At 41.7% G+C, this 258,301-nt stretch overlaps 18 protein-coding genes across 32 annotated transcripts in view; 11 read left to right on the top strand and 7 right to left on the bottom strand.

The window, feature by feature from the left end:
* Nucleotides 1-23,559: 23,559 nt before the first annotated feature.
* lipg (lipase, endothelial) lies at nucleotides 23,560-33,593 on the bottom strand. 3 transcript variants are annotated; one of them, XM_069138547.1, is made up of 11 exons: nucleotides 33,178-33,194; nucleotides 29,185-29,236; nucleotides 27,752-27,942; nucleotides 27,330-27,509; nucleotides 26,279-26,390; nucleotides 25,969-26,187; nucleotides 25,579-25,821; nucleotides 25,270-25,390; nucleotides 24,588-24,815; nucleotides 24,389-24,493; nucleotides 23,560-24,282 (listed from the first exon to the last, which is right to left on the bottom strand). In XM_069138547.1, the coding sequence occupies exons 3-11, from the start codon at nucleotides 27,872-27,874 to the stop codon at nucleotides 24,270-24,272; spliced, it is 1,344 nt and encodes a 447-aa protein (XP_068994648.1). In that variant the 5' UTR covers nucleotides 27,875-27,942; nucleotides 29,185-29,236; nucleotides 33,178-33,194; the 3' UTR covers nucleotides 23,560-24,269. The 3 variants fall into 3 exon arrangements, with proteins under 3 accessions (XP_068994648.1, XP_068994646.1, XP_068994647.1); XM_069138545.1 differs by lacking the exon at nucleotides 29,185-29,236 and having other exon boundaries at nucleotides 33,178-33,593; XM_069138546.1 differs by lacking the exon at nucleotides 33,178-33,194 and having other exon boundaries at nucleotides 29,185-29,492.
* On the top strand, nucleotides 32,498-44,960 carry LOC138191631 (E3 ubiquitin-protein ligase KCMF1-like). The gene is made up of 7 exons (XM_069138548.1): nucleotides 32,498-32,636; nucleotides 34,954-35,121; nucleotides 37,672-37,811; nucleotides 39,533-39,634; nucleotides 41,132-41,312; nucleotides 41,437-41,749; nucleotides 42,926-44,960. The coding sequence occupies exons 1-7, from the start codon at nucleotides 32,621-32,623 to the stop codon at nucleotides 43,251-43,253; spliced, it is 1,248 nt and encodes a 415-aa protein (XP_068994649.1). The 5' UTR covers nucleotides 32,498-32,620; the 3' UTR covers nucleotides 43,254-44,960.
* Nucleotides 44,961-51,455: 6,495 nt separating this feature from the next.
* Nucleotides 51,456-98,705, bottom strand: slc20a2 (solute carrier family 20 member 2). 7 transcript variants are annotated; one of them, XM_069178281.1, is made up of 11 exons: nucleotides 98,418-98,705; nucleotides 72,205-72,776; nucleotides 66,570-66,710; nucleotides 65,873-65,958; nucleotides 64,153-64,249; nucleotides 63,811-63,930; nucleotides 62,297-62,530; nucleotides 61,101-61,740; nucleotides 60,680-60,865; nucleotides 55,296-55,380; nucleotides 51,456-52,370 (listed from the first exon to the last, which is right to left on the bottom strand). In XM_069178281.1, the coding sequence occupies exons 2-11, from the start codon at nucleotides 72,491-72,493 to the stop codon at nucleotides 52,206-52,208; spliced, it is 2,043 nt and encodes a 680-aa protein (XP_069034382.1). In that variant the 5' UTR covers nucleotides 72,494-72,776; nucleotides 98,418-98,705; the 3' UTR covers nucleotides 51,456-52,205. The 7 variants fall into 7 exon arrangements, with proteins under 7 accessions (XP_069034382.1, XP_069034375.1, XP_069034380.1 ...); XM_069178274.1 differs by lacking the exon at nucleotides 55,296-55,380 and adding an exon at nucleotides 57,371-57,455 and having other exon boundaries at nucleotides 98,418-98,703; XM_069178279.1 differs by lacking the exons at nucleotides 55,296-55,380; nucleotides 98,418-98,705 and adding exons at nucleotides 57,371-57,455; nucleotides 98,269-98,334.
* Nucleotides 98,706-104,071: 5,366 nt separating this feature from the next.
* Nucleotides 104,072-113,994, top strand: mthfd2l (methylenetetrahydrofolate dehydrogenase (NADP+ dependent) 2 like). 2 transcript variants are annotated; one of them, XM_069138714.1, is made up of 8 exons: nucleotides 104,072-104,231; nucleotides 105,417-105,601; nucleotides 105,745-105,867; nucleotides 106,162-106,314; nucleotides 108,260-108,367; nucleotides 110,946-111,038; nucleotides 113,200-113,325; nucleotides 113,529-113,994. In XM_069138714.1, the coding sequence occupies exons 1-8, from the start codon at nucleotides 104,089-104,091 to the stop codon at nucleotides 113,642-113,644; spliced, it is 1,047 nt and encodes a 348-aa protein (XP_068994815.1). In that variant the 5' UTR covers nucleotides 104,072-104,088; the 3' UTR covers nucleotides 113,645-113,994. The 2 variants fall into 2 exon arrangements, with proteins under 2 accessions (XP_068994815.1, XP_068994816.1); XM_069138715.1 differs by lacking the exons at nucleotides 113,200-113,325; nucleotides 113,529-113,994 and adding an exon at nucleotides 112,926-113,182.
* Nucleotides 113,995-114,394: 400 nt separating this feature from the next.
* Nucleotides 114,395-116,547, top strand: epgn (epithelial mitogen homolog (mouse)). The gene is made up of 5 exons (XM_069138719.1): nucleotides 114,395-114,504; nucleotides 114,786-114,905; nucleotides 115,409-115,529; nucleotides 115,732-115,881; nucleotides 116,129-116,547. The coding sequence occupies exons 1-5, from the start codon at nucleotides 114,471-114,473 to the stop codon at nucleotides 116,181-116,183; spliced, it is 480 nt and encodes a 159-aa protein (XP_068994820.1). The 5' UTR covers nucleotides 114,395-114,470; the 3' UTR covers nucleotides 116,184-116,547.
* Nucleotides 116,548-117,736: 1,189 nt separating this feature from the next.
* LOC138191738 (proepiregulin-like) lies at nucleotides 117,737-124,653 on the top strand. Of its 2 annotated transcripts, none has more exons than XM_069138718.1 (5): nucleotides 117,737-117,933; nucleotides 121,856-121,960; nucleotides 122,314-122,440; nucleotides 122,574-122,720; nucleotides 123,296-124,653. In XM_069138718.1, the coding sequence occupies exons 1-5, from the start codon at nucleotides 117,891-117,893 to the stop codon at nucleotides 123,354-123,356; spliced, it is 483 nt and encodes a 160-aa protein (XP_068994819.1). In that variant the 5' UTR covers nucleotides 117,737-117,890; the 3' UTR covers nucleotides 123,357-124,653. The 2 variants fall into 2 exon arrangements, with proteins under 2 accessions (XP_068994819.1, XP_068994818.1); XM_069138717.1 differs by having other exon boundaries at nucleotides 121,853-121,960.
* Nucleotides 124,654-129,135: 4,482 nt separating this feature from the next.
* On the top strand, nucleotides 129,136-135,921 carry areg (amphiregulin). Its single transcript, XM_069138558.1, has 6 exons — nucleotides 129,136-129,251; nucleotides 129,887-130,060; nucleotides 130,673-130,901; nucleotides 131,202-131,372; nucleotides 133,053-133,166; nucleotides 135,586-135,921. Exons 1-5 carry the CDS (start codon nucleotides 129,215-129,217, stop codon nucleotides 133,144-133,146), a joined length of 705 nt encoding a protein of 234 aa, XP_068994659.1. The 5' UTR covers nucleotides 129,136-129,214; the 3' UTR covers nucleotides 133,147-133,166; nucleotides 135,586-135,921.
* Nucleotides 135,922-141,271: 5,350 nt separating this feature from the next.
* On the bottom strand, nucleotides 141,272-144,113 carry LOC138191484 (granzyme A-like). The gene is made up of 5 exons (XM_069138331.1): nucleotides 144,035-144,113; nucleotides 143,738-143,879; nucleotides 143,236-143,374; nucleotides 142,190-142,468; nucleotides 141,272-142,101 (listed from the first exon to the last, which is right to left on the bottom strand). Exons 1-5 carry the CDS (start codon nucleotides 144,096-144,098, stop codon nucleotides 141,940-141,942), a joined length of 786 nt encoding a protein of 261 aa, XP_068994432.1. The 5' UTR covers nucleotides 144,099-144,113; the 3' UTR covers nucleotides 141,272-141,939.
* A 3,999-nt stretch (nucleotides 144,114-148,112) lies between these two features.
* LOC138191458 (granzyme A-like) lies at nucleotides 148,113-151,808 on the bottom strand. The gene is made up of 5 exons (XM_069138299.1): nucleotides 151,719-151,808; nucleotides 151,471-151,612; nucleotides 150,204-150,342; nucleotides 149,285-149,560; nucleotides 148,113-149,186 (listed from the first exon to the last, which is right to left on the bottom strand). Exons 1-5 carry the CDS (start codon nucleotides 151,777-151,779, stop codon nucleotides 149,028-149,030), a joined length of 777 nt encoding a protein of 258 aa, XP_068994400.1. The 5' UTR covers nucleotides 151,780-151,808; the 3' UTR covers nucleotides 148,113-149,027.
* A 7,567-nt stretch (nucleotides 151,809-159,375) lies between these two features.
* Nucleotides 159,376-171,472, bottom strand: LOC138191476 (cell division cycle protein 20 homolog B-like). Its single transcript, XM_069138320.1, has 12 exons — nucleotides 171,352-171,472; nucleotides 171,061-171,106; nucleotides 166,882-167,080; nucleotides 166,179-166,267; nucleotides 165,891-165,930; nucleotides 165,140-165,256; nucleotides 163,993-164,210; nucleotides 163,760-163,854; nucleotides 163,400-163,628; nucleotides 161,723-161,848; nucleotides 161,516-161,639; nucleotides 159,376-160,422 (listed from the first exon to the last, which is right to left on the bottom strand). Exons 2-12 carry the CDS (start codon nucleotides 171,100-171,102, stop codon nucleotides 160,325-160,327), a joined length of 1,377 nt encoding a protein of 458 aa, XP_068994421.1. The 5' UTR covers nucleotides 171,103-171,106; nucleotides 171,352-171,472; the 3' UTR covers nucleotides 159,376-160,324.
* Nucleotides 167,718-169,990, top strand: gpx8 (glutathione peroxidase 8 (putative)). Its single transcript, XM_069139065.1, has 3 exons — nucleotides 167,718-167,999; nucleotides 168,161-168,422; nucleotides 169,427-169,990. The coding sequence occupies exons 1-3, from the start codon at nucleotides 167,793-167,795 to the stop codon at nucleotides 169,588-169,590; spliced, it is 633 nt and encodes a 210-aa protein (XP_068995166.1). The 5' UTR covers nucleotides 167,718-167,792; the 3' UTR covers nucleotides 169,591-169,990.
* Nucleotides 171,473-174,990: 3,518 nt separating the features above from the next.
* On the bottom strand, nucleotides 174,991-177,904 carry mcidas (multiciliate differentiation and DNA synthesis associated cell cycle protein). The gene is made up of 8 exons (XM_069138507.1): nucleotides 177,872-177,904; nucleotides 177,302-177,493; nucleotides 177,148-177,220; nucleotides 176,962-177,035; nucleotides 176,391-176,451; nucleotides 176,066-176,280; nucleotides 175,653-175,763; nucleotides 174,991-175,550 (listed from the first exon to the last, which is right to left on the bottom strand). Exons 1-8 carry the CDS (start codon nucleotides 177,902-177,904, stop codon nucleotides 175,110-175,112), a joined length of 1,200 nt encoding a protein of 399 aa, XP_068994608.1. The 3' UTR covers nucleotides 174,991-175,109.
* A 1,581-nt stretch (nucleotides 177,905-179,485) lies between these two features.
* On the bottom strand, nucleotides 179,486-181,272 carry LOC138191604 (cyclin-O). The gene is made up of 3 exons (XM_069138505.1): nucleotides 180,910-181,272; nucleotides 180,220-180,405; nucleotides 179,486-180,136 (listed from the first exon to the last, which is right to left on the bottom strand). The coding sequence occupies exons 1-3, from the start codon at nucleotides 181,270-181,272 to the stop codon at nucleotides 179,504-179,506; spliced, it is 1,182 nt and encodes a 393-aa protein (XP_068994606.1). The 3' UTR covers nucleotides 179,486-179,503.
* Nucleotides 181,273-182,022: 750 nt separating this feature from the next.
* Nucleotides 182,023-197,079, top strand: tut7 (terminal uridylyl transferase 7). Of its 2 annotated transcripts, none has more exons than XM_069178283.1 (29): nucleotides 182,023-182,096; nucleotides 183,008-183,416; nucleotides 183,612-183,766; nucleotides 184,049-184,165; nucleotides 184,326-184,503; nucleotides 184,640-184,728; nucleotides 185,124-185,175; nucleotides 185,299-185,368; nucleotides 185,486-185,612; nucleotides 185,706-185,825; nucleotides 185,930-186,064; nucleotides 186,432-186,609; nucleotides 186,972-187,672; nucleotides 187,827-187,977; nucleotides 190,439-190,525; nucleotides 190,672-190,772; nucleotides 191,028-191,085; nucleotides 191,259-191,362; nucleotides 191,498-191,587; nucleotides 191,713-191,826; nucleotides 192,125-192,202; nucleotides 192,303-192,480; nucleotides 192,677-192,724; nucleotides 192,857-192,948; nucleotides 193,044-193,159; nucleotides 193,277-193,464; nucleotides 193,632-193,705; nucleotides 193,825-193,891; nucleotides 195,530-197,079. In XM_069178283.1, exons 2-29 carry the CDS (start codon nucleotides 183,026-183,028, stop codon nucleotides 195,586-195,588), a joined length of 3,918 nt encoding a protein of 1,305 aa, XP_069034384.1. In that variant the 5' UTR covers nucleotides 182,023-182,096; nucleotides 183,008-183,025; the 3' UTR covers nucleotides 195,589-197,079. The 2 variants fall into 2 exon arrangements, with proteins under 2 accessions (XP_069034384.1, XP_069034385.1); XM_069178284.1 differs by having other exon boundaries at nucleotides 182,037-182,122.
* Nucleotides 197,080-197,871: 792 nt separating this feature from the next.
* isca1 (iron-sulfur cluster assembly 1) lies at nucleotides 197,872-202,238 on the top strand. The gene is made up of 4 exons (XM_069138819.1): nucleotides 197,872-197,978; nucleotides 200,003-200,056; nucleotides 200,852-200,957; nucleotides 201,177-202,238. The coding sequence occupies exons 1-4, from the start codon at nucleotides 197,898-197,900 to the stop codon at nucleotides 201,323-201,325; spliced, it is 390 nt and encodes a 129-aa protein (XP_068994920.1). The 5' UTR covers nucleotides 197,872-197,897; the 3' UTR covers nucleotides 201,326-202,238.
* A 4,431-nt stretch (nucleotides 202,239-206,669) lies between these two features.
* On the top strand, nucleotides 206,670-211,036 carry kiss1rb (KISS1 receptor b). Its single transcript, XM_069138469.1, has 7 exons — nucleotides 206,670-206,687; nucleotides 206,891-207,110; nucleotides 207,497-207,621; nucleotides 208,437-208,572; nucleotides 208,772-209,010; nucleotides 209,085-209,237; nucleotides 210,710-211,036. Exons 2-7 carry the CDS (start codon nucleotides 206,891-206,893, stop codon nucleotides 210,944-210,946), a joined length of 1,110 nt encoding a protein of 369 aa, XP_068994570.1. The 5' UTR covers nucleotides 206,670-206,687; the 3' UTR covers nucleotides 210,947-211,036.
* A 1,828-nt stretch (nucleotides 211,037-212,864) lies between these two features.
* On the top strand, nucleotides 212,865-221,361 carry psat1 (phosphoserine aminotransferase 1). The gene is made up of 9 exons (XM_069138470.1): nucleotides 212,865-213,020; nucleotides 214,227-214,287; nucleotides 214,754-214,823; nucleotides 216,333-216,538; nucleotides 218,403-218,575; nucleotides 219,136-219,305; nucleotides 219,942-220,070; nucleotides 220,594-220,731; nucleotides 220,924-221,361. Exons 1-9 carry the CDS (start codon nucleotides 212,964-212,966, stop codon nucleotides 221,024-221,026), a joined length of 1,107 nt encoding a protein of 368 aa, XP_068994571.1. The 5' UTR covers nucleotides 212,865-212,963; the 3' UTR covers nucleotides 221,027-221,361.
* Nucleotides 221,362-254,389: 33,028 nt separating this feature from the next.
* The window catches only part of LOC138191532 (transducin-like enhancer protein 4), a 39,993-nt gene continuing 36,081 nt past the window's right edge, over nucleotides 254,390-258,301 (top strand). For 3 of the 4 annotated variants that reach the window (XM_069138407.1, XM_069138405.1, XM_069138404.1), the window contains exons 1-4: nucleotides 254,390-254,912; nucleotides 255,246-255,343; nucleotides 257,427-257,490; nucleotides 257,661-257,705. In XM_069138407.1, the coding sequence (XP_068994508.1) occupies nucleotides 254,868-254,912; nucleotides 255,246-255,343; nucleotides 257,427-257,490; nucleotides 257,661-257,705 (252 nt within the window). In that variant the 5' untranslated portion in view covers nucleotides 254,390-254,867. The remainder of the gene's footprint in view (nucleotides 254,913-255,245; nucleotides 255,344-257,426; nucleotides 257,491-257,660; nucleotides 257,706-258,301) is intronic. The other variant, XM_069138406.1, reaches the window with a different exon arrangement.

Raw genomic sequence — 258,301 nt, 5'->3', positions numbered from 1 at the left:
TGCAACCACTTGATGACAATGGTGACATTGTTGTCTGTGAATGTGGTTCCAGGCAGACTCAATTTCAGTGAGTTCAACAATGAGGGGAACACGAACGTTGTCTTTTCTCAACCATAAAGGCAGCTATTTCGAAATGCCAAAAAAAACATCATAATCTTTAATCCCCAATACATGTAACAGCTCAAAAACAGAGAACTGAGGGGTGAAAACGACTGCGACATCTGAACTTGCCAGTCCACATTGTTGAGAAAAAAAAAAAAACTAAATCAGAGGATGCTGCAAGGAAGGAGTTTGAGGCAAGAGGAGAAAGGTATTTTATGAAGAAAAAAAATAAATAAATAAATAAAATGTGTATATATATATATATATATATATAATTGTCATTACAAGAAAAGCCAATGAAATTGAAATGAAAAGTTTCAATGTCAGTGTAAAAGTAGAAAAATATAATTATTTTCTGTTTGAAAGGAAACTACTGTACGGGATAAAGTAAGTGCATATGTACAAACTAGTACTAACAAATTCTGATACGCAAGTTACTGGAGACGTCCAACATGGAGGGTGGTATGACGCGGTGACCGCGATGTGTGGTTGCGTGTTGGTGGCTTGCTTTGCTTGGCAAATTACACGACAGACAGACACAGTGGTGTGATATTAAGTCTATCTTTCAGCTGGCTGAACACACAGTCAAACACATTCAGTACACTCGCTGTGATAACTCATCTCCTGGGAACCCTGTCCTGTAGCCAAACTTTTTGTCACAGAGAACAAAGGTGTTAGGCACGCCAAAGTTTCTGAACAGTCTAATCTGATGAGCGCATTCCCTTCCGCTGTGGATATTGCCCTCATTGTATCATCACGGACAAAATGTCATGGGTTTTTTTTTCGTTCATTTTTTTGACAATTGAAATCAGCAAACCTTGTTTCAATATAGTATGCTTCGATCTTATTCTCCTTATTTCGAGTGACTAAGACATTGTTGCTAATATAGATCTTGCTGTTGAGCTCTTGAATATCAACTTTTTTTTTAACAGTAGACAGTAGAACGTAGAAAGAAGACAAAAAATGAGAAGAGGGAAAGATGGAAAACTACATGCAAGAAAGTTTAGGTCAGTTTTTCATAGGGTTGCATTTTACTGTTGAACTGGTTGCCTGAAATCATGCATGAAGTTACAGGCAGGAATTCCACATTTGATAATTTACTTCTATACCCACTAATCACCTTTGAATGAACTTGGTGAACTTGACATAATTGCAGTTGTTCTGTTTTGATATGAGCAGGCTGTTTTAAAAGTTCAAAATGTTTTGAAAGGTTTAATGTTAGATAAAATTAACTTTATTAAAGTTTTTAATCACTGTTCTTCTTTGTTTTTAAATGTCCTTTTCTTTTGCCTTATGTTTTGATGCTTTTAATGGTTTTATGTGAAGCACTTTGAATTGACTTGTTGTTGAAATGTGTTATACAAATAAAGTCGCCTTGTCTTGCCTTATTATGCTTTAAAAGTGAGAAGTAAAGTTTATGACTGCTTCCCAATGACATTTCTAGAAGTAGGAATCCAGCATTACACACTCTGCATTTGCCAACAGACTGTCTTACTTTTAGTTGTGCTTCCGGTAACCTTATTTTTATGTATTGCCATCATTAGCTTTGCATCTTCCAAAAAGTGGAAGAGAAGAGTTTGCTTTCTGGACATTAATTTGGCTGGCTGAATAACCCTTCAGATGTTACCCCGTTAGAGAGTATGGGGGAGCATCCTGATCTGGTTTCAACTGAAACAGCAGCACAAAGTAATTTTGACTTAAGAACAATTCATGGCATGTCATTCCATTCATATGACAGTTTCGGGGTATGCGTCGGTCTCCTACATAAGACACCAGCCGGAGTTTGTTGCCTTCCCATCCCGAGCACAGTAGGTGGACAAAGCTCAGGATTTCAGATGAATCTGGAACTTCTTCTGACTGTGTTTGGGATGGAAATGATGTACGAATCAAAGCACCGCCAACAACTTCATTTTACAACAGACTTACTCCATTGTTCTCATGGTTGCATGTGAAGCATATCATGGCTTCACAATGGAGGCCTCCAGTCATGAAAGGGATGGTGGGCTATTCACAGAGAGTAGTTTCACCAGTTTGAAGACTGTTTGAAGTTGGACATGTGGATGTGGAAGCCATGAATCAGCCCTTAGAGTAACATTTCCACAATCCTATACAATATCACATTATTAATCCTTAATATCTAAATACAATCAAAACAAATAAAGAAAAATATATTTTTGAAATGTATAATTTACCAACCAGGCAGACATTCATACTTGGCAGCACATCCACCATCTACCAAGGAAAGAAAGGAACAAGAAACAAGCTGACAATATGGATAGGCGCTAGACTGGATCGGTGGAAGGGGCGCTGTAACAGTTGTCTGTTACCACGGTGGGTTCTCTCAGCACAAAAACACCGAACCAGCTGCAGTATAGTTCAAAATGTGTTTATTTGGGCCGCAGCCTCGCTCTGTCACAGTCTGTGTGCTCTCTTGCTGTGCCTCCGAGCACACACCCGGTGTCTGTTCCATCTCAGTGTCTCCAGGATTGCGAGTCATCCAGTGTGCTACTACTGGCTTTTTATGGGGAGAGACAGACAATCAGTGATTAAATGCAGCTGTGCTAATTAAGCCTCTTCCCGGCACCGTTCCCTGAACCATTCCCCCAATCAGTCCCTCCTGCAACTGACCCAAACCATGTTCCACTACCACAGGCACCCTGCCTCTCTGGCTAACTCTGGCTCACTTACAGTTTTGCTGTTGATTGGTGTGCATTGTCCCTGCAAAATAAACAATAAAATAAAATAAATTGATTGTTGTACTTGGAATGGTTAAGGTTAGGGATGGGGTTCGGGACCACTTTACTGCCAGTAAAACATCCAATCACAGCAGCGTAAAGTTTGTTGTTTGGTGTCAGGTTGGTGGTGATCCAATTCTGGCAGCAACCAACAGCATGGTAGGTAGGTAGGTATTTACTTTATTAATCCCCGAGGGGAAATTTTTTTAAATGCATCACTCTGTGAGCTTGGATTGTTTATGTGGTTTGTAGGGGCTGGGTCCTACGTACAGTAGCAAACCTAATTTTCCTCCATGGGACTTTCTCAGAGTATTAATCATTCTTTACGTTCAAATACGAACTTGAAGGTGCACAAACTAAACTCACATAACCCTGAGGTGATTTAACTACAGGATGGGTTATATTGCATGGATGCCAGTAGCTGCATTGCTCTTTTGACAGCTAATGTACCTGACTTGTTTGGGAACAAGGCCATCTGAATGAGGCATTACAGCCAGTTTACAATGTGTTTGTTTGCATTCTTGGACAGGCTCAGATATCCTCCTGCACAGCACACCAGCACAATATCTGCTCCAGTATCACATGAATCACAGGGACTGTGGGCTCCAAATCTGTGGAAGAATTACTCCTGATAAATAACTCAGCACCTCAGGGTCAAAGACACTTTGTCTCTTTGTTTGGGTAATGCTGAAATAAAAATCAATATGAAGTTCACCTGTCATAGACCATCTGTATACAACCCTACTTATTTCCTGATTATCTGTGTACCACCTTCTATTCTATTCTATTCTATTCTATTCTATTCTATTCTATTCTATTCTATTCTATTCTATTCTATTCTATTCTGTCTTTATTCGGTTGTGTCAACACTTTATGCCCTAATTATAAAGCTGAATCAAGTCTAAACCAGTATATAAAGTAACCTCTTAATTATGCAGTACCCAGTCTATCCATTCGAACTCCACAAGCCACACAGAATGATCAAATTAAAGAGAAAAACAGTTCACGTTTATATGTTTTTACATCATCTGTTTGGTGAGCTCTGTCCAGAATAGTCTGAGGTGTGTGTCTGTGTGTGTGAGGCATAGACATCATTCATATACAGAGGTGGACAGCTGCGGGCTCATGTGCTCCCCAGCTGTTCTGTAAAAGTCCTCTAGCCCAGTCTAGTTAAGTGACATCAAACGATCTTCAACCTCCTTCACACATGGGTGTGTTTGATGGGTGAGTCACTTAGTATGAATGCATGCTACTATGCAGGGCCGTGTTAACCTGCTCACACTCTTAAAATACACTCTTTTGTAAAATGGACCCTCAGCTACAAACACATTAATGTACCAGACTGGAGATTCAACCACTTCAGATGAGGTCATGTTTATCTAAGGTGAGCTTATCTAAGTCCACGCATCCATCCGAGACGCTCACTTTCAGTTTTAACAATAAACAGCAATGTTTGAGATCATGACTGCAGGTAAGAAAATCAATCTTTTATCTGTTAGTGTTGGCAACACTCAACTTATGCTGGGAACTCCAAGCCAAAAGTTTTGTTTTAGACTCGGTTTACAAGCATCCTGGCTTCCTGCAGTGAACACATACAGGTGATTTTGGAGGATGTCTTGACTGGCCTCTTGTGTTTTAAAGACACAGCCCACTTCAAAGTTTGTGCACATAAAATGTTGCAGAAGCAGTATTCTCCTAGCTATGTCACTTTAAACCAAGGTTTAGATAGGCACATCTTCAAGGGGCTCAATGTAATGGCCCTTCATCAAAATGGTCCTTTGAATTGGCTTCAAGTAGAGTTCGTCCTTCTTTCCGGGGACAGAGTTTGGTCCCATGATGCGTACTTTCAGGCCAGTGGACACACCTAGCACTTAATGGTCACAAGGGTTAGTCTCTCAAAATTGCAATTTGCTCTGAAACAAGTTACATATCTGGGAGATGTGACCACAGCAGAGGGCAAATCGCTCTATCCCAAATGCATCCAAGGCATTCAATCAATTCCAAAACCTGTCACAAAGAAACAAATGATGAGTTTCTCAGGAATGACGTCATATTGTAGACAGTGGATCCTTAATTACTCTATCAGAGAGGCTCGTATCTCTGCCATGATTCATGGTGATAACAAATCTTGTACACTTGACAGACTGACTTGGACTGCAGAAGCTGACGGAGCCTTCACTGACTTAAAGGCCTCTCTACAGACCGCTCCAACTCTGGGACTGCCAAACCCTGACCTACCTTTTACTCAGTTTGTTGACCACAAGGACGGTTACATGACGTCTGTGCTGACACAAACTCATGGCGGTAGACTGAGACCTTTTGCTTATTTTTCTGCCAAACTTGATCCAGTTGCAGCTGGTCTGGTCTGGTCTGGTCTGGTCAGCCAAGTCTTGTCAGAGGTTTCACACTATCTGGGTTTTGACATATGTCCCCATTGCTCGTACCACCCACAGAGACCTGGTGTTGTAGCGTGCCAAGCTCCATCCACCTAAGTAACGTGTAGAGTGAAGCTCTGTGTCACCTACGAGGGATTAGTGAGGGCTCATTGTTGTTTTTATGTTTACTCACATCTGTCACAGTGTTTCTTATCAATTTCACTTGCAACACACAACATACTGAAGATGCCCGTAACGTTACCGACATCCACATTAACAGCTCAGTCCACTCGAATACTTACGCAAAACGATAATTGGTCAAAGTTAATCCGTTCCTATATCCCGACATCGCACCACTAAAATCCAGTACTTGGATGAGATATGCAAATCACACAGCCCGATAGCACACCACCAAATCCTGCCTGTTTTGTATGTCAGCTAAACTAGAGTTGATAGTCGTCCCAGTTTATCATACATCTGAAACCTGTGACAGAAATCACACCTGTCCTTTTTTGTGCGACCTTTATTTCACAAATAGCAATTTCTGTTGTCGGGTTTTGGATTTTTGTAAACGTGCTTTCGGCTCCACATATTTCACCAGGCCGGTTAGCAATAGTCGTTCCCCTGTCGATTTTACTCTCTCCACCAACTTAACATTTACTGACTGTTTTGAGTCCCCCACAGAAACTAAGGACTTAGGTAGACTAAATGTAACCTGCAAATTCTTCCCTTGTTGCATGCAAATTCCAAAACCCGCTGACACGTGGTGGTTATGTGGTAATAACGTTCTTAGTAGAGTGTAAAGTAGAGGCTGGACAGGCTTATGTGGTCGTGTTCACTTGATCCAACACACCATTATATATCTCTATGTGGACCAGGCAGTGTCTCGCCCTAGACTTCTTAAGAGTTCCTGCTGGAATATTTGACCACACAATATACATTCACTCTATTGATTGATGAGTGATACAAAACTATGGTTTGTTTGAATTGACTCCATTTACACCAACACAACACACATTATGCATCCAAAACTTGCAGACGGCAACTAAATCCACTGATCTCCCTGCGCATGATCACGTGTTATCACAACCGACGTGATCCTGAATTTGGGAAAATCTCCTCCGTGCTTGCTCATTTTATTAAGAATGCCTAAGTCCTACAAAAATAGCTAAAGCTAATTTCTGTTTGTCAGTTAATGATGCGTATGCTTAAACAGTAATGAGTGCCTTCACTGACCATAAAAGTTTTTTAATTTTTTTGTATTTGTGGTTTATAATTTTTGTAGGTGTTTCTTCATTATTGTCGATCTTTTTGGCAAACATTTAGTGTTCGGTGTGTTCTGTAGTCTGTTCTTTGGTCTCCAAACACGCCTTAAGTTGATCTAATTGTTTTAGGCTAAAGCTTCCATTATCAGGGATGCCCATTTCAACCCATTTATCAAATTGCACCATTGATGTTTTGTCTTTTTCAGTCATGTATTTTATAATTGGAGGAAGGATTTGAGGACCTGTGTTCCCCTCAGACTTCACTTTACTCTGACTTTTCCCCTTCTCTGATTATTTTGTCTCTGGTATTATACAGAATATAATGGTCCACTTGCTCTGTGGATAGACCAGAAATTCTCAAACACTACAAAAATAATCAAAACATGTCGTGGAAATTATGTGTTTCCGTGTGAGAAATGAACAGATAAACAATGATACAACAAACTGTTATTTGTCAATTTAATAGAACAGGATAATATACGAATCACGAAGAATGATTCTGATGATGATCACCAAGAATGACTAATTATTAATAAGAGTCAATCTGTTTTCAGCTGAAAAGGACAAGCCCATGCACACAGAGTGTGCTTGATGAGTCTGACAAAACTTACAGATGCAGCCACACATTTATTGGGAAACAAGAACATCTTACTTGAATGTCTCCCTCTTCACAAGACAAAGATAAGCAAGTTCTTCATGCATTTATAAATGTGTTGGAGGTCAGCTGGAAAGTTACAGAGAATAATAGTAGCACATTACATATAACAATTAAATATAACAATAATGATTAATTTTGCTCCGACAATTCCCCCTCTGACCATCATATGGTCACATAAGTAAATAAAAAATGTTTTAATTACACATATAAACTGTGGCAGCTTAAAAAACAGCAACGGCTGGAGAAAACAAAGACTCACAGGCTCCTCTACCGATGACTGATCACTGAACTTGTTTCTCATGTAATAAAAGTCACATTATGAATATTTCTTTGTATATCTGGGATCAAAAGTAACTTTGCGGGGTAAATAACTCATCACAGCCTCTTTCCCACCAAGCACTGGAGTTGGATTTGACACAAAGTCCCTTTGTTTGGCCAAGTGCCACACACTCAATGGTGAACATTCAAAGGGAGCAAAGTGTCACAGCCCGGGGATTAGGGTCAGTTTAAAGGTTTGGTGGAGGAGAGAGAGGAAGGGGTCAGGGTTTAGGTTAGACTTGGCATGTGGGGATGGCGACAAAAAGTAGAAATGTGTACATGCCTACAAATGAATTTGCCTTGAATGCTGATTTTATGGTTCCTTATAGATGTTTTCCAAGCGATTTCCTTGCCATTGCTGACTGTGCTGACACACAGCCTGTCACATTTGAGTACCTGAAGGGTCAAACTAAGAAGGAAGTTATTTGTTAAAACTAGTGAATGTGATGCATCAAACTGCTTTTTTTTTTTTAAACCAGGTCTTTGAATTTAACTTTTAAAACATGGGTGGGTTAATGTGGTTTGCGGTTTTAACTATGAGCCTGGATTTTAGCAATTTAGACTAAACCTTTGGAGGGATTATCTGACAATTCATGGAACAAATATGTGATTGTTCCTCCTGTATTTATTGTGAGAAAGTAAGACAGCTGAATAATCGTGACTGAAGGATCAGGAATGTACAGACTGATGTTCACACATGCCAGAATAACTGCTTCTTATGAAGGCATGTCAAAGTAGGCTTTCAGCTACGCCAACGCACACACACGGAAATCTCAGTGTCACTGAACTGGAGTAACCCTCTTTTAAGGTGAGGCCATACCTCTCAGCCAATCACAAAGAGCCTAGAATCAGGCACCATGCCCTGAGCCAATCAACACGTTTGTGCTTTTTTTCTCCCCCCCGCCCTGCTCTCTTTTAGTTTCCCCGGCTCCTTTTCATTCTCTGTGAAATACTATTTCATGAGTACCAACCAACCCCCGGAGGCGGAAGTGGTTTCATTTGTCGGTGTGCAGCAGTCAGGCAAATTTTTTTTTTTTTTCCCTAAAGCTCTTGTCCTTGTGTCTCTTGAGCTTGTCTGCCTCACCATTGTATGCTACTCATTCATTCACAAAATCCACAATACTGCGGGAAATCCCTCATCCCCAAGCCTGTTTCGCTCACGAGTATGTCTGTTCGCACTGGACGGGAGGGTTTCCCATTGAAAGTCACCCTTCAGCCTTATTTTCTCTTTGGAAAGGTTGAAATCGGGGTAGAAGCTGCATGCGTGTGAGCGCGAGTGTACTTGCGTATGTGCACGGATATCCCACTGCAAGTGTAATATGAGGTGGGAACACTGTGATCAGACATCAGGCGTTGTATAATTTACGTCAAGCCAAGACACGGCTGTTTCTGTGTCTTACTCAACACGGATCCCCACAGAATACCATAACATATAGTAAGGCTCATGTAGTCCTGTTCCCACACATCAGGAGAGAGAAAAGGTTGAGAGGTGAGCTCCTCTTCAGAAGAACTCACTGTTTTGTTTTTTTGTTTTTTTTTTATCAGGAGGAGCTCTTTGGGATTAAATAACACAAATCAGGGTTTGGAGGGCATTTTTTAATCTGACACGGGCAAAAAGACTTGCTGAGGAGAAAAGGGGAGAAACATCGGGAAAAGCAACAGTAGAGTAGAGATAACTCCACCGAGACAGACAAGCTGCACTACAGAAAGATCAAATACGGTGACAATAAGGACAAACAGACTGACAATAAAAGTCTATGAGGGAAATTAAAGTGGCCAGAGCAAGTTCACCGTGTGTAATAAAATACACTCAACATAAACACACACACGCACACAAGGTTTATTTCGCTCAAATTTTTATCGCAAATTTGTTCAAATCTGTCTCGGTGAGCACTTCACCTTTACCAAGATAATCCATCCACCTCCCATTCCTGGTCATCAACAGGCTGAATAAACAGCAGGATTGTCGCACAGGTGTGTTTTGGACTGGTTACAAGAAAAGGAGACTAAATTTGTATCTAAACACAAAACATGTCCAGTATAAGGCACCATTTCACATATGGCTACATGAAGCAGAAACTGCACATGGTGTTTTAGGTTCGGGTACCAAAAACCATGTGGTTAGTTTTAGGAAAATGTAAGAGGCAAAGATAAGACATTTTACATACATAGGGTTACGCAAGTCGTTTAACGTATGTTACGCAAGTTAGATGTTTTCTGCTATGTACCGAATTTATCCATACATCCATTTTGACTTTTCCTTTCTCTCGAACTTGAACGCGAGTTGTACAAGAAAGCTCTTTGGTCTAAGTGAGGCAAAATGCAACACTGACACAGAATCTTCTGGTGGACCGACAGGTGTATTACATGCTTTGGTGTGATAGCGGCCAGAAGATCATTTAATAACAGGAAAAACATCATAATAATCAATGTTGAGTGAGCCACAACAGTTTTCTGATCCATACTTCAGTTTTGTCTGACGTGATTAGGATCTTCCAGAGGAGCTGGGGAAGTCCTGCTTTCAGATCTTCAAGTAGGCTAGGAGGGCTAAAAAGTTTTATCAGTAAATATTGCGTCCAGGAGAGAATGTTTTTTTTTTTTTTTTCTTTTTTTCAAAGACAGCACCACTTACTCGCGAAACTCAGAAAAGCAACAGGGAACTATTCCTCTGGCTCGAAGTTGCTCCATGTCCAACTACACTGGCAAAGTCATTTTTGCGATCAGGCCTTCAGTGAACTTTACATTTTGCCAATACTGTACAAATATTTCATGCACTCATTGAAGTAAACAGAAATGAATATTTGTGTGCTTTTGTTTCATACTGTATATTGAAAACAACTTGAGTTCCCACACAGTGTGCCAGAACTCATCACCTGGTGTGTCGCCCCTCCAGGAAGGCCTCCGGTCAAACCGATTATTCATTCCCAACATTAGTAAATAAGACTGCAACCTAAACGCCTCTTCACGTTTAGACAACAGATTAACGGCGGCTTCGGGCTCCTCGCAGACACGAACACCACAATGACAGGTTTGAATTGATGCTTCAGAAACATGGAGCATTTATATTAAACGTGTAAAACATGCAACACATCACTACCATGATTAGTGATAGCTGTATGTTTGCAGTGGCATAAGCCCAATTTAACAAGTTTCTATCATGATATTTTGCTTCTGATTAAGACGAGCAGAACAACCAGTCCAAAAGACACTGATTGCTTGTATTCTCAGAAATTCAGAACACATGTACATTTGTATTAAAGATAACTTATCTTTTTTTTTCTCATATCTATCCTCGAAGCAATCTTTTCATTTGTTTGGATTACTGTAAAAACATGGTTGTTTTTTTCCCCCTCCTATTTCTTTGGCTGTTCTGCTTTTTCTTATCTATCAATAATAAATGACAACATTACCTTAGCGCTGCCGGGAACATAAAAGGCATGATATCACTTCCTGGTATGATGATGTTTGGAGAGCGGTTTAGAACCGAAAACATTTCATGTATGAATATTTTAATCACAGTAATGCTTTCTTTGACATGTATTGAAATTCCTAGAAATGTTCCCTGAAGAAACTCTGGGTTGTTCTGCTTTTTCTTATGTCAATAATAAATGCTAATATCACCTTACTGCTGCCAGAAACATATTTCCCTGACGGGACTCTACAACGTGAAATTTTCTGTGTCCTTGTCACGACAGCTCGTTGTAAAACAATCAGACAAATATTTAAGAGTTTGTTTTAAAAAAAAAAAATTGGCATATATTATTTCCTGCTGACAATTTGGTATGCTCAGCTTGTGTGTGTGTGTGTGTGTGTGTGTGTGTGTGTGTGTGTGTGTGTGTGAAAACCAGTCCTTCAGTTAACTTTCTGTTTGGTTTCGTATTGTACAGACATGACATGACATGCCACACACACAACAGTTACACCTGACATACTTACTAAGTATGAATAATAAAAATAACATCTCACATGAAAGCTATTAGTATATCACAACCTGTTTTAATATACTGATTAATAAATCTCCAATTACATTTACATATAAAAGTTTGAATTTAAAAGTTAATTTTGTAGGATTTATTGGAGTCTGTTTAAATATAAATAAATTAAATATAAATTCATAATTTTATTTTAATTAGTGTATAATCGTCTGACATAAAGAATCATTGTGTTTTCATTGCCTAAAAATGAGCCCTAAATGTTCAGGGAGCGGGTCCTTTTCCACGCAGCCTGGCATGTTTCATTTCCATGTTTCTACAGGAGCCCAGAATGGACAAACACAACTCTCGCTCAGAGAGCCTTCATGTTTTTCACGAGTTTTGTGGCCACCGCAGATTCTCGTGTACAACTTCGCCGCCAGACGCCACAAAATCCTACACATTGCTCCTTCAAGACCGTCTGGTGCAAGCAGCCCCTAGCGACACATCAGGTTTACTTCAAATAAGCTAAATACTGCAGGTGTGTAAAGAGTCGTAAAAGACTTTCTATTAAAATGTCCTTGTTATGCTAAATATACACTATGTATGTTTTCCTATGCTGCCATTTAGGTTTGTTTTTTCAGCGCAGTTTTATTGGTCCGTTTCTATCGTACGTTGTGCAGATTTGCCAACTCAGCCAAACTTGTTTTTGCAAATATTCAACTTTTCGTAATATTTTCAGCATTTCCACTGATTTTGTGTAGATTGAAAACATACATAAACATAGTTAAATGTGGTTTTTACAGCTTTTTTTTTTTTTTAAACATACAGTACAATTGACTCGACATATTTACCAATTTTTTGGACTGTAATTGTTGAATGTAAATTTCAATGTTACCAAATTTTCAATTTGAGATTCAACAAGTAAAGAATTTAATTTTGTGTGGATGGACTTGCAGCCGCTCACCGCTGTCTTCCCTAAAGAGGAAAGGTTTGTTTGGAACACGGTATTGGTATTAAAAGATTAACAGTAAATCCTCATTCCTCAGCAGTGTAGCTCTGATGAAAAGTGAAGTTCCCTTTGAGGTGGGATCTGCCTGCTGCTTCAGTGAGTCGGGCCGTAGACACTCCATCGTGTTTGATCTGCTGTACAAATCAATCTTCAAATCACATGAATCCGACCATGGGACATCAAAGCCGAATACCTACATATACATTCCATGGATTTGGCTCAGCAACAGTACAAGGACCTGAATCCCTGCCATACACGACCAATGTACATTTGCGTGTGTTTTTTTTACAGTATAGTACACGTGCTAATTAAACGTAAAGGTGTCCCAGGTGACCAGAAACCTCGCAGAGTCGACTGCATTAGAAACACCAAGTGTTTTGGTTGACCTTCATCATAAAGCCGATTATTGTGTTACGCAGGCAAAATAGGTGCTGCAATCATGTGAGATGTAGACTCTTCAGGTCCAACCGAGCTATTTAAAGACGTGACTGGGCTTAAATCACCCACAGTATGTGTCCAGCAAAGTAATTGTAGTGATTTTGTAATGTAAAGGAGTACAAACCAACAATTAGTGCACCCAAAGAAGCCTGTCATTTCTAAGCCAAATCAGCTCTCTCTCTCTCTCTAAATAACCATAAACAAGATACTAAAACAATTAATTTACATTGTAGTGCAACCATAAACAATGAAAGTTCCAACTACTCACTGACCTGCTTTCTAATGTTCAGACTGTAGTTGTGACTGTAACTGTATAAGCTGATTTCAAGCAGGGTGGTTTGAGAAATTCAGCTGAATCAACACTGCAAAATTCTCCGCAGACTCAACGGTCTCAAGGTATCCTATTGTTACATGTAAGAATTATATAAATCCTATTGTCAGCAGATTACAGTTTTTTCTTTCAGCTGAAAGGGCATTTCTTCGGGTTCCTCACACTCATCTGGCTCATTCCCATGAGAAAGTCTCAGCCTACCCTCCTGAAGAAATGACCAACGTCAGAGGCGCTCTGTGTGTGTGTGTGTGTGTGTGTGTGTGTGTGTGTGTGTGTGTGTGTGACTTGTGAAGACTAATTTAAGACTTTCAGGAAAGAATAGTTTTGCAATGTGACAACATTTTGGTCAGTTAATGTTTAACTTGGAAACTTGGTTTTGATTAATTTTGGGTCATTATTTTGGGTTATTTGGAACAGAAATATTCTTGTAATGGGTCAGCTTGGGGTTCAGTTTTCTTGCAGCTCACACTGACTCACCAAGTTAAAAGGCTTGGATGGGCCTGTGTTGTCTCATTATGAAGAGACATACAAATGGGAACAACAGTTAAACTCCCGTTTAACGACTTACGAATATGGCTGAATTGAAGAAGTTCTGAAAGGATGAAAGGTCCCAAATACTTGCCGAACGTTGTGCAGGTTTTATCTGCAGTTACTGGAAACATCTTTCTGCCAAAGAAGGTTGAATAAGTTATTGAATCCAAGGGTTCACGTTCTTTTTCCAGCAACACTAGGAATGTTTAATGGGTGTGATCAAGAAACACACAAAAGACCATGTCTATAATTAGCTTTCGTACATTGTGTATATATGACTAACAAAGGAAACAGTAAAATGCACAGGTAGGTCCAGGCAGCTCATTGTCTTGGAAACGGCGACATCACAACATGTTGCCTGGCAACATTCTTGCCCTGAAGTGCTATGTGTGGCTCAATTTGACACACTGTGGACATTTTTGTTTGCAGAATGGTTTCCTGAATAAGAGGTAACTGTTACATCTGCTCACCTTTGACCTCTGTCCCTGACAGGAAGTCTGTCAGCTGCGTTTGAAAATTATTAAAGCTACATCAAATTTGTATAAACCGAATGCATCGTGTTTACACACAATGACTCCGTCTTAACAGCAGTGGGTCAGCTCACCACCAGGTATTTTCAGGTGACTGTGTAATGTGTAACATATGCCCATGACTACAAATATTTATCTCTTAAAATGAAACTCTTGACATTTTCAGGAAAAAAACTGAAGAAATCTGAAAGAATAGTTTTGTGAAATGCACTCCATCTTTTTATTAGAGGATTAATATTTTCACGTTTATGCTTTAAGCAACAACAATATCACATTGTTGTTGTTTTAGCTTAGCATAAAGCATTTGTTGTCTTATGTTAGATGTTTTAGCAAACAAGTGGGTGATAAAATCTTCGCTGGTCAAGAGGATAATCTGGTGTTCATAGTAACAACATCCATCCATCCATTATCTAAACCTGCTGGGTCAGAGGATTCGAGCCTTTGGTTGAACGTGGGTTCATCAGTCCATCAGAGGTCCAGAATGAGACAACCAATCACACTCACTTTTAGACCTATGAGCAATTTAGAAGATCGCAGCATTATCCTATAGCACATGTCTTTGGACTGTGCATGTTGGCCAGAGCATCCAAAAGGAAACCCACAAAGGCACAGGGAGAACTTGCAAACACCAGAGGGCCTTTCGAACTTCTGTGCTGTGAGGAAACTGTGACAACAACTGCACCACTGTGGTGCGGTAGTCACAGCATTTAACCACAAATTCTTGTTTTTACATTTCAGTCTTTGAGTGACGATACAGGGAGTTGTTTCCCAGGCACTGGTAGACGTTTAGAGTGAACCAGGTCACTGCTCTTGCTTTGAGTCATTATTTAAGGCTAGGCCAAATGTCTCTTTGGCCTTGCAAGAGAGATGGGTTGATCTCATCTAACTCTGGAAAAGAAAGTAAATGAGACTTCAATTGCTTTAAAAGGGTTGAAAAGTATTCAATTATGATCCATAAAATCTTGAATGAACAGATGGAGATAAATGTCACTGTGTGAAATTGCAGAGAAATTCATAGCCTCTGAAAATATCTATTTATTTCCTTTAAAAACACAAAAACATGTTGCTTGGAAGTTGATGCTGAGCTTTGCATACAAACACCCTCTGGTCTTGAACTTTCCTTTAAAATCAGTGTTTTCCCCCAATGCATCACATTATCTGACTTGTTAACATTGTGCAAGGTCCTGTTTGTTAGATCATTCTGAGAGTGCCATTTGACATGATTTCAGAAGTCGTGGCAAATATGTGACATTCAGACACAGCCGATGATTATTGGCTTGATGGGGGAAATCCCATGAGAGAAAGTTGTGAGAACTAAAGCTGATTCAGGATCACAGCTGACAGGGTCAACTGGGTTTACTGTAGCCAGCTCTTCAACCATTGGCTCGCCAGTCTCTCCAGTTGTGCTTTTGTTGGCACTTAGTGGAGGGTTCGTGGGTGTCTCGTCATAGTCGGATATGGTCCGATACAATAACTCCCTGGAAGCAGAGGGGCACTGAGGACAGCAGAGAGTGGGACACTCTGAGCCAGACAGAGGTCCAGCTGTGTAGGAGCTATGGGTGAGGACAACGACCCCCAGCCTAAACTGACATTATCCTCCTTCTGTTCAACAGAAAAGACAGGTCTTAATTCCAGGATATAGATATTTTCTGTGGCTACGTGACCAAACACACCAGACCAAAATTCATAAATGTGCCTTGTAGCTATAACCTTGACTGATTCCCTCAGACGCCCTCAACAGTATATCCATATACAAGCTTTCCAGATTACCATTGTAATTGTACAAACAATGAGTCAGCTATTTATTTCTGCAAAATATTTGAAGTTGATTCCAAACTGCATTCAAATAGTTACACTTTACTGGAAGTTGAATTGTTCATTATGGGTTATTTTGGCTGCAGTCCTGTGTATTATTTGGTCTTAGTTTGCTTTGCAATGAAATGGAAAAATTTATGGTTTGAACATTCCTTGTGTTTTGTTTTTTTTAAGTATTGTTATGCCACTTGTTTTAGGTCCGCGTTTGGTTGTGGTTGGCTTATTGTAAAAAATATTTTAAAAATGGTCGTCCAAAAATAGATGAAGTTTCAACTGCTGAGAACCTGAATAACACCAAACACAAACCTGACCCGAAAAACTGCTGAATAAATTGAATATATATATATATATGATTAATTAAGATCTGAAAACCCCAACTCACACTTTCATCAAACTATAAAACAGTAGTTTGTTTTCCTCAATTGTACAAAAGGTAAAGGACGTTGTGCTGTAGCTGTCCGATTCAGAAGTTGACCTCAGGAATTCTTTCTGACAGTCAGAGCTTGAATGATAAATGAGCCAGGCAATTTTATTGGCTGAAATTAGCCTATTGCAGATAAATCGATATTGGCTATGAAATTTAACTTAATTTTTTTACAAAATATATGCAAAAAAGATACATTAATCTGTAATTGTTCCATTTTTGTGTTTTATTATAGACAGTTATTTATAATTGTTACAATCCCAGTGAAGTTGAATGTTTCAGTGCACTAATGTCATTGTGGACAACAAAATGTAAATTATTCCAAATTATGATCAAAATCCCACATCGGCAGGATCTGCGATATAAAAATATTTTAACATGTGCAGTATATACTGTATAAATAAAGAATATTGGCTGATATATGGAGATCAGAATTTTTTTATTTTATATCATTAATTAATTCAGTATCGGTCTAGCTCTACATAAAAGATGACTCAAACAACAACTCAGACCCTCACGCGCTTCTCAGCCAGTCACAACATGTGCTGTGTTGGACCATGGTCCAACACAGCACACCACACAAACACGCTCGGCAGTTAAGCTTAGCACAAAGGAAACATGTGAAATCATTACAATGGTGTCAAGTGTTAACCCATGCACCAGTTGGAGCCGAGTGGACCAGTGGAAAAATTGCCACCCATAAAAATACCTACACCGGAACCAGTGTAATTATAGTGTACTATGCTGACAAAACAAACATAGACTTTGAAGCATGCGGCATCTGATTGTATATTTATTTTTGACTGGCTATTTTATGATAGGACAATAACAATACTCACAGCACATTGAGCACCTTCCCACCTGAACAGCGTCATTCCCCTACGCATGAACACTGTTCTCTGCTTTCCTTTGACATCATGGCATCCCCAGACACATGACAAGGGGCGGAGCAATAAATCAGATAAGGAGATCTCAGGAGAGAACGGTTAGCTTTATATTTAGAGTTTAAATGTAGCCTGCCAAGTAGACTTTCCCCAGAAGCACGAGTTTGGTGATCTCCTGACTTTACCTCTTGCAGGTTAACAATTATCAGATAGGTCACCATGAAATTTGGTACAACCGTTTGTGTTCTCGTCAGGATGAATTGCAACAAATTTGGTGTTCCCCTGACCTTTGATTTTACTTCAACTACCTGGTCAAACTTTGTTTGTCCAATTGTTTTGTTTATGGTCAAATAACTACAGAAATGCTTGCATGCTAACATGCTAAAAAGATTGAACATGATAGATATGTTATCTACTTAACATTGTCATGACATTGGTCAGTGGCAATGTTATCATGTTAAAGAACAAATCAAAACCAGGAAGTTCTGAAGAAGCATGCTGGCAGATTAAGGTCTTACTGAGCCACCAGCATAGTTCTTGAGTCTTAATATGTTTCTAATTTCCAGTGGAGGGATAGATACATCACCAGAAAATATGATTTGCTTTTCCTGTCCCTAATCCACCATCTCTCCAACCTTTTATTATCACAACACATCTTCCACAAAAACATGAGTCTTGGATCAAATATCTGGTCAGCTGTTAGTTCAAATAATCATATGTAATAATATTCCCTATAAACAAAAGTCACACCCACCTTTGACATTCTCTCCTCCTACATTACCAGAAAAGTCAGAGGACGTCTTGCTTGGAGAAACAGAGAGCCCATGTGACCTCGATGCTTTCAACTCTGGCCAGATTCAGACCGACATGCCAAAACCCCTCAGCTGACTCTCTTAGTGTAGTAATAGAGAGTGTTGGAAGGTCAACTCCCATCTCTATTGGAAGCGTTTCCACTGTGATCACTAGGGTGCCCCGAAACAGCCTTCAAGTGGTTTCTCTCTGACTGACATCCGTGCGTGCATGGACAGCCGGGGTCATGGGAGATCACCTCCCCCCGCCTTTCCAACCCTCTCTTGCCATTGATCCACGGGGCAGCGGCTGGTGTGGTGTTTGAGCAAACATGTGGCAAACGTGTGCACCAACACCCTTTAATCTGCGAGGCACGTTGCTCCACAGTAACAGAGCTGCTCATGGTGTGTTACGGCAACCATTCTGGCAGCAGTGACAGAGACGCTGCATAAAGGACCTTGAAACCAAAACCCTCAGATGTGCAACCTCATTCAAGTCTATGTCCCTTCTTCACAGGACATGCACAAATAAAGTTACAGCAGGACTGCAAATGTAGGGCAAGTTTGTCTTAAACCTCTTCCTATCACATGCCTGAGACTTTGTGGTAACATGGACCCAGAACCACCTGTCAGTAGTGTTCTATTAGGTTTATGAAAATGTAGCTGGCAAACAAAATCCTTTTGGTTTTTGTCTGCAAGGTTTCAAATTTGTAAGTGGAGCTACCCTGAATTTTGACATTTATTATTGATGTAAAAAAGAAAGCACACGACATGAAAACTGTTGACTTTAACATATTTGAACAAGCAAACACTTGGTCCTCTAAGAGTCATAACCAATAAAGGTGGTAAACCAGAACAAATAACACAAAATTTACATTGTGGTCATTCTGTATAATAATAATGTAAAATAACAGATCAGTCACATGGAATTAGTTGTGATGAATGCAAATGTGCATTCATCACCATTTTAATTCCATAAAATCAGAATCGGGGTTCCACATTAAAACCTTGTGATGGAGTGAAGCTCTGACATTCAGGGTCTGCTGTTGTCTTTGCTATTAAAAGTGTGGTGTCATTGTGCCAAAATCTATAAAGATCTCAAAGGCCTTCAGAAAAGAAAGAAAAGTGGATACCTTAGAGTCTGGGAAGGGATTAAAAAGATCTCCAGACGATTTGAAATAAATCACTCCCCTGTAAGGAAAATCTTCGACATGTGACCCAGATTTCAAACAACTGCCAGTTTGTCCAGGACTGATCACCTAAGCAAATTTGACCCAAAAGCAGACGGTCTGATGCAAAAGTCTTCAAGAACCCCAAACTTTTATCACAGAATCTGCAGGTGGCAAGTGTTGGTGTCAAAGTGCAGGATTCTACAGTCAGAAAGAGACTGGACAAAGTAGACCTGCATGGGAAAAAGGAAAAAGCCTTTGCTGTCCACAAAGAACAATTCCAGCAAAACTAGAGTTCGACAGTGATAATACAAGCAAAGATCGAGCAGGCAAATCAAAGAAAGTGGTTTGGCCACAATAACAGTTGAGATGTTTGGTGCAGACCGAAGACAGAAAGACTTCAAACCTACTGTGAAGTACAATGATGGAAACATTATGGTTTTTGGTTGCTTTGCTGCCTCAGAGACTGGGCATTCATTGATTCAACTACAAGATATTCATCATATCAATGAGTGCGTGAAGATCATCTTGAAGTTCAACTAAAAGTGAAGCTTTCAACAGAATAATGACCCTGAGCACATCAGCAAATCCACCAAGGAACAGCTCAAAAAGAAGAAATGGCCTAGACAAGAATATAAGGCCCAGATTTGATTACCATTGAACTGTTGTGGGAGGAACAGCACTCAAAAGTACAACTTTAGACTACAAGTTGACCTCTGTGGTACAGTAAGCTTTCAGAGTCTTAATAAAAAAAAAAATCAAGAGTAGTCAGCAATGAGCAGTAGAGTTTGTTTGGCAGAACACATTTGAGATACGCGACACATTCAATACTTAGTGACCGTTACACATAGGAGATTGATGATATTTTAAAGAATTGTAATAAAGGCATATATTTAAAATGTGTTGCCTCTATAATGATCATAAACTTTAATATCTGCATCATGTGACAGTCACCTATGAAAAAAATCCCTGATTCAGAGCAACAGCTAGACTGTTCTTTTGTTCGTATTTGGATTATACCTTTAAAAAAACTGCCAGCGGGGCTCAATCCCAACAAGCAGGGTACCGGAATAATCTGGAAGACTGTCAATTTAAAACTAGGACCCTATAAAATTTGGACTGATGTACAAAAATGTACATTTTCCAGGATGTTCAATAACCCCACCTCTTGGAAAATAAGCTCCGTTTTCATCGTCATATTAACCCCACAACAAAGACAAATGGTCTTTTTACACTTTTTTGTTGTCATTTTTCTGCTTTTATATGATTTAAACAATATAGATTTGTTAGATTAGTGAGCTGTCAAGGTGCTGTCCCTTAGATCCAGGCGAGCCATTTTACCCATTTCCAGTTTTTGTTCGGTGCAAAGTTAGTTGCTGGTGGTAGCTTTGTATTTAACATACAAGATACACGAGTATTAACAATCTTCTTATCCAACTCTTGGCATATTTACCAAAATGTTGAACATTTCCTTTAAGATAAGAAGAGTGTTAAAGTTCAGCAGGAGAGAAGACCCAGAGGCATGACCAACACATTAGGAGATAGGTGACAAACAAACTTTACTTACATTTGAAGAAGCAAACACAAAATGCAGGCAAACGGGATAACACAAATGAGGAGCCCAAAACACACTGAAACAGGTACAAGCGATATAGTGCTCATTCTGACTTTACTGACATACCAATCCAGCAATGAATTAATTCAAGCAAGGAGTTTATATACTGGCTGGGGTGATGGGCAAGTGACTGCAGCTGAGGCTGATTAGGAAACTGGGAGCAGGTGAGGTGGTTGTGGTAGACAGCAGAGCAGATTTGGAGAGAGGATGAGATGCCAAAATAAAACAGGATATAAAATAAACTAACAGGAAACATGACCTGAATTGGGTGCAGGTTGTGACAAAGAGTTCGTAAATTAATAAAATGTCTGGCACCCGGAACAAGATACTGAAAAATGGAGGCAGATATCAGCTGTCTGTGAACACGAGACCAAAGCCAACAACAGGGTCAGTGAATGAGAAAGATCAAGAAGGTAATTTAAATCTGATGCCAATCATTTTTAAACAAACACAGAAGCTACAATTTCCCCTCGTAGACAACCACCTGTTGATTCGTTTCACATGTAAATCACGGTATGTTAACTGATCAAGCTCCATCAGCTAACGACAGACCCACAGATGTGGCTGAAGTTCTTTAAAAAGATGGAAAATTAACTACTTTTTAAGGTCAAAAAACAAAAACACTCTTTTAGCATTGGGCTAACACGCTTGGCATTCTGGTTTTGCTTTTTATGCGCCTTTTAACAATAAGTCTGACAAGCTATTCAGAAGGTCCAGTTATAGAAAAGAGGCTTTAATGAACAAGCTGGCAGTGACTAAAGAGGTTGTGGTTTCAATATTCTGCAGACAGATAGTATCAAGGGTGTGAAGATATTTCATGACTGTGAAACTAAAGTGAGTCACTAAAGCAACTCTGGGTGTTATCTTGGTTATTGTCGGGGCACAGCACCTCCACGTTCTCAGTCACAGAAAGGCTGGTTGGGTTCCTGTACAGAGGGTTGTGTGTTTTGGGGGAGAAAGGTCAGCAGATTGTCACGAGAGCAAAACAAAGAACTGAAGATGATTACATCAAGCACTGAAGATGCTGTCTAACAGCAAAGAGCTGGCAGACAGCAGCAACACCCACCTGATGTTAGCATAGTTGAAGACATTCCTCCTCTTACTGAACTTCCAGACGTTTCCTGAAACATGGTAGGGCAGAGGAGGATATGAAACGAGATACGTGGTCCCATTTTCCTGACATGTTTAGGAGCAAAATGAACATGAAAAGACAAGGAAGTTGCCACTTCACTGCTTCATGCTCCAACAATGCAGGTGTGTCATTACAGCTCAGGAATGTTTGTGGCAATAATGGACTGCCACTACTCGCAATCTAAACAATAATTTACACAGAGGCTTTACTGTATGTTGAAAGGTGGGATTACTACTGGACAATGTGAGTCCATGTGTAAACACGTGTAACAACAACTTAAAAGATAGAAAAAGTCAGTACTGAGAACTGCTCCACTATTATTATTCAGATTTCCTCTTAAGCCAGAAGGTTTGTAATGTTGCATATTTATTTATAAGCTCTCTAGTTTAGAAGGAGCAGTGTTGAGGTGGGATAAACGAGCTTCTGTTAAATGAGAAGGCCTTAAAAAGTTGGAAGATGATTCTAGCAGAACACAAAGAAAGACCAACAGATCCTATCCTTGATAGGAGTTGAATCAAACAATACATCTGCATGAAGCTCAGATATCTGTTGGTCTATCTCATCCAGCTGTCTAATTGGTCTATCTCATCCAGCTCCAAAAGAAAAAGTTTAAAAAACAAAACTTCTTTTTTCTTTGGAGCCTTCTTCTCTGAAACCACGACCTCTTGCTTAAGTTCAGGTTTCTTGCCCGTAGAAAACAACTGCTCCGTCTTGCAGACCTCGTCCTTCAGTGTCCTCACCTTGTAGATTTTGTGTGTGGAGGACCTGACTAACCTCTCTCTCTGTATTTGTTCTAGGAGTTTGATTACAAGTTGTGACATGCTCATGAGTTCACGTGTTTTCTGACATTTATGGAAATGGGAATTACCATGGAAGCGCATTTTTTCATTTGATGTTAAACTAATATATTGTAATTTTACATCTGAGGAAAATGTTGATCATCCCAACAGCCTCATCTTTTCTCTCTATGCCTTTGCATTTCCTGCATTACGTTACCCCCGTTAGCTTGCTAAATTTTTAGCCTCTGTGGCTTCTAGACACTGTCCAGTCTGCCATTGCCCAGCAACAGTAGTTTTACAAATTAACAGCTTGAATGCCAAGCATACGGTGCACACGACTTCTCATGTGGTAATCACAAGGTCACAAGTTCCATTTAAACACAGCATAAATCACAGAGCCTTGAGTTTCTTAAAACACAAACCTCAAGAAGGGACTGTTCACATGCTGCCTAATATATCCCACCTCTTCACAGGTGCACTGCGATAAGATAATCAGTGTTAGCCACATCACCCGTGAGCGGTTTTAATGTTGTGGGTTACCAGTGTATACAGTGGCATTTCATTGTCACATAAATTGTTGATGAAAGTTGTACAGGGCTGAGGTTGTAAGAATGAAACATGTTTGGATTAGTGAAACATCAAAATCAAATTTAAATTTTCTCATCTTGAAAATCATCACTTGCATGTTGCAGATATCTTGAGGCACACTTCCATCCTGACGGTTAAAAAGGATTGACAAAGGCAACATTTTCTACAAATAACAGGTGAATTTATTTTTCAAAAAACGTATTTACATTATGTACACGCACCCCCAAAATAAGCCACATACATCAACACTATGCACAAAACCTCAGAAAAAAACATATGCAGTGAGATCTGGTATCTCCTTCAGTTTTACAGTGTATCAGTAATCTCTCACAGCAGAAAGGCACATGTTTTGGTCACAACAGGCACAAACACGCACATTAACATGCACACAAATACTGCATCTGGAAAACAACTCATTCAACATGTGCTTCATTATGGGATGTGCTCTGATAAATAACGTTGGTCTGGCAGTGCTTCCGTTTTTTTCATAAATAAAAAATATATTTAAAAATGTACAGTACAGGGACTACTATTGCCGATGTGCATCCACTGGCACAGATCTGTATTCTACTTCACTAGTCAACACAAAAGGAACGTTCTGTAATTCCTCCGCAATCTCAGTGCATCTCAGGACTGCCACCGCTTCCAGCCTACACACCATTTTTAGAGTTGCGTTGCATTGCTGGACAGACCGCCATAGTCCTCATCTCCAGAAACTTTCCAGTCTTCGACCTGAAGCCCTTCACCATGTGCTGACAAATCCTCCTATGAAAAGTGCTCAGAGAGAGAGAGAGAAGGCCGTGCTTCTCTCAGATCCACGTTGGGTCCCCCATGGTGACGGGGCATTGGTTGTTGGAAGTGCTCAGTTGTTACATGGGCAGCCTGTTGATCAGAAACAGATTAAATCACACACCATACTACAGCTCTTTCTTAATTTACATTTGCTTGAAATCGTTTTTCCAATGCATAGTTTGAACACGTTTCGTACCGTTTTCTTGGTTTCACTTCCCAGCCATCGCGACATTTTATGAAACTTATCGATTCCCCGGGTGAGATTTCCGTTTTTGAAGGGTCTTGGGCACAGAAAGTAAACCTGTAACAACAAAGCAACAGACCAGAGTGAGAATCCCAATTCTTCACTGCGGCAAACGTTTGGCCACCATACAGCGTTTCACCCCTCTGCTTACTTTTTCTGCGTTTCTCCAGCTTTCACACGAATCCGACGAACTTCCAGCACCGGCTTAGGAGGCCTGGTGTTCCAGGCCCAGAATGTCTTCTTGATGTTCTTCCACACAGAGTTCCAGGATTCAGAGTTTCCTTCCCAACTCAGACGGATCCTCAGCAGGTCACCGATATCCTCCTCAGTAAACACCAAGAAGGTGTTTGTCAGGTTCAGACCGACAGTCTCATCATGGCTGGAGAAAAGGGAAGAGACATGAAGGTAAATAAGAAAACTGAAGCCAGAAGTTCTAGCAGGTGTGCGCTCAAGTCTGATATTTTATTTCTGCATTGTTTAAAACTAAACAGAGTGACTAAAGTAGACACCACATGCTGGACAATATGAGAAGCCTGTCAGATTGCTGACTCACTGCCATGCCATGCTTTTACATTTATGGAAACTTGAACTGAAACGGTTCCTCCTTCGGTCTGAGGTCGTTGCAAATCTATGTGACTGACACTTTGAGAAGGTCAGTGCAAATTAGACTCAAGTTCAAATTCCAAATTTATATTGCAGCAGGCAGGGCAGCTACGAGGCTGTACATATCAGAGCATAGGAGCTTAGCCACTGCGGTGATTTTATACAAAGTCACGGTGAAGTGCTGAGAAAAGACTGGTTTTACAAGGAAAGGATTTAGAGTTGGAACTTACACGTCCACAAATATATTTGCTGTGTCATTATGGCCGCCATACAGCTTGACATGGAAGGTGGGGTCTGCATTGTCTGCCTGTTTTCTGTTGAACACGTGCATCTTCATCTGGTAGTGGTAACCTTAAAAAGAAAACAGAGTTTATGGTTTTTTTTCCCCCACATTGGAGGACGGTACCAGTAGTACAGTTGGCAACCGTGGAATCATAAAACACTTTAGATATAGTGGTTAAAGATAAACTGGACTGCTTATCTTTTACCGTTTACCAGATGGCAGTGAATTTCCACATCATATTCTGATTGTTTCTCACCTCCGAAGGGTGTGTCAGCACGTGTCTTCAGGTACATTTTACTGTTGCGCCTCTTCCGCATCTTCCTGGTGTTGTAGCCAATGTTGTTGCAGCGGTTTTTACGGCAGCTGAGGCAGATCCCCTTCTTGAAGCGATCTGGGCCAGTGCACTGGAAGGCAAAGCTCATATGGTCCTTGTTCATCAGAGAGTCCACAAACAAGTGCACGGCTCGCTCATGTTCACACTTCATCACCTCCATGAAATCTAGAGAAATGGAAGACAGTAGGTTAAATGAGCAGCAGCTAAATGATAAAGTGTGAGATCAGGTGGAAATGGAGCATTTTCAACTAAAACAAATAAGTGCCGTTTCTAGAGATGTTCTCATTCTGGAAAGCTAAAACAAGCTCTTACTTCCTGCCACTGCCAGCACGTCACCGAGTGCACAGCCAGGCTGCACTTCACCACCATTTGGGTAGATATCAATGTCCCCAATTGGCTGCTGGATTCCAATGCTCACACCCAAAGCCTCTCGAGTGTACGTGTGCAGAACATCCACAAAGTCAGCATCGTCTGGGGAGAGGCGCCTCTTTTCCTCTACACCCTCAAACATGGGTCCTGCTGGGTCTAGACCTGAGAAATATAGAAAGTGACAGGTCAGACAAATGGGGACGCACCCTCTTTTAGGGGTGTTGTTTGTGGATTTAGTCAGCACATGACTTACCAGTGATTCTGCCAATGGTCCCTCGTACATATGTTCCTGCGTAGCCGGCCACATGAGCACCCAAACTATAGCCAATCAGGTGCACATTCTCCAGAGGCAGCTGCTGCTCATCCTGTTTGAGAAAAAAACATGCAACCCTCATATCAGCAGCTGCCACTATGAATACAAACCCACATGGACCCACAGTGGACAAATCCTGGATTTTAGCCATTGATGATGAGCTACGCCTGCAGCTGAGCCAAGCTCAGCTAACCCGAACAGAATCTACTGACGGTCCCTTCCATGCAACAGCGCCTCCACCATCTGTCTCAGGCTGAATCCGTGAAATAGTCTTTGTCTGTGTTTACAACTACGTGGCAGAATGCCTGAATCCTTCATCGCACCGCTCCAATTTTGTGACAGTCGTGCTGAATGGGAATTGTGGTCTTTTTCTCAGATGTGCTAAATAGCCTGTGATCCTTATTAAGCTCTCTGACGAGCACTGATCTAAAAAGGTATTTAAAAGCAAAACATCAAGTACACAATGCTGCGAAGATAACAGCAGAAAGAAATGAACCTGCTGCCATGGGGATGGATCAGGAGCCCCAAATATAAACACATCAGGTGTTGTGACCAAATGCATATTTAACATACCATTTCACTTCTCACGCAGATCTACAGTTCTGTTGTGCTCACAAAAGTCTATTGTCTCTTAAATTAGACCGATGGAAAGACAGAAGGGGCAGGTTTTATGGATTTTATCTTCAGCTGCTCTTCCACCACTCCTTACCTGCAGATCACACTCCAACAATCATTCAGAAAATCCATCCATCCTACATACTACAGACACCTTCTTTATAAGCTACGTCAGCAGTGACTGACTCATGCACGGAGAAACTGTGGTGTTCAGTGGATTGTTAATGTTAACTGGTTGCAGATGACACTTTCTCCATTTTCTTTATAAATTGCTAACCCCTTGTGCATTGTGTTTAATCAGTTTCAGCAGGGAACTCCAACGTGATTCATGAGAGTAAACCAAGTTTGTGACGAGTGCAAATGAGTGTGTACACACCTGAAGCCAGTTGAGCATGCCAGCGATATCCAGGCCTACGCCGAGGGTGTGGTTGACTGCATCAGGGTACAGCTGCTGTGCCATCGGCATCCAATCAACAACCACCACATTGGCCTCGCTTTCACGCTCCATTACTGCGGAGACCAGCTTGTTCATCCAGCTTTCAAACATGCCACTCATCTGATAGAAAAGAAAAAAGAAGACTCATTTATTCATTCATTCAGGCAAACTACTTTAACTTGGTGACACTGCGCGCGCGCGTGCGTGCGTACACACACACACACACACACACACACATACACACACACACACACACACACACACACACACACGATAAATTCCAACAATCAAAGCACTGGTCAGTAGGTGAGTGACCCAGATACACAAGGAGCTACATAAGAAAAACAGCATGTCAGGTTTACCGTCCAGCCGTGGATGATGAAGATAGTCTTGGCTGTAGCGTTGAAGCCACAGTCCTGCAGACAATCCTTCTTCCCAGCCTGTAGGTAGCAGCCCTCCTGCTCCAGATCGAAACTCTTCCTCATGTTGTACTTGACGGTGCCATCCAGAGCCTTGCCGTCTGTTGACAACTCATCCGATCCACTATCGTCACCTGAGGGAAAATGAAATGGCACAATATATCAGAGAAAACCAATGGAAAGCTCATTAGCTTTATTGTCCATTATCCATAACTGTCAGAAAACATGTGAACTCCTGAACATGTCACAACTCTTAACCAAACTCCTAGAACAAATGCCAACAAATACAGAGAGGTTTATTATATTCTCATCTCCTCTGGCAGTCTGATGATTACAATCACATTAAAAAGGAAAGACAAACACTGATCTGACTTCACACGCACAATCCAGCCATCATCACCCCATACTTGCAGTGGCTGATGCAGCCAATCAACCTGCTTCTGCCGCCAACATCTGCACCGACAATACCGGTTGGGTGCAAATTGGAGTGAAGACGCAGGCGCAGAGCCAAAATGTCAACGCCACCCTTCTTTCATTTCATCCTTTTTACGTAACTGCAGCCACAGCTCGTAATTATACAAGACTTTAACACACTGCTCTCAGATCTGACGCTAAAACAGTAGTTACGACATTTGACGGACGCAAGAAGTCAAGCAGAGGATGCCGACAAATTACAAGTAGAAATGAGCATATATGGAAATGTTTGGTAATAAAAATCTATTTGAAAACTGAATGTTTCAAATAATTTTTTTTTTGTGACATATTTATTTGATTTGATTCTTGATGAAGAGGATAAATCAGTCTGGATTAATCTCAGCGCAGCAGCGTCAGGTCGATTTTTAATTCCCAACATGTTAAAAGTTCGCCCAAATAGACTTTACAATGTGCACAGAAATGAACTCAACACCCACTGGTGATGGACCACACAGACCAAAATGACTGCTGGGTTGTAAAAACGGCTGCAGGGCGGCCCGTGGTAAAACGCGGATTCAGCAGAACATCTTTCCAAATAGTTCACAGACGTGGCGTTGTGTGTCATCCACTTGGAGCTTTTCTTAAAGACTCCCGCTGATCTCCCAAAAAGGACACGTCGCGGTCTTGTCTTTTAAATCCATCCCCGTTTTTTCTGGTTCGCTCTGCCCGCCACACTTGTTCCAATTTGTAATATCCCCTAATAATCTAGAAATGCTAATTAATCAACGTGCAGAAATGTGAGGTTTACGCTCCTTCCTACTTTTTCATTTATGAATTTTCACAAGCGCAAATTATGCCCTCTTGTAACCTACTTATGTGATGTTAGGTTTTAACAAATCCATTTGCGGCTGTAACACAAATTATACTAATGAATGAACAATGGACACAAAGCCATTTCTTACCTTTAAGAACAGCGTTTTCCCCAACTGCGGACGAGAAGAGCGCAGACGCACACTGTAGGAAAATCCACAGTAAAAGGGCTTTATGATTCATTTCTCGGTCACAGACGAGTGTGAAGGAATTAAAAGCTTCCTGAGAATATAAAAAAATGTCTTTTGTATTGCCGCTGGTAGCGCGTAGGTGAAGGAGTTTGAATCCAGTGGTGACAAAGAGCAACAGAGCCGGCGGTGCTTTAAGGTGCGCGGCTGTGAAAGTGCGGCTCCAGAAATATATAAACTTGCATCAAGAGTGTCATTAGAGTTTTAAATAGTTTCCCCTCTTCAGTCATCTGATCATCGGCTGATCTATGGCGGATCTTATTGGTCAAGCCCCCATTTGTTTACGTTGAAGGGCGTGGCAAATCTGAATGAACTCGTAGTAGGCATCTCACGTGTTTAACCCTTTTTGGGGTGTGTACAACTGACGCAAGCCGCCATTAGAAGCTCGGTATTGGTATGAAGGTCATGCTTTGTTGCCTAAACGGGTTTATATAATGTGTACAACTTGTCAATAAACAGTCCATGGCACCAAAGCACGCTTGAAAGGAGGAGGACGTTTTTAGAGACGCGTTTTCAAACCTTTACAGTAACAGAAACCCTCAAATTCCGTTTCCTTAGGAATTAGGAACCCAGGTTACAATCTCCCTCAGTGTGTTTCAAGGAATATTTAAAAGGCTGTGATCCGCGTTTATGTGGGGGGGGGGATGGCGAGGCACCCTCCCCCTGAAAGCATCGTCCCCTCTCTCAGCTTGGCCCGCAGCCAAACCATCAGCTTAGCTCAACGACCAGTTTCAATTGATGAGGCGAAGAATGGGCGCACTCACGCAAGGCTACAATAACACCACTGTGTTGTGTACATACATCAGTGCCCAACAGTAGGAAGTGTCACCTGCCACCCCGGCAGCCCCTGGTACCTGGCATCTTAACAGCTTTTTTTTTTAGACATATCTGCAAACAGAGTCATCCTGCAGTTTACAGTTTATGTGCACGGGGTCAATGTGTTTAACGACCCATAACGTGAGTTGCATCTGCTTTCACTCTCTATCATGTTTTTTTGTTTGTTTGTTTGTTTTTATAGTAGAAGATATTCCTCCTGATAGGAGAGTTTTTTTTTTTTTAAAAGTCCAACATTAAAACAAACAAAAAAAATATCTCTGTTTCAAAGGGAGAGTGAGAGTGTGTGACATAGGAGTGTCCAAAATAACTTGTCCTATTTTTAGCTCCAATTTATTAATAGCCATATGCTTGGGAAAGTAACACAAGGTGCATGATACTGCATCTCTGGGAGGGCACTAGAGTTCCAATGATGACAGGACACAAGCCATGAAATCTACCCTGCTCCTTCAATAGAAATGACCGCTTCATGGACCGCGGTGGTCTCCGGAGGGCGGTGGCCATTGCTCACAAGTCTGACATGCTGGAAGATGTTAGAGGAGATGATGACATTGTAAACACACTCTGGCTTAGTACAAAATTGCTCGTTGGCACGGTTGAATGTGTAACAAGATGTAAAGAGTTGTGAAAGACGGAAGTCTGAGCAACTCGTGCAAATTCTTTTCACAATAAATGAATTACTTCTGCCGGTGTTGCAGATACAGGAAACCTGAATGACATAATATATAAATGATTCATTTCAATACACACTTGTTCCAATTTACTTTCCACTTGGCTTACATGTTGTTAAACTGCTGGCAGATAAGTGACCACGAGACCACATTCAAAGGAAATTACTCAGGTATACGTGGGGGGAGGCTTTCCTTTGAAATATTATTCATAATTTGTGATAACAAGACAAATGACAGTTTTCTCTTCTGAAACTGAAACTGTAGTACCGTGTCATGGAAATGAAAGTTTACAGTTTGATGTTAATCACAAAGCAGGAATTATTGTCATCCGGTTTCAGGTAAATATGAAGACTACATTTGCCTTCAGAAGACTTGGATTCTATTTTGAGAGTACGAGATACAGCACGTTTAACCCGATAGACTTCTTACTTTATTACTTCTGTTCTCTATTCGAGGCTGAGAGTGACAATAGGCCTATAGTTCTTCAAGAAAGAAAAACAAATCCAAAGACTTCCCAGAATCAGTCTGATGTCAGACATTGGCAGATAAATTAGCCTCAAAGTTAAAGTAGCTTCCCATGCAGGGGTATTGTTATTCTTTCCATCCACACTCTCCAGCCAGCTGCAAGGTTTGAGTGCCAGTTTGATTCTCCACTGACCTGTCCTGGTTTTGCTCCACGAGGTCTGCCTGGCAAGACCCAACAATGGGGCACTGTGAAATACTAAAACAAAGTAGACGCAGGTAGGTGGCTCTGCGGGGAGAGCAGAACCCGTGTAATTTTAACATCTTTATCTAGTGTAGCTTTCACTCATTCCTGGAGTCTTTGTCAAGAACTTCACTTGTGAGCCAAGAAGTCAGAAGAAAGTTTGCAGTGTCTGCAAACCACAGAGCTTCATTTGTGTTAGCAGGAGCGGTTTCCAAAAATAACTCACACAAAGCTTTTAAATGGCCCTTTCTTGATTTGGGTTTAATGCAAAAAAATCTTCCACAATCCAGTTACTTTTAAAGCCATATGTGTACTTCAAATCTTCATGTTTCTCTCTGCTCTCTCTCCTTTTCAAAATGGTCATGATGGCTAAACTTGTTCCCATTACAAGTCATCAAGTCAGGGTAAAAACTTAGGAGACTGGTGTCTTATTTGATCTATTTATTGGTAAGCAGCCTACTTCAGATCGAGTTTAGACAAGTGAACGTGTGTATTGGAAGGGCTGCAAGTACGCTCTTTCTTTCTATTAAAATGCATCCTGATTTCTTTCTTTTTACGTTTGTTTAAATGAAGTATCGACATCAGAAAGCTCCATCGATGTAAGCATGTGTGCATTCGACAAGTTGATGGAAGTTAGCTGGAAGATTTCTTTTATTTGCTTAACAATGCACAAGTCAAATCATTTCGCCTTAACTTTGATCAATTCTGTGCTTTTTTAAAAAAAAAAATTTTTTGTCTCATCTGTTAAATATTATTTCAATTGATTTTATTTCAGTCGAGACTTTCCTTTGAGTCTTGGGAGATTTTTATACCGGTAAATAAAACCGCATTTTTTGTTTTGTTTTGTTTGTTTCCTGTGTAGTTTTACCAACAACACAGGTAGCTCCAGAAACCTCAGCAAACCTTCGCGACCAAACCCGGGACGACAGCGCCACCGTGCGGACGGAGCGGCGGCGCGGCGGACGGTGACACAGCAGGAGGCGGAGGAGGGCAGCGAGCCAGACCGGATCCTTCATGAGGGAAGAGGCCAGGGACAGCCAGCCAGCCCCGGCTTCTCTTCACTCCTATTATTCTGTACTACAAGCCCGCGGAGCCCGAGCAAAGGGGGCCGCGTTATAGCGTCCGTAGGATGTCCCGTCATGAAGGTAAGAAGCAGCTCGACACGGAGGACTTGAACGAAGTCCGGATTTGAGATTTAAAAAACGGTCTGACAGCGCACCGCTAGCTGAGGCTGGCTAACGTTAGCGAGCAAGGTTGCAGAGGAACATTTTTTTTTTTTTTTTTTTTTTTTGGGGGGGTGGGGGGTGTTGTTGGGGGGGTTTGGGACGCGTTATCGACGGCCGCAAAAAAACCAGGAGTATCCGGTTCCGACGGAGCCCGCGGATCATGTTCGTGTTTCGGAACATTTCCAACACTTCGCTGATCAAAACAACGTTGACGTACAAAGCGGAAGAAGCTACGTTCGCGTTAGCTCCGCGTGCTAAAAGCTATCCGGTGATGTCGGTTAACGTCGACCGAAGAGGAGGACCGAGGAGAGGGGGGGGGGGGGGACATGAAGGAGGGCAGCGGGTCCCGGACGGGCCGGGTTGGGGAGGGGGTCGAAGCGGGTTCACGTCAGCCGGTTCGAGCCCCCCACCACCCACCGCCCCGTCCTGCTGAGAGTTGTCCCGGAGGGTCCACACTCACCTCGTCCTTGTGGCCAACCTTGTTGGACTCGGGGAGTTTCCTCCTCCTCGGTCTTTTTAAACATCGTCACCACGTGTTTTGAACTCCCCGACATCGGGAGGAGTTCAGCCGACCTCGGCCGGTCGGCCGGTCGGCTCACAGTGAAGCCGACTGTCGGTGGTTCGTCCGTGACACGTTCAGCCCGCTGCGGAGGTTCGTCGGGCCCCGGGGCGGCCTTCACGTCCCATGCTCGTCGTGTTGTTGTTGTTGTTGTTGTTGACGACTACTTTTTTTTTGTTTGTTTTTTTTTGCTGTGAAGTTATGTTCCTCTCTGATCCGTGCCCCCGTTGCGCGGCAGGATCAGGTTTGCAAAACCAGTGTCTTTTTTTCCAGCTTCCCAACTCTGAACGATGAGGGAGTTTGAAAACAGTCCGGTGTCCCAACTCACTCCGGGACAGTCCCGAAGAGCCTCGGACCCCACGTGACACGCACGGTTGAACCTTTTTTTTTTTTTTTTGTTAAACTGATCTCTGGTCTACAAGGTCCGCTGGTCGCACCTGAGTTAAAGGATAACACGTCGTCCGTGAGGAAACGTGTAATAAGTCCTCACTATGTGGGTTTTTACTACTTCAGTCATTTTGAAGACATTTCCTTTTTTAAAACGCATTTTTTTTTTTTGTGTGGAAAATATCCTTTCAAACAAACAAATCATCCGTCCGTGCCCCCTTTCACCACAGTGACGGATACTAACATTTGACTGAACTGTCATAATACAGAAAGTACGGTGAAGTCCTTGAACACAGAGATATTCTGTATCGTCATGCTTCCCCGTTCAAAACGTCAGCGTTTAAACCCAGCGTGTCCTCACGCGCGATCACTGGTGACGAGCACACTTTATCGCAAGTTCGGATGGACCTCCTCGCAAAGAAAGAACCGTCCCGTGTTCTTCATTTTTTATAAAGCTGTCCAGTTGAAGCATCCGAGCTCCCTCGCATCTCTTCTCTCGTTTAAATTTAGTATCTCGCGTACACGATCCAGTCACTACTTCACTGTGGATACCCCTGAAGTGCACACCAACTTGTTTCGGGTCCGAACGCAGCGAACGACAACTGCCCTCGAAGTCGAGTCTCACATTTCTTGTGTGGAGATTTTAAAGCTTTATTATTTATTTGAATCAACTTCTGTCACAGCCTCCGTCCAAACTCGACTTCAGTGCACGGCTTTAGTATTTACTGGACGGCGTTGTGTTTTTCAGGTGTTTGTGATGTTTTGTCGACGAGGTAAAACCTTTTGAAGAACTTTTTTTTCCTGCAGTGATCAGAGATGTTCCAGCTATAAAGAGAGAAATGCCAGGATTTTGTATCATTTATTAACTTTAGAAGGATCTCCAGCCAGACTCCACATTATCTTTCTATTTGCCAACCTTGTGTTGCCATGCTGTTAAGGTTATACAGTATCATTATTAAATAAGTATGTTTTAAAGTGAAACTGTTTTGTATTAAATGAAAATATGAAGCTGATATTCATTGGTGTTTTTTTTTTATTCATTTGTGGTAAAAAAAAATATACTTCAGTTGATTTTGATAAAGAAATCCCAGTTACATTACTTACTGTTGTGCTTAATAACAACAGAAAAGATGTAAAAACAAAATTGTTGACAGTAACAGATGAAATAATCCTTCAAAAGTAAAGTTATGGAAAACTTAAATCTTAAAATGATCAACAAACATACACCTACACGTTTTCTGACCTCTCTTTTCTCCTTTCCCTTGCCGTGTCTCCCTTTTCTTCCCTCAGGCGTGAGCTGTGATGCATGTTTAAAAGGCAACTTCAGAGGTCGACGATACAAATGTTTAATCTGCTACGATTACGATCTGTGCGCATCGTGCTACGAGAGCGGTGCAACCACAACCAGGCACACAACAGAGCATCCCATGCAGTGTATATTAACCCGAGTCGACTTTGGTAAGTACCGTTAACGTTCACGCCGTGGCTAATTTTATGAGCTGGTTGTAGAAATATGGAAAGCGTGAATTTGAGCCAGATGAGCTGTCATTTATTGATTCGGTAGCATTTAATGTCAACAGACGGATGTTGATGGTCAACTTGAAAACCCAGCAAGAAAATTCTGATGCATCTCTTTCTGCATCTCTGCAGTTTAGGTCCTCGGATTAAACACACACACACACACACACACACACTCTCTCTCTGAACTGCTTCCCACAGCGTCATCAGAAAAAAAAAAAAGAGAACGAAAAGCTTCAAATATAAATGAGGTGGAATTTTTTTTGACTTTTCCAACTTGGTACAGTGACATTTTTCTTTCTTATAACATTTAAACGGGCACTGCACAGACACCTGTCACGAGTAATCAAGAACTAGAATGTCTTGGGTTGTCATAGTTTGGTTAAAGCATTGTTGCCGGTGGTAACCTCTCCTCGGTGGCTTTAATGAGCGAGCGCAAGTGAAACGGTGAGTGCACGTTATCTTTTGCTGGCACGGGCTTTTGTTTTCGGATGGAACGGCCGTTCCCAAATGGCTCGGCAGTGACGGATTTGAGGAGGAGTTTTTTGGGAGTGTGTTAATGGGCTTCTGGGTTTGATTTATATCTACAAAACTAGAACATTATGCAGTGGCAGCAGTGGAGAGTAGACCGTACTATTGTAAATTCACTAAGTAATCATAATTTGTTAATTTAGCATTAGAGTAGGTGTTCAATTACCTCTAATGTGGGGAAATTATAGTTTTGATTAAGTGGGCCGCTACTCTTGCTTTTGGAACGACTGCTTCGACTATTATTTAATGTTCTGGTGCTATGAAATATGCTGGCATTCACCCTTTCACACACTGAAAGTGCTCTTTTACAATCCGGAGAGAAAAAAATACAAACAGCAACTGTTGCTGAAAACACAGCAGAAGGTGCGAGCTCAGAAAGAGCTCTTCATTTTGTTGTGCTATGGTCGATGTCACCGTGTACAAACGTACCTCAGTGCGGTAGAACTGACTGACGGATTGATTATTATTGTTGTGATGGCGAAATATGAGAAAAGCTGCTAGTAGAGCCATGTATTGAACTTTTTTCTAAAATAGTCTGTTGTATAGACGTGTATTGCAAGCTGCTTTCTGTAAACCACCTCTCACCATTGTCTTCATATTAATAATGAATGTGAGTAACGTGTAAGGGCTCACTTGTCATAACAAAACCTCTGAGATGTATTGCCAGACTCCGCAGATCCAATCAGCAGCTTCATGGATGCGGTTTTGCATCTTTCAGCTCATTGTTTTGGTTTTATAACGCACCGTCCTCGACCTCGTTTCCAGCAGTTGAACTTGCAACATCTTTCCTGCCCAACAACAACAACAACACAAGTCAGACAAAGGTAACAACTGGCCGGTGAACAGTGGAGCATTTATCAGCCGAAGCACCAGATATGTTCCACACGTGTTGGTGGAGACCGAAACCGTACAAGCAGGAATTTGAAAATAGGACTTTAAATAATACTTAAATTTATCGGGTGGACGCAAATATGCAACCGTTCACTGACACATTTGCTGGAACATTTTGTCAGATGATGACATGTGAAGTGTCACGTTAAAAGGTTGTTTTTCGACAACAAGAAAATCCCTTCTTGAAGTTTTAATTACAGCTGTCACTTATTAAATGGATTGTGTTGATGTCTCACTGGCTGTGGATGGCCTACTTTCATATTATCATGGTTTTCTCATATTAGCTTCTCTTCTTTGACTTTCTGTGAACTAAAGAATAAAGTTTAAAATCCTTCTCTATATATTCAAGGTCTTTAATGACTAAGCTCCATCATAGCTCAGAGACGTCATCGTGCCCTTTCATCCCAACAGTACACGTTGCTCTCGGAGGGCAGGACTACTTGTGGTTCCCAGAATTTCCAAAAGTAGAATGGGTGTTTGAGCCGTCAGCTATCAGTTCAGGAGGCAGATATCGTCTCTATTTTTAAGATCAGGCTTATAACTTTCCCAATTGATAAGTCGTATAGTTAGGTTTGGTGTCTTTTAGTAATGCTTTTATAAGCCGAGGTTGCCTGGAGAACCTCCCGTGATGCGTGAAGACGCCATTCCCTCATTTGCTTTCCATACATTTGCATTTGTAGGCCACCTCGCATATCATTTTTATTTATTTATTCATTTCTGTTTTTTTTTTTAATGTGGTCGTTTCATTTTCTCGTCGTCTTTATAACTGTAAGGTGTATATTGCACTATAAATATAATTCCATTGAATTACAGGTGGTTCCATGCGAGTAGATTTAATTATGTTTCCTGTAAAGCAGGAAGGCCAGAAATGCTGTGGTTAAGTTAGATGTGGACTTCGACGTGACTTCCCGTGTGGCTACGTGGGGTAAAATAAGCCTCTGGAAGCTTTTAACTTCCTTTGGCTGTCCTACACAAAACTTGATTCCCGCTTAGGAGGACCTCCACCTTGCAGCGAAAACACAGCAGAACATTGACACTGAATGATGTCCGATCCCTCTTCCCTCCCAGACCTGTACTATGGCGGAGAAGCCTTCTCGGTGGAGCAGCCCCAGGCCTTCACATGTCCCTACTGCGGCAGGATGGGCTACACGGAGATCTCCCTGCAGGAGCATGTGGCTGCAGAGCACACGGAGACCTCCACAGAAGTGGTAAGTCGGCGCTGAAGGTCCGCGCGCGGCCGCCCGCGAAACCTCGGCGAGATGTCGGCGCCGGTCTTAGCAGCTGGAAACATTCACGTTTGCGTCGCACGCCTGAGAATTTGATCTCAATGGAGTAACAGGAATCGGTGCCTGAGAGGGTCCGTAACATTACAGGTCCCGGCAGGTTTTGACAGCATGATGTCGTACACTTACAGCTTATTCATTGTCCCGAGCTCACGTAATCACAGTCGAAGCCCGGTTCTGATGTCAGCTCCTGTCTCTGCAAGAAAGACTAAACTACAAGTGACGTCAGGTAGACTGTTCAGCTCTATTTATAGACTAGAAAACACCGGTCTGAGCCGCCGAGAAACACTTTAAAGAACCTGAACCCAGCGGACGCTGACGATTCCTTGCGTGTCCAGTCATTTTAGATGTTTCTTGTTATTCTGATAGCTTCTGGACAACCATTCTTTTCCATTCACTTTAGAAGCTCGCTTAAATAAACTTGCGGGGTGTTAAATCAGGCTCGAAGGAGGCCGGAACTAGACTTTTACATATCGACTATCAACGATTGAAGAGACGAAGGGAGATTTATTTTTTTTTTTTTTTCCCTGTTGATTTTAATGATTGGTGACTTTTAATCAGCAGGTGAGCTGCTCCTTGTTTGCAGCAACATGTTTGCCATCCTCTTCTCTGACCAGCAGGCTGAATTTCCGCGCTCCAATATTCTGCCGTTTCTGTACGTTTCCAGCCGGCCTGTGTTTCCTGACAGGCCCAGTCAAATTTAAGGTTATCTTTTTAAATATGGCGTTGGTTATTTTTTTTTTCTTATTTTTGCCTCAACACATATACAGGGAAATGTGTCTTTTGTGCGTGTAGTCAGAGACGGAGTGATGGACGCAGTGAGAGGCTGAGAAGGAGAGCGCGAGAGGAGATCAGATCGTGGAGACCATCAGCTATCCAAAAGTCCAAACTATTATAATTCAAGGGAAATTTAGTCACAGCAGCATAGACGCACCAAAAAGGTGCACACAATATGAAAAGAATTTACAAATATGTACACATAAAATAAGATGGATAAAAATAATTATTTTAGAGAAAAAAAAAAGAGCAAAGAATATATGCACACACACAGAGACTATATACACAAAAAAAAACAAATAAAATAAGATTAAATAAATACAGCTTGGGATGAATGGAAAAGTGTCAGGTCCTATGAAATGAAATGACATGAAAAGTCATGATCATGGGGGGGGGGGGGAGGGGGGGTGACACCAAATCATTATCCTTTTAAATAAAAAAGAGGGATGTTTTGCAAATACTTGGCCTGCGTGTTCAAAGTCAACAGAGGAACGACCGCCGACTTCCCGAAGACACAAACGGCTCCCGGAGTTTCGTCTCTACGCTGCCACAGCACAGCTCGCATCGCTATCAAAAATTCGATGGCGGCGCTTCCACCAGCAAATTAAATTTAAAATCCGTCTGCGGCTTCAACTTCACATCTGTCGGTGTTTCTTCCCTCCCGGCGCGGAGCTTTCCCCCGAGACCGCATCTCCCCTTGTAATTACAGCATTCGCACCGCAGCTATTATCGATCTCCGCGTCGGTTCGAGAGGACGGCGCTCCGACTGGGGAACGTTGAACGTGCGGTGAAATGTGCTGACTTGACGCGTCCTCCCTGTCCCCGTCCCCCTGTCCCTCCCCCCTCTCTGTCCTCCCTCCATCCTCCAGATCTGCCCCATATGTGCAGCACTGCCAGGCGGCGACCCGAACCATGTGACGGATGACTTCGCTGCTCACCTCACACTTGAACACAGAGCACCCAGAGACTTGATATCCTTTTCATGTGCCGGTCGCGCCTCCACAGACACGACCGCAACCAGCCGGAGAAAACGAGGAAAAACCAGTTCAATTGACTTTTTCCTCTCTTTGCGACAGGAAGCGCTCCAGACGGATTTGTCAGTTTAAAGACGAGCGCGTCGCGGAGGCGTCCGTTCGCCGAGAGACCTGACATTTGTTGACATTTTGCTGACGGCGTCAAAAGCCTCCTGCGGTAGTTTTCTAAATCGCCAAGCTGGGTGAGCGGAAATGTCAAGAGCGCGTGTGCGCGCGCGCGCGCGGTGATGAATTTGTGGCTGATTTGAACTGAATGAAGCGTCCCCGCGCCGCGAAGGACAAACTCGGGATCAATTAGCCGTTGCCGGTCCGACGCGTCCCGGTGTCTTCAGAAGTGCCCGTGCGGCCTCGTCCTCCCGTCTCCTCCGACCTCCCGGGTGAACGGCACCGAGAGGAAGCGCTGCGTTTACCGCATCGGGAAATGTGTGGCTAAACAACAGATCCATTGTTTTGTTTTTCTTCAATTTGGGCTTTTCTCCAGGCGCCAAAGGTAAATCGTACGACGTGGTCCACCGCGGCGGCTTTGGAGTTTGAACGGTTTGCTGAGACGTACCGATCCAGTCGCGGGCTGATATTGACGCTGATTAAATGGATCCGACGTGTCGTGACCAGACTTCTCACCTTTTGTCTTTGTCAACATTTCCACGCCGACACGGCTCAAGCTGTGCAGCGTCTGCGCCCGATGTCCGCACGACTAAAAGCGTTTTCAACCCTTTAAACGCCGAGTTTACAAACTGCAGCGGGGTCGGCAGAAGGTCGTGTTGTGGTCCGGGCGAACGGAAACGGGACGCTTTGGAAAACCACGAGCCGCGTCGGCCTCCTGATTGGTTGCGATCGGTCACGGGACGGAGGCGTCCTTCGCCGACTCCTCACGCTTCGGCCGCAAAAAGCTGTGTGTTTTTTTTCCCCCCGCTATTAGTCGTATTCACTCAGTCGCACGAGGTCACCGGTGAAACTTCTATCGCCACAACAGTCCCGGGCCTCACCGTACCGTCCATTTAAAATGTCTCCTACGGGTTTTTAGCCTGTGAAGTGCTCCCGATTTTAGAGTGAGGAAAAGACATTAAAGAGCATCGGACAGACGCCCAGCTTTTGTTTAGCCGGCGTGACGACGTGAGAGAGAGCAGCGTGCAAATATGTCGATTGCAGCCGGTTCAGAGTTGTTGTTTTTTTTACAGGAGACTCGTCTTCGCGCCGCAAGTTTAACAATCAGTTCCTCGTAATTTTACACGCAAAAAAAAAAAAAAAATCCTCAACATTTGCCGACGCGAGAAAGATTTACAACATCGTAAAATGTCTTCGGGTCGTCGGTTGAACAAAAACGAGCAAATCCACAATGACAGCGATTTTATATTTTTTTTAAATTTTTTTATTTTTATCAGCGATGCAGCGCTTGTCACGCTCTCGATGTTGTTCCTTGACGGCCGGCGTCACGACGAGTCCAGCGGGGTGCGGCACGTGAGGCGGATGTTTCACCCGGGCCGCGGTTTAGGGGGTCCGCGAGCCCGCAGGTCTAACATGCATTTCACCAGCAGCACCACAGGGGGGCTCTCCACCAGTCAGAGCTCCTCACAGAGCTCCAACTACAGCAGAGAGGCCATGGACCCCATAGCAGGTCAGTCTCACACACACACACACACACACACACACACACACACACACACACACACACACACACACTCCGTCGTGATCCTCGTCTCAGACAGCTCTCTCTTGTCTTTGTGCCCCCCCCCCTCCAGAGCTTCTGTCCCAGTTGTCGGGGGTGCGGCGTTCGGCGGGAGGCCAGCTCAGCTCCGGCCCCTCCGCCTCCCAGCTCCAACAGCTTCAGATGCAGCTCCAGCTGGAGCGGCAGCAGGCCCAGGCGGCGCGGCAGCAGCTGGAGACCGCCCGAAACGCCACCCGGGGGGGCGGCCGAGCCAACGCCATCCTCAACAGCAATTCGGCCGCCGCCAACCCCAACGCCAACCACAACACCAACCCCAGCCCCAACCCGGCTCCGCCCGAGCCCAGCGCGCAGCACACCGCACATAGCTCCCAGTTTCTACTCAGCAGGTGAGGCCGTCGGTCTTCGCGACCCCTCCCTTCCGCTCAAATAAGCGCTCCCTGTTCCCGTTCGAACCTCCGGCGTGCCGGATCGAGGCGGTCCGCCGCCGGCGTGTTGCGTTTATCGCCGTCTTAACAAATGCGTGGAACGACCCTCGCGAAGCGGGCGTTGGGACAGTTTTCCTTGCCAGAAGAGTTCCCCCGACCGGCTTCGAAGACTCGGCTCCGTATTTCATTTTAAATTCCGGCCGCTCAACGTTCGGCGGACGGTGCGCGGCGGCAACGATTCACTTCGTTTGAGACGTCGCTCCGGAGCACGACGGGAGGTTAGAAACTCCGCGGGGCACCTCGGAGTCTAGATTTAGGAGCAGGGGCGTTTTTTAAAACAACAAAAAAACAAAAAATTTGGACGTCGGCGGGGGGGGGGGGTGTCCGGTCCGCGTCTCACCCGTGTGGACGTTGGGACGAGACACGCAGGGGGAGAGAAGCCGCTCCGCTGCGACGCTCCGAGGGGAAACGTCCTGCGAACAAACCGAGCCGTGGTGCCACCGTCCCGCGCGACTCGTTGGAAACGCACGAGTGCCCCACCCTCAACGACACCGTTGTCGCTCCGCGTCACCTCCACCCGCCACATTTAACTCCCCGCCAACGTTTCACGCGTTAAAAGTCCACGATGAGACCGGAAATGTGCACCAAAAAAATAAACGACAACAACAACAAAACCAACCCCACGTGTAAGTCGGGCGTCGGCGGGGAACGAGCCGGAGTATTTATACGAGCCGGAGTATTTATACGAGCCGGAGTATTTATACGAGCCGGAGTATTTATACGAGCCGGAGTATTTATACGAGCCGGAGTATTTATACGAGCCGGAGTATTTGCTCACGAAGGTCCCGGCTGCGCTCCGCTCACACAAAACGGAAGCCGTCTCTGAGCTTTTCGTCGTATGACGTAATGATCCGGTGTCCGATGTAGCTTACGGACTTTTTTTTTTTCCGTGAAGAAGGAGGAGGAGGAGGAGGAGGAGGAGGAGGAGGAGGAGCAGTAGTGTAGTTTTGGTGTCTACGACATGTCTGCAAGGCTTCTACAGGTTGTTGTCCGTCCACTGCCGTTGCCCCGTTGATACCCGGCTCCCTGTTGTGATCACGTGTCTGTCCGTCCCCCGTCCCCCCCGTTGTCCCGCAGGCTGAGCGAACCGCGGCTGTCCGAGGCGGAGCGGCAGGCGTGCGAGGCCCAGTGGGCCGACCGGAGCCTGTTCGTGACGGAGCTGCTGCTGTCCACGCTGCTGCCCGACGAGGACGCCTCGGCCTCCTCCTCCGAGGACGAGGATGACTGTCACGGCCCGTTGCGGAATTTCGCCGACTTCGAGGCCATGGGTTGTGTTGAGGTCATGACCTTGGACGTGGCGCTGGAGAACCTCAACCTGAAGGAGATGACCCCGGCCAGCAAGACCACCAAAACGACGACTAAGACGGCGCCGACGAAGAAAGAGCCTCCCGCGCCGCCCCTTTGATGACATGGCCGCCCCCCCCACCCCCCACCCTATACCCCCCCACCCTATACCCCCCACCCCTCCTACCCCCGTCCCCTTCAGCCACCGTTGTAACTGGCCGACCGCCGAGTCGGTCTGACTGCCAATGGATGACAAAAAAAGACTGCAGTTCTTTTTGGCTTATTTTTCTTTTCTTTTTTTTGTTGTTGTTGTTGTTGTTGTTTTTTTGTTTTTGTTTTTTTTTCTCCTCCTCTCAGTGATTGTCATTTCAGCTCCGTCGCTCCTCACTCCACCCCATGTTTTACGTTGTGTACATTGAATAAAAGTAGTGAGACGAGAGAATGTGAAAGCGAAGCAAAGCGGAAGGCGAGCCAGCGATGGCGGGCGCGTGAGAGAAAGGGGGGAAAAAAAAAAAGAAAAAAAAAATAGAACTATATAAATATATTATAGAAAAATCTATATGAAAGCTGATAATCAACTCCACATAACCCGTGTTTCCTCTTAGCGGAGAGCAAAAGCGTAGTTTAGCCCGTTTTAAGAAACCCGTCACCCACTCACCGAGGGAGAGGAACCGACAGCCTCTCCGCTAAAAAAAAAAACAAAACAAAACAAAACAAACAAACAAACCGCTGCTGTGTATTTATAGTTGTGAATTAAAGAAGTGCTTGGATGGTTTACCACAACTTAAGCATGAGCTTAAATCACCACGTGCCCATTTTGAACTGCACAGTCACCAGACGGGGAGGCCTTTTGCTTCTTTCTTTTTTTTTTTGGGTTCGGACACCCGAGGAAACTCCACGAGCGAACGGTGCCGAGTGCCACGTCGCTGGCATTTTGCGCGCACACACACACACACACGCGCACGCGCACACGCACCGACTGACGGCCGCGTTCGGTTAACCTCCACCGTCCAGTCTCCCCCCCCCTTCCCCCTCCCCCTCCCCCTTTTTGCGTGACATCACCTGTTTTGGGTCATGTGACCATTTGCTTTATATCGACTGGGCACTTTGGTTTCGAATCGCATATCCGGCGTCCCGTTTGCGTACACTACAGATGCTCGACGCGAAAGCGATGCGCCACTCGGAGGCAAAACGGAGAGAGAGAGAGATGAAAGCGGCCTCTCGAGCGTGACCATTTTTCAGGCCTTTTTTTTTTTTTTTTTTCTAACATGGAAGAAACACAACCCTGGTCTTCATACGGTTGTTCTTTTTTCTTTTTCTTTTCTTCGTTTTCCCTCTCCTCCTCCTCCTCCTTCCTCCTTCCTCCTCCCTCCTCTCTTTTACGGAAGACCAGATCCTCCTTTCTCAAAGCTTTCCTGTGATCTGAAAATTGAACCTCCTCTCCATTACTCATGAATGCAAAAGATTTACTCACGTGACTTGAAGGAGAGAATACCTGTATTGCTCTTTCCATTCATTTCTCTCGGTCTAAAAGATCTCGGTATGCCTCCACCGCTACCTGAAGAAATGCAATGTATGGTTTTTTTTTGGCTCATCGGACGAGTCAAATCACAGGGTAAAAAAAAAACAACAAAAAAAAAACAACCTTTCAGTTTGGAGGACAATAAAACTGTTTTTGGATGGAAATGAACTAACCCAATCCTGCTCTCTGGTTTGTGTTTCTTTTCTTTTTTGTTTTTTTTCTTTCTTTTTCTCAGTTGCTTAACTTCTTTGCGAGCATGTACAGAATATGGTACGAATAAAGAGCTTATCCTCCAGGTGGAGCTCAGTCGGTCTCCTCATGTGATGCATGTCCTCCTCCACAGCATTGACACGCTCCGCCGAAGGAAGCGCGGGACATATTTACATTTAAACGCACCCGAGACTTGAGACTCGATTCCAAATTCAATTCCTTACTCAAATCTGGGAACTCTAAACTAAACCCCGACATGAAGGAGCAGATCTAAAGTGCGGGACTTTAACTTCTGTGTGTGAATGTCTGTTGATTTTTAACCCTTTAAACACAGGAGCCGTGTCTCAAATCACAAACTTCCCTTAGTACACTTTATGATTTTTTATTTTGTATTTTTTCAGAGGATGTAGTTTGTGGTGCCGTTTAATTGTTTAGCATCTAATATAATCAACTTTAAAAACCGACACCAATTCAACGGCACCGTAAAGTGGAACGAACGCGTCTCTTATTGTGGAGCTAAACCGGGCAACGAAGGACGAAACGCGCAAACACTCTCCGCGCCAAATGGTTCGCCCCGAGGCGGTTCCGCTCCGACCCGAGTCCGGCCGCGTCTCTCCTGGCAGGAAGAACAAAAATCAATTAAATCGAGAGCGATGTTCGTTATTCACAAAAATCTAAATGCCAAAACGCAGCAAGAACAGCCACGTGGGTGAAATCCAGCCCGTTTGCCACATTGACGTGGACGTGCGATGAGAACACGACACCGAAGGAACCAATAGAACAACTTCTGGACCTTTTACGAGCTGCAAAAATCATGAAGATCAGCTTTCGAGAACTTTAAACGTCAGTGTTGATGATCCCAGGCCAAGCAGGATCTGAATATCACACTCCGCTTACTCTGCAGGAAAAGTCTTTCCGAGGAGCCTGGACGTCCCACGTGTTGTAAACCCAGATTTGGTACAACCCCTCAGCTGCTGCTTTTTTTTTTTTCTTCTTCTTCTTCTTCTTCTTCCAAGAATAGAGTGGAATAAAGTGATTTATTTAAGCATCGGGACAAATGAACTGCAGTGAGATTATTTTCTATTCCGTTTCATTTTAATCTCTTCATCTCCCTGCAGAGGATGGAAATGAAAAGTGTGCTGAAGAGCCAATTCAAAATGAAGGGTGCGAGACCACAGCGATGCAACACATTTTAACGTGAAAGGAAGTGGTTCAGATTCTCGTCTTCAATGGTTGTGAATGTCATTTAAAAAAAAATTTAAAAAAAAATGGTCCAGACTGGATTTTATTACATTTAAAAAATTTAAAAAAAACAAACAAGCAAAACGGAATGCGTGGAGTTAAACCTGTAAAGCAGATTGAAAAACAGGAAGGTTAAAATGTTCATTTTTATTATCGAGGTGAGGCTTGGTGGAGGTCGGTGAGGACTCGCGGTCTGACCCCCCCCCCCCCCCCCCTCCCGTGATGACGTTTTTAAGTCCCGTGCAGGAGCCACATTTGATCCCGCAGCTTCAGGAGCTTCCTGTTGTCAGTTAAGACGAGAGCCCCAAATTAAATGAGCAATATGTCCGAATGAGCGCAAAAGCCCCCCTGACAGCGGGGAGCCTCCGGTTCCCTCTTTTCTTGTTGTCGGTGACCGGTTTGAAAACGGAAACCGTCATCCCCTCTGGACGTAAACGGTGTCGCTCGCAAAGAGTGCGGCCTGAAAAGATCTGGCAGATTCATTCCGATTTGAAAGAGGTCGGTTGATGTAGGAAACCAAAATGCCACGCAAAGTGTGCGCGGGTACTCAATTACTCTTATTTAGAATCAATTTTGAGGTACTCGAGTATTTCCATTTGATGTCACTTTATACTCCGCTGCATTCCAGAGAGGAATATTGGACAAGCTTTTCAAATAAATTGTGAAGACATTAAACCAGCGGTTTCCAAACCTGTTCTCCTCACATTCATCTGCTGTCCCTGATATAAAACGGGATATAAAGCGATATAACTTATATGGCTCGAGTTTAATATCTCTTTATACCTGCGCAGTGTGCATGTTGAAATTATGTGATAAAGCAATTAAAATTTGATCACATTCAAACAAGGGACATAAAAAAAAAAAAACACGTTTCTCCGTTTGAGTTTTCACCGGTGGAACATCTTCCTAAAACATAAAACACAACTCAGTTGATCGCAGGTATTCTTTGTAATTTTAATTCCCATAATTTAGTTTAAATGCAGACATTTTTTTTTTCTTCACTAAAATCTTAAATAAAACATTACAGTACAATATATGCAAATCAGCAGAGCTTTAAGATTTTGTAGAAGCAGGCTACAGTTTCTTTTGATTTTTTTTTATTCATTTTTATTTTTATTCATATATAGATGTTTTTTTTTATTTATTTTATTGTTGTTTGTTTTTTTCTTCAACTTTTGCAGGACCGGACAGTTAAGTAGCAGTAAACAGTAAAAAGACAACACAGAGCTGTAAAGCCTGCAGGCCAGCCAAGGAGCACATTCTATTACAAAACGGACCAGAAAACTAGAGACAGCACGTCAACATCCAGATGAAGGTCTGAACCGATGGGGCCCCCCCCCGCCCCCCCCCTCCCCCTCCTCCACCTGTGAGGCGGCGCTACATCCACATAAACAGGAGAGGGCGCTATTCCACCAGGGCAGGTGGAAGCTACACGACCACACGGTGACAGCAATGCAGTTGCACCTTCACAAGAAACAGCTCGTATTGCACATTCAGGGAGGAAGAAATGGCACATTCTGTTTCAGTATCTCGACACAAAACAACAACAACAAAAACAAAAACAAAGGTCATTGAACAGTTACAACGCAGTAGAAGCACAGGAACTCCCTCAATGGCAATTACATCATTGATTTATACCGATCAGCTGAAACGGTCTGGTCGAAAATGCTGTCCCTCTCTACGGGGAGGGAAAGTGGCAAACTACGCCATCTGGTGGTCATACTCCTACCTCAACCTCAACGCGTGGTTCCATACGTTTTTAGGTTTTTAAGTTGAAAAAAATTGAGCTAAAAATAGGTAAAAAAAAACAAAAAAGAAGTTCAGTCTACACTATAATCGATTGATAAAGGTTTCTGTGTGCGTGTCTTGGTCTGCGCTCTTCTTGCGTGTTTGAACTTGTGGTATTTTTTTTTTTTTTCACATTTTATGTGATCTGATTATTTACTCATTGTTTAGATGTGAAATGCGTTGTTTTTTTTTTTTTTCCTCAGAGGCTTCAGCGTCTAACTGGCTTGTCTTCGTTTTAAATTCAACGCGAGAGTTTCTCTTAAGGCCGCTTGCCGCCGCCACCAGATGGCTGAGTTTCACATTCCCTCCCCATCTTGAGCAGTGCATCCCTTTCGGCCTATCAGGACTGAAGAATGCGTGAAAACAAAAAAAAAAAAACAAAAAAAAAAAATTCAAACAAAATTGTGAGTTGCAAAAAGGGGGTCGTACGGCGCGTGGTGATGATGTACGAACCAGATATCTGAAGCGAAGGACGGGACGTTTCACGGTTTTTACTCACTCGCCCCCTCCCCCCCCCCCCCCCCCCTCCCCGTCCCGTCTTTTAAAAAGCTGAACTATTTTTTTTTTTTTTACTGCTCGCATCCTAAATGAAATATCTTTCTACCGCTGATTTAGGCGTCAAAAGGTTACAAGTCAGCGATAGATTTTTTTGTTTTTTTTTAACCACATTTGACTTCTGAAAGAATAAATAAAAATGGAACTTTGACAGATGAAAACTCGAGGACGATAAAACGCGTGCCTCTTCGTCTTCATCGTCTTCTTCTGTTGCAGTCTGGGCTTTCTGCACATATAAACAACATGTCGCCTGGCTGGTTCAGTTATAAAAGTTAAAGAGACGTTAAGAGTTATGTCGTCTCCCTGAAGAAAATAAGGTGATCTTTGATGTTTTGGGAACGAGGCATGGTGTTTTCTGTTTTAAAGTGTACCCCCCCCCCCCCCACCCCCATCCGTCCCGTGTAACAACGCAGCGTGTAGAAGAGTAAAAAAAAAAAAAAGGGCACACGAGCTTCAAGAGTGGTCACCTGCCCAAAAAAAAAAAACCAAGGAAACAAATGTCCTCACAGTCCAGTTTTCAGTTACCGAGGTTTTAGTTCCTCAACTGCAAATATCTAATCTTCTCCGATTCGCCCCCGGCGAGAAAAAGTCGCCCCGGTTTTTTGTTTTTTTTTAGCGAGACGCTGTCCTGCTCTCGCGGCTCATGATCGAAGCGGTAGGGAAACAAAATTACAAAGTGTTTTCATCTAAAATTCAAAAATAAAAATGGTCATTTAAAAATCTGATCTACTGGCAACCGACACGTCAAGTCTAACGTGTTAGAGGAAGCGCACTGGGCTTCAAGGGGACCGTGGCGCACGGCGAGGCCGCGCCCCCCCGCCCCCCCCCGGCCAGGTCTCCCATCAGCCCCGCAGCGTGTCCTCCAAAGTGTCCGGAAGCTCGCCCAGGTTTAAAACTCAGATATGGTAGAAAAATATATAGTTTTGATGAAATTTCTCTAGTTATTCTCTTCATTACTGAATTGCACCCATACATGTAGTGTTAACGCGTTGTAGTAGCAGTGTAAAGATACAGGGATCATGATTAGCACTACTACGACAACGACAACAACAGCAACAACAACAACAACAAACAAAAGAAAAACAAGTCATCGCGCACACACTTGCTCTCGCTCTCTTTCTCTCTAGACACTTCTGGTTTTTTTGTGTTTTTTTTCTTGCACTTAAAAACTCATGGTTAATAGTTTGTCTTTCATTGGCATTAGGCAACAGTATTTTTTTCTTAACAGATACTCTACAATATGGTTACGATGTAAACACCACAGTACTGAATTATTTTACTGTATCTGCACAAAGTAAAACACAATGTTACAAGGCAAGTGGCTACTTAAGCATAGATTTGTTCATGAGAGGAAAAAAATTTTAAAAAAAATTAAAAAAAATTCAGAAACACACCACAAGAACAAAACAAAACAAAACAAAAAAAAAAGTAGTTGCAACACCTGGCATCGAGTTTGTTCCAAAAAAAAAAATAATAAAAAAAAAAAAGCAAAGCTTTTGACTTTGTTCGTCTGCAGGTCGGGGGACCTGGTTAAAAAGCTGGTGATGATCATTACTACCCCAGTACCATCGCTGCCAGATAAATTGATCCAAAGCCTTGTGATATTTTTGTGGCGTGAGCGGCCCGTAAAACTAGAAAAAAAAAAAAAAAAAAAAAAAAAAAAAAAAAAAAAAAAAACCCAGCGGGTTTCGATTCGGCCCTCGACTCGACCTCGTGATATCTAACTAACCTTTAGCACTTTGACTGGAACCGATCGAAAGCTCCTGCACTCCAAACAGCAGCCGCCCGGTCCGAGGAGCTACAGGTGTGGCCGGGGTTGAACCCCCCCTCCCCCCCCCCCCCCCTCTCTCCTTTCCACATCTGCGTAACAAGGCCGAGTTCTAACGCAACGGTTTGACTCTTTTAAGTGTTTTGACGTGACTCAGAACCGCCGTCTTGACGCGCCCGGGCCTCTCGGCGAGACGAGCCCCCAGGAGGGTTTGAGGGCCGCAGGACAAGAGGGGCGGTCTCCGACGATCCGACCCGAACGCGGGCGGCGTCGAGGTCCGTCACCGGCGGGGAGCCTTTGATATGAGGAGGCGACTCCGGTAACTCGGTGGCTTCATGTAGGAAAATAAAAAAAATAATAAAAAAAGGCAAACGGATGAAGATACGTGAACTTTTCGCGAGACCTCGTGGGAGTGCGTTCGTACGTGTCCGATCACTTTTGAGTGTTTTGGCGCGTGCCGGCCCTCCGCCTCGCTTTTGAATTGGACGCGCGGGCGACGCGGCATACTTTGGCGTGGCTCTGCTCTCGACGTGAGCAACCTAACCCTCTTGTCTGACACCTTCGAAGAACTTCCTGTCAACACCGTTGATGCGATAAAAACCAGAAGGAAACTGAGCGGCTCCGACTTCGATTCGCTCAAACTTTTACACTCAAACGCGGTTTTCAGATCCATAAACTTGTGCCGACCTCAGAACAACCTGTCGAGTGTGTGTGTTCGCGAGTGTGTGTTGAAATGGGCCGCGGGGATGAAACGCACTGTAAGGTTTGACATCATGATGAGGTGAAGAGCCCCCCCTACCCCTCTACCTCCCTCCCTCCCACCTCTACCCCCCCCCCACTGAAACAACCCCCCCCCCCCCCCCCCCGCCCCTTCTCCCCCTCCCCCAACCAAAACTCTGTAAGGACATTATTTACAGTACAAATTACAGTATAATACATCATTAAAAAATATGAGATCCATCTCTAAAAACATACAGGAGCTCTTGACAACAACAACAAAAAAAAATCAACTCTTTAGTAAATTAGGTTTCTATGGTATCATGTGGAAAACAAAAATAATAATAATAATAATAATAAAAAAAGAAGCAGAGTGACAGTCCCACCACCCCTCTCTGAGGCGTCCTTTCTGTTTGGCCCCAGTTGTACCTGGCGAGCGTTTTCAAAGTGACTTGATGGATGGGTTGGTTGACCGCACATCTTTTCTTTTCTTTTCTTTTCAACTTTAAAGCAAGCCGCAATACAACAAATCACACTCAATCCAGTATAACGATATGTACAGTTGGTTTTTTTTTTTTTTTTTCTCTTTTCTCCCGGCGTTTTGGAGTAATGATAATAAACACGTGACCAGCGATGCTACATGGGACTGCAGGCAGACAGATAGAGATTCACTGCAGGCATGTCTGTCACTTTAGATGCAGATTAACTGCCTATTTTTTTTTTTTTTAAATCATTTTTAAGTCATGTGCTCTTTTATTTCATTTCATGAAGAGGCTGAAACTCCAACAAACATAATTCTTGTTAAAAGTTGTTAAATGTAAGCTCCCTATTATTGTCTTATGTACAGCAGATTGAATGGTACATTGGTTACACAATTTCTTACGCACCCAAAAAAAAGAAAGAAAAAAAAAAAGAAAAAAAAAAAAAGGAATAAATAAAAACCGATCTGAAACTCAAACGAGTCAAAAAGATCTCTGGACTACGGAGCCAGGCAGCATGTGAACCAACCCTCCTCACATCCACAGTACAACCGAGTCCATGCGTTTAACTCCCTGCCTCCATTTTCCCTCTCTTCACAATCACCTTTGCTCATTTCCTCGCTTCGTTTCCTTTATCTGCAACCGGGACACTCGAGCTGTGGTTTTCACCCAATCTCCCCTCCCTCACTCCCTCTATCTCTCTCTCTCCCTCCCTCTCTCTCCGGCTCTCTCTCCGGCTCTCTCCTTCCTCCTTCCTCCTCCTCCTCCGCTCTCCCTCCCAGCCGAGTGCCCTCAGACGTAGGGCAGGATGCCGTAGACGAACAGGGCCATGACGGCGGCGCTGAACAGGCCGGCCACGGGCACCGTGACGAACCACGCCAGGAAGATGTTCCTGAAGAGGTGCCAGTCCACCGCCCTCTGGGAGCGGATCCAGCCCACGGCCACGACTGAGCCCACCTGGGGGCCGCGGCACCGGGAGGGAAGGAGAAAAGAGAAACAATCAGAAGCGGCACGGAACAAAACGCTCGCAGTGGCAAACTCAAAGACGGCGAAGAGCTGCAGGCTTTTCGTGCTCTCGTGAAGATCCCGATTGTTTTGGAGGCATCGGTTTTTATTGTCTAATTCCTAAAATAAGCCTTTGTTTGGCGATTATTTGTCCACTTAACTCTTAACAGACTTAAAGCGGGCAGCTGATTATTAAACAGCTGGTGAGTGGTGGAAATGATATAATGTGTTTGAGGCCTGTGGCTCTATTAGTCAGTGGTGGAAGAAGTCAGCATAAAATTAGTCCATTAAAAGTAAAAGTCCTTCACTCAGTTTGATTCAAGTAAAAGTGAAGCTATGCACTTCAAGCACTGACAGTCGAAGTAGATCTACTACTCATAACACATGGAGTGTTACAATAAATACCATTTTATTACTAAATGACCAACACTGAGGTACTTGTGTGTAAACTGGAGCCATTTTGATATGATCATATCTGATCAAAACGATCACACATTTAACGTGTCGAAATGAACTTGGCAAAGTAACTCGTAGTTACACCTCAATACTGAAGTACAATATTCCCCTCTGAGATGAGGTTGAGCTGAAGTATAAAGTGGGAGAGAAGTACCTTACAATTGTACTCGAGTAAAAGTACGTTCCACCACTGACAACAGCTGACCAACAAGACACGCAGGTAAGTAAACAAAGGCGACGACACACTGAACAGAAAGCCTTCAGCTCTTCAAGACCAGCTCAGGTTCAAATGTCTGTTAGTCACAGCAAGCCGATTGTACAAGCTATCAATATCTACGTACAAATATTAGGGGTGGAAGTCTGAGATTGGCAGGTTTAGTGTATCAAATGTCCAACACTTATCTCTTTATTAGGCTGGAAATATATATATATATTTTTTTTAAAAAGGACTTATTTTGAGATGTTTATTTATTTCTGCAAATGTCGGACTTCCACTGCTGCATTGTTAATTCATTTTTACGACAAAGATCCCATTCGAATTTCAGACGCCCCGTTGTGTTGGCGTCTCATGTGCAGTGACTGCCTGGTTTCAGCTCTGCTTGTGATGCTGCAGGTGAGCAGGAGCTGGACTGTGTTCGCCTGCTCTGATAACGCCCACAGTAACACCAGACCCCTCCCGTCCCGCTCCGACTGAAAGCGGAAGGTCGGGTCAACGTGGGCCAGTCCCGTTCGTGGTCAAAAGGTCGGTCTTACTGGTAACACTGCGACCACTCCGTCAAAAAAAAAAAACATCTCCCAATAAGGAGAGTTCAGTCCAGTCGCCTGACCGATAGCTTCTTAGAAACCTTTCTCAGATTCTCCTCGTTCACATCAGGATTATAAAAGCAGTCGATCAAAAGCGGAGCCTGCGGGAACAATGTTAAAACTTTGTGGCCGTGACGTTTGTTTACAGGCATTTGTAGTATCTCAAGCACGCAGTAGCAACTACTGAACCCAGTGCGACCTTGGTGTTTGTGTTCGCGTTGCCTGCAGAGCTTTTGAAACAGTGAGTCACTGTACATGAGGAAACCATAGCAACACGCGCACTGCAGTTGGACATCGAATTGGTTTTTACCTTCAGAGATATAAAAGAAAGAAAAAAAAGTCTACGTAAAGAAAACCTCAGGAAAACCAAATGGATGCCCATCGCTGCTCATCCTCACAGTAATCTCACAGTAATCTCAACAAGAGTTTTCAGCATCGCCTTAAATCAAAGTACCAAAAAAAAGGCAAACAGCCTGAAATCTAAGCCGTCTAAAATTGTACGATTTACATTTTTTTTTAAATGTTTTTTTATTTTGTCCGACAATATCCGTCTGTGTGATCTCGACACATTTACTACATCATTCAAATCGCCACGATTATGTATCTCTAAACATCAGCAGATGTAGCATTTGGGCAGAGCAGCTTTGTTTTAGGAAACAGAAAAAGGGTATTTGGAGGTGAGATGAAAATGAGGTTTGGATGGCGATGTTGATGTTGATGTTGATGTACAGACAAATTGATCATCAGTGATTGGAAACCCATTTTGAGTCTTGCGCAGTTTCCCCTCAGCTAACTTGTTATTGTTGCAGCTTGAGAATTCATTTAAAAGTGTCATGATGCTTTTATGTTTTAGTTCGTTATTATGCAGTAAAATCTTTCCCTTGTTCAGACTTTGCACGTGTTGCTTTCTGGCAGAAAGAGAGGAGACGACTGATGAAATCGTTCGGCATATAACCACGACACGCATGCTTTTACGAAATCAGTTTTTGTAAAGGTAAACAAAACGGTTAGCTACGTGTTCCCCCATTTTGGTCTAAATGCTCAGCTAAGCAGCTGGTGGCTGTAGTGGAATAGTTGACAGACATGACAGTGGTTTCAGTCTTCTAGTAGCTCTCTGCGAGGAATTTAACAGCATTTCCCAAAATGCTTATCTATCTTTTTTTTTTAACTCGTATTCCTGGTGCTGTGGGAACAGCAGCTCAAGTTTAACCTCTCAAAAATCAAAATTATATTTCAATAAAAAGAAACATGTTGTGAAAACACTTTTACTACTAATTTAAGAAGTAAAATAAAGAAAAACAGACGTGAATACCCGATAAAAACGGATCAAATCTCCGCTTTCAAATAAGTGTAACGAAACAACTCTACAGTTGCATTAAACTGCTCTCAAACACGAAAGCATCCAACTGTTTCATTTTTTTTTTTCTTTGATATAACAAAACTCCCTTGAGGAGTAAACGCTGAAGTTTCGCTGCTGGAGGAAAACTGCACGACAAGTCAAAACTTCAACTTCAAGAGTTGTGATTGGCTTTGGCGATTGGCAGCTACAGGTGAAGCAATGAGGTGGAGCTCTGAGAGAGCCCTCTAGCACGGCTTCGCTACCAATGACTCCAATACCTTGCAGTGGGTGGAGCTTATTGGGATGCCCACATTTGATGCAACAAGCACTGTTAGCGCACTCATTACTTCAATGCAAAATCCGCTGTGAAGACAGATGAGCAGAGAGACACAGAGAGAGATGGAGAGGGAGACGGTAAAAAAAGTGGAAAACAAGGTGTGACAGGTGGGATCGGAGTGGTGGGAGGAGGCTGCTGGGGAGGGAGGGGTGGGTGTGTGTGTGTGTGTGTGTGTGTGTGTGTGTGTGTGTGTGTGTGTGTGTGTGTGTGTGTGTGTGTGGGGAGGGGGACGGGGGGTGTCTGCTTGCAGCCAAGCACAGGAGGGTGGAGGACCTACACACCAAACCATGCCAGTGCTGAGAGGGCAAAAATGAGAGTTGGTGGAGATGAAACGGAGAATGAGACGCCATGTTGATGGGGGGAGAAGAGGAGGAAGAGGAGGAGGAAGAGGAGGGGAGGGGAGGAGGAGGGAGGACTGGGACCGGAAGGGTCTGCTTCGTCTTCCAGCCTGGATCTGATGTTCCTGAAAAGAGCACGGGAGAGGGGCTGCACACTGCTGCCGGGGGCTGCACACGGCTTCAGCTGCTTGATTGTCTTTTTAATGGAGGGTAAATATTTTTGAAGATTGTCAGATTCAGAGAATGAAAAGATAATTCTGGTTTATGACAACGTAGTTGCTTATTAACATAGTTTTGGTGACCATTTCTAATAGTAATTATCTGCTAGATTCTGGAAAAATATTAACTTTATAGAGAGCAGGTAGAAGTTCTTTCACCAAAGACATGTACCCGTTATTAATGCAAACAATTTCCCTGATACAGACCTGTTACATAATGACATGAATATAAGCATAGATTAAGTGATTGTTTTTAAAATAGTCAGCACAGTGGGTGCTATTTTCAGCCCTCGTGAGTAGTGCCTTGCAGGCTCTATAAACTGCCAACAACTTCCAGCAATAAGGCAGGTTGAGATTAAGTATAAATTACCTGAGGTGTGAAAACCAGGGCAAAAAGAAACTCTAAAACCCTTTCTGATACTCACGACAGATTAATGTTTCAACATTTTTATCAGCTCCTCTCTTATTTCATCTGGACTTTAGCAGCAGGACAGACAGGATTAGCCTGAGCTCCGTCTGACTGTCGCTCAGCTTCAGTTTTCTTTGCTGTGATTATCGTCTGGACACCCTGAAAGGTGGACCAATCGGTGACGAGTGTCAGAGGACAACTCTTTATTTGGGAGAGTTTCTGCATATATGTGGGGTCAATGCTGATTTGTTAAAGGCTGCTCAAACAGTTTCAGTTAACCCGAGGTCTACACCCCGTGGGATCCAATGACTGGAAATAATTCCCTCTGGAAGGTGACCGGTTGTTGGTCTGGGAACACGAGGCAAAGAAAGGATGCTATTTTAGTGATAAAACAAAAACTGTTAGGATAGTATTTTGAAATACAAGGGAAACATGTCCCCCCGATTCCCTGTGGAAATTACGTTTTTGTTTGACATAATGCCTGATGGTAGCTTTTCTGTCACGATGCTGTGTAGCAGTGTAGGAATTCTATTTTCCCAGATTTCAGCGGTTACTTAAACTTGTTAACAGAACTGATAGAAAGGATGGCCAAAACTAATAAATAAGTCCCAACTTTTAATAAATTGGAATTGAACTGAACTTTGAACTTTGTTGTTTGTGTTGAAATCCATATTATCTGCGCATAAAGACAGATGGACTGTCTGCCTGACAGACTGCGCGGCAGGACAAATCATCTGACTGTAAGACTAAGTCCTAATTTGGGCCTGTGTGTGTGTTTGTGTGTGTGTGTGTGTGTGTGTGTGTGTGTGTGTGTGTGTGTGTGTGTGTGTGTGTGTGTGTGTGTGTGTGCGTGCGTGCGTGCGTGTGTGTGTGTGTGTGTGTGTGAGAGAGAGAGAGAGAGAGAGAGAGAGAGAGAGAGAGAGAGAGAGTGTGTGTGTGTGTGAAAGAGAGTCCAGCCCTGGAGCCCTGGGAGGCAGTGTGAGCTCCCTGTCCCCTGGAGGTGCCTGGAGGGGAGCGTAGAGTCCAGCTGGAGGGGCCACTCAGTCCATACCTTGCAGTGTGTGGTACTGACAGGGATTCCGATATTGGAAGCGAACACGACTGTGAGTGCAGAAGCCAGTTCAATAGTGAATCCACTGTGGGGGAGGAAGAGGGGAGGAAGAAGAGGTGAGCAAAGAGACATTCTTCATTGTGACGTCTGGGACGTTGCTGCCGATGGCACGGCCTCACCGACATCCACAGCAACCACAGCAGGTCTTTGCTCAACACACACTCAGAGGGAAAAAAAAAAAAAATACTGGATATGCACAGGCGCACACACACAGACAATAAAGACAGCATTTCTACCTACATGTTGGGAGGTATTTCCTAAATGGTATGGCTGCATGTGGTGTACAGACAGGGCTCTGTGTGGGTGTGTTTCTGTGTCGCTTCGTGCTCACTGCCAGACATTTTCCAGAACATTATTCACACAGAGGAAGAGAAAATCATTCACAAAAATAACAATCATTCATTCCACCTCTCACAGCGGCTACAACCATTTTATGTAGCTCGTGAATTACATGGAGGATCGTGAGTGTTTCTCAGTTGGTAAAGCTTGGCAGAGCCCGTTACATCTGCAGCACTCCGTCTTCGCGGCGCTTCAAATGATTAAAAACCCATATTTCAGGTTTAAAAAACCTTTTTACTGCAGCGACACATTACGCTGTTCAGGTGTTCACTGCGGCCTCTCGGATAGATGCCCCGGCACATAGACTGCAGACGCACACATGCACACTCTCCTGTCCTCGCACCAAATAAACTCCTTTGTCAGATTGATGCATGGAAACGGACAGTGGGAGGAAGAGAGCCTTTACAACAGTGAACCAGCGCAAATTCGTCTTTGGATTCTGGCAGCAGACTCAGCTGGTGATGGAAGGAGGGAGATTAAGAAAGAAAGGAGGCTCACAAAGAGAGAGGGGCCCAAACAAAAAAGAAAAAGAAAAAAAGAGGGGAGAAATAAAGAAAGAGGGAAAAATGATGAGATGGATTGAGCGTGAGAAGAACTGCAGGGTTTTAGGGAGGAGAGAGGGATGTTTTTAGAGGTCAATAAAAACAAGGGAGAAGATAAAAATGGGAAGGAAGGAAGATGGTGAAAAAGTGAGGGCGAGGAGAAGAAGAAAAGGAGGTTTAACCACTAGAATGGAGATTTACGGGAGAGGGTGAGGAAGCAGAGAGGAGGAGGACAAAGAGGGAGAAAGCAAAGTGCGAGAGAAGGAGTCAGACTGGCGTCCCTCCCTGCGGTCGGAGGAGAGAGGCTAGAGTTCCCACTGTGGCTTCACCCCTCCTGCTCTACTTCTCCTCATCCAGAATGCCAAACAACTTCCTGTAACCCTGTGTGATGTTCCTGCCAGGCAACAAACACACACACACACACACACACACACACACACACACACACACACACACACACACACACACCAAAAGAACTTGCTGGAACAATTAGACCTTAATGTGCATGCTCGCACACATACAGTACTTTCACCGCACAGCGACCTGCAGGCATGGAGCTCGGCTTCCTTAACACACGAACATCCCTGAGGTATGCACGCGCACGCACACACACACACACACACACACACACACACACACACACACACACACACACACACACACACACACACACACACACACACACACACACACACACACACACACACACATTCTTTAGCTGATGTGTGGGAAGACCAAGAGGACAGCGAGAGAGAGAGAAGGAGGCCGATCGTAGTCAAGGACTGAAGAGCAGCAGCGAGCGGTGAAGGATGCGTGATGTCTGCTGCTGAGCTCGTCAGACCAACCGAGCCGCTGGGCTTTTATTCGCTGTGGTCTCAAAGTCTACTTATGCGTTTGTAATTATTATGTAACAAGGCGAAGGTCAGAGGAAAAACACGCAGAGTGAAGCACTCCTTTTTCACTGCCTGTGCAAACAGCCGCAGTACACACAATTATTACTGTAGATTTCTGTTCCGAAGCAATAAAGATTATTTTCTAGCACAGCGCAGTTGGTGTTCATGTCAGGGGACAGGATTTGTTTGTCAACCAATTGTTTGTCTATTTATATGCAAATCAAAGTGCTGCAGTCGTTTTAAGGAGGACAGAAAATATCCCTCCATGTTTGTATCGTACTTAATAAACTTAAATCAAATGGATGTGAAAATACAAATTGATGTAACATTCAGTCTGCTCTGTTCTGATGAGAAATGCATATATAATAACGGGACTTGACATCGATGCCTTTACAGGTGCGACCAGCATAAAAATACAAATACGCTGTACGTAGAGCTGGCCGATGAGGACAAAATCAAATATCACAATATTTTTGACCAAATACGTCGATATCAATATTCAAAGATTGACTATTGGTGCCTTCATAAAATATGTACATTGCATGATTTTGAATAAATAATAAGTAATGTGAATATAATGGACTCGGTAGGTAAAGGCAAATTAAGGAACAGCTGAAACAGTCTGAGAAGTTCAGAAAACGTCACTGTTATGCAGCTTTTTAAAACAGGGAAAGAAAAGAATTATGCCACATCATGATATTACAATATCTAAAATCTAGTCTCATATCACAATACGATAAAATATCAATATATCAGAAAACTGCACAGTGTAGGCCTGTTTGTGGTTCTGGCAGTTTGCAGGGCAATTATCAGGCTCCCCGCCTGAGTTTGGGAGACAGACAACGTCTCCATCTTCAAGTCTCAACCTAAAACATATCTCTTTGATAAAAGTTACACGAAAGCTGAGGACCTTGGATCTCTCTATTTCGTGTTTGTTTGCACTTTTCTGGTCCAGGTTTTCTTGACATTGATATTTTTATGTGGTTGTTTTTTATTTGTAAAGTGTAGCGGGAACATACTATGTGGTGATTTTGCACAATTCAAAATAAAATTGAACTGAATTAAATTTAATATATTTCCCAGCCATAAATGTATGTGCAGGTCATGTAGAAAAATATACTTTGCCTGTGGCGGTAGATAGCGTGTAATCTGAGCATGCTCAAAACAAACTACTAGCTGTAAACAGGCAGCAAAACTAATGTTTATGCATTTTACTGACTGTCACAGTCTTAAAGACATTGTGTGTGTATTCTAATACTGCTGTGTGAATGTAAGTACTCACCGGAGAGACTGCAGCACTGGGTGAACTCGTTTGTGTCACCATGTTGAGGCTCTTTGGAGCGATTAAAACCACGCATGTCGCAAAGAAACTCTTCTTATGTCTTTCAAATGACGCACACACCCACCCACACACACACACACACACACACCAACACACCACTGCACTCAGCTCTCCTGCGAGGGGGCTCTCTCACCTGGAGGGGGTGATGGGAGTCAGGTCCTTGCCCATGGTTTGGATGACGCGGCGGCCCCACACCCACAGGCCGGCGCAGATGCCCACACCGCCGTAAAACAGCAGCCAGATTGGAGTGGCGGCGTCCTGCATCACACCTCCCTGGTCATAGATCATCCACAGCGCCACCAAGGGCCCGATGGCATTACTGCAAAGATGGGACGATAAATAATCTCGGTATTTACGCAAGTATGAGACTAAATGATGTCAAAGGAGCAAAGCTGATGCCTCTATTTGTTGTTATCAAAACAATATATAGTTGCATGCGATTTAATAGGAAAAAGGCTTCAAGAACAACAAAATTAGCTTATTATGTAGAAGGGAACTATATTTTGATTTTTATATATTTATATATCTGTCGTGTAAGCAGCAGGATTGAGCACCTGACATCGTTGCCTCCGTGGGCGAAGGAGCCGAAGCAGGCGGTGAGGATCTGCAGGAAGTGGAACAACAGGAACACCTCGGACTTGTCCTTCTCCTCGTGATCCTCCTCCGCCAGGTCGTCCAGAGGCACCGGAGCCGGGGCCCCTTCCTCCTCCACCCCCTCCAGATCTGTGGCCAGCTTCATCTCCACCCCGCCCTCCTCCGCCTCGATCTCCGCCTCGGCCACGGCGTTGCAGTACGACGAGTAGCTGTCGTAGCGAACTCTCTTCTTGGAGTAGGACACGCTGTTGCTCCTGCCGCCGCCGCCCTCCCCCACCAGCTTCTCACTGTCCTCACGGGACTCTGTGCGTATGAGCGGCTGGACGGGCATGCCGCAGATTGCCGCCGTGTAGCAGGTGTAGCTGTTGTTGCGGCGCAGGAGGCGGTAATTGTTGTCAGCCGGGCCGGTACTGGAGCCTGAGCGGTCGCTGTCGTCCATGCGGCCCAGGTGGATTTTGTGAAGCAGGTCTTTGTACAGACCCGAGTCTTTGTGCACCGTGTGGTACACCTGGCCGTCGCTGCGCATGTGCCCGTCAAAGCTGAAGCTGCCGTTAGAGATGGGTGACTTGAGGCAGCCGTTCGTCATCGAGTGGGTCCGACCTGGATGAGAGAAGGTGGAGAAGGAGGAGAGGAAACAAGTTAATGAACTGAAACAGTTTCCATCTCCAGTCATGTTAGTTTCCTTCCTGATCTCTTCAAAGTCTTTTTAAAGCATAAACAGAGATACAGGTACTCCCCTCATCCACTCTTCCTACAAAATGAACCCAGCAGTAGCAGTGGCGGGTTGTGATAAAAAATAATCTATGTGTACACAGCTAGTGTGCACATTTCACTCGTTTCAGCAGAGTACTCGTCTCACGCCTAGAAAGAACCGTATTTTCCTCAGTTCCACTTTAAGTTGTCGTTCCACTGCTGGTCAGACAGCAAAGAAGCAGGAGTAACCGTGTAGTTACGTAATGGCGGATGTGAGGTGAACCTGAAAGACGGTGTAGAAAGTTGCCAAATCACACTAGATAAAGAAGCAAAAACCAAGCTCCAGCAGTTTTAACAAACCGCCAACGAGCGGTAGTCAGTGTTTTAGTGAACAGATGTGGTTTTATACCAACACATCTTAAACCAGTGGTGTCTCTGTGGAAATACAGTTATCCTTGTTTACCGTACACCCTGCCGTTTGGCAGGACGGTGCCTCCGTTCGCCAGGTTGGTGAGTTCTCCACTGGAGTCCCGGGTGCTCCGTTCGCTGCTGCCGCCGGTGAGCGGCAACACGGCCTCGTCTGTGCCTTTGGCCCCTGGCAGCTCTTTGAAGACGGGGCTCTCCTCTTCCTCCTCGGGGATCTTGTCCAGGCTCTCATCCGAGATCCTGGACAGAGCCTGCTCCTTCTTTAAGCGACCTGGAGGAACACATGAGAAGGTAGGTTCAGCTAAGAAAAACGAAATATCACTACCAGAGAATAATTAATTGCCTTTTATACTAATTATGAGACATATGCTGCTACTGTATTAACATGCAAGGCTTATATTCAAATATGTCTGAGGAATCACTTACAGCATAAACATAAGAAAAATAAAATGCTGGTGGAAAAGATTTCAGAGAGAAGTTATCTGGATGGTTTCCAGTTGGGGCAATCTGATGAATTGAGGACAGGACTTTGGCAAGTGACATGTAGAAACTGTTTTTACTCTGCACCAACATCATAAGAAAAAGGCTGGTGTCGGGGCAGATAAGGACAAAACTATGCAGAGACATTCCACAAACACACGCCGCCATCAGCTGAGCCGAGCTAATCCCAGTGCTGATAGACTCGATGCCCCCCGACTCCTCAAACACTTGGGTACAAACAGTCTCAGTCATCACCGGTTTCATTTTGACGGATGCAGTAATATCCAGATCAGGACCGATAATATCACCCATAATCCTCTGAGGCATTCAGAGGTCACAACACGTTAAGCAACGGGTCGAGTCGGCTTTACTCGTGTGCGGGGTTGAAGGAAAGTTTCAGGGAAAGAAATCTATTTTAAGCCTCAGCATGTTCATTATCAGTGACACAGTCTGCTTTGTTTAAGGTCTATAAATCCTAAACTTTTTTTTTTTATTTTTAGAGAACAAAACGGTCTATCAATTTAAAAAATATTCCTGCTTCTAAAATAGTACGTACATTTGTCTTTGTCCAGCATAAATGAAATGAATGGCTACCTTGACCACGTCATCCCACTCTCTGTTATTCTTCCTTCCACTCTTTCTTCTACTGTTTGAATTTTTTGTGTCATTGTCTGCTTTCCTGTAGGCTGGTTTTCCCATTTGGGAAACAATTCCTAACCTGGATCTGAAAGCTTTCAACACTGCAGGCCATGATCTTGACCCATTTCATCTGGCCAAGCAGCTATACGCTCCAAAAATCTGAGTAACTGGAGCACAGCAGAGTTCACAGGGTTTTTTTTGTGGCTTTAGTGGCTCTGGCAGAGACCAACAGGAAAACACATCCGCTGGCTTCTGTTGTTTGGTGTCGGAGCACAGAGTGTGCAAACAGAGGCTGAAGCTCTGTTGTTGGGCCCGGGACAGAGCGCCGGGCTTTCATATGGTGTGAGAAAGAAACACACACACACACACACACACACACACACACACACACACACACACACACACACACACGTATGCAGATCAGATACTTACTTGCTATTTTTCTCCTCATCCAGGGACAGACGAATATCCACACCATCCCCGCACAGACCAGCGACCCGGCTAAAGTAATGAGGAAGATGGCCCACACCGGTAGCATCTCTAACCCGAGCACTGCAGTTCGTGAACACACATTGACACACACAGGGAAAGACAAAATTTATACAAGCAGTTTCAAATCTACTTAAACTCGTTCGACAGCTTCAAAAGGAATTTTCAGCAAGCAAACAACAGTGACACGACCACACGTGAAGCCTGAGATGATAGTTTGATCATACGCTGGTGTCAGAATAAGTAAACGGGTATGATTAGAAATAACCGTGGCCCGGTACTTACACGGGGCTCCAGTGTACATGATGGAGAACGTGTTGATCCCGATGGTGGTGGCATAGAAGATGGGCAGCGCTCGCAGGCCATTCGGGACACAGTCATCCTGTGGAGCAAACACGGTGTCGGAATATGACGATAAAAAAGCCAAAACTTATGCTTGACAAATAAATCATGAATATTTTTACATTAGCTGAATTTAGTTGAGATGTGTTTACAGTGTTTTACAACATGTTGTTGCAACATGTTAATAATTCCTAGCAAATTTCTAGTTAAAAGATAGTAAATGTCCTAATAATGAACATATCCAGTTAAAGGTCAGATATGTACTTGCTTTTGAAACACAAGTGCGCATTTACAAATGTTAAATGCCTGAATGTTACTGCTCTCATATTTTCCTTTGGGCTCAGTAAGTTACCGGAGGACTCCTTTAGACGGCACACCGGACAAACAACGATACCATTCGAACATCCTGATTAGTCTGATGTAGGCAATAAACATGCCGACAATCGAAGGGGTCACTACTTTCCTGAGTTGGCGATCATAGATGGACGAAACACGCTATTGGCTCTGTATCGCCAGCAGTTTCCACAGTGCACCAACATAACAGTCACGAACTTGTTTCAATTTAGTTTTGAAGTCACATCTCCATACTGAGCCTACACCGCCTTCACTGGTCATGTGTATATTACATTTTGCGTACATGTCGTGGTAATTTCTGAGGACGTGCACAACCAATGCATCACTCTGAACAGCTCAATGCTCTTCTTTTGTGATTTTCAGTCTCAACTGTTCGTGTCTTGTGCAGAAAACTAAAACAACAACTTAATAATGAGGTCAGAAGTTTAGCTCAGGTCGATTCAAGAAGTTTCATGTGAAAATATGACCTATTTAACAGGTGAAAGCATCACATCCACAAATGACATCTGGACTGTGGATTTCACCAAAGTAGCCATGTTTATGCAGCTCTGTTGGAAAGGTGACTCTTGGAAAAGAGTTTTTAATCTCTGAGAGTTTTACATACTTCGATAAATAAATAAATAAATATATATATATATATATTTATATATATGCATATATAAAACAAATCTGAACCCTGCAAACATAATTCAAAGATCAAATAGTCTGACTGAGCTGATGCAAATAGCCTGCAGAGACAGAAATAACCTCATCCTGAATTTGACCCATCTATGCTGTTAACTCTAGCCCAAATGACAAATCGTCCAATGAGTCATTCATACATGTTCCTGCCGCCGTGACCTGAGGATGAGCTACAACACTTTTCTCTTCCTCGTCTGCCAGCGATTGCCCGTTACGTAACAACAGATCTGCGGGAGTTGCCAAATCAAATGGATTTATCTGTTCTGAAGATCTTTGGATAAGTTGCGCGCGCGTGTGTGTGTGTGTGTGTGTGTGTGTGTGTGTGTGTGTGTGTGTCGGTGTCTAAATTCTAGTATTGAAACTCAGATCGACAACTAACTCTACACGTGGAGGGTGCCATCATGTTTTTTGCCAGCGTGTCAAAACCAAATGCTGACATTACTGGCAACAATTAAAAACATGACATGTATTACAGCACCCAGATTAAAGGTAAAAAGTTGTTAATCAAGAAATACATGAAATACAAATGAACTATAAATTCAAAGAGGACTTTTCTTGTCCTCTTGTGGGGTGAATTCATTTTCTTCTGTGTGGGTGAATCAGTGCGACTGTGCAGACATCAGCCCACCTTGTTGAGGATGAAGTGTCTGATGAGCATGAAGAGGAGGCCAGACATGAGTCCAGACAGCAAAGGGGAGATGAACCACGAAGACACTGGAGTAGGAGGAAAAAAATATCATCAGGAAAGAAGAGCGAGACATTTGCAGACAAACGTGAAACCCTCCGATTTACAGTTATGTTCTTGTTTCTCACTTATTAGCAGCAATTCTCTACACTTCAAAGAATGACTGTCAACTCTTTGGGGAAAAGGTATGAGCTCTCAGCTATGCTTATGTATGTGTATGTACAATCATCAATACAGCAGCAACAACCAGTTTGCTCCTCTGCTGAGGTGAATAGAGATTTTATTTTGCTTTAAAGTATCTCTTGTTTCCATGTGCCGCTCCATTGAGGCTCCTAATGGGGGAGAAATTGGTTTCTCTGCCTCTTCTAGAATAAATTACTCGCTGTGCAAAATGGTCGAGGGAGTCATCCTGGCTGACAACAAAATCCAATGATTACAGTTTACGTTTTACTAAGCTGAAAACCTTTCTGATGTCAAACTACTCCACTGGAGCTGCACTGGAAATGTTTCACACTGTCAGGTTTAAGTGGCAGGTGATATTATGTAAAAATAGTGTCGTAATCAAATAAGCATTGGAGACACACAGGCACACAGACACAGACACAGACACACACACACACACACAGGTCTTTGCTCTTACCAATCTTGACAAGCTGCATCCACTGTACGCCCCTCGTGCCGATGGCCACCATGGAGAAGCCGATGGTGGCGCCAACGATGCAGTGCGTCCCAGAGACGGGCAGTTTAAGGAAGGAGGCGATTAGCTGCCAGACTGCGGATCCTGTTTACAAAAAACACACACACACACACACACACACACACACACACACACACACACACACACACACACACCTCAGACACTTTTCTTTTTTAATTGGCTACCTTTTTTCCATCAGCAATGCAGTTCTGCAACAAAAAGAAGTAATAAGATGTAAACTGTGGAAAACAACAGCACACGAGCTGATTGCACCACTGTGTCATTGTTGTCCTCAGTTATGTAAATTAGTAAGAATATGCTGCTGCTCATCGTTTACTTTGCTGGATATTCTAACTGGAAATATATGAAGGGATGGGTATCATTCAAAAAAAATTCAATACCGGTTCCTGAACAATAATTTCATGAAATCCAATGTATTTATATTTTAAATTACGATTACAAATCTTTAGTTTTAACCCAGGTTGTTTTCTGTAGCTACAATAAAAATATGTCCCTTAAATGCTTCACATGCTATCAGTAAATATTAGTTAGCTGGCTTCAGACCGAGAAGCCTTCAGTTACTGCAGTGGATGTAAAATACGTTTGAAAAGAGTGAAATAAGGCGTTCAAGGTGCCCAAGTAGATGCCGTGTATGTTAATGCTGTGGCTCGCTGACACTGAGGAGATTTAGTCTTGCTTTAGAGCAGGGCGGTAAAGTGTAATACCACTGACGGCCACTAGGAATTGGCTCCCACAGCCTCTGGCTCCATTAACTCCTGTTCAACTTCTCCAATGAAGTACAAAGTCAACACATTTTTTTCACAAGTTAATATGTTGTCATTCACTAAAGTCACTCCTTCTGATGAGTTTTATGGCAGTTAATCTTAAAATAATATATTAATTAATTAGATATTAGGCCTAAAAAAAAAAAGAGTTAAATCTGTGGGCATGTCTGGTTTGACTGACATGGCTGAGGGGCAGTCTTCGTGTTCTCAGCCAGATCGAGTCAGATCGCTTCTCCCCAGCTCATCTAAATATAGTCACTTCTGGCTCCAGAAAATTTAGAGGGCAACAGCCTAAATGCCAAATTTGAGACCAAACCAATGGGTGAGGTCATGATAGTTTGCTGCTTGCTTAAACGTAGCCAAAGTTTAAAAATGAAAACTTGTTAGCGTGGATGTAGCCTAGGTGTTGGAATTTGGTACTGAATGAGAAGACATTTTTCTATAGTAGATAATACCCAGCCAACATGTGACATCTTAAGTGATGGTCTGAATGCTGTCGGAAATTTAAAATGACTGCTTTGGTTTGTATTCTTTATAGGTTTTGGTTTAAAAAACCAGTATTTTAAATTTCAAGATAATCTGAAAACTACAGTCACATTATCTTCCATCAGCAAAGACACGTTTTCCAGTAGTCCCCACAGTTGTAGTATCAACATCACCATAAAAGACCTTTTAGCTGAAATTGCTAAATGACCGAGTAATTGCAGTGTTTTTAACGTGGGATTATACATCTTTGATGAAGGAATATGTTGGGATGCACTGAAAGTCTGCAGCAAAAATGTATGTGTAGACAAGTGCTGATAATAACATACAACAGAGAATAAAGGTTCATTTATCAACGTGACAGAAGTCAAACATCACAGTGTCATTGTCAGGCTTGGAGACTCCTTTAAAAAGGACACAATATATTTCCCTGCTTTTATCCAGTCAAATCAATGAATTAAATCTTCCTCCAACTCTTTATAAACAACATGTCGGTGACAAATGTTTCTCGTTTGGAGATGAGGAAAAGCTGTTCCATGTTTCCCCAACATTCACTTGTGGCAGTCGGTCACACCTGAATGTTCTGCAGCACAGGAATCCCGTGTGCATAATACCGCCTCATATATCACCATTTCCCAGCAGTCTCTCTGTCATTGAAGTGCCATCGTCTCAATTGTTTTCCTCTCTGCACTGTTCATTTACACAAAAGCTACTGCTCACACTCGAAAGTTTCTCCTTGTGCTTCACTGCGAATATATTTTCATGAGAGGACGGTGGCTGTCTCCTCCTGAAAACATGGTTGTTGACGTTATCAAAATCTTTATAAAACTTTCTGCACAGTTTGTCATTAAGTTCTTTTAAAAATGTGTAAGGACAAAACAACTTTTACAGCATCTTTACTAAGTCAATGAAGAAAAGTGGATGTATTTCAAATTAACTAGAAGTTTTTTACCAACTGCAGAACAAAAAACGGCTAGAATTATGTAATTTCGATGGAGACATACAAATGTCGATAATGAGGTGCAGAAGCTTTTTAATGTAAGCATAAAGTTCAAACTTCAATAAAATAAGTGATGCCCTTCTTCATGGACTCTGACCACAGCTGTGAATCTCAGAGCTGTTTGCAACATTTTACAAAGAAACAGTACTCACATGAAGATCAGTGCATGTTACACAAATCAGAGGAGTCTTCACATGGTTTCATGTCTGCCCTCAGGTTAAGATGATATTGTTTCAATTCATTCAGAGGGAACAGTATAGCCTGCTTTGTTATAAATGTTAAATGAAATCTATTTAAATGAATACACTATTATATGAGAGATTTTTGAAGTAATTTATCTGGTAAAAAATAAAGTTGCCGGTTTCAGCATGCCGCATGTGATGATCTTCATGTCTTTTTTTCCATATAATTATAAATTTGATACTTTTAGGTTTCGGACTGTTGGTGGGGAAAAAAATAAGTCATTTAAAGATGTTACTTTGTCTGTAGGAAAGTGTGGTAGTCATTTTTACTATTTTCTGATATTTATTATTTCTCTCTATATATATATATGCTGCTCAAAAAAAATAAAGGGAACACTTAAACAACACATCCTAGATCTCAATGAATGAAATATTCCAGTTGAAAATCTTTATTCATTACATAGTGGAATGTGTTGAAAACAAAATAACATAAGAATGATCAATGGAAATCAAAATCATTACCCCATGGAGGTCTGGATTCAGAATCATACTCAAAATAAAAGTGGAAAAATCAGATCACAGGCTGATCCAACTTCTGTGGAAATCCCTCAAGACAAGTCAAAATGAGGCTCAGTACTGTGTGTGTGGCCTCCACGTGCCTGTATGCACTCCCTACAACGCCTGGGCATGCTCCTGATGAGACCACGGATGTTCTCCTGAGGGATCTCCTCCCAGACCTGGATCAAAGCATCAGTCGACTCCTGGACAGTCTGTGGTGGACGTGGCGTCGGTGGATGGAACGAGACATGATGTCCCAGATGTGCTGGATTGGATTCAGATCTGGGGAACGGGCAGGCCGGTCCGTAGCATCGATGCCTTCATCGTGCAGGAACTGCTGACACACTCCAGCCACATGAGGCCGAGCATTGTCATGCATCAGAAGGAACCCGGGGCTCACTGCACCAGCATATGGTCTTACAATATGCCTTACAATATATATATATATATATATATATATATATATATATATATATATATATATATATATATATATTGTAAGGCATATTGTAAGACCATATATATATATATAAGACCATATGCTGGTGCATATATATATATATATATATATATATATATATATATATATATGCAACATAAACCATCTTCTAATGCACCTAAAAAAAATATAACAACTGACAAACAACTGAGAGACTGTAGGTGCTGTGTGACAGTTTTAGGCACTAAAAGGAAGGCAAGGATGTTTTCTCAACAATGTAATGAACACATTTTATATCAATTAACTTCCTACAAAGTGCAGTAAACAGAAGAAAGCTTCTGTCTCTCCATGAGATCCCATACTGACTGGATGGTGTTTAGATCGGGGCTCCGGGGGGACCCCACCATCTGTTGCAGGACTCCTCATTCTTGTGGCCGCAGATAGTTTTTAAATGACTCTGGCTGCCTGTGGTGCCTCCCTGATGGCCTCGCCTGATGAATAAGAATCTAAACATGTAGTGCCGGAAACACCGGGGATTGAGGCTCACTGAACAATAACCAAGCTCATCTCCACAATAACATCTACGGCATGTTACTCAGGGTTGAAATGTCACTCTGCAAACAATCTGCATCTAAACAGCGGAGACCACATCTTTTGATGTTTTCTGGGTTGCAACTAACAATACTCTCAGTAGCAGATTCATCTATTTCTTAATGGCCTTTTATTGAGTTATATGCAGATCCATACAGTGACCAGCTTCATCAACAGCATTGTCTGTCACACTTGTAAACTAAAACGGAGTTAAAATAAGTGGTACAGAAGCTCATAATGACCAACCCAGGTATGAGACTGGAAAATACAAAGATACAAAACAAAAGACTAAATTGATTTGAACAGAGCCAGAGTGTTGGGCTGTGCCTTCATGCTACTCAAATAACTTGAGAAATAAGGATAAGCAGAACAAAGAGTGTGAACTTGGTTTACTGAACAAATGATGGTCATATAGGTGTAATGTACTCAGTTCAACTTTCCACATTTTCAAGAAGTTGTCCTGATCATGGCTTTTCTTCCTGCTGCGCTCTGAATCCATAATACATATCCAACACAAGTGGTCATATTTTCTGATGGCAGAGCGCCCCAATGTAAGGTCTCAGTTTAAATGAGATGTCCACTTCCAATACTTTTTGCAAAAACGTATATACCTCCCTCCAGAAAGGAATTATTAAGGTGCAGGACTAGAATATCTGATCTGCCTCAGACTTTTTACCAGCAGTGTGGAGATTCAGTATAATGAGTCTTTTGCACTGAAGTCAAGAATCTAATGATGTTTTTCCAACAAAACTCTCTCCACAAACCTGAAATTGAACTTTTTACACTGTAACACCACCCCTCTTCCGCTATAACCAGGTTAACTTCCCTTTCCCATTTTCATTTCACATACAATGCGTTACATTTTGTTTGTTAAAGGACTCCATAAATTCTTGATGTATTTTTGATTTGAGGTCAAGACTTGAAATCAATTCTTTAATAAATGTTTTAGGCTATAATGTGTCAGAAAATAGGTAGAAAATGTCTATCATAGGTTCTCAGAGACCATGATGACACAGTCACATTCCTTCTTTTGACCAACAGTCCAAAACCCAAAAATATTCCATTTTAAAAGACAAAACAAAGAATTACAACAAATATTTAAGAACCTGTATTCAGTGTAAAGTAAAGCACATTTCCTTTGGAAATAAATTGACAAATGTTTTCTAAATCTTTGACTATTGACTATTTTGTCTGCCAATCAACTAATCATTTCAGTTCCAATGTTTTTATCCAGTTTGTTTCTCTAAACGTTAAACGACATGAAGCAGCAGGAGTTCAGCAGAAATGTAAAAGTAAAGGACTTCTCAGACAGAAAACAAGCAACTTTTCTGACATTATTTATCTGTTAAAGTAAAGTAAGGTAAAGCTTTTCGTTGTTCTAACACTTGACTTTTTAAGTTCCCTGCAGCTTCATTCTGATCTAAGAAGAGTCTTTCACGTCAAAAGGCACTCGGACGCTTATTCTGACATTAAGATTGTGCTTTTGTGGTATTTGAAGCAAATATATAACTCGCTGGATGTAAAAGAGAGTCCAACTTACCGACCATGGCGCTGACCTCGCCTGCCATGAGTACGGGCACCGTTTCGTTGTAGAGGCTGACGTCTATGATGCCCTTCCGAATCGTCTCTCCCACTTTGGCCCCGAGCAGCATGGAGCCCAGCGTCTCGAAGATGGACGCCAGGATACAGGCCTGCTTCAGGGTGACCACGCCGGACCCCACCGCCGTGCCGAAGGAATTGGCCACATCGTTGGCTCCGACTGAAAACGCCAGGACGAAGGCAATGATGAAGCCAAGAATGACCATCCACAGATATGGCTCCAGATCCATCTTGATATGATTTCACCACAAAGAAAATCCAATCAGGAAAAAAAATAAATCAAAAATCTATCTTAAATATTCTAAAAAGAAGAAGTGCTCTGTGCGTTTGTGGCGGAGGACTCGGCGAGCCCGCTCCTTTTCTTCGTCCCCTGGTTGTAAAGAGTTCGAGGGGCGAAGCACAGCCGCTAACTAAGCGTTTGGAGAGCAGTCCAAAGATTGGAGACTAGTGATGGTGGGAGCAGAGAGCATTCCATAGCTTAGTGTGAGACAGCCTGTCTGCACGGTCCTTCACCTGCCGGAGACACGAGAGAGAGCAGACACAGAAACAGGTTAGTGTCATAAGCCATGATTCCTCTTTCTGAGCAGCAGCTACCATCTGACAACACCTCCCTGTGACTTCCTCAGAAAAACCTCAAACAAAGGGGGGAGGGGCTAAGAGGGAGAGGAGGAGAAAACGGAATCGAGATGGATGATGATGACTTTGATGATGCAGAACTGGCTTTGATGAAACAGGGAGAGCGCCACATGATGAGCACTCGAGTTGGGAAAGCTGAAGACATCCGAGACAGTCACAATAGAAAGTCACAGCCTGCACTTCCAAGAAATCCAATCAGATTGCTCAGAGGGCTCGCTGTCAGCAATGACACTATAAAAAGACCACAGTCGTTGGAGTGACATCAGAGCAATGTTCCCAACATTAGAGCACATTTAAACGCCTTATCCCCTCACGGCGGGGCAGCTGCTGCTAAACCTGATTTTATTTCACACGTGATGCCTTTCCACACAACCAGATAGCCTTTGACAGGAATTATAAATTTACAGTTTCAATATTAGACCATTAGACTATCTCAATATCCATTACTTTCATCTGCGAACAGTGACGGTAGAATTACCAAAGATAATAGAAGTTTGACTTCATTATACGGCTCTTGGACTTCATGAAATACCTGGAAGCAGTTTGATCGAGCCGATCTTACTAAAACAGAGATGTTAACCAAGAGATGGTCTCACTGGGAGTTGTGCGGATGTTTGCGTGGCAGATCACGTCACCTCTAATCTTTGCTCTTTCAGCCTCAGCGTGATTGCAACGCTGGTTGCTGGGTGACAGTCGAAGGTACACGAGGGGTTTGTAACAGGCTATGGAGTACAGGTTCAAACAAAATCGAAGGCTTTGGTGCAGCACAAAGAAAAAAGAAAAACTGGGTGCATGGGTTTAAGGTCAAGACTGCATTGCAGTAAGAACAGCAGTGATGTTTTACTGCTGCTTGAGGTGGCAATAGTTCAGAAGAGCTGAACTTCAGGCGGTCAGGTAAGAAACTGAAAATGCTCTTGAAGCTTCTATAAAAAAATAAAAGCATCACAGCCCTCTGAGAATTTTAACTTTCAGATGTAAATAACTTTGAAGTCCAGTCTGTCAGGGAGCAGGACTCTCCTGTGAATGAGTCAATGGTGTGGATATCCACATGGTGTGTGCACACTACAGCCAAAATGCTCTCATGTCTGATCTCCATTGTAAAACATTAAGGGTTAAATATATAAAAACTTTGTACGACTTTTTATACATGAATATTTTATGCTGCATGTCTTCAAGTTAGAGTAGGCTGGTTTCTGTCTCTTTACCCAAACATTTCCTTGTTTCAACTTCAATAACATGATTTTCTCTCTTTTATATCACCGTGATATGAAAATCTTTCATTTTTGGACAAAACATTGACATTTTGAAGATGTGAGTTTTAGCTACAGGGGACTCAAACAAATATTCGTTTCACTCTTTCCTGGCTTTTTATAGACAAAACAATCAAAAAGATAACAGATGAATCGGTCATAAAAAAAAAAAAACCTGGTTGGTTGCCGTACTAAGATGATTTCTTTCGACCGGAGGGGATCCCGTGTCAGACTGTATCTATGCACTGGTTGAGTTTATCTGTTAAAAACGTGATGATTTCCTATCCACTGGAACAAAAGGTTCCTGTAGAGCTCCACAAAGCCCATTAACACCACAACAGTGACAACATCCTTTAAAAGCAGATGATGAGGCCACCAACAATGAAACCTCTGGTGGTCCTGGAGAAACCTTGACACCACAAATGATCCGAGGTTCTTTCTCCTCTTTTCTCTTTTGTCTACGCCACATAATCAAAGTCATTTCCGAGGGGTTAATGGCACCGCATTTCCTTCTACAGTTAAGCCCGTTGTTAATGGGGAGCATTAAATGTAAACAGCTTGAAGGCCAGACTAGTGAAGTCTCTCGGCATGAAGCGACCGTGTGCTCCTCGTTGCGTGGGGTCAGGCAGCTCCTTCCTCAATAGCCTGCGGGCAGATATGTCTCCCCCCTCGCGACCGAGAGCTCCATCTGGAACAGTTGCGGTCACGTACTGCTATCCTTTATTCTTTGTTGAACCGCAAACCGCATGTAATAAGATGATAATATTTTGTTTCCCGATCAGACCTCCCTGAATAATAGAGACACTGAAATCTAAACACAAGAGTTTAATATAAAGGAACAAACATGTTTCATTTTCCTCACAACAACTTAACAGATCCTGATCTGATACTGAGGAAGGGCGAGCTCAGAGGTTGACATATCTCAAAATAGACAGTGAAAATTGCTTTATACTTCACTGATCCCTGAGGGGAAATCTGATTTTCACCTAGTTTTCTCCAGAGAGCGTTTAGAGCGCAGGATCAGCGCCCATCGAGTCTTCAGACACTAAGGTTTCAGACACTCGGCTGAAACGTCACTAAACTCTTGTCTATCAACATAATTACTAAAAGCTTAACCGAGTTAATAATTGATGACCAAACATAACCATACAATCCTGGGTAGGAATCCTTAAGTATGGCTCTTTAAGTGGGATGCAAGTATGTTGGGTTTATCAAAACAGCTGCATCAAAACGGAAGTATTCAAATTCTAAATTCACAATTTATTCATTTGAATCTTTATTGAATAAGTTAAGAATTACACGTACCTTCTTTTCTGTTTTTCAACCTCTTTAACACTTTTGACAAATAGTCTATAAACAGTAAGTTTCACAGTCTGCATTGGTGTACAGTGGTTTCAGTAGCACCGTTTGAGGGACTAACAAGACACTGTGTAAATGTTTAATCTGGGGGAACACTGTCGCCACAAGAGGACCAGATCTCCCACCACAGTCACACAGGAGCTTCCAGCAGGAGGAACCAGACACTCCACACAGGACATGGTCAAACACCGTCTCCCCACAAAGTACACCTTCGACTGTGTGTCCACGTGTGAGAGGAGGTAGAAAGAAGATGATTCAGAGTGACTCGAATGTGAGTGTGTACACAAGCACTAGGCCTCTTTTTTTTTTTTTTTTCTTTTTTTTCTTTTTTAAATCTGATTAACATTTTTCTAAACAGGGAAACTCAACATGACAGCTGCACCTGACACTTTGTCCAGTCTAAAGACCTCGTCCTGCTGGAACACATCAACACCAGCTCACATACCACCACTCCCAGCTGTGCCCATTTAAACTATTTTCTCCAGCACTAAAACTTGTACTGCAGAGAAGACTAAAGACGATATGAAGTCCATAATTCAGAAGAGATATAAACCTTATCTCAGTCAAAGAAGAAGAAGACAATTTGCTTCCTTAGTAGTTTCAATGTCACTATTACAGTAAGTAGTCAGCACAGTCATCCACAATGAGTGGAAGATCAACCAGCCGGATGTGATACACGTCGACCTTCCCCCTAATAACTTAAAGAATCCTGGAGTTTTAGCATTTTGAAGTGGGAGGAGCTACTCCAGATCAAACTGCAAAATCCTTACATATTTCCTACGTGACTGACAGGTGAAGCATTTTTAAGGCTTGAATGGGCCTGAAATTATTGCTGTTAAATAACCAGAATAAAAGATGAACAGATGCGTTCAAAAATATGTGGTTCTTCAGAGTTCCTCAAGGCTGGTGCAGTCCCAAGGTGCATTTCAGCAAGAGTATTCCTGTCACCAAGGTTAAAGGTTTGTGACGTTGTGCCACAAATATGTAAGCATGTAAAAACTAATGATTAGAGAAAACTGACAAGGAAATCTGAAGCTTACATCCATTTAGTGTGGGATTCTGGGTTAATTTCAGATATTAAGTAACTATGCAAACGATCTCCAAAATATGCAACTTTATCATCTTAATTCATGAGGCAATGTTCTCTGAACTGGACCCATGTTAATTATTTAGTCACAACCACAGTGCAGTGGAAGTCCAGCAAGTTCCTAATCCAATACCTCCTCAACAGGGGTGGCAGAAGTATGTTTAATACTGAACATGTATTTTTGGGGAGAAACTCTGCAAATAAATATGCATACTCCACAGAGAAAGGTCCTGATGGGGTTCAAACCGAGACCGTCTTTCATAAAAATCCGTATTTAACAGATCTTCTGTATATGGCACAGGCTATAAACCCATTTCATGTTCACAAAATATAAGTAAATAAATAATGAATGGCTCCAACTGCAGTCTTGACACCTGCCTTGGGCAAATTCTTTTCTTTATCTTGGACATCGCTGTCATCCACATATCACTCGTCACTAACCTCTGGCCATTACCCAGACAGCCAAATATAAAAACAAGCCAACTGCATTCATATCAGTGGAGAGGATGGAGCTTTATAACAGTGAAAAATGTGTGGTCAAAGTCCACCACACTCCCAAAACAAACACCTGTCCGCTCTCAGTATCTGGTTAGTTAGCTGTGAGACTTGAAAACGCATCAAAATGCCCACTGCAGTCTGAAGGTGGAAAAAAAAGGAGAAGGATTACACACTCTCACAGATGAAGAGGTGTACGGCCCCAATGTCCTTGAACACAAGTCAACAATTCTGCCATGACTTGCAATATACATTGATTCGTACATAGCAGAGCCACGAACAGAGTGTGTGCCGGAGGTTTCCGTTTCAGATTTGTGTGTGTGATAGGCCCTGAACAGATCTCATATGAAATGGATTTTTTGCAAAGCCACAATATGGCTGCACGACCTTCAGTATGAAACATCACCACCTTTGGAAATAAAACATTTAAAAAAAGCTTCATAAATTAATACTGTAAATGAAATGTAAAAAAATAAGTTGCATAGGATGTTTTGTAACCTGTGTGAAGAACATCGTTTTTTCACTTTATTTATTCAGATCAAAAACAACCATTTTGCCATTTATTCATACTATTTCAGCTAAAATACAATCTGGTAAAAAGTGCTCAGCATAAGTAGCATAAAACAGAGCCAGAGATGCAGCAGTACCATAATGTAGATTCACTGGCAGTGATTGGATTGCTTTTCGCTACCTGGTTAAAACTGCGCTACATGATTACGTTTCTGGTTTGCAGGTCATTGACATGCAGAAAAATAAACAACTGATGAAACGGTAATAAGCTGAATTGAATTTGAAAACTGGCAGCAGTGTTTATTTTACCAAAATGAAGAAATTATATGTTTGTTCAGTCAGAGTATTGAGGAGATGTGTTTGAAATAATGAGAACACAATGCTGGCATTAACAGGCAGCAGGAGAGAGGGGAACTTCATTAGTTTGTTGGCTAATGTTTAGTTGTAACTTGGAGGCGCACGTATTGTGGACCAGCTTCTCCAGGAGAAGGAATTATCATTTCTAATTAAACACAGTTTGTTTAAAAGACCACAGTTTGAGAGCCCTGCTCATATTTATTAATATAATGGACCCAGCTGCCCAGGTTTATGGGACTTCATCTTTCTGGAGGCTTCTGGATCACAACAAGACGACAGTCAATTTAAAACCTTACCAAACTAACCTTTAGCCAGTTATAAAGTGGTTTGTTGCATACTGTAGACAGTTAGAGGCGTCTCCAGAGTACATAACGTCCTGCTTTCCTCTTCGGCTCAGGTGAATCATTTATAACAGTCTGTAAAGGTTGCGGCACGACCGCTGTCCAAGGTGCTGAACCCGAGACCACCAGGGACGTCTGAGGAATCTGCTGTTCTTCTCACTTTGACATACATCATTACAGCACAGAATACCATGTGGACTTCACGTAAGAAGCATCCATGTCTTGATTCACACGTTTGGGACAAACTGAGCACATAACTGGACTGTTCTGTTCTGACCGAGTAGTTTTAGACGTTTTTAATCGAGGATTTAATTAACTGCTAATGTTGTTTTTCTGTTATGAAAACGTTCTCCAATTAAATGTCTCGTATCAAAAACACTGTAGCTTCCACCTTTGGCAACTGTGTCAACCATGAAAGAGAGCCACTGTATCTCCTTGGGCTAGATAAAGCAATTTATAACATTATAACATTTAGGTAAAGTTTCCCTTTTCAGAAGCCCATACTTCACTATTGCTCAGCAGTTAGAGTCTGTTGCCCTCTAATCGTTTCAGACTCCTGTCCACAGCAGCAGCGAGACGCTGAGCCCTAACTTGTTGTTGTGCACAGTGGTATGCAGTGTGTTGACTGTCTGAGAAAGCTATACCCTAAATAAAAACCCTTTAAATGACATGCTCTTTAGGATTATTTCTGAAACACCCAATTTTTTTGTTTTTCCTGTGAGTGTCGGGTGTCAAACACTACACATTATGAGAGCACTGACACACAAAAACAGAAGACGACTAAATCAGGCTGGAATATTTAAGCAACTGAGCACATTGAAACCTGCACATTTGGAGTAGCATCATTATTCATAATGAGCTGTGTTTCACCTGATGTACTGAGATGATCTCTCTTTTAGCTCTGGTTTTGGTCCCTACCAATTCTCGAGTCTTTATCTGCTAAATGCGCCACAATCCACCTACCGTTTGGTGCTATAGACAGATAGTGTACAGTGGGGTTCTCACTGGAAGCTGCCTTATTACATTACATTTAGCTGACGCTTTTATCCAAAGCGACTTACAACATACCGATGGTACACCGTCAGGAGCAATTTAGGGTTCAGTGCCTTGCTCAAGGACACTTAAGCATGTGGACAGGAGGAGCTGGGGATCGAACCACCAACCTTCTGATTAGTGTGCAACCCACTCTACCGACTGAGCCACAGCCTCCTTATTAGTGTTAGTGTGGCCAAATTGCACTATTTGAGTCAATGTGCTGATGGGTGAAAATCTTCTATATTCTCACTATGAGGTGCAATTAAAAGCGTTTAAAGAACGTTCCTACTGTGCGCAACCAGAGCGCAGCCGAGTCCTAAAGAGCAGCGGGAGGCAATCCTTTTCCTAAGTATTCCAAGTGACCAACATCAGCGTCTGTGCTACACGTGTTTTTATGAAACATGCTCATTCACAATTTCACGATGGACATACTGTAAGCAGAGACACATCAAATTTTGTGTCAAACTCTGGAAATCGACACCAAAGATCTGTCCAGGGTCAGACTGTCAACACTGAGTTCTACTGTGACCTTCTGACATGTCTGAGGGGGAACGTTTGACGCAAACGATCTGAACTGTGGTGCGATGGAAACAACAAAGTCATCTCTCCCCAAGACCACTGCTTGCGGGATCTGGCGACTTTTTTGGGGGGGTTTAAATAAATTTGACAAAAAAAAAAAATTTGGAGGCTCAAGTTTCAGGTCTGCGGTGAAATCGCAAACATTCACGCACCAGTGTTCGCAAAAACAGGTGACGCAGGTGATGATGTTGATCAAGTGATGTAACTTAGATTACTCACTCGTGAAGGTTATACCTTCCCCCTGCTCCGTGCTGCACCTCGTACAAGCTCCACAAAAACCAGAGAGAAAGCATTACTGCTTCATCACCTGAGCAGAGGACTTAACCTGTTACAGCAGCCGCCTGCGGCCGCACGCATGAGCTGCAAAAAGAAACCTGTGTGCAAACTACTTACTGTGATTACTTCTCTAACGGTTTGCTGTCACTGCTGTATAGTGCTCATTAATCTGCCCGGGATGCCACTGCACCACAGCTGGCGCAAAACACTGTGGTCACGAGCTACAGTCTGCATCGACACGCGGCTGCACTATCCATATATACACCCCCCCCCCCCCCCCCCTCCCGTCATCTCAGCAACTAACCCATGTTCTCCAGGCACATGCTGAACGGATGAGAACAAGAACATGGATGCAGTGTCACATGACGACTCGGGGCAGCGTCCTACCAGTGCCGGCTAATTGTTACACCTGAAGCGTACGCAACTGCAGTCTGTGCCTCCAAGGACACGGGAAGCTCACGTCTACCAGATGGCTTACCGAGTTAAATGAGAGCGAGATACGGTTAAGACAAAAAAAATTAAAAAAAAAAAAAGTAGTGAAGCCTTAAAGCTGGGAATCAACTATCACTCACCTTCATATCTCCTCACATCAGTAGAAGGTGGGAAAGTGGTGGAGGTGAATGAACGTCAAAGACAAAATGACAGTGTTCGGGAAAAACGCAGACAGAGGGAGATGGTAGGCTGTGAAGGAGAAAATAAAAAATGCGCCGGGAATAAGTCGGTCGGTGTGTGTGTGTGTGTGTGTGTGTGTGTGTGTGTGTGTGTGTGTGTGTGTGTGTGTGTGTGTGTGTGTGTGTGGTGGTGGTGGGGGGAGAGCATGTGACTGATGAGAAATAAAATTCGGGAGGAGAGAGGGGACGAGAACAGCTGATGACAGGAGGAGAAGTGAAGGGAAGGCGCAGAAGAGGCTTAGTGAGAAATCAGCAGGTTGTGGTGGTGTTGCAGGAGAGACAAGGAGGAGGAGGAGGAGGAAGAGGAGGAGGAGGAGGCTAATGAGAGAGAGAGAGAGAGAGAGAGAGAGAGAGAGAGAGCAGTGCAGCCAGCTGAGTCTAGACGGCCTCTGAAAGGAATGTATCTGAATTCACAGCACACTTCAGCCAATGACAAAATGTCGGAGATGCAGAGGTGCACCGCTGACTGGCAGAGAGGATGGATAGATGGAGGGGAGGCAGCCAATGACTGTGGAGGAAGATAACTGACAGACAGAAAGAGAGAGGGAGGGGGGGGGCAAAGATGTGATGTGTTTTACAGAGAGAGAAAAGCATGCAGATGGATCAAGGGCGTTCAGAGCAGCACTGCCCTTCCCTTCTTTTGCGAGAGGAGATAGACCAATATAATATGCAGGCATTGGTACCAATGCACATGATCACAAGCAGAGCAACAGTGTGAGGAGCCGAGGCAACGGGCTCTGGGTTGCACCGTCCATGATGCTCGTTCATGCAGAGGACTGGACTCACAGTAATGAAATGAAGTCAGACAGGACGACTGTTCCTCTGTTACACGGAGGCTCATCACGCAGGAACACGCAGCCTCTCCAACGCCGCCACTTGGCGACAATCCACGCATCACTTTCTCTGCCTTTCTCTCTGTGCCACAATAGTCCCTTTCAAAAGGCACGCCGAACAGCATGCCTTTATGTCCCACGGCCTCCCCGGGCACAGATACGGGCTCTCGTCAACACAATGAAGATCGCAGGGCCAGAGTTTCTGTCGACGACATTTGACACAAAGCAGCGCCGGAGTGAACGTCTCTTCTGCAGTTCCTCGACACTTCACCGTCAAATGCTACGTGCACAACGGCGGGAGAAATCCTGCACACAGACGATGTTAGATATGTCGAAAAACTCCCGTCAGAGATGAGATGAGATGAGGAGACAAGTTGATGCTGTCTGGAGGTTTTTTTTTTGTTTTCGGCTACGATTGCAGCGCTGAAATATTTACATTTTTTTGTCAAACTTTGGCTCAACCACAAACTACCTGCCTCACACAAAATCTGTCTCTCAGCCTCCGACTTGCCCTCCCCACTATCGTCGCTCCAGTTTACCCAAACATTTACAAACACAGTTACTCACTGGTGCCGCTCGGGTCCCGCTCCCTTTCCCCCTCGCACACTGCCCACCAACTAGAAAAGAGTTGGTCCATTAATTCATCCGGCACTGATCGAGTGTTCGAGTTCCCCCTCTCTCGTCTCTCACTCATTCTCTCCCTTTCTGTCCCCCAACTGGCCCTGCCTGCTAAAAGCCTATCTGCGTCAGCTGCACCTGCTGCCTCCGACTCTGTGCTTCGCAGCGGGGAGGTGCCGTCTCCGAGAACCCAAACACACACATGCACACGCACGCTGTACAGTGCTAACATCAGTCAGCCTCGATGGGCAGGAGGGGGGTCGCTTAAGAATGACAACAACAGCGCATGTCTCTCTCAACACCATCTTCAAAGGGCTCCTCACACACGCACACACACACACGCACACACACACACACACACACACACACACACACACACACACACACACACACACACATCTCCATAAACCCTCTGACTCATTCTATTTTCTCTCCTGCATTGCAGCACTAAAGTCAGGTTGTCAAGAAGCGAGTAACTCTGGTAATCCTTTAGATTTCTACTGAAGGCAATTACGAGCAAACAGGCACGCTGTCAAAAATGAATGTGGGCCTGCAGCTAGATCGATAGTATTCAGTGTGCTTCTTTGGCTGATTTATTCTGGTACAGGTCCTACTGTGTACCACAATCACTGAAGTCACACAAAAACAAAACCTCCTCTTAACTAAACTAAACTAGTTTAAGTATGACACAAGAACTGACAGCATGCGGTGCCTGTATTAGCCTCAAAATGTAATTTAGGTTGGCAAATGTGCACTAATGATGTGATGCACGCTAAAAACTGCTGCTCTCACCAGGGATTCGGCACGCACTAAAGGTCTTTACACGCAGGAGGCGTGACAAATAGATCATACAAAAATGTGAAATATTCATCAGTGAATATTTAGCAAAATGGCAAAAATATCTATTTAAGATCATCAAAACTATTGAAGTAAACATGCGCTCCTTTTTCCCTTTAAAACAACAGAGATGCTTTAACGCGTGTGCTTTGTCTACTCAATGAAAGCTGTGGGGGTGAATTCGCTGCTTGCAAGCTTCAAGTGCAGCATCTGAGCGAATATTCTCCACAGCACAGACTCAAGATGACACGATACCAGAAATGTTTCACGTCGTGGGTTAATGCCTTTTTTCTTTGTGCGAAAGTGCAGAAAAAAAAAATCGCCGTCCTTCAGAAAATGCAGTATACGTATTGTATGTGAAAGCACTGACATGACAAAAAAAACAGTTTAAATCAATTTGTTGAAGCGGCAGTGTGTAATTACCTTCAATGATAAAATAGATGGAACAGACTTCATGTCATTGCCACTCTGTCACCACGAACGACCAAGGATTATCTTTGTCGACGTGATGAATCAGTCTTAGTCATAGTCAATAGTCATAAGTCACTCAGAGTTCACTTTCACTAACACTTTAAAAGTTCTACAAGGCTGTTCATCATAGCATTAAAAACCCTTTTAAAAAACATTATGAAGCAGAGACCCTCCTCCCCCTCCCACCCACCCACACACACACTCTTCTTCCTGTCAAAACCTGGTCAATGCAACTCCACCAGCGAGGTTTTGCCCAAACTGGCTGTGCTGCTTTTTGTGTCTTATGAAGTCTGATTCTTTTCATTTTCATTCCTGTACTGTTCCACCCTGAAGGCGTTACCTTGAGTGACAGATCAGGTGGCAATTGATCAGACTTCCCGCAGCTCCGTCTGGAGCTTCGTACAGTTTTAATTTGCGGTTGTTGTAGTACTTCAGAGGACCTGGACACAGACCCTGACGCCTTAAGTCAGAGCACTTTCGCTTTAATTATACAATTACTGTCCTAAACCACCAGTTTACTTCAACGTAGAGATACAATATTTTTCACTTTTTCGAACGAGACCTCGGTTACATCAGTTCTTCTGTCTATAACGTCAAAGCTTTTGCCACTTAATCACCTCCGGTCCCTTTCGGAGGATTTATATAGAAAGTCATTATCTTTAATCCAACTTCACAGGATGACAAAATGTGAAACGATAGCCTCACACTCCATACGCTGACCAGATATCTGAGGCTTTAGCAACAACTAAACCGAGCTTTGGTACAACAGCAAACAAACGAGCCCCCCTATGGCTTTGAGTGTTGTGTAAGTCTTATGTTTAAATACTCTTAAGGTCAGCTCTCTCTGGTTTCACAGGAGACTGTGCTCGGGTTTGACTCCCCCACCCTGAAATGACAAAGTGACTGAAGTGTCTCCTCCCTGTGTGTGTGTGTGTGTGTGTGTGTGTGTGTGTGTGTGTGTGTGTGTGTGTGTGTGTCTCTGTCTCTCACTGTTTTAAATAACTGAGCCCGACACACAGCGCTGTATTTGTTGTGGTTTCTAAAGTAACTCATTTGGATCAATACAATGCGAGCAATACCAGGCAACGTAGAGAGATACAGATTGAGCGATTGTATTCAACATTTGGGATTTGGAAATGATTTAGATACACAAACACACACACACACACACACACACACACACACACACTGCATGAAAACCGCTACGGCTAAATTAGGAGGGGGCACAATGAAGCTCAAATAAAGTGGAAACTATTAGTCACCTCTGAGAATAGCCACTGCTCATAACAGGGATCTTAATAGACCGATCAAAGTTTGCCACAAAGACAACTTCATTACCAACAGTAAAGGGGCCGGTTTTGTTGACTGAGCTTCATGTCATATGACTGACACAATTAGGCTCGGTACCTACCAATAACTGTGGCTTTTTTAGGTCACGGTCAGGCTTTTTTCTCTGTCCGCCATCTGTGTCCATGTTCTTTAGAGAAGGAGTCATCTTACCCTTGACCCTTTCTCTGTTTTCCTCTCCTCCCTCACCCCCCCCCCCCCTCCCCCTCCTCCTCTCCCACATTCGGCTTCGGCCGGACAGTTCCAGTTCTCTCTCACAAATCAGCAGAGGTACCCGGCAGCAAAGCGAGTCCCCTTCACCCCTGTCCTTCGTCTTCTTTAATTCTCTGCCTCGAACCGCTCTCAATCTCTCCCCCCTCTTAGGTGAGGAAACCTAGAAATGTTGGTCTGGCTGCGTGCTCACAAAGCGCTGCCAGGACCTCCGACCTGCCGAACTCTTTCTTGACTGCTGAGACTGGTAATCTACTGCTGGCAAGCTCTGTGGTATCAAACTGTGCTACTGGGGCAAAGTGGGTGCCGGTATTAGTGGTGAAAATGCAGCGCTAAAAGGGCGAGCGATTCGGGGAGAGAGGAGACACACCAACATGATTAATGATGTTTTGGGATCCGTCCGCACGAATGGGAATAAATGCTTGTCGTCGTCTCTGTTTTGGTCTTCCGTCCACACTTAGCAGCCGACTGACCTGTGAAATCTTCATTTAACTGCTCGCCAAAGTGCAGATCTAGAAATGCCGGGCTTGTTGTCATGAGCTAAAGGTTTTTTGGGCTTTTAAAAAAAAAAAAAAAAAAATAGATATATGACTGCCATGCAATTCAAAGCACCTCAGTGTCACTGGATCTATTTGATAAATTGGACTACCATTAAAAGAAACAGAAATGGTAGAAACACTGCAAACCTCTTACATCAAGAGGGCTGTTTGTAGTGTATTTTTATTTTACTGTTCAGATTTAATGTGGCTTCATTAAACTGACTCACCGAAAATAAAAAATGTTTGTCAAAAAAGTAATGTGAATTAACTACAATTATAAAATCTCACTTCAAAAGACTTTTTCCATATGACATGTTCATAATTGGGCAGTTTGTGGTCGTACTAGCTGTTCTACATGGTGCTCACGTCCTGCCAGTGGAACAGTGAGTGGGAGAAGGTTGCAGAAGGACAGTTTAAAGTGTCTGCGTGCATACAGACATGCGTGACCTCGGATAGCTCCGCCGTCCACCACATACGAGGTTAAAAGATGAGTGTAAAAGAGAAGAGAGAGAGAGCGAGAGGCAGAGAGAGAAAGTGAGAGAGAGAGAGAGAGAGCAGCACCTCCTAAACTGGATCGAGTGGCCTGTGGCCTCCTGCTCTTAATCCAGGCTTCCAGCACATGACCCAGCTAACAGCATTATGGACCGCTTTGATTAGACCTGCTGCTGTGCGCATGTAGTGGGAGACGTGGTGGAGGTGATTGGGGGGGGGGGGGGAGGCACATGGGGTCCTTTGCAGGAATGCCAGGCCTCTGCACAGACGCAGATGCAGACACATAACACATAACACACACACACACACACACACACTGCATTAACCATATGTTTAACCTCCTGTGTGCGCGGCCAACATGCAGCGGTAGAAAAGACACGAGACTGGCCGGATTAGCCCGGCAAGTCAGTGAGTCAGCGGATTACCACGGCAACTGTTATTCTAGGTGAAAACTAAAGAGTAATGCTCAAAAACGCGCTGCTAGCATTAGCTGTGGCCGATAGGTGTGCAGAATGAGTTGCAAGAATGGCACTCAGAGCGGTCACAACAGGGAGGGGAATTTCACATGACGGCTTCAGCAGTTATCACTTCACGGGGTCTCAAAAGGGAGATGTTTATTTTTAAGTTTACGAACTGAGAGGAAAGTAATCTCAAAACCTCTTTTTTTTTTTTTTTTTTTAAAAACCTTTTAAATTACAGATTGGTTCTGAAACACCAGCCAAGTATCAAAACCATAGTGTCCACAAGGATTTTATTTCCTGATTTAGATATGAAGTTTGTTTGTTTTATATGAAATTAACACAAGGTTTAAAAGTATCCTTACAAAAACATAAAGACACTGCGTTAGTATGCTGTCCTGCAACCAACTTTTAGTGGCACCAGATAAAAGTTTAATCAAACGTGCCCCTGTTCAATAGACTTTTATCCCTTCATATTTGTACAAACTAATACCAACTCCTGCTGAGCTCTGAAAACACCACACAAACAGAAGGGAAATGAAGCTGGTGAGATGGTTTAGGAAAAACATAATGTAGAATGTAAACTTGAGCACAGCATGTCTTCACCACGGGAGGCGAGCCATATGTTGCATTCCCTCTCGGGAAGATATTCTGTTAGTAGGCTGTACGAGAATGAAATTTAAAGCAATAAAGAAGAACCACAGAATCAACACAAACATGACAAACTACTGACAGTCGTACAAATTCAGATGATCTCGGGCCGATTTAGGGAATTTGTTCGAGAACTCAGATTTAACATGAAGCTGATTTTTGTTAAGCCATTGAGAATACGGTGCTGTGCAACCGCTGGGTCCATTCCAGCAACAAAAACTCAGGTTTTCTCCCAAAAGATTCCTGAAGACAGAAAGTGAACAGAGGCAGACTCCTGACCGGAAAAAAAAACGTGTGCACAGACAAAGTCACAATCTTAAATCCAGTACAGTAGACAGTGAGAGAGATATTGCACGGCAGATATAGATCTTTGCAGCTATACCTGCTGAAGAATGAAGGGCTTATCTTAAAATGACGCAGTAAACACTGTGACCCGTGTTATCTATCACGTGTTTGCAGGTTGCTTTGCACGCACGCACGCACGCACACACACACACACACACACACACACACACACACACACACACACACTGCACTTTTCAACTTTAAAGAGTGGTGTTCTTTCTTGGATTTGTGTGGTGAGTTTGCTAATCAGATTGCACCCAGACTTTATGACAGACGTAAAACCATATCTGACCATTTCTGACATCCGGCGCTCAATAAATGCAGTACTTTTGTTTAAATATTTAAAAAAATATATATATTTACTGTACTGTATATACTGTGCATTTTTATATTTAATAGTTTTTACTGTTATTTTATTGCTTTCCTGTATCTATAAATGCTGCTGTAGTGCAAAAATTTCCCCTTGGGGATTAATAAAGTAACTACCTACCTACCTACTTATAATCAAAGTGGATAAACAGAAGACATTTGACATGAATTCTCTTTCCAGACAGCATTTCAGAATATTACCCCTAATATTATAACACAGCTGTCGTCGTGACTCCAGGGAGAGATATTTTTGGGGGCGGCATCCTTTGAGGCTGTGTGTGACGTGCTACTTTCTTTGTGTCTGAATGCTGTCGCAGCATGCTCGATGCTGAAGGGGAGTCAAAGTGACAAGTGGTCTGCTGGTGTTCCGGTGATGGAGGGCAGGCTGGGGTGGGGGGGTTGACTGGGTCACCTCTAATCCTGTTGGGACAAATCATTTCCTTCAGATTTTTCCACCCATCGCCTCAAATCGGAACTTTGTCCCGTCCGGCCAGTAGGGGGCACAATCTCGCTGAAATCCCTTTGTTTTTCTTGGACACCGCTTGGATTTCAAAAATTCAAGGAGTAAATATTTCCATACCTATAAACTCCACTTGAAGTCTAAACACTTCATGCACTGTGTATGCCACCGCAGTTACTCCCGTCTCTTCAGCTTTGTCTTGCTGCACCTCGTGAAGGCCGTAGGCTGCGGTGCTTCTCATAACAAACTTGCCGAGAAATACAACTGCCTCTGACAAAGCGATCCACCATTTTAAAGTATACTTGCGCGCTTATTTTTCCATTGACGTGGCTTTACATCGGCCCAGTCATGGTCGCTGTGTAAAACGTGGCTCCATCATTGCCGAATTCAACATGAAGAGATCCTTGTGTGTCACAGCAAAATGCACTCCAAGTTTCAATTTGCCTCTTCGCCATCATACAGGCGAAGATAAAGAGCAAGGTAAAGCTGCAGACTGTGGCGACAAATCAGTGGGTTTATCCTCTGCAGGGACACTAATGACAACCTTTTCCCTAATCTGCATTTGTTGTCTCCATGGATAATATGACTGCATACCAAGCGTCACCTAGACCGCGTTTCTACACTACTTGGTTAAATCATGCCGTTATTTGTTGCGAAGGACCTCCCAGAGTGGCCCGACTATTGCTCACAGCTACTTTTTCTTGACTGTGATTATAGTCTGGAAACCTTGTTCACATTAAGGTTTGCCAGCCACGCTGACGGGCGGACCGATCAGCGACGAGCGTCGGTGTTTAAATGCGATGACGAAGTCGAGCGTGTTTTTTTTTCCGGAAGGTGGTTGCAACTGCGGTAGAATCTCGGCTGGGATCGACACGTACCAATTAGTTCAAGTCTGATCCAGTAGTTTAAAAATGAACCCGGTACAACGCAATGCCTGGAAACGGAAGTCAACTTCCAAGAAAACCTGCCAAGTGTGCTGGACAAAATAAAGATGACAAAGTGCTTCCAAGTCCCATTTGACAATGTGTTGATAAGTAACAACACCTAGCGTGGGCTGGCACTGCACTTCAGCTGCTAAAGCTAACGTTACCGTTTCTTTACAGTCTGACACGACAAACGGCCTCATAGCCCCAAATCCAGACGGTCTCCCATCAGAGCTTTTACAGGTGTCGGGCTTAAGATAACAACACGGTGCAGCTGTAAATCCAACCGGGAGATTCAGACATCTCTGTCCATCAGCTGTCTGTTATTACCAGCACCCAGCTACCTCGTACAAACAGCTCTTTTGCGAACAGAAACAACACTCTTCAGCCCTCGACTTCCTTTCACAGTCGTTCACTTTAACTTTGCAGCTCAAGACACTGTTAACTAAAGTTATAATTATATCACAGACTAAAAGTAGGAATATATGCTCCTTACGGTCCCCGTTTCAGTGTTAAAATGATGAACCGTTCGGTGCTGTGAACGAAGGAGCAAATATGTACTCAATCATATATTTTGCAAGCCACAAACGAGTGTTTATGTGTAAAGATTATGTTGACAGGTTTGTTGACTACGGTTCAAACTGAAGCCGAGTAAGCCTTCTCAGCATTACTCAGGTGGGGGCGGCGGCGGCTTCACTGAGTGCGAAGCCATAGCAGGACAGGAATGTGTGAAACATTATGAAGATGTCATCACCGGTTCAGTACGGGGAACCCTGGAGATTTTCACCGCCATTTAATCCTCGTCTCCCGTGGTTCGCTGCGCTGACATTACTCTAGAAAAGCCTTTTTTGCTCAAGGGTAGGACCTGTTTATTCCGCGCACACACCACTCTCGGTGTTTTCCCCGGGGTTTCTTGTAGTACAGAAGTATTTTTGGTGCCAGTGCACTTTCCAGGCTCTGTTCCAACATGGTTCTCATTTCTATCATAGATCTAAAAGGGGACCAATTATACAATCTACCATTATTAAAAAGAGAACAATGAGACCTGCATTAGACCACTAATCATATCCTCCACTCCGTTTCAACTGCCTGATTAACTCCTTTGGAAAAACAAAACAAAAATCGCCCCCTAACACTGCATTAGACCGTCTCTGATTTTTTTTTTGTAATTGCTGCGATTAAAAATGCTTGATTTTGCGGGGGATTTCATCATAAATTGCGATGTAATTTGTGGAGTTTTAAGTGAGTTTTTTGTGCAAAATTGTGGAAATTAGAAAAAGTTGCAAGTTCAGAAAGAAAAATACCATTTTTTTTTTTAAGCACGAGTTAATAAAGGAAGAAATATGTTATCACTTCCTCCTCACATCACAGAAATATTTGAGCTCTAATCTTTTTTAAATTTATTTATTGAACTTAGAGATCCATGGGGCTAAAAGTTACAAAAAATAAATCATAAGAGTGACGCAGCTTTACAGAACAGACAGTCTGTGACTGTAATATAGAAACAACGACTACATTAGCCGTCAAAATAAGAGCTTTAGATGCTGTTTAATTCATGTTAATTCAACACAGGCCTGCTGTATTCACAAAAACAAAGTGCAGTCTCTTACAACTTGACGCGTGTATACATTTTCTGTAGCATACAGCAACATGTGATCACTTCCATTGATAATAAGCATTTCATCAGAACGTTTTATTGTGAAGGCCACATTTCCACAAACCCCGCCACTTCCGGCTTTTCCGCTTGTTCCAGTTTGTTTTGGTGAGGAGATGAGAGGAGGAGAGCCGTAACGATTGTATTATTTGTGTTAATAAAGCGAATTTTGTCTGAAAAGACTTACTTTATGCAATAAAAACTTTCAGCACGGCTTCTGCTGACAACATTCTTTGCGGAAAAAATTTTTGAATTTAAAAAAATTGCAAGGTCCCGCAAATATTGCGTGAATTTGTGTCAATTATTGCGATCGCATTTTTGATTGCAACAATCACAAAAAAAAACCTCTGCGAAATCCTGGAGGGAGTTTATCTTGTATCAAAAAATGTCTCGTCACTCCGTACCAAATTTTTATACTCAGGCCTTTGTTACGTTTAAGAGAAGTGATTCAGCAACAGCATTTACCGAAAGCCTTCTACCAACAACTTTCACGTGAAGGTCTACTCTCCCAGAAACCATGAAATGCTGTAAACTGGCCAAAGTGACTTCAGCAAACTATTCATGCATCATTTCAGTTAAACAAAAGTGACAGTCAACTAAATGTCAGACTTTAAATGGTTTGTTAAGGAAGCAACCGAACCAGAAGAGCATTAATGTCACCCGATATCTTAAACTGTCCCAGTTGGCATGATGGGTGTGAGGTAACCCAACAGCACTCGTGTTCATTTCAGGGATCCCAATGAAAAATGCGCAAATATTATCGGACAAACGACGGCTTTGTGGCAACAATCTGACAACCTGCTTAAAGCTCATTAACTTCTTCCAGTCTTACCTTGAACAGAATCGTTTACATTTAATGGCCCAGCATGCCATTGTTTTACCTCACTTCTCCCCACCACACAAGGTGGCCCCTGGATAGATACCACCGGACTCTAACTCACAACTGCCCCCCCCCCCGCCCCGCTGCTGTCTGAGGTGTCATGTATCCACAGCTCGCTCTTGTTGCTAAAGGCAGTATAGCGCCGAGGAATGATTTGGCTAGAAATAGCGCTGTCACATGAGTGTGTGCAGCGACCAGTCAGCCAGCTGCTCATCCTTACATGGTGCACCGCCCCCATCCGTACAGTAAATTACAGGCGGCAACATAACCAACACGGCAGCAATGACCAACGCAGGCAGGTCGGTCATTCAAATCGGAGGTTTGCCACACGCTTCACTACACTCCAGAGTAAAACTGAGACAGGTGAGCGAACGTTGGCCTGCGAGGTCACACCTGTTCATACATCCAATTCATACGTAGTATTAGTCGTTAGAAAATCATGTGAAAGCCCCCCGCCGTTTTTCCTGAGTAAAAAAAAATAAAAAAAGGCCGAGCTGTTTAGAAATTTAGAGACAATTTGTAGGTAACATAGTCAGAGACCAACAGGCACACGAATAGCTAAATTTGTCATTGATAGATCACCCCGAAGGTCAAGAATATCTTTTCCCATGCTTCTCTCAGTATTCCCTCTCCTGCTTTGCCATCAGACATTTTCCAAACCCTCAGACTGACCCCAGGCTTTAGTGGCAAAAATATGACTCATTAAAGTCACGCAAGCTCTCGGTGCTCCTGAAAAATGAACCGGGAGAGAAAAACGAGGAAAACAATGTGTATTCCACCTCCCATAAATGAAACCACAACGCCTCACAGTTCAGCAGTAGCCTTGTCATTAGCATAGTTAACACCAGGCCAGCACCCAAACAAGAGATGCTCTGTGTGACAGCGCTTTGATACGGACCCGGGCGCTTACAGAAGGCCACCAGAAAGACGACAAAATGGCTCTCATGGGCCGAGTGGAGTGCTCAAACGAGGCCAAAAACACACAACGGGTCACAGAACCTGATGCAGCCAGCAAAAGCAGCAGCAAACTAACATAAAAGGCCAATTGTTTCACTCCGTGGTGGTTTTACTTTGTCATGTGAAGAATCGAGAGGTTTTCTCTTTAAGGAGGCAATAACTTAAAGAAAAGAGGTTTTCCTGTAATCACCACCCCGCCACAATTTAAATGCTTCAAAACGACCGAGATGGGAAAACTGACAGGAAGCCTCTGGCCGGCAGCACGGTGAAGTAACCGAGTCAGTGCTCGCTGTAAACGCTGATATTTTGAAACCTTCAAACAAATACCGCAATCGTTGCGTGAAGACATGTCGGTTAAAAACTCTCAGCATTTGGAGCCATTAAGGCTCACTTATGGGTCAAAGAAGAATGCGACCCTACGTGACAGCGGTAACAGGAGGACACACGAGAATTAGAGGATGCCGACATGTTTATCGGCTGTAAGCTTGGCCCGAAACAAGAGTTCCCTGAAACCAGCTGCATACATATGCATGTGTACAAGCCACAATTATTTAAAGTGTGTAAATGCGGCCTCAAGTATTTTGGGGTCCGGACGACTCAGATCTAGTTAAATACTGAGGTAAACCTGAACCAGGGGTCTGGGATGGTTTTGATTATTTTCCCGAGTTTTAATGTTGCCCTGACCCCGAAGCAATGCTTAAATTAGATGTTCAAAAAATGGCTAGTCTGAAGTTGATTTTTTTCCATTTGTTGTCTTCTTCCATCACTGACAGCTTTGCTCAATGTGAGCTCTTCTCAGTTTCTTCTTACAACAACAACAACAACACACTGTCCTGCTCTCTTCTGTTTTGACCTTTGTTTGTGGAAAAAAAAAAAATTTAAAATAAAAGACACGTCATCGGCTCCACACGACCAACGACATACTTAATCAGGTTTCTGGCGATACCACGGATTTAAGCAATGCTGCTGCAAGCACACATGGAGCACATGCATACACGCTAACACACAGCTTGAGGATTCGCACTCTTCCTGCGCTATCATGTGATGTTGCCATGGCGAAGCAGGGCTCAGACATAACAGGGTGATTGTGCTCTGAGGGCGAGGTGGGCTGATCAGAGACAGACCGTTGTGTGACCGCGACCGCTGCCGGGCCCCGATGCCAACTGATGGTCCGCCCACAGAGATACGGACACGCCCACTGGCAGAGGGCCCGGCCCGCACGGGGCCTCCGCCATCATGGAAACCAGCACACACGTTCCCAATACGCTTCTTTTTCTTCCCGCTCCTGTTGTGTCACAAGGTCAAGATCATGTCTTCTGACGCCAGAGGTTTATGTAAAATTCAGAATATCTTCTGTCATTGTCTGCTGAAAAATATATTTCAGATTAGAGTAGAAATTCTGTCATCAGTTGTGCTGGTTAGTTTTAGCAGTTTACACTGTGCTGCAGCAACTAACAGCCTTGTTCAATATCATTTAAGTTCTTTATTAATCTTTCGTTGACAAACCATTTCGTCTGAAACCTGAAAGTGAAAGATGCTCACCACAAGTTTCAAGATGTTGTCTTCAATTTGCTTGTTTTGTCTGACCAGCCATCAAAAACTAGATATTTACCAATAAATCGTCCAGTATCAATTTATTCCATCTCAACATCTGGCAGATGATAAGTAAAAGTATATTGTAGTCCGGAGCTAAAAAAATGTAGGCAATTAATTAGTTAAGTGAGAGAAATTTGTAATGAATTTAATAGCCGATTACTCATTCAAGTCACTTTTCAAGCAATTCAAACATTGATTGGTTCAAGATTCTCAGAAAATATGGTTTGTGGTTTTTCTTTTTCTTATACTGAATATCTTGGACCGTCAGTTGGACAAAACAAGTTCACTCAATGTGTCACCTGGAGCTATATGCCAAACATACAGTATGTTCGAGATCATAGATAAGCAGCAATTGCATTACATCATTTGTCCACCGGCGAGCATTTACAAGTTTCCTTTTCAGCTGTAAAACATCCTATTTAGTGTCTTGTCATAGTTTTTGAATTGTTCCCAAGATGTTTACATTAATTAGTGTGGTACTTTCACAAATGAACATCCATTACATTCAAGCCCTTACCAAACAAGTAAACACAATGCTGATTAAAACTCGCACCGCCAGACATTTTGCTTGTTGAAATGCGGATTCATTTTTAGGGTAGGTTAGTTTATCTTGGCAAACAGTTGCTATTTGCACATCTATAACTTATGGAGCAACATTGTTTTTATGGAGTTATAACTCTGGCCACCGGATGAATACGACAAAAAAAATTGGGACCTGCCAAAATGTGGGTCTGGATTTGATTAGACATCTGCAATCATGTGTCACACACCAAGTGTAAAAAAAAACACAACAACAAAGGTCTTTGAGAAAAAAGGTACAAACTGCATCGAGGGAGGCTGTGAAGCAATGTGACGTTGACCTGCCTGATCGTCACCCTTCTCATCACAGAGCAAAAGGCTTCAGGTGAATTGACCGCCGACCTGCAGCTAAAGTTGGAGTGACAGGAAGTTCCTAGAAACTGTCAAAATCCCAGCTGTGCACGTGTCCCGTCGGACATGAAAACCAGCCCTCTCTCCCGGCACCTTGTTGAACATGAAAACATTACAGAATGTACACATACCTCTTCCACGAGGACAAACAGCCGCACCACTCCCTCTACTGATAACCAGCTTCAACACACGGCTTCAAAAACACAAGCTCACTTAACCGCACGTTTAAATATGCAGCACTTTGTCTTTTGCGAAGCATTCGGATTTATGGGTTAGCATAGAAGAGAGACTGTGTGGTCTAAGCTGTGGCTGGACCCTGTCGCCACCGAACTGGCAATTTAGTGTGAATCACTCTGCCTCAAGTTTTTTTTTTTTTTCCAAAAGGATTACACTCACAAAAGGCAGGTCAAAGTACAGTCAAATATAAATAACGTCACCTTAATTCCACGAGATTGTGATGAAAAGTTTTAATTAAGGCTCAGTGAAAAGGAGGCCAACAACAGGTATCTTCATTTTTTCCTCTCCGCCAAAGCAGGCCGGTGACACGGCATCACCGCAGCAAAGACCGATGGGGTTCGACACGCACCTTTTTCACAGAAATGTTTCTTGGAAAGCACGTTGTGTTCGCAAACCACACAGCCTCAAACGCAAAGCGGCAGATTACTTTACTTTTTCACAAATCCCTGCATGTCTGTGAAGTCAGCTTAGAGAGCCGTTGGGGAAGCCTGGCTACTTTTCAAGTTATTACAAATGGTTGATCGAAGGTATAAACATGGATGAAGTTGTAAAATAACCTCCAGTGCCTTTTTAATATTATGTACGCACACTTCATGGGCTGATGTGTTTTTAAACTCAGTAGAGATTGGACAGGGGATCATTTGAATCTGTTCAACAGAAGCTCGGGACTGTGCGTTCATACGTTCACACCGAGCATAAAAGTGTGAAAAAAAGAGGGAAGTTATGAATCTAACCATTTTATCGTAATACACTTCCATATCCGTCTTGTAACCTTTACTAGACAAGATAGAGCAATCAGATTATTTCCAGTTTATGAGCCTCTGCTGGGTAAAAGCACTGATGTTACATTTTCTCTGCAAAGCATTCAAGAGAGAGAAAAATGTGCGAGGTAGTGACAGACCCCATTATTGTTCCTCTTTCTCACTATTTATTATCACAGTATGCAGATTAATCATTAACTCCCAAAACCCATTCTGGCCACTTGAATACGATGAGCTCCCACTGCCTGTGAAGGCAATGAGGTAGGATGTGAAATATAAAGAATACAATATGAAGATTGAATTTGACCAGTTAAAGTGACAAGCAGTGGACAAAATAACAGGAACAAATGACAATTTAATTCCATCCATAATAATGGCCACACTATACTCTTCATTTGGTTATTTTCAAAGTGTTTTAACTACAGCAACTCTGTATGCTCTGCATTGCAGTAGTAAAAGATCATTAAGCACATTTTACTTTAATACTGTATTTAAGTACAAAATTTGAGTTACTTGTACTTTATTGGAGTATTTTCATTTAATGCAACTTTAAATTGCTAAAATTCAGACAGGAAACATTGTATGTTTTACTTCATTTGACAGCTATTACAAATAGTTACTTTACAAATTAAGGTTTTAAATAAACAGTATCTAAAGAAATTAAAATTAGTTTGAACTCCACCTCCGCCAAGTAATCTAATTATTAACTAAATAACAGCAAACCCCTTACAGGTGCTTTATAGTCTGCACTGAACACTTGGATATTTTGTGTTATTGCTAATAATGACAATAATAGTAATAATAATAATAATACACTGACTTAACATTGCAGTACTTTTACTTTATATGGAGTATTTTAACAGTCTGATGTTTCTACTTTAACTTAAGTAGCCTAAATAGTCTGCTGCATTATTTTGCAGGATGATCCTGTTATTCTTTCCATATCCCTGTTTATGTTTCCAAGGTTTATGATATTTGTTTTTGGAAAATATCTATCATGGTTACAATGAGGGTTGGCCTCAGTAGCAGGAACATACTGTTCAGTACGTCACAATAAATGTTGGGCTTGCAATCACAGATGCAAATGTGCATCATGTGAACAGGTCTGGTTTTATTACCTTGTGCTGCCCGACTAACTGGCTGGCTGGCTGGCTGGCTGGCTGACTGGATGTCCCAGTGAATACTTACACCACCGAGGGTTAAAAATCCAGACAGACATCAGCAGGGCGACAATAAAAGCCTGGCATCCTCGATGGAGACCGAGGAAGTGACCCCGAGGCACTTCTGAGACGACTGCTCGCAACTTATTATTGTTATTGGGCAATCGGGCGGTAGTGGCGTTGTCCAGTGCGCATGCCCAGTCGTCGGCCCGCCTCGTCGTCAAACACGGGTCTGCTCTGCTCTGCGCACGAAAAGCTCAACAGAGGGAAACCAACTCGCGTGATAAAACAGCCAAACGATTAAACGAGTCGCTGAAAGCGGCTCTCACACCCGAGCGCCTTGCCTTTCTTCGGCTTTTCCAGTTCCCCACACTGGTTCAGACCGACAGACGAGGCCACCACGCAGCGGATATGAATCGGTGCTATTGTAACACTCTCTCGGATGTGGAAACAACACGTGCAGCAGCTCCGTGCACTCATTCAAATTGCGTCGCAGCCCGTGGCAACAATATCGCGACCGCGCTCGCGTAAAAATGGAGCTGCTTCGCGGTGAAACGCGAACACTTACAGCGACGTCTCCCAACGAAACGTTCACACGAGTGAGGCGGCTGAGAGGCTGCGGTATCAGCAGCTGATTTAAACAACACGGACGTGTCTATTTGACGCTGTGTTCCCACTTACCAGGCCTGTTCTTCCTTTTTTTTAAAAACACAGCCCCGCGCGGACGCTCGCCCGCAGAGAAATGCGCGAGGAAAGCGGCTCAGCAAGATCCCGTCGAAGGCGGAAAAGACACATGGGCAGCGTTGAAAGCGAGACCAAAATGTACTTACCAACGAAATAGGACACCGCGACGAGGAGGGGAAAACGTGCCGCTCCGGTCGCCTCCACGCCTCTCTGTCCTCCTCTATCTGTGCCTGGTATTTTCCCAGAACCGCTCTACGTGGGTTGCGTCGAAAATGTCCAGATTCCAGCAGTGCGGCTGTGTGTCACCGCCGGAATGGTTGCCCCTCCGCTCGGCCGACTCATGCGACCATGTTGCCCTGAATGTCGCCTGCTGCTCTCATCCGGGCGTTTAAGGGATTGAGCCGTCGTCTCGACACCGCTCGGGATGACAGCTTTGGGATGAAGGGGGGGGGGGGGGGTAGCGTGGAGGGAGGGAGGGAGAAGGAGAGGAGTAGTGGTCAATATGGTGAGGAGGGCAAGGTGACACCATATGGAGGGGGGGGGGGGGTTACAATAGTTTCACTATTAAATATGCGCAGGATCTGTGAATGAATTAAAACGTAGTGTTCTTGAGGCTGCGTTAGACTTCGTCGCGTTTATCCGATATCCGATGAAATAATTCGGAATATATCTTGAGTGACCTGAACCTGACTGTGCTTTTAATCAGTGTTGCTCACATGTGCAGCTGACAACTCTTAAGATTCATATAAATCTATCAGTCTGCAGGTCAATAGAAATAAAGGGCCAGTTAATGCCTTTTTTTTTTTTTTTTTTTTTTTCTGCCCATGAAAACACAAGAGAACTGAGTGTACCTTCTGATCTAGCTATGAGCAAACACACGTGGTGATTTTTTTTTTTTTTTTTTTTTTTTTTTTTTTATCCCCTTATAGACAGTTTTCATTGTGGATTATGTATATGGTTGAGACGGGACGGACCTGTGCCGTAAAGAATCCGACTGTCATTTTGGTGGAAAATTGGTTATTTGGCCATAATTTTAATAAATTGCGAGAGGAGTGTAAATTGATTGTGATGACTAAGTGAACGGTGATGTTTACCCTGTCTACATATTGCTATCTATTATGACTGTGACCACGTGCGCGAGGCATGAATGTGTTACGTAACCGGTCGAGCCAGTCATCAACAGCGGGTGGGAGGGAGGGAGGGAGGAGGGGTCGTTTGGAGGGTAATTAAACTAACCTCAACAGTAGAGATTTGTTCAATTTCACGGACATTTTGAATAATTTAAACAATAGAAAAGCCCACAGTAAATCTCTTGTAACAACTGTTTCCAATTTGTTATTTTGATTTTCCTCAAGTGGCTTCAGAGTTTCATGCAAACATTCCTAGAATTGAATGATGATGTGGGAGCACTAGCGTGTGTAGGATCTGAGGAATAATTTCCCTTTTGATTTTAAGTCAATGCTGGCTCTTGTTGAGACATGACTCCATTCAGCCAGTGGTGGGGCGGAACAACTGACTCTCCAAACCCAGTTTCTCCCACGCCTAGCTGGGCCGGACGATTATTCCACAGTGGATTTACCATTCAGCTCATATAAATTCTCTCACAAGGCCATAGCCGTAACATATTATCAGATAACACCAAAGAGTGTTTAGCCTGTTGGCCAATGCTGACTGCATCCTGACAACACACCACGTCATCGTAATCCTGTGAAATCTTTTAACGGTCTGAGAGCAGATTTAATCAATGCTACAACTCTTTAAAAGCTTGAATAGCAATTTATAAATTCAAAGGCTATTAACAGGGTTGAAAACATTTACAGACATTTAGGTTGTCACATCCCACCCCTCTAAAAGACTGACCAATACACTCACAAGCAGGTAAACCACTTTATGTTGCCAGTTTGCTGCACAAGCGTGTTTCTGAGTCAATAACCTAAAGGTTAACCTATGTGTTGGTGCAGACTTGGATAAGATCGAAATGAATGAAAACACATTGCTCGGGTGTGATTCCACCAACTAGAAAGTGTCTAATTCTGGATAAAATTGCACTGCAACATACCTCGGGGTGAAATTGTGTCTGACACATATAAAGATTATATGGATCATCTAAATAGTCTTATCTTGGTTGTCTCTACAAATTCGTCCTCTAACTTAAAAAAAAAAAAAAAAATCACATTATAAGAAAAGACTTCAAATCATCTTATTTAATTCCGTAATTCAAGTAATGCAATCTTGTTCAAAAGATTGGTCTAACTTCTTTCTTTTTTTTTCACGGCAACACTTGTCAACCAAATACTAAGGGGTCACCATCTTGTGCCTCCAATGCTCTCTGACAGTCACACAACAAATATCACATCTCCATCACAGTTTCAGGAAATTGATCTTCTTTGTTCCTGCTTTGCTGGAGTCTTCTCATTCTATGTTCAGTTCCGTTCGGCAACTGTGCAGAACTATTCACTGCAGTCTGCTTTGTTACAACACACAAGCGCCAAATCTTAAAAAAAGAAAAAGGATAGTTCAGAGTTACATGTAACCTATGGACTTGTAAACAGAAAAGGTATGTAAAAGACATTGATTAAGTAAACTGCAGCTTTTCTTTTGTCAGAATGGATAATGCGTACATTCTCCACCAGCCTCGTGTCCAGACAGGCCTGGCTGGGCGTGGTGTTTGCCGCATTTTCTGAATGCACACACCCACTACTCAAACAAACCTTTACTCTAAATACGTCATCATGCAGTATAATCTTTGTGGCATCTTAAAATCAACAAATTTCTTTCATACTGTAATTATAAGAATATCTAAACCAAACATGATTCAGAATCATGTAATACGTACATGTTTTTACGGGCGTCTTTTGATCCCAGGCATCCAATGTTGAATCTACATTTTCAATTTTACCAGTTGTTTATAATTCATTGTTGTTGTTTTTTCTTCACTCTCTTCCTATGCTTACAAACTTTCTTTATTTGAACTTTTTAACACCAACACACTGGAATGCAATCGCATAATGCACACTACTGTGAGCTGGATTGTTTAGTTCGTACTGGAACGGTTACCATAGCGTTACGTGCAGTATATATCTGACTCGCTGGTTCATGTTAGTTTGCCAGCTCACGTACTTTGGTTGACTTGTTTTGGCAATGGGTAGAACTGAATTGAACATTGGCATGTTGTCACCATGGCTGCAGAGGAACATTCGCATTCATTTGGAGCTGAATGCTGACTTGGCCACTTGATGAATGTAATGGTCACCATGAGGGGGTTCCATGACTGCAGTGGTATTAGTGAACTGGCACAGACCAATTTATGTTAGATTATTATTTGTATTGTATGTAAATATTCATTCTTTGTGTTCTATTTTGGTTTAATGGAAATATCTATTACTTCATGCGGTCTTGGTCCCCCCCCTAGTAGAGAAGGTATAAAAGGCAGCAAGATGCTTTTAGTGTTTGCGATTGTCTCATGGTGCACATAAATGCCAATATTAGTGCTCTGAATTTGACATCAGTCTCAAGCCGCTCTGTCAACAATTTAGAACCACCGACAGTCAAATTGTCAATGACTATAAATGCAATCATTTCTTTTTTATAGTTCCTCTTATATGTTTATTAGATACAGAGCCAGTCTCACATGTGAAAAGTGTCATGTGTGGTTTAAATTCAATTAACGTGACACAGGCACACTAGAACTGGAGATATTTCTCATGTGAAATATAAAATGTTATCCATGTGTGAACATAAATGGTTATCACATGCAAAATAACATTTCACATAGGATGACATCATTGCAAAAGTTGTGTGGGCATATATTGTGTGGTTTTCACATTTTACATTTTATGTTTGATGATACTATCTCACATGTGAAATTTTCCAAAGCGGCGAACTCTTGTTTGTGAATTTATCATGCAAGTTTACACTGAAAAAATGAATTTGATATGTGGTGTTTTTGTTCATCAATGCTATAAAACTTATTTTCCTTTTTTTTTAACAGGAAGATACCTCTGACAGATCCAGACTCAGAGGCATGCAGCTATATGCCATAACAGGTTGGGCTGAGGGGAGAGCTCTGGAGCCTGAGAAAGATACAGAGCAACAGAGGACAGAGGAGCAAACTACAGAAGACACAAAGTTGTAGGCGCTTGTTCCACAGGAGATGGGCCTGATTAATGCTAGCCTGCCATTTTGGTTTTGGAAAGTCTGAACCCTAAGTAGACCTGAGCTGTGGGACAAAATGTTCACATTGAACACCAACAATAATGTCCACTTTTCCAATCTTTTGCTATCTGTATACTTAATATGCGGGTATTGGGACAACAATTACAGACTTGATTAAATATTGCAAAAGCGATACGAGATAGGATATGAACCCCAAAAGATAAGCTTGTATAGTATGGGATAACTGGTTTTGTTAAACCACCAACTTTTTAATAATATCCTTGTTCCCTGTAGGGAGCGTAACAACACACTCTGGAGCTCTCTTCTTGGACTTTACAGACTGTAAACTTCCATGTAAATGGATCATCACACATTACACATAGATTAGATTTGTACTATATAATCTGAGTGCACAAGCAATGCTGATTTTTTTTTTTTTTCTACCTCTGAAATTTCCAGTATTTTGAATGGACCTTACACAGTTCAGTTAATACACTAAATATTTGCTTCCATCTTGTGGCAAAACATGGCATAGCTCTAACACTCACTGCGTTTCATTATATAATTAAACTGCATGTGCATAGGAGCCCAGGGACCACACACTTTTCTTCTGTCAAGGATGTACAATGTACAGATTTCATCTCACCTAGCCATCTATTGATTTACATTTTAATAAATGATTTGCACCGGAGGATCTGACTCTTATCTATCTTTTATCTTGTCCTTTCTAGGCCATTAGGGCAATTATTTCAATTCATTCACTGTTATGCAAAAGAGGGAATATATATAGTTACATAAATCAGACTTCCCTTGATATATTCTATACAACTGCACATCCTCCATGAGAAGCAACAGAATTTGATCAAAATATGCACACCAAAATGTGTGTGTATGTTTGCGTGTTGATTGTTTAATCCATACAAAAACCAAAGTGTAAAAATTACAGGCTGTGATTTAACAGGGAGTTGTGTGTCAGACTATTTCTCATAGGACAGGGACTTCCTGAGCTTAATTTGTGACGTTTAGAGATACCAGAGGTGGATTTTGCTGTCTTTGAGGAGAGTCAGGCCGGCTGCTTCTCCATTTACTGTCTTTATGTTAAGTTAAACTCACCAGCTGCTGGTGGTAGCTTAATATTTACCTTCACAAATATTAGAGCCATGGATCGCCTCGTCCACTGCTTTGCCAAAAAAGCAAATTAGTGTATTCAAAATGTGTTGAACTGGCCTACTTCTTGAACAGGTTTTTGTATGCTGACACAGCATATTACACATATTACATCACATTAAGATGTTCCATCCAGAAAATAATCCCTCCCTCCCACCCCCCAATACAAAGTGGTGCGAGCCCCCTTGGCCTCCACGGGACACATCAAGGACCAAGCAGAACTAGTTTTAGCTTTCACTTGAATTGAACTGAGAATCTTTGAGTAAAATGTAGGATATTTAGTTCCTCTACAACAGGTACGTGCCTTACAGAAGCTCTATTTCCACATCTCTCCCTCTGAAGCCTGTATGTTGTGTGTGTGTGCAGCGCAGCCGCTCATTCATCACCATCAGCTGCATCTCCCGGCCCCGCCCCCCTCTCGCCCTCTCGCGCACGCCCACGCGCACGACGCACACACGCTCTTCGGCACGCACACACACACACACACACACAAACATGGCGGCCTCTGTTTCACCGCTTCGCTCCTCCTTCAGGATTTGTAGCCCGTTAACGGCGCACCATCACTGTTGCCGGGCTAAACTGCGGACGCATAGAAAATGCGACAGTCAGAGGAGACACCTGCACCTGTCGGCGACGAGGTAAAAAACAAAAACGTCGGCCGTGTTTGATTTCCCTGTTTAATAAGACGGAGGGGGGGTGTACCGTGTCACGTGTCAGAGGATGGTGATTGACAGCAGGTGGAGAGGGCAGGGTTAGCGGACGTTACTCTCCGTTGACGGGACGTCAACTGAAAAGTCTTAATTTACCCGATAACGTTTGTCTGTAAACGTGTCAGAGTGACGTAACCGTCCCGCAGCTTCGCCGGTTGCGGTTGGTGACCGTTTGGTGACCGTTTGGTGACCGTTTGGTGACCGTTGGCTGCCGCTCGAGGACGGTTAGGTAACATCAACGTGGACCGCCGGTGATGATAATAATAATAATAATAATAATAATAATAATAATTGACGTGATTAACACGCAGGGCTGTCACTGTTTAAAACAACAACAACAACAAGTATAGGGTACATTTTTTTTTTATTTCAGTCGGAGGACATGAGAAGAGTAACGTAACGCTCGTTCGTTACTTTCGTTACTTTAGTTACTTTCGTTACTTGCAGCTCCGAAGATGACCTGCTTGTTCTTCAGAGGAAACCAGCGGACCGGACTTCATCTGAGCCCGACACAATAGTTCAACAAGGTTTTACTTCATTCATAGTTTTTTCTGGGGGAAAAAAAAAGAGGGTTAGGACAAATGTAGAAAACAGTTATGTGTCAGTTAAAAGAGTCAAATTATTGACTAGTTTATAATAATGAACTACAAGAGTGCAGTAATATTTATGCTTGTTTGTCTGTTTCAGACTTATCCAGTGGTGCTTTGTATTATATTATATATATGTTGTTGTTGTTGTTGTTGTTGTGTATCACACTGCTGTTTGTTCATTGTTGTGTTTTAACGTAAACTGAGAGACGCCGGGCTGGAAATATTTGTCAACTATTCAAGAACTAATGAGAAAATAATAATATTTTCAGAACCGAATGAATGAATTATCACAGTAGTTACACTGTTTTTGGTACTTAAATAAAAAAATAAATAAATGAAGAAGTAGTTTTGGTTGAACGAAGGACATTTTAAGACGTTACTTTAGGTCTCCTCTCTACTGTTTGTTCATATTTAATTGACCAGACACTTGATCGGTGAAATATCAGTTAGAGCATCTACATCGTGCTGTTTCTACGTGTATTAATATGTCTTTTTTTAATGTCTTTATAATGTCCCTCTCCAGGCACGCTGCCGTGGTGATTTCGGGGACAGAGCTGGCTCGTCAGCTCCACAGAGAAATCCAGCGTGATGTGGAAGAGCTGGTTGCTCAGGGCAACGTGAGACCCCACCTGGGAGTGGTCCTGGTGGGGGACGACCCGGCCAGTCGCACCTATGTCAGGAACAAGACCCGCGCAGCCAGCATCCTGGGTCAGAGACCAGCAGCGCACACATTCATGAACACTGTGTTGTTGAAGCACGCGGGATGCACGTGGACGAACACGGCAAATAATGTAGTGTGTGTCACACAACGCGGACACATTTTGAGCCTGTGATGTGTCCGCGCTCTGCAGGTATTTCCAGTGACACGGTGGTGCGGCCGAGCTCGGTGTCCCAGGAAGAGCTGCTGGAGCTGATTGACAAGATGAACCGTGACTGGAGGGTCAGCGGCCTCTTGGTGCAGCTGCCGCTTCCTGGTAAACAAAGGCGCCACAGCTGCAGATGGGGTTTCCACACTGACATCAAAGTTAACCAATGTTGACTGGTCTTTTTACTGCAATTTGTGCGGATGCTGTACACAGTGTGTTCCAAAAAAAACGGGGCTTGTTTTCATAAACATCGTGGGAAACAAAGCAAGAAAAATACTTATGGACATATAGAACAGCATGCAGTGAATGTGTAGAGTCTAGCAATGAACAATTACTCTTTATGTCCCATGTTTTACACTCATAATCTCATTAAGCATCTGTTCTACGCTCTCTCCTCCCAAGAGCACATCAACGAGCGGGCGGTGTGCAACGCTATCGCTCCAGAGAAGGATGTGGATGGCTTCCATATTGTGAACATCGGGAAGCTGTGCCTGGACCAGAGATCCATGGTACCTGCCACACCTGCAGCTGTCTGGGAGATCATCAAAAGAGCAGGTAAACCATCAGATGCTCTTCAGCTCATTCACTCATGTCCAAATTTATTTCAACTTTTAACTTGCTGCAAACAAGTAATCCCCTAGAGGGCGTTGAAGAGCAGTTAAATTGAACGGAGTTATTATGGTATTACAGTGAAGGAAATCATCATTTGATCCCTTGCCGATTTTGTAAGTTTGCCCGCTGACAAAGAAATGAACGGTCTATAATTGTAATGGTAGGTTTATTTTAACAGTGAGAGACAGGATATCAAAATAAAAATCCAGAAAATCACATCATATAAAAGTTATAAATTGATTTGCATTTGATTGTGTGAAATACATGTTTTCACATGTAACTCTCAGTATCGAGAATCCTTCAGATTTTTATTGTTCAATGTTTTCCTGAAACAGGTGAAAGTAACTTGAAATAAAGCTGTAATGCTTTAAATTTAGCACACTTTTACTTTTTCTTTCTTTTCTTTTTTTTACTTCAAATAAAACATTAGGAGTGAGTTGTTATTCCGTGTGTGTGGTGATTAGATGTGGGATTTAGTTTCTGGCTGTACGTGGAGATGCTATAGGTAATAAAATAATAGGAGGAGAAAACCTGCTGGCATGGAGAAGAACTGGTTGGTTGCCTTACTGATCAAACCCACAAGGAGGTGCTGTTCTTCACAGACAAGCAGAGCTGCACCTTCAGTCAAACCTGGCAGCTGATCTGGTTGGTTCACCTCAGGTATTAGTTGTTGCTGAGAAAGCTGCCAAGAGGGCTGGGAGGGTCCTTGTTTATGTTGGAGGCTTTTTTGGATGTTGTGTTTATGATGATTGTGATAAGTACCCACTATAAAGAAGTGAGAGACCTTGATGGCTCTTTTCAACATGTGAATTCTTGCAGTTCCTTTTCCCGAGCGATGTTGAAACTACTTAGGAAGCTTTCTACAGCCCCTTTGTAGAAAGGGTTCAGTTCAGGGTGACAGATGCAGCATCCTCTGCTGGTTTATCTGAATGATTTGAGATGCCCATTTACACATTAACACCACAGGCAGTATGTATAGCAATTACATATTTTGAGTTTGGAGTGATGCCGAAGATAATATGTCCTGACACAGCTGAATAGAAGTGTTTAATAACGTGTCTCTGTGGATGTGTGGCGTCCCAGAGCCTCAGAAACAGCATGCAGCCCCTTCTTCCTCATCTCCTCTGGAATTTCTTTTGATTTTGTCATAGTCTGCTACTGCTCACATCATTAAGCCACTTCATAGTCCAGAAGTGGTCTATTTAAGTAATGTCCAGTTCGTCTTTGCTTTATGTTTTGTTTGATTATCTCTTTTAGTACGAGATACACACAAAAATAGAAATCTAGAGGGGGTTGTTTACTTTTTTAGAGCACTAAGATTTCTCAAAAATGTTTTTTTGAAGCTTACTATCCTTTTCTTTTTTTATGGCACTTTCAGGATACTCAGATTTCTGAGTTTTGAATCGATTGAACATATTGATTATGAGCTATCATACCTGTGTCACAGAGACTTCATGTAAAAGTGACTAAAGAAGTCAGTAAATGAATGAAACTCAGGTAAGACTTTATTGTAACTTTCTTCACAGACTCTTATAATTTTGTAGCTTTTCAGTTGACAACATGACTGGACAGCTTCTCTCTTTATATACTTATCAGCATCAGTTATAATTGCCTTGTGTACGCATACCTGTCCCCCTACTATCAATCAATTGGATGACTTTTGTGTCAGCTAACAATAGGATGTATAATTGTTAGAGGCTGTGCAGCAGCTGGCAGAATAACCTCCCTCCACATGCCTGTCTGATCATTTTAAAGATGAAACACAGCTTCAGGCTCTCGTGATAATTTGTTTATTTAACAATTTTACTTCTCACATGATGGTGTTTGTCCTCGCCTCAGATTTAACACGTTCTAAAACATATTTCTCCCCGTGTGTGTCTTTGTGCAGGTATTGAGACTGTGGGGAAAAATGTCCTGGTCGCCGGTCGCTCTAAAAACGTTGGAATGCCCATCGCTATGTTGCTGCACACTGATCGCAACCATGAACGCCCCGGCGGTGAGAGAGAGAGAGAGAGAGAGAGAGAGAGAGAGAGAGAGAGAGAGAGAGAGAGTGTGTGTGTGTGTGTGTGTGTGTGTGTGTGTGTGTGTGTGTGTGTGTTCTCAGTTGAAAAAAGGATATTGCACCATCTTGGCTTTCCCTGAAAGGTATTACGCTTTTATCAGGATATGATATATGATATAACGTGGCTTTAATGACTCCTCACCTTTTTATTCAAACAAAAAAATGCTGATGCAGGTCCTGCTGGAGAGGAAAAAACCAGGGAGTGTGAAGGAAAAGCACAGGCCGAGACTTTGGGCACGGTGCACCGCCAGGTGACGGATCTGCTCCTTATAAGGTTGCAGGAAGGAGGGATGGGGTTTGGAAAGGCATTGCAGGTTTAAGATGAAGCAACGAGATATGCTCGAGATGTCAAAGTACAGCAGGATTACAGGTCAGATTAACACAACAGGGTAAATTACTCGGTCACGGATGTATGCCAAGAAAAAGTACATTAAAGATCGAGATTAAAACGTAGCGGTGGTCCCTGCCGTACGTTGCCATGGAGATACGTTAGGAAATACTTTTGTTTATCCACGTGGAGAAAGTTGCTTTGAAGGGCTTTGCCACGGATTCAGGTCGCTTGGCTTTGCGAAGGTGTCGGATCCAGATCCAGTTCATGGACGTCTCAACCAGTTTGGGTATCAAACGCCTCAAAAGAGAAGCACCTTTAAGTTTCCAAGAATGTTCAGAAACAAATGAGGAAATAAATGAAATCTGCAGGAAAATAAACAACCTGCATGAGGCTGCAACAGATATTCATAAATCCATTACTAAGTTTGAACGTAGAGTCCTTTTTAACTTCCTACTAAACAAATTCAAACAAGTGATTTAACAAATTGGGTTGTCTTATTTAGTAAAGACTTTTGAAGCGTGTAAATCAGTTGCCAGGAAAGTTCTATTGACACGTCGGCTCGACAGCAATGAACTGATGAAAACAAGACGCGTGGAGCATCACGAGCTGGATAACTTTCCAAACATACAGTTTTGGACGTGCAAAAGATTTCGATTTTGCAATTGTAGATATTTGTTTTATTTACCGGGATGAACGGGGACGTGTGTCGTAAGTTAGTAAGTTGTACTTGTAGAGTTTAGACTGAGCAGGATTCATTTAGTCGAACGTTGTACACCGTTTCATACTTTGCGGTACGCTGCGTTTTATTTTTTTGCGACAGATCTTTTGAGATTTACATTATTATCAAAATGCATTTCTTACGTCTCGGGTGACATGGTTCAACAACAACGCATGTCACCCGTGTTACTCTACACTACCACCGGGTCAGTGCAAGTTTTGTCAGGAGATTGACAGCTGCACTATAATTCCTCGCAGTTACCTGGAAAAATATTTAATAACCAAGTTGTGTAAGAACTTGCTTGTTAGGTGCAACCCCTGGTTTTGATTTAGCGATGAGTAAAGCGGCAGTTTGAGCGAATGTGCAGCCGTCTACGCCTCAGTTGAGAGCGACACGCATGTCGTACACGCTTACGTCAAACACCGTGCTGGGGACTCTCGTGTGATGCAGCGCGTTTGACGCAATCAACATAGCCCATGTCGTATGACCACGGATTTATGGGATGGTTCAGCTTGTTAGGAGGTAGTGCATTCTTTCTACCTTCTCCTCATAATGTGTTTCGTTTTCTTTACTTCCACTCAGTCAAGTGTCTGTGATTTAATACCGTGTTTCGCTATTATGTCAAAACTTTTATGAAATCCAACTTTGTCCATGTTTGAAACTTGGACTGAACTGTCCCTTGAAAGACCAGGCTGTGTGGGGGAGGAACTGAGTGTGCAGCGACACTTAATGGTGAGGCTACGAAGTTGATGAAGAGGATACCAAGCACACCCGGTGTACGCGTTTACTTCTCTCCAAGAAATAAATGGTTTCTGTCCACGAAAGGAAGTCAAATCCCCCTCAATGTGACTGTGTAGAAAGATTTATGTCCCCACAACATGACTAACACGAGCACACACACATTTCATCAGGTATGCGACCTGCAGCTCGGAGGCGTTGGGACTTGCCCTTCCTTCCCTCTCGTTCTCATCTTCCCAGAATTCCTCCTTTCTGATGTCGCTCCACACCTGCTTTACTGGTCCCAGTGCAGCTGTGAGTTACATCACTACGTAAAGACCAGTCAGCACCAGTGGTGTGTTTCCTCATTGTGTAATTACGGACTAAAGCAAGTGTCCTGACCGCCTGCTGCTGCCAGTCTGACGGGTTTTAAGTAGAGCTGTATGAGAGCAACAGTAATGTAACAGGAAGAAAGGATTATGCGCACCTTCCAACACGCAGACGACCCGGATGAATGTACTCAGAGTCAATTACATCCAGCCGGTTCTGAGATGTGTGCTTTGGTAGCGAGTGCCAATAGATATAAAACAATACAATAAATGCAAATGGGTTTTTAAATGCGTCAGCAGTTTCCAGAGCTGCTTCAACAGTAAACCGCTTTAAAAGAGACATTTCAAGCTGATGTCTATGATGTATTGTTTTGTTTTATTTTGGGAGAATTAATCCTCCCTCTTTCCCCCCCTCAGGCGACGCCACGGTGACCATTGCCCACAGATGTACACCGAGGGAACGTCTGAAAGAGCTAACCAGCCTGGCTGACATCATTATTGCAGCTGCAGGTACTTTCACCTCAGGACAGCAGTCAGACGCACACCTGTCTCATGTCAAAGTCACACGTCTGATATCCTGAGAGACGTCTTTGAAATGATATGATGATACAAAACCATGCACAGGGTGTCACGTCATATCTATCGACTCACAGTTATTGTCATTATCCATTAATCCACCAACTTATTTCTCAAGTAATCATTCGGTTTATAAATGTAAAGGAAATGTAGTGAAAAATTACGAGCGTGGTTTTCTTTACGTCCTGTTCGTCCAACCAACAGAGAAAACTGAGAACGCGATACGAGTTAAACAATGAATCGATTAACAATATAGTTAAGGATTCCTTTTTTTTTTTTTTTTTTTATATCAACAAATAAATGAATCTATTAAAGGTTTGACCTGTCAGCTCATCTGTAATTTGTATCAAGCAGAATCATTTTTTCTAAATATGGTATTTAATCAAATTCTGCCCAGTGTTTTTGCACTGGATTTGAAAGTGGATCGTAAATGTGCTTCATGGAAGTGTATCTGTTTCTACTGTAAATGTTGAATCCATAATAGACTAATTGTACTTGTCTGTTGTATTTTCAGTACAACCGATTCCAATAAGTACATCAGGTCAAAGATGAGGCCAGTGATAGCTGTGTAGTTTATCATTATTTTCACTTCCTCTTTCATGAGATTTGCACATAAATTAAAGAGAAGTTATTCTTTTTTTCATGGTGTTACTGAGGCAGTTTTGACCTCCAGTGTCGAATCCTTAAATCAGTGTCGGATGACTTTGTGGCCTGTTATTGCAAGAACAGGGAGAGATGATGAAAAGTGCTTTCCAGCCCTCACTTGAAAATAATCTCGTTGGAACCTAAAATATAATCATCTGTCAAGCTTCTGCATATTTTCCTGATAAAATGATCCGTCCGTGGTCGCAGATGACAAACGTTCATTCTGAACAACAGTGAGTTGTAGCAGCAGGAATGTGAGACCGTCAATCGGAGCAAATCAGCAATATGTGTTGCAAGACTCTTGAGTAACATGATAGCGTAAGGGCTGCCCTGTTCTACTCCTTTCATAAGAAATGAGCTTTTTTTTCTCAAGAAAAGCATTTCTTGGATAAGGGCAGCGGATTTTCTTTTGTCTGCGGCCAAAATCACTTTTCAGAGATCTTCATTCTGAGCCGAATGTTTTTGCAGGATTCTTCTGGGGTATAATGTGACCGGAAACAACTTTTCCTCCAAAGATGTTCCTCATCTCTTTAGAGATCTTAAAGAGTGAATTAAAGGCAAAACTGAAAATATGCCACCCTGCCTCCAACACTCATCCAGTCCCTGAAAACCCTGCTGTATCATGTTGAGTTTTGCAGCCACTGCGAGTTGTATTAAGGATCTTCCGGTACAGAAGTAATTTGTCCGTTTTCATACTTCAATTTTCAATGTTCAGCTCGATGCGCTGCGGGAGTTAGAGAGACTGTCCCTCAACAAGGCGCCAGTTTGCAAGAAGCGTTGCTGACCTGCTTGAAAAATGAATTACTTTTGAGCACATGTCCCAAAAACAAAAACAAATAGTCAGCACCTGGTGAAAGTGGTCAACTGCCTGAATATCCCGGAGCTCCACACGCCTTCAAAACCCTCCCATTCAGACATCTGTCCTTTTGGTAATTAGATTAATTGTAATTTCAGGAATATGCAGCGTTGAAGCACAACATCAACACATGAGAAGGGCCCCTGAGTGTGTCCTCCTGTGTTACCTTATCTTGAGGCTCTGAGTCAAAGTTTTAGATCAAGATGATCTAAGTGGATGTTTTTATACACTAAATGCCTAGAAAATAAAATGAAATTATTTTGTGTACAAAGTCCAAATATTTTGGCGGTTTAGATTCTGAAGGAGATTCTTTGCTTCAGGACTCCCAGAGACGCCCAGATTGTGCAGCCTGGATCGATACCTGGTGTTGTAAGACAAAGGAAGGACGAGGAGGGTGTAGAAATGTGTCCACCTCCAATGCCAAGACAGCCACTGGACACTGTAGAGGGAACTTAGTTCAACTGTTTTCTTCACAGTTTCATTGGTGTTTTATGTTTAATGCAAAGCTTTAAAAAAAAAATAAAAAAAATCATTAGAAAGATCAAAAGTTAAAAAGTAGTTACCTTCTGTCACCCTTTTGTTTTTTGTGCGCAGGTGTTCCCGGGCTGATCACAGCAGATATGGTCAAAGCGGGCGCAGCGGTCATCGACGTGGGTATAAATCGCATCCAGGATCCTCAGACGGGGAAACTGCGGCTGGTCGGTGACGTGGACTATGAGGGTAAATAAGCATTAAAGCTAATGGGACATTTCTTGAGAAAATTGGAACATTTATTTGAATGCTGACAGATAAAAAAAAAAAAAAAAAATACGATTCTTGACTTTCTTGGCTCATTTTCCACCAAAATAAAACGAACAAAAACCGTCAAACTGTCAAAAACTGAACGTTATTTAACTCCAAGTCAATTGTTGGACTCGTTGCAGGAGTGAAGAAGAAAGCAGGTTTCATCACACCTGTTCCTGGAGGCGTTGGTCCAATGACGGTCGCCATGCTGATGAAGAACACTGTGACTGCTGCCCGAAACGCACTGATGCACTAAACACCGACACAACACGAAGCCACTCGCTTCGATGAATGACACGCAGTACAAGCGGCGTACAAACACACACATTGATTTAAATACACACACAAACATCAAATACACTTTTATTTAAACATCCACGAGCTCAAGACTCCATATCTGCTGGGAAACTTACTTGACATTTACTGTGTTTATATGGTTTATTTATTTATTTAAGTTATTTATTTGAGATTTCACTTTTTAAGAATTTAGATTACTATTTTTTCTACTGAAGTCCGTTTGGTTCATTTTGAGCATTCCAGATTCACTGGAAAAGAAATATTAAATAATGAAATGAAATAATAATAAAAATAAATTAAAAAAAAAAAGATTCTGTGCCATTACTAGATTAGTTTTCTTTTGATTCCCAAAAATGCATATTTTTTGTGTGTGTTTTTTTTTTTTTTTTTTGGCGGGTGGTTGTAGTAGTTATGATGCTGCAGAGGAAGTATTTGGCTTGCGTGGGTTCTTCCAAAGAGGAAACCACATGTAAAGAGCCTCTGTGGAGTCACGTGCCCCCCCACCCCCACCACCCCACCCCACCTCCCACCTCCACCAGTCTCATCACAACCCTTCAGACTTTGTCTCTGCACGCAGAGTCGGGGCAACTAAAGGAAATGATGCAGGTGGATTTTTTTTCAAAGGAAACGCTTCTCATTTTTCAAACAATGTGGGCCTCCTTGATTGGCTGTGAACATCTTTTCGGTGGTTGGGATCAGTATTTAAGCTCCGCCAAAGCCTGTTGTTGGTCACACTGCAGGCGGAAGGAAGCCGAGCTGAAAGCATCACCTCTCCAGACGGCAAGATGTTTACACAAAGACACGCACACCTGCAGACGGGTAAGTTTCTCCTTCGTTCTCCGGTGTCCGCTTTCAAATCAGTGCAACGTTTTTTGTGCTTTGCTTTACGACTGCAAGTGATGATCAACGTAATCAAGCCACATTGATAGTTCTCGACTTTTAAAGTGGTGCAGCTGACGTGAGCTTTTCATGTAGTCGTAGGCAGTTTGTAAAAGGAGAATCTTCACTTGGAAAACTTGAGTTCTGAAGCACAAAAGACCCAAAAGAGAGCAAAAAAAAAACAACCCAAACCGTGATGTTTTCCCGTCCATGTCTCGCAGCCCTCCTGTCAGCACTGGCAGTGCAGCTTCTCCTGACCACAGCAGGACAGTCTGCAGCGGTGACCTCTGAAACCAGTCCTCTCTCGAATGCATCTCTCGATACCACGCAGCTCGGCAACGGTGAGTGTCTTCAGTCTGACTTTCATGTCGGCTGAGGCGTGACGATCTTTTATCGCTGATGTAGCTGAAATCTGGACAGACTACCGAGTTCAAGATCAGTCTTGTGTAAACAAACAAGATAACGATGGATCTCCATTGTTGCTTAACGACCACTCGGTGATTAATGTAGCCATCGTACCATCAGTGATGAAGATCAATAATTGACAGGTCTCAACTCTGTCCCCAAAAAGAATGTAGGATCAAAATGAAACAAAAGACGAATGAAATCATCACTCACCTAAAAAAAAAAAAAAAAAAAGTGTTTGTGTTAAATTTCTAAGTTGATATTCGTTTACAAATGATTGTTTTTCTGTCGTTTTACAATTTCCTCATCACTTTTACACGCTTGATTCATTCATCCATCCGTCGCAGTATTAATAACAGGCGCCCGGTTGATTGATGTTTGTGTTAAAATGTGTGGATACGATTATGACGGCGTGTTTTTTTTTTGTTCTTCCCTGCAGGCGGTGAAGAGGAACCTCGAGTCCTTCGTTCGCACAGATCCTGTGGAGGCGAACACGATGACTACTGTGGCAACGATGGCAAGTGCATGTACCCCCAAGACAGCGACAAACCTTTCTGCATGTAAGCTCCAAAGTGTTACAAGACACCACACGCACACACACACACACACACACACACACACACACACACACACCACACGCCTACTACAGGTGTACCCTGTGTGACCTGATTATGTTACTTATGAGCAGTAAAGTTTTCCACGTGCACGTGTTGGTTCGTGTTCCACCTCTGGAATGCACTCTCATGTTTCTCTGCTGTGCAGCTGCACGTCTTCGTACGGAGGACCTCGCTGCCTCTTGATCCAACCGGCTTTATCTCTGCCCGAGGTCGAGAGAGTGATCGGGATCACTGCTGGGGTGTTCATGCTCATCCTCCTCCTGGCCATCGTAACCTACTGCTGTGCCTGTAAGAGGTGGGTACCACGGGCTGTCCCTCCACAGTACGGAGGGACATGCACTCTGTGGTTGGAGAATTTAAGCCATAAAACACGAGTTTAAAAGAGCTCTACCGTCGACTAATCGGTCGAGACTTACAGCTGCTTATGAGTTTATATGTTTGGTATTTTGCCGCATGCTAAAAAAACAGCTGTTTGCTAAATATAAATTGAAGTGTGGCCAACAATAAGAGAACATGTTCTTATTCTGATTCTTCGTTTGCAGGGGTACAAAATCAGCACCACTTATAAAATCTGCACCATCTGCGACTTCGGTGTGACCTCCTCCTCCTCCTCCTCATCGTCATCGTCATCGTCATCTTCATTATTGTCACCACCACCATCAGCATTATCCCCCACTGGAAAAACACATGTGTTATTTTACTGTAAAAAAACAATGAAGATTATTGAACTTTTCATATGATACATACATAAAAAAGGTTGTTTATCAGTTTGATGTCATTTAAACAAACACACTGTGAAAACAGGAAATCTGGACGAGGAAAGACCAACTCAATCCGACCTGGTGGTGCCTTCAAAGATAAGAGTGGATAAATATTCGATATTTATTGTAATATAATATTTAAATTAATTTAGTTTCCAATTTATTTAAAGTTTTCTAATAAATAAAAAAATAAAAAAGAAGCATACGAGTTGTGTGAATTCTTGGAGAGTGAAGAGTGAACACGCACACACACACACACACACGCACACACACACACACACACACACACACACACACACACACACACGCACACACACTTTTATTGGTTTTGTTAGTGATTAAATGACTCAGCAGGATCAGCAATCACTTTTATTCTGACAGGAGATGCTTCAGTCACCATTTTAATTATATCTGTAGTGTGACACATTGGAATCACGGTTAGCCAAGTATTGTATAAAAATTGATTTATGTCTGTTTGATTTTCACCTATTTGAAGGGATAATACCCACTGATCCGCAGACAAACTGTAAGAGAGTCGTCTATAAACTGAAAAGACTCCCAAAAATCTAATTCAACAACATTTTAACACCTAGTTAATGTGTAAAAGAGCCGCACGCTTAAGACCAAACATGCTCTAACAGCACATCATAGCCACGAAAACAATAATAAACCCTCAAACTGAGTGGATGAGACAAAGTCCATGAGGAAGGTGAATGAGACACTTGTGTAATTTGAATTGTTAAAGTTAATGCTGAGATTACATTTTACAAGTATATCAAACAGGAAACAAAGAGGTACAAATAAACCCAGAGTGCACATCAGGGACTGCTTGATGATCCTTTATATCTTATACAGATACTTAGTTGTTTTCTTTCTGCAAGTTGATTTATACGTTTTTAAAAAGTGAAACATAACGTGAATTTATTTCATATATGCTTTGCAACAAGTTAAAGTGTGTCAACAGGAAATTGCATCTGGCATGTTTTTGCATCGGCAATATCCATCCTTTATTGCCATTATATAATAATACAAATCTGACAGGAGCCAAGACTTCATATTATCTACTTTTTATACTTTATTTAGCAGGAAACAGCCTATTCTTTACTTTACAGGGTTTATAATGACTTTTACTTGTGGTTGAGTGTGTTTATGTGTACCTACTTTCACTTCAGTAAACCATCTGAATTCTTCCTCCACCGCAGCGTGCCAATAAAGTATGAAATACGAGTCAACGCTGGACCTCCATCTGAATGTCAAGATTTCTATTTAAAAAAGATGACGCAGGCCGCAACCTCCTGCGTTTTGTAAACTTCTGCCCACAGGCACCGTCTTTTTCATTTGGACCTTTGAAATGCGACACTATCTCCGTTACAGGCGTCTGTCAGCACACCTGCAGACCGCAGCGTCGAGCCCGCTGGTTCCCAGCCCGTCCCTGCCGGGAGAGGCATCGCCTTGCACTTGTACCTCCCTGGTATTTTAAGGAAGCGGACCGGAGCGGCTCGTCCTTCGCAGCCACCGAGTCTCCCGTCAGCATCTCTCTGAAATGGGGCACAGCAGCAAACCCTCCGCGCTCCTCTCACTCATCGGTAAAGTGTGTGTTTTTCCACGTTTGATAGGATGAAGTCAGGGTTGTTAAAGAGTTTTGACGAGTCGGTCGTGGATGGCGAGGGGTTCAAGGGGTGGACGGGGTGGGAAAACCCCCAGAGGGAAGATCGGGTCGCTGGTATTGGGTCAAACTTAAACGTTGTAAAAGGAACCGATTTGACGGCGTATTGAACTAAAAACGAACATTTCGTGGAGTTATTAGAGGTACGTGCTCCAAGCTGTCGAGTCAGCAGTTAAAGGAGAAGTGAAGGGAAACTTGAACTCAAGAGCGCTGAACGACAGATGCACTTCTTAATGCTGTAAAACTTTTTTTTTTTTTTTTTTTAACTTTTAGATCAAACCTTAAAGCTGTCTGAAGTTTTTAATTTGCGAAACCTTCATTTTTATTTATAAAAAGGAAAACTTGACCACATCAAACCAGTGGTAGAAAGTAACGAAGTACCTACGTTTACTCAAGTAGCCTGGTTAAGTACAATTTTGAGGGAGCCTACTTTGTACTTTACTTTGAGGATTTCCGTTTCCACTTCGTTTCAGAGGGAAATATTGTGCTTTGTACTCCACTACATTTACCTGACAGCTTTAGTTAGGCTACTTTTGAGATGCAGATTTGACACGATTGATAATATAACAAGTTTTTAAAACACAATGTTAGTTGTGGTTTGTCTTCTGAAAGCAGTATAGTCAGGGTCACATTTCACATTAATTGGTAACAGGTCCACGAGATAGTATTTTGTTTCCCCCTCTCCAACAACTTTGTTTTCTTCTTTCCTCTCCCAGGAATCATCTGATGACACCTTATATTTATCTGTTGTCCCTGGATTATAAAACTGTATAAATAGTTCAAACAGCTCCACCTGCAGCAGCTACAACAACAACAAAAAGCGTCTGACAGTTGTTTTAATAATTTAATGATGTCATATATAAATCAGCGGACCATTTTTAGGATTTAATAACTGAAATGTGATACTGCTCCTTTTACTAACAGGTATGCACAACTTCAATGTTGTTGTTGGATAGAGATTATGCTAAATTTAGCTATTTTATTCAATAGTAATTTTCATTTTATAGGCAGGGTAATCCCAATAACTATTGTTTCCAGAGGAACGTAAAGAAAGAAAAAGTACATTGTATCCCTCTCAAATGCAGTTGAAGTAGAAACAGTCGACAGCTGCATGGAAATAATAAAGTAAAGTACAAGAATCCAATAAAAGAAAAGTACTTGAGTAAATGTACTTACTTCATACATTTTGGACCAAAATCTAAATATACTTATTTGCATGTTTCTCTATAATTGAAGTTACTTGTTATATTGCAGATTTAACCTTGACTTTAAAACATGAGATGACCTTATAAAATACTACCAGAGGGAAAGTTGCTAAGTTCTCTGTTCCCAAATATTTGTATTGTACTTACACTAAACTATTTCAGAGGGAAGTAAATTTCAATGACATTACATTGAAGAAAAATACAAACAGGTGATAAGGTGATCTAACAGAATGTAGTATAAATAGAATAAACCACAGTTGTATTACGACGCTTAAAAATAATATATTTCTGTATAATTAGTACTTTTACTTACATTCTTTAATATTTTACAAAGTTCAGATAATACGTCTTTACAGTGGCATATGAAAAATTGTGGATGCAGTAACTTTACTTGTATTGGAGTACTTTAGTATTTTAAAATTATAAATATCTCTCCATCACTAGATGATGCAGCTCAGATTGCATATTCTCACATATGTAATAATTTCTTAACCTGTACATCATTTTTTTTTTTTTAAATCTGGACTAAAAGCATGAAAATAAATGAAATGAAAACAAATTTATTGCAGAAGTTTGAATTCCCATCAGTATGTAGAGACTCTGCAAGTTAAAATACAAATGTAAAATGAGTAGTTTTACCTAAAGTACATTTTGCTACTCATACTTTGATACTCTTTATAAGTGGAATTTTATTTCATACTTTTTTTTAATACTTTTTAAATCTGTCACAAAATATAAAACCTGTTTCTTCAGTAATGAATGATTCCAGCTAGAGTGAAAGTTTTGGAGGCAGATGAAGGACTTTGTTGGGTGTGGTAATGATCTATGCCGATGCTAAGCCCAGAGCCTGAGGGATGCTGAAGGATGTTGGCAATTACACCATAATTTGAGCTTTTTTATTTGAAACCATGTGCTGTCTGATCATATCTGTCATTGCATATGCAGTATTATAAATGGAAATATTCAAGTAAACTACAAATAGGCTTCCTCGATATTGCACTTACGAGCAATACTTGAGTATCACCTTGAAACACTGAGTATCACTAATACTGCAAATCCTGTAAGCATTTTTCAAGAGGGATAGTTGGGCTTTCTCTATTTTTCCCATCTTATACCAAAACAAAAACAACTCCTAAAATGAACCACTTCAGAAGTTTATTCTTGATCTTAATTGGGTTGTTGTGATGATCAGGTAATTCCTCATAAAAGGAGTTTATCACTGATAACCTTCCCTCTTTATACTGCTCTTGATCATGTGGGTCTTTTTGTTGCCCTACTTCCCCTTACAGACCTTGACTTCATTTATTTTAAACTAAACGAGTTTTTTTTTTTTTTTTCACAAAGTCAAATAGTCACAATTTGTATGTATTAACTGCAAAATGTTGGAAAATTACAAGTTGAATTACTATCTTAATTAATGCGACGCGGCGAAATGATTATTGCGAACATAAATATGCTTTCAGAGTGAGTCACAGGCTAATGATATAAATGATCTGACTGAGCAGCAATTAAATCATCCAGAGAAGTTGCCCTTTCACCACTTCCAGCATATTGTGTACTTTAGACCAATCAGACATGTCAGAAAACACCCAACAACCCGCCTGCGCTCTCTCCCTGAAAACAGAGAAAAATACCTCCGCAGCCATAACGACAGACATGAACAGAACAGAGAGGGCGCCACGGCTTGGATTTTACAGCGAGTATTACCAGATTCATAACCAGTTATAACCAGACACATCTTGAACCCAGGCTGGAGTGTTTTTCTATCCTGTCTGCAGGAATGTGGGCGTCTGCGAAAGGCTGTTGCATTGTAACGTCGTGCATGCTGGTGCAGGCATGTGGGCCAGGCAACACAAGCCGTACCCGTCATATCCTGACGCTGGCAGGGGAATCGAACTATGGTCGCCAAATTGATGATGGATTTGTTATGGTGTGGTGTCTTATTTCAACGAAACCAACAAATATTTGGGGATTAATCGGCATTAACAATACGCTTTCTCAGACATGACATCAGGCTGAAAATGCAAAAACACGTGAAACATGTTGGATTTCTGTTGCACTTGTGCAAATGAAAATGACTTTTGCCCGTAACGTTCTGCGTTTGCACGTCAATCCACAAACACAATTATCTGTAATGACAAGTGAAATTAAGGTCAAAGTGTTTGTATGGGAAAATCAATTTGAAATGATAAAGTAAGGTTGTTTTTTTCATTCTAAATAAAAACATGTATGTTGAAAGTCAAATGTGAAAAAAGAGCAGTAGTATTATAATCAAAAGGTCTAAAAGTTATCGATTTTAATTACTTCTTCATTTTTTTTTTTGCATAACAAGATTATTAACAGATTATCATCATAAAACGATCAATCGAAGGATACAGGAAAGGAGAATACGTGTTTCAAACGATCACAACTAATTTCACCTTGAATAAGGGAACACAAGCCAAAAAGACTGAGAACCAGTGTTTTATGGGACCGTCAAGTATTTAGAAAATGAACTAGGAGGACAGCATGCTTCAGGGTCATGGAAAACACATGCAGAGGGCTGCTATAACTAAACTTCCATACAAAACTGACCTACCAATATATGCAGAGAAAATAATGACAGCTTTTTTTTTTTTTTTTCCTTCTGTCCAGCAGGTGTCATGCTCATCTGGCCAGATGTACTCACCGAGAGTGTGTCACCCGAACTGCAGGCAGCGGACAGCGTCTCTCTATCTGCAGGTGTTCACCAGCACAACTCAGGTGATGACATTTTATTGACCGTTTTTGTAGGATATCAGCTCATGTAATTTGATTGATTGAAAAAAAAAAAAAAAAAAAAGACTGATTCATTTTCTTTCCATTCATACCAAAATAATTGACTAATCATTGCACGGAACACATCAAAAATAAGCTTACACTGATCAAATAAATCATGCACGCCTCGGAGGCTAAAGGTTACACTTTTATTACTTCACAGCTGTAGAAATAAATAACAGTCACAGCAGCAGCTTTATCCTTTATATCTGGGGTTCAGTTATCGGGATATTTCTAATCACAGGTCTGTATGTTGAACAAACTGATTTGACCACCGCGGTTTGTTATTGCTGTTTCAGGGCAGGGAGAAGAGCGCCCTCGTGTGGTCAAGCGGTCGATACAGGGCTGCGACAGCACGTTCGACAACTACTGCCTGAACAACGGCCAATGCATGCTGCTGGTGGACATCAATGAACACCACTGCAAGTACGATCCCGTGTGTGTGTGTGTGTGTGTGTGTGTGTGTCTGCGTGTGTGTGGATGAGTGTGTGGATGAGTGTGTGTCTGATCCGTGCGTTATGACGTGGAATCCTACATGACTCTCCTGTTTGTGCTGCAGGTGTGAGAGGGGTTTTTACGGCCACAGGTGTGACACCCCGGAGCTCGTCGTTCAGCCAATACGCGAAGAGCAAATACTTGTCACCGTTTTCTTTGTGAGCTTGCTCATTACAGGTCTGTCCGGGGCGCTCTACTTCTGCTGCAAATGGTAAGGCTTCAGTCTGTGGAGGAATGTGTGTGGGCGTGTGTGTGTGTGCGCAATAGTAACAACTTCTGATGTGACTCAGGTCATAACCGCTACTGTTTTGTTTTTTTTAAAGTTGATAATGACGTAACTAATTATGAGACACTAGACAGTATTACAACTTCCAAAGTGGCAACAAACATTATAATTCAATTCTGCCTAATCTTCTGTCTCCTCAAAATATCCTTTGTTCGGTTTGCCTTAGTGGCATTTTGTTTCGAGGTTGCCCTCATATTAAGCTGAATGTGTAATCACAGATCGTGACGGTGACCCTGATACCACCTCTCATCATCTGCCTTTTGTTAAACATGAGGTGAAGTCTTCCCCCAGCATCCTGTTTCATGCTGACACATCAGACCTCAGAGGATGATTATTATCTGAAAGCCATTTTTGTGGACACTGAAGTCCCTTTAAACTGCAGTTTTGTTCTGTTGAAAAGGGTTTCAAAGGGTTTTGAAAGCATGATAGAATACAAAGTTGGTGATTTGATTTGTGCCTTTTTGAAATGGACCAATTGATGTGCTGTGTCATTTTCACAGGTATAAGAAAAAATATTTCCCACGTCAGCAGAAGTGTTACAAAGGAGTCCAGACTGTTTAGAGTGGAAAAGGCAAACCAGGATTTCCCCTGTTTCCTACACGGAAAGTTCAACATGTTGCACTGTGATATTTCCTGACGAGCAGACACTCAGTAGCTGCTTTGCTGGTCTGCTCCTGCTTACAGGACAGTACGTCACATGGCCTTTATCAAGCAGGGAGATCATCACAAAGAGATTAAAATGGTTAAAAAAAGAAAAAAGAAACAGCTTTGTATGTGCTGTGATTGTTTTCCAGCTGCACTGGTTCTAAAGTTTCGACACCTGCCACACTCAGCTTGAAAAGATGAATAGAGCCACACAAAAACAGTTTCTGTGGGTGAAACCACCTACATGACACACAGAAAATCATGAACAAATGTGAGGGGTGACATAGGGCCAGTGCAACTTGTAGAGATCTGTGATTTAAAAAAACAACAACATAGATGCCAGTCTGTAAAAGAATTGGTAAATCCCAGCATCTATTCCCAGGCAAGAAACCACATCTTACACATCTTACATTGAATAATGCTAACAGCAGCTGCCTGAAATGTTTATCATAGTCATTGTCATGCTGTGCTTTCTTCATTTGAAGCTCTCTTTGTTTCCAGGATTCACGTTTACTATATGAAATCTGATTGTGGTATTTCAAAAGTCTTTTTTGAGGTTCAGAAACATCTTTTAAATCAGCCTCCAAGATCTAAAAATAGACCTGACTACCGATAGGAATAATAAAATGGTGCCTTCTCTATTCTGAATGACATCTTATTGTTCTTTAATATTGTCTTTAATTCATGTATAGCCTGCTTTAGCTTTTATTTATTGTCTTTTGCCATAAATAATAGGAAATAGCCAAGTCTCATTATTACTGCCATCAAACTGGTCACTGAGTATAACCGTTCTGTATTTGATTGTTTGAAACTATGTTTAGTAAGAAAGCATTCTCATTTTGATCATTTATTTTAAAGTATTACACTGGGACCTCGCCTGTTTTTGAGGGTCTGTTACTACAAAGAATGAATACAACTTGGATTTTTTTTTTATTCTTTCAATGCCTTCATTGTACTTCAGATGATAACGGTACAGCTCACAGTCTTCACATTCCTCTCTAGTCTTCTTGCAGTTCTCACATTTTTCTTCCATGTGATCGACAGTTATCTTCAAGGAAAATCTCTCTCTTTAACAAAACATGGGAGAAAAAACAATAAACAACTGCTGCACGGTGACGGTAACTTTTTACATGGTATTCTTGCAATGGCAGTATTAGTGAACCAAGAAAATATGTCTGTAAAATATGAATTAAATATATATATTTCATATTAACACCTTGTACTCCCTTCATTTACCATACTATCTCTCAACTCTATATATTATATAAGTCCAGGTTCAGAGGCGGGCTGCAGGTGTTCGGGTGGATAAAAGACAGGACTTCCACTCAGGAAACCAGGGTTGGAGTCTTCTAGAAAGCACGAGTGATTTTTTTTTTTTTTAAAGCAATCTTGTATTGGACGTATGCTTGCTATTACAAGTCTAAGAAGAAGCTTTATAAAACTTCTAACAATGCAGACCAAACACAAATGCTTAAAAAAAGAGGAAAACTATTGTCTTCAGTACATTTGATTTACAGGTTTACAAGTTTCGAAGCTGTATTTTGAAAGCACACCTCAGACGTTGTAAAATTACATTAACGTGTTCTCGATGTCGCACTTTCCATCATTTGTGCAAACTCCTACACAATCCTATACACACCTCAGTCATGATGAAGGGAACAACCTGTGACATTATGACCCTGCATTCACCTTTAGGTATGTTTGCAGTCATCATCTGACCTTCCGAGCGCAGTGTCAAGTGTCAAGTTAATTAATAACCCTATTCTACACTCTTCACCCTGACAAGTGTTTCAGCCAGAGTCAATGAGACGTTTTAAAACCCGGCTGAAGCCTCTTGACACGTTCTGTATGCTAATGACAGCCCTGATGACACATAAACATTAACTCACCTGCAGACACTGCTCTGTTAAGACATACTTAAAAACACATAAGCATGCACTTACACACACAAAGACCCACAAACACACCCACGCGGTGGAGTTCATTCTGTTCTACATAGAAAGCCTGTGGCCAAACATATCCCAAATTCAGGAAATGCTGCTCTAATCTCTGTACTGTGCTGATTCTATGTAACTGGTGTTACCTAATTATTGCATAAGTAATAGTAGGCTGCTCATGACGTGAGTAATGTGGTCGGTGTAAGCTCCGTCGAGCTGCATCCGTGTCCTTTAACAAAACCAAAATGTCCACATGTACCGTGAACATGTTTGTGTTGCTGCTCGTGGCTGACTCGTGTCACATTATTACTGGTATTTCTATGATTTTCTGTCACTAATGCCAGCAGCATGACTCTGAGGATGGTAAAAATCAGAAATATCACAACGTCGATAAGATTAGCTGCCACGCAAGCTGCCTTTTTTGCAAAGACGTTCATGTTGCTCCTCAAAGGCTACCAGCAGGTACAAATTCTCACTAATTGAGAGGAGTAGACATTAATGGTTCATGGAACATGAACCCCACTGACTTTGACTTCTTGACTTTATACATTTATGCCACCTGGTACAGGTAAAGTTAAGGGCAGTCAACTTAAGAGACTGATTTAAAGGCGACCTCAGTCCAAAGAGAAGTATTTGTAATCGAGAAATCAACCAGTACAAAGTAAGTCAGTAGAAGAGCACCTATTTCAAAAGAATTGGGAGTTTTATTTGTAGTTTTTCTGTATTTTTTAGGTGAGTACACATTAAAAGCTTTCATCTAAAAGTGCTTCCACACCTACCTTGTTTGGTCCATTGAGACTTCTCAGTTTGGTCCAAACCAAAACAGCAGGTGTGAAAAGCGCCTCGAACCACAGTCCGGAACAAAGGAACCTAATTTGGTCCAACCAAATGAATTACAGGAAATTAAGGCAGGTTATCGACACCCATCAAACAATAGAAGAAGAAAGAATAGAAAAAGCAGTAAAAATGAGCCGCATCACATGGAGAGAGGAAGAGACAACATTTTTTTTTTACTGTAATTTGTCTCTACAAAGAAATCTAAAGGGAACTTGACAGTGCAGAGGAACATCATTTTGCATTGTCAATGGCTTTGCCTGCACCTTGTCCATTTATTTTGTATAAGGGAATACCTCGTCAGCCATTAGTCATTGCTCATTGTCCTATCAATCCCTCAACTTACTGGTCTCTCCAGAGACGGAGTTGCCAAAACTGCAGGTTTGCTTGGAGTCTTTGCCTTCGTACCTGCCAGTAATGAAAATGAATGTGTTTTTTCATTTTCTGCCCAGGATGTTTTATTTTGAAGACTAACAGGATGCTGAATGGTATCCATTGTCTGCCTTCCTCCCAGGCCGATGTGCATCTTGACGTGATCTCTGTCCAGCTTCCGTGGGAAAGAGACTCGGTTTGTATGTTTCGTGAAGCGGAGTGCCGAGCTGCTTCTGGGACACTGCTGACACGTGCCGCAGGATCTCTGCTGTATTATTAGTCATCGACTAGATTAGCTGGCTGCTGTGGCTGTGATCCAAAGGAAAATAACCTCAATCAGATCAAAATTATACAATGTAACAAAAACATAAACCTTGGTTCAGACCTCGAGGCATTAATCTGTTTTTCTAGGAAAAAGGTGGTTTAACAGACCAGCGAGGAGGATTTAGTGGCATCTAGCTGTGAGGTTGCAGGCTGCAACCAACTGAACACCCCTTCCTTACCAAGCCTGGAAGAGAATCTATAATGCTGGTGAAAAATGCAAAAGGTCCTCTTTGAAAAAAGTCTTTGGTTTGTCACTTCAGGGCTGCCGTAGAAACATGTTGAACTCTGTGGAAGAAGACTCAGTTCTGATGCAGATATGAAGGACTCATTTTAAGGTAACAAAAACGCAATGATTCATCGTTTCAGATGGTTAAACATGAATGAAATCACGATTGTGAATATTATGTTCCATTTCTGCCAACAGATCCACCTAAATTGTACACATTTACACGTTTCATTGTGAGAGCTACTGGGCTTGAAGCTGTTTCGTTAAAATGCATGATTCAAAGTTTTATCCACAGAGATCTGGCTGTGTTTGTGTTTCAGAAAGTTTCCATCCTTGGTGCCGTTAGCTAGGCAGCGGTGTGTTTACAGGGCGGTTGCTATCAGGTGCTTCTCTCCAGGCTTGTCTCAGACTTTCCACACATTCACATCAAATATCCGCAATGCCATTACGGATTATCTAAAGAATTTAATTCCATGGCCATTGTAAACAAAACGTCTCAGAGTTGTTACTGAGGTTTAGGAATGAGATGGCGAAGTTCCCAGCATTCATGGCAGGTTTTTTTTTTTGGATTCCACCAGAGCACAAAGGATGCACAGCCTCTTTCTGCAGACACAACATAACCAACACACCCTGCTGTGCAGTTTCTCCACCCAAGCCTTAAGGTCTCCTCTTGGTTACAGTGTATAGCGATAGCAACACTGAGCATCACTTCATCAAACGCACGATAAATTAGACACAGAGAGACAGCCTGTTTGACTAAACAGAAAAACGTACATGGAAATTAAAATAAGGAAACAGATCAGGAGCAGAGATACATAAAGATGTAAAAAAACACAAAAGATGATTTCTCTTAAAAAAACATCAATTGTGTCTCAAAAGATCATGGTTTGGGTGCAAGAGAGTCATTTTATGTTAAATATATAATATAACTTACTTAATGTATGTTATCAAAGTTAAATATACTCCGTCACGTAAGTAATTTATAAATATGACTTAAAAGAAATCGACGTAAATCTTGACTTTCTCATTGACTTCAACATTGGTTTTCCAGGTGAAAGTTCTGTTTGTTCCACCCAACCCGATTTTTTTACATTGCAAGATGACCTCATTCACCTCACCTCCGTCTTTGACCCTGCTCAAACATGAGTGTACTTTTCACACCCAGGTGAGACAAAATGTTACACTGACACAATATTTTATAGTGGATGAATATTTCTGACCTTTCACCAACATCTGTGCATAGTCCCAGTTATCAATGACACACAGTCATAAACATTTAATTGTGTTCCCAATCACTGCCCTCATTATCATATCATTTCTTTCCACTGGCATGTTGACTCCAGGTTGTTGTTTTTTTTACACAAACGAGAGTGTGCGTGTCATTGCTGCCATGTAAGAACACTGAATTCACATTTTTGTGGTTGACTTTGATGTTTTTGTCTGCTTAAGCTCATCAACCCTTAATATTTGGAAAAATGCCAGAAATGAAACTAAATTTGGCTAAAAATGGTCCTATTCTCACATTTGAAGAGTTATGCTAGTGCGGGTGTGTGTGTGTGTGTGTGTGTGTCTGTGTGTGTGTGTGTGTGTGTGTGTCTCACTACTGGACTGAAGGTGTAATTAAGGCCTCATTCGTGTCCATAGAGCGAGACGTGCAGGAAGCAATAACAGTTTCAGAAGCAGGAACGACTGTTTCTGTGTCCTAATGGCGACGAGAAACAAGTCTGAATACATCAAACTGTTGTATGTCTCATCTTGGTTGGGCTGATTATTCCCAAACAGAAGGACAAAATGTGTTGCCCGGGGCAAATTAATCATTAATTACACACACACACACACACACACACACACACACACACACACACACACACACACACACACACACACACACACACACACACACACCCTTCGCTCTCCTTGGAGTTGAGAGGCAGGCGTTGCTCTATAAAAGCTGCACCCAGTGGAGGTAAAGAGAGCAAAGCACAATCTCTATCAGCAGGGGACAAGCACACACTCCCAACACACACATACACACTCAGATTAGCGCAAGACCGTCGTACACAAATCACTCTTCCTGGGATATGAACCCTCTCGTCCTCACCTGTCTCCTGTGCTTCGGTAAGTCTGGACTTGTGCTTATCTTTTCCGTGTGTGTGTGCAGGTATGAAATGGAAAGAAGAGAAATGCAAAACAGTACGAGGGCAGAGGAAGGGGCGAGAGAGAAAAACATGTATCTGCAGGTGAGGACTTGTCAGACAGGAGAAAGATCCTCAGGAGTTCGAGGGAACAGAATTGGAGAGCAGCAGGCTATCAGATGCTGCGTGAGGTCAACATACTTCAAATACTTCATCATCCTTTGATCGAATCCTATTCATCATCATCGGCGTAGTGCAGCTCTGGATGTGGACTGGTTGTACTGGTTTCAGAACACTTTTAATAATTGAAGGTGAAGTGATGAGTCAGAAAAGTAACTTGCCTTATGTTCTTGGTGAAGAAGTACTAAAATATTGACCGCTGTCTGTGTCAGTTTCTAATTTTATACTCTTCTTTATCACCTTTGAAGCAGAAAAGTAAGTTTTCTGGATAATTGTAGTTTATTTCATCTCTTCATGGCAACAGGATTTAGTTTTAGTGGTATTTCTAACTTTGAAAGGCTGCTCTTCATTTTCTATGGTCACCACACTGAACAGTATCCTGTAACATAAACGTTGACCTAAATCGCTCCTGACTTTCTTTCTGTTTTGGTTTTACAGTCTGCAGTGCTCTGGCTGCTCAGGGATCCCAGACCACACACTCAAGTGAACTAACCAGAGTGACAGGGGGTCCGGCCTCCGGGGAGGGCCTCCAGGCTTCGCTGAGCAACGACGATGAGACGGAAATAGATGACGAACTTTCAGGGGTAGACAACCAGAATTTTAGCCTCCATGGTACGACAACCAAAACTCTTTTCTTCTGAGTAATTCAACTCGTGAACAGTAACACTTGTTTTCCAAAATATAATCAAGGGAAGAAAAATGAGCCCAAGAAGTGTTTTTTTTAAAGTCTAATGAGAACAAAAAAAATGTTAACATGACTTAAACACCTTGAATTGACGTACCTTACATTAGTTTGAAGAATGTTGACAGTTACGAGATGATAATATAGAATAACCAGCGATGGCGCCACATAGCTTTTGATTAGTGGGTACTTGGAAGACTCATCAAAAAGAATTATCTTCAAGAAGTGCAGAAGAATAAACTTTTTCCTCTAAACATGCTTTAAGTAATGGTAATAAATCCAGTCAGTTCATTTTCTTGACTTATAAATCTTGTAATTTTGTTTTACTGCCACAAAAGTAACATACAACCAGAAATGTGGGAATGAAAATGTTGATAACAATTAGCCTTTTTTTGTCGTCATCGAAAAACATACCATCCAGTCATTCATCTTTGGTTTATTTTGTACATGGAAAACCATTTGAACCGTCAGTCTGGAGACCTGAAATGGAACCATGAACTTCTGTGACAGTTTTACTTGCAATTTCTCCTCCCCTCCTACAGAGCTGCAGCCCGGTAAAGATGAGAAGAAGAAGAAGAAAGGCAAAGGCAAGAGGAGGAACAGACACAAGAGCAAAAGCACGACTGCTTTCAACCCCGAGCACACGGTCTTCACTAACGGATTCACATCCACCCTCAGCACCACCGAGGATCCCTGCACCTCCACCCACCTGGGCTACTGCATTCACGGCTACTGCAAGTACATCGAGGGTCTGCACGAGCCAGTTTGCATGTGAGTACAGCCTCAGTTCACTTTGTGTGTGTGAATATGAGCTCTGTGGTTAAAAACAGGATATCATTAACTTTGATTAAATCAGATACCCCTCTTAAAACTGAAAGTTTTAGAGTGAATTGTGCTCATATTATTTCTTAAGACACTAACAATAACAGGCAACAATAAAAATGACACGACTTTATGTTTAAGATGAGAATTTAATTTGAAAAATACAACTGTGTTTACTGATTTTGAGTGATTTTTTTTTGTTTTGTTTTTGGGCTGATCAGTTTGTCCTTTTAATTTTTCAATCTGCAGATGTATGAAAGGTTACGACGGCGAGCGCTGTGGGATCCAAACTCTGGAGACAGTGAAAACCGCGTCCGATCAGGGCAACAACACTGAGCTGGTGCAGATGGTCCTGGTGATCATCGCTGTGGTCCTGTCAGTGATCAGCTGCACCGCCATCGTGCTCATGACATGTGCTCAGTGAGTTTGAAAGCCATGTACACACACACACACACACACACACACACACACACACACACACACACACACACACACACACACACACACACACATGGCAAAGATGCACTTTTTATTTTAATTTTAAAGCTGCAGCAACTAGTTCACAGCTGGAGTCAGCTGTTTAAGTTGAAGTAAAAAAAAGTATCCTCCCAACAAGTGTCACTGATAAACATTTTAATACACACTGGCACTCAACAATCCCCAAGAAAGACAGGAGGTGAAGAGGAAAAAATTCCACTAAATGGGTTATCGGACAAATCTAAAATATAGCGGAATATTTCAGTTCATAGAATTGTTAGTTTAATTAAAATAGAACGTAAAAAGAAAGATAAAACTGGTATACTTTTCTTTTAACCACCAATTAGTTGTAAAAAGTAACACATTATCAATGCCTTACCATCAATTAGCTGATGAAATATATCAAAGCTTCAAAGATTTTACTCATTTTACTCTCTTATTTATCTTTCTCTCATTTTAGTTTTTGAACACCTTTTGAACTTCTTATTTTTCCGATTTTTACTTATAATATTTTACTTTTACTTACTAAGCTCCTAAATACTAATTCATAAAAAGGGGTGGGAACTGTGCCTGCGAGTCTGTGCCGTGTTTTCCAAAATTATTAATGCCCATATTTTTTGAAAAAAAAAAAAAAGAAAAAAAAAAAGTGCTAACTGAGCGACAGTGCAGATAAAAAGCTTCAATCATTTTCACCACTTTTGTATAAAACATCATGAACTGGGTTGAACTGGGTTGCATTTAAAATCCCATGATACTGCTTATCAGTGTGACCTGCGTCCCTGTGATCTGATATCACTTTTCACCAAAACTGAAACTCTATAAAGACAACACCTGATGCCAGTGGTTTCGTTCTAAAGTCCTTTTATCCTTCTTTATTCTTTAAAGCTATTATAGGGAAGATTATTGAGACAACCATCCACACCCAGGGAATCCCAACATAACACACGAGAGTCCATGCATCCTGCCCTCAAACACTTCTTGGCATATGAACGCATTGACACATCAAATGGCACACTAACACACCCAAACACACCCAAAGGTGTTGCTCACCACTTTCACAAGGGACTCAAAGACTTCTCCAGACAAAATGTCTCATTTTTACTTTTTTTTTGTAGACTTGGAGTGAAATTTACAACTTGACCATTCATTGTGTTTCATCAGACTATGTGTCACTCCTGCTTCATTTGAACCATCTTATATTACTTACTGTAACAGTGTGACAAGTCATTGTATGATCACAGTTCCTTATCAATATGTAACTAAATCACAGCATTTGATTAAATGTTGGACAAAGTCAAGAGTCCAACACGCTGCAAATACGCCAAGCAGCAGCAATTAAAGCTTTACAGCCACAGTTAGGGAGAGAAAGTTGAGCTCCTTACTTTAAACTACCTTAAATTACATCTCTGATCCAAGTAACAAGGTTGGAAGAGGGTTAATTCTGATAAATCAATGCACTTTATGGGATATAATCTGTTGAATTTACTGCCAAATCACAACACACTCTTTTGTCTCCATGGGATCTCTTCCATCCTGTCTTTAAAAACAACTCACTGCTGCAATCATCTGACAATCACGAGAGCGTTTGTGCTCTTTTATGCTCATGTTGAATTTCTTTTGTAGTTACAGATCACAAAAAAACTTCTTGGCGTCCTACCTTGGGACTGGGTCGGAGCAAGAGAAGCTGCAGAAACCCATCAGCGATGTTCTGGTGTGAGGACGTCATGTTACGACCAGGTAGGTGTCGCTGACGTTTCGACCTACTTGTTCACACAAACACACGCCTCGTACTTTTTTATACAGCTCAGCATTCACTGCACTGCATACTGCACCACATCAGCAGCAAGTAAGCGTTACTTCCAAAGCCAGTGACCTTTAATACGACACTATTTTGTGGTATTACAGAATATGTTAACCATTCACAACCAGCACAACTGTGTCTCGATGTATCGGAGCCTGTCCGGGTCACCGCTCTACCAGAATGTAGGCTGACATTAGCAGCTCTTGACTTACTCTAAATATGAACAATAAAGTCTTAATCGAATATAGCTAACATATTTTACATTTTCATTGTCATAGTTAAAATTGAAGGACTACTGTAGCTCTGCTCTGCAATACAAGAATTATGGTGATGGTCCCTATTTATATTATTTCATCCAAACTTTTTGCTTTTGTCTTTAGCGGGATATAATATGTGTGGAAATCAAGTGCGGTATTAAAGGACCCTTTACGGAGTCCCTGTCTTAAATGAGACATTTTGAATCATTAGTCTGAGTTAAAACCTGCAGTACGTAGGTTTGCTTTGCTAGCTGTTGTGTTACAGCAGTGAAAATGTGCTTCATATCTGTATACAAAAAAATGCACATTCACGGATTAGAAATGTGAAACCTGCTTTTGCCCAACTTTTTTAAAATGAACGAACCATTGTTTTGAGAATTACAAAAAATGTTGACAACGTAAAGAAACGTGTGCAGTTTATGCTCGACATAGCAACAATAACAAAGGTGGGCGGGGCTCAGTGAGAGGTCAATCCTCGGGACTCAAAAAATAAAACCAAATAATACATTCACCAAGCTTATGCTGTGTTAAAACCATTTGCTCTAGTAATGGTTGTGACGCTGTCAGAAGGACATGCAGTAAGGCTTCCCCATATTTTATTATTGGTGAATATTATGTTGATGTATTTCTTCCAAGAGTCTTGCTTAAGTCGTCAGAGGGCGGCGTCTCACCTCTGTTCACGTGAGGCTTAAGACGAACAGGAAGGAGTGGGCAGAGAGTGACGGAAGAGCCCTTACGCCTGTTGTTGCTGTTTGTTGAATACAGCGAGTGGTATCATGCAAAAAGGGATCCCCACTGGAGGAATTATCCTGGATTAGCCAGAGGTGTCTCGGCCTGTCCCGTCTCCGCACTGCATACCAGCGTAAAGAAAAGTCGCACGCTCCGTCGGACACATTCACCTGTGTGTCCAAACAATACCAGCAGTGACACACCGACTGTGCACGTGATGACCTTGCTGTAGGAGCTTCATTGCCCCATTTACATGCAGTCAAATCCAACACACGCACATACGCACACAGGCGTCACGTGTTTAGACACAGAGATTTCAGCCGCATTTTCCCCATCGTCTGTGTGCCATTCAGTGTCTATCCGAGAGAAAGCAAGTCTGGGAACCAATGAGAAAGAGGCAGTTTTAACTAACACGGGAAAAACTGTAACTTTTCTGCTGGAAACGTAAACTGCAGTCACTTGATGCTTGTTGGTTTGCACGCTATGAATAGTTTGATGATGCATTTAAAGGAGCAGTGTGTAGGATTTAGTGGTATCTGGCCGCGAGGTTGCCAATTTGCAACTAAGGAAACATCCCTCACTTCAAAGTGTGAAAAATATTTTTTTTATAAAGGCCCTCTCTGGATCTAGATCCATTCTGGGCTGCTGTAGAAACATGGCGATGCAACATGGCGGGCCCCGTGGACGCCACAACGATTTTTAGTTTCAGGTGATTATACACCAATGAAAACATAATCATGAATATTATATTCCATTTCCTTGTATCCAAGTATATCCTACAAACTGGACCTTTAATTATTTAATTATTTTTACAATTATAGCTCATTATTTCTACCTGCTCATACTCACAAAAGGAATTGCAGAAATACGGGAGTTGATAGATAATTACACCGAGGACCTGGCCAACAATCTAGCCAGATTATTTGTAGCATTTATTTGGAGTTGAAACTAAAATGGAACACACCCAAAATATTCCTAATAATCTCATCACTGCAAGCACACTGGGTCAAAATTGAATTAGAAAGTCGGTCTGTAATCTGAGAGGGATGTTGCTTTTGTTTTTGTTTTTCTTGCAAATGTGTTTTCGGATTTTTTTAAAACACGTATGATCATCAATGGTGTTATCTCCTTTTCTGACAATCACATCCTTGTACCTTAAAATTAATCTAAAGATACCATAAACACAAAGAACAAGTCTGCACACACATTTAAAAAGCTTTCCTTTGTGCTGACAGTCATTGCAAAAGCAAGCAGGAAGTACATTAACAGAATTGAAATTGAAGCTGTTTTTCATTGTTTTCTATCAAAATAGTTTCTGTAGTTTCCATGTTTGCACATTTGTTGATCTTTGATTTCTATCTTTCCGCAGCCAGATGCATGATTTAAAGTCGAAGAAGAACAGAGGAGTGCGAGGACCTGAGGAAGCAGTAGAGCGAATAGACGGCTTCACTAGATTCTGTGTAAAAACACTGTCCAGAACTTTTTAGAGTGTAATTTATTTAGTGTGATTATTTATTGCTGATAACTGTAAGACTTGTTTGTATGTTTGACTATTATTATAATGTCTTTATGTGCGGATGCTGAGCATTCAGCCTGTTGACGTTCTGTAGGTTTGGTTTTATTTATTGCACTTATTGTTATAGGTCAGAGAAACACTCTTCATCTCACGCTGGAAAAGGGGTGAAATTTGATCACTAATAAAGTCTCTTAGTGTTATGTGAAAGTGTTGTTTCTTCACGCACCTCTGCCTGCATTTTGTGTTGACATTTGTATCTCTGGATGCATGTCATGGCTCAGCAACCTGCTAACACAAACACCTGATTCAGCAGACAAGAATGACCGCGGGAGACGCTCTCAGAAAGCCTCGGGGAATTCAGAGAATCATGGGAACACAACACAAAAACATGAGAGACTGAAAAGTTGTTTTAGGTGTGTGTGTGTGTGTGTGTGTGTGTGTGTGTGTGTGTGTGTGTGTGTGTGTGTGTGTGTGTGTGTGTGTGCGCGCGCGTGTGTGCGCGCGTGCGTGCGTGCATGTGTGTGAGTGTCTGGGGAGATAAAAAAAAAAAACTTTCCACAGTGTAATGTCAAAATCTTGTACGTAGATAAATGAAGCATTGATGTACAGGAGAAGTGGAGGAGTGTCTGGTCTGAGCTATTTTGGGAATGTGCGGGTAAATTAAAGGTCTGGCCAAACACAGATTCAAACAAAGACTTGAACATAATGAGGTTGAGGACAAAGGAGACAATAATAGACTGTGTTCAAAGAGATGCACAGTTTCCCAGGCAGGTTTGTTATTAAGCACAAAATAGCAGTCAGGAGACACTGACCTTTAAAAAGCAGAAAAAAGAAAAATGTCAAGACACTTTTTATACACCTGCAATTCATTTTCAGTGAGAAGTTGCTGGGGACAAACCATGAACACACGCACCTCCAAAATGAAAAAAAAAAATTAAATATTGAATTGGCAGGATGGGAATCTTACATGCAAATGACCAGTAAACATATAGCATCTAATATACTGACCCACATTTTACTTGGATAACCGGCTATTATATAATCTGACTTTAGTCAAACCGTGTGTAGAAGGAGGTTAAAAGTGCAAAAGTATAATAAATCATGAGCTGCAGAATAACATTAAGACAGAATTCTGAAAAAAAGTCTTTTTTTTCTCTCAACATCTTGATATATTAGTATTATGAGACTGGAGTCAAACTTCTGTTAACTCACAAGTCTTAGATTTTTAGAATTCATGCCCTTGTGTGCGGTGAAAGACTTGTTGGTCACCATAAACATTTCTTTTCCCCTTTCTGGCTGTGAAGGGCTGCATAAAAAACAATGTGAAAAAAATGTGTGAAAAAATTCATAGTCATCCTCTGATACAAAAAAAGTTCCATACAGAACTTCACATGAGCCTGTGACCGACAGACTGACTTTTTTTTCCTGACAAAACCTGACAATATACATGTTGCATCCCTCTGCCACAGCTCAACGGTTAATAATGTGAGAGAATTGCATAGCTCGCTAGTTTTGGAAGAAACCCACTTTATCTGGCTAAAAGTCTCACATTAGCTTCATTTGACATTTTGTATGTTATAGCACAGGAGGATATATTTCTTACAGTGTATACTATGAAGGGATCACCCACAGATACACATATAAAAGTGGACACAGCTTCTGAGTTTTGACAAGTGGAGCCGATGTGGAGGTGCCATAAAGTTCAATACCACTGAGGGCCACGAGAGTATTCCTCCAAAAAGGCTTTGGCTTTATCGGTGTCATTCACTAAAGTCACTTCTTCTTCTTAGTTTTCTGTCAGTCCATTTTAAATCATCCCATCATTAATTAGACATTAAGCCTCAAAAAGCAGTATGTGTAGGGGCGTGTCTTTTTGATTGCCAGGCCTGTGGTGCAGTCAGGTTCCCGCTATTGGTGGGCGGGCCATAGTGTCCTCTGGTTCCCAATCAGATTGATCCCGATTCACTGCTCGCTCCTCCCCAGGTTGTATAAAAATGGTCACTTCTGGCTCCAAAACAGCAAAATGGTGAAGGCCGAAATGCCAATCTTCTGAACATCAGTTCACAAACCAGTGAGTGATGTCATGGTTGTTTGCCCCTTGGGATCACCCCATGGCTAGATGAATAATTGCAGTGAGCAAAAACTCGTTCAGCATACAGGCTTTAGATGTGTTTTTGAGATTTTATATAAGACACTTGGGCTACTTCTTTTCTTGCCCAGTCAGATAAAAAGATTAAAAAAAGCTGTCTTATCTCTGTAACCTCTGTTCTATTAACAGGCAGATAATTGCAGTGTCTGAGTTTGTTGTTAATACTCTCCACAATAAAAAAAAAAGTATATTTCCCAAAATTCGAATTCCTTTAAAAATCTGAACATTTCCTTTCTAAACATATCCAGGTCAATATGACACCGGATATTTGTTCTTTGATTGGCCTATAAAGACTCTGACTCACCTGCTGGGACGCAACAGCTTCCAGTTTCCTTTATAAAACAAGGTTTCACTGTGTTTGTGTGCGTTGTGTCACTATGAGAGAAAGGTGAGGCAAGGTGGGAAGCTCATTCAACACACACAGGTGATGCAAGCCCAGGTAAACATTGACTCTCACAGGAGATGTGTGTGTGTGTGTGTGTGTGTGTGTGTGTGTGTGTGTGTGTGTGTGTGTGTGTGTGTACGCGCGACGGCAGAAATGTCTATTTAATCATGCCAAAAACATTCATAAACATTCGTGCATTCATCCTTTTAACAAAATACGTTAATGTGGGTGTGGTGAGCTTTGATGGTTTCGGTGTCATGGAGGTGGGCCTGCATGCTTTAGTGGGTGACCATGGAAACAGAGTAAACACACAGGGAGATGGCTGGTCAGTGATAATTCACTTAGAGATCAAATAAAGGACATGCTGGAATTTCATGGGTGTGGTAACTTTTTTTTTTTTCTGGCATTTTTACAAGAGAGCAGGCCAGTTGCCGAGGGAACCTTTTGTTTTTACATTTCATTTCCTACATAGAATTTTATTTCAGTGTAATGACACCAGCTCTAAACCAGCTGTGTTACAGTAGGTGCCACATCATCAGTTTCTTTCACACACTGTCATATCTCAACAAGTATCGGATGAATAGCTGTAAAATGTTCTGCAGACATTCAGTGTATCCAGATGATGAATCCTAAAGACTGTAGTGATCCCCCGAGTTTCTCTCTAGCGCCATCCTGAGGTTGACCTTTGTGGTTTTGTTTAAAATGTTTTGACAGTCATGTTCCCCAGAAGACGCACTGTAATATCTTTTGTTGTCCATAAACTTTCCCCTGGCAGCATTATTAGTTTACCAGATACATTTTAGTTCATCCAGAACTTTTGTTAATAACAAAATACCTGAAAAATGAATAATAGTCCCATCATCCTCAGTTCCAGATTGTGCTTAGTGGTTTAGTACATCTTAGTGCACTCCAGTGCCTAAATATAGACTTACTGGGCTTCATAGTAGACTCCAAGTTTCTATTTTTCTATTTAACTTTTAATGATATAATAATAAGCATTAATCACACCCAATTTTGTCGAGGCATTTTGGCAGAGTAAAAAGAAGCACATTAAAATATTTTAGGTCCTGCTTTTGTCTTAGATTAAAGAAACAGTATGTGAGTTCTGCAGCATCAATTTGACATCATGAAGTCAGGTGGGATTATGGGAGTTGTATCCAATATTTTCTTCATCATTAAACAACCACCATTCCTGATGAGATTTGATGTTTAGCTTAGCAGTTAGCAGTCTTATGTTCAGCTCTGTTGCTTCCTGTAGTGATAATAGCATACAGTAGGTAATAAATGTAGTTTATTTGCCATGTTGGAGGTAGTGCTACATGGATCTTTAGCTGCTGGAGTTAGCCAGCCCCTAGTAGCCAGAGTTAGTCGCCCCATAGCAGCAGGGTGTTTCTCTGAAGTTACTGCAAGTGGAGGGGGTGAAGGGGACAATGTCATTGAAACAGACCATTACTTTCATAAAAATGATCTATTACCTGTTTAAACATTGTTGGAAACATTTGAGATAATGTGAGTAAACAACTTAACAAAATGTGTCACATAATTCTCGGCATTTTCAGAAATTTTAGTGCAGTAAAGGGACATATCCTATTTTATCTTTGAGGCACATAAAGTGCTTCGCTGATTACTTCAGCTTCTCTAAAAAGTGTATGTAAAACCTGACCATAGGTCATGACCCCCACAAAAAGGTCAAAGATAACACAGAGTTCAAACATATTTGCCAATGGCATGTTGAGCCAGTTTCCTAAATGTATCTTTGCAGATTATAACTATTTATTTTACCCATAAATTAAGATTATCATCTTGGGTAGGCCTGCTGCTCAAGATGATTAAAACAATAGAAAAGTACACATAATGTTCATGTTAAGTCTTGTGAATGACTTCTTCAGGAATCTTACAACTATCCTCGGAGCACAAACAAAAAGTCTCCGTTTGACTGTTTTGGTCACAACAACTGAAACCTCTGGTCTTTGTTTGAAGGCGCCACGGTCGAAAGGTTGGAAAACACAGATATACAGCTGTATGCTCTTGTTCTAGATATGTGTTGAAGTTATTGCATCTGTTTTTGTCCCAGTTGTTGTAAGTACTATGGACAGTTGTGGCTGTAAATTAGATGATATATTCTAAGTGTTGTAAATGTGGACCACAGGAAGAATAGGTGTCACATAGATGTTTCAATTATCAACCTCTTTTGATGATTTTTTTTTTTTAATATAAAGTCCTTTTTCCGTGTAACACATTGAGCTGGTGGAATCACTGTTCAGTAAATTACTGCACCACTAACTGTAGCAGAGAGCACCACCTAGTGAGAAAACTGAGTCTCACGGCCACATTGAAGGTCGGCTTTTCAAAGTGTATAGATGTAATCAGTGAATCAACAAAACCAAAAGAATTTTAAATGGTAAGAAAATATAGCAGAGAGATTAATGAGCTGCTGTCAGCTCTCAGGACACTGATGAATAATCCTTTCAAAAATTATTCTTTGCCAACTTTATTGACAAAGATTTCCTTTTATTAATTTGTTGTAACATATTTGACATGTTCTTACTGGTAATGTCTCGGTGAGTATTTGAATACAGGCCCTTGTGCAACATTGCAACATACTGCTCATTTCCTGTTTGGGGTCTTCACATACAGGGTATGAATTTGTCCTCTGTGGTCTGATCTGAGTAAGTACATGATCATGTTTGTTTGTTTTCTTCTTTCAGAACTCAGTGTTCTCTGACCTTACTGCAACTGTCTCATGCAGTAAGCCTTTTTTGTAGTTATCTTCATCTAAGTAGGCAAATATGTTTTGTTATATTTACTGATTGAAACACCAACATTTTTTAAATTTTGAACACTGATCTCAAAAGAAACCAGAGGACTGACACAAACCTGTGATGCCATAAAGATGTGAAATAATGAGAAGCTACTAGGACGAGAACACATTTTGAAAACGACACCGTACTGTACACATAAAGCATAAAAAAAACAGAGGCAGAAAACCTTTTGAATTTGTCAAAGCCTTTAATTAAGTATCGATGTCTTGGGTTTTCAAGCAGCAATAATGAGCAAATAACAAGGCATAAAGAATAAAAAATGTTCACAAGCTCTCAACTGAAGCCCAAATTTCAATTTAAGCCTGTAATGCAGGAGGTGATAAATGTGTCTGGGTGACTGAATGAAAAATCTTTGAGATTAAAAAAATGCCTTTGCCAGGTTTTACTTTTAGTGAATGTTACTGGTGGAAAAATAAAATATTCAGTCTGGAGTCATACATTCAGGTATTTGGATGAAAATATAAATTTAGATTTGATTAAAAAAAAAGAATCCACATACTTGTGCAAGCAGGAACATAAGTGCATGAAAAGAGGAACAAATTGAATTGCAGCTATATTAAAAAAAATGTACCCTTGGGGATTAATAAAGTAACTACCTACCTACCTATCTAACCTTCAAAGCTGTGTAACATCGCCGAGCACTGCTGTCATGGATGAGAGTATATAAAAAATGATAGCATATTCAAAGTCTGGGAAAAAGTAGAAACTTATCCCAAAGGTAAATCAAATTTGGAAGTATGCAGCAGTGATAACAGACATTTACCAAAAGCATAATTCTTTAAACAACGGGTCATTGGCTTGATTAGCTCGCCTTCTACCTAACTTTGGCTCATGAGTGTGTTGACGCCTGCTCATTCATTATATTTCGGGGACTTCATTGTCTCCTTGATCCATCTGAGTTGTTTTGCTGAGAGGAAAGAGAACACTCCAGGTATTTTACCACAAATTTGTCTTCCAAAAGAAGTGACTCCAACTAGTGCTCCATTACACAACAGCGGCCCGCCTGAATCCCCCTACAGAGAGAACAAACACATGACAATCATTTTCTGGCTCATTAACAGCAGTTAAGGTGGAGCTGACAGGTAATTTATTTCACCTTACCTTACAGGTACCGGCCTGTTCCTTGTTGGTTGAACCAGCACATATCATGTCGCTGGTGATAACAGGCTTGTGATTGTAATATTTACCAGAGTTGCACTTCACTCTGTCGATCACAGACACATTGACGGACATCAGGACTTTGGACATTTGCGGTTCTGGTTTCTGTTTTATTAATCCCCATCCAGCCACCAGACATCTGGTGCCAGCTGCTGGCTCTTTGATGGGTTTACCCAACTTGAGCCATTTCACTGTCTTGGTTTTTGTCACGGGTGTCGCAAGCTGAAATAAAAAGGAACATTGCATATTGATAATGACTGTCTGTACATTGCCTTTGTAGAGTTTATAAAAAATGAAAATGTAGTTAAATGGATAAAGGGATTGAGGTACGGACATACAAATGCAAATATTTTTATTAAGCATCCTTCTTTCTAACCATGTAAATTTTGTATCAAGAAATTTATAATAACATGGGGCTGTGGAGGTCAGAGGTCAACCAAACTGCTGTTGGTAACAAAGTCTCAGAACTAGTAATGCACTTTGACTAGTTATTTAGAAATGTGTTTGAATTGAACCTCTATAATATCTGTAGACTTTTGTAATTCTTACAAAATATAAAACTACACAGTTTTAGACTGTAACAGTACCTATTTCACGGTGAAGACATTTAATTCAAGTCAAGTCCCTTTATATGTTCACGGTATACAGCGCATTTAGCACATTTGATTGACAATTTTCAAGGCAAAATTAAAGGCCAGCTTTGTGAGAGCAGTTAACAAAGATATAAAACCTACACAATACAGACATTAGTGCTGTGAAAGACTACGATTTTAAAAACAAAGCTATATTCTGCACTGGAAACTCATGTGAACAGACAAGCAGATGAATAATGTGGCGTCTCTTTCTGGATTCAGAGTAAATTTGGAGCACATTTTTTTAATAGTATTTTTCTCTCCCGTCTAAACAACATTAGCAAATAAAAAAAAATTGTTGCAGCTTTGCTTCACTTAGGTTTGTAGTAACTATCAGTGAGTGTAATGTCACTTTACTTTGAGCAGCCTGAGGTCATTGGCCTTGTCTTTCTTATTATAGCTGGGATGAGGAACATTTCTCCCCACATCTCTGACTTGTCTGGAATCTTCTTCCTTCTCTTTGACAGAGTGCACCCCCAAAAGCACTTTCTTCATGCTGAAAGAGCAAAAACACAGTTTAGTGTTAAATTACAACATAATGCCAATTGGTTTATTTGTTCTATTAACATTATAAGAAAATATTGTTGATTAGCATATCTGCAAAGTTGCAATTTTTTTTTTTACCAATCAGTCAAATGTTCATTGACTCTCCTTTTTTTTTTTTTTTTTGGGGGGGGCGGGGGGGTGGGGGGGGGGGGGTGGGGGGGGGGGGATTAACCTCATGTTATGTCACGTTAAAACTCAAACTACTGTAATTTTAAATTGTCACTATGCACTACCTTTCACACAATGAAGTAAAAAAATAAACATCGCATATTCTGAGAATTGACCATTTTAGAAATGAACTTCAGGTTCCTACTCTGAACAGTGGGCAGCGGTCAGGACCCATTTTGGATCGATCAGCATCCCTCCACACATGTGTGTGTCGCTGTTCAGCAGAGCCATGAAAGGCAACGAGTGTGGTTGGACTTCTTTCCCTCCAATAATCTCAGAACCATGAGCTAAGAAAAAAAATATCCAAACAAGTCATCAATAAAAAGAGCAGGTGAGTGAGTACATAAAGAATTCAATAACATGAACTTGCATTCTGCAATTTTTACATGAATGATCAAATTATTACTAAGTAAATCATTGCAGTATAGAAAATAGGACTCACTTGCGTGGACAATGAGGAGAACCACACACGAGATAAAAACACCGAAACCCCTCAGGCAGAACATTTCTTCCGATCTCCTTTGATCTGATGGAGAAGACACTGAAACCCACCTCGATGCACACTTGTCTTTTTGTACTCAGCTCAAAGGATGTGGTCTGACCACAGAGATGCACCAGTCAGCAAAATGGACACAAACATGACCTAGCAGACGCATGCTGTTGCAGCCTGGTAATATTCACCATTTACCAGTAACCTTAGCTATTTTATTCAGTGGCGGTGTGGTGGAGGCTTTTCATACACGATGCAGTACACATCTTCACTGAGTGCAGACATGTAGGTTTGGATGGGACAACTAGAAGGGGAGGGTGTCATCGACACCTACAGCTACATTTATAATGTCACGTTATGAATCGCATTAAGGCACGTGAGAATATACATGTGGTTATTTTCATTCGAACTATTAATAACTGCCTCAATCATTATACGTGAGAAACACTTTATCGTGACTCAGAGCACTGTGAAGGTGATTTCTCTACTCCTGCAGATTCCTGCTTTGCGTCCTATAGTTTTTTTTGTAGTTTTTTTTTTTTTGCTGGTCTTTAATGTCAAAACATCACTATATTCAAATGGTTATCATGCTAAAAAAACAACAACTTTGACCTCCGCTCCACATCTTATCTGTTTTAAGGGTTATTTTTACACCAGTAACACTGTCAGGCTGAACAACAAAAACAGACATTTCTACTAAGTACTCTGTGGCTGAAGTTTAGTTTGACATGTTCATGTTCAGGAAGGCAGCGCCGTCAGTGTAGGACTAACACGTTCTCATGCATATCAACATGTTGTAACTGTGTGTTGTCAGCTGTATAAATGCTGAGATGTTGAAGCTAAGCATGATTTACACTGAGCTTACTGACTGCACAAAAACTAAACCTGCGAGAATAAACAAGTCAGACAAATTTTAGGTCGGCTTCAAACTTGTAGTCCAGGTCACTTTATTTGATCTTGTGTGGATGTGTTTTTTCATGGTTGGGCTTTTGCTTTACAGGTTGGGGTTTGGATATGCCTGATTTTAGATCCAGTATCGCAGAAAAAAAAAATCTAATGCTAGTGTCTTTGCAAACTTTGGTGACAATGGTAAACAGTCCTTTTAGTTGGAAATCAACACGTTAAGTACCATCCTTGAGTCATTGATTTGACTAAAGGCAGGCCTACGTAGTGCAACATTTTGCACTTCAACATAGGGTCTTAACATAAGCCATGTGGTGTGAATTTGTCTTCTGGGTGAGCCTATCTAGTCTGATCGGAGTTAAGATTTAGGGTCTGAGCAGCCTATCCGGAGAGGGGGAGGCGAGCCGAGCCGAGCCGAGCCGGAAGAGAACGATTTGAGAGCGAGATCTGTCTAAAGGAAAAAAGTCTGTTTCAGTTCCCTGCAATAAGTTTTTTAACTGGGGAAGATAAAACAATACTGAACGACCGTGTGGGACAGATCAGAAAGATGCAAACACTTCCGGTTTAAGTGCTAGATGCATGGAGCCGGCGAGGTTTGCTCATGGAGAGTTAGCAAGTTAGCATTGTAGTAAGGAGCGTGTTTGAAGTGTGTCTCCATTGGCAACAGTTCGGTACAATAAATGGAAGTGTGGACCAAAATTAGACCGCGCGGACTGAGACACTTTAGCGAAGATAAATCGGTGTAGCATAGTCCTATTCAGTGAAGACAGTCACCGCTGAAGAAAGTACAGTGGAGCCGCCAACCGCGTGACCGTGGCTGTGAAGAGTCATAGATTATAGCCGGCAAGATAAAAGCATCGAGGGCATCGTCCGTTTAGCCTCCTGCCAGGACCCTGGAGATATTTTTAGGATCCTGTGGCGGCCACACAGGGCTCACCATCATCCCACGGACCAACACGGCGCAGCAGCGTGGTGAGGATTAGGATTCCCCGCCATCCAGACACCATCTCAGCGATCCGACCTGGTTCAACGCTGTGTTGGACTTATTGTTGGACACTATGGGAAAGAGTTATTTATTCTGTTAAACAGTCAGTGACACTCTTAAAGTGAGTGTTTAGAGTATCGCCCCAGGTAAGCTTAAAGTAAAGAGGGTTATCTTATTCAGCATTGATTTAAAGATACAGGGGAGACCAATGTGGGTTCACTAATAACAGGTTGAGTGTTCCCTTTGTGTGTTTGGAAGGATACTGTAGGTTATCTCTGCTATACAATTTCAAAAGAGAACCATTTTGAAGTTGCCCTAGAGTAGGTGATGGTAAAAAAAATAAAAATCCCTGTGTTCAATGTATTTACCATTTTCTAAAAAGTGCAAAAAGATGCTTTAGGCTGAAGAACAGTGTACTGACAACAATCTCTCTTTCTCACCCGGATGTGCTGATCTGCTGGGTAAGGTGACCTACTCACTGTAAACAAAACCAAAATGTTCCAAGAAGTCGCTCCCCCGTCTGAAGGTTTCTAGGTTGACATGAAGAATAGCAGAAGTTCAGTTCTCACGCAAGGGTGGGGGGGAGAGAGGAGGCATAAAAAAAGACACTGACAGAGAGGTTGTGGTTCACTACTCAGCAGAGCTTATTGAAGTGATGCCTGTGAATCCAAATGCATTTGTTAAAATAAACAGTTGCCTTTGTTGTACAATAATTGACCTGACAGTAGGGGCCTCCAAGTTATGCAACTAGGTATAAGGAAGGGAGGGATTGTGCCAGTCTCGATATAGGAAAGCGGTAACCAGCGGTCACCCAGTGGTTTGTGTCCTGCTGTTCTGAAGCCTCAATTTCAGATTTTGGCATCGCCATCTTGCTATTTGTGAGCCAGAAGTGACCATATTTAGATGAGCGAGCAGGGCTCTGACTTGATTTGATTGGGAACCTGAGTGTAGCAGGTCTGAGCTGCCGTGGGGGTTCCTTGGAGACAGACGACGCGCTCAGTCAGACGTTTGGGTGTAAAATGCCTTTATTTGCCCGGCCCACACAACAATGTCTCTGTGCCACCCTGTTCCTCCCTTCCTCCTTCTCCCTGCTCCCCTTTATAGGGGAGAGCTCATCAGTTCATTCCAGCTCAGCTGTGCTCATCAATTGGTATTCGGCTCAGCTGTGCTCACTACACCTGCCCGGCACCGTTCCCTGAACCGCTCCTCCCACTCTCTAACCCCTGCAGCTGAGCTAATCACACCCCGCCACCACACTGAGGACACCATTTTTCCACCCACCGATAGCGGAAACCTGACTGCACCACAGGCCTGTCAGTCAAACAGACATGCCCCCCATGAGAGACATGAGACATGAGAGAAGTTGATTGGAAGCAGCTATCGGTGATATTGCGGTTTAAGGCACTTCTTTACGGACCTCATTTTACAGACCTAGAAGCTACGTCCACTTTTATATACTGTCTATGTATTAATGTCTGAGACCACATCACTCTTCAGGTAGCCACTGTGTTAAAGATGAGAGTCCTGAAGCCCACCCTAACATACCTGTATTGCCCACATTTATCAGAGGGTCAAGTCAGGTAAGTGACAAGATACACACTGATGTAGGTACAGGGGTTAATTGTACTCAGGAATACAGACTTGAAGACTATACAGATCACGCCCTGACATAGCGGGGTTCATTCCCCCGCTGCATTTAGTATCAACTATTACTCACCCAATAACATGGAGGAAAGAAAACACAACAAAATGTTCAGATATGTTTACTGAGACACCAAATAAAGATTATATTTTGAACACTGAAACCAGGAGACTGCATCAGAAACTTGTGATACCATTGATGTGAAATAACTAGTAGCTATTTATTTAATGATTTGTAGTAGTACACATAAAAAAGGCCAAGAAAGAAATATACAATTACCTTTTTTATTTCTCTGTCTGCCTTTATAAAATACTAGATTTTATACCTGGTCGCCACAGTGATTGGTGAAAGAGTTACAAAATCAATATGAAGCAGTATAATTGCAGTATAAAATATATTGATAGGAGGATACATAGTTAGATAAATACATAGATAAATATATATATATATATATATATATATATATATATATATATATATATATATATATATATAGAGAGAGAGAGAGAGAGAGAGAGAGAGAGATAGAGATAGATAGATAGTTACTTTATTAATCCCTAAGGGGAAATTCTTTCGCTATACATGTACAAAGTATGATAGTTCTACAGAAAGTAAACTGATCTAACTTCAATAAATTTAAATAAAACCCAAATAGTTTTTCTTTTAAAAGTTATATTTCTTGCCCGAACCACACAACTTCACTTTAAGAGCTGCCAGAAACAAGCGGTCACAATTTTGCCTGGTGTTATTAAACTGGTTAAACAAAAGCCCTCTGAAAGGGTTTGAAAGATGCAGGTTTACCATTATTTTATTCTAACATAACTGTTTGGCTGCTAAGTTTGTGAACTTGTTCATATATGTCTTCAGTGTTAATACTACAAGAGAAAAGGTGTTTGGGATGAGGACTGACTGATGTGTTCTGCAAACTGTTGATGGAAACATCAGCGAAGTCACTAGAGTGTAAACGCCTGAAAATCCAGTCAGGATCAGGAAGTACTAACGTTAGCCGACCTTCTCTAACCGCCTCCACAACAAGGTTACACAGTTTAGAAACACTGCGCGATGGATGAGCTGGTCATAAATGAGGTTGCTTAACGTTACCTGTAGACATTAACCCGTCACTACCCGACTACATGAACCCGTCATTACCCGACTACATGAAGGAGTTAGGTGCCCTTTGGCTCTGGCAGTAATGCCTGGGTGTTACTATACAATGGAAAGAAGCTAAGATTCAGCCACATTTATGCTCTTATATTTGGGTTTTGGAGGAGGTAGAAAAAAAAAGTGAGCTGGTCATGCTAACATTTGCAGCTACAAAAAAGGTTCCACTAAGAAAAGTTTTTGGGATAAAAGAGATACAAAGATAGTTAATAAGTGGTTAATAATAGAAATTAATTCTTCAAAGAAAAGGTTCATTATATTTCAGAGGACTTCATTGTCTTTTTGATCCAGTTCAGTTGTTTTTCGGAGAGAAAAGCGTACACTCCAGGTTTTTTAGCCACGCCACACTTCTGTCCAAAAGAAGTGACTCCAACTAGCGCACCGTTGCATATCAGCGGCCCTCCTGAATCCCCCTACAGAGAGAGAACAACCTCACGTCAGTCATTTTCAGGCATTCACAGCAGTTAAAGGTGTAACGTGGAGCCGAGAGGCTGTTTAACATTGAACTCACATGACAGGTGTCGACTCTGTTCTTATTCTCTGAACCAGCACATATCATGTTGTTGGTAATAACAGGTTTCAGGTTGTAAAATTCAAGAGAGTTACACTTCATTCTGTCGATCACAGTCACATTGACAGACATCAAGACGTCTGACATTCCCTTCGCAATGTTGCTGGTTTTTCCCCATCCAGCCACCAGACAGCTGCTGCCAGCTGCTGGATCTCTGACAGTTTTTTCCAACTGGAGCCATTTCACCGTCTTGGTTAACTTTGCCTTTTTGCTAAGCTGAAATTAAAAAAAAAAAACAAGTTGCATGGATTTTAAGATTAATGGATAAACATTTCTTTTAGTCCTACCTCTTTTCTGCATAGTTTGTTCCTACCAATAAAATTTCAGTCGTATTTCATATATTTGTTTTTATGTTTTGTATCAGTTTCTGTGTATGATATCACTGCAAAGCCATTTAAAGCAGGTCAACTGACTGATTTATTTATTTGTGAGGCAAAATGATAAGCTATGTGAGAATATTTGACAAAGCTACACACTGTTGAGACATAAGTGAAAGACTACAATTTTTAAACCAAGTCAAACTGCAGGGTAAACTAATGTAGACAGTCAGGCAGAGGTCAAATGTGCCATCCCTTTCTGGTTTCAGTGAATATTTGAGCTGTTGCACTTTGAATAAAATACTGCTGGGACAAGACAGACTCCAACTAATATGTAGGAGACTGTTCTTGTCAAGGCAAAAAGAAATGAACATGTGAAAACTTCCTCCAGATGTTGGGTGAGAAGGAAGACTTGATTCTGGACATTTTACAATTTGGATAAATGTTTCTTTCATCTTGATCCACTCTCCAATTCAGATTGTTGCATCTTTGCTTCACTTAAGTTTATCATAGCAACCATCCCTTTTGTAATGTCGCCTTACCTTGAGCAACATGAGGTCATTGACCATGTCAGTCTCATCATAGCAGGGATGAGGAATACGTTTCCCCACCTTTAGGATTTGTCTGGAATCTTTTTCCTTCTGTTTGATGGAGTGCACCCCCAGCATCACTTTCTTTATGCTGAAAAAGCAAAAACACAGCTTAGTGTTAAATTACAGTTTATTTAAGATGAAGGTTAACAGGCAATGAGTGTCTAAAATAATGATAAAATGATGCCTTTATCACAGTTGCCTCATCGTATGCGAATCGGCACATCTGATGAGTCAGGAAGAGGTGTGATTCATTGAGACTCGGAGAAACTTTGCACAGCATTTTTCCCCATCAACCAGTATTGAATGGAGATTTTGCCTTCTAACAGAGATGACATGACTGTGTGGTAGCTGGTGAACATGTAAAACTGAATTTCACAGATGTGAGCTGATATGTTCACTCTCCGAAATAAATTTATATAAGCAGAGCCATGCATTTATAGATCTGCTGTCTGTCTGATGTTTATGCAGTGTGCAATAAACATGAGTCAGCTAATCAATCATCTATAAAAGTGAAATAACATTATTGGGATCACAATGAATGTGTAATTTCATGCATATTTCTCATTATATGCTGTTGCGCAATTGGAAACTGAAAGTTAAAGTTCAGACGTTTGTACAGAAGCCCTTTGGCTTCTGTGGTTTCGTCAAGTGAGTGACATTTGTGCTTGATAACACCTTTTTTTTTTTTTTTTTTTTTTTTTTTTTTTTTTATTATTATTGGCTGAAGTCTGTCCATTCTGTATTCTTTACAAGTAGTTTTTCAGTTTGAGATAATTCTTGTTGGGCTGTTGCCGCTTCATAAATCAAATTCTCTCCAACAGATCTGTCCCATAAAGAAAAGCTTACTGACCCCAGAACACGAACATTGTAATTGAGTTCAAGTCTGTGTGCAAAACCGTCTCATCTATGTCTTACATGCTTTTCTTCCTGATTAAGGTAGTGACAACTTAGGTTATTACTTGAGCAAAAGCATGAACAAAAGATCAAATATTCAACCCTGTTTAATGGAAATTACATTTACATACAACTCAATTTCAGTAGCAAACATAATGCCGCACAGATTATGCTTCTTATTAACATATAATAGGATTTTATTTTAACTAGCATCAGATTTTAACTATGTGTTAAACTATCGCTTTCACTCAATCAGTTAAAAATAAACATTGCAAAATTTAGACATCTGACTCTTTCAGAAATGTGTGCTTCAGGTTCTTACGTTGAGCAGTGGGCAGCAGTCAGGACCCATTTTGGATCGATCAGTATGCCTCCACAGACTGGTGTTTCAGTCTCCAGCAGAGCCATGAAAGGCAGCGAGTGTGGTTGGACCTCATGCCCTCCAATAATCTCAGAACCATGAGCTAAAATAAAAACAAATCATTAACATGCAGAGAAAACATTAACTCCAAAAGGAACGTTATTATTTACTACTCAGTAAATGAATGTACTCTAGAAAATAATACTCACTTGACTGGACAATGAGAACCACACATGAGAAACAAAGGGTGAAATCCCTCAGGCAGAACATTTCTTCTTATCTTCTTTGATCAGATGGACAATATACTGAAACCCACCTCGATGCAATCTTGTCTTTTATGTCTTAACTTGAGAGGATGTGGTCTTACCTTAAAAGTGCATGAGTCATGTGAAAGAGACGTGGGAACTGCGTTACGCTATTGACGCTTTGAAAGCCTATGGTAACACTTTCCAGTAGCCTAATCATAACCAGTCAGTGTCTAAAATCAGCGTCTGTGTGGTCGAAGCTTTTTAAATGTGATGCAGCTAACAGACGTCATGAAACAGCTACTTAGCTGCGCTGGGTGCTGTAGACCCTCTCGGCTACACTGGTGAATGTTGCTCATAATGTCATCTTACGATTCAGGGGAAATGGTGAGAGCTCAACACACCGGTTTCTGCGAAACCAGGCGGAGAGTTGAATGATCAAGAAATTTTAAAATAAACTCAGAGGAAAGGTAAATTGCTGAAAGAATTGGAAGATATGTTTTATGTTGCCTTCAAGTTCCCAGTTTCTTGTTGAGCATTGGATGAGAGTGTTGAATATCAAACTGCAGCCATCAGCTGGTTAAAACTAGACTGTATATGAAAGTGAACGTACCCTGTAGGTCAGAAGAATGAGATCAGTGTGGAAGTGCCTTAAAGTGCACTTCCACCACGCGGCTCCAAAAAGCCTCTGGATCCATAGACCCTTAACTTTTCTCATGAAATAAAAAGTCAGTACATTCTTACTTTGGTGAATGATAGCACATAGCATGTTATTCACCAAAGTCACTCCGTATTAGTTTTCTGGTGGTCCATCTGAAAATGATTCCATTGTCAATTAGATATTAGGCCTCAAAAAGCATTTTATTTGGGGGGGCGGAGTCTTTTTGATTAACAGGCATGTGGAGCAGTCAGGTTTCCGCTATAGGTGGGCAGGGCGTAGTTTCCTCATTGAGCCAGATCCAACCATCCCTCCTCCGCATCTCATCCAGATGGTTGGCAAGATGGTGACGACCGAAATACCAAACTCAAGGCTTCAGAACGGCCATTCACAAGTCAGTGGGTGACGTCACAGTTGAATTGGACAGAACATTGACAGCTGTTTTCCCCATGTTTATGCTATGCTAAGCTAACCTTCATCTGGCTTTGGCCTCACATTTAAAGGTGGAGTCTGATTATGGAGAAACATTGTTGATAATTGAACAACCAAGTTCAGATCTCTGCTCAGTCCTTCTCTTTGCTTTACTTTTTAAGTGAGCAAAAAAAATAGTCCAGAAAACAATTTTACAGTCGGTTTTATTGATACATGAGCAGCCATCAAAGAAAACAAAAAAATGCATCACAGAGCTTAAACAATAAATCTAAGGGCCTGAAGAACGTGACAACAGCAAGATATGTGGTCACTTTCTTTATGTAAATCACATTTATTGCCTAAACAATCATCACTGTTCGTTAGACTTTGTTTTTAGAGCTGAGGCATATCCCCCCCCCCCCCCCCCCCCCCCCCCCCCCAATCAATCACAATAATGTACTGTCAATGTTATTTTCCTGCTTTGAAATGTGAACGTTTGCTTTGGGTCCAAAACAATTAAATAAGTAAGATTTCCCCCAAACGCTTGACTACATTTGACACTTTAGTTGAGAGTGATCAACACGGTCTCCTAAAAATTATGTTTCTATACGACCAAGTTGCAGCAGCCTTACATTTTGGGAGGCAACATATATAATTTTATCTAACACTGTAAGCATGCATCAAGATGCCCAGGGGACGGATTTAAAATACTGTATCCAAAAAAGTACTAAAAAACAAATGAACTAAAAACATAGTAAAAGTGCAAAATAACAAAAATACCGACTACTTTGACAAGCAATGTGTTTTCATCGCATGACTAATACTTTCAGGCTTTGCTGTTACATTATCGCTTCCCTTTCAGCTTTAATTGTTATTTATTGTTTAACTGAATTCATGTTTTAAAATTTTTTTTTTGCTTCTGGTCAGGAACACTAAATGCAATTTACTGTTGTCAGCCAACTCTGGACCATTTAACATTTAATAAACTTCCTCTTTTTGAAATAAATTAACTGATGGGGATAACCCATGGGTTAGGTGTCAATAATAAAAAAATTAAAATGCAAAATAACAATAGCTATTTTATTGCTTTCTATTATTCTATTATTAGCTATTGCTTCCTGTATGCTGCTGTAGCGAAAAAAATGTCCCCTCGGGTATTAATAAAGTAACTACCTAACCTGACCTAACCTAACCTAACCTAACCTAACCTAACCTAACCTAACCTAACACAGTAGCTAAAGTTTTGCCATTTCTTTTTGCTGCTGATTCAGTCCTCACATGAAAAAACATGGATGTTTCATTCATTCTCAGCTGCAGTCATATGAAGTTGCAAATTTGCTAACAATAAAATTACATTTAGTATAAACATGGTTCTAATTACCTTTGTTGCACCATTAGTACATTGTATTTTTGAAGTGAGAGTCACAATATATATCGTATTAGGCTGCCATCTTAAAGTAAATTCTCCTCTGTAAATCAGTACCCGCAATCATCCATGTGCTGCTTCGCTCCAACGCTCCACGCTAACACTTTAGCTCAGGCTGTGATGAGTTACAGAATGACACATTATTTCAAAATAAAACACTGAAGAACGTTGAGCATGAAAAAGATGGATAAGACGATATGAACTCAATGTGACACAAAACTACAAAAAAAAAAAAAAAAAAATCCAGGAACTGCTCTCCCTGATATAACTCTGACTTTATAATTGTAGGTCCAATACTATTTCTACGTTTCAAAATAAGAAAACTAAAAACAACACCAGATATTCACATTTAGTAGAGTATAAATGAATGTAGGAGAACGGAGCAGTGAAGCATGATCAGCAAACATACGTGAACCTTTATGTCTGGTCAGATTCTCAAAAACTTGTTTTCCTTAAACTGACCAAATCATTCATTCCGTCCATTTCTGTCTATTTCGTCATTTCAGGTCTCTATTGCCAGGTGTGGAAACTCGCCTCTTTCCATGTGTTGTATATTCAATTTGTTAAGGCTATTTCATGTTTGCATTTGTAAAAAAAATAAAAATAAAAAAAAATTCCCCTCGGGGATTAATAAAGTAACTACCTAACCTAACCTAACCTAAACAAACCATGACAATTCCTAATAGATTAAATAACATTTTCCTGTCTTCTAGATCCCAGTATGAAGGATGTTTCCTACACTATAGCTCGTATTTCCCTATTTAAACCGATTCCCCTGGTTTTCTGATGGATCAGGTCAATGACTGTGTCCTCAAACGAGAGCTCCACTGGCAATACATCATGATTTGACTCTGTGAAATGGAGATAAAAACATTATGTTTTATATGTTATGAGGAGTATTTTTGAAGTATTTTAGTACTTTCATTTTCTGACACAAGACGGCAGACTTACCTTTTTTAAGGAGACGATAAAGAATCCAAAGTGGCGGAGCCAGACACACCAGTTTGAGCAACTTCAAAAACATAGTGATGATTTTGTGCGGCTCAAAGGAGTCTGCTGTAGAGGAGTAAACGCACATAGACACACACATACACACACACACGCACACACACACACACACACACACACACAACAAATAATTTGTTATTTTGTTGTTGACAAGCCAATTGCGTGGAGACCTGCTTACTTCACAAAACATAAATTTAAGTTCTTCCTACCTGTTTTAACTTGCAGAGTTGTAGCTTCATCCCGAAGGCTCATTATTTCACCAGTTACATTGTCAGGCCGAATGACAAAAGCAGAGATTTTGATGAAGTACTCTGAGGCTGCGGTCAGGTTGGACATGTTGATGATCATGAGAGCAGAACCCACAGCGTAGGCGTAAAGGAGCGTTTTACATGTGCTGGTGCATATCGTCACCTCGTAACTGTGTGGTATCATCTGCATAAATGCAGAGATGTTCCAGATGAGATTCACATGATCTGCGCCCACTGAATCCACTGTGACTGACTGCGGGGAAATTGGACCTGCGGGAATACAAAAGTCAGAAATGTTTCAGGTGTTCGGGCTTAGATTTTAGGTTATGACCGGGTATCACATGATAACGAGTTGTTTTATCACAGATAATACATGTTTGAGGTTTGGGCTGAGGTTGGTTCTGGGTACATGGACAGGGAAAACAGAGTTTGACATATCACAATTCCCAATTATTAATTTTTTTAACATAGCCTTTTAATATAATAACATACACAATATACTGAGAAATTACCAAGGAAAGAGTGAGAGTTAGGTTCTGGTCCATTCCATGTTCACACAAGCTTATTACAAACAAACCAAAAAAGGGGCACATAAAGTCTAATGAACTTATGTCGCATATTCATTGCAGTTTTCAGGTGAGCAGCAAAGTGGAATCCAGCCATCCTTAATTAAAAGAAACAAAAACGGTAAAAACAAGGCAACTTGTGCCTTAATATAAAAATAGGGGATGGGGTAGTTTGTTTGAGACATGCTATGGAAGAAGGTCAAGACATTGTATGCCATATCAATGTATTATATTAATAATAGTAGTTTCTAAAATCAAAATAACAGCGAACCATGACTTACCCTGACAGACCATCATGTGCAGCTCTTTACAGTAGCGAGCCAGCAGCTTCTTGTCTTCCTTCAACATGGCCTCCAAACTTGCGCAGCAGCCTTCATTGTCTGGACCGTACCAGTGTTTGTAGCCCAGCTCTTCCCCGTTCACCCAGTTCCAGCTGCTGGAGATACTCTGGCGCTGCAGACCAAGCCAACAGCTGACTTTGTCTGCACGAGTGGCATTGAGAAGAGTGACGTACTGTTCTTCTGTGCTAAGGACCGCGAGGTCCACGTAGTGCCTCTGACAGAACTCCCGTGCCTCGACCCAGGGCGTAGGTCTCTGGATCAGGAAGTAATGCGAGGTGGTCTGGCCCACTGCTAAGCCATGATATACCACTGAGTCAGGAGATACGAGAGAAAAAAAACACATTAGTTAATAACAGCTGTGTGTGATCGATGCTCCATCCAAATCTACAAATATTGACAACAAAATCCAGTCCAATGTATGTTATTGTAATATTTTTTTTTTAGTGTGCTGTAGTATTTAGTGTGCTATCTGTGCAGAGAAGTGTCTGTGTGGAAAGGAAACTTTGGGCAGAAGTCAGACAGCCTCCAGTGTAAACTAAATACTTAAGTTTAGTTGCAGTTTTTCAACCTACATGAGTACCTGAGTCGTGCTTCACATGCAAAGTGTCAATAAAAAAGGGATTCAGAACAACTAATAATGGATCCATAGCAACTTCAAAGAGATTAAAAACAACCAGAAAGAGATTCAACTACAAAGAGTAACAAAAGGGTCACAAACGGAGGGGAAACAACTGCACAGTGATTTAAAATGATCCCAAGAGATGCAAAAGTCAATTTATAGAAGCAAATTAACCACAGAGATGACAAACCCTTATATAGAGAATACTGTCCCTTTCAGACTGGAGATTTTGTACATATGTAGGAGTTCGGGGAACTTTTGCATGAATGAGGCCTGCTGTCTCATAATCTATCCAAATAGGCAGCACATCCTTGTTATTAATTAACATTTGCTATCCGACTACCCAATCTGTGTGTTGCATTCATGGTTAAAAATTTTCCAGAGCAGTTGCAGACAAATCAAGCATGAAGAACAGAACAAAGGCCCTAGTTGTGTATAGCAGGTGCTATTTTGTTTTGTCTTCACATTGAAGTAAATGTAATTCTCTAAGAAAATAATCTGCCGGGCCTGCTGTCATACAACGGTAGTTCTAACTTAAAAAGAACATAACCGATAAAAGTTGTATTCCTTGTCAGTTTTGTATTAGGATTTCCCCAAATTATTAAATATAATGACAAATTACAACAATGTTGACCGCAGGTAAAGAAGATTTTGGTGACAGTTACCCAGAACAGCCAGCCGCTGCAGAATCTGCGTCTCGGGGCCAAACATGCAGTCCAATCCGTGTATTTTCCTGGAAGTTGATATGTATTATTGCCTTCCTTTTCCATCAAACGGCTGACTGTGTGCTGTCCGGTCTTTTTTAGGTGAATTATGCAGTGTTAGCACTGCATAACCCATCTTTCTCTTCTCCGTCAAACTTCTTCAGTTTGGGAAGTTTATAAGCTGAGCTCATGTGGAGTAATGGGAGTGTCCTAAGTCGCCTATTTACCTGGATCAGGAAGTTGTCATGAATTGTTTTCGGACTGAATTTTCATGTCACATGAAAAGAATGTGAACTTAAAACCTCCATCTCATTGCCTTATAATTAGTCTGTTTTCCCAAAATATTTGTCTAAAGACTAAATATCTGCACATATGCAAATCTGTTTGGGTATCACAAAACTCTTGTACCACATTCAGTATATTTAATCTTATGAAAGATATTGAATGTTCTGTTGCACCAGCTGTACAGGCTGGACAATGTTAACTGCGGAACTGAACACCAGGAGGAAAGTGCTGAGCTTTTATAAGAGGTGCTAAAAATATTGTCACATAGCTCCACCCTGCAATCTATTTTTAGCAGTTTGGATAAAACCAGTTGGAGTGTACTTTGTCCCTTTAAAATTTGAAGCCGATGTTGATCTGAGTTACTAACTCAACCACAGCTTAGAGACATGCATGAAATGTCCATACGGGACAGGAAAAATTCAGAGACAGTGAAGTATATGATCTCGGCCTCTCTGTGTTACCTGTGAAAGAGGCATCTCTGTGGGTTAGGGTCTGGAAAGTAATGCAAACACCCTCAGTAGGTGATATGCTAACATCAGCACGCTAACATGCTCATAATGACAAGCAGAAATCATATAATTTCACTGTGTCAAAGGTGTTGCAGAGAAGCCTTTGCAGATGTCTGTGGTGACAAGTTCACACAGTGGACCACCTCTTCTCAACATCACAGCAGATGGGGGCTTGCTGATGTTTTTTCAAAGGAAGTCTTCACCAAAGTGCTTTTGCACAATGTTCTCTGAAGTCTCGTGTGGTCACATATTTGCGTGGGAGTTTTTCAGCACAGACATCCATCTGATAATGTGTAACTTTTCTTTAAGTGCTCGCTATTAAATACCTTCTAACATAAACCATAACAGATACATACGTAATCAAAAAATGTCAAGTAAAAAGCCAAATAAGTTTTTATAAGGTTACCTTGTATAGACATGTCAAAATACAACATACATGAAAAAAAAACATACTGCCAGTGGAACATCAATATTTTTAATGTTACTTAAATCACTTAAAAATATATGATGATAAACTTTGTATACAGGGGCTGATTTTAAATGTGGATGCTGAGCTATTGTATGTGCCTAAAAACACTGTGTCTGGTATTTTAGGTAGTTTACGTTCCAGTCTATACCAACCAGTAAAGCATATCATAATATAATAATATAAAGCCGTGCTACTGTCATGCACAAAGCATGGCAATAGGTGTGAACAGGTTTGTTCAGAGAAGGGGCCAGGAAATGTGCAGTTTCTACAGAAATGCATCCCCAAGAAAATTAGCAATTGTGCTTAGACACCTACAGTGGTGTGAAAAAGTGTTTGCCCCTTCCTGATTTCTTATTTTTTTGCATGTTTGTCGCACTTAGATGTTTCAGATCATCAAACAAATTTAAATATTAGTCAAAGATAACACAAGTAAACACAAAATGCAGTTTTTAAATGAAGGTTAATAAAAACCTGGTGTATATTTATCACAGCAAGTCTTCCAGGTCTTGAAGCAGCAAAACAACCCCAGACCATCACACTACCACCACCATATTTTACTGTTGGTATTATGTTCTTTTTCCTGAAATGCGGTGTTACTTTTACGCCAGATGTAATGGGACACACACCTTCCAAAAAGTGATAAATGGAACCATGAATTCTACTGTCTATCAAAGAAATCCTGAAGGAGAATGTCCGGCCATCTGTTCGTGACCTCAAGCTGAAGCCAACTTGGGTTCTGCAGCAAGACAATGATCCAAAACACACCAGCAAGTCCACCTCTGAATGGCTGAAGAAAAACAAAATGAAGACTTTGGAGTGGCCAAGTTAAAGTCCTGACCTGAATCCTATTGAGATGCTGTGGCATGACCTTAAAAAGGAGGTTCATGCTGGAAAACCCTCCAATGTGGCTGAATTACAACAACTCTGCAAAGATGAGTCAAAATGGGCCAAAATTCCTCCACAGCTGTAAAAGACTCATTGCAAGTTATCGCAAACGCTTGATTGCAGTTGTTGCTGCTAAGGGTGGCCCAACCAGTTATTAGGTTTAGGGGGCAAACACTTTTTCACACAGGGCCATGTGGGTTTGGATTTTTTTTCTCCCTTAATAATAAAAACCTTCATTTAAAAAATGCATTTTGTGTTGACTTGTGTTATCTTTGACTAATATTTAAATTTGTTAGATGATCTGAAACATTTAAGTGTGACAAACATGCAAAAAAATTGGAAATCAGGAAGGGGGCAAACACTTTTTCACACCACTGTATTTTCTACAGATCTAACCAGATGCCAACAACATTCAACATCCATGTTCAGTGATGTTGATAACTACAGATCCCAGATGAGGAAGCGCTGGTCTGCTCCAGCAGAGAAGATTTGAGTATTGTCACGGTTTATGGTCAAATGCAGGACTCGATGAGAATGACCTGAAAGAACAACAACATTATCAAACATTAATTTTGAAACACCTGGTGTCTCATATAAAACCTATGTGTCTTAAAGCTTATTATCACTGCTGCTATTAGAGTAATAAGGAGGTCCTAACTTGCATAACAACTAACATAAAGTTCATATTGAGCTATGGTAAAAGCCTTAATCACAATGCTGGCAGTGTTTTTTCTTTGATAGGATCACGCATTAAAAGCATATTTTACATAAGCCAAGTATTTTTATATAAAAACAATATTTATTAGTATTTTTTTTAAGGCTGTTTTCTGAATGATATAGCCGTATCATTCAAGCATGTAAACCCTTGTTTTACACTTTACTATGATTCAGACAGACGTTGTGCTCATTAATGACTGTTTCCCTGGTTGGTTAAACAACCAGTTAATCAATCCGTCAATTGGAGCTTTGTTGACAAGAATAAGAACGGGAAGATTATCTTCCTGTGTTAGGGATAGAGAATGCTGAGAGAAAAAATTACCAAGAAAAAAGCAACAAGTATGGAGGCGATCGATGTAGCTATCGAAGTTATTGTAAGTCCACTCAGAGAAATAAGAAGCCTCGAAATGGCCTACTGTGAAAAAAGTCAGCTTGTCATGGCAACCACAACCAAAGCTGTTGCAGGGATGGAAAATGTTATCGGAGGGGCGGTTATGGCACATCAGTGTGAAATATACACCCTCCCACAAAAACCACAGAAACAGCAGAGAAATACGTCCAGATTCTCACGCTAAAATCATCAGAGTAACTGCAGTTTGAGAAAACGATCCCACAACAGCTGGACATTTGTAATAAGTGTCTTTTAGTGTTTTTGACATTATTTATGATTTGTCTTAAGTCTTTCATTGCTCCCAACACCTTACAATACCGCAGCTTTAGACGTATTTAATTCATGGTTTCATATTTGCTGCAGGCCCAGGACATTAATGAGTCAACATGAAATGGCTATAAAATGATGCTGCTATGCCAATATCATTCAGCATTTGTTCCGATGAGGGTGTAGTGACTGTATTTAACAGAAATGGCAGAAGGGCTGTAGTAATAGTGCATTAATCATGTTTCCGGTTTTCTGACCTGAGAGCTGGTAGATCAGGCTGAGGGAGGGACAGTCCCAGGACCAGCAGGTGACTTGGTGATGAGGAAGTCCGTGACCTGTCATCACATATCTCTTACTTTCAGCCCAGCGTAGAGAACAAATCTGCAAAAGGAGTCATTAGGAGCAGTCCATCCAGCATTAATACACAGTAAAGATATCTCTGCTGTACTTTAAGTGTGAAGCACCTGTGAATTTGTGTTGACGGAAGACACACAAGACCCCGATTGTGTATCCCAGATTCTCAGCTGTCCATCCTTCCATCCCCCTCCTGTAGCGATCACCTTCCTCTGCCATGGACACCATCCCATCGCCTAAACACACAAACATTATAAAAACATCAGCATACACACAATGCAACGATCGCCCAACAGTATTTCTTGTACAGTAGATCTTTTAGCATAACACCTGGCAGCATGCTACTCAAGTCTGCACCAGTTAAGATTAGTCGTCATCAAGTCATTACATAGAACATACTGTGGCCTGAAATATGCAATTGTGGTTGTGTCAATCTTTAAAGACCACCAAACATGTCAGCTGCCTTCGTGAGGGATGCAGGTTTTCTTTTCCAAGTCAAACAAATGAAACAAATCAGGAACAAGATGCACCTCCAGGTCATTTGGTTTTTAGTCCAGATGTCAGTGTTATTCAGTCCATTGTCTACAATTGAAATATCTTAAAAGTATTGCCTCAGTGGTACAGACACATGCTCCCATCAGGAAAAACTGCAAGAACTTTGGTCAACTCCTGACTTCTCATCAAGCTCCATCATCAAGTCAAAATTACTTGATTAAATACCTGCAAAACTAATGATCACACAGCTAATGCTAACATGCTCCATTTAAAAACATAGAAAAGGTTACTGCATTTATGTTAAATTGAGCATAGCGTTAGTTCAGGCAGGCCACAAAGTTAAGCTCAGCTCCACTGACAGCTCAACAACTGATCCCGAGGTCGGCCCACATCGACTGATGCTCAAGATGCATTCATTGGCAAAACTCAAGTAGGGCGCCTCATTTAAGCTGCATCAGCCTACCTACTCTTCCTGCTTCCTCTGCTAGCTGCTTTGCCACCTCAGCTCCTCCCTTAATGCTGTCTCTGATTTAATCAAAGTCATTTCTGTTGTCATTGATGCCTGCTCTGTTCTGTTGGTTCTTGCTGCTGCCTTAATCTTCCATGAAGGCACATGAAAGGACGGGAAGGTGTGGAGGTGTAAGCACGTGGAACGGCAGGGAGCTCCCAGAACGCAGCCATACCGCCAAATATATATTACTGCTTATGCAATACAGGCCTTCTTTGACAGAAGTGGTCCTGACTGAAATGTGAGAATATTAACTTTTTCCATTGTGAGCATGTCAGCATTTTCGCAGCAGTGAAGCCCAAGATACAATGCCAAATATAAGTATTTCATGTTTTAATGTTTGAAAAGTGTTTGTGCAAAACATTTTGTCACAGTGAGGTTGATCTTTGTGTATGAAAGCAATCACTTCACTACATTTGAGAAGAATTTCTATTATGATTCACATATGAATTCTTGAGTTATGGAGTTATGACCACAAATGTTGTTTTGTGAGGTCACAGTAACCTTTAACCTTTGGCAACCAAAATCGAATCCAAGTGAATGTTTGTGCCAGATTTGAAGAACTTCCCTCAAGCCATTATTAAGATAACGCGTTGACAAAAATGGGACGGAAAGATGCATAGGTGTGTGGTCACAGTGACCCTGACCTTTGACCCCTAATAGCTAATAGATTCATCTTTGGGACCAAGTGCATATTTCTGCCAAATTTCTCAAGCAATTCCTAAGAAATCACATTGACGGGCACGTGAAGGCATAAAAAAGTCCCAATATCAAGTACACTGACCTTAACAGCACTGGGCTGTTTCATTGTAGTGATTGGCTGGTGTGACCTTTTGATCCCTGTGATGTCACCATCCCAAATATGGAGAAGGCCTTCTGTGGAGCCGCTGGCCAGCCAGTCGTCTCCTGGTGACCACTGCAGGCTGCAGATCCCCTCCTTCTGGACGGCTGCACCTACCAGAGGTGTGGGAGCCCGAGGGTCAAGGTGATGGATATGTCCGAGAACAGAGCCGCTAGTAAATTGAGGACACTGTTACTTCCCAGAAAAAATATTGCCTTTAATAGATCCTTGAATGAATGAGTGTTCTGTATCGTATACTGATAACACACACACACACACACACACACACACACACAACAGTACCTGCTGAGTAACTGCTGCTTCCAGGAAATCGCTCCAACCACAGACAAGTGTGATGGTAGACACGTCAGGTTCTGCTGATGTTCAACATCCCACAACTAAAGAGTCAAAGAGAAACACCACAAACTGTCAGCCTGCTGATTCAGCTAAGTGTTCCACTTCCCCTCACAAAGACCCCCATACGACAGTTTCCGTGAATGACTACTCTTGTTCTCGTTAAAGCTCCAAGAACTCGCCTGTATCTCCCCTCGTCTGGTCCCAACACAGAGAGCTCTGCCGTCTCTGCTCCAGCACAGACACGAGATGGACTGCGCCTCTCGGTATGGTCGTCCGGGCTGTGGACTCGGGTCCAAATGTCCCACCAGAGCACGAGTTTCTGAATTCCAAAGGTAAACGGAAGAGCCCAGTGCTAATGCAATCACGCCATTACAACTGCAGTCGAGAAGATTAGTGTCTGAAAGGAAAGAGATGGGAAAAGAAAGAAGGACTAACGTCTTGCCAGGCAGTTATAGGAACAAATGAGCTTGATGCAAAGTGCCACTTGCAGCGTAGGAAGAACAGAGAAATGGTCTTTTTTTTTAATATCACAAGCCTTTAAACAAAGAGTCAGAACTAGAATTTCCGCTGCTCTTTGGTTTCCTTTGGCCAACCAATCAAGTTGCTGTTTCCATCCACTTCTGTCCAGACTCGCATAACATAGTGAAGACTGATACCTTTTTGTATTCACATGCTTGGTCAATAAATTTGATTAACAAAAGATAATGCTTCAACTACTTTGCGACAAATTCTATAACATGGCCAGAAATATGTTTTTGCAGAACATTTTGAAGTCACATTGAAGTTGACCATTGACTTTTGAATCCAAAATGACATCGATTCACCACTTTATCCTTTTAGTCATTCGTGTGAAATTTTTTAATATTTGGCGCATAAATTCTTGAGTAATGGGGTCACAAGGACCACCAAAATCTAATCGGTTCATCCTTAAGTCCAAGTGAACATTTGAAGAAAGGTCTTCTTAAAAAAATCACATACACGTAAATTGGCGGGACATATGGGAGAGACTTGAGGTCACAATGACCTTTGACTTCTGACCACCAAAAGCTATTCAGTTCCTCTTTGAATCAGAGTGAACATTTGTGCCAAATTTGAACAAATTCCTTTGTGTCGTATGTGTCAAAGTGAAGTCACTATGACCTCGACCTTTGACCCCCAAAAGTTAGTCCTTCGGAACAAGTGAGCAGTTGTGACAAGTTTGAGGAAATGGGGTGGACGGACAACCTAAAGACATCATGCCTCATGCATAAAAAGAACATTAACTCTATTCTTTTATGTATTTGATGTATCTGTAAATAATAATACAGGACTTGTATCTTCTCTTACAGTAGTCATTGAGCAGCGACGGTGCCCCCAACGGTGTCACAGACTTCCTCTGCAGAATCACAGCAGCTTTATTCAGAACATCAAAAGGCTGCAAACCACGTCCTCTTTCATCAGAAGCTGCAACGGTAAACGTCATTAACATAAAAATACTGTAACAGACAACACAAATAAATCTGCTGGTGACTGGTTGAAATTCAAATGAAATCACTCTGTGTCATGTTTAAAGGAAGACTAAGAATGAATATAGAATTGCAGCCAACATCAACATTAAACCACATGAAACGCTTGTCACAGTGAATCAGTGATTCTTAATCGTTACTCTGCTGCTGCGCACACACTAAAGTACACATGGAAAGGCTGAATAAAGCTGAAAGGTGTATACTGCATTTATAAAATTCAAAAAGGTGTGTGCATGAATGTGAAAAGAGCTCTTGGATGACTTTAAGAAGTCTTGACCAATGATTTCTGTCATGGTTAATATCTGCTGCTGTTCAGATGTCATGCTTTGTGCTAAATGTCTCGAGACCTCCATAAGCTTTATACAACCAGACTGGTGTCTGATAAAAAAAAAATTTAAAATTTAAAATTTAAAAAAAAAAATAAAAAAAATCATAGCCAACATAAACACCTGCAGCAGTCCACCACAAGTTTCTGTTGCTCATGAAAAAGAAATCTGTTGTTTCCTGTTATGACATCATGCAGTGTCACTGTACATATCAATCAGCTAGTCGATAAAACATCTGTGCTGTACCAGCCTGTTGTTCTTGAGCTGCAGCTCTCCACACCCATCCCTGCAAAAAAAGAAACTTTTAAAATATAATCTTACATTATGTTTATATTCATTTTTCTAATGAGATGTAATCTGAATCCGCGTCGGCTTGCACCTGATATGATCATGTAAGGAAGGATAACCCGCAAAGGGGAATCTAACACTTTTGTTTAACGCTGCTTTGTTAAATTTTCTTGTGGGCAGGTAACGAACGCACACACGTGCACACAAACGCACGGATCAAACTACAATTGCGCTCGTGAAACAAACCTGTTCTGGAGCATTCTCTGTGCCCGTGTGTGGTGTGATCGAGGGTGTGACAGCCTCACAGTAGGAAGTGCCTCCATCAAATGATGAAGCTGGATAATATAATAACAGAAAGCCTCCATCACAAAACAATACTGGAACAATATTGTGTGTATGGTGAGACATCTGTTGAAGACTAAAAACAAGGGAGTTGTTTGTGGATATTTACTGATGGGCAACTGTTTTCTTATAGCAAAAAAAAAAAAGAATAAACCAAACATTTTGACTGAAAATGCACCTTGAGGCCTTTTGAGACCGACAAGAGTATTTTACACCAGCAGCGCCACCTGCTCGGCTGTGGCAGTGACAGCTTCTGTGTTGCCCACAGTGGTATTTGAAGCTAACATCTGCAGCATGCTGCAGGGAACATCACGCATTGACACACAAATTACATGAGTATTGTTGGGGAAAAAATATGATTCAATAAAATATGTACCATGTAATATACCATTATTGGTCTTTGACGTGTCCTTTCATGCCCCTGCAATAAGTAAATAAACAAATGTGTAATTTTGATTGTTTTATTAAAACACAAAACTAAAACAAGTTATTTAAAAGCTGACTTGAGGTGACGTCTTAGTTTAAGTGAGGTAGCTGCCGTGGCTCTGATCACGATCAGTGTCACTATCCTCTATATTCCTCTGTGTTGTGGTGTGTAGTTAAACACCTTGAAGGTTTCCCTGCACGACTCTCTCCGCTGGTTCGTGGTTTCTCGGGGGAGAATCGAGCTCCAGCCTCTGACAGACAGGATCAAACTCAAAGTTTGTCTCACACTGCCGCCAAGGGGCCACCGGTGTACTCGCAGCAGGACTCCGCTGGATCATCCGCCTCCTGAAGCGTTTGTATGTCACCTGATTTTTTTTTTCCTGTTAAGAAAATAAAAGTAGGCTGAGTAAATAAGCAAATGAACAAATAGATTAAAAAATAAATAAAAAATAAAAAAATAGCTTCAAGCCTAAAAATACTGAAAAAAAACCCACACATTTAATAGCTTTACAAACTTCAACAACTTCAATCAAGGCGAAAAACGTAATTAACCTAAATTCCGGTTAAGACTTTCAAAGTAAAACGATCCTTAACCTTTGATTCTTATTTATGACTAAATAATAATATATTAATATATAACTGCATTAACATGTGAACCTTATAATATATCTGACCCCCAAAAAAACGTCTGATATTTTATCTGCAGTATGGTTAACTGTATGGTGCTATATTAAACAACTACAAAACAAATATCTTTTCTATTTTTATTTGCAAATGCTGAAGCAAAGCAAAAGTATTTAAAGTCAAGCAGGGTTAAGTGGTTGCTAAGAAGGTCACATGGTCTTTTTTTGTTTCTTTATATTTTACGTCACACATTTGATCAATTAATTGACAAAAAAAAATGTGGCGGCCTAAATTGTGTGCAACTTAGATCTTGTTGTCTTTATTGTGAAGGCACTGGCGCCCATCTTCCGGTACTGTCGTGCTTTTTCTCCATCTGGCTGATCGCAGCTCCTTCCTCCGGTCCGTCCCGGGACCTCTGGAAGGAGTTCCTGATCCGACTACGGTTCGTTCCCCCCCCCCTCCTCCAAGATGGAGGCCTTAGGGGGCTACCCTGCTAAGTCCTTCAACCCGAAAGCAAAAATGTTGACGGTCCTGCTGAGCATGACAGTCGGTGTGGGGTGTTTATTCCTCCTGCAGACCCAGCTGGTGAAACCCAGAAAACCGAAGGACTTTTACTCTTTCGAGGTGAAGGACGCGAAGGGGAGGACGGTGTCCCTGGAGAAGTACAGAGGAAAAGTAGGTCCACATCATCACCTGTGGTTTCAGTTTGAGGACAAATCTGTGCCGACTTTGTCCAAGTTATCCCGTGTTGGCTGAGGGCTGGTGTCCTCGGAGCGCACGACGCATTTCTAAAAGCCTTTCCAAAATACATGTACCCTGCTCTCGTCTCTGTACAGGCGTCCTTGGTTGTAAACGTGGCGAGTCACAGCGAGCAGACGGAGGCGAACTACAGGTCTCTGCAGGAGCTCCACCGGGAGCTGGGCACCTCTCACTTCAACGTCCTGGCCTTCCCCTGCGGACAGTTCGGGGACACGGAGACCGGGACCAGTCGGGACATCGAGGCTTTCGCCAAGTCCACCTACGGCGTCACCTTCCCCTTCTTCAGCAGGATCAAAATAATGGGCTCAGAGGCCGAACCGTCCTTCAAGTTCCTCACAGGTCGGCAAAGAGACACCGCAATTGACCAAATACCATTATAAGGCTGCGTTTAGCTGTTGCAGCTGTCAAGAGGCAGAAACAATAAGTACAGACCGACAACATAACCTGATAACACAAACGTATCTGAGGGGAAATCACTGCTGTGTAAATCATGAAGGACATTTTCATCCAATCAGTCAACTCTAATGACTAAGATCAGTCTAAGACCACCGTCTTAGATGAACTCATCACTCTCTTAAATACCCCTGAAAACATTCACAGCCATCTGAGAACGAAGGCTGATTATACAGCAGTGATTTCAGTTTCTGAAGCTTAAATTGTTTGATTACACTTCAAATATCCATCATAAATGAACTTGTATAACCTTTGACAGCCCGTTGCTCTGTCTGCCTGGCTGAGTTGTATTTCAAGATGATGTAAAATACTGAATATTAACTGACCTGGATCTAACGGCACATTAATAAGGACATGCAACATGTTCCAACAGCCTTTTTTGCTGCTCTTTAATAGAACAGGGCAAAATAGATCAAATATTTATATAAAATTTGACATTGCGATTATGTAAGAATGTTTTTTAACTTGAAAATGTTCTGGAAAATCAGCTTCAATTCTGGTAGGATAAAACAACCAAACAGGCTTTTCTGTTTTTCTCTAAAACGGCAAATGGTATGGTGAAATACAGCACTTTTTTTTTTTTTCTCTCAAGTCAAGTGAAATTATTGTTGTTGTATGAATTTGGTTCGGGCCACGACAGGTGTGACTAAAAACAACCCGTTCTTGTTCATAAATCTTCTAAAAGTACCAGACATTTGCTGGTCATGGCTTCAGAAATGCACCGTATTAACACAGAATCACTATCCTGGAAAATATTTTTTGGAAAAAGAGACTTTTAAATTGTATTAAGGTTTGCTGATGTAATAACAAAGATTAAATATATAAAAATGAAATTTGCCATTATTAACTGTACAGTGTTTTTTTTTTTTTTTTTTCTTTCTTTCTTTTAGAGTCTGTGCAGAAAATCCCAAAGTGGAACTTCTGGAAGTTTCTGGTGAATCCAGAAGGGAAAGTGGTCCGTTTCTGGAGAACAGACGAGCCCGTGGAGAGCGTCCGACAAGAGGCCACAGCCCTGGTGCGAGAAATCATCCTAAAGAAGCGCGTGGAGTTGTGATCAACGCTCATTGATTGATGATCGATAGTGGACACACCGCTGCCTGGTGTCTGGGTTTCCTGTGCTTTGACAGGCAGGACGGACTGAACTGTTACCAGAGAGTGTGGTTGGGAGGTGAGAGGCATGGCAGCCGTGTGCGTGTGTGCGTGTGCGTGTGTGTGTGTGTGTGTGTGCGTGTGTGTGTGTGTGTGTGCGTGTGTGTGTGTGTGCGTGCGTGTGTGTGTGTGCCATTCTGTGGTTAAAGAGGAGTCATGATGAACATTCCTGACGATGACCACTGCTCCAGCCGAAGGATCGTTTTGCCTTTTGAAATGTTGCATTTTTCCACGTTTGGTTTGCCACATTGTGACATTTTGGACCGTCTTCTTTTAATGTTTGCATTAAAGTCTCCTTCTCAAGATGAAGCATACCATTTGAATCCCTTTTGACTCCTTCGAGACCAACAAACATCTATTTAACAACAGAATTATTTTACACTTATTTGATTTAGCAAAATCAGGATATTTTGGTCAGGTTTCTTATATTTTGGATGTACAGCAGTTTAATTAACTCATTAATTAATCCATATTTTTTTTTTTAATGCAGACTAAATATTGAGGCCAGCTTCACAAACGTTTATGTTGGTTCTGACGTTGTTAATTGTTCTTTCCGACACACTTGATATTTGAGTGTCCTAAGTCGCTTTCTAGCCGGCATATTGTAAACACCGGTGATTATTATCAGATGTACAACAGAAGCTCCATCCGACTGTTAATTGATAGCAGTGAGAAGTGATTGCAGACGTTCCTGCCGGTGTGGATTGAATGAACAGTTGGAGGGCAGAAGCAGGTAAGCTGGCACGGAGAGAGTCAACCAGCTAACAAGACACTGCCTCCCAACCACCCACCATGAGACAGCCGAAGAAGGACGTCACATTTGCACATTTGTAGTGTATCTGCATGTCGTCCTGATGGTTTGCTCTATTCTAGCTTTTTGTAATCCCAGAAGCTCCAACACTACGGTACTTCTGTCCTTTGCAAAGAGGTTTAAATCCTTGTAACTCTTGATCTGGCAAGTGCACGAGTGCTAGCGTGCGGGGAATCTGCAATAAATAAGTCCAGTCAAAGGTAACTGTTTAGGTAGCAGAGCAGCGTGAGCTGGCAAAAGAACGTCAGCTAACATTACACTGCCTCCCAACCAGTCACAACTCAGCGGCCCTCTGGGTGTGCAAATGTGTGGATTTAACCGTTGTTCAGCTGAATGTTTAGTCCGATCTGAAAATGTGGCTGTTTAGCAGTGTCAGCAGGTTGGTAGCAGCAGTGAGGAGTGCAGCTGACAGCTGTCAATCAGAAGGCACAGCCAGCAGCAGTGCACTGCCGCGCTGTCACCACCAGCTCCACGGCCGAGGGGATGCAGCCTTGCACGATCAACCTCAAAATGTTGACTGATTAAATGCAGATTTCTTTTCCTCTCTTTTTTTTTTTTTCTTACCTTGAAGGGACAGTGTCTCTCCTTCCCAAAACCTCTCTGCATCCTCCTGATCGGGAAAACAAATGTACAAGCTCAGCATGATCAAAAACAGCTTTCTTATTTCTCTACCTGCTATATCACCAGCCTCTCCTACTAACTAACATGATATGCTATATGCTGTTGTGAGAGTGAACCAGAGGAGCAGTCCTGTGTTTAGAGTTTGTAATGGTTGCCAGGTAGCAACAGGTCAGAAGTGATAGGTCTACTTGGCTCTATTCTAATTTAATAGTTATTATTTATTCATTCACTCACCCGCTCGTTTGAATCTCCACTCGTGAATTTCAGGCGCATCTTCACTTCCCATTATTTAAGTGAAACGCCGTTTTCCTGCCGTCTCTCAGCCCGTTTGAGGACATTGACCGGGTCGTGCCTGGCGCACCTGTCGTCTCCTGTCCTGCTCAGGCTCCTCTCCTAAATACTGTCGCAGGGCGGACGGCGGAGCGGGAAGCACCGTCCTCTGAGCTGCTATTGGCAGTTAGGTCCACTTTTTTTTTTTTTTTTGTTCATGACTAAGTAGCCTACTCATGTTCAGGGATTCCCTCCGCGTCCCGGTTTCTACTGGAAACAAATAGACAAAGTTAAAAAAAAAAAAAAAAAAAAAAAAAAAAAAGAGCAACGCGGTAATGTTGTAAAGGCGGAGGCGGCAGCGCGTTATCAGTTAATGGACCTCATCGATACAAGGACGGACTGGTTCACTTTATTCCTTCAGGGTGGCGTCAATTTACACAGCTAACATGGCTTACAGAAATAATAATAAAATAAAGGTAAAAAAAAAAAAAAAAAAAAAAAGATAAACAAAACAACAAAAAAGAAGAGAGCAATGCAACAGTAGGCGAATAGCTGGAGTTGGTAGTAGTGTTGCCATAACAAAACTCCAAATTACACAAGAATGCCCAAATATCACTTACTTCACTGAATTAATTTGTTTTTAAATGAGACTCGAGGATTTAGGTTATGTAGGCCTAAGTTTCGTAGCCTAATGCATTATTGACTGGAAACAGTTCAAATGAAATAAAACCTGATAGTTTTGGTTTTATTTGAGACATTCAGTCAAATGCACAAGAAATAGGCTAAATATTCAACAACAACAAAATTACAGTGCATTTTGACATGACAGACAGCTTGCACGAGTAAATTAAATCAATTTAAGTGGACGAATGTCGTGGATTCGTATCGGCTTTAAACCTGCGACAGGTCTTCAGGTAACGGTTAAGCGCGTTTTGCGGGTGCAGGCTGCGGATCCGCGGGCCACGCTGTTTAATGAGGAGCTGCTGTGGCGCTAAGTGGACTGAACGGCGCGAGCAGCCGCACGTTCTCTGCCACCTGCCACTTCCATATGCGCTCAAACCACCCCGAGCGCGAGCCTGGAAGTGTGCGACAGGTGCTCCATCAGCGTGCACCAGCCGGCTGCCTCGTAGCCCATTACAGCTATAACCTTTAAATCACAGTCGGAGATTTGTGTTTTACTTCCTCTCTCCCACCCCCCCTCCAAAACTCCAAAAGTCCATTAAATGTCTATTCGTTATTTACGTCACCTGTCATTACCTTTCCAACTCGCGCTTCAAAAAATAACAATATTCAAACAATCTTTTTGCTGAATTTATATTTAAATGTCTTTGAACTGAGCGTATTTTCACGTAAGCTTTTTTTTTTTTTTCTTTATTTCTACCTCACTAAACTACAGCTTCAAAAGTGCAAAAATGCCATAAGGACGGTTTAAATTTAAAATAAATAAATAAAATCCTAACTTTATGTAAATGATTTCCACCCCAGAATCCTCGCACGTGTGTTAATTCCTCCCACCACTACATCAGCATCCCTCCACAGGAAACAAAATGTTGGTTGTTTTTTTTGTTTTTTTTCTTCTCCACCCTCTTTCCCGCGGGACTCCGTCTGGTTTGCGGCCTCCCTCCAGGTTTGGTTTAGTCACCTTAGAAACTCATTGTGTCTGCATTTTCCTTTCCCCTCCCGCATTGTCCCCCGCAGTTTGGCGGTAGCTTAACCGGTCAAAAGTGTCACGAGCAGCTTAAACAAAGCGTCGCCCCGCGCGCTGCTGGTCACTGACATTAGTTTGCAGTAAAAGTGAAGGTTTGTGCGGTTGGTGGAGGGGCCGAGGTTTGACAACAAGCGTCCTGAGTGATCCACGTTGGCAGCAGGGATTTAAATCGTTCACGGTGACTGAGCCGTTGGTCAGTCATTGTGTAAATCCTGCTGTTGGCGTGTCGATTTAAAAACAAAAATCCACCAACAACAACAACAAAAAAGACCTGTCAGATACAGTCTGATGGGCGATATGATACAAGGGCTCAGGTTTGCTCTCAACATTGGTCTGAAATATAGGTGCATAGGCTTACATATGTGCATTTTAAGACATTAGGAAGACAAAAAAATAGCATTATAATAGCTTTAAAACCATGTTAGTGTGCAGTGGCATAACTGATCTGTTTAGCATTAATGCATGAGATCACTTTACATGTAGCAGTGAATGAGCCACACAGCAATCTGGAAATACGATTCAATTAAATCGATGAATGGGTCTCTTTCATTGACAGTCTTTCAGGCTTCTGATTTATATTGCTCTTTTTTTTTTTTCTTTTTTTTTTAAATTAAAAGCCAAATTACAGGTTTCAATACAAATCTACAAATAAATAAATACAATATAAAGGCAAAGTCGACCGTTAATGTTATAAATGACGTATGCCCAATGGAAGATCAACTAACCAAACATTTCTAGGTTTTGGATTTTCTGTTCAGGCAACGTGGACATGAACAATCTAAAACAGTGTGTATCTTTTATACTAGCGTCAACGCAGACTATTAAACATGTATTCTGTTGGAAAGATAACATGATGAGTCTCAAATTCATCATCCAAATCTCCCATTTGTTCTTTATCAGTCACTACAAATGCACCAAACTTCCTATTGTCCTGTAACTTTTCATGGTCCGTCCTGTGACAGTCAGACCTCCGTCTCACTATCCGCTCCTTCTTATCTGAATGTGTGCTGTTAGATCCGGTGTTCAGGACAGCAGCGACACTGTAAACTCTCCCCGTGCAGCGGCCGAGCTGCTGTGATGCCTTCACTGCTGTAAAGGAAACAGGCCCTGGTTCTGGGAGTTTAAACAGGTGCCTGACCTGAGGTCTGAGATTGTCCATCCTCACCTGGTCTTTAAAGCTCCACATCTGAACAGTGAGGTGGAGGGAAGATTACACTACAGAAACCCAAAGGTCAGAAGGTCACATCTTCTTGAGATAAGGTCATGTGTTCTTCTTGTTATGATTTTTTTTTTCTTATCCAAGTCGGATCTCACCTGATTTATAAGAAATGTTTTTTCAGAACAATGCAACACTTAAGGTCCTTTTTTTTTTCCCAACTGTGAATGATCTTTAAACAGGAAAACTGTTAGCAGGCTGCTTTCAGAAGGCCGATGAGCCGTGCAATCGGTTTAAATATGTGTTTAAATTTCCAAAAAGGATGCGAACAAGGATGTTGTCTGTCGTGCACCATGACTCAGACCAGAGACAAAGGAAAGAAAGTCCCTGCTTCTTAAAGCAGGTCAAGAGGTTACATTTGTTTCACTGCTCAAACAAGCAAAGATCCCACTGAAGACAGTTTCTTTCCATTTACTTTAATATCATCTGCAACATTTTCAACAATACAAATCTCTCTAAAATAAAACAGCTTTATTTCCCAACTTGTAAAAAAAAGTTTTATTTTCCAAGACAGAAATATGTAGTGATATGCAAAAAGACACTGAGGCATGTAAACAGAAACACAATGTAAACAATAGGTCGGGCAGTATTATTTCCTTTGTTGAGCACCAGCTCTGATTGATTAGCTTACAAGCTACCTGAGGAAGACATCATTTAATCATTTACAGATATTGCTACAGATTATTAGTTAAGCATTAACAGTTGCTGCCCACCCACACTTCCTTCCCGTCTTCTACAGACTTGTGGCACCTTCGTGTTTTGAACGTCATAGTGGCTCTGACTTGCTCATATCTCATTTCAGTTGTGGTTGGGAACCCAGCGAAAGCGGTATCCACCCTGCTGAGTCCTCGAGGTGAAGGCATGTCCATGAGGAAACACCTGAGTCCTGATGGTGCAGTGTTCTCGAATAGAGGTCCTGAAAGATGAAACGCTCTCTGCGGCCGCTGCTGCATCAGTCCTCATGCTGCCGTCTTTGGATACAGACATGTGGAGGCCTGAGAAGGCTCCATACACACATATAGTCTCTGATTCCTGCTGCAGTCTGACGCCAGTGGCGCTGCTGTGCAGGACAGCATTGCAGCGTGTGCTGATGTCCCTCAGCATGTCCTCCACTGAGTCAGAAAACTCTGTCTCGTATCCTTCATCCAGCCGCTGACGCTTCCAGGGACTCAGTGAGGTTTTATTACTACAAAGCAACACAGGTTCTCTTTTATTTGCGTCTCTGACTGTCATCAGTCTCTGAAAGAGGAAACAACTTAATATTAGACATCATTTTAGAGGTTATATTGTATCGAGGATGAAACTGTGTATGCTTTGGACTTGTCTCAGTCATGGACTTACCTCAAGCACTGAGGCCAGGTGCTTTGCTCGACTGGCCAGCTGCCTGAGGTGCAGGTTCCTCTCCTCGAGGGAGTCCATCTCTTTCTGCTGTCTGTGAAGAGTCTCATGGAGCTGCAGAGACATAAAGTGATTTATGTTTGAGAAATCTCCTTTTGTACCTTGACATAACCGAAATCACGTGCATGCTTTGTATGCAGAAGAACATAATCTATTTAAATATAGGTCATATAATGCACTGGAATTTGAAATTCACTTCATGTGAAGTTTGCAATTTTTGTAATTTTAACCATAAAATAAGCTGTAACATGTAAATAATATCACTGTTCCATAAGTGCATATTTTTGATCCGTAATAACACAAATCGCATATAAATATTGCCTGATCATGGCCCATAGATCTCGGTAAGATTTTACCTGTGTGTTGACTGCTACGGAATGTCCTAATGCCCTGCTTTGACACTCTGCCATGTTCTTCCAGGGAGCTCCATCCTGGGCAGCGTGGTTGCCTATTTCTGTGGATGACTCCTCTGGAAAGAAGTCCCGCTGAGGGGTGAGGGGAGGTATGACACATCCCTGAAATGCTACCAGTTCAGCTGGGGATAAACTGCTTTCCAGAGTGGCAGGAGAATCTGATAGAAGCGAAGAACAACACAGGGAACATGACTTTGGAGAACCTCCTCATTGGATGATGCTGATGCAGTAGCAGCATCTCCGCACTGTAGAAGGTTAGTTTCCTCACCTGCTATGAAATCCAGCGCATAATCTCCAAAGTCTTGGTCATCTGCATCTGATTCATTCACCTGTTTACAAACACAACTGACAATTACCACATATATAGATGCATTTTCAGTCAGCAGTCAGTAAAGAAGTTATAATAGTTCTACCTGAGAGTCCCACCAGGACCAATCACAACAATGTGGCTTTACAGCAGAATATATCTGAGCGGTCATTTCAGTGAATGTGCCGTGGCGTTTTGCGTAATGAGCGCTCGGTAATGTCTGTTAAAAAGGAAGTTCGTGGAAAACCCTTGTGAGGTCCGACCAATTAGTAGCCTGCGTGTCATGAGTAAACTACACTGCCATTCGTGCAGGATTCCGGCACATGGTGTCAAACATTAACAGAGGTGGAGTAACGCAGACCTGCTGCTCTGCCACAATGTTAAATCTCTTGAATCACCTGTTACTAAGCCTTAAACGTCATGATAATAATAATAATAATAATAATAATAATAATAATAATAATAATAATAATAATAATAATAATAATAACAAAAAATAGGGCATCTGATTTTTTTGCGTTTTTTTTCTCACCTGAGAGCCGAGGGAGTCTCTCTCCCGTCTCACCACCGATGCTTCCAAATCATCCCATGCAATTGTTGAAAGAGCTGCAACACACAATCAGTGTGACTGAATGATTCAACTTTGTTTATTTCCTTTATACTTACACGCATTCACTTAATGCATCAAGTTCTACCATGACGTCAGAGATTCGCGTACCTTGTTCAATGATGCAGGGGAACTCAACGTACACAGAGACTGGACTGCTGCTTCGTGGCACCAGCATTTTATCCTGCGTGTAAAAAGTATATTCTAACAGACTTTTCAACACAGAGCTGTGTTGTACATGATTGTAAACAGTAAGATGTCCTACCGTTTTGTTTACTGCAGCTCTCCTCCCCTGTCGGCTCATTCCGTTGGGAGAAATAGTGCCAAACGCCTTTCCGTTTCTCTGCATCTCCACCAGTTCAGCTCTGTGTGCAAGACTGACGAGAACATGATTTGTTTTACAGCTGATATAGTCGTCGCTCTCCCGGTCTGTGTCTCTCCATGCCGCGGTTTCATACTGTCAACCCAATCAAATGCACTTATTCGGTCTCCAGGGAGTGCCAGCGTCCTCGGAGATTAAATTGATGCAGACTAACGGTTTTCTGGTCTGAAGTGTGGAAGTGGGACCGCGCATAACGGCGCCATTTACAGCAGGTGCTCTCTGCTTCAGCCCTGCCCCTCCGCCTGCGGCCAAATATTTCCTATAAATGCGGGCTGAACGACAACTTACAACATCACAAAAGTAACTTTATTTCTTTCAAAAGGACACAAGAAGTTTATATTTGTTTATGCACGATGATACTTTCAAATTATCAATACAACCATATTTGTTCAGATTTTGGAAAGTGGTTTTATGATACAAATAGTCTGTGCGTAATTTCTATGTAAAGCATACCGGCCACTCGTGGGTCACAGCCTGTTGCCACATTTCGAGCGAAGTGGAAAAGGAAAAGGGCAATTACAGTCGACAGCTCAGTAAACACTGGTGACAAATGCCTCTATTAGTACACAAATAAGAGTAGGTCTACTCGGCCCTTGACGCTGAATGCACCTGTGTGGTCGATACTGTGTCAGCAGGGCGAGCTGCCACGCGTAATGGATTATCAGTCAAAGCCCCTCAATTGACCAGACTGTGTTGGCACAGTTTTAAATAATACAGCCGCGGGTAAATAAAAACGTTGGTAAACTGACCTTCAGGCAAACAAGCACAATAGCGGAGTGATGGAAGAAGTATTCAGATCCTGTACTTAAGAACAAGTACCAATACACCAATGTAAAAATACTTCAAGGCTTGAAGGAAAAATCATACTAAAGTAAAAGTGCAGAAGTATCAGCAGCAAATATATATGTTATATATATTATATTATATTATTGTATATGACATCAGATTATTTATAGTGGCGAATCAGTGTGTAAGCAGCATGTTACTGTTGTACAGAAGCTGCTGCAAGTGGAGCTAGTTCGAACTACTTTATATCCAGTTTTATATCCAGGAATGGCACAATAAATGTGAGGGGTTGTCAGATGTTTACTAAGAGAGGGAATAGGGAAAAAACAAAGCTGTGAATCACCAATCTGTTTTCAGGTTTCAGACTTTTTTCTATTATTGAATCGTTTGAACATTTATTGAAATTAAACCATGCGAGAAGTTTAGAGGGGAAATCACTATTTAGTGGAGCTGTTACCAATTCATAGACATCTGAAATGTGACCCCAACTACACACTGATTTATTTATTGCACTGGTAGTTGAATAAATGTACTTTATTACTTTTCACCACTGCAATAGTCTATACGTAAGCCACAAGTATCAGTACTTTGAGGAAAGTGTTTATTTCATTTCACTTTCATATCACTGTCTCAGTCAAAAAGGATGTGATATCTGCTTGAATGGGTTCAGTATCTTGTCTACTTTTCAGAAATCAAGCAGACTGTCTGACACCCCTGCTATTTCCATTAAATTCCAATAAAGCTGCCACAAAAAACACCATTTAACTGATGTATGTCATAAGGACACCCTGACACCTGACATCATTTGATTATCAAACATCAGCTAAAATTAAATAACAATGTCATGTTTAGTAACCGAAATCAGAAACCGGCACAAATTCATTTACTGACAATTTATTTCATCACAATCAATTAATTACAGAACTTTTCAGATCCTTCATTAAAAACGCTGCAAAAGTGACACAAGTCATGAGCCTGCAGCAAATCAGTGCATATACAGAAAACAATCACTCTTTATTATGAATGAAAAATAAAAAGTATATATTATATACTCCATTGACATGTAGTAAAATACTATAAATAAATAAATTAAAAAAAACTAATAATAAAACATCCAGCAAGTGCAATCAACTGACTATACGAGGTAGCCTACATGAGGTCGGCTTAAACGTGCATAAACAATAGACCTCTGAACATCACCTTCATCTCCAATTACACACCTTATCTTCACTTCTGTGTTTAATAGAACCCCAACAGAGGAGGGTATTTTTGCTATCGTCTGAATGGTGGTACATAAAGTCACATGGTAGACATCGCTTCCAGTGTCTCCTGGTTTAGTGACACTAACAGCTTCAGGTTGTCTTTGCATTCCCGTGCCAGATTATGGTTGGAGCTCTCCTGACCTGCAGGCAGGAAGTGGTCGTTCGCTGTCGAAGAGTCACCCTCATGACGCCCAGGGCTCTCGCAGGGTTTGTTGGAAACTGGCTGTGTGGAGATTTCATCCACAAAACTGTCCCACCTGTCTCCCTGTGACTGGATGACTGGATGCTCAGCAGGGTCTTGTTCAGTTTGCAGTAACTCACCGGCCAGTCTCAGTGCACAGCCAGCGGTCAGAGATGGTGGGTATTTGTTGAAGGCATAATCTGCTAGACTTAACTCGCACATCTTCTGTGCAAGGTTGCTGCACTGCCTGGGCATTTTAATGTTTGGATTAATCCCTGTTAACTTGCCACCGCTTGTGTTCTCACTCACAAGTTGGGCAGCCTCTATGCAGTTGCTGTAATAGTCCAGGAAGAAGGCCAGGGTGGGTGCAGCGAGGTGGAAGTTAAGACGAAGGAGGATGAGACTCTCCAGGTTGCAGAGCTGCTCCTTGGTGAAAGCATCACAGCACAAAGACAAGAGATGGCTGATCCGCGGTGAGCACACCTCCACCTGCAGAGAGCACAGGAAAGGAGATTGCATGAAATCCAAAGAAGCAAACTATTTGCTTCTCAATGCCAAACTCAAACACTGACCTGTTTACTGGCCAGCAGGAGTGCAGCGACACCCAGGAGCTGAAAGCAGTCGGCAGCCACCGGTGTGGATGCCAGGAACCTGTCCATGATGTTCACCGCCAGGCAGCAGCACTCGAAGGACAGACGGAAGTGTTTGTGCACAGGGATGAGCCAGCTGACCAGTTTACACCGAGCCTCCGCAGTCAACTGTAAATAAAACACTGAATCATTAGCATATAAGCAGCAAATAAAACGTGATCCATTCTTTTTCCCAAAAATAATTTAAGACACTTAAGTTGACGTGTGTTTGGCCTTTTTAAGTGGACAGAAAAGTATTTCTTTAGCCTACAATTGTATTTTTTTTTTTACAAATGTCACAGGTCCTGAAATATTCATGTATTCTGCCCCTCGTGTTTTATCAGTTGCACAATGGGACTAAAGACTCAAATGTACTGGAGAAGAAATACTGGCTCTGCCTTAAATGACGAAGTAGACCTTTAGGGCAGATGATCAAATAATATTTTAGGAAAACAGATGTGTGACAGGTGTTTATTCGTTTAACATGTGACGCATGTTTACTCGACAATACATTTGAAAAGAGGCAGTGAATTGGGCCAGTTCATCCAAAAAGTACAAATATGACGTTTCCATATTACTTCTGCTGTTTTGCATCCAGCTGTTTGAGAGTAATCCGTGTTTAAAGTGACCTACTTGTGGCTGGCGTGCCAGGCTTTTGCAGGAATGAAACTGTTCTTCTTTCTCCCTCTGGATGTTGAAACCTATGTCTCCGTACTGAATGTACCAGTGGGACAGCTGTTCTGCAACAACAGGTTCCGGTTCGTCTGCACGCAGCGGGGACACGTCTGTCCGAGCTGGGGATGAAATCGGGGAGGATCCCAAGTCTTCCTCGAAGCCAGAGTCGCTCAGTTTGGACATTAGTTTCTGTTTCCTGTGCCGGGCTGTCTGCCTCTGCTGGGCCAGTGTGAGCTCTCCTGCTGCAGGAGATGCGCCGGTCATCCGGCTCCTTTTGTAAACCGATTCGGATCCACACTCACCGCTCACAAATGAAACCATCTCCAGCGTCTCTCACTGGAGCCCGTTTACGCAGAAGCTGCCAGGCTGTCACCGAGACCGGATCATCCACCTCACAAGTCTCCTGGATGTTGTTTATGGGATGCAGAGAGGACTTGACGTTTAGCCGATGTCACTTTTCCCGGGTTCTTCCCCGCTCGTGCAGTTTACCTTTTGTCCTGTCGCCCCGGGCAACCAACGCTCAACAATGTAGGAATTAATTATGCCTTGAGCCATATGTTATTGCCTTTTGCTTTGGGCTCATTAACAAAACAAATAAACATTTTTCTTACAAAAGGTAACAGAAAACATTTTTCAAAAGTGAAATGTCACTTGAAACGTGTTTAAAAAAAAAAAAAAAAAAAAAAAAAAAAAAAAAAATTATGCTGAGCAATAAGCTGTTACAGTTCACATGTTTTAAAAATCCAAAAGTAAAGTGCAACTGTGTGAATTCATGTGGGATAATCTGCTTTTTCACTTGAGACAGCCTGTTGTTGTCCGTGTGAACTTAGTTATGATAGTTTATCTTTTAAACAGACTGAAAACCGATAAATAATCCTAAAGGTTAGGGTGAATGAAAACAATTTTTTTTTTTAAATATTATTATTATTATAATTAATACGATGTAAAATTAAACAACGTGCAAAATCAACACGATGGGGCTCATTAGCTGTTATTAATAATATAAAACGTGTTTTTTTTGTGGGCGGAACTTTATTGCTGACGAGCAGAAAACAGACGCGCTGACGTCATCTTTCAAACTCCAGAGCGAGACGAGGGACCCGACCTGAACAGGGCTACCAGGATGTCCTCTGTCCGCGTCCGAGGTACTTTCGTGACTTTGATCATCTCCGTGAGTGTGTTTATTTGTCGGCCGGAAAGCTTTACAAGAAAAACCAACAACAACAACAACAACAACAACCTGAAACACAAACAGGAGCGTCGCTAGCTGCTCTGCTAGCTGTTGACGCTAAGCTAGCGAGCTAAATACGAAGTCGCTAACGTTAGCGTCGCTTTATCGAGGTGGCGGCGGTCGCTGTTTGTTGAATGTAGTGACTCGGTGGTTTGTTTGGTCGGCGCGTTGGCTACGTACGCGACCAAATTACACCGTCGAGGGAGCGGAAGAAGCCGCGTTAGAGGGGAATAACACCGCCGGAGCTAGTAAGCTAGCGTGCGCTAACACCGTGCTATAAGAAGTGAGGCGGTCAGGAGACCGCCGGCGTTACAATGAACGAAGTAACGCGAGTCGTTGGCCAACGTTACATGTGTGCACAAACCGGTGGCCGACACTAAACTTGGGTTATATATCGGTGGAGTTTAGTGATCCGTGTTGTAACACGAGGAGCACCAGTGTTGACGTTTAGTTTTCCTGTCGGGTCAGATGTTCTGCTGCGAGCTGTCAAATGTCCACAACCATAAAAGTTCATCACAGTTCATCGGAGTTCATCGGAGGAGGAGGACTAAACGACAGGCGGCGGCTGCAATGACTCGGTTTTTATCACCAGCTACCTGTCAGCTCAACGAGTTGAAAAACGTGTTTCTTTTCCTGCAACAGTCTGGCGTGAAAAGTTTTGAAAACTGAGAAGCTGCAGCCAATTTAAGTTTCTCTACTGAATGAATACAAGGAACTAAAAGGACATCTGTCTGCCCGAGATCGTCCGGATGAACAAGTCTGTGTCACCGATGCTTTGATTACATGTGGAATATTTACGCATTAACTGGACGTTTCATCCTGCAGTTTTCGCATAAGTGAACCATGGATAACTCGGGCAGGCCTTACCGGGCGAAGCAAGGCAGCCGGGAGAGGGGAGCAGCAGCGTCGGATAACGCTGAAAGCTGGAGGATGCAGGATCACGCCAGAGGACAGAGCTTCAGGTCAGAGGGAGGTCAGCAGGGCAAGAAGAACCAGGGCGGATCCTACTGGGCGAGTCCCAAGAAGGCAGCGACGGGTCCCCTGAGCTACTCCCCGGGCGGATTCAGAGGTGGTCACAGCCCGTCTCAGAAGGACGACCCTCGGTGGTTCCCGGGTCCTGAAAACAGCGGTGGGAGTCTCGAGGATAACTGGAGAGAGCGCTCGCAGCACTGGAGGAGGAGTAACCAGGGAGAAGGTCCGAGGGAGGACGTGGATGACTGTGCTCATAAATCAGGTGGGGATTTTTAAATCCATATGTGGGAAATGAGCGAAACATTTTTTAGGATTGTTACCACCACGAAAAGAAAAAAAGAAAAGCACAGACTATAAGTACTGGCTGTACTACATAATCTATTGTATATGCACATTATTGATTACCGCTATCTCCACAAGGACACATTTTGACATGTTTATTTTCTTCTTTTCAAAGGGAGGAAATGGAGAAACAGAAACAAGAAGAAGCCTTTTACTGAAGAGAACAGGCCCCTTTTGATTGAAGAGTCCAGTCTCTCAGCCAAAGAGCTGCGCAGCCTACGGCAAGCAGAGAAACAGCTTAACAGGGATGAGATCTACAGCCTGAAGAAGGTACAGGCTCTTAGTGTCATTAGTAGTTTTTATTTTATAGGTGTTAACCCTGAATTGTTTTGCTGTAGTTAGACTTGTGTTACATCCTGTTTTGTTTTGGGGTTTTTAACATTCATCCCATCAATTTCTACCTTGCTGTTCTGTCCATTATTATGTTTGGTGTTTGAGCCAGCCATAACACTTGTTGAGATGTTCTTAACCAAGCTGTGCCTGATAAACATCAATAACAGTATCATTTTCTGCATTTAATTTCTGTGCTTTCCTCTTTTCAATTTGGTGCAGAAGTCCCACAGCAACCCTGGTGCACTTTACAACTGTGATCTGTGTGATGTTCCCCTGGCGTCAGTTTCTGATGCCAACAGGCACATCAGAGACAAACGGCACAAAAGAAGGGCCAGGGTGAGAAATGATCTTATTATACCAATTGCCATTTCTATGATCACAGTGACAGTTTGTGGATAGCTGGTGCTCCTTTACTGCCATTCTGCTATAGTAGTCTTTATCTACAGTATGTGAGGCTGGGATGAACACTTATTTGCTTGTGTGTTTGTGTTTCCAGGAGAGGCAAGAGCAGGTGATGCTGACTGAGATCCTGCCTCCGGGTCCAGAGCAGATCAGAGCAGTGAGTGCTGCACTTGAGGCCATTGTCCAGGAACATGGGATGAACGACCAGGACTTTGAGAAGAGACAGTGTGTCGTCTCCATCATGCAAGACCTCCTTCTGACCGTCCTGCCTGGTAAGAAATCTGCAGATTCAATACTCCTTAATCCTGACTGCCTTGTAGCAAACAGGCAGTTGCATCCATATGCTAAACATCAGTTCATTATTCAGTCAGTTGATAATATTATTCTATCTCTTTCTCCCATCTGTAGAAATCAGGCTCAGACTTTATGGATCATCCTGCACTAAATTTGGATTTAAGGATTCTGATGTCAACATTGACATTCAGTTTCCTCCTCACGTGAGTAGCCCAGTGTGTGATCGATAGTGTGAATACTGTTTTATTCTATTAATTATATCATTTACTGAACTATGAAATTAGAAAAACCTCCAGACCTCCCAAGAGAATAGACGAACATAGCTCTCATCAAAGTAGATATGCAAGATGTTATAAGTTCCAAAGGTTTAGGTTGACATTATGTAGAATGACACAATGAGTATGTATTATGAGAATATAAGAAGGAGTATGTGGCAGACAGAAATATTGTGAATGTCAAAATATGATGCATTCTATGCATTTTAAGTTTCAGAAGTATTTATTTTGTGGACGTTATGCTTGTATTCATGTGTCTTTTTAAAAAAAAAAATATTGTGTATATACCTGTGTAAAGGTTTTGAAATGGAATGTATTCACAGATGCATCAGCCAGACGTCTTGTTGTTGGTTAAGGAGAGCCTCTCTGTGACCCGTGAGTCACCTACTATTCATTTAAACTGCAAGATTTGTTCTGTGTTAGGAAATCCAGCCATTCAGATAGTCGGTCATACGCTAGCTTATCGTGGAAGTTTGACGTGCCTCGTGCTGTTTGCAGCTCTCTTCGTTGATCTGGAAGCTGATTTCCATGCCAGGGTGCCTGTGGTCATCTGCACAGAGAAAACGAGGTTGGTATCTCCAGCAATTAGTCATTTTTTTTGGAGTAGCTTTGACCGCTCATATCAGGGCTGTATTACCACATGCAAACGAGCCAAACTGAAACGGAAACTTATTTTTCTCCACAGTGGCCTGGTCTGCAAAGTAAGTGCAGGGAATGAAAACGCCTTCCAAACCACCTCCTATCTTTCTGCTCTGGCCAGTAAGGAGCATCTCCTCCTACCTCTGGTTCTGGGCTTCAGACGCTGGGCACAGGTAGGTTTCCACTTTAGACCTCAACCTTTTTCTCACATTTTCGGCAAACAACATGTCCTGTTTTAACACAAGCTGTTCTTGCTTCTGGTTTAGATCTGTGAGATCGACCGTGCAGAGGAAGGAGGGCTGCCGCCGTACGTCTTTGCCCTCATGGTCATCTACTTTTTACAGAAGCGCAAAGAGTCTCTCTTGCCGACCTACCTGAACCAAGAGGTGTCTTTCTTTTTCATCTCAAGCCGGAAATACAATAATAAATATTGTCTCTTGCTAGTTTTTATTTTCAATGGAAACTAATCTAAACATCTGTTTGTCTTTAGATTAAGGTGTTTTCCCTAAGTAGGCTGTCAGACTTTAATCTGACACATGTGGAGGAGGGATATTTACACTGGGCCTACACACCTTCCTCCAAAGAATCCTCGCAGCCAGCAGACGGCTCCTCTTTAAAGGGAAAGGTAATTATGAAGATACAAATGTAGCTTCTCATCTCAAGACTGTTAATTAATCATTTTAAGCAGTTTAATGTCCTAATTTTCATAAATTTTAAGATGAATTAGCTTTTTCTTGATTGATATTTTTTTTTTTCAACCACAGTGAAAAAAACAGTTTGAAAAGACTGGTCATGGTCAACTTCTTGCCCAGGTTTATTGTTGTAGGAGTTAATAGATTATTCATGTCACATCACTCACAATACATTGAAGGACAACCAAAATGCAGACAATGACTCATGTTTATTCAAATGAATATTGTGGAGAAAATCTGGTATCCTTTTGGAAACTGGTTGTAATATCTGTGTGTGGCGCTCTGTCTGTTTTCCTGCAGGTTCCATTGGTGCATCAGAGCCCTCACCCACCGGTGGAAGTCGGGCTCCTCTGGGTGGAAATGCTTCGCTTCTACTCGCTGGAGTTCAACATGGCTGACAACATAATCAGCGTGAGGACCAGTGCCGTCCTCTCCCGAGAGATGAAGGACTGGCCCAAGAAACGCATCGCTGTGGAGGGTCAGAAGCTTTCTCATAATTAATCTCATAAACTTGTCTTAATGCTTTTGTCAGTGAAAAAGAAAATATGATTTGTTTTATTGTTGCTTGTTTCTTGGTTAGTTATGGCGTGTGCTGTTTGTAGCAGTAACCAGAGCGAGTGGACTTTTGCAAATGTCCGAGTTGAAACACAATCCTCAGAGTTAAATGCTGTCCCGGCCATTAATGGACACGTTAATACTTTTGATTTTGTCTGTGCTATTTTGGGATTTTGTTGACAGTCTGCATGACCTTCAGACCGAACCCTCTATGATCAGTGTAATTTATATTTTCATTGACTGTACTATGAAGAGATTGATTATTCTGCCGTGGTTTAATTCCAGACCCGTTGGCTGTGAAGAGAAATGTGGCTCGCACCGTGAACAGCCAGCAGATGTACGAGTACATCCTCCACTGCCTCAAAACTACGTACAAGTACTTTGCACTACCGCTCAATACGCCGGCTGCCAATCACAAACGACAGGCAAAGCAAGGAGCTAATCAAGGAGCCAACACTAAGGCCACGAGTGAAGATATTGTCTGCTTGTCAGAGTTCAGTCAGCTCAGCATTCAGTCCCAGTATACAGGTCAACATAAAACTGTAGAAAACGGCCCTGATGACTCTGATTGCATCATTGAGGAAGAGGAGGAAGTTGAAGAATACAGTGACTCGGATGAGGAGAGAGAGAAAGAAAAAGTGGACCCTGGTAAAAGCAGTCTCTCAGAGGACGAGGAGGACGAGGAGGAGCAGGATGAGGACGCACACCAGAGACGTCACTTGGACAGCCTCACCACAGAGGACGAGGAGATTTTCCTGGTGGACGATAACTCGGGGGAGGAGCTTCTGTCTGATGAGGAGGGTCCAGATTTAGACACACCTGGTTCAATGGATGAGGAAGATGAAGAGGAGGTGCAGTTAGCTCCTGTCAGTCTTTCACCTGCGCCTTCACAGGATACAAGTAAAGATGCAGGCACAGATATTAAAAACCAAAAACAGAGCAGACTGTCTTATGAGTTTACCAGGCAAGCTTTCAACAGAGGAAAGGTAAGTTCAGCTTCATGTTTATGAACATCTAACTGAGAAAGAAATATCAAATATGGAACTCAAGTCATGTTGTAATTATTTAGGTAAAGCTAAACCTGTGGAAAACTACACTCGTGTCTATCATCAAAGTGAAACTCTTTTTATTGTCACTTAGTCACACATGGTCGTGTGCAGCTTGTGCAAGCGTGATGGACATCTGAAGAAAGATTGTCCGGAAGATTTCAAGAAAGTGCAGCTGGATCCTCTGCCGCCAATAACACCAGAGTTTCTCCGGGTCCTCAACAAAGCCTGCGAGCAGTGCTACAGTAAGTATCATCTCAATGTGGAAGTCATTTCAGTCACAGGTGACACCGTTAATGGCAGTGAAATATGTCGTCTACCTGTTTTTTGTTTTTGTTTATTTGTAACGTCAAATTCCAAAATTTGACCAGTTTTTCTTCAAGTAAATGATATTATTCAGAATGTGGTTATGCATATTGTACTTTTTTAGTTTTTTATACAAAAGTAGCTTAGAATAAAATAAGCTTTCAATGCGTTTTAATTTTTTTTTTTTTTTTTTTTTTGTGACACAAACAATGAGACTCGTGCAAGAACATTTTAATATTCTTATCCTGAATCTGAAAATGAGGTTTGCTCTTTGGAGTCAGATTCAACAAACTATTTGCTGGCGCGTCTTTGGTGTGAATTGCTCATTTTAAAGCCATGAGCAGGGTTGTTTGTGGGATTCAATTTCAAAAGGGTTCCTCTTTTTTTTTTTTTAAACAAGTGTCTAAACCTGCTGTCAAAAATTGGCAAACAGAACAAATGTAGCCGTGTCGGTAGTTATAAGAAAATTTTCGATGACAAAGTGTCCTTTCTCAAGCAAAGCTGTTGATCATTTAGATTAGACGGGTGACGCTGCAGTCGTGGATGAAGATGAGAGGATCTACACTGCTCCAAAAAATAAAGGGAACACTTAAACAACACAATGTAACTCCAAGTCAATCGCACTTCTGGGAAATGAACCTGTCCAGTTAGGAAGCAACACTGACACAGACAACAGGTGGAAATGAGGCAATTAGCAAGACAACCCTATAAAGGAACGGTTCTGCAGGTGGTGACCACAGACCATTTCTCTGTCCTCGTCCTTTCTGGCTGATTTTTGGTCCCTTTTGCATTTGGCCAGTGTCCTCACCACTAGAGGTAGCATGAGGCGGTGTCTACAACCCACAGAAGTTGCTCAGGTAGTGCAGCTCGTCCAGGACGGCACATCAATGCACGCTGTGGCAAGAAGGTTTGCTGTGTCTGTCAGCACAGTGTCAAGAGCACGGAGGAGATACCAGGAGACAGGCCGGGACACCAGGAGACGTGGAGGGGGCCGTAGGAGGACAACAACCCAGCAGCGGGACCGCTATCTGCTCCTTTGTGCAAGGAGGAACAGGAGGAGCGCTGCCAAAGCCCTACAAAATGACCTCCATGACTAATGTGCATGTTTCTGCTCAAACTGTCAGAAACAGACTCCATGAGGGTGGTACGAGGGCCCGATGTCCACAAGTGGGGCCTGTGCTTACAGCCCAACACCGTGCAGGGCGATTGGCATTTGCCAGAGAACACCAAGATTGGCAGCTTCTCCATCGGCACCCTGTGATCTTCACGGATGAGAGCAGATTCACACTGAGCACATGTGACAGATGTGACAGAGTCTGGAGACGCCGTGGAGAACGTTCTGCTGCCTGCAACATCCTCCAGCGTGACCGGTTTGGCGGTGGGTCAGCGATGGTCTGGGGAGGCGTTTCTTTGGAGGGCCGCGCAGCCCTCCATGTGCTAGCCAGAGGTACCCTGACTGCCATTAGGTCCCGGGATGAGATCCTCAGACCCATTGTAAGACCATATGCTGGTGCAGTGGGCCCCGGGTTCCTTCTGATGCATGACAATGCTCGGCCTCATGTGGCTGGAGTGTGTCAGCAGTTCCTGCACGATGAAGGCATCGATGCTACGGACCGGCCTGCCCGTTCCCCAGACCTGAATCCAATCCAGCACATCATGTCTCGTTCCGTCCACCGACGCCACGTCCACCACAGGCTGTCCAGGAGTCGACTGATGCTTTGATCCAGGTCTGGGAGGAGATCCCTCAGGAGAACATCCGTGGTCTCATCAGGAGCATGCCCAGGCGTTGTAGGGAGTGCATACAGGCACGTGGAGGCCACACACACAGTACTGAGCCTCATTTTGACTTGTCTTGAGGGATTTCCACAGAAGTTGGATCAGCCTGTGATCTGATTTTTCCACTTTTATTTTGAGTATGATTCTGAATCCAGACCTCCATGGGGTAATGATTTTGATTTCCATTGATCATTCTTATGTTATTTTGTTCTCAACACATTCCACTATGTAATGAATAAAGATTTTCAACTGGAATATTTCATTCATTGAGATCTAGGATGTGTTGTTTCAGTGTTCCCTTTATTTTTTTGAGCAGTGTATTAGGTCACTCTGTCGCCTGCTGAAACGGCAAATGTTCACCTGGAACGACTTGTATGAAGAAGCTGATCCAGCTGTTGGAGGGAAATTGTGTTAAGCATCTGCTGAACTGTTACTGCTTATCGACAAATATATTTATATTTTTATTCTATATAATAGTTTTATCATACTTATTTTTGTTGCTCGTTAATTTTGGTATCATGTTTTAAAGGGGAAGTTGTTAAAGCATTTAAATCACGTGTTCTTGTGTCCAGTTAAATTACGACACCACAAAGTATTTTGAAGTAATGTTTTCCTCCTTTTTAGGCGACTTCGCTCCAGATGAACTGGAAGTGGGTGTAAGAGAACACATCCTGCAAGACCTCGAGACCTTCGTCAGACGCCAGTTTGCTGGTGAAGTAAACCATCTACTTCAGTGTTTAGTTTTGTAAACTCAAACTAGCACTATAATACATTTTATTGACTTGACCATGAACTACAAGAAGTATAACAAAGTATATTTAGGATCAAATTAACGTACCATGTGGTTTGATACCCAGGTGCTCGGCTACAACTGTTTGGCTCATCCAAAAATGGCTTTGGCTTCAGACAGAGCGACCTGGACATCTGTATGGTGTTGGAGGGGCAGGAGACCATCGATGTAAGTTACTGCTTTTATGACATTATGCATGTATCTAATGAAGTTAAATATTATTCTGTTTAGGATCAACCTTTATTTGTGATTTTTGTAAGCAGTTTAAATTTGGTCACATGACTGAATTTAACATTTAAAACAAGTTTAGTTTCTTTATTTGAGAGAAACGGATAACTGTAGAGATTCAGTTCCTTCTCTACAACCTGATTTTAAATCTGATTTGATTTTTTTTTTTTTTTTTTTTTTTTTTTTACCTCACAGGATATTGACTGCATCAATATAATTGAAAGCCTGGCGAGATTGTTAAAGAAACACTCAGGTAAGACACGACAGATGTAGTTCAAATGTGTTTTACCGATTGCAACCTGATCTATTTCTTAGTAGCTCTGCTATTGTGGCTTTTAAACTATCCACCTCTACCAGAAAATGGCAACAGATCAAACTGAAAATATCCGTGTTTGCCTGTTAACCCATCTCCACATCTGTCCCCAGGTCTGAAGAACATCCTACCCATCACTACGGCCAAAGTTCCCATTGTGAAGTTCTACCATGTTCGCACCGGCTTGGAGGGAGACATCAGCCTGTACAACACGCTGGTACGACCCTTTGTCCCTCCGTGTTTTGCCCAGTGTGTCCCCTTAAAATAGAGTTGACAAAAGACTCTGGAAATAAACATACCTTTCAAGTTTGCTTTTGAGTGACTCATATTGTGCCTTTGTTTCTCTGTTCAGGCGCTGCACAACACCCACCTGCTGGCTTCATATGCTGCCATCGACAGAAGAGTGAAGATCCTCTGTTACGTCATGAAGGTTTTTGCCAAGGTGAAACACTCTTCACAAACTCGCAGCCAAGCATCTTTGTGAAGTGTTTATATTGTGTCATTTTGTGCCGTTACAATGTTCAATGTTACCGCGTAACCACGAGATTTTTGTTTCTCCCATTACAGATGTGTGACATTGGCGATGCTTCTCGTGGCAGCCTGTCGTCCTACGCTTACACCCTCATGGTGCTGTTCTTCCTGCAGCAGAGAAACCCGCCAGTTATACCTGTGCTGCAAGAGGTACAAATGACCTGTCTGTAAAAGGCACCTTATGTTTCCACAGAAGTTTGAGTGCTTTTGAAAACTGTTATACGTCAGTGTTAAACGTCCCAGTAACCATATTTTATCTCTTGTGTTTTCTTATGATTTTTATATTTTACAATCTAAACTTTGCCCTGCTGCAGGACTTTTTACAACTCCAAAGATGAATTTACCACGCATCAGATTTCTCTTTGTAGCAGTCTTTTCATTCTGCATGTTAAGGAGCAATAATACATTTCTAGGCTTACAAATAGCTTCACCGAGTGTTTTGTTGCAGATCTATGATGGTAAAAAGAAGCCGGAGGTGCTGGTTGACGACTGGAACGTTTACTTCTTTGACGATTTGAAAACAATTGTAAGTATTTTGCGTACGAAAATATTTGTATGCGATTATATTAAACATTACGTTGATTATGCTCGTAACACTGTCAATACGAATCCCCTTCCACCTGCAGCCCAGTCACTGGCCACAGAATGGGAAGAATACGGAGACCGTGGGAGAGCTGTGGCTCGGCCTGCTCCGCTTCTACACCGAGGACTTCGACTTCAGAGAGCACGTCGTCTGTGTCCGGCAGCAGGCGCGTCTCACCACCTTCAACAAGCAGTGGACGTCCAAGTACATCGTCATTGAAGGTCAACTTGTGTGACTCGAACTTGTACAGTAAAAATAGCTGAATAAACAGTATGTGTCACAGCACTAGACTTTAACAAATCATCTATCCAATGTTAAATTCATATAACTTTTAATGATAAGTATTGTTGGATTGTTTGCTGAATCTATTTGATTTTGTATTGCCGTGTGAAATTGTTGTCATTGTTTCTATTACAGATCCATTCGACCTCAATCACAATTTGGGTGCTGGTCTGTCCAGGAAAAGTATGTCAATATTTCTTCTTTCTGTTTTATATCTGTAGTTTGTGGTCTCATTGTCTTTGTCCTACTGCCCCTTTTGAAAGGTTTTTTGTTTTCTCACATGTTGTTTTTTTTCCTCATCTGTCGTCCAAACAGTGACAAACTTCATCATGAAGGCTTTCATCAATGGCCGAACAGTGTTTGGCACCCCGGTCAAAGTCTTTCCTTCTGTTTACCCCAGTCAGATGGTTTGTATCTGCTGTTTACACACTATATTTTAAACTTTTTTTATTTTTTTTTATGTTGGCATCGTCTTATCTCTGACATTGGGATTTGTCTGCAGGAGTATTTCTTTGACCCTGAAGTGCTCACTGAAGGAGAAGTGGCTCCCAACGATCGCTGCTGCCGCATCTGTGGCAAGATCGGCCACTTCATGAAAGACTGCCCCATGCGCAAGAAGTAGGCAGAATCACAGCACACGTCTGAATTGTGGCAGAGTTTCCTTACTCGAATGTGTGTCTGCACCACGTGTCAGCCTACATGCTAGATTCATATTGTGGTTGATCTTTGTCCCAGGTCCAAGCACAGGAGGGAGTTTGAGAGACGGGCAGAGCACCTGCGCGACAGAATGGACACGGCAGAGGATGGCAAGGATCAGGGTCGACACTGGAGGAAAAGAGATACACTGGATGTTCGCTGCTGCTACCTGTGTGGATCAAGTAGCCACATCAAGAAGGACTGCCAGCTCTACAGAAGCCCTGCAGGTTCACATCGTTCGGCTTCCTGTTTCATTGTCTTTTGCCACTTGACTTAATAAGCCTGTGCAAAACATGGCTGCCTTTTTAGTTTACATCACTTTCTAATAAGGACCTAGAAGTCACTACGCGATGATGAATATGCATCAATAATGCTGCTACCTTGGCTTTTGCAGGTAAAGTGAAGATGGAAAACTTTTCTCCCTCCTCTTCAGTCCATCTGAGGAATTTGAGAGAAAAAGAGAAACCGGTATGTTTTCAGTCAACCAAAAAACCCATTTTCATAGAAATTCTTAATGACTTTGTGGTGTGTGTGTGACGGCTATTTACTCAGCTACACCTGTTCCTCTGGTGATCTTCCTTTTTCAGGGTTTACCTATACAAGAAGAGAAGAAGAAGAGAAAGCAACAAAATGTGATATTAAGTCCACAAGCAGGTATTTAAAGTACCCCTCCACTCAAATGTGTTTCTCCTCTTGTTCCTAGAGTCAAATGTTTGAGCTTCACCCAGTAGAATAATGTGTGTGCAGAGATTTCACCTTCATTTGCTGAAGAGGAGACGTTTTTCTGTTTCTCATTTGAAAATCGAATATCATGCGCGGGACTTATGAGCAGGATTTGTGACATCACAAATAGTTTAGAAGAAACCCTGCAGTGCACAGACAGTGAAGTATGAAACATCGAGTTTACAACTCTAAATTCAGTTTTTGTTGTGATTGATCTTCATACATTCAAAAAATATTTTCCATCTCATGATTTTTCTTCTTCTTTTTATACAGTATTCCACTCATTTAGTATTTGGGTGAACTTTGTGTACAGATGCACACTTATGCATTGATCTTATTTACAGCGCTTTTGATCAGTTAGCTTTCTTAAGGTAGTGTTATTAAAGAAAATATGATGAGAGATAAAACTATAATATAAAATGATTAATAAAACCTATTAACATCTGTAGTGAGAAACCAAGAGACTCTCCAGTTTTCCATCCTCTTTTTTTTTTTTTTGTCTTCTTATTGACGATATATATTCAATCCAATTTGTCCAGCTTCAGTCTAGTAGAGAAAGTCAGTTTTTCCATTTCATGTATATTTTGTATGACATCAAGCCACTGCTTCACCTTTTAGTTATTGCCCTGGTATTTCTACTAATGCAGATTCTTTTCTTTTTTTGGGGGAAAAACTGCATCAAACACAAATTATTATTTACAATAGAGTTTTAAATACACATCTGTCTGGTAGGATTTTTTTTGTCTTTCACCAGGAAGGTAGTCACACTGAAAGATTTATTGCATTATCATTAAATAGCTAATTTAACTTATTTTAATGGAATATTGGAAGAAAACAAAACACTCCACCTCCCATCAGAAGAAACTTTTCCCAATTTTAAACCAAAAGGAACTTCTGCACAGTCAGTAGATGCCCCCAAAAACTTAAGTTCAACACGTTGAAACGTAATTGTACTCAAAAAAGCATTTCTGGGAGAATCTACGCGGTGTGTTTAAGTTATTTTTTTGCTTGTTTGCTTTTGCCTTTTAGCCTACATACCTGAGTTGACATGTACAAATACTAAAATGAGCCATAGATTTAAAAAAAAAAAATAAAAAAATAAAAATATCTCATTAATGACGCAGCATGTTTGAATATTTCACTTCCATGTGACCAACCACAACAACTTGTGTGAATATCTTCTGGAGACAAGGCGCTCTGTATTCTTTATACAGTTGACAGTGTATTTTTTATATTCTAGGTCAGTTATCTCCTTTAGAGTTGGTGAGGGGAGACAATGAGTGTGTCACATGTCCTCCGTCTTTTTCTGGACTCTGGAGTACACGCTTGCTGATGTTTTGTCTAAAGTGTAGCATTCTGGTCCTTTTTATTTATCTGTTGTTTTCCATGTAGTCCAAGAAACGTAATATGTGAGTGATCACACATGTAACGTGAATTTTTGCAAATACAGCTGTGAGTTTATGGGGATAAAGCAGTCTTCATTGTTCTTTCATTGAGCCTCATGAGGTACATGTATTTTTTCTTTTTCATTATGGTGAGGTTAAACAATTCCTTTTTGATGTCTTTCAGGAAGCTTAGCCTGCCGAAATTTGGGGCGCTCTGGTCACAGGAAGAGCCCAGTGGAATGAGCAGCAGCTGTGGATACACAAACAGAGAGATTCTACTTCTGTCCAGGCAGACCGCAACCCAAAGTCCAGAAACCCCTGAAATCTGAATGGTACTGTTGGGTCAGTGGGGGCCCATTAAAAAGCCAAAGCCAGGACGCCTTGACTTGAAGCCAAATAGGGCCTTTTTATGTGTTTTTTTTTTTCTTTTTTTTTTTTTTTTATTCCCCTCAAGCTCTTCTCTGCAGAGGAGCTTTTTAAAGCTTTCATTTTAACAAGACAAGCCATCATGCATGATCCTCATGTCTGTTTACCAGTCAAGTTTTTTTTTTTTTTTTTTTTTTTTAACTCATTACATTTCATTCACTGCAGTGTGAAATATCTTCAATTAGAAAACGTATATCATTCACAAGTGTCGATGATTTATAGCTTAAATCTTTTGAAGAAAAATACTGTATATGTGTCTTGTACTTGATGCTAACAGTTTTTGACGCCATATAGGAGTCCTCAGTCAGATAAACCCCAGTGTTTGTTACACTGCTACAGCTGTAAGATAATTGGAAATAGCAATGATATGTTGTCTGCTCATAGAAGTGGTATAAAGTCAGTTAGAATCATTATAGTTTAAGCCCAAAAATCCTTTCACTTGTTTGTTATTTTCCATTTACCAGGGTTTTTAAGGTGTTTCTTGAGATTTAACATAAAAGTACAATATATGTTTGAATAGCAGTGTACCTTCCATAATGGCCAGGATCTTTTTTTGCAGCTCTACCTGCAGTGTGTTTGTGTGTGTTTGTTCAAGAAACCACTGCTAGCCCTCCACTGTGTCACAAATGCATTCTGCCCCTCAACTGCCTGCCAATGCAAACAGGACAGCAAAACTGGATATCCTCTGCTAACCCTTGCCCGTCTGTGTGTCCACACATTGTAGGAAGTGTGATAACAATAGTACACATACCTGAGAAATTCTGGTAAAAGTTTGCTTCTTACACTCGGTGGTAAGATTTAAAAAAAAAAAAAATTAAATAAAAAAAACTGCTGGTGCAGCTGATGACACACACTGCTGCAAACTCTGTGCTTCCTCACTCCTAAACTAGAGGTCATCTCAGTCAGTTCATTGGAGAGATAAATGTATTTATTTGCCACAAAGGCTTCAGTTCATTGTAATGGTGCCACAGATGGGTACCTGCACTGTGAGGGTCCACGCCCTTGAATTATTTTGCTGCTAGTTATGTCTCAAAGACCTGCTTATCATTCAACTTTGAATATGGACTCTCTGGCTTTATTCTTATCCTCATATTGCTGAATTTTATAAAGAAACAATTTGTTGTTGGTCTTGTAATCTTATTTCTTGTTTTAAAGTAGGTTTGTTCTAACGCCAGCCTTATTGTGTTTCTTTTGTTGGACTCAAATGGAAGGTTTAGTTTGGTATTTAGGAAGCCTGATCTGGCCAGGAGAGGTTGGCTTGCAGTCCATTTTGTCTCAATGAATTAATTAAACTGAAACCTAATCCCAGTGTGGCATATTGTCATTATTATTATTATTATTATTATTATTATTTTCTTTTCAAAACAGTGTATAGATATCAAACTGTGTTAATACAACACAAGTCTGCAGTCTACCATGGTGTTTCTCCAGAAAACATTACGTGCTGCAAAACCCACAGATGTGACTGATAAAGCTTAAATTACAGATGGCTAATCAATTATTTTGTACATTTTCCCAATCTGTGTAATAATTTTGTTGCCAACAATATTGCTTGTAAACATTTAAACTATCATTAATGTACTTGACAAGTATCTGGACTCACTGTGTTCAATTACACAAGTAATCGTTCACTTGTTCAGTTAGGGTGAGTAAACCTAATCCACCCTGATCTCGATCAGGTTGGATACAGGTTGGCTGTTGTTGATAAGAGGACTATCACACTAAATATAGCACAGTAAACAGTGAAAGTCTATTATTGATTTTGGAAGAACTGGTTTGACCTATAAAGCTGACTGATGTGGTTCTAAGTTTCGGAAACGCTCGTAAAGTAATAAATATGACGTGACAATTGGACACTAAGGATGAAATAAAACAAATCGTATAGGAGTATTACCACCGAAGCACAAGTTACATATGGTACTCACGTTGCAGTGCTTCTATAATATTACAAGGAGGTTGCGTAACAGAAACTCATTTGCACGTTTGTTGAATTTTATCCGAAAGCCGATTGGCTGCCGCATCCGTCTGTCATGATTTTTTTTTAGCCAATCACTGATCCGGATGCGGGCGTCTGCCACAGTTCACACGCTTGCGCAATTCGTTGTTGTGACTTTAACGGCATCAACATGTCTGCCTCCATGGTGCGAGCGACCGTCAGAGCGGTCAGCAAAAGAAAGATTCTCGCTACAAGAGCCGCACTGACACTGGTGAGTTGTCCATGTTGACGGTATGACAACGTAAAGGACTTATTTTGTTGTTGGCTCGGTGTAAGTTCCTCCAGAGAGAGAGGCGTTGACCACCGGCGGCCGTTATGTTGTGTAAGTTAGTGAAGCTACTCGCTAACTGCTGCTGCTGCTGCCGCCGTCGCTCGGTAACGGGACGTTTCTGCTTCTGGTCCGCGAACCAGCTGTTAAACAACAGCGATTAAAACTTGTGAATAAACGCAGTCTGGAGCCTCAACAACCACAAGTTAAGCTCGTCGGTGAGATTAGCAGCACGCGGGGGGGAGAGGGGGGGGGGGTGATGACGCAGCTCTGCTGAGAGGCTCGCGGGAGGAAGGCTCGCGGGAGGAAGGCCACGCTGCAGGGGAACATCCAGACTTTTAATCTGGCAAACTTCAAGACCTCATGAAACCACGAACGTGTGCGTTTCCTGGTCCTTATAAAAAAAAAAACAACTCCGTGAAGTCGAGTTAACGTTTTCAAAACGGGAGTTTCACACGTTGGCGGCAAATACGTTTAAAAATGGTCGTAAATCTCCTGATGAGCGAAACAAAATAGATGCACGAGCTGTCTGCGCTGATCCGCGCGTGTGTGCGTGAATTTAGGGAAAGATTGAAGACTTAAACTCAACAAACATCTCGAAATAAATAGTTACTTTTACTATGAGCTGTTTTTTTAAAAAAATATTTTTTTTTAAAGAGAAACACGTGCCAGAAAATAGTCAGTAGTTCATATAAAAGCATCCGCTGTGATATTAAATGAAATAAGAGTGTTGGTTTGTCTGTGCAGAGTCGTGGTTTGTTGTTATGGGAGGGCTGAAAATGTGCTGTTGTAAGATAATGTGTTTGGACGGTGGTTTGTTTTGATAAAGTTGGTGCACTGAAGTCATGGGATGTCCCTCAACATGCTTCTGCTCGAGTTATTTTATGAACCTTTCGGGGGACAACAATGAACATAAATGTTACCGAAGAACTCCTTTAACATCACGGATCCTTTAATATAGCACAGTACTATAGTAATGTGTACTCTACCCTTTATAAATTAACGTGCAGAAAATAAAACAGTCGTGGAAGTGGGATTCAGATCCTTTCCGTGTGTAAAAGTACCAAAACACGAGATGAATACTGGAAAAAGGAAAAATTAAACCGACGAAGTTCAGATCCTCGAATCTTTTTTTTAAAACTTTTTCTAAAATCTTTGATTTTTGATGAGTAATTGGATTATTTGTACATTTCTTGAAATGAAACCGTGTGAGAAGTTTAGAGGGAAAAATCACTTGAAGCTTTAAAAGCTTGTTATATTATCTACTGTGTGACATGTCACCAACGCTGTCAGATAACTGTAGTATAGTAGACAATACAGCAGTTCCCTCTGAAACGTAGTGCAGCCCAAGTATCAAGTAGCGTCAAATGAAAATGCTCAAATAAAGTACAAGTACCTCAAAATTGTACTTTAATACAACACCCGAGTAAATGTACTTGGTTAGTTTCCACCGCAGCAAAGAAAGAAGTTAGGATCCAGCGAGTTCAACACTGTTAACTGTAAATTGTACGACAGGTTAAGTTGAACTTGGTCTTGAGTGTCGTTCTGAAACGTGTCCGGGCCGTGACGCGGTTGGGATGTTCTGTACATGTGGAATCAGCAGCACATACAGATGGTAACACTTTAAGGGCTTTAAGAGATTAGCACCTCGGGACGATTGTAGTTCATCTCCGTCTCCCAAACGCTTCGACACGAGCGCCCAAACACGGAGATCTGCTTTCACTCGGTTACAGCAGAAGCTACAGAAGTGCTGGTTATTTCATTACACTGGGGTTAGTGTACTATTATTAGTACTAATACTAATGTATGTAGTGTAGTAATGAATATAACTGTGTGTGGTGTTGGTCCCTTTTCAAAGTGACGAAAGACGTGTCATTCTTCATTTTTTATCAAAATAAAACGCTTCCATCTGAGTCCAGAGTATATGTATATGTGACTGATTTGACCTGATGTTGTCGTTTCTTTAGACTCCAGCAGCTGTGAGCAAGATTAGGTTTCTGTTGCAGGACAAACCAGAATATGTAAGTAACTGACTATGCCCATCCTTCACTGACGCATCATATCATCGAGAGGACAGTGGTTCTCTACGTCTTTGTTTATGGCAGCAGAGTGCCGTGTTGTTTTTGGGTTTAAAAGTTTCTTGAATCGAGTAGTTAAAGAGTGAAGTGGTATGAATATTCAAGGTCATTATATATATATATATATATATGTGTGTGTGTGTGTGTGTGTATATATATATATGTGTGTGTGTGTGTATATATATATATGTATATATATATATATATACATATGATCACTTCATTCCTTCTTTGGATAAAGTTACACGTGTTTTTAAGTGACAAATGTATTAAAACGAAGTTTAAAGATCACATAGGGGACACCTGAGTAACACCTGGTGGAAGGAGAATACAGCAGCATCAGTCATGTGTTGAATTAAAGCTCAAATCGTCAACGTTGTTCAGGTCAGACTGGGACATCGGAGCCTTCACAGAGTCGTGCCAGTTCTTTCTGTTTAGAAAACATGAACCCTCAGTAGCCATTGAAATAAAAGCAACACAGGTTGTTTTGAGACTCTAAAATATGAGAGATTTGTTCTGTTACTCCGTGTCAACCACAAGAGTCCCGTCAAGAGTAATAACACTCAGAAATATTGTAGAAATAACAAGTTGTCTGTCGAGGTGCTTTCCACATACTTCTGAGGTTTTCTTGTTGGTTAACGCATCTTTATTTGTTCTCCTTTTACTCCTGCATATGTTGCATATCTTCCAGCAAAGCTGGAACAAGTGAACGTTGAAATGCGTGTTGTTCTTCGTCAGATCGGCTTGAAGGTCGGAGTGAGAACGCGTGGCTGTAACGGACTGACGTACACGCTGGACTACACCAAGGAGAAAGACAAATCTGACGAGGAAGTGCTGCAGGATGGTGAGCTGCGTCTTACTCTGATGTGTTGTTGTGAAGACGAGCAGAGCGAAGTTCAAACATTTGTTTCTTTTCAAATGCGTACGCCAGAAGTGAGACATTTCTTGTGCGTTTGTGGGGTTAAATGGAATAAAGAGTCGTTTCTCTGCCGAGCATCAAAGCCGCAACGCTGAAGGTTCAAAGCTTGAGAGTACTGATGGTTCTCCTTTGGCACTTTCTCAGGTGTGAGGGTGTTCATAGCGAAGAAGGCCCAGCTGACCCTGCTGGGAACTGAGATGGACTTCGTGGAGTCAAAGCTGTCCAGTGAATTTGTCTTCAACAACCCCAACATCAAGGGCACATGCGGTTGTGGAGAAAGCTTCAACATGTGAGCGTCACGTAGCCTCCGTCCTCCCACGACCCCTCCCTGCTTCTACGGGGACTGAAAGACTGTTGACGAGGAAGTCCGACATGAGGAAATGTGAGACGAGGACACGCCGGCCTTCCCACCGCTGCTCTTCCTCCAGACCACTCGCACATACCTACACGTGATAAATGCTTATTCATGCGTAGAAGATTTTTATTGCAAACTGCGTAGTCCAAACCATCGTGACAAAAATGATTTTGCATTCAGATTTCTCTGATGTCAACAATTGATACTGTTTTTTTTTTTTTTTTTTTTAATTATTATTATTATTCTTGACTCTGCACATAACGATACCATAGGACCTCACAAGTAAGGTGTTTTATTTTGTTTTTTATTCAGCTACTGGTTGCCATTTCATACATGTATGCATATTATTTGAAGAAATTCAGGCAAATCTCACCATGTCTTGTATGCGGGAGGAAATGGTACAACACGGGGGAGGAGAGGGGACGGGGGGGACGAGGGGAGCCGAGACTTCAGCAGAGGCCAACGTCAGCTGTTTGATAAACACACTGTAGGACGGAGTGCTATCATCCGCCGTCATGTATCAGCAGTATGCAAAAGTGGAGGTGTGGCGTTTGAGTGTCTTGAAGCTCTTTTATCAATTTGTAAAGTCTGTCGGAAAGTTTAAAATTATTTATATTTATCTCCTTGTGTAAATATAAAGAATGTAAATCCCTTGAACGAAATGCGCACAAAAAAACATTCACGCACAAAATATGTATCCCTTGCGCAAAAGTACTTATGGTTTATTTTATTTTGTTTTTTTTTGCTTGATTAAAGCCAGGACTTTGTGTTTGTGTAGGCGGTGTGCGCTTAACATTTGTAACCTGTGCAATATGTTTGTGTACATATGAAATAATAAATAGCTCAAATCAGCAACGTCCCCGCTGTGTCGTGTTCAGCGGTTCGACTGGACTTTGACCAGTTGTCATAGAGGATCTTCGTCTCAGTTGTCATGGCGGTAGTTAAGTTGTCAGTTATGGCCCTATGGATTCTGTGTTACCGTGACGACCGGCTGTCCAGTTTCCTACAGCCAGCGGGTCGACTGTCTCTTGGGTTGGCTTTTGGTCTTCAGGCAGATGAAGAAAGGTGCGGTCACTCTGAAACATTCATTTTAATCACCTCCGTTTTAAGGTTTTGTCATGACTGCAAGTCAACTTTGCTTTATTATGTTCCAGGTTTTTGAGGTCATGGACAGTCAAAACAAGGATGAAGATTATAACGGCACCGAGTCTTATGGACTTAAGGTAGGAAGAAATAATATGGATGGATTTTATGTGTTCAAATTATGTTAATTGTTCAATGTTGTGGAGCTCTACAGAATGATATCGCAAAGGAAGGGACAAAGGAGCAATGTGCTGATTTTCTGTTTTTGGCATATTGTATAAACTAAAATATTTTACTGTGATTAATCAGGAAAAACACAATATAACTTGGAAAAAAAGTACTTTTTTTTGTTTTTTTTGTTGACCACCTACTAGAAACCTGACTGCAACCCAGGCATGTCAATCAAACCTGGCTCGCCCCCAAACAGAGCTCTGTTTGAGGCCTAATATCTGGTTGATTATTATTTGAAGAAGGAGTGTACTAAGCTAATGACACCATCATGACTTCGGCTGATTTATTAGGTTTTGTATTTGATGTGAGAAGTGGAGCATTTTGAATGCAGCCAGAGGTTGTTGTTTTTTTGGAGCCCGCCCCTTGTGGCGCTTCGTCGTACTGCACTTTAATTCACTTCTGCATTGGCTGGAGCCTCCGTTCATTCACCGTACATTATCATTTGATAATTGTTTTTTTTTTTTTTTATTGCTGTATTGGTTGTATTTACTTTTCAAAACTCAACACAATATATCATTTGCATACAACTTTAGAACCTGCAGCAGCAGAGTGACCGAGGACACTTTATTTAATCGCCGTGTCAGTTTTCTGTCTCTGCTGCTCTTCTCAGGCCTCTGATTTATTAAAGGCTTTGGCTGAGAGGAAATCACCACCTCGTGACGGCGCCCCGAACATCAGCAGAATCCTCTCCGTCCTCCACAACACCGGGACGGGCACTTCCTGCACCCATGAGGCCTTTAAATCCAGAGCTGTCTTCCCCGAACACATCAACCAGCTGTCCACGTGTCAGTTTAAGAGGCGAGATCACCTGCGTGACAGTTTAATGTCTCCGCCTCCTGTTCCTGCCTCCGTCACTGCAGCAGCCTCATCTCGGGAGGGACAACAGCAGCCCAGCTCCTCAAACCCCATCTTCCTTGCGCACCTGTTGGAAAAGTCAAAGATGCTGCTCTCCGCCTCCGTCTTCTCTGTCGGTCAACGGCTGAAGAAGCGGGAGATGTATCCGCACATCCTGGGTGCGCCGTCCTGTGAACCACATGGGATGCAGCCTGAACGGCTTCTCCAAACTGGTCAGTAAGCTTGTAGTCTAACATTCACAAATACACATTGTGTGGACCCTTTATCACTTCCACACAACCAGCCTGAAGCCAACTCGCTGCCCTTCACTACTGTAAGGCGGAGCGGCCATAGTTACTCCAGTTAGTTCTTTAGTCAGATAAATGAGGCAAAGTATATTTTGAGATGAAGATATTGCACCACGTACCTGCTTAAAGCACGTCTTATAGAGGTCATAGTGAGCACAGGTTGAAAATTATAGCTTTATTAATGTCGATAATTCATCTATTAATGCTTTATATATCGGTAATAAGGCATTGACGAGGTTGCGTAAAATCACTTTAGAACACAGAAGCTAAAGGAGAACGGTTTCATAACTGGTCCCGTGCTCTGAAATGTGGTTAAACACAGTCAAATGGGCAAAGATGATTGGTTTCTTCAGGACCAGACGGCAAATCTGTGATTTTAAAAGTAGCTTTTGAAGTTGAGATTTCAACTTTACGGTTTCCTTTTGAGATCGTAACACACACAAGTGTAGTGCAGCTGTCTGCCAGTGAGCACTGCAACGACGCTCAACCTCCAAGTGAGGAAATAAAAGATTTGCAGTTCTCTTGATCCGGTTGAAATTCATTTACATTTTTTTTAAGTGGTTGAAGATCCAATAATCTCCAAAGTGAATGTGATCGAAAGAGCCAATAAAAACGAACGGTGCGGTCAAAGGGTTCATATCGACATTTAAAGTGCGCTGATTGATTCGCGCTTTGATCTGCTGCCATTCACCCTGATAAAGTTACTGCATCACGCGTTAATACAGATTGAAGACTTCCTGTGTCCGTTTCAAATTAAAGGCCCTGTAGCATTTCTTAACGAGGCTTTTATTGTGAAACATTTGCAAGAACGTGTTGAAATTTGACAATCACACTTTAGATAAGTCATCTAGAACAACCAAACATGGCATGATTACATAGTTGACTTTATTACATCAAAGTAATGTTAATACACATTATTGTCTGTAAACATGCGACTGCAGGAACAGTGCTTACACAATCTTAGAAACAGCAACAACTTAACCATGAATAAATCTGTCCGAGGGGAGCTGCAGCGCTTCAACGGGTAGAATTACACCCCCGATAACACGCACGTGTGAATGAGCGAGATGTGAAATAGTAAAGTTATGATATTATGACAACCATTTCCCGTGATCACAAAATAATTTCACGACCGTGGCAAACAAAACTTCTTAAGTAGATGAAAAGCTTCTTATCTTAAGCACAAAAAACATTCAGTGAGCTCGGTGAAAGCTTCCTGTTTTTACTCGCTGTGGAGAAAAAGACAAAGTCCTCTCCGGTAACGTTGTCATGTTGTGATACGAGCCGACAGAAGATCGCTGGCGGATCCTTCACTGACTGCCGTTGCTTGATCCCGATGCAGGACCAACCAACGAGTGGTTCTTTGAGGACTTGACGGACCTCCAGATGAAGCTGTTTGAAGGTGCCTCAAAGACGTATGGAGTCCAGAAGACTGCTGGGAAACTTGCACACGACCTCCGATCAGAATCCGCATCTGTATTGCCTGCAGCTGAATAAAGACAACAACACAGAAAAGATCAATTCAGCGCAAACACCTGGTGACAGACTGATCATTGGATCACTGTTCCACTATGACAAGAACAAACAAGAGTTGTATGTTCAAAAACTAAATAATAGAAACCCAACGTGCAGAAGGTTTTATTTTTAAATCACATCAAAAGTAAGATAGTCTTCATCAAACAAGTTTTTCCTCTGTGTGAATATGATCCATTTACATCAAGATATTAAGTTCCCTTTTTTTCAGAGATGCAATCAGAACATGTTTATTGAGTGATCTGGAAATATGAACCATCCAACCCCGATTCAAAATCATATTAAGATATAAAGTTGTGATTTATTTAATTTTTTTTTTGCCCCAAAAAGGACAAATTGGAGCAACAGTGATCAAAGTATTCTTATTTGTAAAGACATCTGAGCACATTTAAGATGAAATTCTATTTGATTATTGTACACTCAACCACAAAACCTCTAAAATACCAATTATCATTCAGTATTATTTCAAGCAATAAATACATCCGCTGATTGTTTATGTGTTTGATGGCCAGGTTAATTCAGTTAGGTCAAACAACCGCTCAGAAACACTCTCCACATGGATGACTTCGGGAAATTGGTTTGCAGCATGCGACTTGGCAGCCAGGACCGTGAGCGGAAGCCTTCGTTGTCCTGAAAGACTTTAAGTGGTGGGAGATGAGACTGAACTGTCACCACGACCCACTGCTGCATCTACAATTCAGTCATCATCAGTACAAGTCATTTCCTTCTCCCTGAATTTTGCGTTGAATCAACTTACTGTGAACAACAAACAGCTGCTGGACTCGATAAACCAGTTCACCTGACCGACAGATTCTGAGCACATACAAGTCTTATAATATTTAAATTAAATCTGTTCAATTACGTTTTCGACTTGAGCTCATCAAGCCCAGCTCTACCCTTCCGGACTCGGCTCAGCTCTACGCACCGACTACACCGGCTACACCGCCTACAACCTCTGCATGTCAACATGATGGAGAAATAAACCAGCTTCATTCAAATCCAGCTGCAGTCATCTCCCGGGGGCAACCAGTCCTGGGTAATTACAGGGAGTGATGGAGATATGGTTTAAAGCTTATACCTTGGTCTCTCTCTCTCTCTCGCACTCGCATAAGCAGTCCCAGATCAACCCCCCCCCCCCCTCCATCCCCTCCCCCCTCCCCCCTCTGTCCCCCCTCAGCACCACCACTTGTGGTGGTCTATAACAGCGCTTTCATCTGAGCCCTGCGGAGAGATGAACAGCAGCCGTTCACCAAACAACACCTCCGTTCACAGAGCAGAGAGGAACACAACAGAAGTGGACCGGCAACACGGGTACGAGAAGCTTATTATAAAGAAAGAAGATTATTAAATATTGAGTTTGTCTAATGTCATGAATCCAAAATAGCAGGTATTCATGTTTCTGTTTTATTCTGTATATTGATATTTGCTTTATTGTGGGTGCTGTTATAGAAACAGATGCTGTTTATTGTTTTACATGTACCATTAAAAAATAAACCTGGCTTTGATTTGTGAAGATGATGGTGGAAACGGCAGCCAATCACGATCCAGACTGCGGATCGGTATGCAACCGGTCCGCGGCTCTGTTGGGCCAAAGACCCCCGGTGTTGGTCGACGCCTGGCTGGTCCCCACGCTCTTCATCCTCATCATGCTGGTCGGTCTGGTCGGGAACTCGCTGGTCATCCACGTGGTCACCAAACACCAGCAGATGAAGACCGTCACCAACTTCTATATCGGTAACACTTCTGAGCAGGTGTCCCTGTAAAGTGTGCAGTAAAAGAAACAAGCTTTTTATTCTCATTCACGTTTTAGTTTACTTGTGTTGGTCATTCAAATTAAAAGTTGTATGAGGTTTTGTTACAGCTCTTATGGTTATGAATGACAATCGGCAGCGCCACTGTTTATTCATTTACTTTATTTCACCAGGAAAATCCACTCGGTATCAAATTCTGCTTACCAGGAAGTCATGGCTGCATATAATGAAAACAAACACCAAGACAATTAAAATGTATCAAAATGATAGTGGGAGTAATAGTTTATTGAAATGAATATAAAAGCATATAAGTCACACGCTATTCTAGACTTAAATGACCTTCCTGTCACTGTTTTTGTTCTCTTCCAGTGAACCTGGCCACGACTGACATCTTGTTTCTGGTCTGCTGCGTACCCTTCACAGCCACTCTGTACCCGCTGCCAAGCTGGATCTTTGGAGAGTTCATGTGCCGTCTGGTGAACTATCTTCAGCAGGTGAGACACACACGCACACACACACTCACACTCACACACACACACACACACACACACACACAAACAAAGAAAACAAACAGGCCAATAATAGCTGGAAGAATTACAATGGTAAAAACTGTATTGCAATCATCATAGTCACAAAATTCAATCAAGTAAGTCCAGTTAGTTTTATTGCTGAAAAGCTACGCTGGTACCTGTATATGCTTGTAATTTAATAACTGCATGAAGTATAACGGTGCATGATTATCCTAAAAATGCTGTCAAATAAATATAGTTGAGTAGAAAGTAAAATAATTTCCTCAAAAGTTCTGGGAAAATTGTACTGAGGTTCAGTACTTGAGTAAATGTACTTAGTGTCTTTAAACCACTGTGTGAAAGCCAGGTTACAATGAATCAAAATGTTGAGGGAATTACACAGTAAGGTTTGCTGTGATGCCCCAAGAATGCCTCGTGTGTGTGTGTGTGTGTGTGTGTGTGTGTGTGTGTGTGTGTGTGTGTGTGTCCTTCATGTAAATTAAAAATGAAATGCAAAAAGACGTGGTAGAATTAGCAATAGTAAAATAGATTTATTCCCACGATACTCAAAATGCAAATTGTTGCGTTTTTTTTCTTTAATATTTGCTGACAAAATGAATGTTACAACTTACAGAAAAAAAGTGTAATAACTTATCATGTTATGCACAAAATGCTCCCGTATTATATTTTCAGTTTCTACAAGGCACAAAACCCAACTCCCAAATTTCCCAGAAAACAAAAGTGCAAAACTGTTGTTTGTGCAGTAAAAAGAGAAAACAAACGTCCCTCGTGCGTTGCAGGTGACGGCACAGGCGACCTGCATCACTCTGTCAGCGATGAGCGTGGACCGCTGCTACGTGATGGTCTATCCCCTGCAGTCGCTGCGACGCCGCACCCCCCGCATGGCTCTGGCCATCTCCATGTCCATCTGGATCGGTAGCACACAAACACACACGTTCACAGTGAGGCAGTGGTAACAGCTTCTGTCCCCTTTGTTGTAGCAGCAGCCGTCATGAATAGCACGTCAGTCGCGGAAACGGATATTTACTTTTCCATCACCACAGAAGAAGAAGTTAAGCAGGCGTTAAAAGCCCGAGTCGCTGTGAAATGTGTGACCCTCCCGTCCGCCCTCCAGGCTCCTTGCTCCTGTCCGTCCCCGTAGCCGTGTACCAGCGTCTGGAGGCGGGATACTGGTTTGGTCCCCAGACGTACTGCAGCGAGGTCTTCCCCTCGGCCCGCCTCCAGAGAGCCTTCATCATCTACAGCTTCCTGGCCGTCTACCTGCTGCCCCTGCTCACCATCACCGCCTGCCACGCCTTCATGCTCAAGCGCATGGGCCGACCCAGTGTCGATCCCATCGACAGCAGCTACCAAGTAAGTAAATCCGCCGACAGCTGAATACATATCGGCTCATCACAGAGAAATGACAAAAGCTACTCCGTCTCCAGCCTCAGGCTCAGGCAGAGCGAGCCGCAGCGGTGCGAGCGCGAGTCTCCCGCATGGTGGTGGTGATGGTGGCCCTGTTCCTCCTCTGCTGGGGGCCCATCCAGGTCTGCATCCTGCTGCAGGCGTTCGGCCTCCGCAGTTACATTCTGTACAAGGTGAGATAATAATAAAGTAACTATCTATCTATCTATCTATCTATCTATCTATCTATCTATCTATCTATCTATCTATCTATCTATCTATACTCTCCATCGTCACTGGTTGAACGAGCCTCGCTGTTAATACAAAAACATTGTTTGAATAAGCAAAGATAATCTGAATAATTGGCTTCCTCAGGCTCAAAACTCCAATCTGAACATACAGACGTGGAAAAAAACCTCTTCGTAGTGGTGTCAGGATCTCTGATGTCCATGAAAGGCAGATTGATCTGTTTATAATTATATCGAAATGACATTACCATTAGATCTAGCGTCCTTTTATTATGATCAGATTCAGACATTTTCTTCATCAGACTAATCCAGGCGATCGTTGTCTGTTTCTAGGTTACAGAGCAGGAGGACTTTTAATGATGCAGATGCTTCAGAATGGAAACAGTTTGGCACTCAACCTCATTAGCATCCTCAAGTTTGCCCCAGATTCATTTCTCTGTGTGGACTAAAGCTGTTACTTTTACTTCATGATCAGATAGTGAAGCTGAACTGTGGGCATCTTAACAAAGATGGAGTTGAAGTTAGTGACCTTTTTTTTTTTATATAGGCATTTATTTTATTATTTTCTCTAAAAACAGATGTTATAATTATGCAATAAGACCTTATTAACTACTGTGGCTGTCAATAGCTGTCCTATTTTTATAATTCAAGACACCAACTTTAAATTCATCGTGGCTTCCTCCCATTTTATAAACACAACTAAGTTTATGCAATTATAAAATATGGTTTAGCTGGAGTGGTTCAAAAAATGTTGGATGAAGGTTTCAAATATACATTATTAATATAGCCTGACTGTTATACCATCCAATTATAGATTGATCACAGATATATCAGTATTGCCGTATATATTGGCCAATATTAAAAAAACAACAACATTTTTTTACAGAACATATTGCAGGAAAAGATGCTTTGGGTAAATTAGTTTTTTTCTTTTATTTAGTTGTATTTTTAGGTCATTTATAAATCTTAAATTCACAGTCAATTTTCATTGCACTGAAGTCGGTGTGGACAATAAACTGTCAAATAACCTCCATTACATGTGTGTGTCACATTATCAAAATGTTTAATAGCCAACATTTTAAGAATCATAGCACAAAATGTGTTTATATATATTTCTATATACAGTATAAATAATGTCTGTTAATAGTACAATCTTTTTAGTCCCTAATATTGGTATCAGCCTCAAAAGTCTAGCATCAGTCACTCTAACTATTCGATTTTTATGTAAATGGTTGAAATATTATATTATTTTGTTGGCTACCAAACTTACACTTTTTCATTTGAGGAGTTTTAACGCAAAAGATTGAACTAAAAAGTCAGAACAAACTGAAATACCCTGAGACGGTGACGGAGACGCTGACCAGCGGGACTGTGACCACCGAGTCTCGACTCCTTCTGTCTTCATTTTGCATCCGCAGCTGAAGATCTGGGGTCACTGCATGTCTTACTCCAACTCCTCCGTCAACCCGCTGGTTTATGCTTTCATGGGCAACAACTTCAGAAAGGCCTTCAAGCACGCCTTCCCCGCCATTTTTCTGTGGCGGGCGCGGGGGAGGGTCCGGGTGGGACGTACGGACGCCGAGGAAGGAGGAGAGATGGACCGCCGGGCGCCCAAAGGAGAAGCGGAGATGCACTTTCTTTCATCTGCGTCCTAAAGGCCACGCCGGGCGCTCGGACACCGGGCGCTCATTGTTTATTTAGAGTTGGTTGTGGAGATGAGAGCGGTCTGCTCACGGTGGTACAGGTGTGCGTGGACACACGTGCACAATTTCACGCACACACAAAATCATGCACAGGGGTGAGGAACATTTTAGCTAAAGCTGGTGTGTTGGTTTGGTCAATGGGGGCTGAATATAGAAAGTACCAACACCAGTACGTGACAGGTTTCAACACACGCGCACACACACACACACACACACACACACACACACACACACACACACACACACACTCTCACACACTGTTTCAGCAATTCCTGCCATGTGGTCTCTTAAAAAGGAGTCAGGTGACTCTTGTGACCTCCACGAGTTGCAATTATCTTTGTCACATTTTTCTACATTAGCTGGACTGATGCCGTCAGTTCAGCTGCTAGGACTCCTTGTTTTATCTGCTTCACATTTTCTCAAAAAGAAAACTGCTCCTTCAGAATCACAGTTAATCACTTAAACTGAACCAGTTCTGCTTGTTTACATTTTTAAAGCTTCACTCACTTTTTTTTGGTCCTCGTTCTTGTCCCAGTCCGTCCTGTTGTTTTGTGCAGTTTATTGTTTTCTTTGGGAACCATAAATGGGTCGTTGTGCAGCACGGTTTCAGACAGCAGCTCTTCCAGGAACTGGTCTGACAATAGTCTAGAGACAGTACATACACAAACTCAGCACATGTTGCTGTTTATTGCAATTTTGTTTCTACTAATTTGGTTATTTATGCTCAAACTGTGCTCATCTGTTGTCTTGATGATGAAAACATGCACATCAACCTTTTTCATCTGAAGCCACCAAACCTGCTTCTTTTTTCTTCTCGGTTTACTCGTGCCGGTAATCAGCACTTTTCAGCTGCACAGTGATATTAATGTCATAAAGTCGTAGGAAAGCAGGTTGCATTTATACGGAACGTAGGGCTACACATGAAAAGCAGGAAAAAAATAGAAACATTGTTTCATTAAAAAAAAAAGATAAACGATAAACAAAAAAGTTGCATATTTTTGCTTTTTGGTCTTTTAGATTTATTTAGTGTTTGCTGACAGGCACGACGTGAGTTTCCAAACCTACAAGATTGTTCTGCCCTGTAGCTTTAAATGGTGACCAGTACACTGATTTTGAAATGTCCTGATTTATTGGTGATTGAATAAGTGATATTGTGAATGAGCAGCCGAAGGTGGATGCTGCTGGAGGCTAAATTACTTGTGATAGAAAGCAGGTGTTCTTTTTACACAGTGAGAGTCTATAAAACAAACTCAAGGACATCGTATTTTAGAGTTCCTCCATCCCTTCAGCTCAGTAGATTCCCTCGGTCTACATTTAAAGCTGTGACATCACCAGGTGATTTAGTGGCTTGACAGTGGAGCCTCTAAAATCAATATTCACCAATGATAGCCCCGTTTATCGAACAGACGTTTGACACCATCCAATGAGATGGCTGGGTGAGAGTCTGGGTCCTTGTGCTGCTTTCAAGTTTTACCCCCAAAAAATGTGCATTTCCTAATATATTCACTGCGTCACGTGATCCCCATCTGACTGGAACAGAAACCCCAGGTGTCTCATAAATGTGATTCTGTCTGTATTGTGCCTGTTGCAACTCTTTGTTACTGTTGTTGACGTATTTTGAATAAATTATGCTGAACAGTTTTTGCTCCGTTATGCACTATATGACATGTAAGACGGTCCCCACGTGACAGCACTTCCTAATACGTGCACTGTTGCGAACTTATAATAACCAACACTCATTGGACTGAACAATATCCACATCATAAGACCAAATAGCCTATTTCTATACACACAAAGTCTGTGTCGTAAGTGGATGTCTGGAGTTTACGAGACACCCCTGAATGCAACATTTTACTCACATTTGGCACCCACGCAGAGGAGTGTAGGAGGAGAGCACAAGCACAGCCGCGTTGGCAGGGTGTAGAAAACACCGCCGATTCAGACGAAGACAACAAGATCCTTCTGCACCATGGAGAGCAAACAAACCATCAACTTCGGAGCTGGTCCTGCAAAACTCCCCCAGTCCGTAAGTTGCGATCTCCATTTTGCGTGTCTGACAAATACAAGATAATCGTAAACTGCATCGAAGCGAGATGACACTTAAGAAGAGGTTTTGATTTTCTGTGATAGTTTTTTTTTTTTTTTTTGCAGATGCACACTTCAGATTGATACTTTATGCTGTTTAATAGTTGCTGTTAAGTGTAAAACAACAGTAACACCTCTACTGTGAATATACTGGCCGGGTTTCCCCTCACAGTGGCGGACATCGGTGTTTTAGAGCCTTAGTCAGCAGCTCCAGCAGGATGAAAACTGCGTTGAGTTGCATCAGCCTCATATAATCATGTGGAAACTTGCTCCTTTGTGCTGCGCTGGCAGCAGCAGATAACACCTCTAGATGGCAGAAAAACTGCCTGTTCAGCAAGAAATCACAGATCTCACTTTTCCAGTTTTACACACGTGCTTCTGTGAGGGTAGAAAGTCTACCCCGAGTGGTGGTTTATACTTCCGTGTTGTAGTTTTGTAGATTTCAATAAACCTAATGAGGTCTGAAGAATTCACCGTTTGATGATCAACAAAAAAAACAAACAAACTAAAATATTTTTTTCCTAAAGGTGAATTTTTTTTTGTCACTTTGTGCCCCATTAACTAAATGTCCCTTAGCTCCACAATAGGCCACAGTGGATCTCCTTACTCTAAATTAATCCATTTATTAATTATTGATCAACAATCAATCATTATTTATTCGTGTGTAAGTACTTTTTCAGGCAGAAATACAAACAAATACTGATTTGGGCTTCTAAAATGTGAGAGTTTTCTGTTTTACTTCATCTTATATGATTTGAATGTAGGATAGAAAATATATAAATGAGATAATGTACAATATAAATGTATAATTTTCTCATGTTTTATGGACCAAATGATCAGTTATGAAAATAATCTTCAGATGAATCAATCATGACAGTAATTAATAATTGCTGCTCTACAAATCTGTATAAGGTGAATAAAGAGGAATAATACATTTAAATCTAAACGCCCCTGACAGACCTGATGTATCATCACGTCTTCTCACTGAAAAACACCAAACACATCAGCTCCTCTGGTTTGCTTCTAAGGTTTCATTGACATCTGACTTAGTGTTGCAGTCCAAAAAAAACAAACCCTGTCAAACCATCATAGTTTTTTACAGCGTTGGTGCTTTTTGAAGCGATACTTTATATGCGATGTGTTTCAGGTGCTGCTTCAAGCACAGAAGGAGCTCGTCAACTACAACGGCGTCGGTATCAGCGTTCTCGGTGAGTAGAACCGCAAACGGGTCACATTTAAGTTTGTGCGACACTAAACTGCATTATTCACCATGATGGGTGCGTAGATGTCTTCAGGTGACGTCCCCCAGACGGACTAAGAAAGAGTTCAGAAATGATTACAGAGAGGAAACCTGTTTCAGTGTTGATCTGAAAAGTTGTGAACATTTCTTTTAACTGAACAGAAACAAATATTTGTTGTTTACTGCATATATGACTGTAGCTATATTTCACATTTCGTAGACGGTGTGTGTTTACAATACAAGTTAAAGGCACTCTATTTAGATTCATATTGAGAAGAGTGGTATCTGCTGTCATGGCTGATCGCTGCTCCCTCACGCTCCAGAGTCTATGTTATAGGTGTGTCTGTGCTAAATGTTGCAAATATAATCCAAGATGAGTGAATGTCAATAACCACGAGATTAAATTCTAATATTTTTAATTCTGCTCAAACCAGAGATGAGTCACCGATCATCAGACTTCAGCAAAGTCATCAACAAAACAGAGAGTCTCCTGCGAGAGTTGTTGTAAGTGATGTTTGTTCCTCTTTCTTCAGTCCGACTGTACCACTGCACCATCGTAACACTTCTAAACCTGCGTGTTAATTAGCCAATAAAGGCTTTATAATGTAATCAAGGCCAACTGAACATTTCTGCTGACATGGCATTCCTTGCATCGATCAAGAAAGAGGCCTCAACAATATGTGTCTGAAACAAACGGCAACGGTCACAGTTGGACCATAATCCCAGACTGTTTCAGTAGGATGACATTTACAGTTTTCTTTAAAAGAAAATAAATATGGAAAGTTTTACAGAACCTTAGCTGAAGCAGTATTTTGCCCTGTGAGAGTGTACATTTTGAAATGCATTGTAATTTTTTGTCATTATGTGTCAGTGGGCCTTCACAAAAGGAGTAGGCACAACATTATGTTAATTCAACTGCCGGAGAGACTTGATATTCTCTGCAATTAGGCGGACACAAAATATGAGCATAGATCAGCAATTGGCCAAAAGGGCTGGAAAATATCAGCGTATCAGATATTGTTAAAAAAAAAAATCCAATATTATGAATCTATCGCATTCAGGGTTTTTTTAAACAAAAAGATTCAAATAACCTAAACATATAAAAATACCATAATTAATCAGAAAGAACACAGCAAGCTAAAGGCGAAATTTAAATGTGATTATATTCACATTGTGTTTAGATGTTTTTTTTTTTATGATGGAAAAAAATATTTGTCTCTTCCTCTCGTTTGCATAGTGGCTCTGAAAAGTTTCTTCTGTTTTCTCTCTTATTTGCGAGTGATTCCTTTCTGTTTTACTTTCCGCATCTAATGGACGACTCCCCCGTGTCCTTATCTTGTGACCTACAACCAACTCAGTATTACCAGTATTAAAGCAGATACAAAGGGAATGGGGGTGACTGTCAACTGTTTGTCACACTGTATAAAAGCTGCCCTACGGAGGAGTGACGGAGAGCACTGCTGGGGGGGAGCAATGCTGGACACCTCTCTTTGAGGTTGGCATGTATTTGCTCCTTCTTGCAAGAATAAACGTCCGATGTGTTTGCTTTTGGGCGGCACGGTGGTGCAGTGGTTAGCATTGTCGCCTCACAGCAAAAAAGGTTCGAATCCGGTCCTGGGCCCCCCCGTGCGGAGCCTGCATGCCCCCCCCGTGCCCGCGTGGGCCCCCTCCGGGTGCTCCGGCCTCCCCCCAACCTCCACAAACATGCACCTCCCCAGCTCCCCCTGCCCACATGCCTAAGTGTCCTTGAGCAAGACACTGAACCCTAAGTTGCTCCCGATGGTGTACCATCGGTATGTTGTAAGTCGCTTTGGATAAAAGCATCAGCTAAATGAAATGTAATGTAATGAACCAAGCCTCTGAGTAATTTTTCCAACATTTTACAACCATGAAACACGCGGTTTAGCACTTCAGTTTGTGTAATCAACAACTAACGTGTTGATCTGTGAGCTGCAGGGGTGCTGTGTCGATATTATAACTTTATAGTGATTAACACGGTGTTTGTCTTCACAGAAATATCCCAGACAACTACAAGGTATTGTTCCTGCAGGGCGGAGGGTCTGGGCAGTTCAGCGCTGTTCCGCTCAACCTGATTGGCCTGAAAGAGGACCGGTGTGCCGACTACCTGGTGACCGGCACGTGGTCGGCAAAAGCGGCAAAAGAAGCAGAGAAATACGGGAAAGTCAATGTTGCCCACCCAAAGCTGGATGGTTACACGAGTAAGTGTGTGTGTGTGTGTGTGTGTGGACGGGGAAATGTCTGAGTGCTACTTGTGTGAATACAGAGGCAGAATAATAATGGACTTAGAGCTGTTATAACTAAAAGAAAACAAATACCTGCCACCACCAAGGTTTTGTAACTCAAGTAGTTTCTTTGATGACATGAAGAATTTTTAATTTTTAATTTTCTTTGCTTTAAGGTTCAATTAAATTGTTCTCATCACATTCAAATGTTGTTTCAGCTCTTATGAGCTGGTCGTTGTCATTCAGGACCGTCCCTGTGCAGAACCTGGCTGTGCATCCGGGCTGTTGCGTAATAAACAATAGAGCCGGGCACCAGTGAAAGACTCTGGTATGCGAGCAGTCTTTTCCACATGGTTGTGTCTGATTGGGGTTTTTACTGGGGCTGTTATTTATTCTAATATTCAAAGGAAGTTTGTTTAACTGAACCCTTATGGATGAAAAGATAAATATCTAACACCACATCAGAATCGAAATGTGTTGGTCCTTTTGTTTGCCCTCTGCTTCGTCTTAAAGAACTATCTTTACAGTCTGATATCACCAGAAAAAAACAAAAAAACAGTCAAAAAGCAGTTAACCTGCGACGCCTGTCCTCTACAGACACGGTCAGCTTACATGTCTGTTTTTTGTTTTTTTTTGCCATCTGTGGTCACTCTGGCCAGTGGAAACAAAATCCTTCAAGAAAAAGGTCTTGCAAGTCGTCTTCATTTTCAGTCGTCCCTTTAAGGCATGTTTTTACAAGGTTTGGTTTAGAGGACAGGATTTTAAAAGAAGCAGAGAGTTTGGTTTGAGGCAACCTGGGGGCTCAGAAGTTATTGAGCTTTGTAGTGGGCTTTTGTGTGCAGACTGTTTCAGTCATCAAAGAGTCCATCCGTTATTAACTTAAGAAATATATTTTTAATAGTGATAGTTATATATACCACCTTCCCACCTTGTGCACATAGGGCTTTGAGTTATTTCCCAGTTTATGCATCATTATTTGTCTTTACTGAAATGTTCCAAAACTGCATGTTTTATTAGACCTATTTTATTTGGTTGCTTTATTCTCAGAATTTACAAAGGGAGAAGGCATGCTGGGAAATGCATTTTAGTTTGTCCAATGACCTCTCTCTCTCTCTCTCTCTGTCATTTGTGAAATGTTGTATGTGGCACATTTGGGGTGAGGGGAGGGGCACAAGAAAAATTATTTGTACTTGGTCCAATCATAATTATGTTACACTGTAGGGCAGGAGGTATAAATTCAGGGAGATAATAAAGCCAAATTAACGTGAGACCATATGCACAGTTTTAGCAACATGGCTCAGTGGTACAGGTTTAAATATTTTTAATATTGTTTGAGCAATCAGCATAAAAATGTTGTAAAGGCATTCAAGGTCCCTGGAGGATGAATTCCTCTGCCTTTGTACAATAACTCACCTCTGGCAAAATTCATCACACAACAATAACACCGTTGTCTGTTTTTCTTGTTTGTTTAAATAAAAAAAATATAAAAAAAACTTTACACTATTGTTTAGTTAGTTTTAATGAAATTTAATTATTCTATTTTATTTTATTCTATTTATTGTATATACTGTGCATTTTTATATTTAATATTTTTTACTGTTATTTTATTGCTTTCCTGTATCAGGTTGCTGCTGCTGTAGCAAAAAAAAAAAAAAAGTCCCCTTGTGGATTAATAAAGTAACTATCTATCTATCTGTGGTGATCCCCCAGCATTTCCTCTTGCACTGTTTGATGGATTGATATTTGGTACCAATATCTATGCTGTTAATGTTACCATTGCCGCTGTGAGCATGTTGGTATTAGATTTGTTTTAACTTTGCTGTGCTGTTGCTCCCTCCAGAAACCCCCGACCCCAGCAGCTTGACCCTGAACCCCTCAGCGTCCTACGTGTATTACTGCTGCAACGAGACGGTCCACGGGGTGGAATACAACTTCACACCTGAAACAAACGGGGTGGTCCTTGTCAGCGACATGTCCTCTAACTTCCTGTCGAGACCAGTGGACGTGTCGAAGGTGGGTTGGAAGAAGAATATATAGAATATATATAAAGGTCGTATCGACATTTTGAGAAAATATCTATTATCCTTTTAACTATAAGATAAATTTAATGGGCAACAACATCACCCCTGGAAAAGTCCAAAGACATAGGGAAATACTGATGTTAAAAATAATAACAATGCACGATTAAATACATAGAACAGAAATTACATTACATTAATGTAAAGCTGACGCTTTTATCCAAAGCGACTTACAATAAGTGCATTTCAACCATGAGGGTACAAAACCCAGAACAACAGGAATCAAGTAAATACAATTCCTTCAAGAAAGCCAAACTACAAATTACACAAAGCAAAACAAGAATAGGACAAATGATTTTGTTTGCATGCTAACACGTGTTCTATCAAATACCTGTACGCCTGTTTATATAATGCCTGCATAGCAGCATGCTAAGATCATCAAACAGTAATAAAAAGGTCCTCCTGTGATTCTCCTTGAGCCAAATTCAACCCATCAAGTCAACAGTGTGGTTATGGACATAGCGGTGATCTACCGTGTCTTCTCGCACTGTGTAGTTTGGGCTCATTTTCGCCGGGGCTCAGAAGAACGTGGGTTGTGCCGGGGTAACTGTGGTGATCGTCCGGGAGGACTTGTTGGGTCAAGGTCTGAAGGAGTGTCCCGTCGTCCTGGACTACAAAGTGCAGGCTGACATGAACTCCCTCTACAACACACCGCCGTGTTTCAGGTACAGACTCGCCACTGCTTTTGAGCTTCATTATTTCTTACAGCTGAATAGCTATCAACGTTTTTGCCTGCCAAGTAAAATACACAAGCCAAATGTGCATGTGTGGCAATTAAAAACAAAAACATGCTGAACTTTTGACTGATTTCTGTGTGTCCTACAATTATTTGCTGCATTTTTCACCAGATAACTTTTGAAGGAGCAGTTCAGCATTTTGAAAAGTGCACTTATTTGCATTCTTGCCAAGCAGCTTATTCACTCAGTATAAAGACTGGAAATAGAAGTTCAAATATTGACCGCACCTCTGCAGCTCACAGATTAACACATTAGTTGTTGATTACACAAACTGAAGTGCTAAACCACATGTTGTGGACTTTACTGTCTTGTCTGGTTGGTAATTAAATTCTGTCTCCACTGGTTGCCTGGTGACCTCAGGATGAAGATAAGGTTGCAGTACCTGTACCCTGTCAAACAACATTTCTGGTATAAATCTCTTCAAGAATGCAAATAAGCCTATTTTCCAAACTGTCGAACCAATCCGATATTTCGTATAAGAGAAGCGTAAACAAAGTGCTTACAGTCGTTTTTAACCACTTTGCGTGTGGACTGTTAATCTGTGTCGTCCTTGTGTCGGTCCAGCATCTACATCATGAGTCTGGTTCTGGAGTGGATTAAAAATAACGGCGGCAGCGCTGCCATGGAGACGCTCAACGAGCAGAAGTCTTCCATAATTTATGACATCATCAACGCCTCTAACGGTTTCTATGTGTAAGTATCAAAACTTTGAAACTTCAGTGTGACAACAGGAAATGAATTGAGGCTTCAGTCCACCTCTACAGCATGAAATACTTTACAACATCATGGCTCAATGGTGATCTAATTGTTGTTCTGATGGTTCAACAAAATGAAGTATGAAGTAAGCAGAGAAACAACAAATAAAGACATACCCGAATATGGTATCATAGCAGAATTTAGCACGATAGTCTATATAATCTTCCAGCGATATTGGACCACAAATTTAAAGCTCATGCCGATGATGGATTATTAGTTATACTCCACTCATGAGTTACCCGTCTCTGTCTTTAAGTTGACAAAATGTGAAGCTCTGTCAGCGTTACACCTCAACAGATTTAACTTGCTACTTTGGCATTTGTTTTGAAAACACGCTTTTACCTTCCTGACACCTCCAGCAATTTGTTTTCAAAGTAAGAGCTCTCTTTCATGAAATTAAAAGAAAAAAAAAACCATACAATTTACCTTCATCTAACAAATCACTTGTCTACCTGTTCAGGTGCCCTGTAGATATGGCTTCTCGAAGCCGCATGAATATACCATTTCGTGTGGGGAAGAAGGAGGGAGATGAGGCCTTGGAAAAGAAGTTTCTGGACGCTGCGTCCAAACGTGGGATGATATCACTGAAAGGACACAGGTTAGTTTGCCAAACGCGTACCTCATGTTGTTCCATTAATACCAACTTTATCGCCATATTTCACGGGTACTGGAGAGAAAACAGGGGCCTGAATTGTCTTCACATGTAAAGTTAGTCATGAACAGCATGCATTTATAGTTCATTTTTCTCTATTTGTAGACCTCAAACATGACAGTTTGTCTCCCCCTGCAGGTCAGTTGGAGGAATTCGTGCATCCCTCTACAACGCTTTAACAGTGGAGGACGCTGAGGCCCTCGCTGACTTCATGAAGGAATTCCTCAAAGAGCACCAGTAAAATCGGCACGACTTGAAGTCAAGTGATGTCATACAGAGGCATTGTTTTCCTTTAGTCCAGTTTAAAAACCTGTCTGGTTTACCTCTAGTCGAGATCCATGTTGGATGTGCAAGATGCATCTTTCAGGCACCTGTTTTGTAACATTTCTTCTTTGTTCCTAAAAAGCCTCAACCACTGCTGTTATTGGTTATGTCTTAATTACATATGTGTTTCATAGAATTACTATTTAAAGGAATTTGTTGACTAACCGTACATACTGTACTCTAGGAAATTCTTGGCACTTGTTCAAAAATATATTTACATTCCAGTAAATCTAACTTGGCTATTCTTACCTATTTAAAGTGTCATTTTATTGTCATTTTTTAACCCTTTATGATCAGTAATGTCTGACTTCAGACAACAGAGTAAACAACCGAACTGATTGTGCGTTCAGGCAGCTTGGAGGTGGGAAAGTTCCCATTTCACAGGCCCCAGAAAATGTGCTGTATTTCTGCTGTTAGTCAGAAAACAGAAAAGTGTCAAAGAGCCTCGTCAGCATTAATATAAACCAGCACAGAGAGGAAATGGAGCTCAGTGAGAATATTATTTGAACATTTCTACACGTATTGTTGCACAACCTTTTTTTTTTAACAGGTACCCAGCGAACAGACCAGATAGGCTAGGTTAACTGTCTGGCTATTTTCAAAGCAATTTTCTTTGTTTCACCACAAACGCTGCCACGTCACCTGACGTCAAACCCATTTCTCGCAACATCCACTTCAATATACAGTCTATGCTCGCTATTCAACTACCAACTGGTTAACATCACGCAGGCGACACTGATTGGACATATCTTCGATTAACCGTTTATCATCACAGGCACCGCCGAATGTAACGAATCGGAGATCTTTGAGAGTGTAACTTTGAGCATGTTGTACCGCTAGAAACATCAAACCAAGCTGAACAAAATGATCCCAGGACTGACTTGTGTCACCAGTTGAAACGCTAAATCAATGAAACATCAGGGAGCATAATGGTAAAATAAAAAAAATAAAAAAATGGTGAATGAACACCAGGAAACAAATCTCCAACACTGTAAACAATCCTCTATTTTTTGATGTCCAGTGGTTTAACCACCAGTCTCATCTTGTAGCGTCGGTATACTATTGCATCAGTTCTAATCTCACCCAAACCCAACTATTAGTAATGCCATGTCAGACTTTAAACGTTCAAACAGAGAGCGCAGCGAAAGTATATATATATATATTTTTTGACCTACTGTCAAGTTATTCTTCAATAATAATGTGCAGCTCTGCTTGTGAAACTACTTTAAAGCAGAGCTGGTCTTTTGCCTGTGAGGTTAAGCAGTCACCTCCCACCACTTCACTGCCCGCTGACAGTAGAAGCAGCTCAGTATGTAGGAGTGAGCAGGTCCACAGAGCATCAGCAGGGCGGCACGATGGCTTCATGGTGGGAGAGACCGTCCTCCATCTGGATTTCCACAGGCCAGTTCCCTGCTGCATTCGCCCTGCGGAGGCTGCTCATCAGGACGGTGTATTTGACCCTGACGTTTGACCTCCCTGGAGGAGAATCAAAATGAGCAGGACGTGGCGAAATGAGCATCAGTGATGTAACATGTCCTTGAAGGCAACTAAAAATACAACATTTTAATGTCGGCTTGGTTTACAGTGACTGAAATCTTCTTTGCACGGGGATCACGTGAGCTGTGGTGGGTGTTTGCTGTAGTTTAGAAACTCTTTCCTATCTCCAGTTTATCTCTCTACATCACGTTATCTACGAAAGACAATCATGTGGCTTTTAAAACTTTTTTTTTAAACACACCAGACCAAAAAAAAAAAAAATCAAAGCCCACTTGCACAAAGTTAGAGACAATTCAGATTGTAAAAATAAAAACAAGGTGGATTTGATTTAACATAGAGATATTACAATTGTGGTTGTCACGCTCAAGTTTCTAGAAAAAGGAAGTTGCTAAGTATTACATCATACATCACAGCATTTATCCCTATTTAAAGTGAGACTTCTGTTCTCTCCGTCTGGTGGTACTTTTAACTGTGATTATGCAGAAGATAAGAGGATGAAGATTGTAGAATGAGGTCTCAAAGATGAAGCCTAAATATAGCAGATAGTTATCTGAAAAATATTTAAGCACAATAAATAGTTTTTTTTTAATGTATAGAGCACCTTTAGAAACCCAAGTACTAAAGTGTTTCACACAAGCTATTATTAAATAATAAAAACAAAAATAAACAACAATAAATTAAATGGAGAGCCCTTAAATAAACCAGCCTGAATAGAATTAGTAAAACATATTAATATCAGATAAAATAGATAATAGATGCAACTGAGGTAAAAAAAAAAAAAATCAATTTAAAAGAAAGAAAGAAAAGTCTCAAGTAAAAGTGTATAGGAATATTGATTTATAACCTGTATGATGCACAAAATATATAGAGCCGCAGCCTGGTGTACTTACAGTAGTGAACAAGCTCAAGTGAAACTAAATGTTTTAGCGCTCAGTAACCTCTAGGTGGAAGTGTTCGTCAAAAAAACAGACATGATCAAATGGGAGTCTGTCTCCTTCATAGTGATGTCAGTTGTTGCCAACCTCATTTAATTTGGCTTCAGAAGCATAATATCTGATGAAAACACATTATCAAAGCAAGTAGCCTTCACGTGGTAAATACTAGATAATGAAACATAATAGATAACATGGTAATTAACACACAACACTAATTGATAGAATTATAACAAGTAATTGTTAATTACTCCCTTCAGACACACACACACACACGCACGCACGCACGCACGCACGCAAGCACACACACACACACACACACACACACTGGTGTGGTCTCCTCTGACAAAGTCAATTCACCACCACAGGCAAAACATCTTCAACTGAAGAAATCTTAATGATTGGAAGAAAAAAAAAAAAAAATCAATAAAATAAACAGACAAACATTGTACTTCCTTTCCTATCGATCTTTTCAGCACTGAAAATACATCCATACGAGTCAGAGAAAAACACGTTGTTTAGAGTTATTGTTGTGAGGAGCTGACATTGTCATTGTGATGTAGACTTGTGTAAACAGGTTATTAGTGCACGGTGGGTGTGATGGGTGTTAATAGAGCATGTGATGCACTGTTTTGTCAGTGCTTTTATGTTTCAGGCTTTACAACTCTATCAGTGCGTGAATGGCTGTATGGGTGGAATAATGTGCTGCCGTCCTGGTGACCTCTCAGTGTTTTCAGACTTAAGATGGAAATTATGTTCCAGCCTGTTTGTGTCTAAGCAAGATCCTACAAGGGATATTTTCTGTTTAAATGCAGATGCTAAATATACAGTACTGTGCTAAAGTTTTAAACAATTGGAAACTTATCTATAATGCAAAACTATCAGGAAGGTTGATGCGTCCCAAATTCATTCAAGACACCCTAAATCTGCACAATAGGGTAATTTAATTTTTTCTTTTTTTTTTTTTATTACAATTTAATTTGTATATAAAAACTAATCATGTCATTGCTTGTAAAAGCATCCTAATTTTGGACCTTTATGCCAAAACCTTTAGTGTTGTTCTGTGCCCTTCGAAAGCTACAGATGTGTTCATGAAGTGCAGACAGTCAAGTTGGTGAACATAGAAAAAAAAAAGCAACATGCCATTTTCTTACTTTCATTTTGAAATGTAATGAAACACAAGGTAAAGTTGATCCAGGAGTTATTATTTTATATAACATCCCAGGTGATTCTTTCCAAAAAGTAATTTTGGCTGTTGGCAAATATCAATACCAAAAGCAGGGGAGAAAGTCTGAATGCTGGTGTTGACTCTGGATCTCCAGGGTGGGAGATGTTGGACCTGCTGCCAAGGTTTGTGTGCTGAAAGGTAAAAATGTTCTACCGGAGTGAGGTATTGCTTAATGCCAGATCTGACAGCGTGCATCATCATTTTATCTGCATTTACATCTGCAGCTTTCTGAGGCAGGAGTATTTCAGTAACACCTTTTCCTAGTTACCGATCATCTTTGAAAGCCTGCTGCTCCCATCAGCTGCAGGAATGACGGCATCATGTTCATTTTACTCCAATCATCAATTAACTTTTCCTTGTCAGCTCCTATTAAAGCCACAGGGGAGCATCAGTGCAGATTTCTCCACGACTTTACCTGATTTGCTTTGTGTTCTGCTCCCACTTTTACACACATTGTCTGATCCAATTCACAGAGGAAGACGTGTGAGGCTACTGTAGCTAACGTGAAAATATGGGATCATGTGTTTGGATCAAGTTGTAGAGCAGTTTTGGATATTGAAAGCTATCAGACATATTAGCAGCTCAGTGGCGCGTTGGGGGTAAATGCTAACGTCAGCATGCTACACACTCCCCGTGACATTTCTGACATGCTGATGTCTAGCAGGTATAATGTTCAGTACCAATATTAGCGTTAGAGTATTACATGCTGACCATGACTATGTAGCTCTAAATCATGACTGAGGCGAATGGATATGTTATTTCAGAGGTACTAATTGAATGTTTGAACCAATGATGGTGGGAGATGAAATTAAGGGATCATCAAATTTATGACAACCCATCATGAGGTGAAAATAAATGTGTGTACCAAATTTAATTGAAATCCATTTAATTGCTGTTGACACATTTCACTCAAAGCCATGAACCTCATGGATGCACAGCTGGGAAGAGGAGTAATATAATCTATTCTCCTGAGACAATGACTGTGTACAACGTTTTGTGATAATCCAATAGTTCTGATATTACAGCATGGACGTGGGCTACTGACAAAATGTACATACACAGATGTGGAAAGCATGAACTGGCCCTCAGGCATGGCTAGTAATGTGCTCGTGTAAGAATTTGAAGCAATAACTGAAAGTTTCATGTATATTAGGCTAAAAGCAACCATGCAGGTACTATAGAGAGGTTAACATATGCAAAATACTGTTACTGATTGAGCTTAAAAAGGAAATCTGAACATCTTTACTGTAATGCATGCCTCTGTTGATACATTGGGAAATCCATGGGGTTGACTGGGGACCTCCAGTTCTGGCTGAAACACAATTAGATCCACTGTTGCCTGGAGCAAATGAGAAACAGCAAATGGTGCAAAAGGATTAAAGTGTGATATTTATTTTCAATATCTGTATTTGTACAACATGAGCTACGTTTGGGAAGGAAAAACCGAAGGAATCCAAAAGACGTCCAAAGCTAGAACATAAAAAAACAAAACAAAAAAACAAAAAAAAAAACGGGACAAATCAGGAGAAGTAAAGGTATGGGGAAAAAAAGTACCACCCCTCTGACAATCACAGTTTGAAAATTGCTCATTAGCAGCTTTAATGATGAAGATACAGAGCTTTGACAGTCCATTAAAACATCAAAAAAATCTGCAGATGTGGGCTACAGCAGCCACTGGAGGGCACAGTAATCGATAGCAGTCATGCATTAATTGGAACAAGTCTGTCAACATGTTTGCAAGTGCATGACTGCTGAGCAAACCTTGCTGCTGGTGGCTGTGAGATGAACTGTGCAGTTTGAGTCTATGACAGACAAGAAACAACATCAGAGGCAAAAAAACAAACTTTACAAAAAGGATCATCTTTCAAGAAAAGTCCCAGTTAGATGAGTTTAAGACAGCTGTTAAATGTAACTAATTTCAACAACTCTTCTATGTTTGAGTAAAGGGATAATATACAACGTAATTCAATGTACCATATTTTTAATCTTTCCAATAAGATTTTGCTCTCGTGTCTCCATGGGTTCACAGTGACAAGTTCTTTATACTCTCCTGTCTGCCTGGACGCTATTTGGATTCTGACAAAAATACCTAACCTCTCAATAATTTTCCTAAAAACATTGTCCATGACCCCGCCACAGATCCAGCTCAAAGCAGAAAAAAAAAAGCGAGTGAAAGATAAGAAGAGGCAGAGGGGCTTTGAAATGCGAGTAGAGTTACAGCGGAGACGGGAGGGTTGTGACAGGATTGTGTGGTGATTCTCGTCCTGTCAAGCCCACTAATGTCGAGGTAATGCCACCGGCAGGCTGCAGTAAGACGGTGATAATGAAAAACACCGGGGAAGACAATATCAAATGGCTCCTCTACATCCTACGGTGGAGATTAGTCGACACAAAAGTAGGGTGGCAGAGGCAGAGGAGGCAGAGGCAGGCTTTAGTGCTGCTGATTGAGTCTCATGTCAAGAGCTCCATGCTTGCAGCATGAAAAGTTACTGTGACTGACATTCTTTGTACAGTCAGACACACACACACGGTTTGTATTGCCTCATCTGTTTTCTATAGATACCGTAGTGTACAGTATATGCTGCCTGCATTAAGAGGAACATTGCCAAATTCTGAATGTATCCTTGAAGTTTATCCCTTTTCCCTGGAGCTGCACCGTTTGCTTTACAGAACCTTTTGTACAGTTCCCCCCCCCCAAAAAAACAACTAAAAGGAAACAGTGTTTTTCAGAAGAACTTATACTGCAAACAGTAGATTCGAAGGAAATATCTGCCCTGTTTATCATGACAACTGATACAGATGAATAATCCAGAATTTCTGTTTGTATTTCTGTTTTATTTTTACCTCCCTACTATCCTTCAACCTGTGTAAACTATTTTATGGCAGTGCAAAGAGCTTTAAAGACAACATTAGGGTGTTATTTTGAATGTTTTACTCGCGGTTGCCTATTTACTATGATTTATTTTGCGTTGTGTTGGTGTTCTCTTGGTGAATGTGAATCCAGTACTTCTTCATCTCGATCCATGTTGGTCTCCACAAGGTCTTGAGCTAAATATCCGGCTTTGCTGAACGCCGGCATGTTAACATACGGTGGCTAGATCTGTGCTTTTTGACAGAAAACAGCTGCCTGCTGCTGCTGAAAGCGACACTGATGAGACAGAACAATTAGGTGAAACCAAAACAATGAGCTGTAAGACAATAAAGTGCCCCAAGGGGAACAGCAGACTCTGTTACAATTAAGACATCCTTTCACAGAAGTTGTTTGATTTATTGTTATTATTCAATTTTGATTGGTGCAACTGTGACTTGGTCAGCCCAGCTGTTCCACATCAAATAAACATGTAGTGATGGACAACATCAACAAGAAAGTCAGCAGACCACTATCACACCAAAGCATGTAATACACTCATCAGTACAGCAGAGGATACCATGCCATTGTTGTGTTTTGCTTCACCTTGATGTGAAAAGTTGTAGTCGTTGGATCGAGCAAACTCAGGACTTTCAGCTGGGAGACTGGCGTTTAGGTCCATCATAAAACAAAAGTCACTGTGGATTTCTTTTAGGTAACACATATTGTGACCGTGACGGTGTTGCAGTGGACCAACGGTGTATCGCCTGCTTCAGCGTTTTACCGGGTTGCAGTTCACAGAGGGTCTTCTGTTTTTTTTCAATGCCAGATGCTCTTCTTTAATGTCAATAACAGCACGAAACAAAGATTCATGCCTTATGAAGTGCAAAGTTTACAGTTTACCACCTGAATGCACAGAGAACCGTCGTCATCATTTCTGCGACTGCAATTTAGAAACTGAGGTTTGGATGATGATTGGACTCGTGCCTTCACTCAGTGAACGAACAAAAATATGAGCCACCTTGATCTGTATCAGAACCTGGACAAATTAAACCAGTTTGCTGGCAGGAGGGAGATTTTCGTTTTAGTTATTCAAGTGGCGTGGTAAAGTGAGACGCTTGGTCGGTCCACCACTTTGATGCAGACGACTGTAACAACTCAAATTTTTGAAGACATTTTCATGAATTTATCACAGCGTTCTTTGGTTTCTGATGAACTTTTTTTTTGGGGGGTGAAACGTCTCATGAAGACGAACTGCCTTCCAAAACCTCAGGATGAATTGTAATAACTGATGCAATCCCATTTAATCTAGCTCCAACATCAGGTCTAATTGTCCAGTGTTTTGATTCATGAACAGTTAACAGAAGTAATGACATTAAGGTTAATTTATAAATGCAACTGGAAACTACCAAACATCAACTATTCTGCCATAAATCACTCAGGACCCTAATTTAGATTATGCTATTACTCAATTTAGTCATAAAGGAATCCATTTAAGCCTGTCAGCCTGCTTTTTATAGCAACTCACAGCCGTGTGACTCACTGGGGGATTTCGTCCCATGTATTGTTTATTTTACATAACCATAACCTACTACTTTCTGCATTCATTCATTATCTCTCTAAGCTCTCTCTCACGCTGACTCAGCTACTGTTGATAATTACGCACACATTTTTTTTTCTAAATAAATAAGTAAAAAAAGAGATTAATAAAAAAAAAGAAAAAAAGCCTGCGAATTGTTCAAAAACACTAAGCTATATTTTAATAGTCTAATGCACTTAATATTGAATTTTAAAGTTAAAACCATAGATTGACATGTCTTTATTAAATCTTTTCCAAAGTCTTTGGATTTATGTTATGTGGTTGTATGGTTAGTAAAGTTAATTCTATGATTAAAATACACGTTTTTCAGCAGGAGTACTGCAGGCAGCTCACAACCTAACCCCACTGGGCATGGGCTGGCTATTTTATCTTTATATTTGCATTGGTTGTTTGCCAGGCGAAGGGGCGGGTCCAACAGGTGAAGGGGCGTGTCCAACAGGTGAAGGGGCGTGTCCAACAGGTGAGCCAGAAGAGTGATGCAGGCTAACGAAAGGAGAATCCAATGAAACGAGCCTTTTACTTTGGCTCGGTGCAGAGTTTACCGACTGGTACCGGACACGTTACATCCTACAGAAGGCAAATATATCCCTGTGTTTATTTTGTACTGTTTCATCCAAGATAAAGTTTGTGAAAAAACGTGAATGTTAATTGCGGTTAGCGCATTAGCACGCCAGGGATATCAGCATACCTTTTCAATGTAGTATAAGCCGATGTTACATTGTGTTCTATATGTCTATTGATCGTTGGCTAACTTGAGTTCAACAGACGGCCACGTGAGTTGGCCGTGGAGCTTCTGTGTGAATGACATGACATGAGAGAGCTGTCAGGTATGCTGTTATGCCAGGCAGCACGTGGTCTCTGGGCTTTTCTGGAAGAGTTTCCGTCTCCAGTTTCTGCTCCAGCTTGGAGAGGACTTTGCCGCCAGCCGCCTGTGAATGCACCCACACACCGCGTCACCTCCCTGCCCTGCTGGTGTTTATGACCTCCTCGCTCCTCGCCTACGTTCCCGATCAAAACTCAGGGACGTTGTGAGCAAACAACGCACGCGTACGGAGATCATTTCCTGCCAAAACTTATCAAGCAAACAACAACGTTTTAGCAATGCCCAACGAACACGGTGCGGTTTGCAAATGTGAAACACCCTTAACAAGCGAATGTGTTTTGTTTTGTGGACACGATTAAACAAATACACAACATGTTTCTAAATACTTCATAATGCAGAGAGAAATGCGGCACGTCTCGGGCCGGAGATGTACTTGCTGTTGAAGCATGCCCTTGCATTGGAAGTATTTGTTCATATACTTGACTATGTACTACGCATGTCACAGGAGGACTCCACCGGAGTAACAATGATGCCATTACAACATCCTGATCCGCCCGTTGTAAATAAAACACACGGCATTTAAGGGGGTCACTATTTTGGTGATTCTGGAATAAAGGGGACAAAACGCGTCGTCGGCTCTGAGCCCACTTTTGATTTTTCAGCATTTCCCGCCGGGCACGGACGTAACAGTCTCGGACTAGTTTCCATTTCGTTTTTTGGATCCTTGACCCCGTCACGTCTTCGCACTGCCCTACGCCGCCCTTACCGGTCCTTTGCATGTGGCATCTTGCGTACGCGCTGCGTTAATTGCTGAGGACGTGCACAACCAATGCAGGATATGCGAGGCAGCCGTCATGCGCACGCAAACGCGTAGTTTAAAGCAGGTAAATGTCTGGCCTTAGCTCCCCCCCCCCCAAAAAAAAAAAAAAAAAATCACGTGATATTTTCCATTTCTGCTGTAATTGTGCTGAATATATTATTATGTCCTCCACAACAGCAGGGGGCGCTGTAGGACTATTCTTTTTTTTTTTTTTAAAAAACATGCTTTCTATTTTGGTTGCAAAGTAAGAACGTGTGAATAAGTGTTGGCCCATTAGTTAAGGTTCATCATTGTATTCGGTAAATAAGCTAGAAAAGAAAGTAAATGAGAAATTAATTTAACCAAACAACTCAAAGAAAGCTTAAAGGAACAGTTCCAAGAACATTTTATGTAAACGAGAAATTCACTTAAATGTTTTGTACAATAAGTTCTTACCTTTAAACTTAAAGATAAGATATGATATATTTCATTTATGTTTAATTTGAGTTATTTGACGCGTAAAGAGGAGACAGTTAAAGTCGTCAACACATTATTCTTAGTGGGATATGTATTTTTCTAGGTGGAGGCACCGTTCTTTTGTATAAATAATCTATTAACATGGAGCTTCAAAACAAAGTAAGTCATCTAGTTTCACAGGTTAGCACAGCTAAAACCAGCTCAAACACCCTTTAGACGGTGCACAATTATTTCCGCTGTGATTCCGGTGCTACACGCTGTTTTGCTCAGAGCCGCACAGTTTCTTCCCTGCCTGTGTTATTATTCAGTGAGCTCATAAAACGAAATGTCCTTTATGCAATCGTTCATTTAAAGGCCACTGGTAATGGAAAGGAAAATACATGAAAATGAAAAAAAAAGAAAAAAAAAAGAGATTGCATCAGAAGGACACAGTTTTTCCTCTTGATTTGACTGTTCTATCTTCTTTCCCTTTCTCCTTGCCTTCACCTTCATCCTTCTTTCCCTCATTTAAGTCATTTGCTTTTTCCTCCTTTCTCTTCCTCCCTCTTCTCCTCCAATGTGAGTCTTATTTCTCCTCGCTCTCTTGTCAGTTCCTCATACCCACACCATCTCTCCTCTTCCTCCCAACACCTTCTAATATGTTTCTCTTTCAACTGAATCTCCATCCCTGTCTGTGTGTGCGTGTGTGTCTGTCTGCCTCTCGTAAACTCATTGCTTCATGAGGGGTAATCTTGTTAGCACCGAAATCACCATGTTCCGCTAGCTCCTCTTAATTGCCGTTGTGTTATTAATGAGTGGGGAGCGGGGAAATCACTCTTAATTAGCTTGTCTCATTCGGCAGGCATCTCCAGTGAAGCGGTGGCGACGGCGCTCAGGCACAAACACACTGGGGATAATTAAAGCACTTCACTTGTCGGAGTATTTATCTAAACCAAAGAGCAACAAGCCGTTCCCGCAATTAGCCTTGTCATTCATTAGCAGCAGAGTGCCATTCATTTGAGTGTTACGTTGTCATTTTGCCATTCATTCATTCGGCACCAGTGCGGCACAAGTGTGCTTAACTCATTCATGTGGCAGAGTGGCATGACCTCGATGCACACTGGGTTTTTCACGATTTTGCTGAGTCAACGATTACGTCCACAGACCAGATTGCTGTGATGAATCAGGTGGCAGTAATGCCAGAAATCAGATGATGCATTTACAACCCCTGTTCCCCAAACAGTTGTGACGCTGTGTAAAAATGTAAATAAAAACAAAATCAAATGATTTGCAATTCTCACAAACCCACATTTAATTGCAAATAGACCAAAGACAACATATCAAGTGTTGAAACACAAAAATGTTATTATTTTATGTAAAATAGATGCTTATTTTGAATTTAATGCCGGCAACATGTCTCAAAGAAGTTGGTACAACGGCACGTTTACCACTGTTTTGCATCCCTTCTTCTTTTTACAACACTCTGTAAATGTTTGGGAACTGAGGAGACCAGTTTCTGGAGTTTTTCAATTGAAATGGTGTTTCATTCTTGCCTTATATACGATTTTAGCTGCTCAACAGTTCGGGGTCTCCTTTGTTGTATTTTTATTTCCATGATGCTCCAAATTTTGTAAATTGGTACCAGGTCTGGACTGCAGGAGGACAGTTTAGCACCTGGACTCTTCTACTACAGAGACATGCAGTTGGAATACATACAGAATGCAGTTTGACATTGTTTTGCTGAAATAAACGAGTCCTTCTCTGAAAGAGACGTTGTCTGAATGGCAGCATATGCTGCTCCTAAACCTCTATACACAGTTCAGCATTCATGGTTCCTTCCCAGAAGTGTCAGCGACCCACGTCATGTGCGCTAATAGCATCCCTGTTCCATCACGGATGCTGGCTTTTCAACTGAGTGCTGATAACAAGCTGGGTGGTCCCTCTCCTCTTAACCTGGAGGATGCAGTGTCCATGATTTACAAACAGAATCTCAGATATTGATTTGGCAGACCACTTTGCCTCGGTCCATCTTAAAGAAGCTCGGGACCAGAGAAGGTGTCATTGTTTCTGAATCATGTTTATATCTGGTTTCTTCTTTGCATGGTAAACGTTTTAACCAGCTCTTGTGAATGTAGCGATGAACTCTATTCACAGACAGTGTTTTTTTTTTAGAAGTTTTTCTCAGCCCAGACAATGTTTTTCACGAAAGAATTATGTCTGTTTTAAATGCAGTGCCGCCTGAAGGCCTGAAAATCACAGCCATCCAATAACGATTTTCAGCCTTGTCCCTTCTGTACAGAGATCTCTCCAGATTTTCTGAATCTTTTAACGATATTATGAACCGTAGATGATAAAATCCACAAATTCTTTACGAATTTTACATTGAGGAATGTTAACTTTCAATATTTGCACTATTTTCCTATGCAGTCTTTCACAGTGATGAACCTCTCACCATCTTCGCTGCTTAGAGATTCTGCATCTCTGAAATGCTCTTTTTATACCCAATAATGTTACTGATCTGTTGCCATTTAACCTAATCAGTTGTGAGATGTTCAACCTGGTGTTTTTTTTTTTATCGTTACACAACTTTTCCAGTCTTTTGTTGACCCTGTCCCAACTATTTTGAGACGTGTTGCTGCCATCAAATTTAAAAGAGCATATGTTTTACATTAAACAATAAAATGTCTACGCTTCAACATTTGATATGTTTTCTTTGATCTATTTTCAATTAAATATTGGTTTATGAGATTTGCAAATCATTGCCTTTGGTTTTTATTGACATTTTACAGTGTCCCAACTTTTTCAAAAAGGGGGGTTGTATGTCTTGCATTTATCATGCACACCTTTGTGTCTTGAAAGCGCCTGCTGTGGACATACCGGGCCAAATAATTTGTTCTAATGTCATTGCTGTTTAAATTTAAAAATTGGATCTTTTCTCTGTTGTTCAGCTTTTCTCAGCACTGTGACATTTTTGAAGTCTGCTTAGTGCCAGATGCCTTTAATGATCAGATTACTTAGGAGCTTGTAAATACTGCTGTTGTTGTTGTTGCCAAGTATTTATTGCACAATTTCACTGGTATGTTTAACTGGCACTCTTGCGAATAATGAATTCAATTCGTCGCTTGTAACTGAAGAAGGTTTTAGTGGGTGCACAGCAGGTTAGCTGAACATGCAAACATTTTAAATTTCTCTATAGGCAAGCATAAAATGAAACATTTATGGGCACTTAAGTTACACTTCATTTAACCCTCAACTAATAATTAGTTCTATCAATTTGTCATTTTACTTATCAGTAATAATTACATACAAGAATCATAAGGAAATCACGAGGAAATTACACAACAGAAAAATATATCTTCACATAATATTCTGTTCTGCTTGTTAATATTTGTTTAGAATCACAGTTCATGAATATTTTACATTGGAAATTGTTTTATTTGTTCAGTTCTGTAGCCTACATTAAGCTCTAAACAATATATTATACTGTTTCCACATCCTGATTAATGTTTTTTGTATAAAGCATGCTCGGTCTTCCTACTGAACCTCACTTAGTTTGTTCCAGCTGTCTTAAACCCAACCAGTATTTTGTCTAGACATCATCAAACTAAAGTTACAAGCAAACAGTGTGAAAGCCAAAGCTCACAACTGTCGCTAAACAAAGAAAAATAAATGAGATGTTGAAATGAAATTAACCTTTAATGCCCCCAAAGGCCAAAATAAATGTGTATCTTTGTGATACTGTATGATAGACCCACTCACCATTTCACAAATGTACAGTAGCCCCTTCAAAAATAATCGCTGGATGAAAATAAAATTCACCTCTGTTAATGGAGTGCAGAGCTAAAGTAATCCTTTAATACTTTTTTATGAGCTGGTCAAAACAATCCAACTGGAAAAATTAGCCAAGACGATGTCCAATAATGGTTTGGTGGGTTTATTGTTTTCCAAAAACTCTATTTACAAGTCTTCATCAGAAAACTGGACCTGTTCTTTCAGCCTAGTCAACACTTCAATTTCCACTGATTTGGGTCCTCCCACTGGATCATACCAACAAGATTTGTTTTAAAACAACTATAATGTAGTTTCTGCTCTCCAAAACACATATTAATTCATAATAATACACAAACATATTCAATCCATTTATCCTAACCATTATATTTAGGTCAGTTTTTACAAACACTTCAGAATGCTCACATCTTGGTTCACTAACCCTGATTTATAGACCACCTTTGCTTGGACTTGGATCCTGTATTACCAGACGAGGAAGTACCACAGAACACAAAAACATGCAAAACAACTACAGAAAATGAAGAAAAACACATTAAATCTGTTTCTGCCGCCTTCATGTTTGAGATTCTTATTTGATGATGGAACAAAACAGATGATACAGCTGGAGGAAATTAACAAGTGTCAACATTTAGACAAACTAAGCTTTCTGCAGTTCTGAATTACTATGAAGCAGTTGTGTCGAAAAAGGTTCATAGTCTCTAAGCATTTGATAAAGTCAAAATATCAACATTGTAGGTCAAGGTTGTAGTGCTTTTATTATTTTTATTTGATAGATAAAGTGTCTATTATGAAGAAACTGATCAGATTTAGGCACCTCCTTCGAATGATTGCGACATGTTGAAGTGAGACATCAAAATCTATTCTTTTGACACTTCTGCTTTGAAAAGTCGTTGTGGTGTGGAGCAGCCTGCTTCGAGCATGACATATGTAACTTTGACAAGTGAAGTGTGTGCGCCCTGAGGGAGCTTTAGCATACTATCTGACTACTCCTCCGCCAAGCTACTTTTGTCTGAAGGAGACAGATACATTGTCCTGTGCACTACTTTGCTTCCAAACGTCTGTCCAGTTCATCCCATGGAGATACAGTACATCCGCCATTTCATGATTTTAAGCCTCCTGTCTTGTTCTTTTCTTCTAAGATAGTTCTGATATAGCCTGGAGGTGTTTTTGGGTCATGATCTTGCTGTAACTGGTAATGTAACTGATCACTTTTTTAAATGAAGTAACACAATTACAATTACTGAAATTCAAAGAAGCTTTTTACTTTGGTCTTGCGTGTAAATAGTAGTGGACAGCTGCAATCTACAGGAGACAAATGAAGCCTGTTTTCCCAATTTCCTCCTGCCCAACAGGAGGAGGAGAGTTGGGTTGTGGAGGTGCACAGTGGGCGAAGCCACTTGCACCACGCTGAGGTTAAGAATCTGAGTGGGGGGCCCAGGACCACGTGTATTTTACATCGGCCTGTGTGGGCAACCTGACGTCAAGTCTAACAACCCACAGTGCGTCCCATTGGTGAGGTGCTGTGGGACACATAGTTGCCAGCTGGCCCAGACTAGGCCAACAGCAACCGCCGGTCCCCGCCGCTGCAGCCTTCACCAGGGGAGGTCTGCAGTCACGTGCGGGGGCAGACAATGCAGGCGAGAGACCTGCACAAAAGCCACAGGAGAGCGACAGAGGGTGAAGACTCTGTAATTGAGTGTTTTTTGGTGTGTGAATGTGAGCACCTGTCTTTTGTCTCTGTGTGACCCTGGCATGTTCTTGTATGACGAGAGACCAGTAACAGTGCATTAAGACAAATTTAATTTTCACTTACAGTTTACCGAGATGAGGGAGGGAACTCTTGTGGGGCAATACTAATTGCTGCCTGGGGATCTGTGTTCGTGTGTGCCTGTGTGTCTCCTGGCTGTCTCATTGCCAGTATAAACAGTTTAGTGAATATTTAATGCACGTGTTTATCTGCGTGCGCCTGTCAGTGTGTGATAACAAAATGTCAGCAAAGACAGAGGAGTTAATGAGGCCTTTTTTGCCACGAGGAGTGGATTGAACAAGGTGCACACAGCTCTGTGGGCACTATTTCTGTGTATAATCATGACTGTCAGTAATCTGTGCAGCCATAGTGGAGAGTATTAGAACGAATACTCAAATTCATCATCAGTATGATAAACTATCACTATCCACTCGCCAAAAATAACATTGATGTTGGACGATTGTGCTTTCCCAAACACATGATTTATTAGAGCCCCCCAGAATGGTATCAGCCGAATACTAACATGAATAAAACAATAATCAGGAGTGCTATTTTACATCTTGGTGTGTGACGGAGCATAAGAGGGAGTAATAATCCTGATGACAACAAATAAATGTGTTATCGCCGCAAAGGAGACTTTGCAGCCTTGTGAATTAAATACTTGCTGTAACTATATGTTCACTTTTGAAATGCATAAAACAAGATCATGGGAAACTAGTAAACAAAACTTTGAAAACTTCAACTGCAGTGGACAGTTATTGTTCCAATCCAAAATCAACTGAGCCAGTTGATGGAGAAAACACTGAAGGAAGGAGAATTTATGATTATTTATTTCCATATCTTTCATTCGCTGACTCTGAAAAATCAAGTAAAATGAAGTATAATAACATTTGGGAAGATTCATTATTTTACATGTCCTCAGCTATTGATTACTTGCATACTGATTGTTTCTGTAAAGCTCCCTCACATCTTTTTAAGATAAGAAAGAAGACTTAAAATAAGATTCAAATAACTGAATAATTTAGACCCTGTTTGCGTCAATAAACACGTGTGTCCCTGCACACTGACCCTCGGCTTTAGTTCCTGTTGTCGGTTTGTAGATTTGGGGTAGAAACCTAACATGAGCTTGATCTTACTTTCGCTTAATTGTTTGCTGTATAGTTACAACCTGTTATGATTTGTAGTAATTCATTGACAAACTTGCAGTTCTATTTTTAACACACAAAATATGGAAATATATGTAAATTATATTAACGTTAACATATCAGCCTTTTTAACGTTATTGTTCTACATCCATAAAAAAAATCAATTAAAATGCTTTTTTTTTATTAGAGCTTGAGTTTGCATGTTTTCACAAATTCATGATGCCAGGGTCGCATTTTAGTTGTGAGCTGATACAATTCGTTCACTTCTTGTAAGAACAATGTAACACAATGTCTTGTGTTTGCATTTCTTACTAAAGCGAAGTAAGAAGTATACTGTCAGGGGTAAAACTTTTTGTTCCGTATAATCTCATCTGATGTAGGGCTGCAGTGTTTCCTCTGTCTCTGCACGCTCATGTCCTCAGCAGGCAGACTCATAAATTGGGCAGCTAAGCCTTTCATAAAGTTTAATAAAGCGCTGTTTGGTGGCTCAGGGGAGATGGTATTAGTGACGAGAGCCACTGCTGCCATTCCAGCAAATCACATCATCATAATGAGGCTGTACTATGGGAGTAAGACACCTCCCTTACCACCCACACATCTACCCGGCTCCCATCCACCCCCTTTGTTTTCTTTATCATTCCTCTGACACAATACGATGTCTTCACTTCACAGCATTTTCCAATGGGAATTTGGGGATAGCGTTGTTTAAACGTCGCAGCCAGCTTGGACAGGCTAGGGTTATTTCTCATTTTAGTAAAGATCACAGACGCTGTAAATGCTCCGGCGGCATGCCGTGAATGCCAGCACCGGCATGATTGGCAGCTTGACGACAGCGGCAGCATTTGCATGGCATTTAGCTGGGCGGGCGATGACCACCCCCTAACACCAAGGTGGGTAAATAAGATGACTTCTCTGTTCACACAATGTACACACGTACAAACACACACACGCTTATGCACTCGCGCATGCAATCTCACTCCTCAACAACCCCCAACTACCTTGGCCTGCCAAACCTGGAGCAACTCATAATTGTGTGGCATTTACTGTAGGCAGAGGAAAGGGACATGACGCCGTGTGGGCGAGTGGACCACTGGAGCGGCAGAGGCGCCCAGTTCTACATTTGAGGCTGTTGAGAATGATTAGGTACAGTTGCAATTTTCCTGAGCTCAAAAAAGTGGAGTATAAATGTTAATTGAAACATACATACAGCTGGTATGTTTTGAGATTATTACAGTTCTATTTTATTTTGGAAAACTGAAACAAGGTATTTCAGTGAAGCCACAAAATAAGATGCATCTTTGTAATGTGGATGTATATAAAAAAAAAGGAAAATTGTGGTAACTTAATAAAGTACTAACATTGTGTATGAATCAGGTTGTTTTTTTTTACTTGTTCTGTTGGCCCCAGAAATTGAAAAAAATAAATAGATGGGAGCAGATTTGATTACTCGTTCATCTGTCACATACTCTGTTTATTGCCTATAGAACATTTCCATTGTGGAATATCAGACCTCTGGATGACTGTTATACTCTCTTATAATCTTATATTGTTGTTGGATAATTCTCAATTACTCACCTTAAAAATAAAAAAAATGGTTCCTCGACCCCATTAGATGTGACAGTTATTGATTTATTTCAATAAAACACCTATGAACACTGCTAAAATAATTGCCGTCTCTCTGGTGGAATCAGTCAAATCTATTTGGGCTTTTAACCTTCTTTGTATTATCAGGCTCCGATAACAAGCTCGTCGATCCAATGACACGAGTGCTGTTTAGACAGTTGCTTTCCCTGGACAGGATGAGCAAAGCAGACAAACAGCTGGTTGCATAAGCACAAAGCAGGCTGGGTGCAGATGCATAGAGCCTCTTTTATTTTGTGGTGGAAAAAGTATGGAGGGGAAAAAGCTTTCTGGTCAACAAAGCAGGTACCAGAGGAAGATATGCTATGATGAAAAATAACCTTAAACCCTGCTGTAAAGAATTGGAAAATATGACTCTACAAATGCCAGGCATTCTTAGTGGTAAATAAAAATCATGATTATCATACAAACCAGAGATAAATCTTTGCTCATGTACGAGGTTTTACACATTAGGTCGTATGTAGTAGTTTCTTATCAAATGTCTGCATGAATTATTGAATTACAATACAAGATCCTTTGAAGGATTGAAGAACCTTACTCTATTTTTAGTAGTTTTGTTGTATTTGTGTAAAGTCTCTTTGCCACATGAGCGTTAACTGGTATTTCAAGTTAAAACAAATGTAGACGAGCATATCATATCGCTCAAACTCGAGATAGGAAACCTTGAAAGGTGCTTTTTGACCACTTGGAGGCAGTACAAACAAGTTGTAAAGCAACACTGACATATTATCCCCTTCAAGTAAGTATAGCAATCTTGTTAGCAAACACTTGCTTATGTACACGTCCTGCATGCATGGAACAGCTCTAGTTCAGAGTCGTGTCTGCCTAGCCGATGAACAAAGGGCAGTCCAATATTCCCTTTCCCGTCCACTTATTTTGCTCTGGTTTAGATTCCATCAACTCCTAAAGGAAAATATCTTGCTCTTTTAGTAGCTTAGTGCTTCACTGAGCTCATTAACTAGTAGGCAATTTTGTGTGTGTGGGGTTTGGTGTTGAGGCGATACAGTGTAGTAGCTTGCAGTGCCTTCTTTGCTGGAAACAAAGAGCAGCTTAGGAACTGGCTTTCAAGCGGCCCCAATTTTGGAATTAGGCAGCTGCAAAATGAAGACGTTGCCAAACGATGCAGTTCCTCAAATAGCCACTTGAGTGTGGCTGTAAAAGCAAGTGAATCCCTCCAGACCCCCATGTTACAAGGCACAACTTTACAGCAGAAATAAACATGTTTACAGCCTAAGAATGCGTTTGGTCTCTACAGCTAATTTCCCTGTTCATCACAACCGTATGGGAGGTAGAGGGACATTTTTCTAGAACTCACCCATTTAAATCATATTAAATCTTAAGGTTACGCACGATTACGGGCTAGGCTGCTTAAAGTGATAGGTGGGTGCTGTCTGAGTTGCTGTCAGCAGGTTCAGACTGCCAGCTACAGTTAGAGACTCTCCACAGCACTGGTTTCAGCAATCACACTTTATTCGACCCGTCTCAGCTCCACCTAGTCACCACCTCTTTGGATTAGCCGCCCCACTGAGCATTAAAACTGCTCTTCAGGAAATCTGTGGGTGACGTCACCAAAGTTACATCCATTTTTTTATGGAGTCTGTGGCGACTACCAGGCCCAAACTCACTACCTGACTAGATAGTGTCTGGCCGGGATCCATTGGGAATATTTCCTGTCGTTGCGTCTTAATGGGCGGATATCGCGGGTTCATTTTAAAACTATTGGAACCAATCAGCATTTATCACAATATGACGTAGGTTGTGAGGCAGAAGTGACTAAGCTGTAAGTGCTGTCATCACTACAGTAAATGTATTAATTCTATTAATGTTATTAATGGCTTATACATTTTCAAAAGTGTTTTAGATCAGTACCAGGCTTTTGTAATACATGCAGAAGTTTGCAGCACTGCGAGTTGACATCTAAGTAAACTATCCCTTTGCTTTGTGTGTTTTCTCCTGCTAGTGTAGCTTACTTTGCTTTAGTGACCTTCTGAGGTTTTAATTAATGAGGGAGGACAGCCCCATGGACTGTTTGACAACCTACTGGAGAGCTGCTGGTCCAAAAAACATTTTAGACTAGCATTTATACACGCAGTTTACTGTAAGTGTAAAGAATTTAGTAAACGTGTTGGCTATAAAATCAGTTAGGATTCTCACTTTAAGCTCTTGTGTGACAGGTCTAACAACTTACTTTTTTATTCAAATAGTTTTATGGTACACTCCATATTTTTATACAGTATGTGTTGTGGTTAGTAGTAGTGGTTGCAATGATTATTTATTTCAAAGTCCAAGTTATTACTCTTTTTACCTCACTATAGTATTGGGTTCTTTGCCTGTAAACAGAATATCTCAGGAAGGACTCGATGTAATTACTTTGAATTTGACACAAATGTTCACTTAGTCCCAAAGATGAACTGATTACATTTTGGGGGTCAAAAGACACAGTGACCGCACATAACACGTTTTGGGCCATAATTTAGAATTCATACACTAATTTTTTATAAAATTTGACACAAATGTCTGATAGGCTAAATGATGAATGGATTACTTTTTTTTTATATGTAAAATGCCAGCTCTATTGTTATCAATGATTTTCTGGCCTATATTCAACACCATAACCCAGGAACAGACCATGAAATTTGTGACCATATTTCACATTTGGTTGGACTGATTGGTGACACTCATATTTTTTGTCCACCTTGAAACTTTGCTGTTTGTAAAGATCTTTTGGGCTGTGAGTTTGAAGCTTCAACATTTTAGAATTTGTAGTTTCTTTGCCGCAACATCCATTTTTGAAGCATCGTCTACTGTCATGGCTACAACTCTGTTTACTGGTATCAGTTTCATTGACCAAGTATGTGAACAGGTATAAAGCATCCCTTCCAAATCTTCCCTGCATATCTTAAATGAGTCTGGACAAACATGGATCTTAACTGCAACTAGGTGGTAATTGTAGTTTTATAATATTTTCAGTCCTTAAAATTAAAAACCTTTACATATGTTCACATACCTCTTTCTATTCCCAGAGCAGGAGATGTGTTTATGTGTCAGAAGTCATATTAACCTCGCAAGTCATCTTATTTTCTATTATTTTATCCTGTGGCAGACGCTCACATTTACACACCGTCCCTCAACTTTTCTTCACCCGAGATGATTCTGAAATGACATTACCAGTGACAGCCAGGCAATAACAAAAGTACAAAAACTTCTTTGAAAAACAATAAATCAATAAGCCTTGCCAACATATCCTGTAACATTCCCGACTCCTTGACACCTGAAGCTCATTAAACACAGCCTAATGTCAACTTAGAAAAAGAAGAGCACACAGAGGCTCGCCTTTTCACAGCCTATCACAATAAGAGCTACTGAGCAACCTTGATATATTGTATATACTAGAAATAAATATGATTGTCTTTTAATCTGATTTTATTATACTGGGGACTCCCGCTGGCAAATCTACTGAGGGCTGATAGCCTGTAATCTTATTGCAGGGAGCGCGGCGTATTTCATATCCCCTTCTTGATGGTGTTTTATCATGTCAGGACTATTATTGTTCCTATTGGTATATGTGTTTCCCCATTTATATGCGCTGGTGTATATAACCTAATAAATCGAGTTATTGCACATTCTTGAGCATCTGTCTCTGTTTGCATATGTATGTGTGGATGTTTGCGTGCGCCCAGAGGTCCCTCCTGCTCGGATGTGGGTGCTAATTTTACCCCTCAGCATGCCGGCCTGCTTTGAGGGTTCTGCTCTGTTTATGAACCAGGCATATTGACCCAATTTGTGGCCTTGGCGCTTTCTCTCGCGTTTCTTTCCCCCTCCGTCTCTCTCTTTGTCCTGGGCATATTGTGAGCCTGCACGGTCGGAGAGACGGGCGCGCTCAGTCTGAACTAAACGGCACACGCATCATTGAGCAGCATTACCAACCTCTCCCGACTCATCACTCTCACTGAATGCTGCAGGTGTGTGTGTGTGTGTGTGTGTGTGTTTGCGCGCGCGTGTGTGTGCTATATGTGTCCGTGTAGACGGCCTGTTAACTAGAAGGTCCAATAAATCAACCTGTCTGTCCACAGCCTCTTCCCCTCCTTCGCTCTTACGTACTTCCCCATTACTTCTCCCTCCTTCCTCCTCCACGCTCATCTTTTTGCTCCCACTTTCTCTCTTTCATCCTCCATCGCTCTCTCCATCTCTTTCTCCTTTAAGTCCTGTAATTCTTCTTTTAAAGCTCGGGGGGTGGTGTTGGAGGCATTATGTGCCTCCTGATAAATCACTGTCTGCGAGCACAGCACAGTAACACGGCCATCTGCAGATCGACTTACTGTTGTGTGTGCGCACGTGTTTTTTCTGTCAATGCATAGTATTGTTCCAGAGATTCTACACTTATTTTTAACACCGTGCATTTGCGTGCATCACGTGTCTCAGGTATTCGTGATTGTATATTATGTGCAGCTTGTGTGTGCATGAATGCACTACAGCTGAATGCAGTATGTGACCAGGACAGATCTCCCTGTCCTGCTGAATGGTGGCTGATTGAGACACATGGACTGCCTTTGTGCCCTGATCTAGTTGCCATTGATTATCTATCAGGGTTTTTGATTGCATCCTGGAAGTAATTCTTTTAAATAGGCCCTAATGGCCTCCAATCTGGGCTGATGACGACCTCAGAGAGTCCAATCGCAGATCCATTTAGGCCCTTTCAGACCCCTCCACGTACACTCTGAAACTCAGGCTCATAGCTCCCCCCCCCCCCCCCCCCACTACTACCTCTTTACCTCGTGTGGTGAGCATGAGATCAGCACCAGATTTCTACGCTCTGTTACTTCCATGCAACAACACAATGACAGTGAAAATCTGCCTCAAATTTACAGAGATCTTACACGTCCTTAATAGGACGGACCAGGTCTTTGTAAAGATTACAGAAGTTGAGGATGGCAGGAGGAGAGCATAGTAATTGAAACGGACAGCGTGAAAGATGGAGTGAGGCGCAGAGAGACAAATTGAGTGTAATCCTGCTCTTAACAGAAAAAGACTAAGTGGGAGGGAAGAAGTCCAGGTTTCAGATGGGCAGAAAGAGGAGAAAAATGAAGCCCGCGAGAATGAAGCGGTATGACAGATCGGTTAGGGATAAGGCAGAGGATGGGAGGGTAGGCAAGAAGGGGGGGGAGGGGGGGCTGGTCGTCAGTATGTCAGGTTGTGTTATTATAGTCTGAGGGTTGGATGGAGGCATGAGAAGGAGGAAGAGTGGAGGAGGAGGAGGAGGAGGAGGAGGTGGGGAGTTGCAGCAGACAGGAAGAGGGCTCGCCGTCTAATCCTCCAATTTTCTTACATTACTGTTCCCCCTCCTTCCCTCCACCTCCGTCCTTCTCTCCACCAGCAGCTCATCCCCCCCTCCCCCGCCTCCCCTCCCACCCGCCCTCCTCCCCCACCCACCCCTCCCTGCTGCCAGGCCTGTCGACAAATGAAACCGGAGACAGCGGCAGCTTCACAGAGATTGACTTGAAGGAGTAAAACACACACAGAAAAGACAGAGCGAGACAGAGACCTCCTGCACCTCTAACAGCATAAATGTACCTAGAAAACCCCAGCGGCTCGGCCATCTATTGTTCTGCGCTGGACAAAAAGAAAAAAAACAGTGTAGGTTCTTACATGCGATCTATATGTTCTACAGATTTTCCTCAAATGCAGTTAGATAATTGATCGCAGCTATACAAGCTTGGAAATGTAAAGGCACCTGCTGATTTGAATGACACATGGAAAAAAAATGCTGCCGTCTTATTGTGAAAGCGGCCCTGAGCATGATCAATAACTTCCTGCTGATGAGGACAAAAACCTGATGACAGAATATTAAATTAAAGAGATTGTTTTTCACTGGGAATGTATGAACAGCTCACTTAGCGAAATTACAGAGCAATGATGACAAACAAGCTTCCTTTGCCAGGCAATGCTGCTTGTTAATATGTTGAGCCTTGTTTAGTTATTGATAGATTTTTTTTTGTGTTATTTTCCCAGGATTTTATTTAATTCCGAGACATACTTTGCCTGGTTAACAAGTTCTGATTTGATGAATGGCTGCTGTTGATGAAACCTTGGTCCGAGAATGGGAATGAAGCTGAGCTTTTAGGGAAATGAAACCCACAAATTCAGAGTAATGTTTCTACAATTAACGCTTGATTTCCTCCAACTAATAACAGTTGCATGCCACAGAGCAACACCCCGCCCTTGAAAAAAAATGTCTCTAAGGAGAAGGCAAACAATACACGTCGAAAACACTCTTTATCCCCTGCTCGGAACAAACTTCTCAAATTGGCTCAATCTTGACCTTTTCCAAATTTGTCTTTAATTTCCTGCAAACAAGCTGACTTGAATTTTTTTTATTTTTTTTTTATCTCTTTCGCAATAAAAGTTTGGACAATATTCTCATCGTCTCCTCTTCACCGGTATTTTGTGATTTCCATTTCCCCGCCCTCTTGATTGATTTGCATTCCAATCACTTCTCATTGGGTGAGGCAGAACCCTGACTGAGTGGGACTAATTTGCCATGCTAATGAGATGGCTCCGACAAACAGAGCCAGCTGGAGACCAGAGTAAATGATCCTGTCATCAGTCAAGAACACAAACATGGCTAACAGCTAATTAGCTCGCGGCAGTTTGTAGAGGTGACATTCTGTCTGATCTGTGCTGCGGTGGAGGGGGAACACAAAAAAGGGGGAAACAATGAAGAAGAGAGGAAAAGGGAGGAGGAGGAGGAGGGAGGCTTGGCTTGAATTTTGCCTTTTTGTTTTGCCCAACACACCTTCGCGGCATGCGATGTATAACCCACACAGGCACATGCTCACCACCATCTATAACTTCCCTGTTTCTTTCACGTTGCACTGTGCAATGAGGATAAGAGTGAGTATGTGCCATCAGAATGAGGGGAGAAAATATGCTAAGCAGACAATCAGAGGTGTACCCCCTGGTGCTAAACAGCCAATCATGGCTGTCCCAGTGTGTGTCACCAGCCAGCAGGAGGCAGAATTAGTCCTGGTTAGCAGCCAGAGCCCTGCAGAGTGGCTGATTAGTCTTTTAGACTGAAGAGGAGACAGAATGTTAAATGTCCGACTGCCTATCTGAGACTCTCCTGCACAGCAGACAAAGGCAGGACTTTTACATTGAAAAGAAAAGTTAGCAGCTGCCCTGTTACCTTGTGAATGTGATACACTGAACTGAACAATAGTTACATTTACCTGTGTTACACACCCGTTTTTTTTAGCCTGCATTTAGGGAATTGATTTGTTTCAGTAGAGCGAACATGGATGAGTTGAGGTGGACTAATGCCTTATTTATTTGGATTTTCAAAGACATTGATCCACCCGATAACTGCTTCATGATGTTTTCTAATGTTATTTAGTTGTAGTGCTTAAACTGTAACTCCTTCCATGGCCCCCAACACACTGAGGCTGTTGTATGAAGGCGGATGAATGCAACATAGTAAAACACAGTTGTAATGTAACATAACGTATGTCTTCATAGGTGAAATGAATGTTGCTGACGTCAGCTCGTCACAGATTTCTTTTATGGACTTCAGCTCCAGGCTCAGGAGGTCACAAAGCACAAACCGACGGTGCAGAAGATACTATAATTTCTAGTTGTTTGGCGACAGCAGATTAACATTTTACTGGCTACGTCAGCACATTTCACACATGTACACCGATTAAGAGAGCATTGAATAAACTATGTGGCTTGTGATTGAGAGACTAAATCCAACGTATGTCCCACATTAAGTGGGGGTGATATTTATGAAACAGAGACGTTCTGCCGCTGTATTTCTGCGGATGTTTGTGCTGTCCACTCATGTTCTGGATCAGGTTTGGGCTCAGACATGTTCAGATGGATTTAAAAAGTTGCCATTTCCAAACACGAATGAGAAATTTCTTTCTTTTCTTTAGGTACCTCCACTCCAGCAAGAGTTAAAAGCAGGGGTCACGAGCACCCAGTCGGCTTCCTGAAATATGGGCAATCAGTAAAAAAGTGGGCTTTTAGGAAGGTGGGCCTTAAAAAGACAGGAGCGAAAACATTTCAGACAGGATGAACTGAAGGACCTGTGTAAAATAATTACAAATTTTTTTGAACTGTGAATCATGGAAAGCTACTCTGGTGAACTCCAGAATATAAAAAACACTGAAAACAACACAGAAGCTCCCCTTTAATAAACACTTACAATGTTCATTAGATATTTTTTTTTATAGTGTACATGAATAGGGATAAATGTACCCATAATACCTACTTCTGTAACATCTACCACAAGCTAACTTTGTGCACATTTGTGTCTCTGATTGGCTCTTTGCATTCTGGGCCCTCAGGATTTCTGTTTTCAGATGTTCTCCATGTTACTGCCTCCCTGGTAATTAATTGTTCTTCATCTGTCTTTTTTTTTTTTTTTTGTCCTGCTTTCAGCGTCCGGTCTGTCATCTGGTCGCTCAATGCTATTTCAGTTTTTATCAGCTCGAACACTTGCATCCATCCATTTGTAATCTAATAAAGAAATGGCAGCAATCTGTATGTTCCTTTCGGGGGACTGGATGACTTTGAGCACCAGATGCTGATGTTCCCCCAGAGTCGTTACCGAGATGGAGCCAATCCTTAACTGTCTCCAATAAAGACACACACTTGCACTCAGACACACACACACACACACACACACACACACACACACACGCACACACACACGCACGCACACGCACACACACACACAATGCGCTGGCTCCCCGTGCTCACTCAGTGTGGCGGCAGGATTAACCTGCTGGTAGCGGAGTAAATCCAGCGCCGCGCTGCCTCCGCCTCTCTGTCTCTGTGTCTAAGGAGGCCTGGTTGTCCCTCCCCACAAGCTCACTGTTCAAAGGGGCGGCCGCCGGGGATTAATGACGTGTTAAAGGGGCAACCATGGGGGATTTAGACACAGCTTGCTGTAAGGACAGGAGATTTAAGAACACGGACCGGTGGTTAGTGCTCATTGAAGTATGATTAGTTAGACACCGAACCCCCAACACACACATACACCAATGGCAGGCAGGTGCTATATTATTATTCTATATACCCAGAGGGTAGTGTGGTGGTGAAAGGACAATGTACTTGTCTCATTGTAAATATACCTCTGTAACCCTGCTGACCTATAGGACAACAGAAGCCTGCAGGATCGTTGTCACAGCAAGCAGCATGGCCACATCTTAAAGTCAGCTGTAAACGGTTCAGATTTATAGCTCTGATTTGTGTCTTATTTTAAGAGGAGAAAGAGGATAGAATTGGATCCTTTTAAAATGTGTCATAAGTCGTATGCAGTATTGCTTACTATGTAAAAAGCTTTGACTACATGAGCTATACAAATCAACTATTTTAGACATTTAAAGTGTGTTGTAGTTTAATTGACATGACAGGATGTAAGCCACATTCAAAAATTGTGAAACAGAGATGCATTTGATCAACTTACAGTAAGCGATAACTCATGATAACACGTGCAAACACTAAGGGTATTTATATTTGAGACAACACTTCACTGCATAAACTTGCGTAGCTTTAACACTTCTGTAGACATGTAAACCTCTGTGGTCATCATTTAAACAAAATATCAAAACAGAAGTGTGTGGTAATTGTTTCAATTTATTTAATGCTTCAAATTTTTTTTTTAAACTTTGAAAATGGGATGCATTGTGATTACTTTTCTTTGTTTTCCAAATGAAAAATCTAATAACAAATAAAGGCAAAAAAAATTCAAATAAATCTGACCTGGGGAGTTTGCTGAAAGGCACATAGAGGCAGCACTAATGTTTGCCAAGATTGTTTCATTAAGCAATATTACACAAGAGGGTGTGCTTTAACGTCATTAATTGGCACCACAGTGATGTGGTCTGGACCAAGGCGCTTATAAAATATGTAATCACAAGGCATTCCTATTGTGAAGCAATTCGCTCTCAAAATATATAACTTTTTGTTGGTGCGATCTCCGTTTCCATGGAAATACATGGTGTATGACTAATAGCTGGCAAACAATGTCACACCAGTAGACTCTTATGTAATGTATGCAATGTGTAATACGCCAGCAAGTAGGCTGACCCTTAGTAACGACCTAGCAGATGATTTCTAGTCTTTTTTAATCCTTTCAAGAGATGGTGAGATTTCTCAAACTAAATAAATACAGCACCTACTGTGCAAATATTTTGCAACGATTTTCCACTTTCATTATTCTACAATCACGACATTGTAAACCTCAGGCGTATTAATCTCGTCATGACATGCTGAAGTCTAATGATTTTAGCTAGTTGCAGACATTTTGTTCGCTTGGCCAAAAGCATAACCAGATGAGGAATATTACAATATTTTTCAGGAGGCTTAGAATTATCATATTTTGAGGAGTCATAACCAAGAGAACAAATGGGCGTGAATGTGTAATTTTAGAAAACACATTTTTATCAAGCCGCTGTTATAGGCTTAGTCAGCATCGTGTGAACTCATTTCGCAAGGGCATGAATGTAACGGATGTTTATTTATATGTAAAAGTAACGCTCTATAGTTTTAAATCGATAACATGCTTACTTTATTAGCTCAACTTCCGCATAGCCTGCTGTAGTGCAATCTTTAAATAGGCTCCTCTGCACCAATAACTCCATCAGTGTGATGAGGCAATTTTTTTTTTTTTTTAACAAATTTGAATGTGTAAGAAGCAGTAGTGCCCAGACCTCGTCTACATCATCGTCACAACAAGCACGGTTGGCTGGAAAGACGTCACGTGACAACAGATCTGTATTGTGTAATGAAATTATTAATATGAGCTGGCCAAGATGGACTACAGCTACTGATACTGTAACAAAATGATCAAACTATATATTATGGGACTTTTGACATTATTGATTGAACATTGTACACAAAGCAACCATTTTTAAGTACAATAATCATCGTATATGTGGCAACGCTGCTTGGTGCCGATTGTTTGCCCCTCTCGTGGATGTGGTTTTCAGAGGATGACGTTTTATACTGTGTTGTTACCGTATGAACTTTTTCAGTTATTAGCGCCCCAGCTCACCTCCACATCCACCTCTTGACTTGTAGCAAAGGTTTTCACTGTTTTAACTATTTCCACAGAGCTGCAGTGTCCCGTGGAACATGAAGTCAGTAACTATACGTACAGTAAATCTGAGGATGCACTTTTGCTTGGCTCTTACTTCTGCTGCCATGATATGCGGAGCAGGTTTACAACAATGAATGCAGCCTGCCTGATCATTTTTTTATGCCCTTTGTTATGCATTTTACCCTAAATTGCACCTTCTGCACCATTTTAATTTGATGTTGTTTAAAACAATGCTTGCTGGTCCTAATCAAGCGACAACCCACCGTGATGTCACTCATTGGTTTGTGAACTGCTGTTTTGAAGTCTTGAGTCTCCCAAATTTGATGTTGCCATCTTGTTTATTTAGAGCCAGAAGAGAGCATATTTGGATGAGCTTGGGAGGAGTGAGACTGACTGACAACCTGAGGACATAATGCCCGCCCACCTACACGGTCAACCTGACTGTACCCAGGCATGTCAATCAAACAGGCCCCACCCCAAAACCTCTGTTTGATGCCCAATATCTAATTAATGATGGAATTAATTTCAGAAAGACCAACAGAGCACTGATCAGAGAGAATTAAGTGAGTGACATCAAAATAACATGTTTTTTATGAGAGAAGAGGAATTTGAGTCTATTGGAGCCAAAGGTTTTATGAGCCAGCCCCTCGTGGCCTTCAGTGGTATTGCACTTTAAGGCACTTGGCTTCACTTTTCAGACCCGGAGACTATGTCACTTTTTTTTTATACACAGTCTACGGTCCTAATACGACAAAGCTGACAAAGAGCTGTGGCTGTGTGTGTGAGAGAGTGACAAAGCAGGGAAGGAGACGTGTGTGCAGGTGCTGATATCTAGTTGGGATCAGTGTGCTGAGCAAGATGTTACGGTCGGGTTTCCTTGCCACCCACTCCCCACCACAAACCATGTCAAGCCTACCTCCTCCCCCTTAATCCTCCCTCCTGCCATAAGCCACTGTGCACCCTCCGTACACACATACACATCCCACCCATCTAGCTTCAAAATCCGCTCCTGTGCAATCTCCTGCGCATCAGCTGCCAAATGAAGTTCCTCTTTAGAAAAAAAAAAAAACAACTTGGCTGTTGAATCGTCTGAGGCATCGTGCCTGGCGGCAAAGGCAGCCCTTGTGTTGAAGCCAATAATCCGGCATCAGGGCTTCAGGTGCGCGGAGGGCTGTGATTGACAGGACTCGATATGAGGCCCTCGCCTCACTTGACATTTGGGTTTCATAAGGTCTGGAACAAAAGGCAGGGGCAAAATAATCAGAGAGGGGCGCAGGCAAATAAATCTGTTTATTCCTCCTCACCTGCCCCCCTCCCTCACCTCCGCACCTCCTCTGCTCGTCCACATCACGGCTCAACCCTTGGAGGGGAAGGAGGGAGAGCATGATATTACCTTTTCAGAGCCTTAGTGGATTCGCGCACCACGACAGCAGGTCACTTTAGGCCCTGTGCTTACCTGAAATATTAGTTTGTATGTGTGGTAGATAGAAATGAGTATTTGAATGGCTGAGGTGGTGTGTATGTGTGCACAATGCCGTGTATGTAGGAGGGAGCTGCAGAGACAACAGAAACGACAGAGAGACTGACGAGGATGAGGATTGACGTAGTGTCATATTGTATATATGTAGGGCTGTATGTGTCTGAGCAACAGAAAATATCAAGGCGCAACATGAAACAATTATAAAGTCCTCCTTTATCATGTTTTGTAAGTCATGCACACACCTTTTCACAAATTTTATCTTAAATAGCTACAATAAGTCATGATAAATCTCAGGGAAAGAGAAAAGAAGTCTAACGCAGCACAAGATGATGACGATTTTTTTGACAGTCAGTTAGTTCTGCTAAATGGCTGAAAGCCGTGGTTTGAAAACTGCTGACCCAGCAACAGTGTGTTTCATCTACCCACACCGAACATCTACTCCCAGCCATAAATGCAGGCTGACATACACTGATTCCTTCAAAATGAATGGTGTCAGCTGAGTGAAAGAGGAAGAGAGTGCCGGTCATAATATTTAAATTTACTCAGCAGTAGGTGTCCTAATTGGACTGTAGCACTCAAAGGGGGGACAAATAACATAAAATGTCCTGTAGGTTGATTCTGATTTGATCTTTTAAGTCATTTTACTTACATCTACAGAACATACATACTATCTGTTTATACTTTTTTTTGAACAAAGGATATTATGTATGTGCTTTTGCACATGTGTGCTGTAGGTTATATTACATTGTAATAAGAGCAGTGGGGTTATGACACAGGAACTGGTCTGGGATCAGATCTCATAAGATGACTGAGACAAAAGAGGAGTGTCATAATAGGCTAAAGGCCCATTGGCATCATTTTAAAGCATAATCACAAATGTGATTGTAGCTAATACATTTACTCAGCTACTAGTTTTGTACAATTTGTGGTTGCCTACTTGAAATTGACTTGACTGTTGGCCTTAATATTTTACTCCACCAAAATTCACAATGGACATATGCTTTTTACTGTGCTAAATTTTAGCTGGCAGTTATAGGTAATTTTTCAGGATAAGATTTTACACATTTTACAGATGCGAACCATGATGGATTCATAAAACCATGTATTGACAGGGATTCAACTACTTAATAGCATATCAAGAAGTTAAAAATAACACAACTAAATTTATTAAATGGTGCTTACATGTTATAATATGATATAATACAATATATGATACAGTATGATACTAATAGGGGACATTATGCCACCTAGTAAGTACATTAAGTTGATACTTTAAGTACTTTTTGTAGATAATTATTTTCTATTTGTGCTTGAGTCGCCTAAACTTTTGAATGCATGACTGTTACTTGTGTTTCTATGCTGTGCTTCAGTTAAGAAGACTTATTCCACCACTGGCCTCACAAACTGCAGGTGCATCAGTCTAAAAACAGAAGGAGCAAAACTCAAGTAAACGTTCTCCAACATGTCACTGACATTGATTAAAGCGGACTATAGAGGAGGTAATTGACATGCAACCTAAAACCCACCTTTGCAGCAATCATAATAATTCACCTGTAAGTGTTTACATTATTTCGTCTACCCCATGATATGATTTACATCCTGTGCAAGCAGGTTGAGGTACCCATGAGGAAGCTGAATGAAAATCTAATTGCAGGGTTGTTAGTGCAATCTGTGGACGTAATAGCGGACTATTTAATAGGAGATTCAATTAAAAAAAAACAGGAAATAAAAACACGAGACACCTATGGGGGCCAGATGTTCCCGTCTGCCTGGAAGTGTCTGTAAAAAGCACATAAGTCAACAGATAGTTTCCCGATTAATCCCTGTGACATCTTTTAGTACCAGACCGAGCCCCCACGTGGGGAGTCTGCATAAATTACATGCTTCTGGATGCGATTGGACAATTTATGGATGATTGGCAGGAGGATGCAGCGCTCTCTGTGCACTTTTCCGTCGCTATTGGCTGCCTTTAATGGCCGCTCCTCCTTCAGACGACACGCCATTGGCTTTGGGGGCTTCGCGGAGGAGCCGGGAAGTTGTAGTTCTTTACAGCAGACGCACATCTGTAGGGTTTATTATCGACTAATATGAATTAAACTACACGTCCCGACGTCACGGTACTGGCTCTTGTAATTGTTGTGAATATGTAATTGCGCTCGTACGACTGGTTGCTTCTAAATTTGGCGTCGCAGGGGCAGGCTGTGAGGTGGTCGCTCGGCCGGTGCAGTATGAGGATGCGAACGTTAACGGAGGCTGTAGGAAATACACCGATAAACGCGTGAGAACGGCACGCTGTGGAGAAGCTCAGTCGCGGACGAGCAGGGTCCTGATGGGCCGAAAAGTTGATGCTTTGTAGGAAAAAATCTGAGAAAAGAGAGGATTCGTTGTTAGTTCAGAAGGATAACATTACGCTTTGTGTGCATAGAATAAGGTGCTGGAGATTTTGGAGAAGATTGAGGCAACTTCTGCTTTGATTAACACACCGAATGGACTTTTGAAATCCCGTTTTACTGTCTTTGGCCAACCAAAGGTCCGAGGATGTTTCCACTCTTCACGGAACCTGCACGTAGCCCGCAAACTGGCCACTGACTGACCTTTTACGCACGGGGGAAGATCGGTTCGCTCGCGTTTTTTTTCCTGTTCATGTGGATGAACTTTACAATACATTTTTAATGATTCGAGATCTGAGCAAGATGTACCCCCCGGCTCGGCATCCGGTAAGTAGAGAGTAGCAGTCAAGGCAGTATGTCAAAACAGCGCTGATTAACAGCCGCGCGCCTGATGCGTAATCAGTTTAGATCAAGTTTCCGTGCCACTGGGCGCTCGCACGGACAATTGCGCTCATTGTCAAACTGCTGCAGCTGTATGTGTGTCTGTGTCTGTGAGTGTGCGTGGGTTAACGTGTAAGGAGACTGAGTGAGACCAAAAGGGCCATCCGTATCACAGAGGCCTATTGTCAGCTACAGTCCTGCCTGTGTGTGTCGTGACACTGAACTTTGGTGGCTCAGTTCTTCCTCTCTTCCCTCGCACGCTGTTTGGTTTGCGTTGAGGTCCCCCACCAGCCGGGACAGCCGTTCAAGTTCACCGTCACCGAATCCTGCGACCGGATCAAGGAGGAGTTCCAGTTCCTGCAAGCCCAGTATCACAGGTAAGAGTCTGAACATGACTTTAACGCTGCATGGACGCATCAGCTCATCAGCCAAATGACAAAATATATATGAAGCTGTCTGCATTGCGTTGAAGAGTGATTATAAATTTGATCGTTTTGTTATTCTGGGTCTACATTAGAGCTGCAACAAGCAGAGGATACATTTATGAATTTATTGACAAAAAAAATGTTAATTGTTTATTTATAAAATAAGTCATTTTTAAATGAGAAAATACCAAACATTTACTGGTTTGTAATTCTTAAATGTAGTGTAGAAGTATTTTATGGTTTTCTTCCATATTAAAGAAAAAACATGTCTTTTGGACCGTTAGTCAATAAAAACAAGAAAGTCACCTTGGGCTCCAGGGACTTGTAAATTCGCTATTTGTCTCACAATCACATAAATAGGACAAAGAATTCATCAAGAAAATGATCAATTATAGATCAATCAATAATGGTGATATTCATGAGCTGCAGCCTCAGTTCAGTTTATAACCAGAAAGCCTCAGATTAGTTTAGAAAAAGGTCTTCCTGTGATGCTGCCTTGCACCTGCAGTCATGTATGAGTCAGACGGTATGACCAAAACATTAGGGAAATGCATGATGCAACGACACGAAATATGAGACAGAAACTGATTTCTGTTAAAGTTTTGGTTGAGAGGTGAATTATTCTTAGTTTGATGTAAATATCCATGTGAAGATGCCATGAAATTCTGCTCCTCAAGCACTCGGTGTGGAGCCAACACATTGCTAGTTTGTCTCAGGTCCATCTATCGCCAGAGACGACCCACAGGTAAACCCCATCGACCTCATGTGCAAGTCTCTCTCTGCAAGTGCAAGTGGTGTGAAATACTTTTTTTTACCCGACATGATGAAGTGTGAAATACACTGCTCAGGGGCAGAACCATAAGCACGATACCAATGCATAGTAATCACCTACTTCTGGCCACCTCGTAATTATGACCCAATCACCTGGTGAGATGAACCAGTGGTCCTGTTTGCTGGGCAGTCCGGGGTCTGAACGGGCTGAACCAGTGCGCTGCATGCTTAATGCTGCAGATCAAACTGTCTCATAGCAGTGAAACCCTAACAGGAGGGAGTTGCTGATTTGGCGGGGGGCGGGGGCTAAAGGGTGGGTCGGATTTACATGCTGAGAATACATCATGGCAGTCATTATGTTTCCTTATTTTTGTTTGTCATAAATGCCATATTTTTTTTTTATCAAATCTTTTGTCACACCTAGTATTATTTAAAGCTTTCTGACTACATTATTAATCCTTCGGCTGAGATTATTCTTCAGCCTTCTGAGTGGATACAACAAACGGACACAGTTACAGTTATTATCAAGATGAAATAAAACCTCTTCATTGCAGTGAAGGTGACATGTTATAAATTTTTACATTTCATCCAGCAGTACCAAAATTCTTAAGATGATTCCAATGTTTATATTTCAGTAACACGCTAAAATAGTTTAAAAAAAATGTATTTGGTATATCAGTATTGCAAGTGCACCTGCAAAAATATGATAACATTACACACCTCATGATTTGCTCATAAGATTCACAAAATCCTGCTGCAGTGATTCATTTAAGATTTCCAGGAATGCACGGCATCTAAAAGAGGTTATCTTTTGTGTAAAATGGATCCTCGTTATGTGTTTTTTTTTGTTGATGGTGCAGTTTGGGCTTTCACTCACACTGTAAGAATATAGGATGAGGTTTGTGTGGTTGTCCATTGATCCATTAATTACTGCACTGCATCTGCTGAGTAAGTGCACTGTGTCTGCAGGGGGGGAAATATGGCGCAATCCAAACAACTTTTTGTCTCTCTTTCTTCGTTGCACTCAAAATTAGAAATGCAAATTTAAAGTGACAGGTTGTCCTGACTTCACTGGCTCAGTATTCTGCAATTGGCATCTCGTTTCACTTCCTAAAGTCACGCTTTGTCAATTTCTTATATGATAAAACATTAGTTTAGACGGATAAGACTTCTAAAGTTGGTAATTATTTCTATTCTGTGTCTGTGTGTGAGTGTGTTTGATCATGACCTCGACTAACAAAACCTTTTCCTTTTTTACTCACAGTCTGAAACTGGAATGTGAGAAATTGGCCAGTGAGAAAACGGAGATGCAGAGGCACTATGTCATGGTGAGTTTCTCTGACTGTATGTGTAGTCATTAGTATTTTTTCACCTTGTGCAGTTAGAGGAACAGAGAGGACATGTTGAAGAAATTTCCCCTCGGGGATTAATAAAGTGTATAAAATCAAATAAAAAAAAATGTTTGACTGAACCTGCTTTGATCTTTGTTTTTTTTTAGTATTACGAAATGTCGTACGGACTGAACATCGAGATGCACAAGCAGGTAAGAAACGTTTTTTACTCAAATGTCTGAAAGAAGTCAAATCACACTGTAGTTATGAAGGTATTTCTGTGTCTTTATTATGCAAGCAAAAAAGACAGTTTTAAAAGCAAATTTCTTGCGCTGCAATCAAAAATCAAGTTTGTAAGTAAAAGTATATGAACTGAGATTAAAATTATTTGCGTTGCAAACAAATTTGCTCTGACAGTTTTGTTAGTTTTGGTCACAGAATTAAGAATTTTGCTTATGAAACTAGAGTTTTTGGCTGCAAATTGAAAACCTTTGCTCTCAAGTCAAAAACCTACAAGTTGAGTTGGATGTAGTGGGCGGGACATACGCTGGAGACGGGAGTTTCTATTGATGGATTGACTTCAGCCACACTTTTATTCTCAGTTCACATATTTTTACTTACAAACTTGATTTTTGATTGCAGTGCAAGAAATTTGCTTTTAAAACATTTTTTTTTTTTTTTTTTTTGCTTGCATAATAAAGACACAAAAATACTTTGATACTAGTGGGTGTCAGGTGGTAGGCAGATGGAAATAAGATCAACAGGAGTTTAGTTTGAGTTTTTTTTTTTATTTGTAACTGCAGTTATT

Source organism: Embiotoca jacksoni, unplaced genomic scaffold (genome assembly GCF_022577435.1).
Source record: "Embiotoca jacksoni isolate LCO1_2020_lvr unplaced genomic scaffold, fEmbJac1.0.p SCAF_8, whole genome shotgun sequence".
NCBI lineage: Eukaryota > Metazoa > Chordata > Actinopteri > Embiotocidae > Embiotoca > Embiotoca jacksoni.
This window is presented reverse-complemented; position numbering and strand designations above follow the sequence as displayed.

Excerpts from the sequence above, each read along its gene's own strand:
- mthfd2l (XM_069138714.1), top strand. The coding sequence starts at position 104,089 with ATGGCGGCCTCTGTTTCACCGCTTCGCTCCTCCTTCAGGATTTGTAGC. Across the intron at positions 105,868-106,161 it reads GGTGCAGCTGCCGCTTCCTG|AGCACATCAACGAGCGGGCG; the intron begins GTAAACAAAGGC and ends TCTCCTCCCAAG. Across the intron at positions 108,368-110,945 it reads CAACCATGAACGCCCCGGCG|GCGACGCCACGGTGACCATT; the intron begins GTGAGAGAGAGA and ends TCCCCCCCTCAG.
- areg (XM_069138558.1), top strand. The coding sequence starts at position 129,215 with ATGAACCCTCTCGTCCTCACCTGTCTCCTGTGCTTCG. Across the intron at positions 129,252-129,886 it reads CACCTGTCTCCTGTGCTTCG|TCTGCAGTGCTCTGGCTGCT; the intron begins GTAAGTCTGGAC and ends TTGGTTTTACAG. Across the intron at positions 130,061-130,672 it reads CCAGAATTTTAGCCTCCATG|AGCTGCAGCCCGGTAAAGAT; the intron begins GTACGACAACCA and ends CCCCTCCTACAG.
- lipg (XM_069138545.1), bottom strand. The coding sequence starts at position 33,271 with ATGTCGGGGAGTTCAAAACACGTGGTGACGATGTTTAAAAAGACCGAG. Across the intron at positions 26,391-27,329 it reads GCATGCTCAACTGGCTTCAG|GATGAGCAGCAGCTGCCTCT; the intron begins GTGTGTACACAC and ends TTTCTCAAACAG. Across the intron at positions 24,816-25,269 it reads GCAAATATATTTGTGGACGT|CCATGATGAGACTGTCGGTC; the intron begins GTAAGTTCCAAC and ends CCTTTTCTCCAG.
- slc20a2 (XM_069178281.1), bottom strand. The coding sequence starts at position 72,493 with ATGGATCTGGAGCCATATCTGTGGATGGTCATTCTTGGCTTCATCATT. Across the intron at positions 61,741-62,296 it reads GCCAAACGGCAGGGTGTACG|GTCGGACCCACTCGATGACG; the intron begins GTAAACAAGGAT and ends TCTCTCATCCAG. Across the intron at positions 52,371-55,295 it reads TAAGCTCCACCCACTGCAAG|GTGGGCTCAGTCGTGGCCGT; the intron begins GTATTGGAGTCA and ends CGCGGCCCCCAG.
- kiss1rb (XM_069138469.1), top strand. The coding sequence starts at position 206,891 with ATGATGGTGGAAACGGCAGCCAATCACGATCCAGACTGCGGATCGGTA. Across the intron at positions 208,573-208,771 it reads CTCCATGTCCATCTGGATCG|GCTCCTTGCTCCTGTCCGTC; the intron begins GTAGCACACAAA and ends TCCGCCCTCCAG. Across the intron at positions 209,238-210,709 it reads GCAGTTACATTCTGTACAAG|CTGAAGATCTGGGGTCACTG; the intron begins GTGAGATAATAA and ends TTGCATCCGCAG.
- LOC138191476 (XM_069138320.1), bottom strand. The coding sequence starts at position 171,102 with ATGCAGAGAGGTTTTGGGAAGGAGAGACACTGTCCCTTCAAG. Across the intron at positions 161,849-163,399 it reads AACAGCCCAGTGCTGTTAAG|GCGATGGGATGGTGTCCATG; the intron begins GTCAGTGTACTT and ends TTGTGTGTTTAG. Across the intron at positions 161,640-161,722 it reads CCGTCAACACAAATTCACAG|ATTTGTTCTCTACGCTGGGC; the intron begins GTGCTTCACACT and ends CTCCTTTTGCAG.
- LOC138191738 (XM_069138717.1), top strand. The coding sequence starts at position 117,891 with ATGGGGCACAGCAGCAAACCCTCCGCGCTCCTCTCACTCATCG. Across the intron at positions 117,934-121,852 it reads CGCGCTCCTCTCACTCATCG|CAGGTGTCATGCTCATCTGG; the intron begins GTAAAGTGTGTG and ends CCTTCTGTCCAG. Across the intron at positions 122,721-123,295 it reads CTCTACTTCTGCTGCAAATG|GTATAAGAAAAAATATTTCC; the intron begins GTAAGGCTTCAG and ends TCATTTTCACAG.
- LOC138191631 (XM_069138548.1), top strand. Across the intron at positions 35,122-37,671 it reads ATTAACCCGAGTCGACTTTG|ACCTGTACTATGGCGGAGAA; the intron begins GTAAGTACCGTT and ends CTTCCCTCCCAG. Across the intron at positions 41,313-41,436 it reads GGCCATGGACCCCATAGCAG|AGCTTCTGTCCCAGTTGTCG; the intron begins GTCAGTCTCACA and ends CCCCCCCTCCAG.
- epgn (XM_069138719.1), top strand. The coding sequence starts at position 114,471 with ATGTTTACACAAAGACACGCACACCTGCAGACGG. Across the intron at positions 114,906-115,408 it reads TACCACGCAGCTCGGCAACG|GCGGTGAAGAGGAACCTCGA; the intron begins GTGAGTGTCTTC and ends TCTTCCCTGCAG. Across the intron at positions 115,530-115,731 it reads AGCGACAAACCTTTCTGCAT|CTGCACGTCTTCGTACGGAG; the intron begins GTAAGCTCCAAA and ends TCTGCTGTGCAG.
- LOC138191484 (XM_069138331.1), bottom strand. The coding sequence starts at position 144,098 with ATGTTCTGCCTGAGGGGTTTCGGTGTTTTTATCTCGTGTGTGGTTCTC. Across the intron at positions 143,375-143,737 it reads ACCGCTGCCCACTGTTCAGA|CATGAAGAAAGTGCTTTTGG; the intron begins GTAGGAACCTGA and ends TTGCTCTTTCAG. Across the intron at positions 142,469-143,235 it reads ATGACCTCAGGCTGCTCAAA|CTTGCGACACCCGTGACAAA; the intron begins GTAAAGTGACAT and ends TTTTTATTTCAG.
- tut7 (XM_069178283.1), top strand. The coding sequence starts at position 183,026 with ATGGATAACTCGGGCAGGCCTTACCGGGCGAAGCAAGGCAGCCGGGAG. Across the intron at positions 186,610-186,971 it reads GAAACGCATCGCTGTGGAGG|ACCCGTTGGCTGTGAAGAGA; the intron begins GTCAGAAGCTTT and ends GTTTAATTCCAG. Across the intron at positions 193,465-193,631 it reads GCTCTACAGAAGCCCTGCAG|GTAAAGTGAAGATGGAAAAC; the intron begins GTTCACATCGTT and ends TGGCTTTTGCAG.
- psat1 (XM_069138470.1), top strand. The coding sequence starts at position 212,964 with ATGGAGAGCAAACAAACCATCAACTTCGGAGCTGGTCCTGCAAAACTC. Across the intron at positions 219,306-219,941 it reads AACACACCGCCGTGTTTCAG|CATCTACATCATGAGTCTGG; the intron begins GTACAGACTCGC and ends GTGTCGGTCCAG. Across the intron at positions 220,071-220,593 it reads GCCTCTAACGGTTTCTATGT|GTGCCCTGTAGATATGGCTT; the intron begins GTAAGTATCAAA and ends CTACCTGTTCAG.
- LOC138191458 (XM_069138299.1), bottom strand. The coding sequence starts at position 151,779 with ATGTTCTGCCTGAGGGATTTCACCCTTTGTTTCTCATGTGTGGTTCTC. Across the intron at positions 151,613-151,718 it reads GGTTCTCATTGTCCAGTCAA|CTCATGGTTCTGAGATTATT; the intron begins GTGAGTATTATT and ends TTTTTATTTTAG. Across the intron at positions 150,343-151,470 it reads ACTGCTGCCCACTGCTCAAC|CATAAAGAAAGTGATGCTGG; the intron begins GTAAGAACCTGA and ends TTGCTTTTTCAG.
- mcidas (XM_069138507.1), bottom strand. The coding sequence starts at position 177,904 with ATGTGGCAACAGGCTGTGACCCACGAGTGGCCG. Across the intron at positions 177,221-177,301 it reads GAGCTGCAGTAAACAAAACG|GATAAAATGCTGGTGCCACG; the intron begins GTAGGACATCTT and ends TTTTACACGCAG. Across the intron at positions 175,551-175,652 it reads ACCTGGCCTCAGTGCTTGAG|AGACTGATGACAGTCAGAGA; the intron begins GTAAGTCCATGA and ends TTCCTCTTTCAG.
- isca1 (XM_069138819.1), top strand. The coding sequence starts at position 197,898 with ATGTCTGCCTCCATGGTGCGAGCGACCGTCAGAGCGGTCAGCAAAAGA. Across the intron at positions 197,979-200,002 it reads CAAGAGCCGCACTGACACTG|ACTCCAGCAGCTGTGAGCAA; the intron begins GTGAGTTGTCCA and ends TCGTTTCTTTAG. Across the intron at positions 200,958-201,176 it reads CGAGGAAGTGCTGCAGGATG|GTGTGAGGGTGTTCATAGCG; the intron begins GTGAGCTGCGTC and ends GCACTTTCTCAG.
- gpx8 (XM_069139065.1), top strand. The coding sequence starts at position 167,793 with ATGGAGGCCTTAGGGGGCTACCCTGCTAAGTCCTTCAACCCGAAAGCA. Across the intron at positions 168,000-168,160 it reads TGGAGAAGTACAGAGGAAAA|GCGTCCTTGGTTGTAAACGT; the intron begins GTAGGTCCACAT and ends GTCTCTGTACAG. Across the intron at positions 168,423-169,426 it reads GTCCTTCAAGTTCCTCACAG|AGTCTGTGCAGAAAATCCCA; the intron begins GTCGGCAAAGAG and ends TCTTTCTTTTAG.
- LOC138191604 (XM_069138505.1), bottom strand. The coding sequence starts at position 181,272 with ATGGTTTCATTTGTGAGCGGTGAGTGTGGATCCGAATCGGTTTACAAA. Across the intron at positions 180,406-180,909 it reads GCCTGGCACGCCAGCCACAA|TTGACTGCGGAGGCTCGGTG; the intron begins GTAGGTCACTTT and ends TTTTATTTACAG. Across the intron at positions 180,137-180,219 it reads TCCTGCTGGCCAGTAAACAG|GTGGAGGTGTGCTCACCGCG; the intron begins GTCAGTGTTTGA and ends TGCTCTCTGCAG.